This window comes from Equus asinus, chromosome 13 (assembly GCF_041296235.1).
Source record: "Equus asinus isolate D_3611 breed Donkey chromosome 13, EquAss-T2T_v2, whole genome shotgun sequence".
Classification (NCBI taxonomy): domain Eukaryota; kingdom Metazoa; phylum Chordata; class Mammalia; order Perissodactyla; family Equidae; genus Equus; species Equus asinus.
The window spans coordinates 52,127,783-52,416,140 of NC_091802.1; the positions used below are offsets into that span (position 1 = coordinate 52,127,783).

A 288,358-nucleotide genomic window follows, 5' to 3' on the forward strand; every position below is an offset into this window, starting at 1 on the left:
AGGAGCTGCCCCCAGAGCAAGGCCATTTTGCAATCAAACTTTTAACACCACATTATCATTTTAAAGAACAAATCTCCTGGTTGAAATCAAGAAAATGATTTTCACAACTCACGACAATTTTCTTTATGTATTTATTACACAGGATTCAAAACACATACTCAACAAGAATTAGTCTCAAGTTTCTATTTTTTGTAATAAGTACCATTCTAAAAGTACATATTACAAATAAAATTAATTCAACTTGGTTATCTTATTCTTTTTTCTAGCAGAGATATAATTTTGTGAAATTTTTACGTTTACTCATATGTATATATACATATATATTATATGCTATCCTTCTTCAGATTATTCTATGCTAAAAAGCTATCAAGGAAGAAAATTAGCCTTCTCATGAGCTAAATAAATTTATCTGCAAACACTGTCCTGCTTTGGTAATATATTTGAAGTCTCAGATGAAATGCTAATAAAATATTTTCTGAGAAATCTACTTACTGCAGAATTTACCTTCTGTCCTCAAATATAAGCCTTTCCCCCAACATCTTATTTTACAATTATAGATGATATGATATTAGCAATTATATTTTATCATGATTATTGGTGACATGGATTTGGGTAACACCAGTACAACCTATCTTATTTTGAATTATTTTCTGACAGTAAGTTCTTTTGTGCCTGGATTCTCCTAGCATATGGCCACATTCACAAAACCTAGATTATATATTCACTTCCTTGACTGGACAAATCCTGGTTAGTTTAAGACACATTTGAGAGAAACTGATTTCAAAATAGTACTTAAAATAGCAATCTAAATCTCATACTACTACAGGTCTGCATATGATCTATCTATAGTCATGGATCTCTCCTTGGGGTTAAGCCACAATAGGAGAAGCTGTTTGATGAGTGTGTCTCTGTGGGTCCTATACAGAGCATCTCTCCTTTGAATCCCCCATAGCCTTTTGTTTGAACCTCTCTAATAAGATATACTCTATTTTGTATTGTATTAATATGTTAGTTCTCATATTCTGTTTCTCTTACATTACTTGAGGGTAGGGAGTGTGTCCTGTTCATATTTGTATCCCTACACTGACAAGCACCATGCCTGGAACACAGGATATATCTGTTATGAGGGCATGTGGACAGAATTAACGACAATAGATGAGCACAAAGAAATGTGAGAATCTTTGTCTATCAATCATTAATTTTTTAAATTCATTTTTATATTTATTTCTAGAGTGACTAGTCTGTGGATGACATATTCCTGTGTGTGACACAAAAATGCATCATAGTCCCTTACTTCAAGAAAATTGCAAATTAGTAGGGAAGGCAAAATAACACAAAACACCTATACATGGGTAACATCTGACTCACAAGGGAATTTTATGTGAAATGCTAAGGGATTCCGGTGGAAGAAGACATCATTCCAGCATCACATAGAGCCAAAAGGCACCGTGAAATTGTACAAACGGTTATTCTCTCTAGTGCAACCTTCTAGCAAACAATGTGCCCGGCTATATTTTCCCCACCAGACTGGTTAAATTGACATTTGTTTTGTTTTATTATGAATTAAACCTGTGGCTATTTTTTACCCAGACTCCCTAAATCACCTGTGAATTCGATCAAACTGATGAAGTGGATTAAACAAAATTCGCGGACTTTTTTGGATTCTTGCAGGCATCGCTTGGATACCAATATCTGTTTGTTGACTTTTGGGCTATATATTAGGAAGCCAAGAAATTAGTGAACTGCTTAACCCCATCGGTACATTAGCATTTAATAAAGCGTTCCCAGTTATCAGTAAGCAAGGCTCTGTGTTCCACAGCAAACACTAACCATAGTGAAAGCATATTTGGTGGAGCCAGGAGCACATAGAACCAAATGCTACATCTCCCATGAAGAATGGCTTGATCATTTTGAATGTCATGATCAGTTAAAATAACTAATCAGGTAGGTTTGTGTAGACTTAGCATTGGCTACTAGGACCTACTTAATGTGTGTGTGTGTTTCCATTATATTTCTCCACTTCTTTTTACTCCGTAGAAATGGCTTGACCCAAATGTGAATGTACCTGGCAAGACGTGTTATATTTCACAAATTTCTAATCAGAGTGGAGGATCCAGGAGCCTAATGCCAGCTCAGGCTGAGGCATCCTGCAATTAACATTGTCGAGTGTTCCCTGCCTGTAAACAGTTACCTCACATTACCTCAGAGCATGAGGCCATGTTTGCACATGAGAGCCAGCCGCTGCAGTATGGCTTAGCTAAAAGTCTGACTTCTGGAAGTCATTTTCTACCACGTGCACGTTTCAATAAATCTGCAAAATAACTTAACCAAAGAGACCCAGGGTGATTTTTCTTCTTTCGTTTTTCTCCCCACCCCCGCCCAACTAAGCTGTAAAACTAAGTCCCCTTTATCACAAAAGTCTCCACTCTATAATCCAATTGACTTTCAGGGTTTGCTTTTGCACATGTTTGTCTCTTCCTGTGCCACTAAATCGTATCAGCTGCTCTGGATTTGGGTCTGATGGTGATTGCTGAGGTGGGAGAGACAGTGGCTGCGTTTGTTGGCTACTTTTCCACAAAATGTAGGGATCAGGGAGTACAGTTTTTGGCATTAGTGGAGTTTACTAGATGTATAGGTTATTTTGTTAGTTTTTTATTTTTAATTTGGCCTTTGGTCAATTCTTCTAAGATAAAAATATTGACATCTAGACTTAATTGTACTTTTTATTTCATCCTACATTGTATATAATAATATGGTAATGTATATATCATTATACCGATATATACATATAACATACATAAATGTGTTAAATACATATTAAATATATATTAATATAAATTAAATATATAACTATAATAACATTGTATAGTAACAATACATATAATACATTATTTCTAATAATAAAATTATTGAGTAGTTATGTGGGCAATGGAAACAATATGGTGTAAACTAAATAGTGTGAGTTAATGTTTTTTGATAATTGAAAATCTTCTAGGCGCTGGCCTGGTGGCGTGGTGCTTAAGTTTAGGAGCTCTGCTTCAGTGGCCCAGGGTTCCCAGGTTTGGATCCCAGGCGCGGACCTACACACAGCTCGTCAGGCCATGCTGTGGTGACATCCCACATACAAAACAGAGGAAGATTGGCACAGATGTTAGCTCAGACACAATCTTCCTCAAGCCAAAAGAAGAAGATTGGCAACAGATGTTAACTCAGGGTGAATCTTCCTCACCAAAAAAAAGAAAAAGAAAATCTTCTCAAGTCAAGTGAATGTTTTATATATAATGTTTCACATATATTTATGTGTGTGTGTCTGTACTCTGTTTTTAGTAGAACCAACACATGAGATAATATGGCCAAGGCAGGGTCTTAAATGTATTCAGTAGGAAGAATTACAATTCAGTCTTTAAGAAAATTTTGATTTAACTTTCCCAAAATGATCCTTCCGTTTCAATCAACCTTCTTTAGTTGCATGCAGTATAAGCTGGGGCTACTAGGATAGATCTTTAGGAGCCTAGATTTTAATCCTAGCCATATGGCGAACTAGCTGTGTGACTGGACAAGTCATTGAATATTTCTGGGTCTCACTATCGTTCAGTAAAATGGAGAATATCAGACGTTTCTTCCTCACAATTTTTTTTTGGCCTGGATAAATAAAATAATGTATGCGCTGTCTTTTGAAAATGTTAGTAGCATTGTCCATAAAGAGATACTGCTAACATTATTGGAATTACAATTTAGTGATCACTATTGTTTTCTTTTTTACGTTCCTCTTCTTGGTTCTTCTTTCTCCTTTTCATATCTTTATTAATATATCTCTGACTATTCATACCCTTGCTCTAAGCTAGAGGTTAGCAAATTTTTCTATAATAAGCTAGGTAGTAAATAGTTTGAGCTTTGTAAGCATACGGTCTCTGTTGCAAGTACTCAGTTCTGTCATTACAGCATAAAAGCAGTCGTAGATAATAGTAAACAAATTGATGTGGCTGTGTTCCAAAAAAACTTTATTTGTGGATACTAAAATTTTAATTTCATGTAATTTTCACATGTTATTAAATATTATTCTTCTTTTGATGCTTTTTTCAACCATTTAAAAACATAGAGGAGATAATTTTTAACTTTGGGTGCTACAAAACCAGGTTATATAGGCCAGCTTTCCCCTGTGGGCCAGAGTTTGCTGTCCCCTGCTCTAAGCAGAGACCTAACCTTATTTATCACCATCCCAGGTCAGGAGCTCAGTTCTTGGCTTAGGGGAATGGCACTAGGAGTTTGAGATCAACTAAGAAAGAGGTTATCCCAAATCCCAGGTTTCACCTCCAATTTAAAATTCCAGGGAGAAAAATTAAATAAATGTTTAAAAAATATAATCAATAATGCATATTTCTTTCAAACCACTTGCTTTCGGCAATAAAAGTGCAAATTGCTGATTTTTGACTCTTTTACATTCAGATCGCTGTAATGGCCAACTCTTGTATCACTGAAGCTATGATGTTTCTGGGTGAACGTTAAGCTGGAAGTTACTTAAATCCTCTCTCTCATTTTATACATAAGCGAGCTGCTGTTCCATGGAAGTCAAATAATTTGCTCAAAATTAGTGCAGAACCAAATTAGAACTCATATGATCCAAGACAGGGTTCTTTTCACTACACAATTATAGTGGAAAGTCATCCAAAACAAAAACAGAACCAAAGAAACAAACTCTTGGATCCTTCAATAATTCGAGGCTAAGAAGCTGACTCAGCTTTTCGTCCCTCACTTTCGAAATGCATGACAATGAGAGGTATTTGAATAAATGCCCGTGGCCTGCTGAGTGTCCCCAGCTTTCAGGTAAAGTTCAGAACAAGCAATTGTTGACTAGCTGCTGGATTTGACTGCCGTCTCTGTTTATATCATATGTATTTTTCATGAACTACTAAAAATCTTTAGCTTATTATCCTCAGAAAACTTGCTCCAGCAGAAGTAGCAACGTGGGAGTTTCTTTGATTTGGCCACGGGGATCCATCCACAGTAGACTTTCCAGTCAAACCCGGAGTAGGTCTCCCCAAAGAGTCCACAGCTTCACCGTCACCTAGGGCCACATTTGAAATCCTGCAGTCTTTCATTCTTGTGCAAACAGACACCAGAATGGAAAGGTGGTGCATATATTATCCACATCTGTCTGCTACAAATCCTGCTCAGTTTCATGCTTTTAGGACAAATTCCAGGCAAAGGGCCACTGGGAGAGGCTCCATTTCTCAGTACCCCATGCCCAACTCTGTCAGTTAGGCGGCAGAATAATTTCTTTCATAAGGTCTGTCCCAGCCAAAGAAAACATACCCATGCCCTGTGGCATGGGATCTCTGAAGGGAAGGGACTGTGTTCTGAATTACACTCCAAGGGGAGTTGACCTGAGATCAGATGCCTTAAGACCTGGAAAGCAGTGAGACAGGAATATATCAAAGATGGACTTTATCATTTGGTATGGTTGGAAAATCAATTTTCTATATATGTAACCGTGGCACGGTTAAAATCCACCTCTCTCATACTCCGGCTTTCCTTTCCCCATGGTATAAATTAGAAGGACTGCATTCATATTTGGGTATCAACGCTAAAGAAACAAGCATCTCAAAGTTGGAGCCAATCATTTAAAAGGATGGAAAAACAAGCCTTGTCTAAAAAAGAAATGGAAAGATGTCATTTATATGCACAGATTAAATTAGCAAAAAATATAGGCCCATTCAAGTTCCCTGCTGCGCTTCCTTATGCATCTAATGGAAAAATTGTTCCTGATCCAGGATTTTATTATTATTGTTATTATTTGAAATGCCACCTTAGAAAAAAAATTTCCATTCGATACCCACCTTACTAGGAGAGGCTCAGTACAAAAATAAATAGTTGAAAATGTGCTGTGACTGAAATAGTGTTAGCCAAATTAATGCTAAATTTCCATCTGGACTTCAGCATGTTACCACCCAGAAATATTTTCTGGATCTCAGTTCTATCTAGCTTTTTTCTTCTTTCTTCCTTTTTTTAAAAGATTCTCTCCATTTAGTGACTTTCTGCTATAATAGGGTTGAGTAATTATTATAAGGCAAAGTTTTTCTTGCTGTGTCTTCCTTAGGCTGGCCTCCCATCTTTAGGAGGTAGATAATATCAAGTGATTCCACTGGAAGGGGACACCTCTGATGGTTGGCTGCTGGACCTTTCAGCAGATTTATTCTTGGCTAGAACATAAGGAAGAAGGGCCTTTGACAGCAGGGCCCACTTATCCTTGCATCTCCTCATCATGCCTTACACATAGTCTTGACTCTGCAACTTTTTTTTTTAAGTTATGCTTTTTTTTAAGTGAGGAAGATTGGCGCTGAGCTAACGTCTGTTGCCAATGTTTCTTTTTTTTCCGTCCCCAAAGCCCCAGTACATAGCTGTATATCCTAGCGGTAAATCCTTCTAGTTCTTCTATGTGGATGACACCACAGCATGGAGTGATGAGTGGTGTGTAGGTCTGCGCCCAGGATCTGATCTCCTGAATCCTGGGCCTCTGAGGCGAAGTGCTTGAACTTAACCACTACACCACCAGGCTGGCCCCGTGACTCTGCAACTTTTAATGAATAAACAAATGTGGAACCAAATACAACCTCAAACAGAATGGCTAGACTGAACAGGTAGTGTAATTGTAGACTATTTCTCATATCCTAAAATATTCTTGTTATTGACGAATCCAAAAAGCCTTTGTTCATTCAACAGTTCACGCCAACAATCCAAGCTTCTTTGGAATGAATTAAATTCTTACTATTGCGGGAGGCAGGGATAAAAACAGAAGAGAAATCCCAGAGTCTAGGCCCTCTTCCAAATCGAATTATTAATGCACTCTGTGACCTTGTAAAAGTCATATAAATATCTAGGTCTATACTTCTTTTATTTTTTGAAAAAAGCTACTAATAATAGCTGTCCTGCCAACTTCTTGATTATATCTTAACAGATTCCTGAATAGTTTCAAACAGGCTTTGGAAACATTAAAAATAGTCTATAATCACAGCGCCTCTTTTTGCCATGAAGATCAGTGAAAATTATTTTATAGTTTGGAAAGACTGTCGTTTGAAAATTCGAACTAAAATTTATTGGGCATCTCTTGTATGCGGGACACTGTGCTCTGCCTTGAACCCTCACAAAAACCTTGGAAGTTATGTATTTTTATTGTAATTTTATAAAAGGAATAACCAAATCGTAGAGAACTGAAGTGACTTGTCGAAGGTTGTAGACCCAGTAAATGGTAGAAGTGGTATCAGACCCCAAGACTGGCTGATCCCAAACACTGAGTGCTGATCACCCACTACATAGCAGAGGAACCTGTTGCTGGAAACAAGGCTTCCTGTTTCAATTCATTTCAGGTCCGTTTAATAGTTTTGTGCAACGTATGTAAGATGGAAGGGACATTTTCTATTAGACCTGAAGTAATACATGTTGGTAGTATCTGGAACTAGTGATCTCGAACCTGTCTACTGTAGTCCTTAGCTACATCCTACACGTCTGTGTGTAGAAGGACAAGTGCTAGTGTGTGTATATGTGTGTGTGTGTGGATTGTTAGTAGATAAAGAAAGTAAAGTGTGAAAAACATAATTATCTTCTCTACTTACAATTTCTTAATTTAGTGGCAATAGCTACTGCCACTTTCTTTCCTCTTAAAAAATGTTAAGTCCTATAATAGGTGCTCGGGAGCAAAAACAAACTGGGTCTCCATCCTCCCAGATTTGAGAGTCTAGATGGAGAGACGGAGTAAGGAGTGTTTTTGGTTACATAGAAGACATATTATAGTTTAGCCTAGGGTAATGGTGGAGAATTTAGGAAGAAGTGAATACCTGTAAGAGATATTTAGAAGGTAAAAACCACTAAGTCTTGATTATGGATCCAATATAGTGGGGAGGGGACAGGAGAAGGGAGAAGGATATCAAGAATGACTTCTAAATGTTAAGGCGTGTAACTGAGAAAGAGAACTCTGGAGCATGCTGGCAATTCCCTTATCATAGAATGGTTGTAAGGATTATGGTAATGAAATGGGGAGGTGTATGCAAATTTGATTACATATATGGGAATTCCATATAAGCATCAAGAAATGCTAGATAATTTCCCCCATGGACCATCCATTATCAACAAACAAAGCTTCCTATTTGTCCCAGAGTAAAAGTCATGTGTCCATGTTGAGTATAACCTATTTCTTATGTATCAAGATACATGGTAAGAAGGAATGCAAAGATACACTACCTGTTTATAGGCTTTGGAACATTCTTTTCACCCTTCTACAGCACCCTGCCCTCCACTTTTTCCTTCCAGGGATACATTAGCAGGAGCAGAAACAGCAGAGTTGAGTTTCATTTTCTTGCCCTTCCCCTCAGGTTAGGGTTCAGTCAAAGGTGCTAACGAGCAGTTAAATGGCCAAGAAGCAATAGAAGGAAGGAGAAAGAAAAAAAGGGAGCAGAAGTCAAACACTATATGTTTTACTGCTTATTTACGATTTATATTTTGCTTATATTCGTAAGGATTTAAGATAAAATTTTAAAAAATTGAAGATTGCTATTATGGTGCCGAGGACAACATCCTTGTTGAACACATCAACTTCTCTTCTAGATAGTCTCTTGCAAGATCAGTTTTTACTAATATTACATTGCTTGCGGTTATCCTAAGACAAGGATCTTAGTGACTCATGGCTTGGAACTGTGGGAGATTCCTGGAACAGGAAATCATTTCAGGGATGCAAGACTTCATTGGAAAATACACCAGAAAGCTCTTTATTTCCAGGTCTGCGGACAATGGGGGAGAAACTCCCAGCTCGTACAATAAACAATGAAGTGATACAATTGAGTTCAATAGGTAAACTCAATAAACCGCAGCTAAAGGGGTGAATTAAACCAGTTGTTTCCGAAAATTTCATCACACTGCAATCTGTTAGCCTCTAAAAAGACGTCTCTCTAAATAAAAAGTAACAAAACATCAAACTAAAATAAATTTTACTAATTTGAACTCCAATAATTGAAACATTAGTCATGGATTAAGATATAAATATGTGGAGTAAATGACACTAAAGGAAGATCGAAATAAAATCAAACTCGAATTTAAGGTTTACAGCAATATGCTAGAAATCATCTTCCTTTTCCCCCTTCATTATGTTATTTTACTGTATCTTGAGTACTAGCCTTTAGTTTCTGTCTTTATTATTTTATCAATTCTCTTAAGTGAAAAATCAACAGTTAATAACGGAAAATTAAGCCTGAATTATTCCTCATTTGGACAGATTTTTACCTTTGCCTTCTGGGGTAGAGCTATCTATTTTTACTTTTCCAAGATGGTTCAAGAATAATTTAGATGAATTATTGGGTTTAGAAAGAAATACGATTTTTCTTTACAGAATTTAAGTTAAACGATAAAGTCCCTTTTCACGTATGAGCTTCACGGGCCGCTTTACGTGACGCTTGCTGAAAGAGCCTAGTCTCTTCTTAACCCAGCATCCTGGGTCGGCCAGAGCCACAGGGTGGGGATGTGAGTCTGCAGATAAACTTCTCCTTGCCTGAACACCCACAAAGAAACATTCAAGCTCTGGTATACTAGATCCTGAAACCACAAACCAAGGGAGGCAGTCAAAAGCCCCTTTAGCAAGTTTAAATTGAGGGAGGGGCTGTGTATCTTTGTGCTGCCTTTTCACATGTTTCCTCAGGTTACAAGCTGACGCAAAACTGACATTTATATTCCTCTAAAGAGGTCTTATTATCTCTAGCTTGGTATCAGCCAACTGACGGAAAAGAGAAATTCACCTTCCGAATTACCTAACAGCTACTTTCAACACTTAATCTTTTGCATTTCCTTTGGCCCAGATGAAATGAGCAAAAAACGGAATCATTCAGCTAGCTGGCTTCCATATCAATACATCCACTACTCAGGAAATAGAAGGAAAAGATATGAAACAATGAAAAGGCCAAGGCATTGTTTTCCTTAAGAAGGATGACTAAGCTCTATTGTAAAACCTGGGTCAACCATGCCAAGGTTTCAGTTATTCACCTTATTTGCAGTTTTCAAAATGTATTAGAACATATTCAAGCTTTCTTTCTACAAGTAAACTATTGCTGCCTAGCAAAAAATGGAAGATTTTTACAAGGTTTTAGATGTTTTGTTTTACATTAAACTGCAATATAGAACTTGACCTTTCTGTGTGATTTTTGGTTCTGAGCAAGGGTCCTGTATGTCGGTCACCGCCACAGCATGCCTGGTGAGTGGAGTGGGTCTGTGCCTGGGATCCAAACTTGAAAACCCAGGCCACCAAAGTGGAGAGTGCAGAGTTTTAAGCACTCAGCCACAGGGCTGGGCCAAGAAACAATTTTAATGGTAAATTGGTCCATATCTATGATTCAAAAGAGGATTGTATGCTTGATAGATGAAAAATTGCATTCTTTACACATGTAAATACACACGCAATTTGCCCTAAAATCCAGCCTAGAATCAACATGGGCACAGTATAGTGGCATTACTCATTTTTGAAGTTGTAGACCACAACAAAATAGTTAACTATTCCTCTTTGAATAATTCTTTAAATAATTGTCTTTCTCTTTCACCTGTCTAAATAAGTATGGCCCTCTTAGTTTCCCTCATGAGTCCATTTTTAGTATTTTCTTTCACTGTCATTCTCCTTCAAGCCTTTTATAGGTTGTTCATAGAGCCCTGCATGCCCATGAAGACTGAATGAAACACGCATATGTACCTTGTTTTTGACACTGGGGGGAAATAATTGAATTCCATAGTGGATATGCAACCATCCAAAGTGTTGATTGTGTGAACAGATCAGAATTTTGAAATAATTTAATAATGTCTAATCCTTGTGAGTATGTTAAAGTTAAGAAATATTGAAGCATTCATTTGACTAGTTTGTCATATGAATTTTGTACCTGTCTTTTTGGTACCATATAGGGAAGCCCCTACCTAAAGTATGTGTCCTAAAGCCTCTTTATAGCAGACGTGCACTGATTTGTGATAACTCGAATGATGTATATGATTCCCCAACATAAAAGAAGTCATCAAAATGATTAAGACCTAACTCATAAGAAAAGCAAAATCTAAAATCAACAAATTTTAGAGTGAAATTCAAGAGGCAAGAATCCCCACATTGTAACTCTAGCAATAACTAAATTCCCTTAATAAAAACAAACAAAATTTAAAAAAAATATTTTGGGGCTGGCCCCATGGCCAAGTGGTTAAGTTCACGTGCTCCGCTTCTGTGGCCTGGGGTTTCACTGGTTTGGATCCTGGGTGTGGACATAACACTGCTCCTCAGGCCACACTGAGGTGGCATCCCACATAGCAGAGCCAGAGGACCTACAAGTAGAATACACAACTATGTGCCGGGGGGCTTTGGGGAAAGGAAAAAAGCAAGAGGGGCAACAGATGTTAGCTCAAGTGTCAATCTTGAAATATATATATATATATATTTTATGGTTATTATTTATGTAGTGTTAGCTTTGGGGGATTTTTTCAGCATTTAGTGTGTTTGTAACAATGTAAATTTACAAAATTGTTGAAGGAAGAAGTTCATTTCTTTAATTGTACAACTTAAACACACAATCTCATGTGAGTCATACTCTGATCTATACTTTCACTGATTCCGTGAAATATGAAAATGAAATGAGAATAGTTGATTTATAGGTAGATTCTCTCTATCTTTAAGGGCAGGAAAAAAGGCAAGCCTATAAACCTCTTGATGTCTCCTTTGAATGTCCTGTAGTTATTTTCCTACAACAGAACATTAGAATTCCTATTCAGTCAGTAATGGTCTTGCCTTAACACTCTTTCTGTGCTGCTTTTCTTTGCAACTGCCACGTCCATGCAATGGAACAGATAACTTTTGGAAGAGGCTGAGGGTAGAAGATGTTTTTAATTGGAAGGGGAAAGGTGATTTCAATTTAATGAATAAGCTTCATTTTCACTCTTTCCCCTTCTCCAAATTGACATTCAAAATTGAGTTTGGTTTTAGCCGCACTCTTGTCTTCCAGTCTTTCTTTCACACCTGCCGTGGAGGAGATAAAGGCGTGAGAAATGTGAGTCCAGTCCAGTCAGGCAGTTTTAAAAAATGGTTCCCATAACAGGTGTCAAACCGAGTTGTGATCGTAAGAAAGAAAAATACGACTCCTTTCGTTTTAATGGTTGAGCACTGGCTATATATTTGGCTTTTGTCATATCCCTCTCTTGTCCATGTTTTCTTTGTAGTATTTAACTCTGTGGAGAAGACAATACATTTCCATTAGTACTTTACATTGTAAGAGCCATTAGTGTGTTTATACATAAAGCTTAGGGGAAAAAAAGGCCAGAGTTCATAGTGTCTAGTTAGTTTTGTTTGACCATTTAAGTACCAAAACTAGTCATTCATACAGTGCTAAAACTACCAAAAACCGTGGTGGTGCTTCCAAAAAGATTATTTGGGGGTAATCTGTAAAATGATCGGCAAAGTAATTTAAGTAAGTGTATTAAAATGTCTAAAATGCAATCCAATTTTTATTTTATTTTATTCTGGGGGGATGAACTCTAGTATAGTGAAAAATGACCCAGTGTGACTCATATTTTCCTATAATAACCCTAAGCTTTAGAGCAAAGCGATATATTCTCAATCTCAAATCTAAACCTGATTCCAAGATTACGTATTTTTGTTAGAGGAGTATAGAAAACAGAAATAGATGTTGCAACCTGTAGAGATTCTCCTTTCCTGGTAGTCAGTGAATTTTCTTTGAGCTGTACTCATTTCCTTGCATCTGCTGGAGGGGTTCAGGAATTATGTGATCACTGTTTATCCAGGAAAAGGCCACAGTAGTGTTGTATATGGTGTGAAACTGTTTCATATTTTGTTAACTGTTTAAAATCGGTCTGTTGAATTGAATCCTCACATGCAGAGCTGTAATTTTCACAATTTGTTTCAAACTGGGTGTACGATGTTAAGAAGCAAGGCGAGATTGCTAGAGGGAAAAGCTTGTGCAGAAGCAAGGAGGTGAGAGAAGAATTGGCAAATCTGAGAACCGCAAGGGACTTGGGGTGTCGAAGCAGGCATCTGCAAAGTGGGGTACAGTGGTGAGCAGTACAATCCATTGGAGCACAGGAAGAAAACACAGTATGTATTCATGCTTGTATTCTACTTATAAATGAAGAAATCAATGTTTGTTCATATTTAATATATAGCTGGATATGAACGTCTTCCCATGTCCTGTGTCATTTATAGTTACATAGATTGCCATGAGTGTACTGCCACGTGCAATCCAAAGGTGCCCTAAAGCAAGAGGGTGTGTCCCACAGTGCACAAGTGTCAGCATCACTTTCTTTCAGATATTCACAAGGCATCGTGAAAATACGCAGTTTCAGTATGCTTGTGTAAATGGATCTACAGATTATAAGGTCTACTTTTAGCTAACCCAACACTCATAAAAAGACACACAGTTTAGATGATACCTACAGAGAAGCCATAGATAGACTGTCTTGCTGGGAATCCCGTCTCTACTTTAGCCACTTATTAATTGTGTGACTTGCACGCTTGAACAGTGCACATCTCTGAGCCTGTTTCCTGATCTCTAAAGTTGGATCATGACATGTTCCTCACCGATTGTGGAGGGGTCACATAGGTTAACACATGTGAATCTCTTAGAATAGGGCCTAGAACATAGTGCATGCTGAGGTCCATTGCTATCACCTCTACTACTCCTACATTTGCTAATGAAAGTAGGAGGCAAAAAAGAAAAATGATAGAGCCAAAACTGCTTTTACTCTGAATACAAGGTTTCCATCAGGCTGTATTAATCAGGATCCTCCAGAGAAACAGAACCAATAAGATGTGTGTGTGTGTGTGTGTGTGTGTGTGTTTGTGTGTGTGTATGTAGATAGATAGACGATAGATAGAGAGAGCGATTTATTTTAAGCAAGTGGCTGGTAAGTCTGAAATCTGCAGGGTAATCCTGCAGGCTGGAGATCCAGGGAAAAGTTCATGTTGTAGTTGTCCAGACCAAAGGCAGTCTGCAGGCAGAATTCCTTCTTCCTTGGGGTACCTCAATCTTCTGTCTTAATGCCTTCAACTGATTAGATGAGGCCCATCTACTTCCCTATGGAGGGAAACCTGCTTTACTGAAAGTCTACTGGTTTAAATATTAATTGCATCTAAAAAGACACCTTCACAGGAACATCTAGAGTGGTGTGTGACTAAACATCTGGGCACATAAAATTAACCATCACAGGCATATTACAAGTCAAAAACAACAAGAGGCTAATTAGAACTGGTCTATTCAGTCATATATTCATTTGCTCTTCATTCACTTTTTTTTTTTTTTAAAGATTTTATTTTTTTCCTCTTTCTCCCCAAAGTCACCCGGTACATAGTTGTATATTCTTCGTTGTGGGTCCTTCTAGTTGTGTCATGTGGGACACTGCCTCAGTGTGGCTTGATGAGCAGTGCCATGTCCGCGCCCAGGATTCGAACCAACGAAATACTGGGCCGCCAGCAGCGAAGTGCGCGAACTTAACCACTCGGCCACGGGGCCAGCCCCCTTCATTCACTTTCAAGAAGAAAACAATCTGCCAGGCTCCTTCTATCAGTTGGTGTGTCATTCTAGGTTCTGAGAACAGAACAGTCAACAAATAGATTAGTCCCTGGATCATGGAGCTTATATTCTGGTGGTGGTAGATGAACAGCAAACAAATAAATAACTTAAAATATATGTACCTAGATGTGCACATATCAGTTAGGTGGTGATGATGCTCACAGTCAAGGGAATAGGGAGTGCTGCGGGTGGGCAGGTATCTGCTATCGGTGGAGGCTCTGGAAGGAGAGACATACCTGCAGGAAATGAGGGAACTATCCATGTACACGCTATGGGAAAGAGCACAGCATCCGAAGCAGGGGGAAGAGCATGGAATGAATGAATGTTCTTGATGTGCTCGTGCATATGCAAGCAGGTTTTTGAACAGAGGACAGGCATAGTCTGGCTTACCTTATAAAAGTGGATGACTCTGAGTACTGTGTGACCCCCAGACTCTGTGTGGACAACAGAGAGACTCCCAACGGGCTATTGCAATAATTCAATGCGAGAGGCGATGGTGACGAGGACCAGAAAAACAGTGGTGATGGAGAGAGGATTGCTCAGATTTCAGAAATAGGATGTGTCGAAGGTAGAGTGAAATACCACATCCCATTGATGGACAGGATATAGTTTGTGAAGTAAACAAGAAGTTAAGGATGTCCCAACGGCTTTTAGACTGAGCAAAGGGAAGGCTACAATTGCCATTTACAGATATGGTGACACATGAGAGAGGAGCCATGGAGGTGAGGAATACAGAGTTGTGTCTGGACCTGTTAAACAGGAGATGCCTAAAAGACATAGAGATGGGGAAGAATGGAAAGACATCAGAGAGCCTGAAGAAATGTGTTTTTTCTCTTGGTAGATAAGTATCTACATAACATCCTCAACTTACACCTTGGCCTGTGAAGTCTTAAAAATTAAACTAGATCTAGTTAATTCATAAGTTTTGACCATTGATGTCGTTCCATATTATAAGTACACTACAATTTATATGTTCATTGCTTAATTAATAAGCTAACTTCCATTATTTTCTACTTTTTGCTATTACAAACAAAGCTTAAAAACTATCTTTGTAAGTGTATCCTCTTAGACACGGATGAAACTTTCTCTGTGTATGAACCTAAATGTAGTTTTGGTGGCTTAGAGGGTATGTGTATCTTCAACCTTATTATATATTGCCTATTCGTTCTACAAAGTGGCTGGACCAATTTATATCCCAGTCAGCAGTGTGAGAATTTCTCACCCACATCCTAAACAACACTTGTTCTCAATTTTTAAAATTTCCCCAATGTATTTGTTTTACCAGTATAATTTCTTATTTGAATCATGAATTACTTAGAAACATGCCTTCTGGCTTCTAAAATCTGTTTTTTGGTTTTTTTTTTTGAGGAAGATTAGCTCTGAGCTAACATCTGTCACCAAGCCTCCTCTTTTTGCTGAGGAAGACTGGCCCTGAGCTAACATCCATGACCATCTTCCTCTACTTTATATGTGGGATGCCTGCCACAGCATGGCTTGATAAGCAGTGCATCCGTCCGCACCCAGGATCTGAACCGGCGAACCCCTGGCTGCCGAAGTGGAATGTGCGAGCTTAACCACTGCGACACTGGGCTGGCCCCCCTCTAAAATCTATTTTTAAACCTATCATTCTCTTTTTATTGTATTGGCTTTCTGATTAAAAAGTTGCTCTAGGGGCCAGCCTGCTGGCGCAGTGGTTAAGTCCACACATTCCACGTCTGTGGCCTAGGTTTTGCCGGTTCGGATCCCAGATGCAGACCTACACACTGCTTGTCAAGCCATGCTGTGTCAGGTGTCCCAAAATAAAATAGAGGAAGATGGGCATAGATGTTAGCTCAGGGCCTGTGTTCCTCAGCAAAAAGAGGAGGATTGTCAGCAGATGTTAGCTCAGGGCTAATCTTCCTCAAAAAAAAAAAAGAGGAAAAATTGATCTGAATGAAATTGGCATATAGATATTTATAATATAATATAAGGTTAATTTTTATAAACATTCCATTTGTTCTTGAAAAGAATTGGTATTTTGTGAATGTGTTGTGTTTTGTTCTACAAGCAATTAGCTCAATCATTTATAAGGTTGAACTGTCATCTACTTTTTGTCTGATTTCTTTATCACTATTGCAGAAAGTCATGCATAATTGCAAATTGAATTTCTCCTTGACCTTCTGTCAATGATTGCTTTAAACATTTAGCTTACATGGTTAGATATATGTAGATTTAACGTCGTTTTAACTTCCTGGTAAATTTCTCCTTTAAGATTAAATCATGACTCTCTTTTTACCCTAAAATCTACTTTCTGGTATTGAAAGTGACATATAAGATTTCTTTTGGTTGTTACTTTCCAGTTATATTTTTCTCCATGTCTTTATTTTCTATCTTCCTCTGACATGATATTTAAAACATGCCTGTCAAATACTGCTTACTGGCTGCATTATTTTATTATTCCAGTTTTACAATCAGTCCTTTCACAGAAAAGTGCCTTTTGTTTGCAGGTATTTGAACCAACGTGTTGTGCATTTCCTACTTAGCGTAATTCTTATTTTGCTTTTGTTCTGTTTCTTGACTTTCGTCTCTGTGCGCCCATTTTACTCCCCTGCTTCTTTGGAATGTGCTTTTTTTACTTTGATTCTGAATTGCCTCCTTTTAAGTTTTAAAAATAATTAATAGGCTTTATTTTTAGTACAGTTTTAGATTTACAGAATAATTGAGCAATTGGCTTAATAGTTCATTTCTTTTTATTGACGCATAATATTCCATGGTATAGACGTACCACAATTTGTTTATCCATTCACCTACTTGGTTGTTTCCGGTTTAGGACAATTATGAATAAAGCTGCTATAAACATTTGTGTGTGGGTTTTTGTGTGGACGTAAGTTTTCAACTTATTTGGGTAAATCCGAAGGAGTGTGATTGCTGACTCATATAGTAGAACGAGTTTGGTTTTGTAAGACACTACCAAACTATATTCCAAAGTGGCTGTACCATTTTGCATTCCCACCGGCAAAGAATGGGCATTCCTGTTGTTCTGCATTATCACCAGCATTTAGTCTTTTCAGTTTTTTAGATTTTAGCTGTTCTAACAGGCATGTCGTAGTATCTCCTTTTTGTTTTAATTTACAATTCCCTAGTGACATATGATATTGAAAAAATTTATTTTTTATTAAGGGACTATATATTTTAGAGCAAGCAACTTTAATTTGTTAACAGGCATAATTTTAATTTTTCACGGGAGAATGTTTTCCTACCCAGGACCAGACAGACAGCGTGTTTCCTGGTGCAACTGTTGTTGGTAGATGGAGTTTTGCCCATTTCCATTTCATAGAGATTAAACTCCTCACAGTTCCTTGGGTTATACAGGAGTCTCAGAATCAGCTCTGCTCAGTGGGTCCAAACCAGTTTCTTCTGCCCTGGAGTGGGCCAAAGAATGCCAGACAGCCACCAGGCTGCCGCTACACTGGCATATGTGATTCCATTTTTGTTTGGCATTCCCTCTTAACTTCTAGAATTTGGGCTTTCCCATTCATTGTCTCGTGTGTAAGTACCTTGTTAAATAAGGCATCACTTAGATGCAGCTTCTCTCTTTTTTATGGGGTAGAAGCTAAATATTTTTTCAAAGTTGCCTAGATAATATAATTTTCTAAAAAGCAAAATAATGAGAATCCATGAATATCTTTCTTTGTTTATATTAAAAGAGAATGTTTAAATGAAGAAGCTAAGTTACTGTCTTAAGAAACCAGAAAAGAGAAGAGCAAATTGAAACCAAAACAGGAATAATAAAGAAGAGAGAGAATTTTTTTCATTTTAAAACAGAAAAATAACTGAGAAAAATCAATGAAATGACAAGTTGAATTTTTGAAAGATCAAGACAACTAATAAAGAAAACTCTAGCCAGAATGATCAGGAAATAGAAGAAAAGAGGCACAAATTTAAAAGCTAAGAATCAAAGATGGGATAACACCAAAGATTTTTATCTATAGAAGATACTGGAAGGATAATAAAAGAATACTATAAACTACCGTATGCTTACAAATTTGACAACTTAGATGAAATGGACCAACATAATATATTTTTAAATAAAATGCTGTCTTGACCCACTTTGAGACCCTGGCTGGAGGCTGATCAAGTCCTTTTCTTGAACAGCTGATTAGGTCCACACTCTAATCACTTACCTTATGCTGCTCTCAAACTCTAGGCTGCTGTGCACCTGCCTTTATGGCCCCAGGATTGAATACCAAACAACTAGGGATAGTCACTAGGCCCTGTAGCCCATGAAATTTTTTGAATTAGCCAATCCCCAGGGAGCCTGGGAACCCTATCTAATGCCACCCCACTTGCCATACGTAAGTTGGCCCCACAGCTTCAGCTTGCTGTAACTCTGTCCCCAGGTGCAAACTCTTATGTGGCCCTGCCTGGCAGCCTTCTGTAATCTGAAGCCATAAGTAACAGAATTCTGCCCTTGGTCTATCCAAGTGTGATTGTGTCGTGTCTCACCATCAAAAGAGTCTTTAAATCTTATAAAACAATTAATTCCTGGAAAGACACAAACTCTCAAAATTCATGAAGCTTAAGCAGATTACCTAAATAATACTCGCTATGGTCTGAATGCTTGTGTGTCCCCAAAATTAATTTGTTGAATACTAACCCTTGAAGGTGATGATATGAGTAGGTGAGGTCTGCGGGAGGTGATCAGGTGGTGAGGGTGGAGTCCTTCTTAATGGGATTAGTGTTTTTATAAAGAGGTTCCAGAAGCATCCCCTGCCCCTCCTACCATGTGAGGACACAGCAAGAAGGCACCAATTATGAATCAGGAAGAGGGTCCTCACCAGACCATGACCATGCTGGCACCTTGATCTCGGACGCACCAACCTCCAAAATTCAGAGAAACAAATTTTGTTGTTTATAGGCTACCCAGACTGTGGTATTTTGTTGTAAGGGCCCAAATGGACTAAGACAATACGATAGCCATTAAATAAATGGAATCCATAGTTAAAACTCTGCCAATAGAGAAAACTCCAGGCCCAGATGGTTTCACTAGCAAATTCTACCAAAGATTTAAGAAAGAAGTAACACAAATACTACACAATATCTTCCAGTACATGAGGTAGGAGGGAAAACTTCCAGCTCATTGTATGAAACCAGAATTACCCTGACACCAAAACCAAAAAAACGTTGTAAGGCAGAAAGCCTATAAACCAATAAACCTCATAAGCATAGATGAAATAATCTCAATGAAATACCACAAACGAATACATTATATACAAAATATACAATATACCCTACCAAATGAGATTTATCTTAGGAATGCAAGGCTGAATCACCATTAAGAAGCCCAGTCAGGGCCAGCCCAGTGGTGTAGTGGTTAAATTCAGGTGCTCAGCTTCAGCAGTCCAGGATTTGCCAGTTTGGATCCTTGGCGCAGACCTACACACCACTTCTCAAGCTGCGCTGTGGTGACATCTCACATAGAAGAACTAGAAGGACTTACAACTGGGATATAAAACTATGTACTGAGGCTTTGAGGAGAAAAAGAAAGGAGGAAATTGGAAATAGATGTTAGCTCTGGGCCAATCTTCCTCACCAAAAAAAAAAAAAAAAGAAGAAGAAAAAAAGCACACCTAAAAAAATGAGTCAGTGTAATTCACAACATTAGAAGAATAAAAGTTAAAAAAACACATTATATCAATAGATGGAAAAGCATTTGACAAGGCTAAAAAGATTCAATGACAATAAAAACTCTCAGCAAATAGGAATAGAAAAGGACTTCCTGAACATGATAAAGAGCATCCACAGAGGGAAAATTAATTGTGAAAACTTGGATGCTTCCTTCTAAAATTGGGAATAAGATAAGGATCTGCTTCCTTTCTACACCCATTCGTCACTGTACTGGAAGTCCCAGCCAGTGAAGTAACACAAGAAAAAAAAATAAAAAGAATGCAGATTGGAAAGGAAGAAATAAAACTCTCTTTTCACAGCTAATATTATCTATATAGAAAATCCTAAGGATCAGTTCAAATTAAACCACAATAAGATGCCACTACCTACCTATTAGAATGAAGTGAGGATACTGAGTAATTAGAACTCTTATGCACTGCTCGTGTGGGTGCAAAATGATAACAGCAACTTTGCAAAACAGTTTGCTAGTTTCTTATACTCAAACATACACTTACTGTAGGAATAAATAATCCTGTTGCTAAGTATTTACTCAAGAGAAGTGAACATGTATGATCACTCAAAAACCTGTACATGGATGTTTTTAAGCAATTTTACTCATAATCACCAGAAACTGGACACAACCCAAATGTCCTTTAGCTCACGAATGGATTAACAAAATGTGGTAAAGCCACACAATGCATTACTCAGTAATAAAAAAGAATGAACTATTGGTACATGCAATGACATGGATGAATCTTAAGCGCATGCAGTATATAGTCTTAAAGGGCTATCTACCACATCATTACATTTAAATGATATTCTGGAAAAATCCAAACTAAACAGAGAAGATATCAGTGCTTGCAAGGGTTGAGCGTAAGGAGAGGAGTTAACCACAAAAGGGCAGCACCAGGGAATTTTTTAATGTCATGGGAGCATCATGTTTATTGTTTTTGGTGACTGTTACATAGTTTTTTACTTTTTGTTAAATTTTGTAGTGTATACCAAAAAGAGTAAATTTTATAGTCCATAAATTGAAAAATAAGATAACGCCATGCTTTTTATTATCACATCATCCTGTCAGTATCCTTTTCTCATGAAAAATGAATACTCACTGCATGTGTGGCTAGATTTTGTAGTTAATATTCCCACGTTCCTGTGAAGCATCAAACACTAGCCGCTGGATGAGTTGACGATTAGAGAGATGATCTGGTTTGCAATCATCATTTTACATTCTAAATAAACTAATTTTATTTTCCTCAAATTCTTTGCTAAGATGGATGGCCCCAGCAATTCTTCACCTCCCTCGTCCCATTTCCAGTAACACTAACAACTTGGGTTTTCCTACATTCACTCCACCCCAAGGCAAAGACAACCTCCTGTGAGGATCAGCTTCTTGGTGAGAATAGGATGTTTCCACCCACCACTGTATATTGACACTTGCTACGCTTCTGGCCATAAATCACTTGATGACATCACATTGTTGCTATAAATCCATGAACAAATAAGCTGTCCTTCCATTAGGGAGCATGAAACGGTCCATTTTCAGACTCAGTCTGCATACTGTTTATGGGTTGCTTGCTGCTTTCAGGGTTTTTGCAAGAGAACATCCTCTGTTTCTTTCTGGCCCTACTCCAGAGAGCTATGTTAACATTGCCCGTTTTCCAAGATATTTGGTGGGAACACTGCATAACAGAGCTACATTTTCCATCAGGGACCTGTACCATATTTTAGTCTCTATTTCCCAGACAAATTAAACCCACTGTTTTATGAGCTTCTTCAAAGGGGCTACACAGTAGCTCATTTTATGAATATGGATACTGCCACTCAGAAAACTAATCATATGATAACAGAGCCTAGAGGCTAGTGCTTCTAGAGCACATTAATTATTACCTCAGAGTCTGACCCTAAACTACTTAGCTTCCTTAGGGAAAGTAAGGGAGCAGGCTTGGCTATGATACTGGCAGTGAAAGCACCATGAGCTCAAATAGGTTATCCGCTTGGTGAGGGTGAAGGGAGAATAGCATGGGATCTCAAGGCACCAAGCACCAAGAGGGAAATAAATTTTTATGTCATTCACTCCTTCATTTCTTTATTTGAACTGGAAGATGATGCCCTAGTGTCAACAGCCTCGACATTCAGTTCTTAATTTTCCTTCATTTCTTTTTTTTTTTAAAGATTGACACCTGAGCTAACAACTTTTGCCGATCTTTTTTTTTCTGCTTTTTCTCCCCAAATCCCCCCAGTATGTATCTATATATTTTTAGTTGTGGGTCCTAGTTGTGGCATGTGGGATGCCGCCTAAGTGTGGCCTAATGAGCGGCGCCATGTCTGCGCCCAGGATCCGAACCAGCGAAACCCTGGGCCGCTGAAGTGGAGCGTGCGAACTTAACCACTCGGCTACGGGCCGGCCCCTCCTTCATGTTTTTAAAGGCAGGAGTTTGATTTAGGATTCTAACCCGGGAGTAAGTTGGGTGACAATAAGAGTTTCCTGAGAGTTTCCTCAGTTTTGCTCAAAGAGATAGATAGATAGATAGATAGATAGATGGATCGATCGATCTACATATATGTATTTATATATACATATACATAAGCATATACTTTTATAAAAACAAAAATATACAAATAAAGTTTTGAGTTGTTACTTATTAGCCCTTTCAGTTGTTATTGACAGGTTGTCCGATCCAGTCTCTGGTTTCGCTTTGGTTTCCACACTTGTTATCCAAATGAGATGACTGAAGTGTAACAGATTTTGGAGGGTTGTTTGGTTATTTTTGTGGTGCTTGGTTTCAACTTTTGTTGAACAAAAAGCATTTATAATAATACTAAACAAAATATGTTAAAGTCGTTTATGATACAACGGGCACTGCAGTAAGTGTGTTGCACATGTTTTCTCATTTTAAAACTGCAACTCTGTGGGGGCTGCACTATTATTCCCGTTTAATAGATGAGGAAAATGAGCATCAGACAATTGGGCAACTACCCAAAGTTGTTCAACTTATAAGGGAGGATCTTAATTTTGAATGCATGTCTAACCGCCTCCAGGGTACATTCTTGTCAAAAGAAGCCACTAATGACCCGATTCCTAGTAATTTAAACAATAGGACTGGATATGTTGCTACTGGGTAAATAAAGGACCTCATCATGTTTAAAAAAAAAGTATGCGCAACTTTACCTTACCTAAGACTTTTATTTTTATTCTTCTTGTTTTTAATCAAGGGTCAGTAATGTAAGATACCTTGCTTGGTATTTGATAAGTCAAATCACAGAGTTCAGGATAAATGCACTGACTTAGAGGTGAGCCTCCAAAGAATGAAATGTTTGGTACTGAGTGGAAATTTCATTTACTACAAATAATCATAAAATTATTTGAGTTTCAAAATTATAATGCTGCAATCCTGTAAAAATATCACCTTGGACAAACCTGAGTGAGGGATGATTGGGTAAAAGTTTCTGGTTTACTGCTATCTTGATTATCGCTCCTAGGTTGTTTCAGGAACTTCCGGGCTGTAAATTTCCTGAGAGGCCATATTGTGATTAAGGAAATTAATTTAGTGGACAGCCCCAAAAGGAACAAGATACTGGGGTTGACCTGTCTCAGAGGCAACCCATGTACACTGATTCCAGTGGAAGAAGGTCTTTACTAGCAGGCTCTCAAGACTGATAGAAAGCCCGGGGCAAGTGTCAAATTGGAACAATAGCTGTGGAAGCTGAGTTTATCCCAAGGTTGAAAGAAACTGAACAATTGATTAATGAATATACTATTAGGTGAACCAAGATCATAGAGTAATAGGTCAAGAGAGATTCCAGATTCTGGGAGCCCTGAGTTCCCAAGTCTCCAAGACAGGTAAAGGCAGTGATTAAAATATTATTTCAATATGGTAAAATTTGAAGCTTAAGGGGTGAAGGGGGCCGGGGGACAGATCCAGATTAAATGTCTCCATTCACAGCCATAAAGTTAGATCCAATATAAAACCTCCAAGGACATGACATATATTTTGAAATTTCACTTAGATCTGGGATCAGAGAAGCATCTGACGTCTATATGCAGAGAAAGATAGGAAGCAGTTACTATAAGAAGCAAGAATCTTCTTTGTTCTAGAGAGAGTGTAACTTTGAAAGTTTGAGCATCTTTGCACAACATCTAGACTTTTAAGCTTTAAAAATATCTTTGTATCTATATATCTATTTTTTATAAATATGATGAACAAAAAGCTTCAGTGGCATCATTGTATATATATATAGAGAGAGAGAGAATAGAATCGATACTTTTTGCTCATTATATATAGAGAGAGAATATGTAGAGAATATAGAGATAGATATATAGATATATAGCTATCATGAACCACTTAGAAAATCTTATAACAGCTATTGAGCATCTCCCCCAAAATAGTGCTCATAAACATACTTGAAATATTTTTCCTAATTCCCTTTCACTGATTTGAGATGTTCAAGAAGAATCCTGAAAATAAGGCAACTTAAAATTTGAATTTGTCTATTTCTTTTGTCGCAAATTATCACTCTGCATAAGTCAGTGTTCTCCAGAGAAACAGACCAGTAAGACTTTATTTATTTATTCATTTATTTATTTATTATGAGCAATTGTCCCCCAAGAACATGGAGGCTGAGAAGTCCCACGATCTGCTGTCTCCACAGTGGATACCCAGGAAAACCAGCGGTGTCACTCCAGTTCAAGTCCACAGGCCTGAGAACCAGGGGAGCTGATGATGTAAGTCCCCATCCAAGTGCAAGAGAAGACTGATGTCCAGCTCAAGCAGGCAGGCAGGCAGGCAGGCAGAAAAAGTGGCAAATTTCTCCTTCCTCTACATTTTCTTCTGTTCGGGCCCTCAATGGATTGGATGATACCCACCCACATTGGGGAGGGCAGCCCACTTCACTGAGTCCACTGATTTAAATGCTAACCTCATCCAGAAGTACCCTCACAGACGCACCCAGGAATAATGTTTAACAGATATCTGGGCATCCTCTGATCCAGTCAAGTTCACGCACAAACTTAACAAATACACCTTGTATATCTCAAATGATTTTGTATTTTTGTTGATTTTATTGGTTTTTAGTAGTAAAACTGCCTTTCAAAGCTTCAAGGCCATTGCGGATTATGAGGAGAAGTAAAAAGTGGGCAATATATAATACAATTAAAAGTAGAGGCTTCATTGCCAGATAAACCTCTGTCTAGACCCATCTCTCTCATCTTATAGCTCTGGGAATATAAGCAAATTATTTAAATTTCCAGTCTCAGTTTCCTCATGTATAAAGGGAGGATTAACTTCCTCAAAGATTTTAGTTAGGCCAAATAAGATATATTTGATACACAGTAAATTCCTTGGTAAGTACTAGGTACTCAGTATACGGAGTCCCAACTTCAGTGTGTGGCTTGTGTGTTTGTGCGTGTGTGTGTGTGTGTGTGTGGTAGGAACTCTATTCTCTCTCATGAGAGTATTAAAAAGAATTATATAAAAGTCCAAGAAATGCAATCTCTTTGAAAATTTGCCCTGGAGAAACTCTGAGACATTTTACTGCTCCTTGGGTAATGGTGATGGTGGCAGTGATGTGTGATGTGTGTGAGTGTGTGTGTGTGTGTGAGGGGATATTCTCCCTTTGCAAATAATTGAGGCAGAAGTGTGTTGCTTGTTCCACATAAGTGCTCCACCACCACCAGCAAAAACAAAACAAAACAAAAAAACAAGAAAGAAGCTCTAGATAATTAAGAAGGATTCCAAAAATCAGAGAATTGGCAAGGTAGCCCAGATGTGCAAGTACATATAGGTTGTTCATAAATTAAAATTTGAAGAAAAGAAAAAGTGTGTGAAAGAAATATTTGAGAACGTGCATTAACAAAATTGCCTTATTTTCAATATCAAATTATCCCTTAAACTAACAACAAAAAGACACACAGAGAAGGACAGCAGACTATAAGAGCATTCAGCTGCGACGGTCATAGCAAATGGATTGGAGATGAGGGGACTCACTGGTGACAGCCGTGAATGGGAATCTCTGGCAGATAAGCAGCTGATAACAGATTGTTCCCTTCCTGGGGCTTCCCATCACAGAACTTCCAAATTCAAATTGAAGCAAAAATATCATAACCATGTTTTTCTTTTGTGATTTACATGTGGGTAGAATTCTAAAATTGCACCATGCCAGTGATGCCATTGATGCTTTTATTCAAGTGAGGAATCTTCTATAGGCAAAGACCACTCAATATGCTATTACTGTATTTACCTCTAGAAAGGTCGATTTCTGCACCCCAGAAGAATTGTCCTGTATTAGCTTTCAATTAAGATTTAATTGTGACAGATAACTTGTATCAGGCGTTCATCTTAAAATTCAGATTGAAGTCAATGCCTTAGGAGGGTTATTTTCAATATTTGTGGACAAAAGTGACTGGTCAGAGTACTAGAGAATTTGGAATGGCTGATCAGTAGTTCATCAAATAACTGCCAGCCTAAATATACCCCAAATAGTGTTTTCTTACTGAGACTTCATTTTGGCCTCTCATTCCAAGGCCCAAATCTTTCAACAGGAAAGCTCTATAAGCCAAGCATCAGCAAGAAAACATAATTATTACTAAAATTGAAGCAGGTACTATTAAATTCATTTCAATTTGGAAATATAAGATGAAGAGTTTAATATTAACTCAATCAGTCAGTTTCAATTAGGTCCCTGTGTATTACAGTTAATAGCATTAAGGTCACTAACACAGCTCCTTGAAAAACAAACGAAGTATTATAGTTAGTCCAAGTAGACATATTCTACAACGATTTGATTATATTTATATGTTTTCTTGCAAACTCCAGTGGTATTTCTCAAGATTTTTTAGGTGTCAACATATGGTTTCAATTTCTCTGAAATATATAGCATAGCTTGTTCTCAGAGAAAATACTGCCAAACAGGACTTGTAAATGTATCTTGAGGTAAAACTTAACATCTCGTCCTTTCCTATAAGGCTCCTTGGCTAATGCCTTCATAACCACCTCTGATGGAAAATCGCACCATTACCCAAATGAACGTTTCTCAACTGAAAAGGGAAACAGGTTTCCCTTTCTTAAACACACCAACCTATCCTACAACAAAATTTTTGCCCATCGGGAAGATAAAAATATAGACATGTTTAGCTACTTCAAGTAATTGCCAATTATGATCAATTTCATAACAATTCACCCTAAAGGAATCAGGCTACCAAAAGTAATGAAACGGAATATTTTCAGGAGGAGAAATTTTTAAATTACTCTTAAACTTCTTTGGTATGCGGTTGCTCCAAATGCAGAAAAAGGGGGGAAAAAAGATTGCATTCCATTTCTAATAAAATATTGCCAGAAATTGTGATAATGCTGTATTTCCTGATGTACTAAATATTTGTACAGAACTGTTTATCTTTAAGGTACATTTCAAATTCACTATTTGTGCATTTAGTTAATACACGTTCAAAAGTTTTCTGTTTATCTTTAGTGTGTGTGTGCATGTGTGTGTATACATTTACACACTGTGTGTATTTATCAATTTCTTAAAAAATAAAGCTCTGGAATGTAAATTTAAAAATTCAGTTTGACATTAGTATGTTTTGTCTATATTATAACTCAAATCTAAGTCGTGTATGTATCCATTTTTATACCTAATAGCTTGCTGTAGATATTTTTTTATGTTGTAAATTCTCAGGGAAGATGGGATTGACTTGTTTTGTTGGTTTTATATAGTGTCCATCCCTTTAGAATATGTACATACTCGTTGCCGAGGAAGACACAACGTGGTTCACATAAAGAAAAGATTTTAAAATTTTGTTTTTGTGTTTAGGTGGAAAAGAAGAGAAAACTGGTGAGACAAGGAAAGATTTTGTCCATGAAGTTTTCCCCTCAGTTCCAAAGGATTATCTTGAATTCATAAACAATCCAGCAGTCCATTAAACTGCGTTCCTAAATTATTCAAGATTTCCATGCTTGACCACCTTCACTATTATTATTTGGTCTCATACCCATGGCGTTTATAAAATATGTATATAGGAACAGACTAAATAGAACTGGATCGCTCTGTGCTTCAGTGAGAACAGATTGTTCAGCGCATTTCCCCCTCGATTTTAGGAACGCGCTGCAGGAAGATTAAAACTCCAGTTACTTTTGTTTGTTTAGTACTGTCTTTCTTCTGATTATAAAAATAAAAGAGGTTATATACAGAAAAATGTCAAGCAAATATATGTTAAACAGATAAGCAAAAATAATGAAATTAAAAAGTATATAAGTTGCTATACAGAGATGTGTGACTATTCACATGTGTGTTTCTATCCTCTTTTAAGCAACTTAGGCCCATAACCTACACACTTTCGTTAACATATGAAGACAGATCAGGAACATCTTTCCTTTCCAGCAAATACTTTCAAGTTGCTTTTTTTTTACAGCATCATATTAAAGTAATTATAGTTATGATGTTTCTGGAACACACCAAATTGTATTTACAAAAACTGTTGAACTTTGAAGTTATTTCCCATCTTGTGGTTATTTTTCTTATTTTTAAAAACTCACCATAAAAAAGACTCCTAGTTACTGCATGTTTACGACGTGTCCAGCACAGTGCTCAGTGCTCCGCACGGGGAATCTTGTTCAGGGGCCACCACACTATGTACCACAGCCCCATCCAGACCCCTGCGTGTCTGTGTAAATAAACTTTTCTTGGGACGCTGATACTCTCATTCGTTTACATATTGTCTATGGTGGCTTTCCTGCTGCAATGGCAAAGTTAAGTAGCTGCAACAAACACCAGACGGCCTGCAAAGCCTAAAATATTTGTGTGCTAACCTCTGATACAGGTCCTATAGAACCTTCTGTGATGATGGAAATGTTCTAAATCTACGCTCTCCAATATGGCAGCCACGTTCTATGTGAGACTACTGAGCGCTTGAAATGTGGCTGATGTGACCGAGGAATCGAATGTCTAATCTTATTCAATTTTGATTAATTTAAATTTAAACAGCCATCTGTGACTACTGGCTACTGTACCAGATAGGACAAATCTGGAAATTCTGGTCTGTAATATCTCAAAGCCAATGCCCTTCATGTGTGATTTCTGAGAATTTCTGGAAGGCTAAAGATTTGGTAGCTAAATCTTCTGTGGTTGTCACTATTTGTGCACTAAATTTTGGTTAATTTCGCCATACTGTATGAGGCAAGCTATCAAAACTGTTGTTATTTTAACAATGAAAGTTGCTTAAAATAATCACGTGACAGGGTAAACAGAAATAAAACCCTTTTTTCCCTAAACAAAATCAGAAAGTTATATTCTCCAACACTCAAATAAAATGTTACTTCTGTTGCTACTGATCCTTACTTAATTATTTAATAGACTAGCTGAAACACAAAGAGAAAAACAGTCTCCGAGTCTTCCAGTTTCTCATGAAATAAACCACAGAAATGTGAGAATCCTTATCCATTCTCTTTATGAAACCATAGAGATCATTTTCTAAGAAAAAAGTCATTTTAGTCTTAGATTCAGTTATTAATATGACTAAAAGGGTTGCCTTTTTTTTTTTCTCTTTGATTCAGTTACTTGTTAGGAAAAATTGAGAGCCTGCGGGTGAATAGTTACTTTCTCCCTTGAGCAACCAGGGCCACGTTATGACTTTCGAGATCCTACCCATTTTTGCTTTCATGGCTCCTTTCCTTCATTAAAGAAATAGGAAGGAGGGAGGGAAGGAAGGAGGGAGGAAGGAAGGGAGAAAGAAAGAGAGAGAAAGAAGGAAAAATAGACCTATATGTAAAATCGTATTTTTCCGACTGTATTGCTATGAAAATGAATCTTAGTATTATATATTAAAACATTTTCTTTGCCTGTGAAGTACATTTTGTTTCTTCTGATTTTAGAAGAATTTAAAACACTTTCGTGAGCCTCTGAAATTATTATGGAGCCTAGTACCTTGTCTCCTACGCTTCCTAGGATCGATAGGTCACATTAAGTATGAACTGCCTTTCGCTGGCCAGATTTTTAGGAGCGACACTAAAGAGGTGACTTGATCCTTCAAAATTCTTTCCTGCACTTAGTAATTGATTCCTTTGGGATAAAGTTTAATTTATCCTTTCAACTGAAAGTATTTCAAAAGGTTAGATAACCAATGGAAGTTAATTAATTATGATTAATGATAAATAATGTACAATTTTGTAGAGTCATTTCCAGTGACCAAGAGTGATGATGAGAAAGGCATTAAAATAAGCTGGGGTGGCACAGACAAGGGTGTGGAACTATTAGGAACAGGTGGCTATTAAGAGCAAACCCATTGTGCACACGTGCTTCCTTCTGCAACTAGAAGAATGCATTCATACCTCCTTGCTTCTTTCAACACTTACGAAGCAACTGCCACATTCTGGGGAGGCTGCGCAAAGCAGCAGTTAGCCGCCCAGGTGCGGGAGCCAGGCTTGAATTCACATTTGGATTCTGGTTCTCTCCCCTCATAACTGCGTGCCTTGGGAAGTTTAAGCAAACTCGTGGGGCCTGTGTTTTCATCTGTGAAATGGGATTAGAGTCCTTAGTCTCATTTGGTTGTTGGGAGGCATCCATGAGTTAATAAATTACAGCTCCTAGAAAAGTGCCTGGTACACGGCAAGCGCTGCCTAGGTGTTAGCTCTTATTGTCGATAATACTCAACCTAGGGGTAGAAGGATAAAGGCAAGGAAGCCTTGGCTTTGAGGAGCTCTCATCCAATACACGGATCTGCTCTGTCTCGTGTGCTGACTTCAACTGGTAGTAGGAGCTGCTTGGGCTGATTGTTGAGAACTCTGAGGTTTTTATTCAAATTTAGAGAAAAAGAGTGTCCTGAGTATAGGAAAGGGTATTGTCATATTATCAAGCATTTTCATCCTTGGTCTAATAAGATGAAGGAAAAACAAAATCAACACTTTAATGAGTTATTTTTGTAAGCTAATTATCTCCCTTAAAACAAAGATGCGTGGCTTAATGTAACTTAAATCTCTTTCATTCATAAGGTTTATCTATTTGAGTCAGTTGCAATGAGCACACAGACAGCAATTTGTTTCATTTTTGACACATTGTTTTCCCAACCAAAGCACTGTGTTCTTCAATTTCACAAGAAGGAATTGAGAAATTGTAAAGAAGACATAAAAGAACAATAATTGAGAAGTGATGATTGCGTTTTGGAAAAAGAGCCAGTTTTTGTTAGAGCCGTCTATTTCTAACTTGGCTCTCTAAAGTTCTGTTCATCATGCATTTCGTTGCAAAAATACTTGGCTTTATAATGATTTGAAAGCCTGTTTCTGTTGGCTTCAACCTGCCACAAGCAAACGGAGGCAAACAAATGCTTTGTAAATGAAGAATGACCAAAACGGCCTAATACATCACTATAGCCAATAACAAATGTCCTCTCTGGATAGCCATTTACAAAATTACTGACAATGCAAATCTTGATCAGAAAAACAAATCTATAAGGTACAATTCTTTTAACTTAAATTAATCATACATAAATCTGTAGAGTTACCTGGCCTTGAATATATGCACATATGTACACATCTTTATCAATCTCCATGCACATCTCCCTATTTCATTTCCATGTAGGTAAACATCTGCGGGAACTATATCGTTCGGCGTTTACTTGAATTATAGCAAAGAGCTTAACTTTAGGTACTTTTTTAATCCTTTTCCATGAAAAAAGCATTAAAAATGGAAAATTCTTACCACAAAATTAATATTTATATAAATGGATTTTCTCTGTGTATAACTAAACAGCCAAATAAATCATTGGAAACTTAAAAGGTATTCTTTAACTCCAACAGCTACATTTCACATTTTAAATGTTCATTTTGTAACTAATTCATTAACATTACTTTTCCCAGTTTAGCAAAATAACAGGAACATATCAACATCCACTATACTCGTGAGATGTAGAGATGCTGCAATTAGACTATCATTTGATTTTTATTAAATGCACTTTTATTACTGAATAGTTATTTTTTGCAAAAATATGTGTTACTTGTATTTTTAGAGATCAAGTTAACTAGATGTTGTCTTTGGAGCCTTAATTAACAGAATATAGTTATAAAATATGAGTTCTTGTTTGATATACCAGAACCAAAGTGTAGAAATAACTCAACAGATTTTTATACAAATTGGTTTCATTTAAAAGTGTTTCTAGTTCCTTTTCTTTGATTTTCTAGTTTATAGATATCCCAAAAAAAGGCGAGGAGAAGGGGCGAACAGAAAGTCTGTAATTTCAATCTGAAGTCAAGTACTGTTAACATTCAAGCTTATTTCTTTTGAAGTAATTTACTTATTTTGATTTTACATAGCCAATATTACACTGTATATAATTTCCCATAGTGTCTTTATTTCCTTAACACTGTAATATCAGCAATTTCTTACATCATAAAAACCAACCACCAAAGGAAAACTAACTTTGTAAATAGGACTCTAGCGGCTATTCAGAATTCCATTGATCTATAGAGGGAGTGGGCTGACTTCTTCCATAAAGGGCCACATAGCCAATATGCTCTGCATTAGGAGCCTATGGTGTCTTTCCCAACTATTCAGCTCTGCTCTTACAGGGCGAAAGCAGACTGACTACACGTGAACGAATGGACACAGCTGTGTTCCAATAAAACTTTATTTATGGACTCTGAATTTTGAATTTCATGCAATATTCACGTTATAAAATATTCATCTTTTTATGTTTTTCCAAACCTTTTAAAAATGTAAAAACCATTTTTAGCTGACAGGCTGTACAGAAGACAGGATCCCAGCTGGATTCGGCGAGCGGATCTTAGTTTGAGGATCTTGGTCTATAGCTCATTGACGTGATCTCGCCGAGTCTCTCCTGGGCTGATCTGTCCTATAGCAGCTACGCTCTTCTTTACCTGTGTTGTTTCTACATCAGCCCTTCTTATATTATCTGAGAAGACTGCCAGTGGTACTTTACTTTTAATGAAAGCATTTAACAAACTGGAAGATTTTGTTGAAAGGGGTTTCTGGAAATTAATTCTAACTTTGCCATCTCCCAGGGTCTAAAAACCAAGCAGAGGGAGGGGAGGAGAAGTCTTCCTTGACCTTCTTAGGGTTCCTGGCTGGGTGTGAAAATTAAACGGGCAAAGACAGATCAACAGGAGAAAAGCACACAAATTTATTTAATGTGAGTTCTATGTGACACAGAAGCCTCCGTAGGGAAATGAAGACCCAAAGAAATGGTAAGACCTGTGTATTTTTGTGTGCGGTTTGATGAAGAGTGGACAGTCATGGAGGAATATGATAGGGGAAGGAGCAGGGGGTAATTGTAGGGAACTGGGGAAACTTAGCAGGGCCTGTTAATTGGGGTCCTTCCTGGAGTACCTCTGTTCGCAGAGATAAGAATATTCCTTTCCTTCAGATATAGAGATGCCACCTCTCACCTGAGGGTTTTATGACCTGTTTCAGGGAAGAAAGACAAAAAGGGGAGGAGGTCAGTGTGACCTTCCTGCTTCTGCTATTTTCTGAGACTCTTTCAACTTAAAATAGTCGATATACCAAGGTGCCGTATTTTGGCGTAGCGTGTCCATATTGGGGTAGCATGTCTATCCCTGCTTTAGAGACATTTGTCTGAAATTGTTTTTTGATCAGTAGTTATAATTTGTCGTTTTTCTCTCAAATGTTTATTTTCAAAACAATGACAGATGATGTAAGATATTCTGCATAGGGTATTTCTTAAACTTAGAAAAAAGGAAATCAACAAGGCCACCATGAGGATGTGGCTTTATTTCAAAATGCAAGCTCTGAGAGGGCTCCAAAGGAGCATGCAGCTTGGGCAGGGAGTGCGGAATCTCCTCTACGGCTTCAGCAGTGATGCCTTTCAGCAACTGTTTTCTGGAATCGTTGGTCAAGGATGATTCTTAGAAGAGGGAGAAATTGTTTCTGTGAATTAGCAGCCATTGTTTGGACAATTGGATTTTATCAAGACAGCCGAGGAGGAAGAGTTAGGGGCTCTCATCAAGTGCAAGAGAGGGTCAGGAGAAATGGCTGCGGTGACACACACGGGGGCTGTGGTGCAAAATTCACTGTCACACTATGGCACTAGTAATGTCTAATGGGGTATTCAAATTAGAAATATACTTTCCTAATAAGCCATTTACCAGAGTCTGTATCGTTTGTTTTTCTATTGCCACTATGGTAAAAAAAAAAAAAAAAAAGAATTATTGTGCTGGCTTAAATACGATAGAAAAAGTTAATATTAAATTATCTACTGATTATATAGAACAGGTTGTTGGAGTGAATTCAGCTGCAATTGATCAGATCCATGCAGAAAGGCATCATTAAAAATTCCCAAATACTGCTTAGGGTGTGCAATATTCAATCAACTACTTAATTTCCCAAAGCAATGAAATAACAAGAACAATAATAGCTTTCCTAGAATGAAGGATGAACATGTGACAGGGACATTATCTTGTGCAGATTTATAACAGTACCTTGAACTAGGTATTATAATCCTGATTTTAGAGATGAGGAAAATGACACAGAAGAGATTTTAAGTAAGTTAGATCGCATAGTTAATCGAAATGACAAATTTGAACTTGGGTCAGTCTGACCCCTACTCTCTTCTTAACTATTATGTCAGCGAGATAAGACTTGATCTTTCACCACAGCGAGTTAAAACTACTTAAAGATCTTATTTGCAGAATTTATTTCCTGACAAATTTCATTTCTAGCCAAATAATTGGCAAATGTGTAAACAATAGTGACAGTTTCCCACTATATTTAAAGATTTCTTTAGTGATTTTACCTTCTGTTTATACTTATCCTCATAATATTCCAGAAGTGTAACATTCAACCTTATTGGAAAATCTGTCCCTGAGAGAAGATTCATAGGAAGCACCCGCAGTCGGTTTTTTTCCCTCCAGGATTAAGAGCCAAACTCTCACATTTTCTTTTAGATTTGCTAAGAGGAAGGGGAAAAAAATTACCCATGAGAGTACACTGAGACAACACAATTTGCATATCTTAACAGCCTCCCATGGTGCCCTGCAAACGGAGAACAGTTGAAGGATATAGAGTTCCTTTTACACAGGATAACCAGCGGAAATTACCACTGATGTTAATTTGAAACAGAATGAGATAGCTACACTGAGGTGCCTTGAGGAAGTATACAAAGAGAGCCTTCTCTTGTTCCCGAGGTGCTGACAGTGTGGGTGAGAGTCCATCCTGTGCAGCTGATGTCAGGAATGGCACATCCTTAAATCTCAACACCTGGATGGAGCTTGGGAGATTTTGAAAGAGAGCTAGACAGACGGTTTCTCATAATGACACTGCAAAAATCCCAAAAGGCGTCTGCAGCTGGCTCACTTAGGAACTGAGTTTAAAAAAAAAAATCTTTTTCTGGAAAGGCTCATTTATCAGTGCAAACAGAATTAAGCTATTTAATAAATCCTTTCTACGTTCCTATTTGGGGTAGACATATTTGCATTATTGCTATTTCTGGGAACCCTGAAGTTATTGGCTGCCATCGACCTGTTTTAATTCCAAGTACAGTCTGAGAGCAGAGAATCGTCAGTTCATATTTAAAGCAATCGACCCTTCCCTGCCGAATTTCATTTTCTGTTTGTTTTTCCTGTGAAAAATATCATTTCTCCTCAATCCTTATGTGATACAAAATGGAATTCACTGGGAATTTTATGGATTGCCCTTTGATAAGACATGTGGCTCAACCTCTGTGACTATGACTCTGCCACCAATCTGTCTACCTTCCAAAATAATCAGATTCTCTGTATCCATTAAACTGTCCATCGATGTCTCAAAGATGTGTGATTAAAATACTGGCTCGGAACCAGAAAAGTATTCTTCCTACATGGTGAGAGGCATACTGGGGAGGCAGTACAGGAAAGAAAACTTACTCCGTCAGAGCAGGATCTGTTTTTCTCTAACCTGTAGAGTAGTGACATATAGCCTCTTAATGTATAGAATTGGCACGAGGTTAAACAGAATGAAAATGATATAAAGGCATCATATAAGTGTACAGTGCAAAGCCATTCATTACAAAATAATTTATTATTCAGGTTCAGATACACTGCCTTGAAAGTCACCTTAAACCCTTTTTAGAACAAAGCGAGATAAGAATAAATAATGAAGAGAAAATAGTTTCCTCTGGTTGTATCATGAATTCCTAGCCTACATAATTTACGTACATTGAAAGGATAAATTTAAAAAAGGAAAGAAAAGAAAGAAAAAACACTTCTGGTTTTCACCCCGGAAGCACTTACAACTTGTTTTAGGGTTAAGTGATATTCTTTGGGAATAAGTAGATAATCACACACCAAGGAGCATCTGTCACTAGATAATGGGACACCAACTTTAGGCGTCATGGAATTCCTCAGAGAAAGGAAATATCTCTACTGTACCTAGCAATCCTGCAAGACTGAGCTGGGCCTCCAAGGCAGGATGGAACTTATGTTGGCAGGGAGGAACTGGGGAGAAGTCCAGAAAAGAAATCTTTATGAGATAAGACCTTGAGATGAAAAGGAACAAGCATACATATTTGAGTCTGGCTATTGCAGGAAATGGAAGGAAGCTAAAAGTACAGTTCTGTGAGAAAGGAATGGAAATTTTGTACTATGAACAGAGGGAATAAATTGTAAGGCTATGAGAGTTTGTGTTTGCATATTAATCTCTAAAGTATTCCACTTCAGGAAGTACTTTAATACAAGGTTGATGCATGGAGAAGAAAGACAAATCTCCCATTCCATTTAATCCTCACCGCTACCCCATGTGGGAGGCATGTTGATCTCCATTTAACAGATACCCAGAGTGACTCTGCACAAGGATGGTACTCAAGGTGGTGTTACTACACAAACATGGGGTTCTCCTACCCCATGCTTGTAAAAAAGCCAATTATTATGGCATCAGCTTTTGGGAAAAGACAACAGCTTTATTGCTTGATCCATCTGCAAGGAGACAAGGAGGTGTGAGGTCTCAGACCTGTCTCCCCAATCCAGGGCTTGGGGCAAAATTTACGGGATGAAGGGCAGGGTGGTCTGAAACGTGGACATAAACGATTGGAGGGAAGGAGAAATGAGGTAATTCATGATCTGCGCAAGCACGGTCAAGCTTCACGGCTCTTCACAGGACACGTGTTCATGAACTGGTGGTGTTCGTAGAATCTGAGTGTGGAGTTTTCAGCCCCTTGATGTCAAAAGGGTCATTTATCAGGTGTTTGCTCAGGCCCAGTTGAAGGGTTGGTGGTCTCAACCGGCCTGCACTGGACAAGGGGTCATTTCTCAGTTCCTGCAAAACCGCTCTTAATTACTCTGTTGATAAGATGGGCTCAGTTAAACTGGTCCTAGTAGGTCCGTAGTTACAGTGGCACATCTAGTAAATGGAAAAACCCCAGAATTTGATGCCAGGTCTAACTCATTTCAGAGCTACTTTATCTACATCAAATATTTGTCCTCAAACATTGATTCTGGGACGTGGAGAACAATGGAAAGTAAGTTTAGATAACTAAGGTGGATGCAGTTTTCTGAAGATATTGCAACAGATCCAGTACCATTTCATGATTCCATGACAGTTTTCCAAATATTGCTGAATGGATATCTGTTTTTTTTTTTTTTAAAGATTTTATTTTTCCTTTTTCTCCCCAAAGGCCCCTGGTGCATAGTTGTGTATTTTTAGTTGTGGGTCCTTTTCAGTTGTGGCATGTGGGAGACCGCCTCAGCATGGACTGATGAGCAGTGCCATGTCCTCGCTCAGGATTCGAACCAGCGAAACCCTGGGCCACCGAAGCCGAGTGCACGAACTTAACCATTCAGCCACCAGGCCGGCCCCTGTTTGTTTTTTAATTACGTAATTTTATCATGGTATACTTAACATTTATTTCAAAAGATACCTTTGTCCTGTGCTAGAAGGGGTGTTCTCTACTAGGGAAGGAAGATGAGGTAGATGCATAAATCAATAGCACATATTTATAAGCTACTTACTGCCTAGTACTTACCTAGCATCTGAGGGAAAAAAGAAAAAATCACAATATGAGACATGATTTGTGCCCCAAAAGAGGTTTAATCTCTTAAGAGAAGAAAGCCAATCTACACAAGGAAAACAGAGGCATAATCACAAATAATCATGTGATTTATTGTTTTTTAATAATGTTATTATTATTAATGAAAGAGTTCCATGGAGAAGAAAAACTATGAAACAAAAAAATAGGAGAAAACATATAATAAAAGTTTAGTGTTATTTTAAATTTCCAACATAGAAAAAAATTGGCTAATGAAGGAGTAATTGGGAAAATAATTCAGGCTGGAAAGCAAGGTAAACAAGTTATGGAGGCAGTCTAATATGGGAGAACTCTGCGTCTGGCTGGAGAAAACGTTTATTTTTTTCAAATTAGTTCTGATCAGATGATGGAAGGCTTTGATGTCTAAGCTAAGGAACTGAAAATGAATGTAGCCACTTCCATTCTCTTAATGCTCTTAGAGAATTCTTCCAGCTCCAAGGTTCTCGGACCCTAGGTGTTATACAAATCTCAGCTTCTTTCAGTTTAAGTAGTTTTCTCCTACAACCTTATTTTAAAGGGTAAGTACACACTCAACACTTACTTAATTCTGGAAAAATCTGGTTCATAATAATGATCTACTTGAATGTGATAAAAATATGAATTACATGTTTTATGATTTATTTTGTTTTGTTTCGTTTTGTTTTGTTTCCACCGAAAGCTGCTCTTTTGTTTTCCAGCTTTACTGAGGTATAATTGACATATACAATTGTGTAAATTTAAGGTGTACAATCTGCTGGTTTGATACACTTATGTGTTGAGAGATGATTACAACCGTATCATTAGCGAATACCTCCATCACCTCACATAAATTACCATTTCTTTTTTGTGGTGAGAATATTTAAGATCTTCTCTCAAAGGCCACTCTTAAAACATTTTGTGCTTTATGAACAAATTTAAAAAGTTGGTGAGAATTCTATATGTTCAAGCGTGGTGAAAGGGAAGCACATCTCACTGTAGTATTCAGATGTGGAGTAAGACTATGAATTTGGCTGCCCATCACATGCTATCTGGTTGATAAGAAATTGGACCAGATGCTTAAGAATTTCCTGAATTCTTGGAGACACTGGGGTAGGCTCTTCCATGTGGGGCCCAACGATACCATCATGGAGTTCAGCCAGTGCCTGTTGAGAGAATGAAGCAACAACACAAATGAGGGTAACCAAGTTACATGGAGAATTATTAGGACCTTCGTATAACCTAACAGTTTAAATCCATCAATTACAACAAAATAGCTTTGGGGGCTGAAAGTGAGAAAATAATTAAAAAGAAAAAATGTTACTAGGCTGTGTATTGGACAAAATTATAGTGCCACATCTGTCCAGCTGAAATCGAAACTTAGAATTACTGTTGTGCATAAAATGAAGACATTAACATTTAATTACTTGGCTAAAAGAAAATGCCACAGCATGGGAAAATAAAACTTCACAAAATAAGGATTAGATTAAAACTGTAGGCTGTCACCCACTGCTTCAGTGGCTCCTGTGAGCTCCGACAGCTTTCAAATTGCTTAAATAGTTAGTAAGGTGACTGTAACATTGACCAGCAAATGACATAAATCCAGAATTAATTATAAAGACTTAAATAAGCAAAAAGAAAGGGCTTCCCTGCATCCAGGTTTATTGTGAGATGTCGGCATAATGAAATTTTAATCGGTTTGTTTATTTAAGGAAGAATTAATTGCATATCATATTACAGAAAATACAGTAATATAGTAAATTTACCTGACTTCAGACTATTATTTAAGTGGATTGCTTGTATCTTAATTTTCTGAGACAATTTATATAGTTCTGAGGTTTTATCAAGCCTGTGTTCTGCTTGTCACATTGACTAACATTAAACAATGCATACAAGATCTCTCAAGAGGCCTCTTGCATCCTTAGGGAACTGCCCATCTTTGCCATCTCCACACCTCCCGAAATGTCCTTCTCCCAACTAATTTGGAGTAAGTCATTATTTATGGATTGTTTTTAATTTATGAAGTGATGAGGGGTGTCATAGTTAACTGGATGCCCCTGTGAAGTTCCACAGATCAGTGGTGAAGCCATCCATTTACCAATTGACTTTTAACCTTCTCTAGCTGACAAAACTTGATTTATTTTCATGCAAAGAAAATGAGTTAAACCTTTGAATACAACTGGGTTTTTACATGCAAGCTGAGTACGTTGCAGCTGAAAATCAACCATTTCCTAGAAATACAGTATGGATCAGAGTCAGTGCTTGCCAAGAAAGAAAGCATAGGGCATTAATGTTCAAAGTGGGAATGCCTCTTTTTATTGCATTCATTCAGATAATTTCTAAATCAGTTTCCGTCTGTGGAATAATTGTCTTATATACACATTAGAGGCTTCAACAGACTAAGATTTTCTTTGCTACCAAAATTTCTTACCTTTTATCCTGGAATTTAGTATAAGTAACAACAAAATGAAAATGAGACAGAGTGAAAGAGTTGTGTTTCAGGAGAACAGAATTCTATATATGACATTAATAATTACATAAATTATTATTTGAGCAAGGATTTATTGGAACCTCCAAACCCACTCACCTTGTCCTAGATAGTGCTTTGTCAAGAGTCCAAGACTGCATGTTACTAGCATATGTTATTGAATGTTTAATAGACGCCAGGCACGGTTGTAAGTGCTTCATGTAGATTATTTCCCTTCTAGTCTTCATGGCAACTTTATGAGTTAGGTGTTATTATTATCCAAGTTATAAACAGGGAGAAACTGAGGCTTGAAGAGTCAAATAACACTCTGGTGTTACAACTGCTAGTGTACTATATTAATCATATTTTTTATTTTCTATATTTTATCATGACTTGATATCTTGGGGCCTTGCAAAGCCTAGGCCTCCAGAGGTACTGGTCCTCCCAGGACTAGCTCTTTCCTAGAGATGGCAAAGGATTTGCTGTGGGCACCCCTTTGATACGCAAACCGTCCAATCCAGAGTCAATACCTCAACCAGCTCTTTTACCAAATTCGCACACATCAAGCCATTCTTCTTCATTTAAATCACCCCAGGGCCAGCCAAAAGCTTTCAAACTATCCAATCCTAAACCCACTCAGCTACTTACCCTGCCTCAGCCCTTTCTTCCTGTCAAAATCACAATAAAGGCTCTGGTCCACGCTTCCTCCGTACTCCGTCTGCCTCCTGACTAACCTTGGTGCTTTCTCACGTGGTCCCACACAGCATGGCTCCTGCTCTCCCCTCTTGGAAACTGTGAATAACAAAGCATCTTTTCAACGGCAATTGTCTCCTTATCTGTTGACCTCACTATACCTGAATAAAAACAAAATCCTAGGTACATAATAAAACATGTACCCAGGGTTGAACTAAGGCCCTTTGACTGCACAAACTTCCCTCCACTCTTCCTTCAAACCCACAGGTCATATTCCTCTTCCTCCTTGCTTTTAATTTTAAAATAATTAAAGTTTCAAAGGAAGACACAAAGAAATATACAAGGAGGTCTCGTGAACCCTTCACCCAGCCTTCTCCAGTAACTACACCTTGCCTAACTAGAATTCAATATCACAAATAGGAAATTGACATTGGTACAATCCACAGACTTATTGGTACAATTCACCCACAGTTAAACATTCACTTCTTGCGTATATGTGTGTGTGAATGTGTGTGTAGCTCTGTGCAATTTTACCACATGTGTAGCTTCCACAACCACCACCACAATCAAGATATTCAACTATGCTATCACCACAAGGCTCCCTCAAATGACCAATTTATAGCCACACCTACACCACCTCCCTATTTCCTACTTCAAGCAACAACTAATCCATTCTTCATCTCTATAAAATGTCGTATGAATGGAATCATGTAGAATCATGTATCCTTTTGAGATTGACTTTTTTCACGCAGCGTTATTTTCTTGAGGTTAATCCCAGTTCTTGTACTTATTCCTTTTTATTGCTGAGTAGTATTCATTAGTATGGATGTACCAATTTGTTTAACCATTCATCCATTGAAGACATCTGGGTAGTTTCTAGTAGCAAATAAAACTGCTATGAACACTTGTGTACAGGTTTCTGTGTGATACATCGATGGCTCCTAGTGAAACACACGTCCTGATGTGCACACCCTTGTATAATCCTTTCCCATTGAATAAGGGTTGGCCCTATGAATCATATGAACCAATAGAAGGTGGCAGAAGTGACATTATGTTGGTTCTGAGCCTAAGCTTTAGGAAGCTTCTGCTCTGGCTCTTTTGAAAATCAAATACCTTGAGAACCCAATGCTATAAGGAAACGCAAGCCACAACCACCAGCACAATCAAGATACTTAACTGTACTATCACCGCAAGGCTCCCTCCAATGACCCATTTATAGCCACACCTATGCCGCCTCCCTAGCCACACAGAGAGGCTTGGGGGTCAAGAACTGAGAAATTCAGACAGAGGCATGGACCAAATGCAAATGATACAGGTGAGTTCCAGCAAAAGATAGTCATCAACTTGCCAGATATGTGTAGCCAGCTTGGAAGTGTATTCTTAAACACCTCCGCTGATTGAAGCAGGTGAGCCACGCTTGCCAAGCACTGACAAATGGCAGAATCATGAGCAAATAAAAAAAAGGGTTATTATTTTAAGCTACTAAGTTTTTGGCTACTAAGCTGCCAAAAACTATACATAGCAATATATAACTGGAACAGAAAGACACATCCTAGTGTAAGTGGATCCTGGATACACATTCATTTCTCATTAATTTGCTAAAAATTCCAGGCTTTTATTTAAAATAAATACAGTTATCAACTGTATGCATTTAAATAGGTAAAGTGCTACAATGTATATTTTATACAGCCTAAACATATATCACATTCAGATATTCCAGAAATGCTCTGGATCTGGAGTCACAAGATCTAAGATCAAGCCACAGCTCTATCACTAACATTCTCTGAAACATCCCATATCATGGACAATGGTTAGGATCAGATAAAATAATTGATATAAAATTACTATGTATACTGTAAAACATTAAACAAATATAAGGTATTTTGTGATACTGAGCCACTATAAAATACCATGTATTTATTTAATTTGTTTAGTTATAGTTGTTGATTAATACATAGATACAAAGGAAACACAGATGTTAATTATAGTTTAAGAAACATTGAATTTATCCCATCGTCGTCTTTATTATCAAACTCTCTGAGTATATTCAGATATTATACAGAGTGTATTATAATTTCATTAATTTGTTTAGAAATCCATGGTTTTTAACAAATTGAACATTTAATAAACTGTATGTGAAAACATAAGTGACTAGTAGTAATGTAGCTAACTTGAATTCAGCAAAGAATTGCGTTTTATTTTATAGTTTCATTTCGTTTTATAATTTTACTTAGCAACTGCAACACCAGACAGGAGAAAACAATAATTAAGCTTTGTTCCCCAAATATTTCTAGCAATGAGTGTCAATCATCTTCTTTTTTTCTCTTTTCCTGCCAACAAAGAAAAAATTGTGGCTTGACAACATCTGATGTAGTGGCAGACATAGGCTTTCCAAATTTGTTTGTTTCTGAGCTATTTTTGGCTTGCTTTCATCATTTAGTCCAAATTAAGTGTTGGTTAATGTGGTTACATTTTACTGGAGCTACTAAATAAGGTTACATAAAGCAGAAAATGGAAATAAAAGTTTACAACAAGCTTCATTCTGCTTTCTTTCTTTGAAGCTCAGTGGAAAGTATGACAGCATTGCACATTCAAGTCTTTGCATATTATTAAACTAAAAAAAATTATAAAGAACATGACAAGCTGAAAGGAAAAAGAAGTACAAGCCAGAACAAATTGTAGCTGTTGATTATTTCCCAAAGATATTCTCCTTCATGGTGCACAGAGAAAATCATCACAAATTCTGTCCAAAATCATGTTTCCCTAATGTCCAAAACCTGGAAAATTCGGAAAGTAGATTTCTTTGGGTTTATGCTGCACTAAACAATCAGTTGGTGGCCAATTTTGTCCTCACCTAATTTGCCAGTTGTTTGCGTATTCATCTCATGTGTGATAGTCCTCAGAGTGGATTAAAAGCAAGTTAGTGACAAAACACAAATGGAAGCCTTTGGTCCCATTTCGTATGAAATTCATTTCGGAGAAACATGGTCACAAAAAATAGGTGAATGAAGAAAGACACTAAGGAAATTCAAAAGCTGTCACATACAGGTTAGTCGGGGCCATTGCTCAATCTAAGGCTTCTCTGACTAAGATTCTTTCTCTTCTATACAGCATTCTTCTGACAAATGACACAGCTTAAAGTTTTTTGGGGTTTTTTGTTTGTTTGTTTAGGTCTTGGCCTGCAACATAAAGTGCCTCTCAGAGGATTTAAGGCTAGAATCTATTTTTTCCACTTTATATTGATTATAAAAATGAGATTATAACAGAGGAGAAGAGGTTAAAAAATTATTAGAATCTAAATTTAAAAACAATTCAAATTTCTCACTCAGTTGAGAGTATTTTGAAAACAGTCTAATTATGCAAGTGCTTAATAACAATTTACTGATGCTATTCTATGCTAACCAAGCCACGTTCTGGACATAAAAATTGCATCAAATTATAAAAGCTAAATAGAGAAATGATCAAACACGTTAATAACTTAGACCAAAAGACTTTGAACGGCACATGATTAGGCTGCATGCCAGAGGGTGGGTGGTAATAATAAGTATTTGACTGATTGCCTAACTTCTTTTATTTTACTTATTTTTGCACGTGCGGGCATCACCATTAAGCCGCAGTTTCTCCAACTCTGACCAAAAATGATATACCTCAAATGATCATATTTTTAAAGAAAATACAAATAGCAGTGAAATTAAGTTTCACTTAATCTGCTCCTATATTCCATTTATAGATCTAAAAACTTAATAGATTATGAGTATAAATCTGACTTTGACCTTCAAAAATTCATCTAGATTTTAGACATGTATTTAAGGGTAGTCTAGATCTCTCTTTGATTATATGCTCTTCATTTACTAAGTGTGTAAACGCAATAGTACATACAGTATGTTGGACAGAGAGTGGGTATGAGGACTTGGCAAGAAGTAGTCAAAATTCAGACATGTTTATTTAATTTAATAAAACTAATTGGAGAACGAAAGTAAGTTTTGAAGAGCAAAAATGATTTTGGATTAACTTTAAAAAATTTTTTATAGTTGTAATATTTTCATACATGGTTGTAGTCTTAAATATTATAGCCAGAAAGTCTGTTCCATCTCTAAGATTGTTAAAAATCAATCAAACAAAAAAACTACTCACCCGTATTTTCTTCTAATCCTTTAGTATTTTTATTTTCTGCCATTTAAGTCCATTTCACCTAGCACTTCCCTTTATGTACCTTAAGTTTTATTCATATTCTAACTATTTTTCCTAACTTTATAATCAAATAAAACACTATTTCCTCAATGTGTTTGACATGCCACTTTTACTAAAAACTACTTCACGGTACCTAATACCTCCCTTGCCTTACCAGATCTGTACAGTCCATTTGATACTCCAGTCATTGCTGCAGCAACCAGCGCACTGTAATCTGACTGCAACTTGCCTCCACCGAAAGCAGAAATCTCTCCCTTTCAGCCGCAGGACTTTTTCTGCTACAGTGGCATAGGATGCTTGGTGAAACCACTCAGCCACTATGACACACGCACAAATCTGGAAGTGCAAGTGAATAGCACCCTGGACCAAGGGCAACATCTGCCCTGTGTGTGGGTCAGGAGAATGCATAAATACGCTCCTCTTCTGTCCCTCTCTGAAGATGTATTTTACGTGGCTCCTCAGTGTGTCCCCATGGGACTGAGTCCCAGTTGCCCACTTGAGTTATTAGCTAGAAGACACATCCCTAGATTGGCTTTGTCTTCTTCCTCATTCCAGTCTTCCAACTTCCCTGCTCCTGTCCCTTGAAACGATTCCGTGCATGCAAAGCTATCTGGATGCAAAGGTTTGTCTTACACTCTGATTTTAAAGCAAACCCAAGCTAAGATAATCATCATTTATTCTTGATTCTATTTCTTGACTCTATTTTGTACTATTAACCTTTGTTTGAAAACTACTCTTGGCTGCTCTCATGGAGTTATCTTTTTCAGCTTGACTTTGAACCATTAAAGCAATTTCAAAGTGCTCTTAATTTTTCAAATTAGAAATAAATTATACATTTCTATCTAATTTCACATTTTTCCAACTACCAGCAAGTGGACTCAAGCTTTTTCCTTCTTTAAGCCCCAATATCCTTTTTTATAAATTGAACAAAATAATTCCTTCTTCACTGAGTTAATATGAATAGTAATTGGGATATAAACACACATACATATGCACATGCTAATCATTATACAGTGGCTGACACATAGGATACCCTAAACATTTAATCAATGGATGGTATATATGCTGACATCACTATAATATTGAGTCTCCTGATCTATAAAGGTAGCAAATAATTTACCTTATATTCCATAGTAAAATCTAGCGTTTTCCTTTTTATTGTCCTATATTTTTTCCCTAAAATTTTTCTAAGAATTTTTTTTTATATTTCAATGACAATTTTGGATGAGATCATTTTAATTTCACTTTCCAACTAATTAAAACAAGTATGTTATGTTTCTTAAGCACTTCTATGATAGATATGGTACTAAATGCTTTGTGTATACTATATCAATTATGCTTACAACAATTGTTTGAGATGGGAACTATTATTGCTCCATTTCACAGATAAAGAAATAGGTACAGAAAGGCTGAGTCTGCTCCCGCAACTAGTAAGTGACTAATTCCAAATTTAATTCAAGGCTAACCTTGATTTTTAAGAAAGCAATTGATCACTCTATGTTGTTTTTATACCTAGCCACCAACAACTTATACTTGTTACTTATAATCGTTTTTGTTGGTCCTCTGTCCTTTTTGTTTTAGACAATCATACTAATTCTGACTATTGATAATCTTGTGTCTACTTTTCTAATGTTTATCTTACTAACGTTTCGTTGAACAAATAGAACTTTGATGAATTAAAAGCAATACTTTTTTTAACTCATATTTTATGTTGTTAACAAAAATAAAAGACAAGTGTCCTGGGACAGAGTGTCCTCCACTTTTCCAAATCTAAAATATTTTGCTAAATTGGTTTGCCAAACCCTGAACACCTAGAGGTCCCCCATCTTTTTTTAAAAATAGGATACTGCTACCACCATATAATTGTCCCAACCTCATCTTGTGGACATTTTCTGATGCTTGGCTTGTAAGGGCAAACTCTCAGCTACTCGGGAACACATGGCCGGGAAAGGTGTTTGGGATTCAGGTTAACCACCTTTCCCACCCAGGACACCACATTTGGCTCACATTCGCCTCCAGTAAGCCTCACACAAACCAAAAGGCAGGAGTCTGGAGTCCAAGTTCTGAGTGAGCAGTTTAATTTTCAAAGGGCACATGACTAAGAGATGACTTAAATTTTCCAAGAAGTCCTTCAGCTTCTTTTTGCTTCAAATTTATAGATTGGGACATTGAAATGGAGGCCCTGCATGGTGGTAGCTCCTTTATGTGAAACTTGATTATTCACAAGACCCAAGGCATTGAACCGAAAGTTCTATTCTTAGAGAGTTACCGCTTTACCTCCTGTGAGCCAGGGATAGGAAAGAACGGCAGCCAAACAGAGAAGGAGCAGATCTGCCCTCAAAGGCGAACCAGGTGAAGCAGAGAAATGGCATCAGCAAGAGAAGATTCCAACAAATCATCAAGGTCATTCTATGGTTGTTGTTGTTGTTTTCAGTTTTTTATTTTTATTTTTATTTTTGAGGAAGATTATCCCTGAGCTAATACCTGCTTCCAATTCTCCTCTTTTTGCTGAGGAAGACTGGGCCTGAGCTAACATCCGTGCCCATCTTCCTCTACTTTAGATGTGGGATACCTGCTACAGTATAGCTTGCCAAGCGGTGCCATGTCTGCACCCAGGATCCGAACTGGTGAACCCTGGGCCCTGAAGTACAATGTGCACACTTCACCGCTGTGCAAACAATCCGGCCCCTCTGTGGTTATTTTATTGATGGTTTTCCCAGATGATCACACGTGTGTTGATTAGTTAGACTGAGATACCAGAATATTTGTTACACATTTCCAAGACGTTCCAGTGTATTTCCTTGAAGACCTTTCTCAAACTTGTGTGATAAATGTTTCTACAACAGCGAGAAGGTTAAATGAATTTACGTAGTTTTTGATTTAGAAAAATAGCTGTTTTTTCCCCATTAAACTTTAAGAGCCAGAAGACAAGAAAAGTATCACGAAAACCTCTTTCCATTAAAACAAAAAACAAAACACTACAGATTGAGCACCTATTTAGTGATAGGACGTTGGGAGTTGTCCATGCATTATTCCTAATATTTCCAATAATCCACTAACCTGATAAAAGAAATCTCCATCTTAGAGATGTGTACATGGAGGAAATGGAAACACAGTAGGATGCATATATATATTTATATATATAAATGATGTCTATAAATGGAATAAGTGAAGTCTTCCGGTAAACGAAAGTAACATAACACCATAATAGCCAGGCTACTATCCTTTATTAGTCTTGAAATAAACAATGCGCAAAATGCCAGTACTGGCCCACATGTCTGTAATCCCCCTATGATAAGAGAATCTATGATTTGCAGACAAATGTATGTTATAGAGCACATCCATTGTATTCAACAAAGAGCAATAATGGAACTACTCCCGTAACTCTTTTACTGAAAGTTCCAAGACTAGGAACCATGCTTGTTTAAGTAAAAGTAGATTATCTAATCGCTAAAATAGGTAAAATACTCATTCTTTCTCTCTCAAGTATAGTGAACCGAGCTCTTTTTGGAAAAGATCACAGTACTTTGAGAAATCAGAAAAGACAGAATGACAGCTTCAGAAAAAACCAGGAAGACAGAGGGGGAAACGACCAGGTGGAGGAAACAGGAAGGCTGCATGAAGAGTTTAAGAGATGTGTGCACACAGCTGAGAGATGAAATACGCGCAACCACGTGACTTTTTTAAGGGAAATGATTTTCCAAAGAAATAAAATATAGAAGTGGCTAGTCTTGGTTTAGGGAATAACAGAAGGCCCAAATTAAATAGCGTTTCATTAGCTTTTTAAGTGGAGTGATCCAATAAATGACTTGTTTTAAAAACGCAGACATCCAATTAACCAGACTACTGAAAGTGACAGTTGAAGAACCACTAATCTGAAGGGATATTTCCCTTCGGGCTTCTGGAATAGATCCTTAATCATTAGTGTGAGCACATATATATGTTTCCAAGTGGTATGTATATCCACATACGTGCTTAGATACACACCTAGAATTTTAAATTGACCTGCTTTCAACAGTGGACTACTGATTAGAACTCCCCCAGGCAAGCGGATGAAAGTGAATTCTTTACTAAGAACAAGGACACAGGAGTGGATAAGAGATGCTAAGCGTCCGCACCGCGTCCCTCCAGCCCCCCTTCATCTGCGGTTTCTGTCTCCCTGGGATTGCCCTGCAGAGCGCAGTTACCTGCGGAAATAGCCAGGCTCCACTGCGAGCACCAGGCCGTCTCCCAGAGCCCCTACGTAGCCAAGCGGAGCCGAAGGGTTGATCCCCGAGCCCCCATACACAGCCTTCCTTTCACCACCTTCCGTTTATACAAAGACTGGCTTATCCCAATTTTTTTTTTTTTTCTGTTGCCTTTGCAATGAAAAGCTCTCCACGCGCAGCCTAATAAAGTTCTACGCCTACCTACCCCCATCCCAAAACTCCCTGCCAAAAAAAAGAGAGAAGGGAGACTTAAAGCTGGAACTCATTTAGCTAAAGGGACTTTAGTTAACAAGAAAGTTACCCATCATGAACTGCAGGTAACACCTCCCGTGATCCTAAATCCATTACCTGGAGACTTAGCCCAGGCTGAGTTTGATTTTATGAACTGTGAGGTTGCAATGTTGAAAGTCTGCAAATTGGACATAAATTGGATGCAAAAGACTGGGGGAGCCGAGTGATTTTCTTTCTAATGGTGTAGCAGGCTTTGGCTCTTACGAGTGAGTCCTGTAATCTGGAGCAGGGACCAGGATGAGTGCCTGTGTCTGAACCTCTCTCAATCTAGGGTCTCCCTCCCCTGCAAAGAGGTTTGTCTCTGACTCAAGCAGCTCTATCCAGAACAATTTTCTACATTACCATGTGAAGTCCTCATAATCACACTGCAGTGTTTGACCAAGGAATCTACACATTGCCCCCCCCACCGCCCCCCCCACCCATGCAGCCTGAGATCAGTAACAGAAAATGAATTTTCTCCTACTCGTTGCCCCCTTCCTGTCAACAATGTCCTATGATGTTTTTTGAGTCAGTTGTCATCTGGTCCCCTTGGCATTCTTTCACAATTCTGTTCTGGAGACGACAGCTGATGCCCTGAGTAATGCAGTCATCAGTTTCTGGGTTTTAAATAAACACAGACTACTTTTAGATTAGTAGTATCTTCTCCTCTCAAATTAAGTAAGCGTTTATTTACTTTTACCTTCTTTGTTTATGTATTCATGTATTTTTGCTTTGTGAAAGGATGCAAGGATGATCCAGAGATCAAAGCCAGGGAATGCACATGTGTCATAACTGAAGTGTAAGACCAGGTATAACAAGTTCTCTCGTAGAGATGAAATATGAAGATACAGAGGAGGGAAGATTAAATCCAACTGGAGATTGAAAAACAGGTATGAAAATTCAAGCTTCAACAACTGAATTGCGATGAATCAAACGGATAGTGGTATTGCTGTAAGGGTGGAGAGTAGAGGGAGGTATCCCAAGCAGAAAGAAGGATTCTAGAAAAAACAGCAGGAGAAAAGTTCCTGGAACGGTCATGTGGGCCACATGCGCCTGGTCTCTGTCATAGGGGAGGAGAGGAGCAATGGCTGAAAATCTGAAAGTGGCATTGTGGCCAAATCCAGACGGCAGGCTGAATGGTTGGAGCTCTATTCCATATATAATAGGAGGTTCTGGAACATTTTGAATGAAAATGTACCATAAACTTGTGCGTGTAAAAATGTGCTCAAATCAGCAATAATAGCCTACATGTCAGTGTTTCAAATGCATAAATTAATTACAGTCCATTCAAAGGATGGCATACTATACAGCATTTTAAACAAAAGAACTAGATCGAGTACTTCAAAAAAGTGAATGTAAAAAACGATTTTAAAAGTTGTATATAATATACTATCATTAAAAATAAGAAACAAAACATTAAGTATTTTTTATGCGTTCATATATATCAATTTCCTGATGGTAATTACCTATGAAGAAGTAGAAGGGAGAAGAGATGTATTTATAATGTTTTACTTATTTTTTTAAAACAGAAAAAGTGTAAAATTGGAATCTCAAGAAAATATGGCAAAACGTTAACATCTCTTTTGTCTGGGTAGTAGGTACTTGGATGTTAGCATTTTCTTAATTTTCCAAAGAATTCAGATAATTCGTCATTTTTAAAACACAAATTCCACCGTCTCTTTCCCTCCACACACTCAGCACTCCAGCTCCATCTAAAGTGTCCTGAAGAATTTCCCAAGAGGGGAGCTTCTCACACATGGTCACAAATAAATGTGGGCAGTGGCCAGGGGGTGACCCTACGTAGCGCTCGCCCTACGGCAGGGACCCAGGGCAGCTTCCCTGAGTCTCCGTGTGCCTCACTGAGCGCCTGCACGGTGCACCGTGTCTCCTTGGTATCTCTGAGCGCACTTCTCCAGAGGAAAGCTATCCTGCACAGGATTCTGTACCCGGAGATGCTTTTTGGTTCCAAAGACCCCTGTGGACTGCAGAGAAATGACGGCAAGAAAACTTTCTCTTTGTGTTACCCACAGTTTGCAGGATACCAAGTCACGATTATTTTGCTCTTAGGATATAAAGGGTTTTTAATAAAATATATCTTCAAGCTTTAGTCCCACAGCTTTCCTTTGGATGAAGACTCTAAATCCAGTAGAATAATCATAGGCTCCTGGCTGAACTCAGCATCATCTCTCACCTCTGACAACTCAGGTTTTATTACTTGACCAAGCTTTACTTTTTAATTCTCTTTTTCTCTCAAGATGAGTTTCTCCCAAAAGGCTCCCTGAACCCTCCTCCAGATAAATTTCTTGTCGTAACTGTCCATCAGTTTAAATGACATGCCCAGACGTAGTTTAGGCTCAAGTTGGGTTCTCCACCACTCCAGGAAGTTTATTCTGGCAGGAGAATGTGGGACAGGCTGGAAACAGGAAGAGGCTGGAGTCAGGGAGACCAGTGAAGAAGGAAGCTACTGCAAGCATACAGGCAAACTTTTATTTTCACATTTAATCCTTTACAGCAGTCTTTCATGATGTATTGTGGATGCTTTACAGAATATACACTATATATTTATCCATTGCAATGGTATTTTCTCTAGTTCTTCAAGTCTGAAAATCAACATAGTGAAAAACTGAGTCTTCACATAAATATCTCATTAGTCTACCTGACTCTTCCTAATATGTAACTGTGGCCCTAAGCTAAAATTCTCAAGAAGATAGGAGAGGGATGAGGAAGGGGGAAGAAAGAGATATTTAGATTTGCAAACGATAAGTACTGCCTTTGTCTGCCTTTACATATTTAACACACTTACCTCTTTATTCTACCCAGAACTACTACTTATAAAACCAGCAGCACAAAAGCAAACAAACAAATAAACAAACAAACCAAAACAACAATAGTACATATTTAGAATCACTGATCAGGCCACCTTCTCTTATCATTTATTAAAATTTTGAGTTCTAAAAGCAAAATGCCTACAGATCTCATGGTTGGAGCCTTATTGATCTTAAATGGTTATTGGCATGGTATCAAGAAGGATAAAGACAGGATAAGAAATGAGCAACATTTCAATAATCCCTGGAAACAGATAAATAGTTTCATTTGAGTAGTTCCGATTAGTACAAAAACTAATGTCTTAAGTGAATACTGTTTTTTTCCAGTATCATTTGTGGATATGTTAGGTTTCTATAGCTTTGGATGTTCGCAGAATTTGCCTGCCAATTTTGGTAGCCAAGAGTATAACAGGAGCAGAAATGAATGAACCACCAAATAGAACACAGCGCAACATACGTCTAAAAGTACTCTGTGTTTTGTTGATTGTGGGGTAAAAATTCAATCTTGGCTGGACAGGGCAACAAGAACAAACTTTTATCCAGAGTATAGGTTTCCAAGTACTCACAGTAGGAGGAAAGATAGGGATGGGTTGGACAGGAGCATGAGGTTGCTCCAGTCTTAGGCATATTTATGTGGACAGCACAGCAAAATAACTCTACGCCCTAATTAAGCTAATTGCTAGAGAACAGAATATGAGAGAAGACCTTTCCTAATGTCTTCAATTACTGTCATTACCACTGCTAAACAACCAACAAAACATTTTAAAATGGTCCCCCATGTCATTTGCCATCGTGACATTATTTTAGGGAGGGCCCAGATTTCTAATAAACTCTGCTTTCTTTATAAGCATTAGGAAAATGGAAGAACTTCCTCCACATGGAATGAGAACATCCTTCCATCACTTCTGCCTCTAATTTTGACATAGCCAAGTCAATCAGTAAAGGCGAATTACAGTTGACATCTTCACTGTAGGGCAAGAGAAATCAACTTTGACAACAATATTATTCATTTGGATTTGTTTGTGCCCCAAATGCAGTTGGAAGCAAAAGCATAACCAGGAGCATGTGATTCTACAGTTAATTTACAACTTTATTGAAGTATATTCTGCCTACCTCTCCCCTCTCTCCGTCACAGAATAAAATAGTGTTCCGTACTTACATAAGGAAATTTTAAAGAATTAACTGTTGTGGGAGGTCACATCTTAAATAATTTAATTAAGCTTCTTAGTAAGAACTGGATAATTGCCTAAGCAATTGCCAGCTAAAATAATGACAAAAGCGAAACGGAGTCCTCTGCTGCAGGGTGTAAGCTGAGTAGCAGCAGTGGCTTGAGAAAGCATTTCTCTCTGCTTATTTATTCATATTTACTGGACTCTCCCACTGCAGGAAAAGCCTGAGGGCACAGTTAGGAATGGCTAAATGTGGTGGCATGTAAGGTAGCTTTTTATCTATCTATCTATCTATTTATTTTTCTTTCTGCATCTTACAAGGGCATATAAATACAGGAAAAATTACCAGTCAGCAGTAATTTTGTTGCTTGAGCTGCATTATGGGCTGTCGTTGTGTGTATACGTGGATTTTTCATCATCCTAAAAACACTAGGGACCAATTTTCATGAACATATGTGTATCTGATTGAGATATTACTGAGCTTTTATTGTCATAGTACAAGCTGTACTTTCTGGTTGAATTAAGAGAAGAGAACTTCAAAAGAAAACATGAACACATTTAAAAAAGAAAAACATTTTCGTGACTCCATCTTCTGTTTTCCACTCATATATTCTGATCACCGTAGACGACGCGAGATTGTTGTGTAATTTTTACACTTTATAGCTGTGAATTTATAATACCCACATTGGGATTGTATGGTTATGACAAAGCACCGCATGACCTCTTGTGAGTGGGACACAAGATTACTCAGGTGAACAAAAGCTTTCTCTGAGATTAGATAATTTCACAAACAGGATTTATTCACGGGACCCTCCTAACGCAGGAAAGGCTTACTGTCTGGGCAGCAGCCAGCCATGTATTCAGTGTTAGTAGGAAGGCAGTCCAGTCGGTCATCTGAACAATGTCAGGGTGTGTGTAGCGTTTGAAAGGGAGGCCCATAAGAGGATCCCTAGGAGCACAGTCCTGAATGTTGGGAATTTATCAGGGGAAAAAAGTCAATTCTAGAGGTTGCCAGGGGACCAAAGCAGCAGATGTCTACTTTAATATTCTGATGGCCACTGGCCTTTGGAGCATCGTCAATGTTTATGAGGACATAAGCGCAAGCTCCCAAATCTGAGATAAGTCATTCTAATTCCACCTTATGATTTTTTACTGCGCAACCTGATTCTCATTTCTACAAAAAGAGTCACTAAACGTTACAGTTACTCCCACTAGAGCTCTTATCAATTTATTTCTTATTAAAAGGTAATTACATGATTTAAATATAATTTTGGGGAAAATTGCCTAAAATAATATTTTCAAAGTTCAGTGCTAACAGTGGTTGGAAACATGCATATACAAATGAGTCATTATGACTCTCACTCTCTTTTGCTTAAAAATGGATCATAGTCTATAACCTGTTTCAAAATATTTTTCAAATTAGTTCTGTGTTATGAACATTTCCCCATATCATAAAAATATTTTTCTATAACATGGATTTTAGTATGAGTATTATCTAATTAAGTTAGTTATATTTTTTGATATTTCAAAATTTTGGTTAGCATCATTTGTAGCTTTTCTGAATATGCCTGTACACATTACTACTGTTATTTCCTGGAAATACATAATCTGTAATGTAGGTTACAAAATCAAGTGAGTATCTGTAAAGCTTTTGACGAGTACCACCAAATGCCTTCTAGAAATATTTTGCTCATTTTACTCCCACATTTGGAGCCCCTTATTTTTAACATGCTGATGTTGATTTTTTTTTAAAGTAACATGGACAATTTAGAGTATAACGCTTACAAAGCATCAATGTGTGAAAAGAAATGTGTGTCCATCCGCAGTTGGTTTGTAGCTGGTCATTGCTTGATCTGTGGGAATAGAACCATTGTATACAGCTCCACAAGGACAAAAACCATTGGCACCTTTTCCCTGAATTTCCAACATTGTCTGCTAAAGAAACTCTTCAATGAAACCACCCAAGTACCGCCTCAGAAAAAACTCATGGCCCCAGACAGCATTTTACTCTCACTGGGTCTCCATTTTCTAATTTCTAAAACCAAGAATTAATCTCAATCATATTTATTCTCATTGCATCAGGACACTGATGGACTCACAGTGACACAGAGTGAAGAATCACGACAAAGAGAATATTACTGTTGTGGGAGGAAAATGTGACAAAAGTGAGGGAATGTCATTTGGAAAAATTTTAGGGGAATCCTAGACACAAGACAAGGTATGATCTATGCATATCTCCACAACTGGAGTTGGAGTGACATTTATGATTCTGGAATTTAAGGGGAACTTCTTTCCTGCTCTGGGAAAGAATAATGAACTCTTCTCTGCTAACAGACTGCCATTTTCTTAGCATACCTTGTGAACTGCCATTTTTGCCACGTTTAGATTAAATCGTATAATTTGCAAGTAGACTGTCAAAATAATAATAATAGTGATAGAACTGTCAAAGGTGGAATTCTGATTACTGCAGTTAACCAAAATCAAAGCTTCGTATCAGGGGCCGGCCCCATGGCCGAGTGGTTAAGTCTGCATGCTCCGCTTTGGTGGCCCAGGGTTTCGCCAGTTTGGATCCTGGCGTGGACATGGCATCACTCATCGGGCCATGCTGAGGTGGCGTCCCACATGCCACAACTAGAAGGACCCACAACAAAAATATACAACTATGTACTGGGAGGATTTGGGTAGAAAAAAAGCAGAAAATAAAAAGGAAAGATTGGCAACAGCTGTTAGCTCAGGTGCCAGTCTTTAAAAAAAAAAAAGAATTTAAAACATTTCATTTAAAAAAAAAAAAACTTCGTATCAAAGACTCCTTCAAATTAACATGGTGGGATAGAGAAGAGTTCTAGGCATCTCTAGTCAAGTAATTAGGAGGATTGGTGTAGACGTGATGATATAACATGAAGGAAAACTTGTCCAGCCTTTGGAGATTAACAGACCTGGATTCGAATCCCTGCTGTGTGAGACTGCATGCATTTCTTAACCTCTCTGAGCTTCGGTTTCTTCATATATTGAATGTGCATAAATTTTCCTTTGTATTTTCTTTTTTCTTTATTCATAAGGATTCAAGAAGATAAAGTGTATAATGACCTGAATGTAGAATAAAATATTCAAAGAATGGTAATTATTATTACTAGAATTAAGTGTAAAACTGCATAGAAATATCAAATATAAATGTGTTATCCAAGTTTCTTCACAGCTCTCCCATCCACTGGCAAATCCAAAACTTTTAAGAGTATGCCTGGAGTCATCATATAGCCCACTAAATAATTACCCCGTTTAGTTTGATCCAAATCCCCAATGATTATTAGCGATGAACTGTAGTGGGCTAGGTCCTAAGGTTATAGAGAGAAATAACTCACAATTTTGCTCTCTGAGAACAAATAGTTAGAAAACAACAAATAACTATCTGAAGATAGAGGAAAGTTTTCATCTCTACTCCTTCATATACCATTCTTGAGTTAATAATCAATTACTGCTTGCCAGTCTCCCATTTTCCAGCTTAATACATGTAACCATTTGTCTTTCCTCACATGAAAACTACTCAATTTCCCTTCTTATTTTTCTGGACTTTCCCTAGACTTTGCCAGCTCCACTATGACTTTTGTTTTGAAGACTCATCTGCGCAATGTACTTGATCCACTCCTTAATTAAGAATCATGAAGGAATTCTGAATTACCTGGGAAGGAATTATTGAAATTAAAGATTACCCGTGAATATTTCACTTTTAAATTCATTTGAACATTTTCATTGGTTCAGCTAATTATGCACTTTGTGGAAAGAGACGGGATATTTACTTAAGGTTAGACTAGCAAGTAGAAAAATTTTCAAAAGCCAAAATAAGTATCTCTTGCCCTGGAGAAAGTGCGAAGGAGCAAAATTTGCAAAAGACTGCTGTTTTTCAGGTTGGTGGTTTGGAGCAATCAATCTCAGAAGTGACAAAAATAATTCCTCCTGTGGAAAGAAGATGAGAAGAGCTAAGCGCGAAGGCAAGATGAGAAAGAGGACTTTTCCTCATTCAACTTCGTTATATGAAGCATTAGATTAAGAACTGAAAAAGTTCTATGTATGACATCACTGCCATCATATTAAAGTAAGACACTTCAAAGACCGAATGGAAATGATTGAGGATTATTCTCTTTCTAGAGTTAGCTGTGGCATATTTTGTCTCCCTCCTTTTTTTTACCCTTCAGTGCAAATAACTGATAGTTGACTGTGTGAGATGTCAAGTGGGGGCTGGTTCAAGACCATCACTCTCCTTGGAATATAAATGAGTGTATGCAGAGTACAATGAATGGTGACAAAAAAGACAAGGCATTCCTACTTCCATTCTACAATGGACAGTACCTTGCATAACGAGGATGACTCTGACATTTATTTCTCTTCTTGTGAGTGGAATCAAGGTGGGTAGACTTCTTTCCTTTCCCCTCAAATACTAGCTCAATTCTCTGAATACTAGAACATTATTTGCAGATTAATTTATTTTGTGGATTTTTGAATCCAGTTTGTTTTCTTTTTGCAGCGTTTCTTAGGAGAGATTGAACAGAGAAAGGAAAGAAAAAGAAAAAAAACACACATTTGGGTGAGTAACAGAATTAACACACACTGGAGCCTTTGATAGGTGGGAGCAGGGTTTGTTCAGAGCCAAGTCCGCTAGAATTTTGAAAAGGAGAAAAGAAACACTAAGGCATTTCCGTTCAACTTTTGGTAACATGTTAATTTTTGGTTTATAATTAATTTAGGACCATTAACATTATATGGGGGAAAAAAACAAAATTCCCCCACAGCATCTCAATTCTCCTGTGGAAGCATATCCAAAATAAATGCTGTCCCTTGATACTGTACCATGAAATACATTTCTAAGAAACCGTTGGCGCCTTTTCCCTGAATTTCCAACATCATCTTCTAAAGAAACTCTTCAATGAAACCACACAGGTACCGTCTCAGAAAAAACTCAGGGCCCCAGAGAGCATTTTCCAGCCAGTTAGCTGGATGGATTCACACTTTTCATATTAGCCAAGAGATGTTCAGGATAGCATCCATAGCATAGGGATCTCTTCAAATATTTTAGACATATTTTTCTAATGAGACTGCATCCTGATCTCTGTCTGTCTTTCTTTCTTTCTTTCTTTTTTTTTAGGCAGATTAGCCCTGAGCTAACATCTGCCACCAATGCTCCTCTTTTTGCTGAGGAAGGCTGGCCCTGAGCTAACATCTTTATATGTGGGACGCCTGCCACAGCATGGCTTGACAAGCAGTGCCATGTCTGCAGCCGGGATCTGACCCAGCGAACCCTGGGCCGCAGGAGCGGGATGTGCGAACTTAAACGTTGCGCCACCAGGCCGGACCCAGTGTGTGTGTTTCTATATGTCTCTCTCTGTATTTCTTTGTCTCTCTTTCTGTCTGTCTCTCCCTCATTTTAAATCAGTGTCTCCTCTACAACTCAAAAGGGAGACATTCTCATAAACTAAGCAACAGACGCACCCACATTTCAAGATCTTAGAGTATTTATCTTACTACTGCTTTCCAATGTCATTTAAATAAATTATTTAGCAAGTCTAGTCTACTGTTATTTATTAACTTATTAGCTTTTTAACATAGATATGAATTAGGAAAAGATATAATTTACAATAGAAGGAATTATGTAGGGAAAGGGTATAAAGTATGTATTAAGAATATAGATATTTTCCTCTATTCTAAAGAAAAAAACATACAGATGTTTCTTAGCAAGAAAGAATTTTGTCTCAGATTAGTTGGGGGAAAACAAAACAAAATAAAAATCACAAGCATTAGGGTCATTGTATTTTTAAAATTATAATTCACATACTATTTTTATAAGAATGAATCATGAAAGAAATAATACTGATAAAACTATATTATGATCTCACTTTATATACTATCAGTACTACCCTGAGACTCAGAAAAGTGAGGCCTCACACTGGGTCCGAGCTTCAGCGTCTCCACACTTTAGAATGTTTTATAAAATTGTCATCCAGGTGTGGTACTCCAAATGGGGAGCCACCTGCACCTGACACCAGTCCCTGGTTTCCCCTTTGAGGCATTTTCTGGTCCTCTATTCAAGTGTGGGGCTGAACAGACACCTGGAATCATCCCAGGCCTTGGGTGTGGGGAATGCTGAATCCAAGAGGATAGCCTGGCAAGTGGACCCTTTGCATCTTGATTACTGTCTTCCTTTCACCTCCATGTTTCTTATAATTCTTGACAACTTTGATGTTCATACAGATGGATTGTCCACTAACCTACCAGTTCTTTCGCTTCTTTAGAATCTACAGTGTTTCTTTACTCATTTGACTTTCGTGGTCGTTTAATTTCATGGCATACCCAAGACTTTGTCAACACCAATAACTATACCAATTCTAAAATCTTAATTTCAAACACTACTGTCTTTGGCCATCTATCAACTACTAACTTTCCAGTTCACTTACTCTAATTCTCCCACTCTAGCAATTGACTGATACGTCAATACCTCCAATCCATCAATAGCATTACATTTTCATTATCCATCAAAATTGCTTTGCCTCCAAGCCTTCATTTTTCTTCTTAAGCAATCTGGATCCCATGGTCTAGTACTATAACCAATTCCTTGCATATACTCTTAAATATGCCCTGCAATACCTGACACTAGTCAACTCAATCAGTCCCTTACTCAGTGCCAGGATCTGAGGATCTGAATACTTCTTGAAGTAACACACATGACAAGTTCACTATCACAAATAAGCACCAACATAGAAGTATACTATTTTAGCATTTTAAAGTAATCATTTTTTTCCCTATCAAAAATGACTTTTCTCCACTATCTCTCACCTGAAAGTTAAGGTGAGTTAAAGACTCATCCAGATTAAAGACTTGATTCATACTTCATAAAGAAAATAGATCCAGTTCAGTAAGAATTACTTTCTTACCAGAACCACATCTACCAATTTACCTACCTCTGTACCACATGTTGTGACTTCTCTCCTTTTATAGTATATCAACTTTCCCTGCTCCTGTTTAAAACCATTTATATACTCTGCATCTATTCCCCCATACCCTCTTAGGACTTCACTCCTGAAATTTCCCCCTTTCTCTCCTGCTTCACCTACTTCTTATCATTCCAATGGTTCATTCCCAAATGTATTTTAATATCACCCATCTTTAAAAGGAATTCCTTAGACCCCATATCCACCTTCAGTTACTGTTCCATTTCTCTATTCCCTTTGCTAGCAAGAGTCATCAAGAGTTGTCTATGTTCCCACTTCCTCAGCTACTCTTCTGTCCTTAGATCATTCCAATTGGATTTTCATTACCTTCATTCCATAGATCTTTCTCTTTTAATGTTACTAACAATCTTAATCTTTTGAAAGATGATGCTCAATTCTCTGTGCTCATTTTAAACCACATCTTAGCATCAGTTGACACAGCAGACCAATCCCCTCTTCTTGAAAGTCTTTGTGCTCTGGTTTTCTCCCAACACCAATGCCCACCTGGTTTCATTTGCAAGCTTATCTTATCATCCTTTTTTCCTCTTTTTTACTTGTTTCTTCTCCCTTACTGGACCTCAAAATATTAGAATGCTCTAGAGCTCCATCCCCAATCTTCCTCTTTTTCAGCTTTACCTAATTCTTAGGAGATTTCATTTATTTTCATAATTTTAAACACTATCTGTATTCTAAAGTCTCCAATTTTCATCTCCAGACCCGTCTCCTGAGCTCAGGAGTTATATTAGACCACGCTTTGGGTGCTCCAATAGAATATTGAATTGCCATCTCAACAGAACATACCCCAAAAAAGAAAGGATTAATTTTTACCCACAAACTATTCCAAATCTTTAGACATTTCAGTAAACAACGTCACCAGCACTTTGTCATTTAGAAATAGAATCTAAGAATTTTCACTGATTCTGCTTTCTTCTTATGCAAAGTAACTACTCCATGAGTAAGTCATGTCAGCTCTGCTTCTCAAATATTTTCTAAATCCAAACACTTCTTGCCAACACTGCTAAAATTATGTTGCAAGGTCAAAGTCATCTTGCTTGGACTATTCTAATAGCTCTCTAACTGGTCTCTCCACCTCTAGCCCTATCCTCCCACCCAGTGCTGCCTACCTCTCCATTCTCTCCACATGGCAACAAGAATGATTTTTTCCAAATTGAGGCTTTTCTCACAACCTTCCCCTGCTTAAACCTTTCTAATTGTTTGCAACCAGATTATCCTCAGCATGGATTACAGGTCTTTTATGATCTGACACTTACCTACTTATCTGATCTCTACTATCTTAATTCTTCCCCTGTTCCTTTTGCATACGCTACAGTGCTGTCCTTCTGTCTCAAATTTGACATGCCTATTGTTGTCTCAGAACTTCCATTTGCTATTCCTCTGCCTAGGGATTTTATTCTCTGAAGTTTCCTTGGCCGCTTGCTTCTCATCACTGAGATCCCAAATCATAAGTAACCTCCTCAGTGATGCCTTTCCTGACCACCTTAGCTAAAATGGACACCTGATCTCTATCACATTACCCTCTTTTATCCTTCTTTATAGTACTTATCAGTAGCTAGAATTATCTTAATCATTTTGTGCTCATCTTTAGTATCTCTTCTTAAACTCAAATAGAACGTAAGCTATTAGAATGCTTTGTTGTATCCCAAAACCTAGCAACGGAAGTGTTATTTTTTTTTTTAACTCATTAAATTTGTTTGCTGGACTAGCTACATCTGCCTCCATTAAGCTACAAACTGCTAAGCACACTTAACAAATTACAGCAACTTTAACGCACTCTCATCAGGTGATTGTAAGCAAATGATGAATAACAAAGTGACCCACTGCCTCAGACAATTGTCTACAGGTTAATACAGGACATCTCTACAACCCAGGGCAGACTGTGCCAGATCAGACTTTGGGGCAGTATGGTGGAGTTAAACCAAGGTACCTGGATTTCCTTCATGCATTGAAGAGCAATGATGATAGTGCGTATCAATAGAGGATCTCAGTGCCTTTGGGGTCTTTGGAAAGCAACTGGGTCATATGAAAGACTCCTCTGTCCCTCCTTTTCTGCATGTCAATCTTTAATTTAGAAGAAAAGAAAATTACAGCTCTCTATTTGGCTGTATTAAAATTTATGGGGCAGGGTGGTTTCCAAGCTGCTGCTCCTGCCGGGCACTGCTCTGATGATGTATGACTGCGACATGTCACCAGTGTAGCCGGGCTCTGATGATCCATTGCAGCAACAAGTCATTTGTCATACATCACTGCCTCAACAGCTGCCCCCATCCGGGCCTCTCCTGTCCACTCCAGCAGGGAGTCCTGGCTCAAAACAAGCTCCGTGTTCCTGCTGCACTCCCACGTCCACTGCATTCGCCATGTATTTCTTACTGTGAGTGGGAGGGAAGAAAAATAATTTTTAGTAGCAAACTCTATTGGAGTGTCTTAAGACTTTTAAAGGTAAAGGGTTCATATATTCTGATGCCATGACCTACTGCAAATGATGATTATGGGAGGTGCTTTATGCTTTTAGAATGCCACACTAATCCCAAAACTAGTAGTTAGGTAGCTATCATTTCCTGACAGCGAGTCTTCTAAAGGATTTACTGGCATTAACTAATTTAATCCTTTAACAGTCCCGTAAGGGAGGTGGTACTATTATCACCCATTTTACAGATGAAGGAAATGTGGCACAGCAAGATTAATTCACCCACTGTCACTCAGCTAGGTAAGTAGAATAAACTGGATATAGATCAAGACAGCCTAGGTCTGAAATCTTTGCTCTCAACCACTATGTCGTGCTGCACGCATGGACTTTCTTAGACCATCCAAGGAGTTCTGCATATAGGCTTATATTGACCCCTGCCTTCCAGGGCCAAATAAACACACAGACACAGGGCAGGCATTGCATTTAATTTTTGTAGTTTACTTGTTACTAGTAACTATCATCATTGATGATAACACCATTTAACAACTGCTTGTTAGATTCTAAGGGATATAATAGGTGCTTTGCTTATGTTATTTGTCTCCCAACCTTGCAAGATATTGCTCTATTTCCTGTTGTGTTTTAATAGATGGGTAGAGACGTAAACAAAAAGTTGTTGACAATGTTTTCAAGGAAGGCACATGAAAGGGGAATAAAGAGGGAAGACCAGATTGGGGACAGCTCTAAGTTGAAAAAGCGAATGAGTGACTGGAAATAATTTCTAGAAAATAGTTGAAATATCATTTGTTTACATTTTAAATAAATCAACCTAGTTACAATTATTCAAATGTCACTGAAACTAATCTATAGAGTATGTCTGTTCTTTTGTTCCAACTGACAAAGTTTTATGGGGCAGAAAAATCCCTTCACAGATTCATATTGTTTACAATTCTGAGCATCCAATTAAAACAGATTGATCCATGACAGAAAAAAATTGATAACTTGGACTGACTTAAAGTTAAAAACATCTGCTCTGATAAACCACAGATGAGCTTATATTTGTAAAAAACATATCTGATAAAGGACATGTATCCAAAATATACAGAGAATTCTTAATCTCAACAGTAAGAAAATAAATAACGCAATTAAAAAATAGGCCAAAAATCTGAATAGATACCTTACCAAAGATATGCACGGATAGAAAATAACTATATGAAAATATACTCAGCATCACCCATCATTAGGGAAATGTAAATTAAAATAACAATGAGATACCACTACTCACGTTATAGAGTGGCAAAAATCCAGAAAACTGCTGATACCAATGCTGGCAAGGATGAAGAAGAACAGAAGCTCTCATTTATTGCTGGTTTGGATGTAAAATGGTACAGTCACTTTGGAAGGCAATTTGGCAGTTTCTTACAAAGCTAAAACATAGTCTTAACCTAGGATCCTGCAATCATGCTCCGAAGTCATTACCCAGCTGATTTAAAGCTTATGTCCATCCAAAACAAGCACATGCATGATTATAGCAGATTTCTTCATAATTCTCAAAAATTGGGAGCAACCTTTCAATAAGTGTATGAATAAACTATGGTTCATCTGTATAAGGGAATACTATTCAGTAATGAAAAGGAATTGGCTATCAAGTCACGTAAAGACATTGATGACTTTTAAATGCATATTACTAGATGAAAAGAGCCACTCTGTAAAGGCCACACATTGTGTGTTTCCACTTATATGACATTCTGGGAGTGAAAAAAACTATAGAGACAGTAAACAGATCAGTAGTTACCAAGGGGTGGGAGTGGGTGAGGAAGCACAGAGGATTTTTTAGGGCAGTGAAACTATTCTGTATAATACTATAAAAATGGATACATGACACTAAGGGTTTGTCAAAATCCATAGAACTTTCCAGTACAAAGAATGGTCTTTAACAAAATCATTTAGGAGTGAGGGGGACCCCAGGATGTAACTGAACTGTATCACAAACATATGAAACAGCGGTACTCAAGGAGATAGAATCTTACTCAAGCACTGGTCTGAGTAACTTTGGAAATGAGTTAAATCTGTAAGACTAAAGGCAAAAAGAACAGTGCTTAAGCCCTGTTGCTAGTATTGGATAATATCACAAAGGATAAAAGAAATATCCGTGAGTGCCTACTGATAGAAATAAATTATTTAGTAAATAGATAAATGCAGAACAGCCAAATCTCCCATGCAGACTTCCAAATAATTTATGTAGATATTCTGCCCTCATTGAAATGGGGTTTAACTCCCACTCCTTAAGTGTGGGCTAGCCATATTGACTTCCTTCCAAAGAGAGCAGTATGGAAAAGGGAAAAAAGAGCACCTTTACCGTGGAGAAACCTGACAAACTCTGTCTCACCCAGGTGATCAAGATTAGTAATGATAGCGATAAGTTATGTTGATAAAATGTACCTTTGATATGATGGCATGTAAATGGCACTTGGCCTCTGTGGACTTCCTCTCCAAAACCCATAACCCTAGTCTAATAATGAAAAAAAAAAAAAAAGAAACACTTTAGACACATACTGGTTAAAGGGCTTTCTACAAAATACTGATCTGTAGTACTTCAAACAGTCAAGGTCATCAAAAAACAAGGAAAGTCTGAGAAACTGTCATAATAAAGAGGAGTGTAAGGAGTCATGACAACTAAATCTAACATGGTATGTTGGATGGAATCCTGGAAGAGAGAGGATATTAATAGAAAGTGAGGAAATCTGAATAAAATATGGACCTTAGTTAATAGTAATCTATCAGTATTGGTTCATTAATGGTGACAAATACACTATAATAATGCAAGATGTTAATAAGAGGGGAAATGGTATGTGTGATGTAAGGGACCTCTGTGCTATCTTCACAATTTTTCTGTGAATCTAAGTTAAAAGATTATTAAAAAATAGATTAGTATTTCTCAGATTTATTCCCAATAAAACAATTTAACAACTTATTTTGCAAAACACAAAAAAGAAGCCCTCGAATGCTTGGGTTGACAGATATTTTTTAAAGACCTTTTTAACGTGAAAAAATTCACAGGCATTAAAGGAACATTTGAAAAAAACACATTTTAAAGAAAGGCAGGAGAGGTAAAATAAAGTCAACCGAGACTGTTTACCACGAAAGTCCGTTATGTCCTCAACTTCTGAGGAAAGGGACTCATACTAAAAGCAGAGAAAATAATAGACTCTCGTTAAAAGGTTAAATTATGAAATTCATTGATGATTAAGTAATGTGATTAAGTTACTACCAGGATTTGATACTTGGTGTATGTAGAAAGCTCAGTTTTGAATGGATGAATAAGTACTGTGAGCTGTTCAGAGACATTATTTTAAAGACAGTATCAGGAGGCGATATTTTTACTTGACTTACTAACATTAATAATGAATAAAGACCAACATGACAAATTTTGCTCTGAATATACAGAAATCCATCTGTACTTTTTCCTTGAGGACTTTCCATTCTCTGTGAATTAAGTTATAAACTTTGGTGCATTTGACTCTTTAAGAAAAAAGTTAGAATGCTTTGTCGGAACAATATAAGCACCCTTATTTTAATATGCTTCAAATATTTTGGAAATGTTGCTGGATACACGTTCAACATCCTTCCTTTTTTTCTGTTGCTCGGTCCATGGAATCTTCAGTTGGTTATTGGGTTCCCCAGTGAACAGTCTCATCTCAAGAATACCAGCTCTGCGTTTGGAAAACATTTCAGTGGATCAGGGTCTATGCCTTAAACTGTACCAACTGCTGGTTTTATCTCTTTGCATGCCACTGGGTGGTGGAAAAATGACAAATTCACCATCCGTTTCCTGAAGCAGTCTTTTCTGAAGGCAGGGCTAGCAGATTCTTAATATCTGTGGGGCATGGCCTCCGAAGCCAGACATTCCTCCGGAATATTCCCCCAGGCCAGGCCTTTTATTCCACGCTGAATATTGAGGCCAGCAATCAATAAGTTGGTTCTCCATCTGCCTTTGACAGAGGAAACACCAGGCTGACACCAGCCAGTCTGGGATCAGCTGTTTTCCTGCCTTTGATCTCCTCAGTTAGGGCTGTCTAAACGCCCTGGGCGTCTGCTTCAGCTTAGATACAGGCCACGTCATGCTGATATCTCCTCCAAGGCCTATTGTGGCCATTGTATTTGAGGAGGGGATCACCTGTCAAAGTGACTGGTTACAACCCCTCCTTCACTGCGGGAAGCCTTTTTGATGCGGGGCAGATGATAATGAGAGTCTAATTGAGTGATAAACTACCTCAACTGACTTGGAGGTTTTAATGACACCTCTACATCAAGGTCTGCGTTTCCCAGCAGGCCCCCAGTTTGTAACTGTATGGCCATGATATTTGCAATTATAAGCCTTTCCTTTAACCAGCAGGAATTTAACAAATGGACTGGGTTAATCACAGCTAGATAGCCCTCACATCTGACTTTGTGGTGAAAAACATGTATAAATTCAAGCACATGATTGAATTATTAATGCAGGCCATTCCAAGTCCATGGTCCTAGACATGAAATAGAGACCAAGTTTCAGAAGATTTCGGCAAACTAGCCAAGCTATATGATAACCAATGTAAGCTTCAATAGAGTAAAAATTCCATATAGGTAAGAGCCGGTTTTTAAGAGTTGCCATGTATATGAACCTTCTAAGCAGTGAGAGTCGGCCTAGATATACTGTCTTTAATTAACTGGGTCTATTAATGCAATGTTAAAAGGAACCAGTCTCAGCAGGTTCTCACAGTGGGAAAGGTATCCAGGGCTTTCAATTTACAAGGTCTTATTACAAAAGTGTCCTGCTGTTCTGGTCCTGTTCTTTCTGCCTGGGAGCAATTTAATGATCTGCTTTAGAGCAGAGAAATGGTCAGAGAGAAAATGTTCAGTGTTATGTGTTAGCGATCAAATACCCAATGGAATTTACAATGGTAACCAGACACTTCCTTTTCATATCAAAGTAGAACAGGGACAATGACATCAATACATTTGATTTGAAAAACTGTAATTGAACAAACTGGCCATCCTCTGTGAATGTTTGTTGATAAAATGAGGTTGATGTTGAGCATGATGCCAACACAAATGATATAGATGATGAGGACAATGGCAAAGAAAAAGGAGGGAGAGAAGAAAAAGGAGGGAAGAAAACTTATTTAAGGATAAGAATATGGCTTTTGCCTTGAATGTCACTTAGTAATTTATTCTTCATTTATTTAACATTATTTAAGAAATATTTATAATTATCTACCATGTCCCAGGCCTTCCACTGCCTATGCTGGGGAAACAGCTGTCCACACAATGGTTTTGGACAAGTGATGAATTCGTGCATTTTTCCTTCTTTTATTCATTTAAGAAACTATTGATAAATGGCCATAATTTGACAGGTATTATTATACTCTGTTGATGATATTTTACTTACCTTTATTTCCCAGAGCTAAGATGCAAAAGGCCTAAAAAAAATCATCGGTGAATGAACAAATGAATATTTACTGAAAGATTCCTTACCCAGTCAACATGGTTCTCGTTGAAAGCACAGACCTAAAACAAATACTTATGATGCAATGTGATACAAAATATCATAACAATCTGTACTTAGTGTTAAGGAACTGGGGAAGAGAGGTTAGTAACTCTCCCTAATAGACATGACTGAGAAAACATTGAGGATGAGAAATTTCAACGGAATGTATTGAGTTTAGGGTGTCATTAGAGACGGGAAAATTCTCAATCTGGGATGAGCTTTGGGCATCTGTTCTTTTGAAACACAGATTCTAAGATGTGTGAAGCTTACATTTTACAGATATGGAAGGACTATTTCCAAAGGAACCAGCATAAAGTAAATCACATAAGAAGAGCTTCAGAATCTTACATTTTCAATCCTCAAACCACAGTTACCCCTTAGAGCTTTGTCTTATCTTGGAATAACATATTAGAATAACAGGAAGGCACATGGACCAAGTGGCTGTTTACACTTTGAAATTTAAGGAAACACTGTGAAATTTTAACTCTACATTCTTATCTCACCTACACTTTCATCACTAGAATTATTCTTTCTTCTCGTAAAAGTGAAAATGTCGCAGGCGTGTTACGACAGCAGTCCAAAACAACTTTGAGGTTTCCCCTAGTCTTGTTCTAATATCGTAGTCTACTTTCTCAGATTAACCTTCTCTGACCTTTGAACATACTATATGCCAGAGATAGTTCTAGAATAAGAGGAATTAGACCATTGCCTTGAGTCCTAAAATATCAAGCTCCTCTGGAGTAATGACCTCTAGGCTATCACTAAAATCTTGCTCCAGGTTTAACTTAAGAATCATTTACATTCAAAGATGATTTACACTCATACTGTATTTTAACAATCTTTGGGAGTAGATATAGTATATTGAGATGGCAAATTTCCTGAGTTCATTGAATTGGACGTTGTCAGATCTTTATTTGAAACAACTAGAAAGCATTACATATTATATAAAATAGAAAGCATGGAGAAAAACATTGTTTCTCTACAAGTATAGTTATTGCAACCATCTTGCTAGAGAACGGGTCTCTCTAATACAAGTTTAGACTAACTGGACCACTTGAAAATTCAACCCATGGGAATACAGTAAAGCCCTGACCGCTGGCTGGTCACACATATGAAGTATTGTTTGTTGACGCTACATATCAAAACTCTAACTAAGTTTTAGCAGATAGTGATGAGGCATTCTACAAGTAAGTACATGCAATGAATAAGCAAATTGCTGACGACAGTAACTCAGTAAGTTTGTAAGGTATAATTGCCACATACAAAAATAACACTTTCTAGTGGAAAAGTTGATAAGGGCAGACAATTTGAATCAGGTGGGGCAAAAAGGTAAAAATTGATGACGTGGAAAAATGCAAAATGATCATATATTTCTTTCATGTAACATCTCATATGTGCTGACTCTAAGAGGGCACTATACACTACAGGTTGGATTTTATGATGTGTGTGTGGGGGGGCAGTTAATGGATGAGGTGGGACCAAGACAATGATATGTTGCAAACAACTACTTAGTTGCAGAAAATATCCCTTCACCTCTATCCTGAGTGTACCTCTCATCTGTGATTTGAAAATGCCTAATAACATGTCTTGCCACACAAAAGACCTCACAAGAGAATCTCTATTACATATATATTTTTCATAATCTTTGGGTCTTTATATGATAAGATTTGATATCTCTATAGCTTTCCCTAAAAAGAATTTTTTTTGAATCAAAATTAAGTCACTGAAATAGATAAAAATATTGTAACAAACAATGTTACTTTGAGTATTCTATTTCTTGAAGTTTTGCATATAAAAATTATACCCTTCAAAGATATTAGGCTATTGCGTGTGCCAGATTCAATTTAACTATTTTGTCTATTCAAATATTGAAAATCCATCTAGGTGGAACAGTTCTCATCTGTAAATGAACCCTTGTTAGAATTCTCAAGCAAAAGAAGCAGTCATTTTAGTCTGTACAACCTTGGGACTTACATTCTAGGATGAAGCTATTACAGTCTTATCCAAATACTAATTTCAAATGAATAGAACATGTCTGCTCTTTCTTAGAAGTACGACTTAGAGAAGTTTACCTGGAAATTGTATGCACACATACACACACAAACTCACACACTGGATGGGTGATCTTACACGCTAGAGACAGCCTTCAAATAATCTATGGTGGGAATGAGGAGGACATGAAGCACTCTAAAGAACGTTAATTTAGGAGATTGAAAAACATTGAATATTCATTCTCCTACCATATATGAAGGGAAGTTGAACATTTTAATTCATGAGAAAAATCACTAGCCAATAGTCTGTAAAAAACATAGACTGTCTGAGCCCTGAAACAGTAAGGAAAGACCTCATACAGTAACAGTACAGAAAAGACCTTGGCCATTTAACTTCATAAATGATGAAAGAAAAGCCCAAAGAGAGGATATGACATGTCTACAATTACAGAGCTATTGGGTGGCCTCGCTGAAGTTAGAGCCCAAGTTTTCTGGATACACCACCCTGTTTTTCTGATTTCCATTTGCTACTCTTACTTCTGCCTCATGTGAATCTTGTGAAAAAAAATTAGCATTTCTCCTGGAGGAAAGAAGCTAAGGTCCACTAGCAAGATTGCTATTGATTCGGGTTAGGTCCGATTGGAATATGGTGGAATGTGGTTTGCTTTATTTGGCTGGGAACGTTTCTCTGTAACCTGAGGATTCATTAGTTTGAAGTGCTGGCCTTTTGCCTCTTTCCAAGGCCATTTTAGATGCAAATTGTACCCTAGACATCATTTTTAAGTGACAGGAAAATCTCTGGAGATAACAAGAATCAGTCTGTTAAATTTATGGACCCTTTGCATTTCTAATCCTTCTTGATGAATAACTCAGTTTCCAGCCAGGGTTTGAACTTAAGAGTTGATAAAGCATCAGTTTAAGCTGCTGGCTACTAAATCAATGTAAGTGATGGCTTTATCAGCCTTTCCACTCCCTCTGCTACCTTCCCACAGAATTCCATCAGACTTCTATTGAGCCAGGTCAGCAAGACACAGACATCCCGACAGGCCATTTGTAGCCATTAGATAGCATGGAAAGAGAATGTTGACCAGCAAAATAATTCAATTCTACCATTGAGGATATTGGTATTCTGCAGAGCAAGACCAAAAGTCTTGACTTAGAGATTGCTGAAATTTGGGGAGGAGCTGTGAAGGTGACGGGGAGAATTTTGACAAAATGAGGAGGAGACAAACAAGTTCTGGTAGAAGGATAACAACTGGGGTCATTTACAGAGAAGACACCTTTGGTAAAGTTGTGTACTTATCTGACTCTTTAATCCGTAATAAGAATTCATGCCTAGCAGCAGAACACACAGCAAATTAGAGGGGCAGTTTTGATGCTGAAAGACATAAATGTGCCAGTACAACAAAGATGGTCCCCCTTACCTGGCTGCTGAACTGGCGGCCACTGGCTGGGTCTTTGGCAGCAACTACCAAAACACAAAACATTTTAAGTGAGCAATGACACTTGTAGTCTTAGCGTTTTAGGTTCATAGACCAGGTTCTGTGGCTTGTGCCGTTGTGTCTTCTGATGACCAGGCACTTTTACTACAGCTATTTTTTAAATGCTTCCTATCTCGTTGTTGTAGATCAGTGATCCTCAAACCAAGGCCCTCAAGTTACAAGCAGCACTGTCAACTGCACCACGGCAAAGAGCAAGAAGAGACCACCGTGTTATGCAAGGTGTCCTTGGCACCCACCCCAGATGGCTTTGCAGTCACTGTTTCTGCTAAGTTTCTCTTCTTCCAGGTAGACAGGCAAGTCCTTGGGGTGGTAAGGACTGTCTCAAACTTTTGAGAGGGGACAGAGCTGGAGAGTAGCTTTTGAGTGAGGGTGGGCTCTCTTTACTTTTCCTCTCTAGGATTTGATAGTGGAAATTTCCCAAAAAGCCCCATCTTCTCCTGGCAAATTGAGAAAGGACTCCACTTTTCTGAAACCAAAGATTTGGCATGTAGTTTTAAGCGTAGGTTGATGTTATATAGAGAAATCTCTATCGCCATTGACTGATTACCCAGTGTGGTAGTTTGCCTTATTAAAATTATGTTTTCTGTATAAATATGTAGTTTAATTACAATTGAGAAGAAAGGATAACTAAGCTGTCCAGTGTTTAACTAAGGTGGCATCTTTCTACACCCAGACCCATGAAGAAGCATCAGTCCCACTCTGGCTCTTTTGCTTTTGTGCATAGGTAAATCGATAATTTATGACTCTGCAATCACTCTCTAAGCCAGATTCCTGGAGAACATGAAGAACAAGAAGATGAAGACTATCCGAGGGGAGCAGTAGAGTCATTGTGGTAAGATTGAGTCTTGAAGATAAGCATGTGGATTTCTTTATCTTGTTTCTTAGGACCTGAGTGGCTGTCAGGGAAAAGTCTGTTAATAGCAGGCACTATGAACTCCTTGACTAAGAATAAATCCACACCGAGGGGAGAGGAAGTCTGCTTTTTAGTGAGGATCAGTGTCTCCACATTCCTCTATATGGAGGTACTTTGGGTTTTCTAAAGCTTTGCTACTTAAATTGTGGTCTCCCGACTAGTTGCCCCAAGGAACTCAAGGGTGAATTTGGAAGCATTAAACTGTTTTTCCAAAACTTTTTTCCTTTTGTTATGTTAAGAAGATGCAATCACCAACCATCCTGAACCAGACCAAGCCTTACTACCAGAGCCATGCCTATGACCTTTGCCTTATTTTCGATGCTAAGATCTCTCCAGGGGGAGCTTGGACTTTCTTACCAGTAACCTGCAGTGTGTGTGGAAGTATATTTTCCAGCTGAGCCTGCACAAGATAATACCCTCCTCGCCCTTTTGAATATTCATTCTCCATCCAAAATATATGTCTCTGCTTCCCTTTGTTCAAGGATGCCATGACTCTGGAAATGATTCCACATGGTCTGCTATTTGCTGCAAAGGTACCTTACCTTGTGAGACAACTACTTCTGGTGGAGAGTCGGATTTAACTCTCCTCTCCAGGAGGGAACCCACTTTGATTTCAGTAACAAATGGACCAGCAGCAGTAGCATCTCCTGAGAGCTTTTTAAAAATGCAAAATCTCAGGTCTCAACTCAAACTTACTAAATAAGAATCTGCAACTTAACAAGATTTCACGTGATCCATATGCACCTTTAAAGCTTGAGAAGCACTGTTCTAAAGAAAGCACTAGATAAAGGTTTTCTCCCTTGAGGTTCTTGGGACATTCACGGCAGCCCAAGGTTCTGTGATCAGATCCATCTCTTTGAAGAGAAACAAGTTATATTGTAATTTAAATTTTGGGAGCCACTTTTTATATGCATAAGACTCTCATTGTATTTTTAAATTATTCAGATGGATTGAAGGTATTTTTTCCTCTCTCCCTCTCTTCCCACCAACCCCTACCCCGCCTCTCTCTTTCTATCACTCTCTGATATGGAGAATCAAGTCGATCGGTCAACATGTCTTCAGTATTTTAGTGTGAAGACAAAATCATTTTGTCTTATGGGTTTAAGGGTGTCAGGATCTCTATGGAGGTCAGAGGTTGAGTCTGTATTCTCAGGCATGAATGTGAGATTTTGCTGGCAGAATAATTGATAAAATGGTATCTGTGATCCTCACCTGGATTGCAATAAAGTGTCCTCAAAGCTGTATCCATTACCCAAAGCTTAAACCAATAGGATCTGTTATAGAAATGTAAATATTTTTCACAATTAAAAACGTAACATTTTACTTCAGGTTGCACTAAGGTTTAGGTTTCCTTAAATGGGTGGACCTGCAAAAATAAAACTTATTTTTCATCTTTTTTGGGAATGTACTTAATTAGGTACAAAGAACTTTGTGGCCACATGGGAGTTTGTTTAATAAACCAAAAACTTGCTCTAAAACCCAGGTTCCTTTTTTTAGTGGATTTTAAATGAATTACTGAACAAACAAATATTTACCTTTAGCCAATTGCTATGCTATGAGAGAGAAATGATAGGTTTTTCTAGTAACAACTTTTGGATTTTCATGTATACACTTAGATCTGCAGGGCTTCATTTCAAACTCAGGGAAAATATCCATGATTATAGATATAAACTGGTTTCCCTGAAGTTTTAAAAATATTTTCTTCCAAATTATTTTCCACATCTAAATTTAGACAAGAAATGATCCGATCTTTCCTTCTGATGGCAAAAGGGAAACACTCAGTATAAGGGAATGCAAATTAGACGTACTCAGAGCCAAACTGGATTTCCTAATAATGGTAAACAATGATCGCTGCTAATGATAACAATGTTTCCATACAGAAAATATTATAGTTTTAATACTTTATCGATAATGTTGTTCTTTGGGATTAGAATAACAGCAGCATTCTTCCTGGAAGGGAAATAATCCTAAAAATCCTATAGATAATTGAATAATGATAATAAAACTAGAGGGAATAAGCAGCCCATCCTTCAGTTTCTGATTTATATGTGTCTGCATATTTTTTCATTTATGATTTTCCTATGACCAATGTCACAGCCACAGACCTTGAATGAGACATTCACATCTGTAGTGAAATGACAATTCACATTATTCTTGTTTATATCATGCCCCTAAGTAATGAAATTCTATCATGGCCAGCTGGGTAGTCAGGGAAGATTCATCAGTCAATCAATCTATCTATCTAGCCAACTATCTTTTTTTTTTTAAAGGGAGATCAGCCCTGAGCTAACATCTGCTGCCAATCCTCCTCTTTTTGCTGAGGAAGACTGGCCCTGAGCTAACATCCATGCCCATCTTCCTCTGCTTTATCCGTGGGACACCTACCACAGCATGGCTTGCCAAGCGGTGCCATGTCTGCACCCGGGATCTGAACCGGCGAACCTTGGGCCACCGAAGTGGAACGTGTGCACTTAACCGCTGCTCCACTGGGCCAGCTCCTGTCTATTTATTTTTAGGAGCCACCGTTAGATATTTTCTGGGTCTCCAGGAAAACAAAATTAACTGCATTTTGTGTGCGTGTGTGTACAGGTATATTACCAATAAGGAAACTTGCTTGTATCACATGCTTAAATAAACTAAACTAGACTAAAATAGTTTAATGAATATATGTTTATGATTATTCAAGCATTCTACTCCTTTTGCACATAGTATTAATTTTTAAAATTATTGTTTATGTTAAATTACACAAACAGCAAAATTCATTGGAAAACATTCTATAATACAGAAGCATTGTATTCTCTAGGCTTAAAAGTATGGGTATATAGGGGCTGGCCCCGTGGCCGAGTGGTTAAGTTTGCGCGCTCGGCTGCAGGTGGCCCAGTTGGTTTGAATCCTGGGCGCGGACACGGCACTGCTCATCAAAACCACGCTGAGGCAGCGTCCCACATGCCACAACTAGAAGGACCCACAACTAGGAATATACGACTATGTACTGGGGGACTTTGGGGAGAAAAAGGAAAAAAATAAAATCTTTAATAAAAAAAAAGTATGGGTATATAAATTATTGATTTTAGAGAGCTACTATGAGAAAGAGAGAGAGAGAAAGGGGGTGGAGAGTGAGGCATAAATTTTTAGAGGAAAGGATATCCATTAATTCAGTATTATTGACTGTCATCTAAGGGTTCTCTTTTCCTCCTGATCGCTCTTGCACTCCAAAATTTCACCAAGTTTTGTCTTTAAATTTCTAACCAATGGCATGGTTAGGATGTTTTTCCTGGGAAATCTTAATAAGGAAACCGATGTTAATACCTAAAATTGATGAAAATCCTTCACCAATTAAAGCTATATGACAGCAATTCATCAGCAGAGAGAAGGCTACGAAAATAAACAAAAATGGAAGATTCCGAGGTAAGGTGTTGGAGTGAGGAGTAAGGACTCTAGAATGTGGAGTCTTGCTAGGAAGTGTGAACTCAGTTAGAAATCCAGAATTAAGGACATAGGACTAAAGAGAAGGTTTATAAGTTTCTCAGAGCTGGGAAGTAGGGCAGGTTCAAGGCAAGCTTTGCCTCATTCAGGATTTTGCCATTGCTAACTGTCAGAAATACGTGAGAAGAAAAGTAAAGTTGATGAAATGCTTTTGGAACAACCTGGTTCATAGATTTTGAAATAGTGGATTGGTGTGCCACCTTTTAGTCATTTCTGGCTTTTAAGTTTCTGGGCAAATATGAATAATCACATACAGAGTACACAAAGTCATAAATGTTATGCAGGGCTAGCTAGTAATTGTGGTTGGTCTTCCATGCAGGGTTTGCTATCCAGCGGCTCCACCTGAGAGTGGTTCCTGAGCAGCTGCCACTCCGTCTGCTGCATCCCCACACAGGGGCTCTGCCCGCTGCCCAAGCAGCCTGGTCTCAGAAGGACTTCTAGGGTCCCACGAGTCACGAGAATCAGTTCTTGCTGCAGAGCTACTCCCGGCTGGTTCGGCAACTTCAGGAGGCCAGGCAAAAGACACAGTAGTCTTCTTCATATCTTGATCCATCTTCAGATTCTCTTCTTCATTAAAGGGTGACTTCTTGCTTGGGTACTCTTTGCATATCCTAAAGGAAAAGTGAGGGCCAAAAGCAAATTTTATGTTTTTGTTTCTTGTTTGCTTTAATGAGATATTTGAAGTAGGAAGTTGAACCCTGCAATAGAGAGCTCCATACTAGATCTTAAGGTAAAAGGTTTCATGAGGAACATAAATCCACTACTAGTCTTGAGTCCTAGATATGCCCACAGTTTTCCTGAAAACTCACATGTATAAAGATGGGTCCTCTCAGCTCCTTGAGATCTGTATAAGATAGGGCACACACTCAGTTTCAAGCCCAAGGAAAGCAAAGACCTGCTCCAATATTTTGTAACTTTTATCTCATTTTCCTTTCTGGGCCCATCTTTGCATACCCAAACATATCAAAACACTCAACAGAGCAAGGCTTTCCATTTAGTGACGTGGCAAGAAGACAAGTGTTGCTGTAACTAAGCATTTTTCCTTTCTTTATACCTATAGAAGCAAAAGTCCTGCGCTTAACAACAGTCACGCTTCTTAGAAGAGAGCTGTTGCTTTAATAACAATTTCACTCATTTATTATACCAACTGTGCTAACAAATCTAGAATTTTTCCCGAGATCATTAAGATGTCTAAGGGAATGAAAAATATATCTTTGTGGCTTCACTGGCCTTTTACAATCCAGGTTTGCTCAATCTTAAGATGTGAGGTCTTATGGTCTGAAAATGTATGTCCGTGCCCAAATTCATACATTTAACTCCCAAGGTGGTGGTCTTAGGAGGTGGGGCCTCTGGTAGCTGATTAGGGCACAGGGGTTGAGCCTTTGTGATTAGGATGAGTGTTCTTATAAAAACAACCCGGAGAGTTTGCTCACCACTTCTGCCATGTGAGGACACAATGAAAGACTACTCTAATGACCCAGGAAGAGGACCTCACAAGAACCTGACTATGTTGGCGTCGTGGTCTTGGACTATTAGCCTTCAGAACTGTGAGAAATACATTTCTGTTTTCTATAAGTCACCCCGTTTATGATATTCTTGTTATGGCAGCCTGAATGAACGAAGACAGGAGGGTAGGTAAGTATTTATTTATTTTGAAGGAAGTTTTTGTTTATGATCTTATCAGAAATTTCTATGCTAGGGACAATTTATTTTTTAAATTTTTACAATTTTCACACTGCCGAAAGTACCTAACGCAGTGCCTTTGAGCTGTATCTGTTAGTAAAGAAACAGATGGGCGGATCTACTAAAAGACAACAAATGTGTCTTAAACCCTGACAGAAATGTGGCAAATGAACAATTAAGTAAATGCTAGCTCTGAAATCCATCGTACAGAATGAAGCACATGGTTAGACCCAGCAGTCCTCCAAATTCTTTCTCTCATTGTCTGTTGAATATATTATAGTTTTGTTTTTATTAGCATGACTTTTTTTTTTTTCCCCTGAGGAAGATTCACCCTGAGCTAACACCTGTGCCACTCTTCCTCTATTTTGTATCTGGGTTGCTGCCACAGCGTGGCTTGACGAGTGGTGTAGGTCCACACCTGGGATCTGAACCTGCAAACCCGGGCTGCTAAAGTGCAGCATACTGGAGTTAACCACAATGCTGTGGGCCCGGCCCCCTATTATCATGACTTTTTTCCCCCTAGATTTACTCTTACAATGACATCTTCCCTGGACACTTATTCCCTTGGCCCAGGCAATGATGCAGACACACACTTCACAAATAATCTGTAATCAGAGGAAAGCCTGGCTTGGCATTTAGAACTAATGCACAAAGTAACAAACTGACCCAGAGATAACTCAGCTGATTGAAATTGCAAAGACATAGATGAAGTGATGTCATGGAAAATACCTGGAATCTTGGTTCAGTTCTCTCCTCATTGAGAATGTGGTATCAAGTCTCTGGTCCGTGGGGCAGCACCTGAAAAGAATGCATGGAAGCAACTTGTCTCTTTCAGAATATATGTTAAAAAATAAACCCTAGTTCAGATATTCTGTTGAAATTTGAGAACAATTTTGTAAGGAAATGTATAGCCCATGTTATACTTCACAAGAAAGTGTTTATCCAAAGAATTAATACAGATGAGTAATCTCACACTCGAGTGCCAGTTCTCTGGAGGTGGGATTCCCGTAAACAGCCAGACACTTTGAACTTATGGTTTTCACTTTATGTCATACTCCAACCACTAAAACAACACACTGCAGTGGAGTTCTTCCCTGCTAAACCCAAACACACCCACCTCATGGAAACTTACTCTGGAAAAATGAGAACGAGAAGTATCTTCCTCGAGAAAATGCATGTTCTTCTCCTGGATATTGGTTAATCTTTCACTGCAAATAGGCCATGGCTGCACCCAGCACTCTGGTTTGAGGTCAGGGCAACTGGTTCTGGAGGCACAGTCAGTTGCTCTGCAAATATAGTCTGCTCCCACAAGCTACAGATAACTCTGGCAAGATCGACCTGCTTTGGAAATTTGACAACCTTTCAGCTTGCCTTAAGAAAGTGATTATATTGAAGATTTCAGAGTTCCTCAGGTTTTCCCTTCACCTAATATAGACCTCTAATATAATACATTAATTATTCTTTCATCCAACTCCCCTATTTGATTGTATGCTGCTTATAGTCAAGGGTCGTATCTTATTAGTTTTTTGGTCTCAACTCCTAACACAGTACTCTTATGACAACAAGTGTTTGTTGAATGAATGAATGAATGAATGAATGAATATCTTTTCATTATTTCAATTTATTCAATTTAACATAGTGACTATAAGAATGGTAATTGGTTTTATATTTGAGGACAGTTGATTTTAAATTTAAAACTTCTTTTTAGTACTTGTCTAACTTAGAGCACTTTATATAAACTCAGAGTTTTGTTGTTTGATTTGTGTATGTGTGTGTGTGTTTTCTGTAGAGTACTGAAAATAATACCTTGTAACGACCACTGGAAGGATTAAATTAAGGTGATGTCTTTATTCAGAACAAAGTACACTGGAAGCGTTTAATGAAATGTGGCTATTCCTTTAAAATGGTCTTATTGCTATAACTATCTGGGTATCCATTATTCAGAGCACTGTCTCTATTCACCAAATCTGCACAGAAAATCTCCACGAAAATTACTTCATAAATGTGGAAATTTTTCACATCCTGAGGAGACAGTGTTAAAGTCTGAAGTAATTTTTGGCCTAGGATGAGTGGTTGGAACATTGGAGGCCAGTGTAGAATTTAACCCCTGCCACAATGTAGGAAAACCCTGGGCATAGTTGAGATTGCCTTTTATTTATACGGACAATTATTTCATCTGTATATTCCAAGTGATGAGTTAAGGCAGTTAATGGAATTTTTCAGACCTTTGGTCAAGCTAGAAGGGAGGAGAAATCAAAAGACAGGAGACAGTGAGGGATTGTAAAGCTTGAACCATCAAGATTTACTGCCTCTCAATTGCCGTGTCTCTGATGTGTTTTAATCACTCGTAGGATGTGTTGAAAGTAAACTATTATGAGCAATAAAGAGTAGAAGTTTGTGAATGATTTATAGATGGAAATATATGGAACTGCTTAAAAATTCTTTATAAAAATCTCTCCCTCTAATTTCTGGGGATTTTTTAAAAAAAATTTGTATTGAGATGTAATTTACATACACTGAAATACACAGATCTTAAGTTCAACGAGTTTTGACAAAAGAATACACCCATGTGACCCATATTCCTATCAAGAAAATAGAACATAACCATTACCATCACCACAAAAAGAAACCCCATTCCCCTTTCAAGTCAGTCCCCACCCTCCAGCCCCACTTGTCACCCTTGTAGAGAAATGACCATTCTGATTCCTTTAACTGTAGATTAATTTTGCCTGTTCTACAGTTTCACATAGACGAAGTCATACAATGTATACTCATTTGTCTATAGCTTCTTTAACTCAGATAACGTCTGTGAGATTTCGTCTGATGGTTGAATGTATCAGGCATCCATTCCTTTTCATTGCTGAGTGCTATTTAACTGGGAGACTGGCCTGCAATATGTTTAGCCTTTCTCTTGATGCACATTTGGACTGTCTTCAGTTTTTGTCTATTATTAAAAATATTACTATGGACATTCTTGTGTTTTTGTAGGTAAAAACCTAGAGGGGGAATTCCTGGGTCATAGAATAGGTAGGTATATATATAACTTCACGAGAAACTGCCACAGTGATTTCCACAGTTCTTGTCACATTTTATCTCCTCACTGCAATGTTTGAGAATTCTGGCTGCTCCATATTCTCACTAATATTTGGTGCTGTATGACTTATTTTAGGCATTCAAGTGGGCATGTCATGATATCTTGTAGTGGTTTCGATTTGCATTTCCCTGCTGACTAATAATGTTAAGCACTGTCCTAGTTCAGGCTGCTGTAACAAAAATACCATGGACTGGGTGGCTTATAAGCAAGAAACATTTATTTCTCACCGTTCTGGAGGCTGGTAAGTCCAAGATCAAGGAAGTAGCTGATTCTTTATCGCTGTGTCTTTACGTGGCACAGAGAGAGAGAGAAAGCTCTAGTTTCTTACTCTTCCTATAAGGGCACTAATTCCATCATGGGGGCCCCACCCTTGCAGCTTCATCTAGGCTTAATTACTTCCCAAGGGCCCTACCTTCAAATACCATCACATTGGAGGTTAAGATCTCAACATATTAGGGGGAGGCAAACAGTCCATAACAAGTACGGTCCATAGCAAACACTTTCACGTGTGCTTACGGAAATTTTTATATCTTCCTTTTTGAAGCGTCTGTTCAGTTTTTTGTGCATTTTTTAAAAACAGGTTTTTGTCTTTTTATCATGATGTTGTTGGAATTCTCTATGCATTCTGGATATGATGACACTAGTTCTTTATCAGATATTTGTATTGCTAATATTTTCTCCCAGTCTGAGGCTGGCTTATTCATTTTCCTAACTGTCTTTTGATAAGCAGAAGCTTTTAATTTTGATAAAGTCCAATTTATCAAAATTTTTCTTTTATGGTTAATGCTTCCTGGTTTATGTCTAATAAATATTTACCTACCTCAAGAATATGAAGACCTGCTCCTAGTTTTCTTTTAGAAGGATTATAGTTTTAGCTTTTAAGTCTGAAACCTAATTTGGTTTTTTGTATGGTAGAAGGACCAAGGGTCATTTTACGTTTTTGTAAATATCCAATTGTTCAAGCACCATTTGTAGAAAAGACTCTCCTCCCTCCTTGAATTATTCTGGGAAATTAGTCAAAATCAATCAAACATATAAGTTTGCGTCAATTGCATGTGGACCCACAAATAAAATACCATGCCACCAACAGGACTACCTGCTTGCCAGACCACCGTTCTGGAATCAGGGCTCAACCATTAGACGTCAGTATGATACCGTAGGCATGAGTCCCCGAGTTCCTCAGGCATGAGCTCAATCCCACACACGGAGCAGGAGGTTTCTTCCAAAGGAAAGAAACAGGGACCAGAGCCCATGCGCGTCCTGGTCAAACTCAAAATGCCTGAGCCATAGGGCAGTTCTGGCCCCAGCCATCCCAGGCAGTGGGGTGTACTAGAAAATCTGAGGCAATTGACTTCAACATATGCCCCTGCCCTGAAGCCTGGAAACCAGAGCCAGGCCCCTACTTGTCAGGGTCTAACTTCACTATCACCCTTTTACGTAAGATCATTTCCTGAAATTGGGAAGTCTTTTTTCTGTTTCTTTGCAGCATCTTGTCCATTCTTTACCTGTTCCAATTGTCACATTCTCTATAAAACTTTTACTACTTCTCCTAACTATAGATGATGTCTACCTCAGTTTTGAACCTCAATATTTCCATTGCCATCTTTTCCTTTTTTATGGTTCTTGGTACACTGGTTTTGTGTCCAGTATAGGATCATTTTTTGAGAACAGGGACTATGCTTCATTCATCGTTGTTTTGCTTAGAATGGAGATAAGTAATTTTAAAATATTCAAATGGAGTTTACCTAAGAAGTGATTGTTTTCCTGCCTTGTTTCTTATTGATACCTAAAAATAAACTGCTTTTAAATTCAATTGTACACATCCTCCTCTGTAGGTTGTATTCAAGCCCTGCCCCCAGCTGATGAGACCAATGTTTGTTTTGGTTATCCAATTTTCCCAGCTTGTTCTAACTATGGATTTAGGTTAAGCAACTTTAAGCTGCTATGCTTACTAACTTGGGCGAGATTCAATTCTACCATATGTAAAATAGGGATATGTATGCCTCTTCATGAGATTGATGGGAGATTAAGTCATTTCTATACAACACTCACTCAAGGGCTCCTAAGGAAATTGCAATTGGTATTTATAAATGGAATGGGTTGTAATACAGATATTCAGAGGAAGTGACCTCTAAGTTATTAATGACTAGGTATTTCGGGGGCCCAGAAAACTTATTCATCCATCAATGGGTGAATGGATAAAAAAGACGTGGAATATATGTTTTTGTTTTATTCAGCCATGAGAAAGAAGGAAATCCTGCCATTTGCAACAACGTGTATGGACCTTGAGGGCATTATACTGAGATAAGTCAGACAGAGAAAGGCAAATATTATATGATATCACTTTTATGTGGAATCTAAAAATTAGCTGAACTCATAGAAACAGAGTAGAATGGTGGTTATCAGGGTCTAGGCGGTGGGACAATTGTGGAGATGTTGGTCAAAGGGGACAAACTTGCAGTTAGAAGATGAATAAGTTCTAGAGATTAATGCATAGAATTGTGATTATAGTCAACAAGACTGTATTATATACTTTAAAGTTGCTAAGAGACTAGATCATAAATATTCTCAGCATGAAAAAAGAAGCGATTATTCTGTGATGTGGTAGAGGTGTTAACTAATGCTACAGTGGTAATCATATTGCAATATACAAATGTATCAAATCAACATGTTGTACATCTTAAACTTACACAATGTTATATGTCAATTATGTCTCAATTTAGAAAATCTTTATATGGGAAATAAAATCTGTGTAGATTTAAAGTTTAATTTCAAGATTTTTTTCTCCTGGAGTTTCTTCCATCACTCATTTTTAAGATCCTTAAAATAACGTGCATCGTCTTTTCTTTCTACCAACAACTCTGTCCTCTATCTAAGAATAACTATTCTTTAAGCCTTTTGCTTCCCACCTTCATTTGTGTGTTCATAGATGGAAAGGCTGTATTGAGGACTAAGTTACATTAAAGAAGGATCTGACAGCAAGAGTTTTTTGCATTATGCTGGCGAATAAAGATACCTGGCTTCTTGACTCCTTTTAAATTACCTTGTCTATTTATTCAAAAAGGTAACTCAGAGAGCATTTCATTTTCAGGTGTTCAATGAACACCCAACATAAGGTTACCCAGGGTTCAGTTACAATCTATGCAGAAAAGACTAATGGTATACTGCACAATTAACATATCTAGTGAATGTACACTTTGGTGTACGTTTATTGACATATCCTTCTCCTGGATTTAGAAGGAACTTGAGATGCTATATATACTTTCTTAATAGGCAGCCTGTTCTAGTTCAGCCAACATATATTTTCCGAGCTGAAAATAATTTAATATCTTCATTTCAATATACACTTGCTAACGGTCAATTTTAATCAGATGGTGCTACATATGCCTGATCAAAGATGATTAACAATAAATATATTAAATACAGTTATCAATGAGTTCATGATTTCCTCTACCTCAGGTCCAATGATAAATTCTAGCTATTTCCACTTTTTCTTACATGATCTTGAGAGTCAAACATCAAAAATCATATGAACATTAATATTAACAATGAAAACAGTAATAATAACCATTTATGAGTGCCAGATACTACATTGTTGCTAACGAATACTCCCGTCAACACTGTAGGAAGGATATTTTATCCTTAACATATAGATAAGAATCTCATAGTACATAGAAGTTACTTGTTCTTCTATAAACAATAGAGCTGACACTTCAACGTAGGTCTCTCTGACACCAAGTCCCAAAGACTGAACAACTGCACAATCTTGCAAACTCACATGCAAGTTTCAGTACTAGGCACCGTCTGTGGCCAGTGAGGAAGGGATACCAGAACTTGGCTTCCAATCTTACAACAGTTTTTCTTGATGTCTGAAAAATTTAACCTCAGGTTAAATGAAGCTCTCTTAGATATGACAACAAAACCACAAGTGATTAAAAAACAAAGGATAAATTGCACTTCATCAAAAAAGGAACTAGTGAGTCTGCCCTGGTGGCCTAGTGGTTGAAGTTTGGTGCACTCCACTTTGGTGGCCCAGGTTTGCTTCCCAGGCACGGACCCACACCACTTGTCTGTTAGTAGCCATGCTGTGGTGGCAGCTCACAGAAGAACTAGAAGGACTTACAACTAGAATATACAACTATGTACTGGGGCTTTGGGGAGGAAAAAAATAAAAGAGAGAGAGAGAGAGGAAGATTGGTAACAGATGTTAGCTCACAGCACATCTTCTCCAGGGAAAAAAAGTAAAAAGAGCAGTTATTACATTAAAAAAAAAAGGAACTTGTATGTTTCAAAGAATGCCACCAAGAAGTTAAAAGACAACCCACAAAATGAGAGAAAATATTTGCAAACCATATCTCTGATAAGGTAATTACATCTAGACTATATAAGGCATTCTTACATTTCAATAATAAAAAAACACAAAATTTTTAAATGGGCAAAGTATCTGAATAGACATTTCTTCAAAAAAATATGCAAAAGTCCAATAAAGCACATGAGGAGATACTCAACATTATTATGAGTGAATAGACATTTCTCCAAAGAAGAAATAAAAATGGACAATAATCACATGAAAAGATTCTCAACATCATTAGCCATCAGTGAAATGTGAATCAGAACCACAACTATATACCATTTCACACACATCAGGATGGCTATAATGAAAACGACAGAAAATAACAAGTGTTAGTAAGGATGAAGAGAAACCAGAATGCTTATACACTGCTGGAGACAATGTAAAATGATGACTCCACTTGATAAAATTGTTTGGCACATCCTCAAAAGTTTAAACATAGAATTACCACATGACCTAGCAATTGCATTCTTAGGTATATACCCAAGAGAAATGAGAACTTATGCCCGCATAAAAACTTGTACACAAATTTTTGTAGCAGCTGTCTTCATAATAGCCAAAATGTCGCAACAACTCATATGTTCATCAATTGATGAATGGACAAACAAAAAGTAACACATTCATGTCGTAGATATCACTTAGCAATATAGAAAAATGATGAACTGTCACATACATAAACCTTGAAAAACAGTATGCAAAGTGAAATGAACCAGCCGCTAAAGACTACATATTATATAATTGTATTTATTTTCAAAACAAAAGCAAAGATAAACGCAGCTCAGCCTGTGTGAGAGTTATCCACATTCTGACATTTAAATGTATATAGTGCTTCATTCATTTAAATGTATAGTGTTGCCTAAGAGCAACAGAATTAACGACATACTAAATTCTGTTGCTACTTTCTCAGTGGCTGAACTAAACTGTTCTTTTATAGTAAAGATATTCACTTGTGGGAGAGAAAAATTAGGGTTAATTTATTTTCCGAGGTGGTAAAATTATTTTGTATTTTGTAGGGGGTTTGCAAATACTTAACTATTCTTTAGAAATTCTCCGAGCACGTGTGTGAAACAGAAAGATATCTCTTTCTTGAAGTCTGTAAACATCTGATTACTCCTGGGAAGAGTTCACAGAAGGTACCAGTGTGAATGATGAAAGTGCCCTTTACCTTGAGTTGTAAATTCCTCCCAGACATTATTCCTATATGACTAGACAAACCAGTCATAACACAATTCACTTAACAGTTTATTTCCTCCATCAACATTTGGACACTACTATGACTCACTGTCTAAATTTGGTATTACAGATAAAGCATTTGATAGACACGGAGCTAAAAGAATGAGCAGTATAGTAGGTTGGCTAGGAAAGTAGATCGAAATTACTGTGGAATGTGTGCGTGCTGTAAGAAAACAGGTACAATGAGTTCTAGGAGCTCAAAGAAAGGAAACTAACCCAATCTGCGATGGTCAGGGAAAGCAGGCTGTAAATCTTTAATTTAAGGAATAATTAAGCTCTAAACAAGATGTAGAGGGGAGTAAAGCAAAGAAAGGGTATTCTTGACAGTAAATTACAAGGTGCAAAGGCAAGATGATGGGGGAACACGCTTGTGTGCTATCTGCAAGTAGTTTGACACATGAGATTATCAGGGTACATAATGTGTGGGGCTGCCATGAGCTGAAGCAAAAGATTGATGACTCTCATGGACTTTATTCCAAGGAGTTGTGAGTTTGTGCCAAGGGTGTACCCTTTGAATAAGTGGATGAGTGAAAAGGAACATTTCGGGTGACTCTTGGGTTTCTATTTTGTGCAACTGAAAGTAAGATAGTATAATTTATTGAGAAAGGGAATTTGGAGAAGCAGTGCCTGTTTGCAGCGTGAAAGATTTTGAGATGTGCTTTGAACTTTTAGTTTGTGGTGTCTGTCGATGTGAAGAAGGTTGTTGGGCACAAAACTCTGTGGTACAGGAAACTCACCTTCACTCAAGAGCACACTGGAGAGTTGTTATCATTTAACGTGAGTGGGGAAGATGAGTGGGGAAGAGTTGTTCATGGAAAAGACTAAGAATGACCAGAGAGGTTTTGAAAAAGATCATAAGTGAGAGTGTCATAGAATTCAAGGAGATGGAGTTTCAAGAAGGGAGGAGTTGAGAGTGACAAATCATGTAGATAAGTCCTGAACTGAAAAATGCCCATCAGATTTTTTGGCACAGGGTGGAGCCCAGACCTTGGTGAGGGCCATTTCGTGAAGGTTCCAGAGTCAGTCTTCACGGCTGGGTGTGAAGCGAGTGGACTGGTAGATGAGTTAATGCAGAGAGTGAATAATTATCATGCAAAAAGTTTTGCTGTGGAGGAGGAGACAGAAATATGGTGGTAGCTGGGAGTAGTTGTGAACATAATTTCTCTCATTTTTTTTCAGATTTTAGTAAGATATTTAGATTGTTTCTATGTTTAGAAGAAGGCAATGGTGTGGTGACGGGGTGGGCCCTGGTATTTCAAGATTGAGGAGAAATACCAGAGAGAAGTCTGAGAAGAGAAACGCCACCCAGCACAGCAAGAAGAATTAATTTGGATAGATGAGAGACCTTTCTTTCTTAGAGAAGGGAAGATAGATGGAAAGACAGATAACTAAACAAAACTTTTCCTTATTTCCTTTGGAAATCCCAAACAGTAAAGAAACACAATTTCACTGACCAATAATTGATGATGCCATGTCGAAGTGTCTCCATCTGGCAGGAAGAGCATATGATTTAAGACAGAGAATCTGCCTCCCTGGCTGCTTTGGGACCATTAGGTGGGGAAAAAAATTGGCTTGGTGAGTGGGAGAGGGAGAGGGGACAAATGAACCCTCCCTGGGTCCAATCTCACTATATTTTTATTCTCTGCGGAAGAGAACAGATGTTCTCTTTTTCGTTGAGAAAGCACCATGCTTCCTCCTGAACTTCATTTTAAACAGGAGGTTTCAAGAGAGGCCACCCACGGCTCCGAGTGTTCCCACTGAGAGGAAAAATAAATGTCAAACCCATGTGCACGGAGCAAGGAGGAGCAGCTGGAAAAAAACCCAACAAAACTCCCACTCTACAGCCAGACCCACTTGGCCGGATTAGGGGCAAAGATTAAGCTTAACAGCCTTTTATTATTATTTTTTTGACCACTAATAGTTCATTGCCATTGATAAAAGTCAATCTAACAACTAATTAGTGATAGCCCACTTTCTAAGTCCAGAAAGTCTGGAATTTCTTAGAAAAGGATAACATAGTTTTGTTTCCCCCCTGGAGATTAATATGGAATGGGGATGGTATAGAACTCAGATTACGAAAGAGTCAAAAATTATGAGTCTACCAGTGGTGATCAGAGGTTTTTCTCAGAGGGAAGTAGGTGGGGACTGAGCGTCCCTGGAGATAAAAAAAAAAAAATCTACATTATAATACTGGCTGCTGACTTTGCCAAATATAACCTTGTGTGGCTTTGGGAAAAATATTTAACATTTCTGTGTATCAGTTTTCTTGATCGTAAAATCCTGGGTCTAAAAGCACATTCTTTATAGGGTTATATAGGTAAATAAATGCACATGTTACATACACATATTTTTAATATTAATTTTATTATCATACATCTGCCTACTATGTTTATTTATTATGGTATATACTTTAATCCATCAAGATGCTGCATAGATTGTTTAAATGTAGACATTTTAAAGAAGGAGCTACTTACAGAGATAAAGGTGGGACAAGGACACATAAAGGGATAGTAAAGTGTGCAGAGAATTAGCAACTGTGGGAGGCCCTTAACACCCCAAAGGACACAGAGAGAAAACAGCGTTATCAGAGGTAGGTATGACCTGGAATGGCTGGCACCATGGAAAAGGGGACATCCTAGTGGGGTGGCTAGTCGTGAAGGCATATGCACCCACCAGAAACTTGATGTCTACACAGAGAGGACGCAGCAGAAGAAATTCCTAATCTTTTCTTCCACCCTGAATCCCCTTTGATGTTTGCTATTGGCTGAAGTCAACAGAATCCAACCAAAAAAGGGAATGGTGATGCTTTCTGAAAAGGTCCAAATCCCAGAGGACACAGCAGAACAAAGACGAGGATAGAAGGGACCCTAATCAGAATAGCATTATGTAAAACACTCAAGGTAGTTCCTAGAAAATAGTGAAAGCGTAATAGATATTATCTAAAATTATTATAACTACCTAGCTGATTATATTGACAAAGAAGAAGATAATGATGATCATGACCATGTATTACAGAGAAGCCCAAAGGAGGGAAGTTTGAGGTATGCATATATTTGTGTTTTTCATAGAAAAATTAAAGTGCTAGGCCTGGGGCTGGCACCTAACTTCAAGGGTTATATAGAATTGATGGAGGAGACAGATACTAAATAGTTGCAATAGGAAGTGGTATAGTGATATATTCTGTTTGGAGAGGTATATATTCAGCCCTCAGGATAGTAAAAAAAATAATTGGTTAATTAATAATTAATTTACTAAGAAGAATAGGAGAAGTTTTTACATAAGCTAGCTTACCATGTTAGCCTGAGATTAACATTCCAGTCTGTTGATTCAATAACTAAAGAATTGTTTGACATAGAATTGGTAAATTTTCAAAAGAAATTCCAATATAATACACATTACTAAAATAATGCAAATAATAAAATGAAAAGCATACTGAACAAAGAGTAAGAAAAGCTTCCTCTTTATTTATTGAATGAAGTCTTATCTACTTTATGCTTAACTTAAAAATCATCAAAATTGTTATTTTTTATTTTCCTGTGGTGTTGATTTTTTCCATGTGTGTTATTGACCATCAATAGGCCAAAAAAAGTTTCTTCACTCCTGTTTAAGCTAAAATTATTAAAAAGAAAAATAACAGATAACTACTCAAGTATTTTTAGTGTGTAGCATTTATCCATATCACTAGAAACATTTTCCCTGATATTTACAAATATGCTTGAAGTTATAATTAAGGATGTAGGTAACAACCAATAGAGATTAAAGATAACTAGAGCTCAATTCATACAATTTCTTCCCTTTGTTTTTTTTTGATGCGGAAGATCTAACATCTGTTGCCAACCTTCCTCTTTTCGCTTGAGGAAGATTGGCCCTGAGCTAACAACGGTGCCAAGCTTCCTCTATTTTACGTGGGATGCCTCCACAGTGTGGCTTGATGAGTGGTGCTAAGTCTGCACCCTGGATCTGAACCTGCAAACCCCAGGTGGCCAAAACAGAGTGCGTGAACTTAACCACTATGCCAACGGGCTAGCCCCACAATTTCTTCCTTTTAGTGATAGAGAAAATGGGACACAAGGAAGCCAAGCACCTAGTGTCACACACAATATTCAGAGGCATAACTTGAAGCCAGGTTTTATAATTCTTATGTCAGTGATGAAATACAGAGAGAACAATTTTCCTTTGATACATCTCCACTTCTCTTATCTGTTATTTCTCAACGTTTTCTTGTTGGAAAAGACTGGCTTATAACCTTAGTTCCTGGAAGTTTTGGTTCATCTACGTGGTTGGTTAACTCCAACCCTGGACCTTCTGGATGTCTTTCCTCTGCCTCGTCAAGGCTGTACTTCCTGCTGCTTGCAAGGAGAAAGCAGAGTGCACAAGGCCCTGGAGCCACTGGAGAGGGATCTGTCTCCCAGTTTGGCAGCTTTGCTGAAACTGACTCTTCTCCAGGAGGTGTTCCTTGGCTATGAATGGCCGACAAAGTGTGTGCATCCTTGCAGGTAATTTATGGCAAAAAAAAGTGAATGTTACACTAAAGTTAAAACATTGGTTAGGTATGGCTGGAAACTGAGACACCAAAGGAATCTCGGTGTATTTGTTCAGTCTTTGGGGGAGTTGTGGAGAATAGAGAGGAAGAGTTTCAAATCCGAGTTCAATCTTCAGATCCAGATCAAAGCTGTGTCAGGAGTTCAAAAGGAGAAAAGAAGACAAAGGCCAAAATCTTCCATCTTAACTTCTTATACCCTGACACATGTCTGATATTAACAGTGTTGCTGGTCTTTGCATTATTCTTGCCTTGCATTTGAGTCATAGTCATCTTCTATATCAATATTTAATGCATACAGATTGCCTTCACTCGAAATGTAATTGAATAACTAGTCACAACTAACCTTCAGTTCGTCGACAAGTTATAACTCACTCAGAACAACATATATTTGGAAACATAAACTTAAATCACAGATAAACAGAATTATCGACTGAAAAAATATTCACAATAATGTACCTTTAAAGTAACCAGGTCCCTTTTAAGGTTAAATATGTTTCCATTTATGAAACTGTGAGTTAAAAACTTTATAAAGTCAAAGTTCCTATATTGCCTCCAGTCTGTCTCTTCCTTATGAATTCTCCTCACTTCAAAAAGAAGTAAAACAAAATAAAAAACCTAACCTGGCAGTGATCTTTTATGGTTTAGTTTCATAGAGCACAATATTTAAATAAAATTTGCTATGATACATTTTTATATATGTATGCATATGTATGATATATTGATTTTTATAATAAGTTTAAAATACTCTCAAAATTGGAATATGTTCATGGAAAATCTTCTAAATAAAACCAATCAGTCCAGAAATGAAATTAGAATGGAATCTCAGTTTATTCATCTAAGACACAATTAATAAATGTAAGAAATTTCCATTCTGTCTTTTCTAAAATTTGAAACATAAAGGTATATTTCACATATAAAATAATTCTTAGATAATGTTTCCATGGATTTTGCATGAAATTAAAATATGAGATAATTATAATGACATCAGGATGAGCTTAACATATTATTTATAAGAACTTCTTATATAACTTCAGCTGGAAAAAAACTGCAACTTCTTTCACCTCCATCAGTATCCCCACCCTCCACCAAATGGACCAAAGGAGAAGAAGGTGGCCTTTGTCTGAGAATTTTGTAAGGCAGGACATGATTTCAGGTATTTCAAAGATCTAGTCAGGTCACTGCATATGCTGACCATGGCAAATATCTTGGAAAGGTTAACATGTTCCACAGGAAGAAACCGAAAGAGTTGTATTGTTGTTCTTTTGCCTCTAAAAGTAAGAAAACACAAGGCGAGGAATTGAGAAGGAAGGAAGAGAGAAAGGAGGACTGAGTAACAGGCTGGAGGTTTAAGCTTCAGTTGTGCTAATAGCCAATCAGCTTTGCTCAGCAAGTTATTCTCCCAAACAATCTACATTTCTTTTGGCTCACTTGTCTCACCGTCTCTGCCCCGATCTCAGCAAATGATTTCTCTTCCTACTTCACTGAAAAAAATAGAAGACACCAGATGGTAACAGCCTCAAATCACTATCCACCTCTACTTAAAAACATAATGAGATCCCCACGTTCCATTTTACATCAGATGAAGTCAATTTCTCTTCCTTTCTTAAATAACCTCTCCTTCTCTGTTCTGGATCCAAACTCCTCAAACGCTTGGCCTATTGGTCCTCTACCTTTCTCTATATAAGCATGTCTGCCATATTGGCATGTCTTAAAACAGCATCAAAATTTCTTGACTTTTATTCATGTTTCCCTCACACCAGTGGGTCTTCAAAGAATTGCCCCCACTTTCACCAATGCCTCACCTCCACTTCGTTTCTCAACCCTTTTGTCTTAAGCTCATCCATGACAAATGTGTTAAAGTTGCTCTTTTCAATTCAGCAATGACCTATTTGTTTGATCCAATGAACATTTTTCTTTCCTTTGGCATTTGAGCCCTTTGCAGAATGTGATAACCGAGCTTTTTCTCCCTTCAGCCTATGTGGTTAAAGTCTCCTGTTTTGTTCTATATGCCTTTTTAGAATGATTATTATCCCCATAACCTCAACTAGCACTTATGCCCACACACTTGCCCGGAATTTTAAACTACTGTATCAATTCTCTCTACTGACATAGCTGATGAAAGCCGCAAAGTAACCCAAACTCAAGATGTCTAAAATTCAACTCTTCCTACTTGCCCTACCTCTTCAAATCCAATCCTTCTTTTATTCCTGATCTCGAGGAAATGGCATTACCATCCAGCAAGACTCCTAAGCCAGAACTCTGAGACAATTCCTCCTTATTATCACCATTTCAGACACCATCAGGCCCCAACGTCTGTGGCTTCTCCTTCTAATGACTCTCATAGCTAGTGCCTTCCCTGCATCAAATTTTATTTCAGGTTTTCATCTTTCCTTTTGCAGAATAACGCAATTGCCTCCTGTCTCTAATACAAATTTGATTAAGGTATCGCTGCGTACTGCTGTTATAAACGTAAATACAATCCTGTTATTTTCTCACTTGCAATCCTTCTGCTGGTCCCCAAACATGATAAAGCCAAAACGAGTTGGCATAACATACATATTTGTCCAAGATTTGATGTGCTTACATCTATGACCTCATCTCTTCCTTCTATCCTATAAAACATCCAATATTCTCGCTGCACTGAATTAATTTAAGTTTCTTGAATGTGCCATTTTCCAAGGGGGCTCTCAGCAGTTTGTTCCTGCATCATCTTTTTCTGGAATCTTCTGCCATATTCTCCGCTTGACTCACTTCTACAAGATTATTGGATTCAAACGCAGAAGCGTCTTCTCCAGAGTGCCCTCCTGGGAACTCTCACGCTAACTTTAACTTTTCTCTTTTGCTTTTTCATACTACCTTTTGCATAATTATCATTTATTACACTGCATTTTAATTATTGAGTTAATCATTTGCCTTTTCCACTAAAATGTGAAATCCTCCAAGCCCTAGCTTATATCTTTCACACCTGCATCTTAGACACTCATGGATATTCTGGCATCAAGCAGACTTTCAGTATATATTTATTGACTAAACCACATTACTATAATGCTAGATGAGATGCACGTAGATGTTACAATTACACACTATATTGAAGTTCACATTAACAGCTGGAGAAATCAAGTCAACTCATTAACAAGGTCTTATATATTCTTATGCTGCCAAGGTTAATTTTCTGTTTGACTACTTCAAGGTTATTGTTCTAAGGATAAAATGGTCATCTCCCATTTGAATTTCACGTATTTTGCCTTTCACAGCAGGGAACTCCACTAAGTCAGCATTTTCATGTCCTAAACTACCTTCAAGGCATAAGGTCTTACTTAAAATAATAAATGATCACCCTTCAAAAGTCAATTAGAATCAGAATCATAACAATTTCTTTCTGGAAAGGACAATCTTGAGAGACATGTATTCAGCTGTAGTTGAACTGACTCATGAATCCGATAATTATCCTTCCTGCTGTGAACATTGGCTTCTATTCTGCTTTTAGCCCAACATAGATAGCCCCTTGCAACCGTAGAATCTGTTGAAAACACTCCCAATTTTTAAACCAAAATGTACACTTATTTAGCGGCTGTTTCAGTCATTCAAAACAGTCTGGAAACTATAAAATTAAGCCAAATAAAAATTTCAAGGGTGGAAGTCATGTTAGTGTTTTTCCTCAAACATATTGTTTTTAGCCTAGAGCAAAGGAAAACTTTAGAGCAAAGGTTCCCGCAGGGCTATCTGACACGCGGTGTTCAGGAAGCTAAAGAAGTATCTAGCAAGTGTAAAAGAGTTGGTGGGGCTCTCTGTGGTCCAGAAACTTCTTCACAGACATTCATGCAATGCCTTTGACACACAGATCAAGGAGATATGCAGATATAAGAGCTGGGTCCCAGGAAATGCCTTCACTTTGAAAAGATTACCATATAGTGATGATATACATATATATCTCTCACATATATATGATATATAAATATATAATCTATCATATAAATCATATATAGCATATAAATATATACCATATCATATATATATTTGTTAATTTTAAGCTAATGTGTTTGATGAGATGATAAACTGTGGACAGTGTCCTATGGAAACACAGATGAGTGACAGTTAGCTCCAGGATCAGAAAATAGTCCCCAAAGGAGCTGATGAGCAAGCACAGTTGTAATGAAGAGATTAAGAAAGAGGAGGTTCATGAGGCTAGAGGTCGTGCAGTGGTTAAGTTCATGCACTCCACTTCAGTGGCGGGGGGTTCACAGGTTCGGATCCTGGGTGTGGACTTACACGCTGCTCTCAGGCCATGCTGTGGTGGCGTCCCACATACAAAAGAGAGGAAGATTGGCACAGATGTTAACTCAGGGACAATCTTCCTCACCAAAAAAAAAGAAAGAAAAAGAGGAGGTTGATACATTTATTACCTTACAGAGAATTTGAAGCAGAAGGCATACATAACATGGCATGAAGAATGGAATGGAACAGAGCACATATCTGGCAATTTCCAAGCAATTTGGTGTTAATCAAAAAGAAGTGAAGGCCAGGGAGGAACAGAGTGAGGTGGCAACATGAGAAGAGACTGAGACCCAGAGAGTCTCGGGTTTTTTTTGTGCTGGTAATAGAATGCCCTTGGAGGGTTTTCAAGCAAGAGAAAGACGTGGCAAGAGTTTCATTTAAGGAGAACACTCTGACAGCAATGTGGAAGACGAATTGGACGGAGGAAGCTGGAAACCAGATTGGAGACAGCTGCAATATTTAAAGTTACTGATGTTGGGGCCTGTTCTAGAACTTTGGAAGTAGGATGAAAAGAAAGGCACACATTTGAGAAATACGGGGAGGGCCAGAAATTGTTTTGAATGAAATCTAAAATCTAGCACATTTATCTGGCATTAAACACATTTAAATAATTTGCTCACATCAAATCCATTGCTATTACTGTTCACGCTCTTAAAATTTCCCATTCCAAGCTGTTTGTCTCCACCACCACCCCACCAAACACGCGCACTCACACATAGACACACTCATGCACACACATGTGCACTCCCTGGCAGCACACCGTTTATAATGTTCTGCTTAAAGTGTGCGGAGCCGTTCATAAGCATATCACAAACGAATTAGGGAAATTCAATTTAGGGCCTAGGCGTAGCTCTCATTAAGGTCACCCCAGTTTGGGAAGTTAGAAAAAAAATGTTGGAGTGGAGACAGAAGAGGAAAAAAGTCATAGGGGAGCTGACTTAGCCTCGATTCTTCATTTCACTTTGAAAGTAAATACACTGGCCTTGGGCTGTGTGCTACAAAGAAAATAGTGTGCAATTATTCAATTAATGTGATCACTGTAGACAGTGAAACCAGATAATGTCCGCTGCACTCCTGCTTACATCCTCCCCTCCAACTGCATGTTGTTTTGTCTGCACAGACATGTCCAAATATAGCCCAGGTATGTTGTTCCAGGAGCCGAGCCGCTACTACGGTTTGAGGTTTGTCTTTTGGTCCAATTTTGCAGAGTGCAGTGTCTCAGGAAATCACGAAATAAATGTCTTCTGTTATATGGAGACTGTTGAACACCAGAGGGAGTTCAGGCTTTCCTTCAGCAGCGTGATCCATATGTTTGGTTTATAAAAGACTCTCATAACAAAATGGAAATGGAGAAATAAATATGCTTATCCTTCAATTTTCAAGGGATAGCGTGAATGTATAGAGCTGCTCATTTGTAAAAATTCTGCTGCATTCAATTTTTATCTTTTTTTACTCTGTGAAACTGAAGAATGCAGTTGATGTAGAAACGATCTGCCCTGTTTTGAAGGAAATTTCCAATGTTCAGAAGTCCTTTCTTGTTGCAGGTGAGTTTGTTTTCAGATTTAGGCAGAAAGAAGAAATTCCTCTCTTCTTTCTTTAATTTAAGCAGACTTTTCCTAAGTGCATTTTTTAAAAAGCTACAGAGGTAAAACTAGGCCACAGTGGTGATATGAGCTCCAGTAAAAATAGTCTGATTTACACTTGAATGCAGTTATTTCAACTTTTCAAGTAATGTAATCTGAGAGAGACGTTGGTTCCAAAAATATGACAATGTATTAAGTAGGAAATCAAACTTCACAGGATCATTTTATTTCCATTAAATTCCACTCTGAATATTTCAGAAGGCAATATTTTGTTTTATTATTGCTAATTCCAAATATAATAAATATTCGTCTCAATCTGAGTTGATTTATTATCATTTAAAATAGTAGAATATTTGAAGCTTTCACTATATAGAAGATATCATAGGATTTGGTCCAAACGACTGTTTTTTTAATGCCTATTTTGCTAAAAGTAGCATAGTCTAAGTTCTTAGAAAGCATATATTATAGACCTAACTTTTTTTGAGGAAACAATAATAATTTGACTTGCAGTTATTAAAGAATATAACTTAGAAATTAATGTTTTGTGGAAAAGAATAATAATACACGTGTAGTTATTAGAGAATATTGTCATTATATACTATGCATGTGTACCATTTTAGAGTACTAATGTTGGGCTTTTCTTTTTCTAGCTTGTAATTTCCCTATGATTAGGCTTTAGTTTTTTTTTTAGGAAAATTAACCCTGAGCTAACATCAGTTGCCAATCTTCCTCTTTTTTGCTGAGGAAGGCTGGCCCTGAGCTAACATCCATGCCCATCTTCCTCCCTTTCATGTGGGATGCCTGCCACAGCATGGGTTGGCAAGCAGTGAATAGGTCCACACCTGGGATCTGAACCGGTGAAGCCTGGGCTGCTGAAGCAGAATGTGCAAACTTAACTGCTGCACCACCAGCCGGCCCTGAGAAGGCATTTTTAAGCTTGATATAGCATCTTTCAAACAAGTACTGAAAAGTTCTATCTAAAATAAATTTTAAAAATACCTTTGAAACTAGTCTATACAGTTCAATATCCTGCTATTCCTAATGTAATCTGTTAATTTCTTATAAGAATGCAGTGGTTCTTATCTCTAATATACTTAGAAAGGGAGAACAAAGTGTCTGAACTCTCTTATCACCAGGAAGCTGACACTCCATGACAGGAAGCAGAAGGTAGTGTTAAGAGCACAAATGGTGGAGACCAAGGGCCTGGATTAAAATCCTAGCTCTTCCACTTACTATCTCTTTGACCTTGGGCAAGCTATTTGCTCTGTCCGTGTCTCATTATCTCTACCATATTATTCTGAGCTCTCTCATTTTTTGTCAGCTGTTGGAAGAGGCTCACAATGGAATGAGATGGTAGAACTCTAAGGATTATTCAAATATGCGGCAGTAAATTCTTTGAGTTGTGTCTGTCATATAGTATTAGAAATGGTCACCAATACTATTTGTATATATTGGCTGATTTGCATCATAATTGGCGTGCATTTTTGGGGGGAGTAGGTGGGGTGTGGGAGGCAGAGAGCTGAGATAGCAATGTTTATTATACTAAGAACTTTTTAAAATGAAAAGGCAATATTAGCCTCATTAAGATTCTCTTAATTAGGTTGATGTGGAATTGGGGATGAGAAATAAACATTGAATCAAAAACCTACAAAGAAGGTAGTGGGCCTTCCTCTTTACATATGCTGAATAAATGAAGGCAAATGAACAAAGTCCTTTGGAAGTAAATACAAAGAATCTTGAGGCAAGGGACTTATTGGGGTTTAAATATTTCACTCGTAATCCCTGACATCAGATCCGTATTTATCATGCATCGAATTTTAAATATCTGCACTGCTCCTCTCAACACCTTTCTAACATTGTTAAAATTTACATTCAAAAAAATTTGCATTCAGATTCAGCATCCTTTCAGCACTTGCAGTAAAGGAGCATTGAACACAGAACGTAAGCTTAAATGAAACGTGTCACTGTTCTTGCTAATGCAGACAAAAGGACCCTTTGTAGAAAGGGCTTCTTAAGAACTGTAGTATTTTAGATGCAGTAATTTCAATTCAAATAAGAGTATATTATAGCAATGAGTAGGAATATTAATGCTCCTTACTTTGAGGCAAAAAAAAAAAGACATCTCTGCTGATGCCATAGCCTTGAGGGTTAGTAAGCACGCCATTTGATTGTTTTCAATCTGCTGTATGAATTGCCTGCAAGACTCTTTATCTTCCCCGGACATGATTAATGTGAGGAAACATCAACACCAGGGGCTTCTACTTTCTCTACTGAGCTTCCCTTAAGAGGATCATCTACCACGGGGAACAATAAAAGATAGCTGGAACTTAAAAAAAAAAAAATGGATAAGAGTGGGGAGAAAAATCCATCTATTTCATCACTAAACCTCAAATAAATAGATGACCCTGCTAGCAGTGCCCTTGGAGCCCCGATGTGATACAAATTGATCGACAAATGTTCTCCCTATAGAGAACGGTGACCTATCCAGCTCAGAAGAGCCAAAGACCGAGTTAAATCTCTTAAAATATCACACCCTTGGTGCTTCAACCATTTTCCTTTGTTGCTCTTTAATTTGAGACATTTGTCAAGGACAGAAAATATACGTCTTCTGGGAAACCCCTTGTGGAGTTACAAAGGATGCAAATCTGGCCTGAGATACAGTAAGCTTTCCAAGAACGTCAAAACTCATACTGTTGCTTTTCTCATTTATTGTCCAGTTTTTCAGCTGGGGCTGGAATATGCTCCCCAGCTCCATCTGAGTGTGCTTTTTGTAATGGATATGTACCTATATGAGGAAAACTTGGACCAAATGCTTTAGACACTCGTAGCATCACTGCTGAAACCAAAAGACTAATTTTTAATCCCCCAAATTAAAAAAAAAAAACAGAAGGGAAAGAAGAAAACAAAAAGATCATGGACATGTCATCAGGAAGAGGAAGCTGATGAATCTTGTGGCTTGTTTTGCTTGCTTATTTCAGAGTGAGATCCTTCACTGGGGATTTTTATCCAGCTTTATGTTATTTGGAGCAAGCCAATTTCTGCCCCAGAACCTCTGATGAATGAGGTTCATCAATTTCCTCCTCTAATGTATGAAAAGATTAGACTATATAACCTCTAAGCCCTCTTCTGAGTCTTTGATTTTATTATTTAATTTAGTTAGGGAGATTTCAGCCCTAAAAATCAGCAAATGAAAATTGCCAAGGATGAAAACCTGTGAAAAATATAATTTTCTTAATGACTTATAAGAAAACAAAAATACCAGGCAATACAAGACGCCAAAAGCTCATTATGATTTTGGTAATACATTTAAATTAAATTTCTTTATCCCCAAATTCTTAACCTGAAGAAACCTTGTGGCCAGATCCCAGAATCTCAAGTTGCATATGGATCCTTGGGTCCTACTGCCCTATTTCATAGAAGAGGAAGCTGTCGCCTATTTCAGAGCTCCTAAATTACAGGAGGGACAAAGAGATGAAGAATAACTGTAAAAGAGGGGAGATGTACTACTTCCAAGACATGCATGTCCACATACACACGCACGTAACACACACACACACACTTAAGTCAAAGAATAATTATTAAAATGCTATGGAGTGAAAATACAAAGCTGAAAAACACTTTATCTTTTCCCTTCAAGGGACTTTGATATGGAGGCTATGATATATATAGGTAAATTCAATCCATGGAATTATGTTATTAGAACAGATAGAATGGTGTGAAGGAGGAGGGAAAGCCATTTCCCACAGGGAGAGTCAAGAAAGGCTTTGTGGAGAAAGTCATTTGAGATGGGCCATAAAACATGGGTAGTGTTTATATTTTAAAGGCATTTTGGGTGGAGGAAACAGAATCCATCCATTTATTCACTCATTCATTTATTTACTCATTCACCCAACATGGATTATGCAATGACAATAGAGGAGGCATTGTGTTCGATCCCAGACTATGAGATCAAATAAAACACGGTCTTTGCCCTTAGGAAGAAGTATGTATGTGAAAACCAGCTAGGTGATCAGTTCATCTCTATCATAAAACGTACGTAAGGAAATGAAGGGCATGAACCAGGGAAGGCAGATTGGGATCTACTTGTGCAAGGATTGAATCCCAGTTGATCTTTACTTGACAGACGATGAGAAGGTCACAGAGGTTTCTGAGAAAATTGCAGGTACAACATTATCAACAATGTGCCTTAAGTAAAAGTCATCAAGCAGCCTTAAGCAGCATTGACAGGCGAAAGTAAACTGGATAGAGCTCAAGATGGGAAAAAGGAAAGAAAAACTAGCAAACAAGCAGGTTAATAGTGACTTAGTGCCTCTATTTGCATAACCTGACTTGGATAATTCCCTTGCACTCCAGAACCAATATTTCTTCTGAAATGGCTCTTCTGAAGGGTTTAAATACTTTTAAAACACAAATGTTTGAAATCTCAGGGAGACCGGAAGGAATAGATGGGGGCAGTGAGGCCCAGAAAGGTAGAGGGACTTGTCCAGGGTAATAAAGTGAGTCAGAGAGGAGTCAGGAAAAGGCTGCATGAGTCACAGCTCCCAGCTTCTGCTCTGACCACGAGACGAAGCTCCTCCCTAGCAACAGAGGGAGGACTCTCTCCTGATGCAGCCAAACTGGCTCTCTCTCCACGTCTTTGGCCTCCACTAATGGCAGGACTATGTCCTGTTACATTTTGTTCCACAGCCCAGAATAAGTTCCAATGAATACTTTTTGGCTAGGTGGAGAAGTGGTAGCAGTGAGATGGTTCACCTCGTAATACTGTGCCATGACTGCCCAGCGCAGGTCGTAGGGCCAGAGTTGAAAATGGAGGGAGAAGATTCCAACAAATCTGAAATGGGGACCGTTCAGTTTACAATTCGAGGCACTCAGCAAATCAGGAAAAGATGGGAAAAGAAGACCATGGGTTGAGTGAGATGTTGGGAGTGTCTTCTCTTTATTAACGAAACTCTTCTGTTCTGGCATAGCAGATCAGGATGAGGAATGAGTATATTAAGATCAAGGTGGCCTGAAGAGTTTATTGATGATATTGTCATGGATGCTCATAGTTTGTTTGTTAAAATATATACATTTGTTACCATCCCCCCCCCATCCCTGAGATTCTAATTTACTCTCTCTGGTGAAGAGGAGGATTTTCAATGCGATTATTTCAGAACCTCCAAAGTCAACTCTGATACTCGCCTTGGATGGAAACCACTGTTTTAAAAAGCCAGATTTGTGGCATGGGCTTAAATGTTAAATTTTCTTTTTTTTAAGTGACTTGTTCTTGTCGTTATTCTTCCTTCAGCCTTAGAATCTTCTTTTCTTGTTAATCATGTATGGCTCATTGAAATTGTTGTTAAAATTGCATTTTAGTAAAGCTTTTAATGCACAATATTAAAAACATACCTTGACCATTAATGGTATAGAAATATAAGTTCTCCTTCTGCAGATCTGCGGGCACGGCTTGTGGTTCCTAGGCAAAGGTATATTTACAAGCGTCTGGGAGAAATGAGTAACAATACCTTTTTCTTATGAAAATATCAATGTGCGAAAGCCAGTATATTCAATAATTCTTTATAGTGGAGGGTGTATAAATCTGGGTTTTGTACTTGTGTGAGAAAAATATTGCATTTAAAATGTTAAATTTCATTTAAGTAAACTATACTCATACTTGAAAATTCAAATGGTCAAAACCATGAAAAGCTAAACTATATTGCCGAGAGATGGCATGCATATGTGATAATATATAAATGAATGCAAAAGTTATTATCACAAAAGTCAGGACAGTGTTACCTGTAGGAGTCGGGAGGGAGGAGGTTTTGCTCAGAGAGGGCACGTGGGAGAACCCTTAACTCTAGGGTCTTGGCAATGTCCTGTTTTTTGACCTAGGTGGTGCTTACTCAGATGTTTACATTATTATATTGTTCAACTGTCCAGAAGTGTTTAATACAGTTTTCTGTAGGTATGTTATAATTCACAATAGAAAGTTTTAAAAAGTCGAATAGTACCAGAAGACATAATGAAATACAGCTGTTTCTTACTCCACTCGTCCTCATCTTTAATTCCTACTCACCCAATAAAGCCACTCTAGCTGTTTCTAATGGTATTGATCTTCATATTTCTAAAGAAATGCTTCTATGTCTATTTTTAATTTTTTTTTTTTTTTGGTGAGGAAGATTGGCCCTGAGCTAACATCTGTGCCAATCTTACTTTACTTTGTATATGGGACACCACCACAGCATGGCTTGATGAGCAGTGCGTAGGTCTGCACTCAAATCTGTGAACCCCAGGCCGCCGAAGTGGAGCATGCGAACTTAACCACTATGCCACTGGGTTAGCCCCTCTAATTTTAATTTTTTAAAAAATTTTACACAATATATTTTCATTTTCCTCTATAGCTGCCAGAGAATTAACTCCTGTACTCGTTCCTTAATGCAAACACGGGCACAAGTGTGTCCTTTCGCTCCCTCCCTCTCTCCTGCTCCCAGAATTTTTTGGTTAAATTAATATTCAGTGCACATCACTTTATGACTAGGCATATTTTGTTTATAGATGAGCCACCCAGTACTTGAAGATTACATTTTATTTTGTTTTGTACATTTTTATGCTCTCCTGACAGTTAATAGCTGCCTCTGTTATGTTTTTCCTTGCCTTTTGCTCTGTGTAACCATCACTTATTCAGCTTCAAAGATTTCCAAAGGACAGTTAAATTTCTATCAATATATTATTTCAACATTAGGCAGTCTATCAGTTTGGAGGTGTGCATGTGTGTTTGTGAATTTTTGGTATCTCCTTCCTGCTGCCTCGACTCACATAAGCTATTGTTAGGTTGGCTACACCAGTTGTCTTCCTAAGGCTTCACTTCACCATCATCTTGAGAATTGTCTTCACTTCTTCCCTATTGCATAAATCCTACGTATTCCTCTTTTATGGATTACTGCCCTGGAGGATGACACCACAAGCTTCCTGGAAAAAGATGTATGACAGGTAATTTTTCTGAGAGTTGGCAGGTCTGAAAATATCCCGATTCTACTATTACACCTCCTGATGGTTTGGTTAGGATTATAATTATGGTTTGGGAAATATTTTCAGAGTTTTGGAGACATATTTCTACTGTGTTCTAACTCCCAGTAATCTCATTCATGATTTTTCTTTGAATGTGCCTTATGTTTTTTTCTGAAAGCTCTTAAGATGTTTTCTTTAGTCTTGGTGTCCTAAAATTTTATTATGAGGCACCTTGATGTGGATATATTTTCTTTGAATTACAATGCTGGGCACAAGGTGATGTCTTTTAATCTAGAAACACATGCTTTTCAATTCTGTGCAAAGCTCTTATACAAATTTTTTATAATTTTTCCCTTTTCTTATTCCTTGTTCTCTAACTACCCTTAAATGTTGGGTCACCCTAGTCACCCTTTCATTTTTCTGTTTCTTTCTTATTTTCTTCTCTTTATCTTTTTGCCTCCAAATCATTCAGTGAATTTTCAGTTATTCTATCAAATTTTTCATTTCTCCATTTCTCTTTCCCTCTCATCTCTTCTCTACATGAAGGTATAATATGCTTTTACAAAAGATTGACTTAGTGACCCCTTCCTGTTTAAGATACATCGGCACATCTTCCTTAGGCTAAAAATAAAACCCTTCAGCACACCTTTATGATTTGGTTCTTACTCAATAGTTCTTACTCAATAGTTCACTATAGTGCCACTGCCCAGAATTATGAATACACTATTGAACAACTCCCTGCTCTTCAAATGTGCTATGTTCCCTTTTATCTCACTTACTATTCTTTTTTGCCTTGATATTTTTATGTCCATCCTTTATCTGGCCAACTACTACTGATTAATTCTGATTTAGAGCATAATCTTCAAAGTTTTTTCTAACACACTTCCCTTAGGCAACATATCTTTTCCACCTGGTCTCAGTGTTCCTGCTAAGTGCTTCATAGCATCATGCATGACCTCCTTCAAAGCATTTATTGCACAGTATTATAATTGTTTCAGCATCTTCCTTCTGAGATCTATTGTGTACTGTACTTGGGTAGGAAATACGTCTGTCTTGTTTACACTGTGTTCCCACCACTTACCAAGTTCATGGGCTATAGTCTGGACTCAATTAATATCTCCTGAATGGATACAGGGATAACAGTTGTTGCATGTACTGAGTGCTTGCAATACTCTATGCACTATTTTGACTCCCCTACATGTTTTCACATATATAACCCTACATCAAAAAACCCTAATGAGGCTGCTCTTATTGTTATTTCTTTTTCAAAGACAGGAAAAGTGATGTTAAGTGGAATGCCTAATTCACTTGTAAGTGATAGTTATTGATCTGAACCTAGACATTCTGGTGTCAGACCCTTCGTAATAAATACATGAATGAGCATAGGCAATGAAACACTTAACTAGACTTTTCCTAAAGGTCAGATAATTCCCAAATTATTTTTGTAGAAATGGCATTACTTGGAAAAGAGGCTGACTTTTGTATATTTTGGTAAAATGTTTCTAAGATCCTTTTATTAGTCATTCTAGATATAAAAACTTTATGCAAATTTCAATCTTTTAATCTTTAAAAAGAACTTCCAAAAATATTTCAAAAGGTTAGCTAAATGAAAGCATCCATTTTACGCTAAAAAAAGTAAGAATATCAAACTAGTTTTGTCTTTCTCGAATAGATAGTGGGAATGTGTATTTCAAATCTATTTAAAAATCACTTTCATAAATACCCAAATTTCGAATCTTAAATATGCTGGTGCATAACCCAAATGGAAGATTTGGGTTTCGCCAGTTTAAGGGGTTGAACAGGAAGGATTTTACCCCTGAATATAGGGGGGTCAGCTGCAATGTGTAATTAGAGTGAGATGAAGAATAGTTGTGTCTTATCTCACGAGTAAGTGTTTTCTATATTTGTTTTTTTTTTTTTTTTTAAATAATCCTCCCTCTGGTCATTGAAGCAGCAAAAAGACACAAAAGTGTGCCAGTGAAATATCTTCGGGATTCTTTTCAAATCATAGCTTTACCCATGTGTGAGAAGACTCATCACAGAAAAACTGTAAATTCCATTTCCAGACAAGGCCAGCTTTATGCCAGGCAACCTGTGCTGTCCCCAGGGCCCTGCGCTTGGAAGGGGCCCATGCTTGGTTTAATGCTCTGCTGTAGGCATCTTGAAATTCATCATAATTTTTGAACAAGAGACCCACACTTTCATTTCGAATTGGCCCCACAATTTAGGTAGCTTGTCCTGTCTCTGACAAGATGCTCCTTTGCATCAGAGGATGTTGTGGTTGAAAGTCCAAAGCTGGGGCTGGGGAACTGGCATTAGAAGGTTTAAATATCAGCTCTAATGAAAGAAATCCATGGCCTCCCATAAATCATTCAGCCTGTCCCACTATCATCCATTTTGACTTCATGGTGGGTCCACTGTCTCCTTCTTTCTATTTATTTAATTCACGGCCTCATCATTGCCTCTTGACTGAAATATTTCAGGGATGTTTTTATTTATCTTGTCTTTAATTTTCCCAACTCAATTTGCTCTTCAGACCACTGCCATGTATATACAAGATTAATTTTCTTTTTCAAAATAAATGTCCACATTTCTGGGTCTGTGCCCATTCTGTTCTTTACCGAAAATGTTCTTTTCTGATGCATCTGCAGACTACAATTCTTGTTCATTGTATTAGGTAGGAGTCTTTTATTTACAGATGGCAGAAAATCAATCCAAGCTAGTTTGAGAGGAAAGAAGAAAATTGTTTTGTAATAATAAAAAGTCCATAGATAGCTCCTGGTTTCAGGTAAGGCTGAATCCAGGACACAGAAGGTTACTAGTACCCGGAATCTCAGCACTGAATGGCATCCTTTCTACTGTGTTGGCTTTATTCTCAAGCTATACTTGTGACTCCAGCAGCCCCAAACTGACATCAAAAGTAGATCTAGATGGCTGTAGATCCTGCTTCTTTGATAGTGATAATAAATGCCCTAGGCTTTATAATATTTACTGACCTGAGATCAACTCAGTAATGGGGTTTTCTGATTGATTATGCCTATAGTCCTATACTTGATGATTATGCCTATAGTTAGTCCTATACTTGATTCTGAATACCCGAGTGGAGTTACTTCTACCCGAATCCTGTAAGTAAAAGTCAGAGAGGATGGATTTCCACTTCACTCTTACAGTACTATTGTCACAAGAAGAGGGAGTTGATCTTGCGATGACCCTCACTTTTATAACCACTTGGATTGATAAAATATTGAAACACTCCTGCATTTGTTGATAAAGAGCCCCTTCCCTAAGTTCCCTGAAATCTCCAAGCCCATCCTAGCCAGGCTTCCCAGGCCCATAGGATCACACTGATCTCTCTAAAATCTGTCAATTAAAGGGTTAATGACTAACACAGCAGAGGATTTATAGGACTCAGCTCCAACTCCAAGATCAGTGTTCATTCATCTCGGCGGGTAACTGTGCCTTATCGGTTGTTTTATATTTTTATATGATGTCTGAGAGAAGAGGTTTCATCCTTAGGAAAACCGGAATTTTTAGTAATAGTGCTTTAGGATTAAATTTGACAGTAAATGTTGGAAAATCCAATTATCAGTGGTTTAAACAACATAGAGGCTTCCTTCTTGACCACATAAATTTACAGGTAGAGAGAGCCTGGGGCTGCTTTGGCAGCTTCTCAGTTATTGGAGACCCTAGTTTTCTCTATTGTGCTGTTCCGCCATTTTCGTAACTAACTACCAACTTGTAATCCAAGATATTTCTCAAGCCCCAGACGTCACCTTGTATTCCGTATGAAGCTGAAAAAAGGTGAAGCATGAAGATGAAAAAGGGAGCAGAAGGGCATGCCCCTACTGTTTATTGATGTCTCCTAGACACCATTCATATCTCCTAGAAGTCACCCACACAATTTCCCTCAACCACAGCTAACCTTTTCATAGTCCTTGACTTATCCTGGGAGAAGGACCTTAGGAAAGAAAATAATTCTTTGAGAAAAGTTTGATGGGAGATTTGAATCTTAGTAGCAAAAAAGGAAAAGACTCTTATTTTATATCCCTAACTGGTGATGAGAGACCATCTAGAAACCATGACTTTTATTCTGAGGAAGGACGATCTCTCTTCTAAACTCTATTTTTCATATCTTCATCCAATGTGGGTGTTTTTCTTTCTGCTTGATCTCAACCACACATGGCACCTGAAATACAAGCAGGAATTGTATATGTTCAAAACTCTAACTCCTCTGGCTAATACTTGTCTCTCTCTTCTTCAAACTCTTAAAACACTTATAATTTACATGAAGCAATACAATTAACTCATTGAACAAGTATATATTGGGCATCTGCTATACGTAGAACATTCTTCTGGGAGATCAACAAACATTAGTGTACAAAACATACATATTTTTCAAGTGTAGGGAGACCAAAAATGAATAAGTAAATGACAGTGTGTGCTATACATTGGTAAGTATTAGGGGACAAAATGGAGGAAGGCATGGAAGTTTGGGAGTGCTGGGAGTGAGGACTTGAAAATTTAAAATAAGGTGCCTCACTGAGAAGTAGATCTTTAAACAAAGGAGGCAAGGGAATGAACGACCCAGAAATCCAGAAGAATATTTCAGGCCAGGGAGGAAGAAGTTTAAAGGTTATGAGGTGGGAGCATGCCCAACTTAGGAATGGCACTGTGGTTTATATCTGTATGGCTCTCCTGGAGTAAGCAAGTGGGAGATGAAGCCAGAGACTGGATTATAGAGTGCTTGGTAGGCTATTTAAGACTTTGTCTTTTACTCTGAGTGAAATGTGAGGTCATTGCAAATTTCAAGCCGAGGAGGATCATGATGTGTTTTAAGTTTTAGAAGCATCCTACAGTTTGCAGTATTGAGATCAGACTTTATTTTTTATTTTTGTGACGAGGATCAGTCCTGAGCTAAGATCTGTTGCCAATCTTCCTCTTTTTGCTTGAGGAAGATTGTCACTGAGCTATCATCTGTGGCAATCTTCCTCTATTTTGTATATGGGACACAGCCACAGCATGGCTTCATGAGCGGTGTGTAGGTCCATGCTTAGGATCTGAACCCGTGAACCCTGGGCTGCCAAAGCAGAGCATGTGAACTTAACCACTATGCCATCAGGCCAGCCCAAGGAACAATGATCCTATGGCACCATTTGGATGGGTCAGCTTGAGATAGGAGAGAAATGGTTCACCTAAGTCACAAGAAGGCAAGTATTTTGGCCGATGAAGATTTAACAGGTGTTCCTTGTGTCTTACCTTTAATTAGTTTCTCACTGTCATTGATATTATATTGATTTGTTAAGATTGTAAATTTCTCCAGGCCAAAAGCCATCTTATGCATTTTTCCAACACCTATCCAGCCAAGCTATGATTAATTGTTTAACTTTGATAAATAACACAACAAACGGGCACTCTCCTACTATAAAGGAATACTTAGCTCTAAAAAACTTCAGGCCAGAAGGGTTCCTGTAAAATCTTGTGTGTGATATTCACTAACAAAAGTTATCCTTAACAAAGGAGATTTTACCAATAGCTTGTTAAAAAATGGATAAAACCAAACCATTACAATTTTTTTAAAGTTCTGCTCAGCTTAGTTTAAATGTTTTTCTTTTCTTTTATTGTGAAATGAATTATACATGGAAAAATGAATAAAATATATTATAGTAACCTGACACATCTAATTAAATAAATATAACACTACTTGCAGTCAAATTAAGAAAAAGAACATCATCTTCACCTCAGGAACTTCAAGTTTTATTCTCTGATTGTCACACCCTCTGAGATAACTGCTAACCTGACTTGTGCAATAATTATATCCATTTTTTCTTCATTGTTTTATCGCCTATGTATGTACCTTTAAGCAATAGAGTTTAGTTTCATCTGTCTTTGAACTTTATATGAATGAGTTGTACCGTACATATCCCTTTGTGTGTATTTTATTTAGTGTGTTTCTGTGTTAAAAAATGTTAACATTTGGAGAATCTTGGTATCTGAGTGAGGGCTATTTGGTAAAGTATTAATATTACATCATTTCTGAAAGCCTGGCATTAAAAATAAAAATGAAGAATATATAAGAATAATATAATTAATAAAGTAAAATACTAGGTATTTTACAAAGTGTGTATATTTATGGTCTGTTGCTGAGCTATCAAATACGTTTGTATTTATCTATATATTGATCTCTGTGCAAATTCCACATTGTCTTAATTACTATAGCTTTATAATAAGGTTTAATATCAGGAGAAGAAAATTTTCCCACTTGTCTTTTATTAGAGTTCTTGTCTATTTGTGATTTGTTGCACTTTCATGTGCATTATAAAAAGGGAAAAAGTTGGAATTTTTATTGGGATTGCATCAAATCTAAAGATCAGTTTGAGCAACTGAGATCTTTAGAATACTAAGGCTGAAATTCATAAACATTTTCTGTCACCCCATTTATTTATTTAGGTTTTCTTAAAATTTCTTCATAATGTTTTATATTTTTTCTTACATATTGTATACACTTTTGTTAGATTTCTTCCTAAGTACACTCAATTTTTGATGCAGTTGTAAGTAACATTTTAAAAGTATATACATTGTATATACATTAATGTAGATATTATAATATACAATCAGAAAAATAAATGTAAGTGTATAGCTTGATGCATTTGTAGAAACTGAACACACTCATGAGACCAGCACTCAAATGAAAAACTAGAACGCGGGGGGGGGAGTTCCCCAGAATCCCTCTTTCTTTCTGCCAGTCACCGTCTCACAAAGATAATCACTATCATAACAGCACCTTTTTATTTTGCCTGTTTTTGAGATTTCTATAAATAAATCGTACAGAATGGACTCCTCTGTGTTTTTTTCATTATGTTTGTGAAATTCATCATATTGTTCTGTGTACTTGTAAATTACGTATTCTAATTGTGTTTCATTCCATTTGATAACTATACATCAAATTATTTATTCATTCAACTGCATTTTGACAGTTCTCAGTTTTGGGTTATTATGAATAATGCCACTAAGAACATTCTAATCTATATCTTTTGTAAATATGTGTGCACATTTCTGTTGAGTATATATATCGAGGAGTGGAATTTGGGGGATATAGGACATGCATACATTCAGTTTTGTTAGGTGTAGCTAATAAAATAGTTACACCAATGTACACCCCCACCAGGGTGTATGAGAATGCAGTTTTCTCCACATCCTTGTCACTATACTTGACAAGAATACAAGAATACTTGGTATTCTCTCTCTTTTTCATTTTAGCCATTCTTTCAGGTGGATAGTTTCATCTCTTGTGGTTTGGGTTTACATTTCCCTAATGGCCAATAATCACCTTTCCATATATTTATTTGCCATTTTGATAATTTCTTTAGTGAGCTGTCTATTCAAGTCTTTTGACTCTTTTATTCTAATGAACTCTTTTTCTTATTGATTTGTATGAGTTTTTATATATTCTGTATACAAATCCCTTGTCAACGGAATGTATCACAAAATGTTCTCTCACACTGTGGATTGCCGGTTCACCATTTCAATGGCATCATCTGATGAACAGAAACTGTTTTAATACAGTCCTACCAATTCCAAGGTAATATCTTTTGGTCAAGGCTTACAATTGTTCCTTGGGTGCTCAAAAAATAACATGAATTCTGTAATTGTTCACTGCAGTATTCTACATGTGTTTATCAAGTCAGATTTATTGATTACGTTGTTCATATCTGCACTATTCTTTTTGACATCATTGTTTTCATGATCTAGTAATTACCAGAGAGATATGCAATAATCCCTTGCTATAATTATGAATTTTCCCATTTCTCTTTTAGCTATGTTTATTTTGGCTTAATATATCTTAAAGACATATCATTTAGTCCATATACATTTAGAATTGTTACATTTTTCTGGTGAATTGAATCTTTTATCACTCTAAAGTGACTCCCTCTAACACAAAAAATATTACCAGTATAAAATCTATTTGGTCTATATCTGCTTTCAGCAAGAAATTTGGTCTCAACAACTTAGGCTATTGTTACTAGAAATGGAAGTCTACATTTAAATCTTTAATCCTTCTGCAATTACTTTTTACATATAGTGTAAAATAGGGGTGCAGTTTCATTATTTTCCAATGGCAAACCAATTGCTTAGTGCTATTTATTGCTAATTCCTCCTTTTCCCAGTAATTGGTCAGGTCATCTTATCATATATCAGGATTCCATATATGAGTGGGTCTGTTTCTGTACTATACTTGTTTCATTGCTGAAACATATGTCAGCACATAGCAACGCTGACAAAATATTAAGGAGTGACTGCCCCAAAATTTATGGGAAAGCTGGAACCAAGATAGCTATAAACAAAAGCACCGTGATATACTGCTGGTGGCATTTACCTGTACTGGCAAACCTGGTCTCTGACTTTGACAACCACAAGGGGGCAGGGAAGGGTACTGTTTGGGTCAGAAGTCAAGTCCCAAAGCCTTCCCAGTGTAGAAAGTTAAATAGAACTTCCCACATCAATATAGGACTGCAAAAGGCTATAGCATATACTGTTATGAAGTAGGAGGAAGCCGTAGAAACAGATAATTATGGACTCATTAGCATTTCATAAATATTTCTTATTAAATATTAAATCATAACACTAAATATATAATATTATGAATATGCAAATATTAAACTCTATGCATATTCATATAAATAAAGGAATATTAAGATACATATGAAAATATTAAATGTTTATCCATGTCATTTTTAGAGCTATGGAAGAGTATACTCTTTTTGCCTCCAAGCAATTGCCCATATATATAATCTCATTTCCTCCCTTTTCTTCCTTGTGTGATTTCTCTCCATTCTGCAGTTATGTGTAGAGATACAGTTGAGGGTAAGGAGTTGGTTTCTAGTATCTCTAGCTTTAAAAACATCAAAACATTTTAGAAATTTTCATCCAGGTATACCTTAAGTGTGAATATTCATTAATTCTTTCATCTTTTTGTTAACTCAACTCCAACAGAATCTCTCGTTCAGGAAGTCTTCTGTTTTAGTCAAGTCAAATTAAGATTATGAGCTCTGAAAAAGCTACAACTGAATGCCAGTTATAACAATATATTATCTTTACTTCTTAGCTAAGGGGAAAGAGTTAGTGACAGAATCTTGGAAATAAAATGTTTTCTGTACATTGAAAGCAAATAAGTGAAATGGAATATGATTATTTCAGCCATAAAGTTAGCCATGCAGCTCCTGAAACCTTGAGCCACGGACTGAGACACACAATTTCTGGAAGGGAGGCTAAAATATCATATTGATTGTATCAACCTCAAATGAAAGTTCTGATAAATCATTGTCCTGTTCATGCTGTAAACTCTCAAAGCGGTTTTCTCCACTGGGGTTCCATAAAAATTCACAGATATTTTAATTTGTAAATGAAATTAAACCTGCTATTGTTTTTCCACCCACACGTTCATTGAAAGCAGCGCTCAAGAGCTAAAATCTTGGAAGGCAAGTCTTAAACTTAATGATTAAATCAGGTTCTTGATCGAGCTACCATCCCAGTGAAATGGCATTTTCTTTCCCCACATGTGTGCAAGAGCTTTTTTGCCTACACGGATTTATTTTTTTTCATCTTTTCTCCCTTGTTCCTTTTCATTCAAAAGACAAACTAACATTGCTTTAAGACGTTTTCCACCTTTCCTTCTCTTCTTAGAATGTTTAGCTAGTGTTGGAGGAGAGTGAGAACAATGTATGAAAGACCTAATCAGTAGACTATCTTTTAAATTATACTTTCAAACATCCTGAAATTCTACATTTCCTAGCTCATTCCCTTATTTTTGATCAATTTCAGCCTCTTTTTTGTGATTCTCATTACGAACAGCATTGGCACGAATATTCCTGTTTGTAGAAACTCATATTTTATATATAAATTTACATTGAGCATATATAAGTGAGTATTTTGTTTAAATATTTTCATGTAGAGGTTTTCGTGAAATAAAGCAAAGAGGAGATCGATTCTAAACTTGGCTCATTGCCTAATTTATTTTATTGCTACCTGATTTTATTTTACACCCAGATACAAGTTTGTTTTCGTGGTTAAGATAAAGAAACTGGACAAGCAGTTCCCTTCTGTGGGAATTTGGTCTCATTTGTGTGACACCACCCAGATTCTCTCCACCCCTTCCTTACCACCACCACTATACTCACCTAAAGTGAGCTAAAATATTTATTGGGTTATGAGAGTAAGGATTCATTTTTCTAAAATTTCATATAAAATAACGGTGCAGTATTGGTCGTGACCAGCACAGTCTAAGGCTCCTTTGTAATCACTAAATGTAAGAAAAACCACAAATTACTGTTGGAGAGGGGTTGGCCTTGGGTTCTGGCTTCAATGACCCCCCTCCCCCTAGATTCAAATACCTTGCATCTGTGTAAATAAACATTTCTAGGTGTATGGTAAGGGAATATTTAGCACGAATATGTTTCATACAAAATTAGCAGCAAAGAAAAACTTTAGACTTGTAATTATATGAAAAAAATTTAAGCCATTAGTGTAATTAAGATGTTTCTTCCTTTGCCCTTAAACAGGTAGAATATGATCCATCATTCTTTTGCATGGATACTCTCATTGATTGAGTTTCCAAAGCACTATTTTGTTTTTTCTTTCCTTCCATGAAGATTTATAATGATACTTTTATTCTGGCAAGAAACTAAAGTCTAGCATTAAATGTTTATTAGTTATAAACGCTAAATTTAGAGTAGCTTTCTGCCAATGGGGTCTAGGAAGCCAAAAGATAAGCTTCTTACTTAAGAGATATTAGCTAGACATCTTATAGTTAATCCATAAATAGAAAGGAAGTGAATTCAGACAAGATAAAGACTGAGTTATTTGACTCTAGATAGTGTGTCTATAGTTTTTCACCCTTGTTTTTCCCTTTTTGGTTGTTCTTTCTCTCTTTCTGGTTTCTGATGTCAAAACTACCTTTGAAAGTAACATTGAAAATTCTAGCTTGAAGCTTCTGTTGCTGAGGTAGTAACTCACAAAAGCGCTGCTACTAGGACAGTGATCACGGGAGTAGTCTACTCCGTCATCTTCCTTCTGTGTTCTTGAAGCTAATCATATCTTAACACCCTTAACGTTTTGGAAGAGAACATACAAGTAACTTCAATTCAACTGGATTTTGCACATTATCCCCAGGTAACTCGGAAACCTACTGCCTACGGATTTATCCCACGCTTAGTTGAAGAAATGGAAGTACACATTATCAATTTGTGTCACTAGCAGGCTTTCACGTAATGGCACTGGAGAAATGTATGAAAATCCTTCTAAGGGGAGAGAGAAACCAATAGGAAATTCTAGTCCTTTGAACTTGCGTATACAGCTTTCAGACACATCTTTTTGGACCGCCAATGTCGTCAAAAGCCTTCAATGATTTCTTGTCTCCTATAAAATCCGAACAGATTCCACATACACTAGGCTGTGGAGGTCATTTGTTCCAGTCCTCTGATTTACAGGCGAGATAACTGAGCCCCTGAGAGGTAAAGGTTGTGGGAGAATCAGGTGGTAGAACTAAGACTTAATTCTCTTGACCAATGTTCTTTCACATTCATTAACTCTGTTTGCAAATAGTCTCTAGTGTTGTTTTTCACATTCTTGTACTTGTCTTTCAAGGCCCATCAAAATGTTGCCCATCTTACCATTTAATTCTATTTTCTATTAGTCTTACAATATAAAATTTTATTACCGTAAAACCGAACTTCTTGCTTCTCTTTACCAACATCCCTACTGAACTTCTTACTTCTTTTTATTCCATGCTATGGTAACCAACCATCCTAGTTTGCCCAGGACTGTCCTGGTTTTAGCACTGAAAGCCCTGAATCCTGAGGACCTCCTTAGTTTCAAGCAAATAAGTGGGATTAGTGACCCCACCACGTACACTACTTGGGTATCATTGCCTTAATCTTCCTGTCTGCAATTGTCTTTCCTCATATCCAAATCTGCACGATAATTAAAGAAAGCTCAATCCCATTTCCTTCAGGTAATCTTCATTCCTCATGGTCTAACTTTCTCTGGTTCTTAAATCGTGCTTCACACAATTAAGCTTTTTATAAAAGGCTGTCTTGCCTCGCTTGAGAATTATTTTGGAGACATTGTCTTTCATTCACAAAATAAACTAAAACTTACTATAGAATAGAGTCAAGAAGGTGAAAAGGAGTTTGTCTCTGGGCAGCCCTGCGGTGAGACAAGAATTGTACTAGGTCCTTCGTCCCATTTATAGCACCATAGCCTGTGAGGTTGGTATTATTACATCTATTTTATAGAAATCAATTAAGTTCTGATGGGGTAGTAATTTGACCACGAAAATTCAAATCCAGACCTTTCTGGCTCCTTCTGCTACACTACATTTACTGCATAGGAAACATGTCTAATGCTTTTGAATTTCTCACAGCCCTTAACAAAGTGCTGAACCTAAAGCACATTCCTAAGAAATACTTGCTGTTGTGTTCTAAATTGCTCTTCCATTTAGATCTACACACTCATGCTAATGGTGGCAGGGAAGATTTTTTTTAAACAATAGCAAATCATGGGAAATTTGTCTTTTATCCAATTTAAGCATAGCTGTATTTCATTGATTGGTGTTCTAATATCCACAAACGAGATCATTCTATGTGTCTTCTTGTACTTCTAGTCTTAAAAATAAGGCCACACATGTCCTATATCCATGTGCATAGATAGATAGATAGATAGATAGATAGATATAGATAGATAGACAGATGGACAGATGTAATTTAAGTCTTGCCATCATTTTGACTTCTCCTGACTTTCTTATTTTTCCTTTTCTCCATTCTTTAGGTCTTCACTACCCAATACAGTAGCCACCCGTCAAGGGTGGCAATGGAGCCCTTGAAAGGTAGTTAGTCCAAAATGAGACATTCTGGAAGTGCAGAATATACGCCAGATTTTGGAAACCTGATAAAAAGGAGGAATGTAATATGTGAGTTCATTAGTGATTTTTTATATTGATTACATGCTTAAATGATAATATTTTATATATTGGGTTAAATAAAACATTATTAAAATTAATTTTTCCTGTCTTTTTATACCTTTTTAAAAATACGGCTACCAGAACATTTAAAATTATATGATGTGGGGGCCCGGCCTGGTGGTTTAGCAGTTAAGTCCACGTGCTCTGCTTCGACAGCCCGGGGTTCACTGGTTTGGATCGCCGGCACAGATCTACACACCATTTATCAAGCCAAGCTGTGGCAGGCATCCCACATACAAAATAGAGGAAGATAGGCACAGACGTTATGTCAGGGCCAAACTTCCTCAGCAAAAAGAGGAGGATTGGTGGTGGATATTAGGTCAGGGCTAATCTCCCTCAAAAAAAAAATTACCTATCTGGCTTACATTATATATCTATTGAACAACACTGCTTTAGATAATTTCTAGAGACACTAGGTGATGAATACTTTTTTATTCATTTCCCTTTGAGATAATCCCATGTTTTAATATGGTCTTATAGACATTTCCCAATAAAAGTATATATTTAAGTATTGTATATTAGGTGTTTAAATTAATGAATTTCAACACATTTCCCTACACATGATCGACAATGATTCTTTTTTCTTGATAAAATAACCCAAGGTAAAAGAAAATTTGTGCAGGTCACGTGAACATAAGTGACAGCGAAATTCCGGTATTGTTCTTGAGGCGTGAATCATGCTATTCAAAGAAACACATTTAATAAGCCTCTTCCTACTGTGGATCTCTATGTGTTTACTATGGAACTTAACTTTAACCAAACTGACAGCAGAGAAAAATAAGACAGAACAAAATAAAACACTCACAGCCTCTAGGAAAACATAAAACACTCTTTGTGGGGAAAATATTTCACAGTTGAACTACTCTTTGAAACCTTTTGATATCTGGAACCTGATATTCAGACCTGTCAAAGTTATAAGGCCTGTAAAATATACTCTCCTCAAAGAATGGCAGTAAGGTGCTTTGTTAAAACTCTTACAGGAAGCAAAATGCTCCACCCTCTTGCAGCTAGTGTGAAGATGTAGAAATTATGAGCAAATGTATTATTTCTAAACAATATAGCTTTCCACAGTTCCATTTCCAAGTCCTAGTCAACAGGCTGATATAAAACCACAGAAAAGGAAGGGGCGTGGGTATGGTTTCATTGTGTGTATGTATCTGTAAGTGTGTGTGTGTGTGTGTATAGGGGAGTAGAAAAATTGTCCTAACCTCTATTATGACTAAGTTTCCCAAGAAGCTGTGCTTGTTAACAGTACAGACTTTATATATTTTGAGTTAGAGTACATTACATTGAGTCCAATAAATTTATTGATGTCTAAGCCAAAGTATTCAATTTATCTATGGAGTTGTTTATTCAACAGCTAGAATGAAATATCTACCTTGGTTTATTAAGAGATGTGTTTGAAGCAAACACTTTAGGAATATCACTTTTAGACTGAATTATCAGAAGCAAAAGGAAGAACTTTAGAAGCTTTAGCATTCTAAAAGCTTGTTTGCAAAGTGTGGTCCATGGATCAGCAACATCATCATTATTTCAGAAACTGTTAGAATCTCAGGCCTCTCCTCATACTAACTGAATCAGATTCTACATTTTAACAAGACACCCCAGGGCCTAGCGTGTACATTAAAGTCGGAGAAGCACTGTTTTGCAGCATCTATGGATGACAAAACACATTTATCCTTTTGCATAAACAGACCAGACTGTAGTACCAAGGTGAATTCAGATGCCCTGAGAAACAAAGAGCAAAATGGGATCAGATATGTAAGAGCTTTATCGAAGAAGGGTGAGGGAGAATGTAGGGACAGTTTTGCAATTTCAATACAGGTCTAATATCTGTGGAAGGAGATGAGGAAGGAAGAAGAATTGGACAAGAAGAGTATCAAAAGCAGTGTAATTGCAAGAAAGTTTCGGTCAGGCCACAGGGACTCCTCTCACCAAGTTGCCATTTGGAGGAGTCCCACTACTGGCTTACCAGGATGAACCTACCTTAGTTGCCCACTGTGCTCAGTCATTGGCTGGAAGCAGCCCTTGGGCAACACGGCCTCCAAGAAACATGGTGTTGAATCAAGAGGGGCTGTCAATTAGTAAAGCTCCTTCTAGCAGAAGGTCCGCATCATGCATCCTCATGGCTACCACATAAGGTAAAGCAAAATTTAGCAAACCTGGCAGTGGCAGAAAAAGAGAAGGGTGTTTTAGGCGTTAAAACTGAATAGAGTAGTAGATGAATGAATAAGTAATCTGTGGTCCATCCAGACAACGAAATGTTATTCAGAGCTAAAAAGAAATGAGCTATCAAGCCATGAAAAGAAAAGGAGGAATCTTAAATGCATATTATTAAGTGAGAGAATACAATCTGAAAAGGCTACATACTGTGTGATTACAACTTTAAGACATTCTGGGAAAGGCAAGACTATGGAGACAGTTAAAAAATCAGTGGTTTCCAGGGGTTGGGGGAGGGAGGGATGAATAGGTGGCGCACAGAGGATTTTTAGGGCAGTGAAACTACTCTGTACGACACTGTAATGGTGGATACATGTCATTAGACATTTGTCCAAACCCATAGAATATATAACACCAAGAGTGAATCCTAATATAAGCTACGGACTTTGGGTGACAATGATGTGTCAATGTAGATTCATCAGTTCTAACAAACGTACCACTGTGGTGTGGGATGTTGATAGTGGGGGAGGCTGTCTGTGTGTGGGGGAAGGAGGTATATGGGAATTTTCTGCTCGATTTTGCTAAGAACTTAATTACTCTAAAAAATAGTCTATTGAAAAAATACGGAATAGAGCGATCTTTCAGATAATTTTATTTCAGCTTTGCCTAAGGGAAATGCCATCAGAGGGATGCACATCCTTTAGAAATAAACATACCCACAGGCCACAAGATGGGGCTTTCATGGGTTGAAGCCATCTCACCAGATATGTACAAAAGGTATAGAATGTCCTTTGGTCATTGAATAAGTGCCCCAGGAGAGTCTGGGGTTTCCTGCTCCAGGGAACCCAACAGGGTGCCTGTTTTAATAGCTGAGGGGGCTTGGAGTTCAATAGGGCAGGCAGCAGCCTTCTTTAGAAAGTTTCCCATTTTTATTATTCCAATCTCTTATTTAAAAGCCTCTAAGGAAAACGAGTTTTCTTGATTAAAAAAACACAAAACACCTGCACGTTACAGGTGTCGACTTGAGTCACTAAAGAAACAATGACTATTAGAGTCATAAAATAATTCTTAGACACTTTAAAATGTTCCTTGTCAACAAAGAGCCAGAGCAGGCATTACGAGAGGAAGACAGGTGTAAGGCTCCCTCAGCAGCCTTATCAGCTCCGTGGCTTTTGGCTCTATCTGCAGGGATGTGGTCCAGCCACTCGGGCTCTTTGATCTCAGAACCTTCACCTTTGAACAGCAGAGAAGCACTCATATTTATTTTTCCCTTGCTCGGCACCTCAAAATTACTCTCAGTACACTTATAAAATCATTGATGATGATAGCTTCCTGAGGATCAAACACTCTTAAGGGTATTTCAACAAATAAAAGTAATGTTCATAATAGCGTCATATTTATCTCTTTCAGGAAATGGCTGATACTCATCAGCAGACGTTTACAATGAGAATTAATAATGTAGAATTTCTGATTAAAGTGTTGAGGGTGTTTGGTATCTTCAACCATCTATCAGGCCATGAGCCTCTCTTGCAGGAGCAATAATCAGCATAGGCATTTATTAAGCACTTGCTGTGTGACAGTCATGCTTCTTGGCCCTTTATATGCACTATTTTGCTCAATCCTCAAAATAGATCTGTGATAAGATACTATTATTACCTCCATTTTAGAGAGGAGAGAATTGGATCCGGGGTTTAAGAAATTAGTCTAAGGGCAACCTTTAGTAGCTGGTGGAAGGTCTATGAGCCAGAAAGACGTATAAGTGGTTTTTCCACTTTGGTCATGCATCAGAGTCACGGGGGCAGCTTATGAAATCACAGTCCTGTGGGCCAGCATCAAAGGTTCTGATACAGGGCTTGGTCATCTGATATATTTAGAAGGTCCTTGAAGGAATCTGATGTACACGAGAATATCAGGACAACAGACCTAGTATCTGCAATGCTTGGTGGTCAGTTTCTCCACCACTGTCATTCTGCAGGAGTTTGACTCCTCTTGAATGTGATTTAGTTTTTAGAAAGCCTTTGCAGTTAACGTGGAAGCCCCAGCCCTCCTTTTCGGCAACGTGTTCAGCAGTTGGCTGGTTTATATGCTTCTTCCTCTTGGCAGAACTCAGTCTTTGCATTGTTTACCAGCCTCCCTGTGTGGAGAGATTAGTTATTTATTTCTCAGCCTTGGCTTCAGTGATTCTGCTGATAGGATTCATGCCAGAAAATGAATGGGGACCTTCGTTCTTGATGTAGAGACCTGGGCTCTCCATAAAAATGATACTTTAGCTCAGCCCTCAAAATCCACAGAAAGCCTTTTCAACAGTTTGTGCACACCTCATGCCAGCCCCCACTTCCTTTTCCAGGCTGAAGAAAGGAGAAAATGCTTAAAGCGCCTGGTGGAGGAGGGAAGATTAGACATAGGAAGCGCAGTACAGGAGGAGGGAAGAAAGTTGGTCATTTCTGGCCTCTCTCCAGCTGCCTTTGCTCTCTGTTCTTTGAGATTTAGAAGTGTGGTGGGTTTAGATTAATGTATTCTTGACGCTGTTTCCTGTTTCAAGGAAAAAGAAGAGATGTCAGCGGTGTCTGATATCAAATAATTTAACCAGAACGGTAGGTAAGCTAAAGCAAAGAAAGGTCTAGGCTCATTTTTCAACAGGCTACAATGAAGAAAAGAAAGCCTCAGACATGATTCATTTTGATCCAAGGCATGTTGACCAAACACCTACGAAGTACTTTGAAAGGTTGTTGTTATATTGTGGGCTGGAAATAGATGGGTATTGAATGAATTTATTAGTTGAAGGCATTGTGTTGTATACAAATGCAAACGAAAGCTGGTGCCTGCCTGTTGTGGGAGGAATGAAAATTTTTGTGCAACTAGCTCCAGCGTAAGGCAGAATGTGACAGGTATAAGAGAGGAAGAGGGTGCTCTGAAGTTACAATGGGCAGAAAAATTTGTTTTGACCGGAAAGATTAGATGGTAAAGGAGTTGGCTTTTGATGTCCAAACAGAATCTAAGAAAAGTCTCAGACACGTATTCTCTTGGAATAGTTTAAAGGTCATGCTGACAGAGGAGAGAAGAATCCTGTGGAGAGGTGGTGGTGATGGGGTGGGAATGGGAGAGAGGGTAGAGAAACAGGCTTTCAGGAAAACTTGCAAATGTCTCTTACAAAAGGATATGATTGCCACCTTTTGGGATATGTCAGGAATGAAAAAAAAGGAACCCAAACAAGGATGCAGAAGATTGGTTCTGATCTAAGCTGGCCGTCAGTTTCCTGATGCCATGGGTTCCCTGAATGTACTAATTTCCTAGGACTGCTGTAATGAAATACTGCAAACTGTGGGGCTTAAAAGAGCAAAACTTTATTCCTTCAGAGTTTTGGAGGCTAGAAGTCCGAAATCAAGGCGTCAGCAGGAAGAATTTATTCCATGCCTCTCTCCTAGCTTCTGGTGGTTGTGTCAATCCTTCGCATTCCTTGGTTTATGGACTTATCACTCATATCTCTGCCTCCTTCTTCCCTGTGTGTCTCTGTCTTCACATGGCCTTCTTATAAGGACACCAGTCTCTGGACCTAGGGCCTGCCGTCATCCAGTGTGACCTCATCTTAACCAATTACATCGGCAAAGATCTTATTTTCAAGTAAGATCACATTCGGAAGAGACATTATTCAACCCAGTCCACTAGGTCAAGGTTTTGAGACTGCAGTTTAAAAATCATAACATTACTAACTGTTTTGGATAACTTCCAGAATTCCGTAAAACCTGGACATAGAGGAACAAAGGTGAGATCAGTATCTTAGGATTGAAAGCTGATTGGAATCAAAGAGATGAAAGCCCTTATTAGGAGTCTGGCAAATCAGGAAGTCTATTGGGAATCAGGAGCCCACTACAGGAAGATGGAGAAATCTACATTTCATAGGACCTGGCAAAGGGGAGAAGATTGCTTTCAGGTAGGTAACTGCCTTAGTCTTCTAAATGGAAACTCTTGTGCTTTCCATCCTCAAACAGGTTGCTTTTACCTGCCTATTTCCAAATTCCAGTGGGTCTGAGGCTCAGTGATAGTCATAGTACATTTTTAAAAATCTATTGTGAAAGAAGAATGAAGCAGTATTCAGTTTCATGGTTATTTTTAGAAGCATTGTATGCAAAACTAGTATTAAAATGGGAGCTGGCTATTGATCTGAGTATTAAAGGAAGGAAAGGAGTTTATAAGTGGAAATGAAAGACTCCTCGGCTGAAGGAGTAGCATAGTTTGAGAAGTGAGAAAGTGATGTTTTGTTCAGCATTATGAATTCTCCAGCTTGGCTAAACTGCACTCGCGTAGTAAGTGGGATCTAATGGGACACGGTTCTGAAAGTTATGTTGGGGTCAGACAGTGAGTGGCTTGGAATGACAGGCTAAGGAAGGAATTTGTCCTCATATATAAATAATACATGACATTCAAGATCTTTAAGCAGGAGGTGGCAAAATCAGGTCATGTGGTGGATACACGTGAGAGTGAAAATGAGGAGGGAGAAGTCATCTTTCAGTAAGGATTTGAATAACCCAAGCGAGAAGTAATGTGTACCTGCGCTAGGACAGTGGTAATACGAATGGAAATAAAACATCTTAGAGAAACTGCAGAAATAAAAATCATAGGTCTTGATGATAAGGCATTGAGAGAAAAGGAAAGTTCAAAATTACTTGGACTTCCAGATGGATAGATAGAATGATAAAATAAACAATACAGTTAACCAAGAAAAGGGAGCCTAGGGGAGAAATATATTTTTATTGATTTTTAGTCTTTGTTTGTAGGAGAGATCATACATTTGACTATAGATATATTGAATTTATGGTGCCAGTTAACTATCCATTTAGAAATGTTTAGGTGGAAGCTGAAATATGAAATCCTGACCTTGGTAGAAATGCCGAGGTGCAAAATGTAATTTGGAAGAGAGACGCAGGAAAGTTTCAGCCGTGTGACGAGATATGCTTCTCAGGAAGGGGGTGTGAAGGGAAGAGAAGAGAGCTCCAGATACTGAAACTTTAGTAAAAACCTACAGAGAAGGGTAAATTGAAGAAGGAGCTAATTAATGAAATGAAATGGCTATAGACAGTGAAATATACAAGACAAACTCAAAAATTTTGTTGTAGAAAATGCAGGAGGATTTCCAGTAGTTTCAAATGCCAGTAGGGTCAAAAGAAGTGGACTTGAGACAAGTTTTGTCACTTATTATCTCTTGATACCTGTGCAAATCATTTTACATCTTGGAGCCATAGTTTCTTCATTTATAAAATGGGAGAAATAGCAGCACACCTTGTGAGAATTAAACACAGCAGTTAATTTGAATGTAGAACATCATGAAATGCAGTAAATATTACTATTATAGAAAGTTTGGGCTGAGGAGAACCAAGAAGAGAACATTGAGAGAGTGGCACACTGGGAGTGCGGAAGTCTTTGCATCTGTTTAGAGAATACTCTTTCGAAAATGGTCAAGACTTCAAGGCTGGAGCAGGTTGAGGAGCAAGGATAACGTGAAAAAGTGGAATCTATGAGAGCAAGCTACACTTAGATATTTAGCAATGAAGGGAGGGAAGAGCATGAGATGGTAGTCTGAGAAGGAAGCTAGATTGAAGGAGGATTTCTTTGTTTTTCTCTTCAGGATTGATTAGATTAGAACATGTGTTTATACTGAGCAGAAGTCTGGAGACTACTATAAAACAGAAGAGACAAGTTACATGGAAACTAATAGGAGGTAACAGAATGCAGTGTAATTTGGAGGTAATAGGAACAGAAGAAAAGAGCTCAGGTTAAAAGTTGGTTTTGAAAAGCAGTAAGGGTATATATATTTGAATTAAGAACAACAACAAAAACAAGAAAAAGAACTAGAAAAGACTGGTTGGGTTAAGAAACAAATTCTGAGATGGAGAGGTGAAATGTAGAAAGATTTCTTAACGGATGGATTCTATTTTGTCAGTAAATTGAAATAGGAGAATCAAGGAAGTGAGGGATGAAATAAATGGAGGCTTCTGGCGATAGCGTGTTTGAAATGCCTGTCACTGGTTCACGGCTGGGAACGCGGCCAAATAAGCTCAGGGGGGTCAGAAGGACCGCAGGAAGAAGGATAAGTTAAACGACTGGAAGTTTCCACCGTGATTATGAACAGGTTCAGTTGCAGTGGAAAAGTGGGAGATGTGAAAAGAGAGAAGACTATGAACAGGTACAGAAAGCATTTAGATCAGCATCTGACTCTTTATTTTTTATATTTGGATATTTTATAGAAATGATATTAAGCATTTTATTTTTAAATTTGCTTTTTTTTGTTGTTGCACAGAACCAGCTACTGGCCATACCCAGAAAAATAGATGTCTGGTCTCAAGAAAGTGCAGGAGACAGCTCCCATGCAAAGAGAACTGACCAAATGGGATAATGCCAAGTGGGAAAAACAGTAAGATTAGCTTTTTCTGGGATTTGACTAGAAGAAAAGGAGATAATTGGCTAGTTGTTATTAAGAGAAAGGCAGAGCAGGCACACCAAGAGAAATTGAGATGGCATTAAGAGAGATCATGCAAGCTGTGGGAAGAGAGGGCAAGTTGGCTTTGTCGTTCTGATTCATGTGTATCCTTAAAATAAATCCTATCTTTTAAGGAGCCTAATTAAGTAGCCAACCTTGCATAACAGGGTTAAAAATAAATACACGGAGAGCAGGGACCACACAAGTTTGATGAGTTCCGTGAACCGAGGCTGCTTAAGCCTCATTGTCAACCCCACTCTCCATGTGTGTTCACCTCCTATGGGAACTTGGAGCATCTTTCATCACTTTTACAACAATCTGCTACGACTTCTAGGCAATATGTTAAACTTCACACACCTGACCTGAGTTTTGAATACACAGCAACAGTACGGCAGGGTCGCCTTGAAATAATTGTTTCCAGTCTTGGGGGACTAATTAGCAAAGCTGGTGAGTGTTTACCTGAATCATTCTTTTTCACTTCAGAAATAAAAAGTATTTGGAAAACAGCACCACCAAAAATCCTATTATTCTTCCAGCGCTACACAGATTTGGGTTGTTGTTAGCTAAACTGATGTGAGCATACTTGATCTACTGAATTGACTCCCCTGGCAAAGCCAATAGGGACCTGGCATTTGTTTTTTGCTTGCAAAGTGATACAAATGTAGTATTCCAAAGAGAGGCCAAAAAAAGTAGAGGCTCTCAGATTTCCTTCTTCTTTGTTCATTTCTCCTTCCTGTTGGATGTTGGGAGGGGTTGACCAGCCTCTAGGGATTAAGACATTCAAAGTGGTCAGTAATTTCCTTAACAGGATTCAGTGATCAGATTTGAAAGGAAAGAAAAACTAATAGGAAAGGATAGCAAGGATGAATGACTGTTACAGAGCAGGCTCTGTGAGCTGGGAAATGGTCCTGAAGAGAGCATTTTGTTAGCCTTCAAGACGTACACAAATACTAGATATTTTTTAAAGGTGAGGAAGGCTAAGATATTCCGTTAATACCTTAATGGAATAATTTCTGTTCCAATAATGGGCTACAAGATTGAAAAAATAGGAAAGATATTTTGAAAGGGAGAAAAATGGAAGTGGAAAAAAAACAGCATTCAGCTGTTGGAACAAATTTTTGGAAGAGTAAATGGATCTCTGAGAATAGGCGGGAAGAAAGAAGCTGAGGCCAGATTCGTTGCTGAGCTTGACTTTTAATGAATGTGTGATTTATAGAGTCATGTCTACAGTATTTTCTGAAAAAAGTAATAGCTTACTTTTTTCATGGAAGAAATGCTAAATGAGTTTGGATTGAAAATCTCTCTCTCTCTTTCTTCTTAATATGTGTCTTTATCCATCTCAGACTCACTGCTTGTCCTTTTGACCATATCCCTGTATGCATTTTCGTGTTTTAGGTAGTGATGTAACGACACTAGCGCTTCCAGCGTAGAGGTTAAAGACAGGCTACAGAGTCAGACAAACCCAGTTTCAGTTCTCCGTCTGTTGATCTCTGTTAAGTCACTTAAACTCTTGAGCTTCAGGTTCCTTTTTTTTGTTTGTTTTTGAAGACTTTCTTTTTCTACAGCACTCTTAGCTTCACAACAAAATTGAGAGGGAGGTACAGAGATTTCCCATGGACTCCCTGCCCGTACACGTGCTTAGCTTCTTCCATTATTAACATCACTCAACAGAATGGTACATTTTTTTTTTTCCAAAGATGAATCTACAGTGATACATCTTAATCCCCTAAAGTCTATAGTTCACATTACAATTCGCTTTCAGTGCTGTACAGTATACGGATTTGCACAATATCATAATGAAGTATATCCATCATTATAATATCATGCAGAGTAGTTTCACTGCCCCAAAAGTTGCATGTGTGTCTACTAATACAAGAAATAAAACATTTGAAAATCCTCATTTGAAAAAAGAGGACATTAGTAGTATTACCGTGTGATTAAATGTGATATTATAAGTAAAGCGCTTAGCAAATAAAGAAACGTTAGTATTACTTTATTACTGATGATATTTAAAAACTGAATTTTTCATCCTCTGTTCCATTTCCCTTTTCCACTCCAGAGGCGATTCCTGCGGTGAGTTGGTTTATAATCGTACAGTTCACATGAAAGTTGCTAACATAGGTGCGTTTTATCCTGTATCTATGTGTGCATGTATACATACATATTGTGCTTTAACTTTTACGTAAATAATAGAATAATGTTTGTTTCCTTCTGCAACTTGTTTTTTTCATTCAATTTAGTTTTTGAAAATTATCCATTCTGATACATATAGCTCTTGTTCATTTCTTTTAAGTGTTATACATTATTCTGTCATATAAAAATCCCATAGTTCATTTATCTTGGACCTTTAGGTGAACTTTTAGGTAATTTTTGACTTGGAGCAATTATAAGCAGGATTGTCATGAATATTCTCACGCATATATCCCTTCATAAGTGGCTGAGAGATTTTTATTTTTTTAATAAACTAGATACCTAGAAATGGACCTTCTGAGTTATAAGCATGCACATTTTTAGTTTTGCTAGGTATTTCCACATTTCTTCCAAAGCGGTGGTACCAATTTATACTTCAGCAATTTGTGAAAGTTCCTGTTTACCTGCCTTTCAGACCGTGAGTGGTAATACCACACTTAATTTTTGCAATTCTGTAAAAATGCATTTTATTTTTGCTTTGACTTGTATGTCCTTGATTGCCAGTTAAATTGAACATCTCATATTCTTTGAATATTTGAGTTTACTGTTTTTGAAATGCTTTCTCAAATATCTTGCCTAATTTTCTTCCAAGTTATACGCTATTTTCTTATCGACCTGTTGGTCTTTACACTGAATATTAACGTCTTATTGGCTGTGGCTTATGATTTAACTTTGTTTATGTTGCCTGTGGCTACACAGTTTCTTCTTTGTTTTGAAATAGTCACATTTATTAATTTCTAATTTTATGCTTTAAGCCTTCGCTTGAAATTGTGTTTTTGCATAGTTTTATGCATTTCCAACAGTTATTAAAGTTTAGCATGTACCACAATCATTTGGAGAGCTGTTAAAAGTACAGAATTCCTGGCCTCGCTCTCTTGAAGATTCAGTTCTGAAGTAAGGCATGCGCACAGTTAGGTTCTTTAAAAAGAGATTTTCACGCAAGGTGATCTGCAAACTTCCTTTGGGAAATGCTGGAGTGTACCATATTGGAATTCCACTTGATCTTCTGACCAATAGTCTGCCCTCCAATGAATCCTTTTCCTTCTTTTAATTCTTTTGTACATTCTTGTGCGAAGCAGCTGTGTATCTGAAAAAATGCATGGAGAAAAATGTGCAGAATCACTCCGATGACCATGAGAGAATATTGTCTTTCTTCGAATTTTCCTGATGTTCCCGAAACAGGGAGATATTTGAAGTCTGTCAAGCCCAACACCTCCAGTGGGAGGGCCCATCTTATAACAAGAAGTGCAGGCAATTAAAAAAAAAATCCTTCTAAGGTTCATTTCCAATATTTTATTCACGACTTCCATTGAATTTTTAAAAACAATTCCTCCAAACAGCTGTTGTAAAATAAAAAATGAGTAGATCACAGAGTGTTTAAACCATAGGTTTTTAATGAAAATAATGTAAGGGATAAAGAAAAGTTGAAGAATAGCATGAAAATTTGGGTCATCAGGAAAATTTTTCTTCTAATTTTAAGGAATTTAGGAGAGATCAGACTTGGGCATTTTTCTTGTTCTCAACCAGATTTATTTCCCTTTTGTATTTATGTGCAATATCAAATGTTTTAATGTTGTGGATTTGTTCTGAAGTCCATTAATAAAGTGGCTTCCTGTCTTAGCTTAGGTAAGCTATTCACCTAATTTAGGAAACAACTGATCCATGTTTTGAGACAAAGCTCTTTTGTTTAAAGGACCTTAAGATTAGAATGACAACCAAGGGACATTTGACCCAAATCCCAGAAAGTCCTGAGAATGGATTTTCTCTGTTTAGCACATTGCCACAGTCGAAAACATTAAAACAGAAGAGAACTGTCCAGGAGAAAAGCTCCCATTTACCCAGCAGAAGTAGTAGAACTGATATATTCTTTCCAACAGTCTTTGTTTATACTCCTCAGAGGAATAGATGAATTCTAGTTAGGTGTTTTGGTCAGTTTTATTAGGAAATTGACTCAGGTCTGCATTGCTTGTAGAAGCCAGACAGAGGGCAGGAGGCCTACTCACAAATCTTTAGGAAGTGTTGAAAGCTGAGTCATTTCAGATGTGTAAATCCTGTTGCAACAAACAGCACACATTTGCTTATTTTGGACAGATAGAGAAAGAAAAAATTAGATGTGAACTGAATATCAAAATGGAGGCTGAATGAAATGGATGAAAAGTATGGTGAGGGGCCAGAGAGAGATGTGTTTCTGCACTTTTGTTGTCCTGCTCTACCTTAAACATACCCTACTCTTTTCCTCCCCCGCCCCCACTCTCATCCATCAGAAGGAATCAACAGGCAACTTCACCATCATACATGAACTCAGAGTAAATTATATGATGCGCTCTTTTGAGAAAGGTGTACCCTAAACGCTAGAATAAATGTTACCTTTATACTGAGAATGATAAAAATATTCTAGAAATGAACAATGTTTAAAGATACATTACCAATCCTTGCTGTATTCCAAGTTGATTTTAAAGATAATGGATATATACATATACGTTTTGTAAAGTCTGTGATTCAACAGCGTAAGTGAAAGGAGCCTTCCAAATGAACAATTTAGTCATTACTTTTATCATAGAATCTCAAAGCCCTCAAAAATACACGCAAGCGTTTGTCAAGAGCCTTTAGAAAAGATATAATTTCTGTTTTATAACTCATTGGTTAACAGAAAATTCTTCAGTGATTTTTTTTCCATGAACACAGGCAGCCAGGGTGTTAAACAAAGACTAAAAAGTTGGGGCTCTGACTCCAATCCGGCCAGCTCAGATGGTAACACCATGAACGGCCACATGTCTCACCTTGTTCCTGAACTTTGACAGTAAATATTTGACTGGTGGAGTTGGTGAGGACCTGAATAGTAAATATTTTATGAGGGGAAATGGGAACTCCCCTTTTCTCTGTCCTTCTCTTACCTTAAACATATTAATTTATTTTAACTGGGAACCAGATAATTCTCTATTTACCCCATCAATAATTAGTCATCATCTTTAATCCTGAATCCTGCTTCTATCACAATAGGATGCCCTTTTGGTTTTTTGGCCAGTTTGGGATAAATCTAAAAATCAGCTAATGCAGCACACAACACTAGACTGAGAAAAATCAGAAGCCTTAGATAAGATATAGTGCACATGGAAATTTATTCTCTAATAACAAGGAGAATTCTCAACAGAGTAATCCTTTTTTCTCTCCTCCTTCTCCTCAAACTCCATCTTTCTTTAAGGACTTAATAGGTGAGATCCTGGGCTGCTGATTCCCTGCCTATCCACCCAGTTTCTAGAATCCTTGGCAGAGCAAGCTTTTCCTCTTTTCCTCTGAGGGGCAACAGCTGGTTTTCATTATGTGTCAGATTATGATACACACCAAAAGGAAAATGGTCAAAATGAATAAAAAGGGAGTTCTGGTAATACTGTGGTTTGTTCCTAGGGGTGTCAAGGTGAAGAATCCATCCTGTTCTTCAGACCACTGTAAACTTAATCCATTTCATCATACACACGAGTGAAATTCAGCAGTGTTTTCTTAAGAATCTCTGTCGCTTTTATTTACTGTGGGAGAGGCCCCTTGGTTTTTCTTTCTTCTTCCTTTGGTATAACACTAATGCATTTTATATGTCCTTTAATCTCAGTTCCAGTTCTGTCAATATTTGAGCTTATCTTAAAACGAAGAACTCCAAAGGAGGGTCAAAGAAAGTAAATTCTCACTCCGGAAGGCAAATAACAATTATTTCATTTAACAGCCAAATCACAAAGCACCCCTTGGACCAGTTCTTGATATAAACAAGAGGGTGCAGTTTCTCCCAAACCCTTCTCCTTGTGATGAACACTTTAAAAGTCCCAAGTTTTCTAATATGGGCTAGCTTTCCTAAAATGTATTGTTCTGCTAAGAAATTCAGTGACAAGTAACTGTAAGAGTCCTGATCTCTGAATGTGTCTCTATCTTTGGAATGCCTGTTATTAAAGATGCGAGGTGGGTAGTAGGGACCTAGGTTTTGGTAGGTAGTAGGGGCCAGGTTGGCCCGCTGTGCTTTTCTAACAAAACATTACTGGAAAGTGCAGCTCAGCAATCAACATCTTCCATATCAGCCAAACAATTAGTATTGCCTTCTGACCCTTCACAATGTGATGCAGACAGAAACACGGACTCAAGTTTAGCCCGCAATCATGGATGCCACCAAGGCTGTCATAGTTGCTCAGCCTGTTTGAACAGATATTTATTTTCACATAAGCTTCTACTTTGATAAACTCTGGCCATTGTGTTCTCTTAATAAAAGTGAGCCCAATGTCAAAAAAATCATTGTATAAAGACACACTTTTGGTTCCCCATACTGTAGCATCTTAAATAATAGGAAGGTAGCCAGGTGTGGTTGATGGGCTTTCACGCTCTCTATAGGGCAGGAAAATACACACACAAACATATACACAAACATAGGCTATTAAAAATGGAGGTGGCTGGAGGTTTTTCACACTCCCCTTTCCTTCTGGGTTCTAGCAGGGATAGTAGTAAAGAGATGCAAACATTCTTTTAGCATAATAACTTAGGGCACTGTTCATATGGACAGTGTGAAAATTCAGTTTGTTCGCAGATTCCACAATAGGAGGGCAGATTCCACACACTGTTGTGGCTCTTTTTCCTTCTCCTTCTTTTGGCTTTGACATCATTGGAGATCCTGGCTCCATCCTGCTGGGAAGCAATTAGTGCCGAAGGAATGACAACCAACACACAAGTGGCAGGCACATGAGGGTGGGAAGCAAAATGGAAAAAAAGAAGGAAGGGGTCATGGGGGAATGAAATAAAAAAAGCTAGAGGTGGGGTTAGCTTCCTCTGGATGCTGCTAACGGAATAGCCATCTGGGTACCCCCAAAGGTCAAGTACTGAGACCTTGAGTTTTCATAGAAACCAGCAAAGATAAATCTAGTGGAAGAGGAGAGAGCAGTGCTGTCCAGTAGAATTTTCTGCAATGAGTCAATATTCTGTTATCTGCACTGTCCGAAGTAGTGGCCATTAGCCACATGTGGCTAGTGAACATGTTCAGTGTGGCTGTGTAACTGAGGGAGTGCAGTCTTGGAGGGGAACTGAGTTGTTTATTTTATTCATTTTGTTTAATTTGAATAGCTGCGTAGTGACCGCCACACTGGACGGTGTAGGGATAGAGAACCCACTCACAGATTTTCACCTCCTTTTGTAAGCCTTTTAGCATTTTCACCTCCTTTTGTAAGCCTTTTAGCAAGTTGGTATCAAGACATGAACCCCAAAAAAGGACTGTTTTATATATCATTATAGATTCATTGTAAGTGTTTGGCTAACATAAAGAGTATTTGGGATATGGATTTCCTTTCTAGTCTATAATAAGCCTGGATATATTAATAAGTGTATGCATCCAAACAAAATGGGATCAGAACTACCCCATTAGAGGGCACAGTGAGCAAAGTCTTTGGAATCAGTTAGAACCCACCTTCCATCCTAATCTCACCACATTCTGGTTCTGTGACCTTGAGCAAGACACTGAATCTATTGCATCCTTTGCTTCCTCATTTGCCAAAGTGGAATTAAAATGCTCCATTCATTGGAGGGTCAAGATGAGTGAATTACATAATTTTACCAAACATTATAATAGGTTTTTTTCCATTGACTACTTTTGGTATTTAATCCTAGGCAATTTATCCCAGGATCATTAGAGACAAAATAATAATGATGATAATAACAATAATGAATTCAGTTAGCACTTCATTTTATTATATCCTGTGTGCACTAGCTAATTAGCTTCGCTGTAAAAAAGAAACCTCAAGACATAAAGGATTAAAGAAGATAGGTATTTATTTCTCCCCCACATCACTGTCCCAAGTTGAGCAGTTCAGGTTAATGGGGTGGCTCGGCTGCATGAGGTCCTTCAAGCACTCTACATTTTCCCACCTTCTTTCTCCACTACCCCCTAGAGCAGGTGTTGGCAAGCTGCAGCTCAAAGCTCAGATCCCACCTGCTGCCTGTTTTCATATGTAAAGTTTTACTGGAAAACAGCCACACCCATTTGTGTATGTGTTATCTATGGTTGTTCTGACGCTACAAGATCAGAGTTGAGTATCTCAGTGAGTGACCACACGGCTATGAAGTCTGAAATATTTGTTATCTGACTCTTTACAGAACTAGTTGGCAAACCTCTGCCCTAGAGCGCTGTGGTCATCTGCATGCTTGAAGCTGGATCATAGGCTCAACCACGCGTCAGGGAAGAGAACAAGGCAGTCGTTTTTTCAAGAGAGGCAGAAGTTGCATACATCACTTTTTCCCCTGACTCCATTCATTTTTTAAATTCATTCAACAAATATTTGAACACCACTGTGTGCCAGCCACAACTCTAGCTACTTGAAACATATCCCATTGGTGAAAATTCGGTTACATGGCAACCTCCAGCCACCAGAAGGTTCAGAAAAAAATATGAAGCCGCCAGGTAAGGCTCTGTGGCCGGCTTGAGCTCATTGTTAGCTAATAATCCACGTTGCAACTATAGAGTTTTACCTGGTAATGGGATCACGTGATTAAGAGAACAGAGACTAGATAGCCCTGGGAAAGAACTAGGATGAAAAGCAAGACATCAAAAATAACATTTTCTTGTGATTAATATTCCATAATAGAAAACTGGGTTTCTTGCTAATAAATGTTTCTCAAGCTTCTGCTATATGCCAGACGGGTCTCCATGAATCTTGAAATACAACCACATGGTCTCCATGAATGTGAAAATATAGCAATCTACTTCATAGTCTGAGAAGCTTGTGTGTGACATCTGTGTTCCTTCTAAGATGCTTGCTTCGTACAGGGAAGAGCACTGGTAAGTTTTCTACTGAGCACAAGAAATTAGTTTTACCTAAAGACAAACTTATTTTGGCTTCATCAGCTTCCTTTCTCTTAAGTCTGAACTGCAGCTCTATTCTTTCCAAGGCAAGAAGAAAAGTTCCAAACACAGATATTGGTGTATATGTGATTTCCCATAAAGAACCTATAAGCTAATTAATATTTTAGAAACAGTATAAAGAATAAACTATATCAAAGAGTTCTAGATTTGAAGAGAAGCATTCCACTGAATTTATAATTTGTAGCATTTGGCTATTGATTATTTTGTGGGTAATGCTGTTATAATTACAGTGGAAACAAAATTCCAAATCAACAACAACCACCTGATTGACACGTACTGAGTGTTTTCACTTACAAGTCAATTTTATAAAAGTCATCTCATTTGATCCTCACAGGAACCACATGCTATAGGTATGATTTAATAGGTTAAGGAGATAGGAAATAAAGCTGGGAATCTGAAATCTGATCTCTGAATTCTGCCCCTGAGGTGCATCTAGTTTGTTTGAAAAATTAAAATTAACAAGAATGAAAACCTAAGAGGGCAATTGTGTGTAAGTTTTGAGTTTCTGGCACCAGTGGAGTTTGTTACAATCTGGATAGACGTTTACAATAATAAAATAGAACAGAAGAGAATGAGAAAATCCAGGACTATGAATGAAGCATTGTGCTTGTTCAACTTCTGGATGTCCAGTCCTAGTGAATCATAATATCAGGAAACGGGGCCCAAGAAACTGTCCACTTAATGAGCCACCCAGGTGATTTGGATCAATAGTCCAATTGGAGGGCTACAATCGAAAAGAGTGTTCTGATGTCTGGGATAAAGTAAAAAGGATATGACACAGATTCTGGCAGTTGGAATGGAAAAGAGAAAGGTTAGTGAACATTTTTTTCATTTATTTATCAACAAATATTTACTAAGCACATATGATATGCCAAGCCATGTGCTAGGTGCTGGGAGACAATGGTGAGCCTTTCTCCTCATGAAATATACACTCAAGATAAACATTTTAAAAGAAGCAAAGAGAGCACATGATGACAGACCGGATAAACACAACAAAGCAGAGGAATCGTTTTTGAATTGCTCTAAAATTTCTAATAAGAATATTTGGGAAAGTGTGCTTTCATCTAAATGGAGGAATTAAGAAATGTGATTACTATCATAAAAAATATGTTCCTTTCAATTTTGTCAAGAGTGGCCTGATAAGAGATGTTGAATTTAGGATAATCTCTGACAAAGTAAGAATAGAAGACAAGGGCACAAGGTGGATACAGGCCTGGGAAAGCAGATGTACACGGAGTCTGAAGAAGAGTTGAAACCATGAGAGTGAATGAACGGATATAGACAGTGATACTGTAAAGAGAAGACTGATGATAAAATTTTTGGCTTTCACAATCACAGATAAGAAGTAAGGCAAAGAAAAGTGGTAATCTTAAGCGAAGACAGAAGCAACGATGAGGGCAGAAATAGCTGAATTAGGAAACCACCTGCTGGAAATGGGGGAATTTCAAGGGCGAAGTTGAGGTCTCAGAGAGGCCAAACAGCATAAGGATTGGGGATAGCCATCTGAGTAAGTCAAACTGAACATTTTTGAGAGCAGATTAGGAAGATGACAGGAAATGGAAGGGAGATTTCAGAGTGCTGGACAGCAAATAGATAAAATTTAGAGGCAGCAGATACTGGCTGGTTATGAAGAATAAAACTTCAAGAGTTGCTCAAAGACATATTGGGTTACAGTTAAGAGGATATATAAATATATAGAAGACCCGAGCATTATTGAAAATAAGAACAAAAAAGCCCATGCAGAGGAAGTCATCGATAACTATAGAAAAAGAGTGAAAAATTCTATAAATGGGGAAGAAGTGGGTCCAGAGGAATTTGAACGATTAGGAATACCATGGCATTTTAAGTCATTTTATTCTGGAAAATGACCACCTAGATCTATTTAAAAGCAATTGTTAACAGTTTTTACTTGCATTTACTTGTTTTACGTTATGAACATAGAAGGGGGTCATTTTTCACAGCGCTAAGCACTGAGCTGACGTTGCCAAGGTGAAATTGTCCAGTTTATGTATATATGCCTATCTATGCTTTCCTCAGGTGACCATCTAACCCCCTCAATATTTTTTCCACCAGGTGGCAATGCCCCCTTACTATTGAAGAACTGAAAACTCAACATGATGAAAACAGTGAATAATCTCGATTTCTGAAAGAACATTCTGACAACTGTCTTTGTTTAGAAAGTTGACATTTTCTTCAGAGTTACCTCCTGGAAAATCCATTACAGATTCCCAAACTGCTGATTATACACAACTTGAGTAGAAACCTAAGGGAGGGTGACGGAGTGCTTTCTATCAAAAGAAGGTCACCTAATGTCTTGAGCTAAAAGTCAGTTTTTCTAGAAAGAAGGAAAAAAGATCTCTCATAATATGAAATTTGAGCAGCACTGGGCAAATAATAGAAATTCGGAGATATTCTCAAGAAAGAAAGGAAGGGTGAAATAATTGATTAAGAAAGACCACAAAATGAAGGAACAAGGGAAAAATTCAGGGACTTGTAAATATTCCTAAATTAGTAATCAATACGTATTTGTTGAATGGATGAAAGGAGAGAAAAAAAGAGATCCTTACAAAACGCAGTTAGGAGCCAGTCCTCCAGAGCTTGCTGAAAGTATGAAAGGAAACACGTTTTTTGAAAAATCACTTTTGAAGCACAGAATAGGAAAGGGTCAGCAGTCTCCGGTCTACGGCCCAGATCTGGCCTCCTAGCTGTTTTTGTAAATAAGGTTTTGCTGGAATAGCCACACTCCTGCATTTGCACATTGTGTGTGGCTGCTTTCATGTGCTGTAACAGCAGAATTGTGTATTTGCCACAGAGACCATCTGACCAGCAAACACTAAAACACTTCGATTTGGCCCTTTACAGTAAAGTTTGCTGATCCCTGGAGCAGTGTTGAAGGGTGTGAGTTTTGGAAGCAGATAGATCTCAGTCTCAGTTCTAATACTTACTACTGTTTGACCCTAAACAAATTTTAAGGATTAAAGCAAGCTCTGCTTATAAAACACTTAGCACCCTGCTGGCACCTAGAAATCATGTTACCCATAGCTATCTTTCTCTCATAAACTAAGTGAGAAGTTGAGATAATTCCCTCGACCCCCATCAACCCTCAAACATGAAAACCAAAATCCTTTCTCATTTATAGGACAATGGCTGAGAACAAGCGTAGCTCCTTTTTATTCTGGTGAGGCTGCTTTCTCCAAGTAATACCTCTCTGCTTCTTTCTCTTTCAGCAGAGTCAAACTTCTGATGATGGCATTTAGCGGTGAATAAATGTCTACTGTGCTTGTGGCTGTCCAGATCTGATACTCTCCACAGTCCCAGACCAAAGGCCTGGGTCCTGAATCTTGCAAAACGCCGTGGAAACACGAAGAGTAGAAAGGATATGGGACATGTGTTCTGAGGTTACCCTGAGTGCCTCCGACCCTGGATATCTAATGTCCCAATCCGGCTTACAGAACAAGTAAAGATGATTTCGAAGGTTCTCATTCTAGTTTCTAACTAATTCAGCGTTTAGCTGCCAGTAAAGGCCTTTGGCAAACACCTATAGGAGAAGTGTCTAAATGCAAAGTGTGAATCACTGGAAATAGGAACTCTGTCAAAATAAGGGAATTAAGTTCATTAAAGGTGTGGTAGCTTAATTTACTGTGCCAGCGCACAATGATCAAGGCTGGCACTAAATGCTCGACTAGTGCAAACCCACCCAAACTTGGCAGAATAAATGACCCCAACCAACTCAGCCTCTTGGCTTCCTCTCTAGGTTTAATGTGCTTAAATTAGTAAAAATCGGGTTTGGACTGTGGGCCTTTCTTGTTTTCAAGATGGGCGCTGTGTTGTAGCAACACTGTAAGGACAGAAAGCAAGGACAACTCTGCTCATGAGGCAGTGGGGTTGACATCTTTGGGTGAGACAGATTGCCTCTAAAGTCCCAGGGTCTTGGGGAGCTATATCAACAACTAGGAGAATTTAGGTCTGACCGCCTTTAGATCCCTGCCTCTTGAGAGGAAAGTAAGCAGGTCCCTGGAGAAAAAGCAGGTCCCTGCCAAGTGAGACTGCTCCTGGGACCACTGTAGCCACATTGGCCAGGGCACAGAGTCAGTGGGTAGCGGGTAGGATGTGACAGTGGCCCATGCTGAAAACCTAAGTGAGGTTTATGTGGGCATGTGGCAAAATGTCAAAACATAATATATTTGCTACCTTCTCTGAGGAGAAGAGATTTTCCTAGTCGTAGAAGGGGAAGCTGTGCCTGTTTCCAATGATGCTTTCTCAAATACTTCAATATGTTTAAAGCCTGTTTTGCACGTGATTTGCACAGATGAATTTATTCACGAGAAATTCATTTAGTGCTTTTCTAAGTGCCTTGGGTAGAAAATGACCACCCCGCCGCCATAGAACTTACATTCTGGTACAGGATATAGGCTTCAACACAAACAGTTATAGAATCATTTGAATAATAGTAACTCGAAGGTAAGGGCAGGGTACTAGGTAAACAGAGAAAGAAGTCAAGTAAATTAACTACATAACACTTCACCAAATGGTGACACTGGACTAGACCACGAAGGGTATGGCAATGGTGAAACATAGAGTTACTCCCTGGCCCTCTTCCCTTCGTTGTATTTTCCAAGAAGAGAATTGAAGATTTACTAAAAAAATAACAATAGCTGTAGATGTATATTCTCTCTCTTTCTTAGCAGCATATTGTATTAGTACTGGTGAACTTCCTTAAAATACAGGTGAAACAAGTGAAAGTTTAGAAAAGAACATAAAGGAAAGCAGTATACCTATGTTGCATTACATGTGGGTTATTTCTTTGAAATTTCAGTCTATTAGCCATAAACAGACAAGTGGAAACATTACATAAACCCCCTGATATCAGTCATGTTTAGAGTTACACGGGGGAACTAGCAGACTTGGCATCATTTTTATTAAAAGAACAAAGGATTGGGAAGAGACGACCACACTTGGTTAGAAAAAAGGCATAATTGGGCTTCATTTTTTTTAATGTGCTTTTTATTATTTGTTTATTTGTTTTTCATCATAAAATCTTTATGGTTAAATTAATTGAGATATCTACAGTAACTGATGGTTATTTTTTGACATCTTGCACAATACAATTGGCCTAAATAATATATCCTAGCCATTATTCAGCCAGAATAAATGAATTATTAAAAGGTATTTTGTAAGTAATCCATTTAATAAACATTTATTGAGCACTTTCCATGTGTGATGTCAGGCAATGGACACAAAAGAAGCAATTGCGAGTGAAGCAGACACAAACCCTCACCCTCCTATCTAACGAAAGAAATACACGTTATTATCATAGTGATGATCCAAAAAAAAGCCAGGGGCCAGCCCGATGGCATAGTGATTAAATTTGTGCGCTTCGGCAACCTGAGGTTCCTAGGTTCACATCCTAGGGCAGACTTAAGCACCGCTCGTCATGCCATGTTGTGGCAGCAACCCACATACAAAATAGAGGAAGATGGGCCCATGTGTCAGCTCAGTGACAATCTTCCTCAAGCAAAAAAAAAAAAAAAAAGCCAAAAACATTATTTATTTATTTATTTATTTATTTATTTTGAGGAAGATTAGCCCTGAGCTAACAAGTGCTTCCAGTCCTCCTCTTTTTGCTGAGGAAGTCTGGCCCTGAGCTACCATTCATGCCCATCTTCCTCTACTTTAGATGTGGGATGCCTATCACAGCATGGCTTGCCAGGCGGTGCCACATCCACACCGTGATCAGAACCAGTGAGCCCCAGGCTGCCAAAGCAGAACATGGGACCTTAACCACTTGGCCACCAGGTGGGCCCCCAAAAACATTTTTAACTAGGGAGTGAAACAGCAAGAAAATTACAATTGCATGGAAAGTGGGAACGTGGCTGAGAATGGAAAATGCAGAAAGGATACCTAATTAATAGAGAATTGGCTTAAATTTTATTGGCAGGGAGAATTTTTCATGACTTTTTACTGTAGCCCTCAGGCTTTGGCTGAACGAAAGGATTCACACTAATGTGCTAGCATTTTAAGAGGAAAAATATATGACAAAGAAGAGTAAATGTGGCGAGTGGTGAGAAAAGGCTATAACAAACGGGAAAGAAAAAGATAACTGGTTTTAAGAAATGAAAGAGAAAAATTGAAAAATCTATTACATAAGAGTTTTCCCTACTGCAGAAACTCTAACCTCAGCTGACGGGGCCTATTTTCCCCACCCTCTGTTCACTTTCCCTCACGTCTTCCACCCCGAGTTCTGCACTGGACTCTTGTTCGCTAGATACAATGGAAAATGTTGACTACTTCCACTCTTGGAGATGTTAATGCATATTTTTCTGATGATATTTGTAGAGAAATTGCAAGGAGAAAAATCTGTTAATCAAAATACGAAAGTTATTTCTGGATTCATCCTTAGTAGCCTTTCTAGTGTGCACCTGTAGCTATTTAAGGGAAAAATTGTGCCCTTTTCCAACTTCCATATTCACAGTGTGAGATACTGGGCATTGCAAATATGGGAGTAGAGTTGAAAAGTCTCTTATAGGTGATGATATCTAAGAGGGTCAGAGCTTTGCTATAAAATAGCATTTAGGAAGCATTTTTTTCAGTGTACTAACACTGAAATCACACTAAAGGTGTAATATTTAGACTCCGTGGGCATCTTCCAGTTTTAACCACTTGAGATTTATGTCATTATGTAACAAATAGAGAATAGAGTCACTTTTATTGTTTTTCCTTTAGTGCTATCACCAGGCAAACTTTATGGCAAATTGGAGTTAATAAAAATATCAACAAATAATATTTATTTTGTATTTCTTTACTAGCTATCCATTGGGAAAATTGAAGTCTTTACCAAATTATCTGAAGGAACCTCTGAAACCTTCAGTGACAGAAATGTTGGATATTCTTATCCTATACACGTCATGAAAAGAATTGTATTTATTGAACATATGCAAGATATTGTTCTAAGAGCTTTACGTATAGTAGCCCAATCTTCATGACCACTTCATGGGGTGGTTGTTCCTAATTATCCCTATACACAGAAGAAGAAACTAAGACAAGAAGCGGTTAAATAACTTGGTCCAACTGTCCAGCTGGTTAACGCTGGAGCCTGGATCCCAACCTAAGCAGCTTGATTCTTGTGCATTGAAATACAACAGCATGCCATAGAAACAAATCAACACACGCTTAACAGTGGCATCATGACCTTAGTTTTTGAATTTATCCTTTTCCCACAGTACAAGAGTAAAATATGCTCAGTGAAAAACACACAGAAAATTTAAGAAAATCTTAGGAGGACACACAGGCACTACTCCAATCACTAGTGATTTCACAGCCCGGGCATCATCTTCTTAACATGCTGAGACTGCCATGTGTCATTTTAGTGTTTTTATAAATCTATTAACGATATTGTCCTATTTTATCGTGGCTTGCTTTCTCATTTATCAACATATTCTCATGACCATATGTATTTTTCTGAATCAGGGATCAGCAATCTAAGTTCCACAGGCCAAATGTGGCCTGTCATCTTTTTTGTAAATAAAGTTTTATTGCAATACAGCCATGTCTATTTATTTACGTGTTGTCTGTGGCTGCTTTCAGGAGCTGCATTGGCAGAGTTCATAATTCTAACACAGTCTCTGTGGACCACAGATAACAAAACATTTACTATCTTGCCAACTCCTGGTGTACATCTTGATTTCTAATAACTATTCTAATATGTTGTTAACAAAATTCTACAGTAGTATTCAAGTAAATAGTGGTGTAACATACTGTTGGATATTTTCATGGAATACCAAAACTTCTCATTGCTTTGAGAAAAAAAATTGGGCCGATATTTGCTATGACGCAATAACAATGCATTAAAATAGTTACTTATCATCGGCTTCCTAAAAGAACAATGTACAGGGTGTCATATGATGCATCATTACATTTATAAGCTGGACGGGATAACAGTAATGTACTTGGATCGTCCATAGAAAACTGAGCTCTGCGGTCACTACCTAACATTTAACACTCCAGTCATTAATTTCGCATTTCAGCTAAGTCCCCTGTTGCATTGAATTCTGTCAATTGACTTTCCAATCTTCCCTTTTTTTCTCTGCTTACTTCTCTTTCCTCCCCCATCTGAATATTCCTCAAGAAGAAAATCATCTTCATCCTAGATAACTAAGGCACCCCAAACTGCTCCTATCCCCCTTCAAATGCTCTCCCTGTATCGCAAATAAAAACATCCCGTGCGTTTTTACAACTAATCCTTTAGATCTTCATGCCTTGTCTCTTGATTCCTGACAACATTCTTTGCACAATTTGTTCACTAGAGAATACACGAGTTTTATGTCATGCTGGAGCCATTAAAGTCAAACATTTAGAGAAAGAAGGGAAAAAAAGTTAAAGAAACAGGGAGTTTCTTTCCAAAAAAATGCTTCATGGTGGCTCCAAATGGGCCCCTGCTCGGAAATGCTGAATTCTGTGTATGAACCCTTCAATGGCAAAGGAAAACAGGCCACCCTTATTAGAAATTTTCTACAGCTAAAGATGTAACATCATAGCTAAATTCAGTTGGAGACAGGTCGAGCAACAAAAACCAGGAGCCAAGGCAGTCTAGTCAGCTCTGAAATTTGATTCAGGCACCAGATTATGAATAGATTTAACTAGTTCGCCAAATGAAAATGTAGATTTTGGCACCGTCTGAATTATTTTTAGGGGGGGAGGCAATATTCTATATGTGGAGTCCCAGTACACACAGCGGGGATATGAAAAAGAGCTTTTCATATTATATAACTACTCAGTGTATGTTAAGGGGAAAAAAAATTAACCCAATAAATGCCAAAAATAAATCCAATCTCTTTGTACTATCTATAGCATCCAACTTCTCCTATTTACCTTACTTTATAATGCAAGCTTTTCCATTATTCAAAATGACACAGCACCAACAGTCAATAGGCAAGTAGTTACTCATGTAAACTTATTATTAAATTGCTTACATCTGGTCCTATTCCTTTCTGTAGGAACTGTGATATGGCAAGAGGTTCAAATCCCATAGCAGGTAAGTAGCACATTGTCAGTAAGGATATGGAAATCAAATTTAATTGTCCTGAGGGTTCTCAGATTCCCTTCCTTTTCCTGGTGAGGGTGGCAATGTGTGCCACTGACACAATGAACTTCAATTTCCTTCTATTTCCTTAGCATTGGCCCTCAGAGCACTATTATTCTAGGCTTTGTGATGATAAACAAAGATTAAAACAAATGAAAATAAATGATGGAGCACGGAGATCCCTTTCTACCTCAACATTACAACCTGCTGCTCCTCAACCTCCAGCCTTACACCACTTTGTCTTAATAAAAGTTTTCCAATTGTCCTTCGTTAAAACATACTGTTCCAACACCAAAAAGCCATACTACATTGTAAAGTTGTTCCAGTGCAATTTGATGCACATGAAAGAGAATTCAATAAAACATATTTGATTAAAAAGGAATTTATTACTAGGAATAGCATAAGCAATTTTTAATAACTTTCTTTTACCTATAACACGGTGTTTCTGGATGGATTGAAGACTAGCATTCAAATCAGTTTGCTTATGTTTTATACGTGTGTTGAATGAGTCCCTAAATTGGAGTTATTCTGATCATTTCTACTGAAGAATGTGACTTTCTATCTGTGCCTGATGAGAAGAAAAGACTGTCAGACCTTGCATCTTTAAAGGTTATGTAATGAGGTGCAAGAGACCCAGGTGAGGCATCAAATGCTGGCTCTGTCACTTTATGGCTGCATGATCTTAAACAAGTGTCCTAATCTGCCCAAGACACAGGTTCCTCATTTCAACACAGCATAATGCTAGCAATCTAATGAGATTTTAAAACATGGTAGATATTATAGGAAAATTTTCCATTCAGAACACATTCAATGACTGTAGATTATGCACGAGTCATTGAGGGGATATAATAAATAGGAAAGTTTCTACTAAAAAAAACCTGACCATTCAAAAGCAAGCAGAGAGTTATAGACATTTCTGAATTTAGTAGACACTAGTCAGGGGCAAAGAAACTGAATAGAGGAGGAAAAGTGAGTTTCTTGGGTGCCATGTGGGAATAGTACAGAGAAAATAATAAATAAATAGTACCAAAAAAAGCTGCTTTGCTTTTTATTTTAGCTTTTCTGTTAGGGTGAGAACTTCATCCCCAATGGTACAGATATTTGACTAATATTCACTCTAAAATATAGCCAGGTTATATCAGTATGGTTACATAAATTACAAAAATCTAGTTTCTAATACGTTGAGATGGACTAATTGTACTTCTAAAGCCAGGCAACAAACCAATTTACAGCAGCATCTGCTATGTCATTAGTCACTTGGATAAGCAGTATTTACAGTATTATAAATGTCTACGCTGAAAGTGAATTATGCCATCATAGAGCTCTAGCGCTGGAAAAGTCGATGTCTTCTATTTAGTCTTGCTCTCTATTTTGGCAAGAAAGAAATCCTAAACACAGAGAGAAAGTGCTGTGCCCAAAGTAACCAACCCAGGAAACAGTGATAAACCCTATTCTCAGACTTTTGTCTAATTGCTCACTTAGCTCCTAGCTAAATCCCAATTTCCTTCAGATTCTTATTTATGTTATTAGATGCTTCAATAAGATACTTACTCTATTGAAATTCAGCAATATTTTGCAAATATCTAATTTTTCTTGAAGTCTAAGTTTAGTGAAGACACAAATCTCATAACCTCTCAAATCCTCCTTTTCTTTGGAAGCTTTGCATTTTCTTCGTTAAAAGAAAAGTAATTAATTAAAAGTTTTAAAAAACTTAAAAGTCACTCTCAATCACCAGTTCCTGAGGATATGTGTGTAAGTAAAGTTATGGGTAGCATAAGCTACTGGAAGAGAGGGTATGCAAGAAGAAGAGAAGTAAAAAGAAAACATCATTAGCTTTTTCTTTATATATCATTGGTATGTTACTCTTGGTAGGATCCATACCATTGGTTGCCTAAATTAAAATAAAAGGGAGCAATATTTTAAAGGATACAAATGTGAGCAGTAAGAAAATTTTGCTGACTTCAAATTGGGGGATGGCAGTAAATATTTGTCAGAACGAATGTCTCTTGGTTGCGGGAATAAGAATGCCAGAAAAATAATATCAAATCTTGAACACAAATATGACTCTCCCAAGATCTATGTGGTGTCTGCAAATCATAGTGAAACTGGAGTGTGGAGGGTGGGAAATGGGGATGGGGAGAGTCTGCAGGGCCAGTTGGTTGAGTACCAAATGCCTTCCGGGTGGAAGACTATCAGGCTGTAGTTGAATCTCAGAGAGGTATAGTAGTTTTGGAGTATGTGTGTGTGTTTTGAGGGATGCTCTGATACAGAATTCTGAATGGGAAGTCTTTAAGATAAAACAGAAGTTAAAAACATTTTGGCTTAAGATCCACCAGTCAGCTGACGTTTTAGTAGACTTGAGATGTAAAAGCTTTGCTACAACAGAAGCTAACATTTTAAGGGGCTGATGAATTCTTTGCCTTATAGAATCACTCAGAAGGAACCAGCGACTTGCATTTTACAAAGAGTGTGTTTAACTTTGACCCGTATTAGGTTAATAAAAACTGAAAATTGCAAATCTATTTGATAACTTCAAGTGAAACATGGGAAAGGAGAGTATGGCATTTCAAACACAGAACAACATAATAAATATAATTTTTATTTTAAAATCTCAGGGAGATTATTTTTCTCTTCATTCTTTACACCCTGAAAGAGGACTTACAAGAGTTTCTTTTTGTTTTTTGGGTTTTTTAAAGATTTTAGTTTTCCTTTTTCTCCCAAAGCCGCCCAGTACACAGTTGTATATTTTCAGTTGTGGGTCCTTCTAGTTGTGGCATGTGGGACACCACTCCAGCATGGCCAGACAAACTGTACCACGTTAGTGCCCAGGATTCGAACCAGCGAAACCCTGGCCCACAGAAGCAGAGTGCGCAAACTTAATCACCCAGCCATGGGGCCGGCTCCTACAAGAGTTTTTGTTTTTCCCTAAGCAAAAGAGATACATTGATATTGATTATATCGCATTAACTATTTAAAGAAGTGGCCTACATCTTATTTCTCCCTAAGATGTAAATATATTGGCATTATCATTCAAACCATCATAGTATGCTATGACTAGAGAAATACTAGTTGTCTTCATTGAAAATGTGTATTTCCTATTTCCAAACACACTGTAAGGATCTGACAATGAGAGAACTCGGAGTGAGGAATTTACTCACTTCCCATCATTCAGTTACTAGTCAGATGTGATTCCTAGCACTGTGCGTGATCTAAGATGTTGCCTATTGCTGATGATTCTTTACATGGTTTAACTGTGTTTCACTTTATTCACAATATGTGCATATAGAGGAGGCAAAACATTTATGCTAATAGATTGACTCGTATATAACTCAATGCATTCTGTGGAATAAAGGGATATTTTTGTAAAAGATATTGAAGTGGATATTTCACCCATATACATTTTTAAATACCGCAAGTCTATAGACCACGTGTGTACAGATAGAAAAATAAACATGAAACTGCGAGAGGTGTATTTTGATTACAGATGCCTGTTACTCGCTCTGATTCTGTTCGGGTATGTGCTCTAGGAAGCAGTAAAGGCAGATACTTGAAAAGTAAAATACAATAAAGAAGAAAATGCAAAGGAACAGCCAGACATATGCATATTTTCTGTCTATTAGTGGTGACATATTGTGATGAAAGGAGTCTAAGTATTTAGGGTATTTCATTAGCAGAGGAAATACGCCTTTCATTTTATTTGCCTTCACTGGTGACACCATTGAGATATCAACCCAATGGGCACTAGGGTATTGTTTCCAGGAACAGCAGTTTGGAAGGCAATGCTACCATGGCATTTGGATATTTTCATTTCCTACAGTCAGTATGCATTGATTGAAAAGGAAAAAATAAAAATGGAAAGGAAAGCCCATCCAAGAATGAAAAAAGTATATAGCTATGTCTTTCTCTGATCTATTAATTTCTCAGGTTTCTGTGATAGAGCAACAAAAGTCTAAGACAAAAGCAAAATTATTCATTGCTTCCTCTTATTTGGTTAAGCTGAGTGGAAATACTGAGTATAAAATAATTTGTTGGAACAGGCAATATGAAATGTTTAAAGTAGCGTAGTAATGTTATATGATACTGACAGCTAAAGTATGAATTTGATATGGCACGCATTGTTCGTGAGTATGAATAGGGTTAATATGTGTGCATGTGTACCTTATTTATATAATATATATGTATAGAAACACAAATGTATATACATAGTCATTTTGTTTCTTATAACTTAGAAAAAGGAATTAAAAGTAACGAAATTGAATGTTCATTCCACGTTTTGCTACAGCCATTTTGCTCATAGTAAACTCATGGTCAAATTCTCCCAAGGGAAGTCTAATCAAAACAAAACAAAGCAAATCTAAGGCCAGTGAGTTGCCAAATTTTAAAGAATACACGATATGATACAATTAAGATGAAATAGTTATTTAAAAGGAAACTATAGACGTAATACTTTTTATTATGTCCAAAAGTGCATTTATAAGATGATATAAGGACTCAGTTGATAGAATCTAAGCTTCTTCCTTATGTTTAAAGAAAATCTATAGGACTGCAAATAAAAGATATTTTCTTAACATGGTAAAGAACATCTTTCTCAAAACTAAGAGATCAAAAGCAATAGAGGCGTTTACAAAAATCACTACAGTAAATATGGAGACAAGTATCACCACTATTATTAAAATTTGTTGCACACACACAAAGATTTAGAAATGGCCCATAACATATGAAAAGATGTTTAATCTCCTTAGTAATTTGTGAAACACATATTTAAAAAAAACACTGAGATATCATTTCTTCCAGTCAAATTTGGCATTGGCATTCTCACGCATTAGTAGTAGATATGCAATCTTACTCAAACTTTCCAAAAGGAAATTCAGCAAAACCTGTTAAAACTACCCATACACTTGCCTTTTGACCCAGCAATCCCACTTGTGGGAATTTGTCTTGAAGATACACCTTCAACAGTACAAAAATCCATGTGCATAAAATTATTCATACATCATTGTTTGTAATTGCAAAATATTGGAAACAAACTAACCAACCATCTTTAGGAGTGGTTAAATCAATTATGGTATATTCACACAGTGGAATACTATCCAATTGTAAAAAATAGTAAGAAAGAGCTCTATGAACTAAGATGGAGTAATTTCTGGGATATATTGTTAAGTGAAAAAAATGAATAAAATTTTTTGCAGTATGCTTTATAAAAGCAAGAAGGGGAAATAAGAAAATACACATGTATACACATCTTCTAATTTGACAGAAAGAAATAAGGAAGAACAAGCCAGAGCTAATGGTATTGATCACCTAAAGAGGGTAGGTGCCAACAGGGGGAAATGATTGGGGGACTGGGAAGAGGGCATTAGAGATGATGAGGAAGTGACATTTCTCTGTGTTTGCTTCCCCCACCCCGCCCCGAGGAAGATTAGCCCTGAGCTAACATCTGTCCCCATCTTCCTCCATTTTATATGCGGGATGCCTGCGACAGCATGGCTTGATAAGCAGTGTGTAGGTCCATGCCTGGGATCTGAACCAGCGAACCCTGGACTGCTGAAGAGGAGTGTGGAAACTTAATCACTGTGACACTGTGCAGGCCCCAAGTTTGCTTTTTTTGAATATGCATACACAACAAATCAACAAATAAAATCAACCAGTTTTTTGGGAAGAAACCTAAATAGAATGCAAATAGTAACAAATGAACATAACTCATTGCTAATCAATAGTGTAACCAACTTGAATGAGGTGGGGAAGAAAAGAACTAACCTGAGTAACTTGGGAAAAAGTATTTGACTAAACTTTTGTACCATAAGGCTAAAGACAAAAGAAGTCTACACAGATATTGTATTCTAGTTAGGAAATGGGTTAGCAATACTAAAAGTATTTTATGCATATCCTAGGATTGAGAAAATAAGTAAATATATTGTGGGAAACGATAGCCAGGTTTCATGCTCTTGGAGAAAGGAGTTATAAGTAAGGAAAGTGAGAAGGCCAGAAGTGGCCTTACGGTGTTGGATTGGAATCAAAGGTGTATGAACTCACTGTTTTAAAAATATAAACAGACAAATACGTATGTATTACACATTTCCTAGCTCTGTCCACTGAGAGGGCCCCAAAACAATGATAGCTCAGTAGCAATGAACACATCAAGGTCCCAGATTTTGGTTTTTAAACATCATTTTCAAGCAAAATGAACCAAGACTCCTTGGGGAAGGAGCTGAGGCAGGGAAAGCACAAGATGAGCCTGACACAACAAAATTGTTGTGCCAGAAGGTAAAGAAGTTTTAAAAGAATGTTAGGGGTATGTCAAAGGACACAGGAGCCAACTGGAAGTAGCTCCCAATGGTGAAATCTGGGACAATTTGAACAATAAAATAAATAGTAAGAGTGATGGATTATAATTCACACAATAAATGTTGATGAGTCCAGGTTAATAGAAATAGTGAAATAGATAAATAAATGAGGGAAAGGAAAAAGCTCTTGAATCACATAGAATTTCGATTAATAAGCATAGAAGAAATGGTGGAAATATAAAATTAGCATTTGGCAAGAACACACATTAACAATTGTTGCAAGTAAGAATGGATGCTAAAATTAGTAGGCAAAAAGTATGATGAGAAATAGGCTATTTGAATAGCATCAAATTATTTTTCCACAATATACTTATTAGTTACAAAAGGAAATACAGTAACTACCGTGGAGAAACCTAACAATCTTAACCGTGGGATCAAAGTTAAACATCACCAGTAATAAGAAATATAGCATCGTGTACTTCCTCATACATTATAATACGGAGGACACAACATGGCTTCTGTGATATTCTTGCCGCAAATGCCTAACTTCATTCTAATCATGATAAAATATCACTCAAATCTAAAGAGGAACATTCTACAATGGAATTAGCTACTTCTCTTCAAAAGTGTCAAGGTCATGAAAAGCAAAGAAAGACTCAGGAATTGTCCTAAATGGAGAAGACTAAGGAAACTTGATTAAATGCCATGTGTGATGGTGGATTGCATCCTGGCCCAGAAAAAGGACAATGGTGGGAAAATTACGTATTTAAATAAGGCTTATAGATCACTTAGTAGTACTGTATTTAATTTTCTGAGTTTGATAATTGTACTATGGTTATCTAAGATAATGTTTGGGAAAGCTAAGTGAAGGGTATATGGGGACTTGGGGGGAATTAGTTTCACAACTTTTCATAAGCTTATTTCCAAATTTTTATCAGTTAAAACATAAAAATAGAAAACATAAATGAGGATAATTGAAATTTTTAAAATGTGGAAATTTTAACCAATTCAATAACACCTTAACAAAAATATGGTGATATTCTAATTATTTAAGTTTTTATGACTATCCACCAGGGGAAAATACAATTGATTTAAAACTGTGAGAGTTTGTAATAGAGTTCAAAAGTAGGATGTAATTTAGTAACTAAAACTCAATAGGTTTCCAATATATCAGCAATAGTAATAAAATATTAAAAAATATATTTGCATGAGCAAAATTAATACCACTTCTAAGAGTAAGCTTAAGAAAAGTATAAGAACTATGTAAAGAAAACAATGAAGTATCATTGAAAGACCAGAAAAAAAGATATTGAATTAGGAGACAGTACTATTTTCCTGGATGGAAAAACTCAATATGCAAAACATGAAATCTTTTCAAATTAATTTATAAATTTAGTAAAATTCCTATTCAGATGATTATGAATTTTTTTAAGTTGCCAAAGTTAATATAAAATTTACCTGAACATTTAGGCCATTGGGGAAAGAAATGGAAATTGTCTTTAAAATTATTATAATATTTTAAAAATCTAACTTCCTTAACTAAATACAATAAAGCTAAATCATGATCATTATTATAAAGCAAAAAATATTTAAATAGTGTTCTGTTAGTGTCAGAATCAGTATACACATCAATTTTTTAAGATAGATATCATATATATTAAAAAGAATATTTTAATATTCATAATCATGGCATTGTATTCAGTGTAAGTTCACAATTATTCAATAAATTATACTGGGTCAGTTGGTAATAAACTCTTTGGGAATAAAATTAGACACTCTCACGTTATACTACAAAACAAATTGCAATAAACAATTTACGTAAAATAAATCATAAAAGGAAATAAAATCATACAACTACTTTTATTTTTACAATTAACTTAAATTTACATATAATTTAAATTTAAATATATATGTATGTTTTACGTGGTTGAAATTCAAGTATTTTTAACTGCATCCCTCTCTTTTCCTTTATATTATGCTGAAGTCATTTTATAATGTCTATATAATTTTCATAATTCATCATTTTAAGATCTAACCATAAAAATGGTGCATTTAATCATATTAATTCAACGTAATTTAGTAAACATTTCCCTTAATGTTGAAAGCTGGCTTGTTTCCTGTCTTTGCTTTTAGGATCAGCTTCGGTAGTAACATCTTAATGTGGTATTTTATTACTTCTGTTAAATACTTTCTTGAGAATCAGGTTAAAGCAGCAGAATTATTGAGTGTGAATATCTTTATAAGGTTTTGTTATATCCCTTGATAATAGATAATGCCTTCCAAATGGTATGTATGTGTGTATACACACACATTAAAAAGTAACGTTTTATATATCTATATATAACATACATATAAATACGTATGCATATTTATGCCTATGTATATTCATGTGTGTATATACAAGTTTTGTAAATATAAAACCAAATTTATATATTGTTATGTGTATATCAATGTATGTTATATATGTGTGTATACATATATTTTGTTTTGCATCTTAATAAACGTGAGTCTTACAATCTTATAAAGTTTAATTTTTATTTGCATTTTTCTATTATACCTCTGGATATTTATTGGTTGCAAACAACAAAATTGGAGTAGCTTTGCTTTTGGCAAGTGAACACCTGTGATCTTTAGTTCTTCCTAAAGCCAATAGTATAATTTGTTTGAAAATCAGCCTATAAGATTACAGTTCTTTGCTCTTCAGATTTTTTACTCTGGATTGAATCTGCTCATTTTTTGATGAATTAACCTCCTTCTGCTTTGTCCTGAAAACAAATAACAGGAAGGAAAACAAATACTTCCACCTCTGTCTTCCATGTGTTATGGAGTGAGGGACATACTTTGCCTCCCAATCAAATGCAATTCAGTGGTTGGAAACATTTTTCCATGTGCTTCTGAAGTCCATAGGAGCATTACTTGATCCAGAAATTATCTCACTAACTTGGAGGCCAGTGGATTTCACACTGGGTAAGACTTCAGCAAAGAGAATCCACATGCTGTTTTTGATATTCATTAATCATCTAGCTAATTTGTTTTAACATAGGAGCGCTGACAGCAAACGAATGTTATTATAGCAACGGTGACTGCATAATCCAGACTATTATGGCATTAACATTTACGAAGCTGGCAGTTCCATGTTAAGATATGGTCAATGTTGTCTTTCAGTCTAATTGCAAACATATCTATATTTAATTCACATCTGCAATATTCATTGGGTGGGCTAGATGGGGCCAGTGGGATAACTGGATTACAACTTTTTTTTTCTTATTTTGATCATTATAGCAATAAATATATTGAAATCCTGGAGTTTATGAATATTAAATTTATGGATTTTATTTTACTATTCTGCAATTTAAAATGAAAGTAAATTTTACTGTGCAGTATAACATCTGTCTATATTATGAATTTAGTTGTCTTGCATCAAGTGGTGGTGAAATCAACCTGACTTGGGAAAAGCTTCGTCTCTATAAAGATGAGAAAAGTAAAGAAATTTATGGATTACAGATTATATGTCCATTTTAGAATGCTAGAAACTTCTGTTGTTCCGCATGTAGATATTTAATGGCTTATAGATTTTTTAACATCAAAATATCTTTCTCTGATATTTTATATTACTCTCACTCCATCTCTGAAAGAGATCACCTTATGATGTTGCTAATAATGATGCTTAAACGGTTACACAACTTATCTAAAGTCTTTCTACTTGTTAGTGGTTGAACTGGACTCTAATTAATGTCTGCTAATTCCCAGATTTAAGGACCAACCATCAACCAACACAAAGTATTTGCTTTAAGTACACCATGGCTTCTCAGTTTTAATAAATTATAAGCTGAACCTGGTATCCAAAACTCAAGGATAAAAGATCTCTTCCTCCTTCTTTCAAATATGTAACATGAACATCCCCTTTTTTCACCCTTTTTTCAGGGTCATTTCAAAAAATTACTCTCAGGAGAGAAGATATTCCATTTTTTTGTGTGTTGTAATTTTCTGAGTCATTATCAGAAAACATTTAACAATGTATTTCTCGATTCACTTTATTCTCTGAAAGAAATAGAGTAAGTGCTTTTAATAGATTGAGAGACATTAAATACAAGGGAAAATCAAGATGTTTCAAAAGACTGCTATTCACCGCAGCCAACTACAACTTTCACTCGGTGGGATAATAGAGGAAATAAATGGTTCTTTCTCTGAAATGTTTACGTTGTTATCTAGAGTCTTTTAAACAGTAGCAGAGCTGTGGTTCTCTTGATTTGCTCACTCATTCTGTTATTAGAGAAATTCTTAACTTCTTCCATGGGGAACCATTTTTCTGTCTTCACTCTTCCTAGGGCCCGTTCCCAGTTCATCAGGATACTGTTAGGACGTTGAAAGTATGTCTCTCCTTCTTCCCTCTCTTGTGTGGTATGGTTGCTCAGTTATCTCTCACACCTAACAAACTGGTAGGTTTTAAGCATGACAAAAGGCAATTCAACACTTTAGTTTCATTTTGTTTGTGGAATGCTGGCTGTCCAAGTGCTGGAAGTATTAAAAATAAAACATGTGTCCAAAGCTGAAAAAGATACACAACATGGACATAGAGGAGGATATTTTTCATAGTCAACAAAATATGTCTTTTACTTACCATGTAAAATGAAATACGTTGATAAAACAGTGAATTTTGAAAAAAAAAAAACTGCTCTCTTAGATTTGAGTTATAACTTTAGATGATTATAAGTAAATAGCACACAGACTAATAAATCTTATAAATTAAGTAATTTCTAAGAAGACCTTTCATTAAATGAAGCCATTTAATTGAGGAGATATTACAACACCGGAACTCTGAGCTGTGTCTTTTACGGCAAGGGCAAGGAAGACCATTGTATTTAAAGGAGTCCTGATGGTCTTGAACCAATAAGTTGCTTAAGATACAATACATTGTTTCAGAACCTAAATGCAAACATTAGGTTCCAGTATCTAGCTTTTACACAAATATCTTCTTATTTCAATTCAGTATTCTTATCCAAAATTCGGGTCCTTATGGTTTACTTATTTTGTATTATTAGTGTTCATTAAACTGGCAACGACTATAAATGCAAAATATTACATAAAGGGCTTTAAAGAGAGTTAAGAATTCTCTTAAAGATGGTTTAAAAACAAAACTTTAGTTCATAAAAACATCATTTGAATTTACATCAGCTTAAGGGACTGCCGTCAGCATGAAAGTGCTCCTGTGTTATAAAATTGGAAAAACTGCTTGGATGTGATCCTTTTTTTCTTTGCTTAGTCATACCTAAGTTTTACTTTTCCTGTTATATGAGGTAGAGTATGCACCACATAATTTGATAATAATTATTAGATAGAAAAAATAATTATTTTAAAGTATATTTTGGAAGCCGCAATTAGCATCTTAACTTGGAATTTGAGTATTATTATTATTTAATTTACTATGTAAACATGTAATTCAGTACATTTAGATAATGTGTTTAAGCAAATTACTCTTAAGAAAATAAATAGAATACGTGCTTTTGTCTGGAACCAGACGAGGACATCCTCAGGGCAATTTCCCGTGTGCTTACTTCCTTTCTTTCATATCAGACCCTAAGAAGGAGGCTATCCTAAGACTGAGAACACTCATCCTTCAAAACTAAGCATAAATCAAGGGGGAAAAGATGGGTCCCTATTTTAATATCTGAAGACAAGCTGATTTGAAAATCATCCTGCAGTGGTAATATTTGGTGTGAGTAGCAAGACAGAAGTTAAGATGAGAAGGGATTTTTGAAGCCAAGACTTTTTTGGTTTCTTTATCTGTTTAAGAAAATTGAATTATTTCTATACTTTTAAAAGAATGTTCTTCTGAGGAAATTTATTTTCATCTTCTTATTGACCTATTTTAATTTTGTTAAATATAATCGGAATATCAGAACTAACATTTTAGCATTATTATTAATCAAAAAGTATATATTGGAGTAATGATTGCTTTTTGAAATTATTGTTAATGTTAAACGTGATAATGCTTAGATTTCACTCCTGCTGAATCACAATGAACTTCCTATTTGCTCCTTAAATCTTATAACGTGAGGCAAAATTGCTCACCAATATAAAAAACTGAAAATGGGCTTGTTTTTCTTAAAAACCGTCAGCCAGTTTCTTGTTCTCAGTTAAGACATAAGAAAACTAAAGCAAAAAACACGCTTAATGACCTACCTCAGTTACTAATAATAAGTGGCAGGAAACTTTATGGAAAATTGTAGCTCCTACTTCTATAAACTAATGAGTCAGTCCTCAAAGTTCTTGCAATAATTTTGGTTTAATTTCTCAGGATAGGGGTTGAGGCAGAATGTATATACTAATCAAGGTCTTGAAAACCTAGCAGAATCATGACTTGCCCTGCTGATTGTATTTTCTATGTGACTTGGTTATTGAGGTATAAGGATCTTTGTCCATAACCTAAATATATTGTAATTTATATCTCCAAAAAAAGGAAAGTCAATACTTTTTCTACCACATTTCAATTAATTTTAGTTTTATTTATATCAATATAATTTAATAGTGTATATAATTTCTAAATAATTTTCCCCAAAGTTATATCATTTTTCTACTATAGAAAATAGTAAGGAAGTATAGATTTCTACTGCTCCTAGATCTAAGTAAAATTAAAATAAATAATTAAATAAAGCAATGTGATAAAATATTTGCTTTCAAATCTACTTTCTCCAAAAATGACTTACCTTAATTTTTATTTCTAATAATCAACTTTTACATCTAATAAAGCAGAATAGAAGTCATACTGAGTATATTTATCATCTCGTATCAACATGTAAATTTGCATATGTTTAATGATTACAATATATTTCTTGAAACTATAATAATAAATGGAAGGTGCAAAGAAGACTTCTAAATTGTGGTATAGAAATTTTGTAGATTATTTAGATTTGGTCATTTGACAGAATAAGAACTCTCTTAGTACATAACCCATATAAACATGCCAGTGAGTGCAATTCAAACATAAGTGAAGCTTGGGGACATAATTTACTTTGGAAATACAATAATTTGTCTTTTCCTGTAAATGTAAACGTTGACTGTTTGTCTGGAGTTCGTGATATACATAAGTCTGAACCTCTGCATGCTCGGCTTGGAGATGATTTGTCCGTTTCCATTGTCTCTTTTCCCACAATTTACGTAAAACATAAGTGAGTAGAATGAAACAGACTTGAAAGGATACTCAAGATAATAATTAACAGCACTTAGTGACCTCTAGCACATTTATAATCAAGTTAAATTTTTAAACAATGGTCATCATAGAATGATAACTTCAATCAAATGAAGGAGGGAAAAATAAGAGAGCTTTCCTGTAATTTATTTCCAGCTGGTCTGAAAAAAAATAAAAAGAGAGAGAGAGAGAATCAGGGAAATCTCCCATGAGAACTTGGTCTCTTGGCATTTCTAACCTGATTTCCAGGCCAGAGAAATTCTGATGGATATTCAAACTTTGAATGGCTATGCAAATCAAACTTATGAACCTTTGGAGAGCCATCCTTCATTAGGCTTGACTTCAGTGGGGAATAAGCAGTAAGAACAGATGGGCTACTAAGGCAAAAGGTCTCCATGCTAATCATATCAAGAAAGACCAAAACCAAGGAAAGGAAATCCACAGTAGATTCGTGACTGTTGCGGTCCTCCAAATTAGAAGGCTTCTCTATGGTTTATTGTAGATGCCAGCTGATTTTTTAAAAAGTAGTCAGAATTTTTTCCATACCTCTGCACATGAAATGAACACAGTTTCTAGGGGAAGAGCAAAGCACAATCTCCACAGCCATGATACAAGCTTAAAGGGTCGATTTGGAGAATCCTTGTTATGAATGTGATTTTTATACCATGGGGCCAGAAGTTAAGGAAATTAAAGTTCAAACTCACTTACGAAAAGAGTCAAAATGAGAATCAAAGGAACGATACCCAAAAAGCACATGTGTAAGATTCTGGGTGATAAAAAGTGACACCTTGTGTGCAAGCATAGACTACCAGCTCTGTTGCCAATTTTATGAGTCACGGAGCAAATGCAGCAGATGCGTCTGCCCATGCTTAGTTTATAGGATGCATATGAGAACAGCTAATTCTCTTTCCATTTCCCCCAAGTGTTCTGCATAGCAAGCACTGTAAGACATATTTATTCATCAACAGAAAAATCAACGTAAAAGTACAAATAAAATGTAAATACAAATCACGAAAGAGTAATTCCCCTTGTGGTGCAAGTGGATTAAAACTTCCAGTCTTTCATCTCTCAAAATTGAATTGGTTGGATCCCAAAGGACCTAAAATCTTCACTTATTGATTGCAAAACTAGTTCAACAAATGCTCTACTTCGACTCTGCATTCTTTCCTTCTGCATTTTACAAATTAGTGGCTTGACAGAGATACCGTATTCTACATGAATGAAAGAAAAATAATTTCTCACTTTTCCTCCTAGCTCATATAGCAATCAAAGTGAAAGAGAAAAAACAAACAAACACGAATACAAATACAGTATAGGTGTTTTCTTTTCACATTTTATTCATTCTCCGCCTTCCTAGCTTTCTTCCTTTTTCCCTTTCTCTTTCTTCTTGTCTCTTTCTTACCTCCTCCCTCTCTACCACCTCCTCCTCCTCACTCTTGCTTTCCTCTCGCTTTCTATCCTTCCCTCTCTTGCTCTTTGTTCCTATTTATTTCTTTTAAAAGAAAAGTTATTTTTTTAAATGAACACTAAAATAAAATTGCAGACCTGAACACCGGAGTTGTGTCTCTCTCTTCAGGCTCCTTGCCACAAGGTAAATGATTTATGAATTAGGACGGAAAAAAAATTGAAATAAAAAGTGTCATTTTTTTCAGACATCGTCAACATGATTACTTGACCTTTGAGATAGGCTAAGGAACAAAAAGGAAGGATTCTTTTTAAGGCTTTTCTTCTCAAGTGCCTGATACCAAGTGTAGCTAATTGTCAGCAGCATTATGAAATTCTAAACCCATTCCATGAACCTTTAGTTAGAAGCAGACTTTGGCCGAAAACGACTCAAGCAAACTTTCCTTCTTCCTTCCTCCCTTTTTCCTCCCCTATTTTTGGTTGTTTTCCCTCCATCCATTGTATGACATCCAAGATTTCACATGGAAACACCCCATGGCTTGTTTTTCATTGCAGGTTAAAATCAACTTTAATTTTGTTATTTTTCCCCCTAAAATGTCGCCCATCCCATTAAAATGATTAGGCTTTTCTTTTGAAGAGTTACCTGAGGTAAAAATCTAATTGGCACATTGGCCACTGAAAAATGATGCCAAGGGCAAGAGTGGTACCAGCCAAGCTGATACATGGCAAGCCGTCATAGCAGGGGCTTGATTTCACGCCATGGTTTAAGATACCACGTGATCAGCTCTGATGATAAAGCCTCTGTGGTTGCTAAGCATTTGAAAATAGAACTGTGTTTCCTCAACAGAGAGGAACTAACCGACATTAAATATCACATTTATGTGCATAACAGCCATATATCGAATGACAAAATATAACAAAGGTTCCTACTAGGGGGACGTTTAATGTCTAGTTTAGCTGAATTCGTAGTTTTGTGCTGCCTTTTATTCACTATTGGAAGCTCCTGTATTGCCAACATGAGTTACAAAACCGTCTGTTTAATGGTTTAAATGGAAATTTTGTTTTACAAACTGGGTTTTCAATGTGGTAATATGATGCATTCAACAGTGCTTAAGGAGAAGACAGAGGGAAAGATTTAACAGCAACTTCACATGTTTCCTTAGCAAGACAAAATGGCACTTTACACTCAATGGTACAGTGTAACTGAATCTGACCAGTGATAAAAAGATTGTTTTTAACCAGACTAGAGTAAACTTCTGTTCCGGAAAAAGATATTCTGTTCGAGAAAAAAACTATTGAACACTGGTAAGCATGAAAAGAACTAATAGAGACTAATTAAGTAGAAGACATTTCTCTTTACTTTTCCACCCTTTACAAAACTCGTATCAGACAGTAACAGAGATAATCCTGGCAAAGCTATCATTGCAGCGGTGACTTCTAGGTATTAAGGCTCGAGTTCTCGAAGTTTCTTCAAGAGATAATTAATGTATGTGCTAGCAGGAGCCTGAGGGACTTTGAATCAGAACTGATTCCAGGGGTCATGATATCAGGGTAATTTCTATTCTTGCCTTTTCAGCATACGGTCCAATTGGGTTTGATTTCTTTTCTTTGGAATCAAACACCTGATGTCATTTTGACATTAAAGGACTTCCCATTAAGTAAAAATGAAAAAGGATTCAATTGTTAGCCCATTGGTTCTGTGAATTTAAGAAGAGAAACATAGAGTCATCTTTCCAGAAGCAGCTTCCTGTCGTTACAGACACACTATCCCAATTAAAATATCTTCCTCCAATCCAGTTCATGAAATTAATTCTCTAGTTCTCAAAGTTTAGAAGTCATACTCTCTTTCAGTGTTGCATGCTTCTCAGTGTTAACAATGTCTCCCTTTAGCCATTTTAAATTTTTCTTGTTTCAAACTAAGTTTATGTAGTATGTATGCTTGTATGTGTGGGTATGTTCTGTGCAGCCTATTTGTCTTCGTCTTTTTTAGTCTTTAGTCTTTGTTTTAGTTTTTCTAGGAGCATAAAGAAAAGAACACATCTTTGGAGTACAACAGATATTTATTTAAATTCTAGTTCCATCCTTTACTAATCATATCACATTAGGGAACTGACTTAACATGTCCTCTCTGAACCTTATTTAGTTTGCTCATCAATAAAATCAGGATAATTTGGTGAGAAGTATGAAAAATGCATATGAATCACCAAGCAGAGTCCTTGGCACATATTGGCCACAATAAAACAAGTAATGTTAATATAAAAAATGTCAGTACCTACAATAATCATTTTTATCCTGTTGGAAATTCTGTTTTGAGAATCTAGAGTAAGTTATTTTTATCACTGTAATATTTATTGTCAGAATAACCAACAAACTTTCTGGTTTTATCACTCAGGTATTGAACTAACTCATTAAATATGCTAAAAATGATGTCTTATGCGTAGAGCCTCCTCAGTTCCATTAGGTTGGTTTCAAACTTGATTAGGAGTTTCAAACCCCTTTCTTCTATTTGTTTGGTACCCTAGAGCTCCCAGAAGAGTGTTGAACAGTCAGTAAGAGAAAATGTGTCATGTGGAGTTTGCCAAACAGACGTTGTTGTATCAATGAAATTTTGCCATGAGCTAAGTATGGGAACTTAGTTTTCACTGTGCACTGGATTGTAGTAAGTATTTTGAGTTCCTTGGAAGTGTCTATTCAGAGAAGCCTCCACCCAGAGACAAAGAACTGGGGTAAAGGTTTGCTGGCCTCTGTGGTGAACAATTTTTGTTTCAGCTATTTAACATATTTTTCTTTAAAAAAGTTCTCTAATTTAATATCATGTTGATATGCTGCCATTGCTGATATTTTCCAAAACATTTTCATCCCAAACGCCCTTCCATTGATGAATGGATAAGCAAAATGTAGCATTACAATAAAATACTCTCTATTAATAAAAATAGAGTATTGAAATATACAATATCGATGAGCCTCAAAATGATCATGCTAAATGAAAGAAACCAGACACAAAAGACTATACAGGGTATAGTTCCCTTTCTATGAAATATCCAGAAAATGCAAATCTATAGAGACAGAAAGTAGATTAGTGGTTGCCTAGGACTGGTCTTGAGAAGGAGGGGCAACTGCAAGTGGGCACCAGGGATCTCCTGCAGATGATGGAAATGCTCTAAAACTGGGCTGTAGTGGTGCTTCCACAACTTGGTAAATTTACTAACAATCATCGCATTGTGTGCTTCAAATGAGGGAATTTTAAGGTATGTAAATTATGCCTCAATAAAGCTCTTACAACAACAACAAAAATTTCACATTTGTTCTTTTTCTCCACCTTCATACCAACGGCAGAAAGCACCACGTTGTTTAGTACTCTTGTCCCAAATATTTTTGGTGTAGAAAACCCAGGAAAACTTTAAAAGCCTTCATAAGGAAAGCACCAGTGGTTAGAGCCTGATTTGTGACATCAGAGTTGTTGACTTGCTGCTGATGGAGTATACCCGCATAACCACATAACTCTCAGCTTGATATTATTGGAGCAAGTGGTGAAATGTGTAGAAGACAGGTTCACAAAGCTTCAAGCATCAATTTTGGGACTTCTGTGTAAATTATCTTCATTACTTCTTATAGTTAACTGTCTGTCTAAAATGTTGACTCAACAAAAACCCATAAGGGGAGAGTCCTGGAGAATTATTTATTTATTTGTGTTTGCAGTGCTCTCTCTGTCAGATGTTTTACAGATTAAGAAGGGAGAGGAAAGTTCTGCACGAGGGAAAACAAAACTAAGGCCAAGTTTTCCTTCTGTCATTACTCTACTCCCCCCAACCCCCTCCCTGTTCCTTTTTTTTTTTTCCAGCCTCATATTGCGACTTTGACAAATGACAATGCAAGAAGAGAATTTATGTTGGGTCTTGGAGATTAGCACATTATCACAAGCAAAACAGAGCCCTCAGCCTCTGCCGCTGGGGAGCAATTGAAAAAGTCTTTGAATGTGATGCATGGGTCAAGACCCATTTCTGAAGCAGTGAGGATACTGTTATGCTGGGACAAGTCTGGATAAAAACCCTTGGAGAGCCAGGTGAAGACACTCAGGGCTGGACGAGGAGCATTTAGCCAGAAAGCTCATTCTGGAGAGGAAAGAGGAACCGGGTAGCTCCCTGAAGACCTCCGTGTTGAATGATTTAAGGCTACCTGTAGGAAATGCCTTTGCTTTATTGCTTTTTAGTCTTCCTTCTTTTCAGGGGGGAAAAAATGGAGCACAACACAGACCTTCCTTTCCTTCGACTCCCGTCAGTATTCCCCAGGAAGTTTCAGCAGGAACTCTGTCCCATCACCGTTCCTATAAGGCTCTCTCACAATCACAAATGGTGCAAGTTGGATCCCAGACTAAACCACAGCGGGGAATGGAGGGTTTCGGTTTTTGAAGAATGTCCAATTAGTTACACACTTCTTTTAAAAGTTTGCATGCTTGGTTTACAACGCTGGGCTCAAACATCTGAGAATATTAGCCACAAAACAATTTCAGGGAAAAAACTAAATATGAGTTTTTGGACTGAAATACGCTCAGGGCTTACACAATATCAATCCATTCCTTAAGTTATCAAAAAACTGGACAAAGTAATTTTCAGAAAGTATTGAAAAGAAAAGCTGTTTCTGAAGGTCGTAAATAGCTGAACATGATTGGACATCTAGCTGGTGACCTGATATTCACAACATACTACAAATAAAACATAAGCAAGGATGAAAAACATTGAATGGCAGGTGATGGGGAGGTATTTATAATATGGCTTCCCGAAGACTGTTTATTGGTGTCTGGGAAATTCACATTAATAGACTAGGATTTCTCAACCTAAGAATTATTCACATTTTGGGTCTGGTCATTCTTTGTCATGGGGGATACCTTGTACACTTAAAAATGTTTATCAGAATCCTTGGCATCTACCCACTAGATACTATGAGCATTCTACAGCCTCCCTTGCCCGCCCAGTTGCATCAGCCAAAACTGTCATGGGATATTGTCAAATGTCCCTGGGGTGGGACGGTGGCAGTGAGGAGCAAAATCAGGCTTCGTTGAGAACCACTAATTTAGACAGAATGGTTGTAGACTCCAGTTTTGACATTGCTTTCATATGTGTCAGCCTTTCCAGTAGAAGCAGGATGAAGATACTGGCAGGATATGTGAAGCCCTTCTGCGGAATTTATTGGTTTAGAAGCAGGGGCTACATGTTTCTTCTGGCCAAAATTCATCTGGCTACTGGGAGTTGGCTGCTACAATTATACTTATGAGAGCTTGGCATCCATTTATTACGTTGTCTCTTCTGGACCCACAAGGGGTAGTTATTTATACAATAGTAGAACAATAACAAATATTAAATGTTTCCCATATGTCAAATACTTAGCTGATGGCTGTACATTATGGTTTTCCATCTCACGGAAGTCATTTTATGTTGCTAACTATTACAATACCCATTTCATAGATGACGCTTAAATGAACTTGCCAAGGTCATTCAGTGGTGGGTGAATCTGGGATTCCTCGGTTTAAAGAAGGTATTATTAAGAAGGCTGAGGTTAAGGGCACATGAAAGGACATGTTTCTATCTTACCTTTTTAAGTTATAAGGCAATCTCCAGGAATGGGGGGCTACCTGTTGTTCCTTTCCTAACCCAAAAAGGAAATATACTCCCAGTGACTTCAGGGAAAATTCCAGCTCACTCTTTTGTGTTGTCTAAGCCTGCAGACATCAAAATGATTCTCTTATCTAAGAGATGCTGTATATCTCCACATTTCTGTCAGAGCTGCATCTTCTCTGCTTGTTTTTATTTTTTGTTGTAGCTTCTTAGGTACTTAGACTAAAGCAGGGGTACTTTGCCAGAGCAATTTTACCCCAAAAGGGGACATTTGGCCATGTCTGGAGACATTTTTGATTGTCACAGCTAGAAAAGTGCTACTGGCATCTAGTGGGTAGAGGCCAAGGGTGCATTGAATATCTTACAATACACAGGATAGCCTCACACAGCAAAAAATTGTCCAGCCCCAAATGTCAGCAGTGCTGAAGTTGAATGAGAAATCCTGGACTAAAGAAATGCAATCAGCTTTAAATAGTAAGCAGGATTCCCTGCTGTGATTTTTTTGGGAAACAACAGTCTTATAAATTAGTTGGGATATATCATTAATGTTGACTTTCTGGGGATAGCCAATTATTCACACCACTCATCACTTCCTTTTGAACTCTGAACAGATTGAAATATAGATCCAGGGATCAGATAGAACTCCAAGTATCAGTTCTATTACCACTAAGCTTGGATTGCAAAAATCAGTGTAAACTGGAAGCCAACATAAGATTCCTACATCTTTTCCCATGAATTAAACAAATCTTTGCACAACTGGAGCAATTAGAGGAGAGACAAACTCTCCCCAAAGGGAACTGCGATAGTTAATTTTCTGGGTCAAGTGGGCTGGACTCAGTCTACTGGACCACAGGGTGTCCAGATTAAACATCATTTCTGGGCGTATCTATGAGGATATTTCTGGGTGAGATTAGCATTTGAATCAGTGGATTCAATAAAGTAGACAGCCCTTTCCAACATGAGTGGGCATCACCCAATCCATTGAGGGCCACAATAGGACAAAAAACAGAAGAAGGGATGCTTCCTTCCCTACCTGCTTGCTGGAGCTGGAATATTGGTCTTCCTTGGACCGGGATGTACACCACTGGCTCCCCTGGTCCTCAGGTCTCCAGACGTGGACTGGAATGACAACATTGGTTTTCCTGAGTCTGCAACTTGCAGGCAGCAAACTGTGGGATTTCTCAATCTCCCTAATCACATGAGCCAAATCCTCATAATAAATCTCTTTTTATATATCTGTTGGCTCTGTTTCTCTAGAGAACTTTGACTAAAATATAGAACCCTAGAATGTTTAGTACATGGAGTCTAAGAGAATGAATATGGCCTGCGAGTTGAGAGGGAGTCCCTCTACACAGGCAGTGATCTTTGTCATCAGCTCACCAATCAATGCAGTTCCTACTCTCCCAAGAGCAAGAAAAGAAGTATAAAGGTCCAGTACACTTGAGATGGCAGAAGTTTTTGTTGTAAAGGTCATGAGCATAGGGGGAGAGAGGATCTCCAGCACAAAAATCTTATTTAAAGCAACAGAAAAAATTTACTGTGCCAAATGGAGAAGGTAAGGGGAGGTCGGTCAATGCAAAATTTTTTTATTGTAAGAGATTTAGTTAGATATTTCTTGTAGAAAGGAGACACCAGTGGCAAGATTATTAAAGATTAGTATGGGTGAGGTCGGAGACAAAGAGATCTATTAGATTATTTTAATGCTATAGGTGAGAAATGATGGAGTCTGAACTAAGGCAATAGAAGTGAAATGGAGAAAGGAAGGTAACTATGAGGGCAATTAGATATAGAAGATAATTTAGAAAGAACAGTCTAGAAAAAATGGTCAGATTTTAAGTCTCTAGCTCCAGGAACCTAGAATATGATGCAATTTATTTTACAAACATTTAACGTTCGCTATGTGGCAGAGACTATGGGAAACAATTTACAAATATTGACTCAGCTAACCATAATAGTGGTTCCTATGAAATAGGTGTGATCATTATTCCCTTTTACATATAAGAAAACTGAGGCATGTGGAAATAACAACACTTGCCCAACATAACACTAGTCAATGGTGAACTCTGGATTCAAATCCAGGCAGTGAGGCTCCAAAATGTATGACCTTATTATTAATAACCCCTGAACATAACGGAAAAGAGCAGCTTTGTGGAAAATTATAATACGTTTTCTTGGACATTTAGCTTTGTTTTTAGTTTTCTGTGGAACATTTGTCATTTTTTCTCAACAAATTCAAAATGTTGGTACATTTTTAAGAAATTATGAAGCAAGAGGTTCTGTAAAGCTTGGAGTTAGTTTTCTCAAAATATTGCAGAAAAAAGCATTCTGTGAAATATTCATTTAGAATTAAGTTTTTTAAAAATATAATAGACCACAGGGAAATATTTCTAACCCAATCAAAATAGTTACAACCAGAATAACAATAATAATTTTGTGATCTGTTTGTTTACAATAAAGATCTAACTCTACATAATAGATTGGTCAGGTGAGCAAAGTATGCAAGCGTATTTTTAAATTTTCTAGATCCTTTTCAGAGTCGTTGCTGGGCAGAAAGTGTTAAAATTCTTAATATCTGTCACTTTCTCACCTCCCACACACATCCTCATCTATATATCTACACCTGTGCCTACAGCTACAGCTACATGCACAACTCCATCTCCATCTGCAACCAAATCTGCATCTACACCCCCACACAACTGTATCTATATTGACATCATCTACATCTATGTGTTTACCCTGGACTCTTTAGGCTTTTTCCAATTGCAGAATCGTCTTTTCCCCAATCAGAGTATCTTTCTCCTATATTAATTCTTTTTTTTTAGCTGAGGAAAAGTCACCCTGGGCTAACATCTACTGCCAATCTTCTTCTTTTTGTATGTGAGCCATCACAACAGCATGGCTACTGACAGATGAGTGGTGTAGCTGCACCTGGGAACTGAACCTGGGCCGCCGAAGTGGAGCGCATCAAGCTTAACCACTAGGCCACTAGGGCTGGCCCTCTCCTATATTCAATATTTATATTAAAGAAATGTTCTTCTTTCCTCAGATTTAATTAATCAGATAAAGAAATCCAAGCTAGGACATGAGTAGAACTAGTCTGTTATCTCATCTGCTGTTGGTGACAATGCCTTACCTCAAAAAGACAATGCAAAATGTGGAAATTTGGGAAACTTTGCAGGACAGTGAGGGGCATATTTTGGGAAGGAAGTATCCTGAAGCCTGCATGTGCTTCAAAGCTACCTCTTAACAGTGATATAGCGCCAGAACTCTGAGTTGCTATCTTTCCAAGACTAATACTTTGTTTAATTTCAGAAACATAGAAAATAAAAGGTAAAGGGACCCTGGACAGCAGTTTTAAAATTTTCCTTCGTTTATAGTTTGTCAATCAGTAAAAGTAGTGGTTGAGTCTGTGACTACGCAGGTTGAGTATAGTTCTAATGACCTGATAAGAATACATGTCATTTTTATAAACACAGGAGTGGTTACCAAGGCAGAGCGCATTACTGGCAGCTGTTTAAGTCTGAAAATACAAATCAAAACCCTGTTACACAAGAGGAGACATAGATCCATTTCAAACTTGATATTCTGAATTTTATAATTATATATTCTTTTCAGTGTAATTATATACATATTTACACTTATGTTTTAAACTCTCTGTTCTTGCTTTGATTTTTCTGTATGTGTGATTTTGAAGAGGCATAATATAAATATTTGTGTCTGTAATGGTATATACTCAGGTAGACAGTTGACTGTCTGCGTTATTTTCACTTTTACTAAAGCTAAATAGTAAAACGGTGAAGTTTTATTTTGAAAATTTTTTCCCTATTTAAAGATTTAAAAAATAGTCATAATTTACAGTGACGGTTTTCCTGGGTGGAGCTTGAGCTCTTTAAAGAGATAAGTGATCATCTAGCATCTCGTAAGCTTTGGATGAAAAGTAAATCAATGTTTTGAGAAAGTGCATTTATGATTGTGAACTGTTGTATTAAGGGGAAAAATAATGTGGTTTGTCATCAATCTCTCCTTGTGGCGTACAAGGACTGACTTGTTGAAATTTTGTAGGCTTTTATTTACAGAGAAAACACAGGCCCTGTGCTGCTTAGAGCCCTATCAGCCCACACGTTCAAAGGACTCACATCTGAAAAGGAGGTGGGTTAAATCATAACCTTTGTGGATAATCTAACCCATAAGGAGACCAAAATTACATCGCTCCTGTGAATAAGAACAAAACCTGAAGAATTTAATTATTTGCAAATGATTCATGAATATTTTGATCCTGGCTCAAGGCTAGAGTTGGGAAAAAGAGACAATCACACTGGCTGTTGCCAATCAGGTTTCCACCAAAGAAAAATATGGAATATTTCAGCCTCAGGGTAACACCCCATATTTCCAGGTTTTGTTAAAAAAAAAAAAAGAGGTGTTACTAGAGACGAGTGAAACTCCGGTGGAAACAGAAATAAAAGCAGACCCTCTGAGAAAGAAATGGGATATAGACTGTTGCTGGGAAGAAATTATTGCAATGATGTGTGTTGTTTAGTTATAATGCTCAGATTATAAGTTACATTTTGTGAGAAACATATGGCCACGTGCTAAACATCCATATGCCATAGTTAATAAAATCGAATTCCACTGACATATCTTGTGCTAGGGATCTCACTTAGTGGTTGGAAAGTCCATAAATGTACAAGTATGTTATACACACACATACACGCACACCCTGATGCATCTGGTGAATGCAAGTAATTCACATGTACTTAGCGCTTTATATGGATGGCTTTTGCCAAAGTTATAGAACGAGCATAGCTAACCCATCTTGGAGCACGATCTGTTCACATGTTTCTGTGTCATCCAGGCCTTAGATGAAAAAAAGCAGTCAGCGCAGTGGCAAGAACAGAGAATTTAACTCAAATAGATATTAGGTTTAATATTAGCTCTTCTGCTTTTCAGTGTTGTCATCTTGGGTAAGTAGTTTAATCTCTCTTAACATCAATGCAAAGAGGATAATGCAGTCTACCTCTTAGGGTTGTTGGAAGGATAAAAAAAATTGATATTAAAAATCTGGCATGGTCTTAGGCATAGGTATGTAGTACATGACTATCAAATAGTAGCGGATTTTTTTCTCTCTCAGCATATATTGGTGGCCATTGAACAGAGCAAATAAATGCAATATGGAGAAGCTACCCATGGTTCTGTGCCCACATCATGCTCCAAACCTTGAGTTCTCTTTCTATCAATAGCCCGTCTTTAATGAAACCACATGGACGGGAGAAGCTAAGGTAAGAAATGTGCCACTGACATTTGAATATACCAAATGAGAGCGCTTGAGGCTGAAGGGCAAGGGAGGGTCAAGGGATTGAGGGAAAGTCTCCCTGAGGAGGTGACATTTCTTCTGAGATACAATAATGCAGAAAGGTCAGCAAAGTGAGAATTTCAGAAAAGAAAGTTCCAGTCAGAGGAAACAGAAAAAGTGTGGGTCCTGCATCTGGAACTAGTGTAGTGTGTTTAAGAAACAAAAAGAAGGCCTGTGTGGGTAGAACATAGTTAAAAAGGAACGGTAGAATAAGATGGAATTGAAAAGGGCGTCAAGGTCCAGAGCCTGGAGATCCTTTTGGGTTTTGGGCCAAGTGCAAGAGAATGCCATTGGAGAGATGTAAGTAGGGGGACAGACTGTTAGAGTCCAAGAGTGGAAGAAGCCTGACAAATTTTTAGGCTATTATATTCATCCAGTGAGAGAAAACAGTGGTTGGGGTCAAGGAGGAAGCGGTAGAGAGGGAGGGAAGTTCCCAAATGTGGATGTGGGGAGCAAGAGGCCATCTTGTTCAACAGTGTATCCCTGACTCTTAGCACAGTGTTGGTACATGTTAGTAAGCATGCAATAAATGTTTACTACAATTACCAAAGATAAACTCTTTTCTAAGTGCTTTATATAGATTACTTCATTTAATTCTTGCAAACTTGTGGGCTAGATTCTATCATTTTCCATATTTTACATAGAAAGAAACAAAGTGAAGTAGATTGGTTAAGTAATTTCCTCAAAGTTAACCAAGTAGGAAGTAGTGGTCCTGGGAAGCAATTGGAGGTAGTTTGTCTGACTTCTTCAGAACTCATGCTCTTATTTGCCATTTCTGGGAATAAAGAATGAACACAAGTCATTAACATCTTTTCTGGAAATTATCTACATGGGATTCCTGATTAGCAGTATTCCTACTGCTTCAACCTTTCATCCTTGGTTCCTAGCTTAATAATAAGAGCTAGTATTTGTTGGATCATTCCTCTGTGTCAGCACTCTGCTGGACATTTTACAATTGCTAGATTAATTTAATTCTAATGCAAAATCTATGAGATAGATACAAGTACTACTACTGTTGTATAGATGAAAAAATTTTAAAGGCAGAGAGTTTATCTCAATCTATTTCATTCCAAAGCCAATGATTTTAACACAGAACTTATTGGAATAACCAATGAGCCCACAAAAGTGATCAATGTCAGGGAAATGCAAATTAAAACAACATTGAGGCTTTGGTACCCCTCCATTTATCAGATTCACTAAATTTACAAGACTGACAGAACCAAGTGTGGCAAGGACAGGGAGAAACTGGAACTCTAAAGCAGTGCAGCTGGGGATTTAAGGTGGTACAAATATTTTAGAAAACTTCTTGTCAGTTTCAAAAAAAAAAATGAAATACACACCTGCTCTGTGATCCAGTAGTTCCACTCTTAGGAGTATATCCAAGAGAGATACAGATATTTTGTGGCAGCCATTTTGATTCATATAACATTTATTGAGGACTTACTAGATACTGCGTAGGATGTTGTATTCACCAGGGTTCTTCACAGACACAGAACCAATAACATGTATAGAAAGAGATTTATTACAAGGAGTTGGCTCACGTGATTATGGAGGCTGAGAAATCCAGACCCAGGAGAGCCAGTGGTTTCTGCTTGAGTCCAAAGGCCTGAGACGTAGGTGAGCTGATGGTCTAAGTTCCAGTTCAAGAAAAAGGCCAGAGACAGATGAAGATTAGTATCCTAGCTTAAAGTCAGTCAAGCAGAGAGAGACGTCCTTTTTACTCAGTCTTTTATCCTGTTGAGGCCTTAACGGATTGCATGAAGCCCACCCACACGGGGAGAGCAATCTGCTCTACTCGATCTACCAATTCAAATATTAATCTCATCCAGAAACATCCTTACAGAAACACCCAGAAATAATGTTTAACCAAATATCTGAGCACATAAAGTTGACCATCTCACGTGTTAAGCAACTTAAAAATGCTATTTCATTTTATACGCTGTGAAGAACTCTCACGGGATGATCCCAATGTGTCTGTACCTTTTGCCCTGGTGTTACTTTTAATAGCAGGACTTCTCACTTCCAAAGGGTACAGTTTGGATGGCAAGCTCTTTGGTTACCCAAATTCAAATCCACGCCTTCCTTCCTGTAAAGCTGTGATCAATGACGGTATAACCTGAAGCTAAACCTTTACACCATCCCTGCTCCTCCCTCTGCTAAGTGATGGAATAAGGCTGAAGATTAAAATGCAGTTAACTATTTTGCACATGACTTAGGGATCATATAGCTATAATTGATTGAGAAAGGTCACATGTACATGTCTTCATATCAAAATGGCCTTTTCAAATGTCACATTTGCTTCCCAGCTCTTAACCATCAGTATATTCTCTCTCACTAACGAAGTAGCACTCTCACTGTATAAACAGTCCTGCAACTTTTTTCCTTATGTTTTAATGTTGTATTTGATTAAAAAAAACAATTTTGGTATGCATTATCTAATATGATTCTTGAGAGAATCCCTAATGTCAATAGAGTAGACACCATCTAACCAGGACTCTAAGCCGTGAGCTTCCCTGTTCTCTCATATCTAATGAGGGCCACTATCCCTCCTAAGTTGTTCCTATATTTATGTACTTCTCTCCTTCCCCATAGTCACTTTGCTAGTTGATTCTTACCTTCTTCTTGATTTTCCTGGATGGTTATCCTATACTTCTCACTGTTTTCTGTGCCTCTAGAATTTTCTTCTTTCAATCCATCAATCCACCCTTTGTTGATTAATCTCCAAAATAAAAATCTGATCATATCTTCTTGCTTAACAGATTCAGTGGGTCCCACTAGCATGGCATCAAAGGACCTGCATTACCTAGCTCATTGCCTCATTTCTCACCACTCTTTCCTACACGTTCTCTTCTAGCTATTCAAGACTAATTGAAGGGTTCTCGGGATAGCCTATTGTTCCTTACCTTTGCATTTTGGGGCTTGAGAAATGCTATTCCCTCTACCTGAACCTCTTTCTCCAAATCCTACTTGGGTAACTATTATTTGCATTTCCTGTTTTTGCTGAGATATCATATTCTCCTTTAAGCTTTTCCTGATCCACAAAGGCTCCAATTGCCCATAAAACTTCACAGATATTGTGCCCTAGCACTTATGAAACCATGTTATCATTGCCTCCATAATTCTCTGAGTCACCTTTACTCTTCCATACTTTCTGTCTCCAGAAAATAGACAAGTTGATGGCAAGAGGTTATGGTCATTTTATTCATCTTCATATTCCCAAGGACCTTTTGCATTACCTGATATGCAGCTGGGGCTCAGCGGACATTTCTTGAATAAGTTAGTCAGTGAATTACTTTCCATTTTGTAGAATAAGTAACAGAGAATAAATAAGCTATCCAATTAAAAAACAATTATTACATAAGTGCATAAGTAAATATGTAAAATGACATAAATATAATGAAAGAGATTACAGGAATAGATGAGGTTGGAAGGGTGAATGGAGGATGTGCTCTTTTAGATAAATTGGCCATACAGGTCTTTTCTAAAATGGTTTCAGTGGAAGCCTCAATCGTAAGATTCAAGGCCAAACACTACTTTACTTGAATTGGCTCCTCACATTTGCTCTGGCAGGAGGAAGAAATTCCCTGAGGCAATGGGACATTGGGCAAATAAGTCTGGAAGAGGAAAATGTTTGGAAAATTTCAGGAAATGGAAAGATTCTTGGAATCGCTATGGAATTCTATGGATTCACCCTGGTGGTAGGACACTGTGAAATAAAAGAGCACAAATTCAAAGATGCTAACAGGAAGAAAGAAAATATGAAAACAAAGATAAAGAGGTACTAACATTAAATTCTACCAGCATTGACCTTTTGTCCATAACAGAAAAGAATTAAGCAGCGTTTACATTGTAAAGTAAAGCAGACCCTCTTTTCTTCTAGAGAGATTATTGTTTGGGTGCAGTTCCCCTAAGACGAGACAAAAACTGCCAATGAAAGATAGACATACATATATTTTCTCTCTATAAACAAAAGTGAAAGCTAATTAAACTTTGAAAAAACTTGACTCTATTTTTTTGGTCAACATATTTCTGCTTTCCAAAGGGAGTATATCCTTTTCATAAAGATTCTGAGAGCTTAGCCCAATTAATTTATTCTTTTCACTGAAGCAAATGATTACATTTATTTTTTTAAAACGTTAAGGAGGTGATGAGATCATTTATTGTCGCTAAACTTTAATAGCGTCTAAATAAGGGGGGGTCAGTATTTTTTTTCTTGTTTGTCTGTTGTTTTTTCCGCTCCTGCTGGACCAGTAGCAGCCTCCAAATGACATGATGCTAAATCAGACCTTTTTTTTTCTCTCTTTCCAATTTGAAAGAAAAAAAGCAAACCTCACCTCAGCACCAAATGAGGCAGTTCATGCTGGTTTTGGAAAAGGAATTAGCTCCAGAGAGAAAAATAACAAACTCAGTCCTGAGGTCTTTCCTATATATCGAAAAGGCCAGTTTGGAAAGGAAATGCGGAAAAACAAACAGAAGGTGCCCAGGTTTCTTTATCATACCTGGAGAAGGATATGCTAAAATCTACACAGCCACTTTCTGGCGCCAGGTCTTCATTATTTTTTCTCTTTTAAAATGGCACCCACTGCTCTATAAAACGATCTATTGGGACTTCAAAGCTGTGGCAATTGCATGTGGCACAGGATGTACGCAATTAATTATGTGATGCTTAAATGACAGGGTGTAGGAAAAATAGAAGAGAAGAAGAAAAAGTTAAAAAAAAAAGCAAAAAGCAAAAAAAAAATCCAAAGTAAACTGAAAGACCTGGTTGTCTGCCTGCCAAGAACCAGTAGCAGATAAGGCCTCCAGTTGCTGTGGAAACTTGGGCCTCCAGGAGCCAGAATCCAATTTCAGAAACCACAAAATCAACATAAACGTGTGCAAAAATAAAAAGGTTTGTTTGGCAAGTAATAAGGAGAAGGCTACCAATGTATAAAACACATGAACCAAGGTGACCTCAACCAACTGAAGCCATAATGACGATGATGTCCACGGCAGATTTGGCACCTCCAAAATGAGTGGTAACAAGACACAGTCCATGCTGCTTTCTGTTATCAGGTAATTGCTACCTTTTTGAAATATTAACTGTCCGCTACCTCTTCCCATGCCTCACCTCAAAAAGCATAACACCACCCTTCATGAAAGCAACGTTAGAGACCTTGATTTTAACCCCAAAGGCCAGAAAACAGACAGCTAGACTTTTCCCTTGTTCCTTAGATCCTGAATTACATGCCATATCATCCAGAAAAAAGAAAAATAGATTATATGTACAGACTTCTTTATTCCTTTTTCCATATCTGCAAGGAACAATTACATTCTAAAGTAAGAAGCAGGCTTCACGGGGGAACTCTTAACAATTAGAAACCTTAATGCTATTTGGAGCTCTTTATTTAGTTTACTTAAGTTTGGAATAAAGAAGTACCACGTAAAATAAAAGCCCTTTGATGGGTGGACAGCTTTTAATTCATCTTTATACTCCCGAAAATTATTTACACATGCAACATTATTTTTGTGTCTTTCCTTCATTTCCCTTAGAGACCAAACACTCTCCTAGACTCACTTAATCAATAGGTTGATTAAGTATTTGCTTAGGTAAGACCAGTTTTGTATTCGGTCTAGCACTAAGCCTAGAGGACTTTCAATGTAAATTTCAGAGAATCCGCTAACTTGAGATCATACAGCAAATGCACCAGCATATCTGGTTCTGAGAAAGTGACCTAAAACTCTTTTCTAGGAAGGAAAATTAAAAAATATATATTTGATTTCCAGACAGATAAATATGTAAAGAAAGAAATCAAACTGGACACATAGAAATGTCAAATATGTCTGAATTCACTATAGAAATATCCCCATCTTTATTTCTCTCTTGATCTTAAGTTTTTGCTCCTCAATCTGAGAATGAACCGTAAAATGTGTCATTCCATTTACAATAAGCCGCATTGTCTATTGCTTGTGTAGAAAACTCTGCCTCTGTGGCAGAGACTCTTCTAGTGTTTATCACATCACTTTTTTGTCTCCTGGACCCACAGCTAAGCCAGATCTCCTTGTGACTGACTTCTGGCCAATGCAATGTAGGTGGAACTGATAAACACCACTTTCAAGACAGGCTCTATTAAACCTCTCTTATGATCCTCCATACTCTCTCTAGTTGCTCATTTGTCAATTAGATAGAGAAGATCCAACGGAAGCTCTCACGTTCCTAGACCAGAGCCTATCTCAGTGGAGGGATTCTGGCTCCCTGGCTTACCACCTGGTGGAGAGCAATCCTGGAGGACCACCTTATCAAGAGCATCCACGCTCGACTTGCAAGGATGGTAAATAAGCTTTTAACAGGTTGAAGCACTAAGGTTTGCAGCGCTGGTTACCACACTGTATGCCCTATCTAATACAACACCCTCAGAGGACAAACTAAGTTTTGTCGACATCTGGGAAGCAGTCTTCGACATCTTCAGGAGAGCTAAGCCATCTTCTATAGACACCTTGGCCTATTGCATCCAGCTCCGTCAGAGCCCTAATCACATGTGATTGTCATGTAATTGTTACTTTAGTAAGCATGCCAGAACTATGCTTTTTTATTAATATTTTCCAGGTATAGCACAATACTAAAAAACGTATGTTGACATTTGGAGTCTAGAAAATGTACTCATCAATCTGTATCTACCTAGTAAGGATGAGGAGAAGAAAGCCATAAATGTCCAGAAAAGGTATTCTCTTGGCCCTACTGCCAAAAAGGTCTTTTGGCAGCTCTTTAAAAAGACCAACGAGCAAGCTGACAACTAAGAGAAAACTCAAAATCCTTAGCCTATGTTTTGAAGAATAAAGGAATGGATAGCCACAGTGATGAGAAATGCCTTCTTTCTGGAAACCTTAAGTGGTAGAGAGAAAGCTCAGAGCCTTAAGCTATTCAGCATTGTGCTACGTTTTGAGATTTAAGCATCTCATTATGAGCAAGATTTTCCCAATATAAAATTCTACCAGGAGAGGAGAAAAATTTATATGATCAGAAGCCTGAGAGCCTAATGTGATGGAGAGTCAGGGGAAGTTGAGAACGCTTCTTTTTGTTTTCAGAACCAGCTAGGGCATTATACGAAACAAGCTCCATATTAAAAAGTGTTCATTTGACTCAGCTCATGTGTAGATAATGCCACATCATTTTCTCAGTAGAAGTCACAACTTCAATTTTTTTTAATTCACTTGTACTGAATATCTGCTTTTTGGATATATTAATAGTGTATTCATATAATGGAATTTTATTCACATCTTAAAATTTATATTTTTAAGGCTGCTTAATGATTTTAGAAAGTTTTGACATATTGCAAGTGAAAAACTCAAGATATATAATATGCCTTAAATCCTACAATAAAATATTTGAGAAAGACTTTGAAATAAATATACAAAAAATTAAAAAGTGGGGCCGGCCCAGTGGCACAGTGGTTAAGTGTGCATGTTCTGCTTCTCAGTGGCCCAGGGTTCGCCAGTTCAGATGCCAGGTGTGGACATGGCACTGCTTAGCAAGCCATGCTGTGGCAGGCATCTCACATAGAAAGTAGAGGAAGATGGGCACAGATGTTAGCTCAGGGCCAGTCTTCCCTCAGCAAAAAGAGGAGGATTGGCAGTAGTTAGCTCAGGGCTAATCCTCCTCAAAAAAAGAAAAATTAAAAACCTATTTTTATTCAGTAGAATTATAGGTGATTTTTATTTAATTTCTTCTGTATAATTCCAAATTTTATCTGCTAAATATACATTGTTATTTTACTGTTAGCATAGAGTAATACTTGTTATTTGTTAAAATAATTCAGACAATCTGCATTCAGGATAAGTTTAAGACAGCCTACAATAATTAAAATATACTTAGTGCATTTAAAAAAAGAAAAGATCACGAAAAAATAATGAAATAAAATTCTTTAATAATAATCTTGCAACACGTTGGGTGTTCTTTTAAGTATTGTGCATATATTAATTGATGTAATAATATCCTCATAATGTCCAGCAAAGGAGGTAAGCATATTACTTTGTTTTTACAAACAAAGAATTTGAGGCACAGAGAGATTGACTAACTTGCCGAAGGTGACACAGCTAGTTAGTGGAGGAGCTAGGATTTGAACCCAGGCGGTCTGGCTCTAGAGGCTACACTTTTAGGCCCGCACTGTAGGGTGGTTGCGAGCAACAAAAATGGAGTTTGCCCTTGGGTTACTCTCTCTCAAGGCAAACAGGGAATAATAGGTTATATGAATTTGTCTTCCCACTATAAAAACACAAACAAACATTTATCTGGATATCCAGATATTTTCCTAGGCCTAAATTTTAAGAGGAATTAATTGTTAAAGTTACTGAGGGCAAGATTTTCAACCATATTATTATAGGATGTATAGAAATAAAATCTGGTCTAGAAAACAAGAGGAAGCAATGAATCCCTACGTGAGCACATGAAGCATGGCTTTCAAAGAAGTTTCCATCTTTCTGCGGGTAAAAGTGGATAAAGATATGCTTCCTTGCTAAGAACAGCGTCTATTGCTGGCTCTAGCCCCACCTCTTTTCCCATTCTCTTCTCAATGATCAAAAACCACCACAAAGGTCAGAGAGGAGTAGGGGTGCAGAGTCAAACAACGTCTCTTTGGCGAGATCATTTCTTCCAAAGGGACCTGATTAATCTAAGAACCTTGCACATTAAATCAATTTACACCAAGAAAATGAAAGACACACATGGTGATGATATACAGCCTATGGGAGCTCCCCAAAGGCACCCCAAGTCCCAGCCAATGTTTTAGTCTCTTGCTACTTCTTTTATTTTGCACAGAAAATTAAATTTTAGCAGTTGAGTTCTATTTTCGTTTAGAATGTCCTTAAAAGTCTGGCTGTAATATTTATGAATGCCAAAACAAGACCACCAGGGCACGTATCTACTAAAAGCAAGTCTCAACTCCATGTCTACTGGGCAGTTCCTCAGACATTAATAATAACAGAAGTAACAATAACAATAATAACATAAAAATCATGATCTAACAGGGGCTGGCCCCGTGGCCGAGTGGTTAAGTTCGCGCGCTCCGCTGCAGGCAGCCCAGTGTTTCGTTGGTTCGAATCCTGGGCGCGGACATGGCACTGCTCATCAGACCACGCTGAGGCAGCGTCCCACATGCCACAACTGGAAGAACCCACAACGAAGAATACACAACTATGTACCGGGGGGCTTTGGGGAGAAAAAGGAAAAAATAAAAATCTTTAAAAAAAAAAAAAAAAAGTAGCCAAGCCTTGATTGCAACAGTTCTAAAAAAAAAAAAAAAAATCATGATCTAACAGAAACTATAGCAGAGAAGTCCAAATAGGAAAACCAGATAAAACAAAAAAGAGACTAAAAATTGTAAATATTACAATAAAATTCTTTTATGTGATTTAGAAGCCCTCGCCTTCATTTTACTTCAATTCTGGGGTTAGAGGGTGGAGAATCAGATTCAACAATATGCTCATCAGGTTTCATTACAAAACCGTCAGGAAGATATTTTAGATGGAACACTCAAATATTTAATCAAGAGTATGTTAAAGTCCAAACTGGAAGTCTGTTAATCAAAGAATTTTTTTCATCCCCGAATGTCTCATTTTGTCAAAAATTTTGCTGAGTTCCTAGTGGGTTTTTTTTGTTTTGTTTACTGATGTAAGGTTTGGCTCCCAGACTGACTTGGGATACAGCGAGCAGAAAGAGAGAGGATTTACTGGGAGATTGTTAGTGGCCAATGCTGAGTAGAGGTAAATAATGATAAAACACATTAAAGATAAACCATCTCATAAATAATAATGTGAGCTAATGGAGAAACAGGATTTAATTGAGAAAAAAGGTTAGTTTTCTATACTACTTTCCAGTAACACATTACCATTTACGATTTACCCGTCAGTTAAAGTTAAAACTGAAGCCCATCCTTGACACGTGAAAATACAAATGTGCTTACACAAGATGAATTCAACTGAACCTTCACTTAAAAACTCGACCACCGATTTCTGGTTCAATTTTGTCTATGAGGTGATCTTTGTCTTTGTCCCTGGATAAGCTTTGTAAAAAGATAATATTTTCTGAGCAATAACTTTCAAGACTACAGCATCTGTATCATTAAATTGTTATATGGCTCCCCCAAACGCAAAGCGAGGGAAAAGAGAAATAGAAGAGGAAGAAATAGGAGAAACAAAGAGTCTTTCTTCGCAATTTCCTGAGTCTTAAAACATCGCCCCATCCTCTGCTAACGCTCTCTCAGGAGCCAATCTTTCTTCTCCCCTTCATGACACTCTCTGCTAACCCTCTCGGAGCGGGGCTTCCTTTATTCACCCCAGACTGGACTCTATCAGAACTTTCTGTTTTTTTACATGTTTCTGGGCACGGGAATGAAGTTATGCTAAGACTGGCCTTGGGATTGTAGAAGTCTTGATGGTTCCTGCCAACAAACTGACTTTTCCTAAACATTTTTTTCCCTTTTTTATATAAAGAAAGAAAGCCCCTCATTTAAACTACAGGCATAGGGAGAAAAATGAGGAGAGAGGGTGGTGATATGGAACAAGTTGATGAAAAGAAACGCACCAGTGTTCTTAATGGGTTTTGCTCTTCAGTTGAGTCTAATTTAGTAGCATTTTCTCTGTCACTGGATTGGTTTAATCAATGGGGATTTAGGTGCAACGTTATGCTGTGATTCACAGAATGTGTGCGTGTGAGTGTGTGTGTGTGTCCACGAGCATGATGACTTTTATACTGTAGAGAACTATTGAATTAAAAATCTTTCTGCAGTGAAAAGAGGGCATGGTTTTCTTCTAGTCAATTTTCAAAGGAACTGCTCTGTCATCTGGACCCAGAGCTAAGGTGGCCCACCTAGACTTTACAGGGCAGATTTGCCTGGGTCCATTTCTCACTCTGCCTCCAGAATGGCAAAATGCCAAACACTCTCTTGGTAATCATGTGCACTCTGCAGCTTTCAGTTTTCTCTATCATTTACCTCCGCAGACTTTTTGAAGTGTTGTTATTCTGGTTTTGCTCACTTCTCTGCCATCCTCCAGAATGCCTTTGCATGATATTCAGACTATAAAGGAATGTCAGACTTGAAAATCAAAATCTTGGGACCACAGTCTTAAATCTGAACACTGAAGAAAGCCAGAATTTGAGGATTTTTCCCCCAATATCTTCTTTGCCACCAAAGCACATAATTTCTTAAAAAGAAGTACAACTTTTGAGGATTACAATGTAATTCAGCCTTCAAGTGTTCTCTTTTCCTCTGGTGAAGAGAGAGCTAAGATAAACACTATTAGACCCAATTAACTTGATTCTGAACTTGGCGGACTTGCGTATTTAGTGGGTTCATGGTAGGTCCTCAATCACATAGGTTAAACTTTAATTCGTTAAAGAACATGGTCCATCTGAGTGAATATGGTAGGCTTCACCACAGCAACTTCTAGAAAGGAGTGATTTTTTTGAGTCCAGTATATAGAATTTTTAAACCAAGACAATCCATACAAGTTTATAAAAGAAATAGAGGACACCGATTTACTTTGAAAGAGAAGAAGTTGGTGGGCATTGGGCAAGAGTTCAGAACCTCAGGTGACTAGGTGGGGTTTCATACCTGGACCTCAGGCCAAAGGTGGAATGTAGTGAAAACCAGACACCAGGTTAAAAGCCTAGTTAGACAGGTGGGCCACTCACCATGGAGAAAACGTGGAGAGTTGAAGCATGATGCTAGCTTGGTTCCTAAGGCTATGTGTTCACACAGATGTATCACATAGATGCCATTCCTCCAATTGCATCTGCCCAGGCTGTCTTTTGCTGGTTCTGGTTCTGTATAAAACTGAGCCACATTTAGGTCATCATCATTGCTGCAATAGAGGGAAGGAGGAGGAGGGAAGGAAGAGAGAGTTAGGAAAGATTCAAAGTGCAAGATGTGTCCCCAGAGTATAGGTGTGAGATGCCTGTAATGAAGCGTGGAGGCCTAAATATGTGGGTGGAGGGGAGGAGTTGACAGGGGAGAAAAGAATGCTTAGAAGAACAATAGTCATTAGTTTTTCTTGTTCTTTTTATTGTTGTTAGTGCAATATGTATATAATCATCCTATCCCTAAAATCATGGAAACTATTAAGACAGCCTCCTTCCCCTTTATAAAAGAGCATGGCAGTTTCTTCAGGTTGTTCCCAAGTATGTGTGCCTTTTATAATGATGGTTTATTTGAAAGTCTTAAATATGGCTGAGTAGTCAGATAAGAAATTATGTCCTATCTTTTGTGTTTCCTTTCACATGTTTATCTTTGGTGATGCAAGGGAAGCAATTGGTACCAACTTAGTTTCATAAACTTTCCACTCAATGTGGTACACATATTAATCAAGGTCATCCATTAACGTAGTAAATCTTACAGATATACATAAAATATTTAGTCAATTAGTTTATTCTTAATATCATTATTATTTTATGTGGCTAATATCCAATAACATGTACATTATTTTTTAAAATGAAATGACTGTATAATCATTTGTGTAGGTATTCTTATCGCATGTGAGCCTGGAAGTTGCATTAGGACATATATTAAATGTCCGTGATTACTATACTCTATGAAGAATATATCTGTTACTATCTTAGGTCTAGAAACCTTCAGATTCTAGATCACTATTAACAAAGAAATGGGACAATATTTTCATAAAACTGTAAAGAAATGGTGTGAATTTCCCAAACCAAGGACACTCACATTAACAGTGTTCTTTTCAAAAAGATTTCAATTTACTAATGTATTTAGTATATTATCCAATAAATATGATCTATATATGAGTAAGTTTTTAATCACTACAACTATAAATGACAACTTATGAAAGGTTTGAGAAATTGCATGATTCCAGAAAGAGGGAGAAGACTGAAAAAGTCACTCTATAACTAACATCAATTTCACTTAAAAGTTGTACGTGAAAAGCAACAACTCATTCTCCACCCTGAGTAAGATGGAGATTACTTTAAGGAGCAAATAGAAGACCTTGACTAACTGGAGAAAATGATGTTAGTTTGGAGGACGTGGCAAAATCTTATCCAGGGCAAGATTTTATAATCCCTTTCCTCACAGAATATTGTGAAAAGATCCGTGATGGTTTGAGATAGATAAATGTAGGCTTACTAACCTACAGGAACATGAACTTGAAGCCCTGTGAGATCTTTTATGGCCATGTGAGTCTGTGAAATGTTAGAGCTAATTCCCTGCTATCACCTCACACACAGAGCTAAATGTATTTGCTGGCTGGCTTCCCTCTTTCTGTCAATGGCGCCACCATTCTTCCAGCCACCCAGACTTAAAATTTTGGAGTTAGTTTTCATTCTTTTGGCTTCTTATCCTTTAACCCAGTCACTTACCAAATTTATCCAATTCTTTTATGTCTCTTTCCCATCCAAGCCTATCTTGCTTGTCCCATTGCAAGACCTTAATTCAAACTCCTATTATTTCACACCTGTTCCAATGCAGTACTCTGGCCCTATGTAACACCACTAGATTAATCTTCTTTAAACATCACTTTGATCATGTTATTCATCTTCAATGTATCGACTTTGTGTTTATCTGTATTGAATAACTGATCTGTTCAGCAACAAAAGGATCACGTGATCAAATACATTTGGGAAAGAATGCCTACGGTAACTCCTTTGAACATTCATGATGCTCCTTAGCAAATCAGTGACTTGAAGAAATCTCCCGATGGAATAACCTGGTTTGTTTCATTTAACATTCCTACTTCTCATATTTAGTTGTATACAGATACATTTTTTTCATGTAAAGATCATTAACATCTCTAAGATAGAATATTTTATATAACATACTCTGGGAGACGTGTGTATCATAATATCCCAACTCCTTAGCTTGACATATTTTTTTCATAATTATGTTCAATTCTCTCTAGTCTTATACTGTACTAATCCCCAGTGCACATGAACACCACCAGAAAGACTTATCCACTTCTCAGTCTACTATCTCTGATCAGACTTAGTCCTCTCCCTTAACTTTTGCTTGTTAATTTTTTAAAAAATCATTTGTATCCTTCAAAATCAAATTCAATACTGCCTCTTTTTTGAAGACTTCATAATGCTCCATCTCCAAAAGTGAAATCAGTTTCCTATGATGTGTGGGACACAGTAATCATAACAGTCATAGAGTAATTCCCAATTCATTCGACTCAATTTAACAAAAGTCTAGTAAGCACCTTCTAATTGCCAGGCTCTGATGACAGGAGGTAAATTATGTGATGCCCTACATTAAGGTGCTTACTAGGGTATTTGCAGATGTTGTTATAATAATGATATGCAAAGTAGTGTGAAAACCTAGTTCATTCTATTCAGGAATTGGTGATAGTGGCTCATATAAAGCAGAAAGACCAAAGAAAAATGGTCTCTGATCCAGCTCCGAATTTAATCAAAACATTAAACAATTATGATCATTGGGTAATGAATTATGGTTAACCCATATCCCCTTATTGAATTCAAATGCTATGTTGTCTGGCTTTATTTCGTGAGAGAGGGGACCTTTGGTTACCATCACCTATTGAGAGTTCCTCATTAAGTTGAAAACTAATATTAAATAACTCTTCAGTTACTTCTTCTTCAAGCTACAGAAATCTAGTTCCTTTCATGTTTTCTAAAAGGTCTGATTTTCTAAACCTTTAATCATCATTCTGTTTCTCTGAACTCCCTCCAAGCTTTCCATGCCCTCCTTACTTGTCGATTCCACAACTGTTACTATGCTGCGTAAACAGCAGAAGAATGTCATGGACAACCATGCAACGTGGTTAGGTTTGATTTAGTTAAGAACTCAACTCACAAATACTTATTCAGAATATCCCAACCCTACAGTGCAAAACTTGGCTGTGGATCAAAAGTGTTTTAATGGCCTGTTCATACAGCATTACATGAGGGTGATGATTTTTTAAAAATTCTTCTGGGCATAATATTAAACTACAGAAACCCCCAAATAAGTACATCCACACGGCACCAGATATTTAAGAGCTATTTATGGTTTCCCCTATTTACTTGTTTAAATAAATATGACACATTAAAATATTTAAGATATATATATGTCTGTCTATATATACAATGTATATATACTACTCTAAATATCTAGTTATATAAAATTAAATAAGGCATGTAATAGTTATGTTTTTCACCTGGTTTAAGTTTTGGGGCTTTTTTTGTGTGTGTTTTACAATGGCATCTTTCTTACTACTAAATAGAGAAGGAAAGTAGAAAATATCCGTGATGGCAGGTAAGCACCCTTAAATTAATCAAAGTTTAACTTATAAATTTGTGGTACAACAGATAGAGAGAAAAGACACCTCACCAATGAGGAATAAGAATTAGACCGATAGCAAATTTTTTAAAGGTAACAATAGAAATGAGAAATCAGTGGAATTTTCGGAGTAGAGTGCTAGGGAAAATAATTATCGAACCAGAATAGTGTACTAAGCTAATCCTTCTTTAAAAAACAAGGATAAAATAATAATATTCTCAGATAAAAAAAGCAAATTTTCCACTAATAAACTGAATTAAAAATATACTTCAAGGAGAAGAAAAATATATCTAGGATGAAATTCAAGATGCAAAAATAAATAGTAGGAAAAAATGGTGAAAATATATTAAATCTAGACAAACATTATCTGGTTTAAAACAATAATATTAATACTACTACTTAAAATAAAAAGTGATTTTTAAAGGACAGTAATAAAATACAGGAAATTGATAGCATGTAAATTGGGGGATGTTAAGTCCTCATGAGCTCTTTATGTTTTTTTGAGAAGAAGGGGGTTGAAAATAAGGTTTAATATATTGTTAAGCTTTGTACTTGAGTAAACAAATATGCATGATAAAATTTCAAGAGTAATCTCTAAAAGAGTAGTAATACCAAGATCAATTCTAAATCTAGTTTAAATTTTTAAAATAGTAAACTTTGGGCTTAATTAAGTATTCATTATATAATTTCCAGAGTAACCTCTAGAAGGGTAAAAATAGATTAATTCAAAACCCAGTGAAATCTTTTTAAATATGGAAAAATAAGAAGAAAAACAAACTACAACAACTCAGAAAATCTCAACCAATCCTGAAGAACACAAGAAAGGAGATTGAAAGAAGAAAAGAGGAGAGAGAAATAGAAATTATAAAGTCAGACACTACAAATGAGCTCAATAACATTGACAGGATAAATGGGCTAGCCTTGTCACTTAAAAGACAGAGATGAGCAAATTATACTTAAAAAATCCAAGCTTATAAGTATGTATTCAGGACATACCAACCCTGTTGTCTGTACTGCTCATATGACACTTTTCTACAGCATAAAGACACAGATTATTATTTTTTTAATAAAGAAACTTTGAAAGATATACTCAGGATATACTAACCAAAAGGTTGCTGACATCTCAATATTAACATCATACAAAAGATACATTAAGACAAAAGCATTATCAAGAATAGCTAATATATAATAAATAATGAATAGTTCAATTCATCAATAAGAAAAAAATTTAAACTTGTAATCACCTACTTACTTAGCTCCAGAATATAAAAATCAAAAATGGATAGAACTGCAAGAATAAATTAACAGATTCATAATCATACTGGGAGGTTTCCACACCTCTCTCAATGATAAGTTGCAAACAAACAAAAAAATTAGGTCTATGGAATATTTACCAACACAACTAACAAACTTGATTTAATGGACACACATGCCGTTATGCATCTAACAGGTGCAGAATACAACTTCTTCTTGAGCATACATTAAAACTTTAGGAAAATTGAATATACGCTACTATGCTATAATTCAGGGCTCAATAAATTTCAGAAAATAGGTCACATATACAACATGTTTTTGGTAAATAGTACGACGATGTTAAAAGTCAAGAAAAACATAAAAATCTATATACACTTGGTAATAAAAATGCACATCTAAGAAAACATAATGGAAATCTGAAATATAATTATGGAGTACAAATGAATACACTCCATATCAATAATTGTGAGGTATATGAAAAATAGAGTTTCATGGAAGACACGGTTTTAGAAAAAAGAAAGGCTGAAAATTAATGTGCTAAGCATCCATCATTACAAGCTAGAAAAAGGATAACAGAATAATCTTCAAAACATAGAAGGAAAGAAAGAGTAAAATTAAGAGCATAAATTAGCATAATAAAAACACACAAAGATTCAAAAAAGAAATCAACAAAGCCCAAAATAAGTTTTGTGGAAAGACTGATAAACTTCTCTCAAGATCAAATATTATAATTAGGAAAGGAAATGGTGCATAAATACAGACACAACAGAGATTTAAAAGAAAGGTCATGATGAACAACTTTTTATCAATCTGAAAATGAGATAAAATAGATAATTTTGTAAACTTTAGTACTCAAAGAGAATACCCTGAAAATCCCTACGATTACGCTTAAAAAAAATAGTGTATACATTTAAAATAGCATAACAAAGAAAATACCAGGGCAACAGGGTTCTATAAGAGAGTTTTCCAAAATTTCAAGTACAAGATGTGATTTCAGTCTTACTCAAATCTTCCAGAGGATGGAGAACCTGTGTCTTAACTCCTTCTTTGAAGCCAGTATACATTTGGTACTGAAGTCATCTAAGAAAAGTAGGAGGGGAAAAAAGCTCATTTATTCATGAACTTGGATGCAAAAATCCCAGGGAAAATACCATCAAACTGAATACCTGAATCCTACGTTGTATAGGGAGATTCCACCATGATCAAACTAGATTTAATTTGGAATGCAAGTGTTGTTTAACATTTTGAAATCCGTAAGCTTATGTCATCACACAATATGTATTAAAGGGACCTGAGATATAGACTAAGACATCTGCCCCAGGCTTGCAACCATTAAGTGACTGAACTGAGATTTATATGGGAAGGATTAAATGGTAGCTGTCTCGCATGAGAAAGATGCAAAAATTAAACAAGATAAAGCATTTGAGGGACAATGGCTGACACATGGAAAAAGATCTACTGATAGGAAAAACTAGTATTCTTTAATTACTCTAAATTTTGCCTAATCCTTCACCCCTCCCTGTCGCTCACGGTTTACTCTCGGGCCCATATGATAAAGGGTGTGGAAAAATAGAGTATTAACCAAAAGGTTGGATTTTTTAAAAAGTGATCTACTGGATTCTGGATAACCTGGATGCTCTTTAACTATATTTATTAGGGGGCTTTGAGAAGGGCAGGGCAGAAAGGTAAAGGAGAAAGTGGGAAGTTATTGTCAAGGGAGAAGATGAATCAAGAATGCTGAATTGTGATACCAGGGACGATTCTAAACAGCCAACCAAACGGGTCACAGAAATAAACTGAGCCATATATTATATCCAAATTGTTCCAGATCACAGCAGTGGAATCAGAAAGAGTTTTGAACCCTGACTTTAAAAGTGTATTACCTTTTAACTGTGTTGTATGTAAACCATACAAACACTTTTCGGTGTCATTTCACATTTCTGACTATGTTCTCTAGGCCCCTCTGTTAAACCCTGGAATCTCTCCATTTGGAGTTGGAGTCATAATCAGATTTGGCCAGTCGATACCAAGGCAACTGTCTGTATGTTTTCTTTCCACTGTATCACAGGATGCCAGCACACAGCTTAAGAAACAGTCAGGGAAATGAAGCCTGTTTGTCGCGGGGCTGATTAAGCAAGACAAAGTCAATTAACATCTGATTCCTCACGGGTTTCTGCAAGCAAATTGTTCCAATTACCCAAAACCAGTGAGCAAATTGTGAGATAATTAAAAAGGGTACTCATGACTCTACTGACATGGGCCTGCCACTGTGCTGTCAGAAATATTATCTAAGACTGATTAAAGAGCAACTTTAAACATGCAAATTTTGCTGCAGGAAAGTTCTCCTCTATAATAACAATGTCTATATTAAAATACAACTCCTCTATAGTTTATTTAATTTTAAGTACATTTCAAGTGTAATGGGTTTATCTGCCTTTTACTTTTTTGTTGTTTATTGCTTTCATTTAAATATAAAATAAATGCAACATCTTTACAAAGTGTGTTTAGGATGTATGTTGTCACAACCAGGACATTTTACAGCTCTGTGGAATAAAAGATAGACTCCACTGTTCCTGTTTATAGTCTGTAATAGGCAACATGAAAACAAAGTCCACCTTAGTTATGTAGACAGCATACTTTTATGAGCCTGTTAAACGTTGTTTTCACAGGCTACTTAGTCATTTCAAAATAGAGCCTAAACAAACTACCCATATATTTACTGTGTTTGTCACCAAGAATTAAGATTTGATCTCGTTATGTAGGTGGTCATTTATGCAGAGTTGCAGAAACTCCTTTATCATGTTTATGGAAGAAGCTACCAAGAACCAAAGTGGAATGCATCAGCAGATATGATGTGACAAGATTCTTTCTTAAAGCGCCATTTTCAATGCCATCCTATGTACCTTCAGAGAAGGTAGAAAAAAGGCTTTTCTAGCTGGCATGGTCAGGACAAAGAATTTGTAAATGTTGTACTTAAAAGAACATACAAGAAACTCCATCTCAGTCTTGAAATGGGAGGGAGTTGTAACTTGTTTGAGTTTAGATTTTTGCACTTTCAGGATAATTCAAATAAAGCTTGTGGTCCATGGTTTTAGAAGGTCACAAAACAACTAACGTATGCTTAAAAGAGTTTGGCCAGAATGGTGAATAATCAGAAGGGCAAATCACATGGAGAAGATTTCCAAAGTAATAGGATTGTTTAGGATTGAGGAAACAAGCCAGTTATCTTCAAACACTTGAAGGGATGATGTGTGATGAATTATTCTCTGGGTCTTCCAGAATATTTAGGGATCTTGTCGTATGATAATGCATCACATAATTACATTCCCATTTATAACATTTTTATTTAATTTACCTAATATGATTTTCCTCCAAGTATGCAATTTTTAAAGGATTAAATACAATTTTATTAAATATCGAGTAAAAATGAATTAGTGTTTGGGGTTGGCCTGGTGGCATAGTGGTTAAGTTCACGTGCTCTGCTTCAGCTACAGCGGCCCAGGGTTTGCTGGTTCAGATCCCAGCCGTGGACCTATGCACTGCTCATCAAGCCATGCTGTGGCAGTATCCCACATACAAAGTAGAGGAAGATTGGCACAGACGTTAGCTCAACAACAATCTTCCTCAAGCAAAATGAAGAAGATTGGCAACAGATATTAGTTCTGGGTCAATCTTCCCCACCAAAAACAAAAAGGAAAAGAACGGAATTAATATTGATTCTGTATCTACTGTGCACAAGATATTCTACTGGATGATTGGCATCCATTTATCTTATTTGATGCTTAGAGAACTCGATGCAGTGAGAATTGCTGTGTGCTTTGTGTACATTGGAAAAATGAGGTTCAGAGTTTTAAGTAATTTGCCCACAGTCACTCTGCTAGTAAATGATGGAAACCCAGATTCAAACCAGTTTTCTGCTGGAGTGTCTTTTTCATTATATTATAGTATACCAGATGAGACTTAGAGTATATTTTTTCAAAACTTATTTGTTAAATAAGTATTTACTAAGTCCCTATTATATACCAGATACTATTCTAGATGTGGGGAATAGATCAATGAAATAAAGTCAGATAGAGAGCAGACAAACAATGAGCTAGTAAGCAAATTATATAAGGTGTTAGACAGTGATGCAGACTACGGAAAAAACAGAGGATGGTACAAAGGACTGGAAGACTGGGAAAGGGGAGTGGTGCTTGTAAATAGGGTGGTCAGAGCGGACTGCCTTGAAAGATAACACGTGCACAGCTATGCACGAGGTGAGTTACCCATGCAGACGTCTAGAAGTAGTGTTCCAGGCAGAGGGAAAAACGGTGCGGAGACCACAGGTGAGAATGGGCCAAACATTTAAGAGAAACAACCAGGAATGGCTAGAGCAGAATAAAGCATTTGAATTTTATGATGAAAATTTATGCGACTGAAATATAACCTATGTGGAAATGCTTTATAAGAATTATAAATCTTTTTAGAAGAGATACTATTTTATCCACTTAAGAACTGACATTTCTTGGGAATTTAATTATATTGATTCATGCAAGAAATGTTGATTGAGGACCTACTATGAGCTAACATTCTAGGGCATGAAATACATTAAGGAAAACAACAGCCAGAGACTCGTATTTTCGTGTAATTTACCAATGACCGTAACCAATCAGGATGTATCCCAAATTTAATACAGATTAATGTTAGGAATTCTATGTATATAGCATGTCACATGAATATGTCAAAAGAAAAATCTCTCCATATATGTCTAAGATAATTAGTAATTTAAAAAACCCATTTGTCTTATGCAACAATAAAATACATATGATGAAATACTTAAACATAAATGGAAGAATTCCCATTACAGTCAGAAAAGAGATGGAGCTATCCGCCATTAATTGCATCATCTGTTCTAGAAGTTCTAGTCAATGCAATGAAACTGGCAACCAGGAAAGGGAGACCACCTGTCACTATTTGTAGATGAAATATTTGATGCCCATAAAACACATGAGAATGAAGTGAATAATTATTAGAAGTCAAAAGGGAATTGCATAGGCAGCTTTTCCCCCCCAAATACACACAGACACCAATAATTTTTCTATATGTTCCAGAATAACCAGTTTGAAAATATGATATTCATGTACTAAAAACTACAATAACTTTTAGGAAGTTAACCAAGGATTCAGACAAGACCATGCCCTTAACTGAGAACACTTACTAATGCAGTTTTAAAAATTAATTTATAAATGTTTGTTAGTTACAATTAAAATCCAATGTGGTATTTTTTAATTGGTGAGATGGTTCTGGAGTTCATCTAAATAATAATTTGAGTGTAGACAAGATAATGAAGAAAACAGTGAAGAGGTCGTGAATAAAAGAAACGTGGTATAAGGCAAAAAACAGAAAAACTGGACTAACAGAAAACTCACAAGTAGATATATATGCGTACTTCATTGAATAAAAAAGTTAAAACACCAGATTCGTGAAGAAAGAAGGGCCTCATCCATAACTAGTGTCCTTCCTTTCCGGCTTGTTCTAGACTGCTGTCCCGTTGTGCAGTTCCCTTTCAGCTCACCAGCAGGATCATACGTCATCACTGCTGACGATCTCACTTTCCTGCCGGAGCCAGCAAGGATAAATTCAAACAGTGGATCATTTCACAGAGAAAAATAAAAACAAAATATAACACACAAAAAACAAACACCCCCAAATTAGCTTTCGCTGTAAAATTTTGTTGTGAAAAGTGCTATTTGACTAACTAATAAAGGTTTTCATTTTCCAAATGCCATGCTGTCCCATAGATTAGCCCTAAGACCTCCATCACCAGAAATGACTCTTTTGTCACAGAAGTGTCCAGGAAGCCCCTATTCAGAAGGCAGATGAAATGACTATAAAGCACTAAAAACGAATCGTATCAGTCTGCGGCATCCACGAACCAGTTGGTGCAGTGGCAATAACATTGGCCAAGTCCACTTTCCAGCATTAAATGAACTCTCTAATCAATTCTTCTGCCACAGTGGCTACGTAATCCAGGTGATTTGGGGTAGATGCCTGTATGCTTCTAGTTTTTTCTAGAGAAATATCAAAGTTATAATTTTTGTCTGCTTTAAATTTTGCATACCTACTCAACACACAAAAAAGAAGCACATATATGTATGTGTGCACACACGTATACACACACATCCAAATTTTGTGTATTTGTGTCACCTAAATGCAAACCTCTCAACACTTTGAAACATAATCTATATATATTTACATATATGTACATATATTACAATTATAGATATATATCACACACATAAATAACACACACGCATTACATTATATATACATATACATTATGTATATATTTTTTTCTTTTAAGATAATTCCCTAAAGCGTATTTGTCCTGGGTCAGAGGGCACACATACCATTTAGACCTTTAAAAACAAATTTTCTAATTTTCCCTTAGAAAGTTTATGCCAGATGTTCATTAGGTTTGGAGTCTGGAGAGTAGAGAAAAATGTCTTCTTCCAGGAAAAATTTGCCTTCCTAGTTAACTCATAAAATACTCAAGGTAGATTTGGAGATGGGAGTAAAATACAGTTTAATCAATGGATTCGATCTGTTTTAAAATGTTCCTCTAAACGACGATTTGTAAGCCCAAACAACTTTGAGCCGTAGTTATAACAATTATCCAACTGACAAAAAGACATAATTACCAAAACAGCGTTGGTTCTCAAATTGCCTGAGTGCTCATGGTAATTTTTCTCATAAGAATCTTCTCCACTTTTTAAAATTTTTAAATAATGATTAGATGCACAACCAGAGAGGAGGTTGGAAGAATGTGAATTCAAGCAAAGCCTAACAGGAGGGTGTCACAGCTTCTGTCAACCTTTGCATTCAGCCTAGACACCCAATCATCCTGTTTAAAATGCACACTGATAGAGGAATGGACAGGATGAACTTACTGATCCCAGGTAGGCAAAAGATTATAGGATTTAATGACTTGTTCACTGACATTGAACAGAGCTATCAACAAAAGTCCACTCTAACTAAAAGCCAACCCCCTTCTCGAAAGGAATTGGATGACTAGGACACTGATTCAACGTGCGGCTGACCAAGAGCAAAGCAGCAGAGGTACCTGTCTGTGATTTTCATTATGTTGGTCTGAGTCTGCCGGCGTTGGTTTTAGCCAGAGTATCACATTTCTCTTTAATATTTCTAAACCACTTTGGCTCTCTGAATCTGTTTCACCTTAATGCTCGAGCTATCTCCATGGTATATATAAGCTCGACTAAATCTGTCTGCAAACGTAGCCTAGGATGGTATCTCTTGGGCCTCCATCAAACTGCCTTGTCATAGAGCAGACGGATGAAACTAGCATGTGACTAAGAAGGAAAGAAATCTGTCCAACTTCTAATAGGCTTATGATTCATCCTCTGATGGTTCACAGGCCTTTCTGGACAACAGTGATTGGCCATCTGGTTTCATTGGGGATGATAAATTCAGCAGCAAACATGACTCTTGGTCCTCTGTCCCTCTAACCCAAGTCACAAATATTGTGACTCAGATGTCTCCACCCAACAACACAACGGCTCCTGAGCTCAAATGCTCCTTTGACACAGCCCATGCCATCCAACTTCAATTATGCCTGGGCTCCATTTCTTTTGGAGGCAATACAGGATTTTTTTTTTCTTTAACACACCACACACACACACACACACACACACACACACGCACTATTTTTTTTAAGGAGGCGGAGGCATCCAGCCAAGTAAACTACGTTAAGCAGTGGGTTCCATTTTAGGTGTTGACAGTGTATAATAAATCCAGGCCTACCTAACATTTACAGGAACGTTATAAATGAGTGAAATGGCATGAGCTGGTTGCCAGGCCAACCAGACAAACACAATAAACAGGCAGCAGTGACAGGAGTAAGTTACACCATCTCTCCGGTCTGAAATATATCACTTTACATTCGTCTTTGACCACTTTGAAAGCTCTTTGTTTTATATTTTTCAAAATGTTCTTTTACAGCATAGATTACCATTAAATCTTTTCAGATGAGGATGTTTCTTTTTTTCCCCCCAAACTTGCATAGCTCTAGAAACTGAACATTTATTTTTATTTTAACTCTAATTAAAAAATAAATTCAAGTCTTAGGAACAATGTTAAGGCTCAAATCCTGAAGGTCCCTTCTGGCAGATTAAAAAGAAAAAAAAATTTCCCCAGACTAGAAAGAAAATAAACAATAACAGTAGTTAGTATACTTCGCTGGTTTAAAAAGATTCGGTTAAAATGGCAGTATTTTGCCCCACTATTTAACTCTTTAAAAGTCAGTCTGCACTCTGAAGTACCTTTTCTCCTAATGGAGAATACATTTTATAATAAGTATAGAGTTCTAAAACATCGTAGCTGGAAGGATCTTAGAAATCATCAAATAACTCCTTTGACAGAGGAAAAAAAAGAAATAGATGAATTAGATTGTCTTTTTTTTAATTATTAAAAATAATGGCATCTCTTTTCTGCTATTCATACTATTCAAAAGTATTTGTTTTTATTCCTTTAGCCAATATTCACCTAAGTGAAAGAAGCTCTATCTTCCTTTTTGCGTTCATCTTAGGCTTTAACCAGCAAAGTAAAGCAGAATAATTTAAATTTTTCCATATGAAATTAAATAGAACTGCTATACCTGTAAAACATGTATAGAATTACTTTATTACTCAGCTTAAGCAAATTTGTTAGACCCACACAAAATACTGCCAGATTATCAACTATTCTTCCGAAAGTCACATTTGTGACTTGGATGACCAACTTGTCCTAGTTTGCCTGAGAAATTCCAAAGTTTGAGCATGGAAAGCCCACGTCTCAGAAAGCCCTCAGCTCTGGGCAAACAGGTGCACTCGGTTTCCTACTGGAGAAAGTAACTTATTTTACTCTCATTGTTTTACAAGATATTTAAGGAAAATTTGTTTGTAAATTGTCCTGAGGGAAATTTTACCCTTACCTAAAAATATTAAAAGTAAGATAAGTTCCTTGATAGGGGTTCATTTGTTTATAATCAATAGAATCCATCTCTGAAACCTATTTCTATAGCTTGAGCAGTGGGTTTATATGAGAGATTCAGAATATAGTTAACTCCCGCATCATGTTCAAGTTTGTATTGATTTAGTTAGTTTGTATTGATGTAACATTGGTTTATAGCGTTATGTAAATTTCAGGTGTACATTATTATATTTCAGCTTCTGTACAGGGTGCATCAAGTTCACCACAAAACATCTAGTTGCCATCCGTCACTGTACTCATGTGCCCTCTTACCTCATTCGCTCTCTCTCTACTCCCTTCTCCTCTGGTAACCACAAATCTGTTCTCCTTACCTATGTGTTTGTTTGTTTGTTCATCTTCCACATATGAGTGAAATCGTAAGGTAATTGTCTTTCTATGCCTGACTTATTTCGCTTGGCATAATACCCTAGAGGTCCATCTATGTTGTCACAAATGGCAAGATTTCATCTTTTTTATGGTTGAGTGGTATTCCATTTTGTGTATATATAGAAATATATATCTATACATATACACCTATATATATATGTACGTATATATATATATTTAGATGTATATACCTGTGTAGATAGATAGATAGATAGATAGATAGATAGATAGATAGATATACACCACATCTTCTTTATCCATTTATCCATCGATGGGCACTTACGTTGTTTCCAAGTCTTGCCTATTGTGAATAATGCTACAATGAACATAGGGGTGCATATATCTTTTTGAATGAGTTTTCGTGTTCTTTGGATAAATACCCAGAAATGGAATAGCTGGATCATGCAGTATCTCTATTTTTAATTTTTTGAAGTACTGTAGCTGTACTATGGGGAAAATATCACTGCTGATAGTTAAGGAGAAACAAGCCCAGTTTCCCATTAACTGGTTTACTGGTCCTCTACTTGCACTACCAGGACTTAGTTTTAAGGAAAACAATGTAGGTGTTAAAGAAAATTGAGGATGGGCAGAGGACAATAGGCTAGAGGATCCCTGCCAGAACTTGGGTACAATATATCCTAAATTCTCAATGCTTCTTAGAAATGATACTTTGTAACACTTTGAGATCTCCAAAATTGATTTTTTAGTATGAATGGTACAGAATTTATTATACTGACTGAAGAAAAAGCATTGTCCTTGCTGTCTATAGGCAGAATAGTAAATCATCTCTATAGATAGTTCTTTGATAAATTCCGTATTTTTGGCATTTTATATGTCTATAGACAGCTTGACATCTAATACATTAAAGCTTGAGAAAACTAAATTTTCTGATCAAAATGTTTCTGTTAAGAAGTAAATAAATTCCTGTAGATTAATTGTATCAAGAGCCCTAATATTTTACCCCTTGCTGTTCTCACGCTCTTTGCTGTATGACTTTGAGGTCCCTTTCCCTAAGTAGGTGGAGTCTATTCCCTCACACTTTGAATCTGTGAGGTGCTTCGGTCAACAGAACGCTCTGGGAATGCAGCAATCGCAAGCCCACACACAAAGATCATGGGCATTTCTCCTTTCTCTCTCTTGATTCTCTACCTTTGCCATAAAAACATGCCCGGGCTAGCCTGAAAGAGAAAAAGAAACACAGGCCCAGTTGCCATCTAAGTCCCAGCTAACAGCCGTCAAACCGCCAGATACTTGAGTGATCCCACCTGAGACCAAAGAGCTACCCAGCTGAGCCCAGCCTAATTCAGCAACTAACTCCTACAATCATGATTTAAAAAATGCTTATTGTCTTAAGCCACTTATCTTTGATGTGGTTTGTCATGTAGTATTATTGTGACAATAGATAATTTGTAGAAAATAGAAAGTGAAAAACCTCCTTAACCCCACCCCCAGCAGAATATACAGACTCAGTAAAAAAGTACAAAGGGGTTTGGTGTCAGTACTTCCATACAGCCATCTTAGGCTTGATCGCACCCTTACTGAAGCCCATACCCCAAGCCAGTCAACACTCTTATGCTCCTCCCTAGCTCCTTGATGATCCTCCCTAAGGTAACAGTACCTCATAATGTACTCAAGCTTGGCTATTAATGCCCACAAAGTATATTTACCTGACCTCTCATTCTACAAAATAAATAAATAAATAAATAAATAACAAAGATTTAACTTTAAAAATTACACACACCCACAAAAATAAGGACTGAACATCCTCCAGCAAATTTCCATTTCAATAGTTTACACTTATATATCACATTGTCTTAGTACAATGCATTGTCTTAGTACAATGCGATAGTGAGCCTCTAGATTTCAAGAAGGCAGAGAGACTGTTTGAGGAGCTAATTGGTATATTTTTTTGCAGTTTTAGAATACAGCAACTGACTACCACAGCTAGAGCCAATTAATCAATTGGTTAATCAATATATTATTCCTAAGGTCCATCCATGCCCAGCATAACCAGTCTGTGTTTCTGCAGATACCGATATATTTAAGCATGCACACTGGAAAGCTGCTGCAAAAGGTGTTATTTCCATGTTTTAGTGGATTTAATTTCTAACTTCTTATTGTTGACTTTCAGTTCTTTCTTTTGATTATATTCTGTATATAGTATCTAGTGAATCAATATTTAGAACTTAAATTTCCTGATCTTTGATATTATCAGAAGTTCAGCACACAGTAAATGTTTACTAAATGAATACAATAACTATGGAAATATTGAAAGAGATGATTAAATGTTCTATGAGAAGAGATAACTTACTTTATTTTAATCATTAGTCATAATAATAAATATAATAATAAAACATAGAAATAATGTTAGAAATACAGCACAATGGCAAGATAAAACATTTTCTATTTCAAATAAGACCTGAGAGAATCCTGACAATCTACAAAAGATGGATTCTCCTTGGGCTACAAGAGGCAAGATTGTCTATCTTTCTGCAACTAATTTGACATCATTCTTACCACATTTTATGGCAATTTCCACTGCACAGCTTCAAATTAAAAAAAATATGTAAAACAGATATTCTACTGACCAACCATGGCCACTCCCATCCTTAAAACCTACCCTCAGAAAATAAACAGTAATGAAAGGGAATTGAAAGTGGTAAGAAAGGAAAAAGTGGTGAGGAAAGACAATATTGAATGTCATGGACTGCTCTGAAATACAAGCAGCCTTATTTTCTGATGCCCAAGTTTGACAATACTTCACTTAAATGGTAAAGAAATAAATAATGAACTGTCTAAAATGTTCAGCTAGAAAAATTGCTAAATAATCAGTCTTTGAGTAGCTGTCCAGAGCTGAATAAGGCAGCCTTAGTGCATGAACCCATTCTTAAGTTTTGCTCAGGTTCATCTCTACGTGTTATTTCCCTCAGCTACCCTTCCCAATCCTTGCTCACCATGCTGTTTGGAAGTCTCTAAAGGAAGGGTGGAGTGAGTCCCATGACTCCTACTCTCTTGCCATTTTTAGCTGCCTGCAACCTTTCCTGGCCGCCACAATTTATAGACTTGGGCTCAGTGGCCTTGCCAAATAACAAGCGTCTGGCTCATGAACCCTGAGGTGGACTCCTATTAAATGGAAACGTGTCCACTCCACCATATGAAAGCAAAGAAGGGGCTTGAAATGTCAATGTGTGAAAAGTCAAGGTTAATGGAGTGCAAGATTTTTACAAGAGAACCGCCACCCGGCAATGACTAATTAAACTGAGTGCGGTCCAGATGGCAAGCATCTTGAAAGATGCCAATTATAGATTCAAATGTTTTTGTGTGACGCTGTTTTCCTAGAAAGATTAAGTAGGAATGACGACTTGCGTTTAGTGTTAGACACCATTTTATTCCGTCAAAGATCTGGCCGATGCCTGCCGTTGGCTGCACGTATGTGCGCAATTGACGCTAACTTCCTAATATACCCTGGGCATAGCGCAGACACCAAGAAAATTAAAATATTTTCCAACCCGGAAAAGGAGAGTGGATCTCGGGTGAAGAACCAAATTCCCCACGTTTGTATTACTACACTCTGGCACAGTTATTACAGGCTTGGCTTTCAGTAACTTAATTAAAAGATACTTATTGGATGTGCACTGAAGCCCAGCAAGTTCCAACATCATAGCCACCTCCTAAGGGAAGAGTCCTGGACTGGTTCAAGGACACAAAAAATAATAAGGAAAATAAAACTCCCAAGAGATGCAACCAGGTTGAACAAGGGCGAAAGACTTAAACTAATTAGGCACGGGGACAAATCAGAATGAGGTGTACACAAATTCTTCCGCTTTGGGATACAGAGAACACAAATCCATCCTTTTCTTTGTCTACCGAGTCTTATATTTAGATAGCAATTCTCAATCTATTATTTTGCTCAAGAGTCCTGCACAAGCTGATTCTACAGATGTTATTAAAATAGTCTATGTTCAACACATTTTGACAAACTCTGCACTAACCTAACTTAAAAAGATGTCTTTCCCATAGGACTCTCAGCTCCTTTAGCTCACAATGGTGTACCAAGAATTTCTGGAAAAGGATGAGATATTGTATACTTGCCCTACCCCCAAATACACACATATATACTATATAAAGGGCTTTGAGACTTTAAAGTTTTAGATGTAAAAAATTTTTGTAAAGACTGCAGTACTAAATAACCAAGGTTTCTGGGAGGAGGAAAAATGACAAAATCTGACATCTGGGAGCGTTAATCTGGCAAGAGAATCAGGATATAGAACGAAGCGATAGAACAAGGAGATTAGCTCAGTATTTGTTTTGCTTCTCACTATAATCCTTATGTAAGACTTTTCAAGACTAGAGAGGTGAAGAGGGAGTGAAAAAGGAGGCATGGATTTGAGTCATTCAGGAGCAAACTTAATGGGTTTGTAAAACTTTCTGTATGCTGACAGCAAGGAAGAGGTCAAAGATGATTCTGAGGTTTCAAGACTAGAGAAAAAATATATTAATAAAAATTGGAGTGGGGGAACTGGAGAGAAATTCACTGCTGTATTTGTGGAATTTAAAGCAATGAGAATCCTTTGGAGGTGTGTTGGTAAAATGGAGAGTGAGCCTAACAAAAATAATGCGTAATTCTCGGAGATAAGATTTGTTCCAAAAGGAAGGAATTTAAGGCTTTTGATGTCAATGATAGACTTATAGAGCCATGCTGTATGATAAAAAAGCAGGTAAGAAAAATGACAGCTGAGAAAAACCTGAAGGGCTTAAGGGAAAAATGTCTTAAAGGACATTGCACGAGGACAGCCACATGTAAAAGAATGAAAATTGACTATTCTTTTTCACCATTCACTAAAATAAACTCAAAATGGATCAAAGACCTAAAGATTAGGCCTGAAACAATAACTCTTCTAGAAGAGAATATAGGCAGTACACTCTTTGACATCAGTTTCAAAAGAATCTTTTCGGACACCATAACCCCTCAGACGAGGGAAACAATAGAAAGAATAAACAAATGGGACTTCATCAGACTAAAGAGCTTCTTCAAGGCAAGGGAAAACAGGATTGAAACAAAAAAACAGCCCACTAATTGGGAAAAAATATTTACAAGTTATTTATCCGACAAAGGGTAATCTCCATAATATATTAAGAACTCAGCTCAACGACAAAAAATCAAACAACCCAATCAAAAAATGGTCAGGGGACATGAACAGACATTTCTCCAAAGAAGATATATGGATGGCCAATAGACACATAAAAAGATGCTCATCATCACTAATCATCAGGGAAATGCAAATCAAAACTACACTCAGATATCACCTTACACCTGTTAGAATGGCAAAAATATCCAAAACCCAGAGTGACAAATGTTGGAGAGGCTGTGGAGAAAAAGGAAGCCTCATACACTGTTGGTGGGAATGCAAACTGGTGCAGCCACTATGGAAAACAGTATGGAGATTTCTCAAAAAGTTAAAAATAGAAATACCTTATGACCCAGCCATCCCACTACTGGGTATCTATCCTAAGAACCTGAAATCAGCAATTCCAAAAGTCCCATGCACCCCTATGTTCATCGCAGCATTATTCACAATAGCCAAGTCATGGAACCAACCTAAGTGTCCAGCAACTGATGATTGGATAAAGAAGATATGGTATATATATACAATGGAATACTACTCAGCCATAAAAAAGGACAAAGTCATCCCATTCACAACAACATGGATAGACCTTGAGGGTATTATGTTGAGTGAAATAAGCCAGACAGAGAAAGACGTACTCTGTATGACTCCACTCATAGGTGGTAGTTAACATATGGACAAAGAGAAATGATCGGTGGTTACCAGGGGAAAGTGGGGGTGGGGGGAGGGCACTAAGGGTGAAATGGTGTACCTACAACATGACTAATAATAATGTACAACTGTAATTTCACAAGGTTGTTAACTATCATAATCTTAATAAAAAAAAGTTAAAAAAAAGAATGAAGTTCTGATACATGCTGTAACATGGATGAACCTAGACAATAGTATGCTAAGTGAAATAAGCCAGACACAAAATGACACATATGTTATGATTCCATGATATGAAATATCTAGGAGAGGCAAATTCATAGAGACAGAAAGCAGATTAGAGGTTACTAGGGGCTGAGGGGATGGGGAGTGGGGAGTTATTGCTTAATGGTTATAGAGTTTCTCTTGGGGGTTAGGAAAAAGTTTTAGAAATAGATAGTAGTGATGGTCGTACAACATTGTGAATGTAATTAATGCCACTGAATTGTAAACTTAAAAATGGTTAAAATGGCAAATCTTATGTTGTATATATTTTACCGCAATAAAAACAAATCTGGATAAAGGCAGGAAAAAAAAAAAAAAGGACATTGTACGACTCCGGGGCCACCTACCGAATCAGATACAGAGGTTAAGAGTGTGTGTGTGTATGAATAATTGCTGAAGAGCAAAAGGAAATTTGGAAATGAGTTGACTTTCATGGAATTTAATAGTCACAATTTTCATTAATGTTATTGAGTACTTATTAAAGTCCAGGAAACACGGACAATACCAATTCATCGTCAAAAGAATCTTATTATGCAGAAACCACCACTCCCTTTATTAAATAATTGTATTGAGGTATAATGTGCTTACCTTAACATTTACCCATTTTAGATGTGCAAGTCAATGCTTTTTAGCAAATTTGCTGTGCTGTGCAACCATCTCCATAACCCTGTTTTAGAACATTTCCTTACCCCAGTAAAATCCCTCATGCTCATTTATAGTTATGATGGTTCCCATCCCCGGCTCTAAGCAACCACAAATCTACTTTCTTTCTTTATGAATTTTCTGTAGGTACTATTATCCTCATTTTATATCTGAGGAAATTTTACTTTGTCTCTTTCCTAGTTCCAAATAAAGCTGAAGAAATAAGAAATAGAACGCCTTTGAAAATCATCAGAAAACAGCAAGAACGAAAGAAATGGCTGATGGTAGAAACAATATCGACAGCATGGGAGATATTTCTTGTAATAAGTTATTATTTTCCATGTTCAAAAAAGTAAGCAAAGATCTAAATGTGACATTTTGACATAAGAAGAAAGATCCTTCAAGAAACCCAGTACCAGGAAGAAAATAAATGATGTTTTACTCTGGGCTGAGATTTCAGACACCACTAGCCTGGCTAGGTGAGTTCGCAGAAAATCAGATTTGGCATTCCCTGGGAGAAATCCTGATAGACAATCGCATTGCAAAGACAGCCAGTGTGGTCAGCGAGGCATTTGGATCTGGCCACAGTTTGAGAAGGGGGCAGAAATGGACCACATGGAAATTGGCGCTCAGAGAAATTGCATCTGGAAGGCAAACTTTCCAGGCTGCTGACGGCTCAAAATGTCAAATTGTTTGAAAAAACAAACACTGTGACATAACAGATACATGCAATGAAGTTTTCAAGATGTTCCCAAAAGAACAGCATGCAGTAGTTGGCCCGAGGAACCTACTCCTCAACCCCCAAATACTGTCCCAATAGCTAAAAGAAAAAGAAAAGAAAACTTTAAGACTTAAGTAAAGTTGTTGAAAAACCAACTTTGCTGGCTGGATTTTCCCTGCTCTTCCATTCACACAGTAATAATTGGATAGTTTCTGTTAGAGTTAACCTTTTTTTCAAAGATCCCAGCCTCCCGAATCTGGTGAGTGTGCATTCCTAACCTCTGAAAGAAATAATATAAATATTTTGTAGGTATTGAAAGATTAAACCTTCATGGATATTACAAAGATAGGGCTCAGACAAAAGTAAAGAGATCTGTTCAAAATTACCTTGTAAATGGGATATGCCTTCAATGAGCTGATAATCGATAATGGAGCCTGTAAAGTAGCAATTGGACATTCGAGGTGAAAAAGAAAGTTGGTAAGAAGAATGAGATGGTAAATCTTCCGGGAATTTTTAAAATGTGGTCTGATTATACAAAATATAAAAGTGAACTCTTATTCTCTCAGAGATATTTGTGGTTAACTGGTAGGCTGCTTGGAGTTTCAATTGTGGTTTCTTTATTCTTGCTCATCCTTAAAAAATGTGATGAGTGTAATAAGCTTTACATCTATTCTCAAGGCTCAGTGTATACAAAAACTACACAGCTCCTATCTGGCAAGCGTTCCTCCCACTTCTGAAAATTTCCTTCATCATTCAACCCAGTGCCTGGCGTTCCATTTTCTTCCCCAATCACCGGTGCAGTTTCTTTGTTCCTTTTTTTGTAAAGTAGTAATATTTATCCATGTGATTAAAAACAAATAAGTAAGAGAAGAAAAGGAAAAGCCTAAAAATAAAATGAAACAATCACTTTATGAAAAGAAAGGACTAACCACTAGGCATGGTTGGCTGCTTTGTCTTTTTCCAACTTGATTTTTCTTGATAGTCCTATCAACCAAGCAGATGTATGTGTCACCAGATGTTATTGGTAAAGCATAAGAACACTGACAAGACCAAATGCTGGCAAGAATGTGGAGCAACAGGAACTATCATTCATTGCTGGTGGGAATGCAAAACAGTACAGCCAGGTTGGAAGACAGTTTGGCCATTTCTTACAAAGCTAAACATACTCTTACCATATGATCCAGAAATTGCCCTCCTTGGTATTTACCCAAAGGAGTTGAAAACGTATGCCAACTCAAAAACCTGTACACAGATGTTTAAGGCAACTTTATTTATAATTGCCAAAACTTGGAAGCAACCAAGATGCCCTTCAGTAGGTAAATGGATGAATAAACTGTGGCATATCCAGACAATGGAATATTATTCATTGCTAAAAATAAATGAGCTATCAAGCCATGAGAAGCTATAGAGGAGACTTAAATGCTTGTTACTAAGTGAAAGAAGCCAATCTGAAAAGTCTACCTGCTGTACGATTCCAACTATATCACATTCTGGAAAGGGCAAAACTATGGAAACAGTAAAGAGATCAGTGGTTGTCAAGGCTTGTGTTGTTAGAGGGGATAAACAGGTAAAGTATAGAGGATTTTTAGGGCAGTGAAAATACGCTATATGTTACCATAATTATGGGTACCTGTTGTTAAACTTTTGTCCAAACCCATAAAATGTACAAGACTAAGAACAAAACATAATGTATGAGTAATGTATGTATGAGTGAAATTCACCCATAGTCCCACCTCCCAAGATAAAAGAAAAGCACTACTAACATATTGGTTTCTCTCCTTCCAGAAATGTGTGCATACACAGAAGCGCACACACACACATACACAAATGCACAGGGTATCTATTAGCGCTCGCTGCACAATAAACCATCCCAAAACTTTGTGACTTAAAACAACCATTTATTTAGCTTACGTTTCCCTGAATCAGCATTTTGGGCTGGACTCACTTGGGCGGTTCTTCTGCTGCCAGTAAGTTAGGTGGCTCTCTTCTGGAGATTAGCTAGGGGTGACTGGGCCATAAGAGTCTCATTATCCAGAAGGCTTGTCCAGCCTTATTCTGATGGCAGCAGTAGCAGGGTTCCTCCGAAGAGTAAGCAGGAAAGTCCAACGTACAAGTATTTTCTAAGTCTCTGATTAACTCATTTATGCCAGTGGTGTATTGGCAACACAATTCACGTGGCCAAGCCAGAGTCTAAGCATGGAGAAATAGACTTCATTATTTGATGGGAGGATTTGGTTTGGGAGAATATGTGGCCACATTTGCAGTCATTCATAATCCTGCCACCCAGGGGGTGGGGTACCACCAACATCTTGGTTTATATTTTTACCAAAATGCAAAAACCCACCCTAATTAAAATATGTTGTAAGTGTATCCCCATATCGATACATATTTGTCTACCTCATTGTTTTAAGCAGCTGCAGAGCATTGCCCCAGTTAGCTGCAGTGTAATTTGGCTTATCTCCTGCAATTCAACTTTAGAACACCTCCAATTTTTCACTATCAGGCTGTCATGAACATCTTTGTGCATTCGTCTTCCCATCTATTCGTGATTATTTTTTTATATAGCCCCTCAGCCAGCTTATTGTCATCACCTTTCAAAGCTCTCAAAATGCAGCCTTTGTTCATTAGGAGACATGAAGAAAAGAGAGTGAAAAGGATGGAAATAAAGGCCAGGCTAAAACCTTGGTTATTTATCTCAACTTGTCATCAATACCAAAAATAGTTAAAATGAAAAAGTAAAAATGAATACAAAGATAGCTAAAAAATCGTCATGGAATCCTACTTGTATACAAGGAATAATTTGTAAGTATATTCTCAACTTATCTACTTCTAGTGCATTTAATATACTGCTTCCAACATGCAATACAGAACCATTTTTCACTTCTTCTGCTGGCATCAGCCTAGGTAGCTGGCCCATTTCTTTTAGCAGTCTGCTGTCCCCTTCTTCATATTGTTGGGACAGATGTGTTGATGTTCTGTGCATCCTGAATCAACTGCCTCCAGTTCTTACTTGTTCTGGATACCCAGGCTTCCCCACCTTCACTACCTTTGCCATCTGACTCCAGAGCCCAGAAGAACTCAATTCACCCAGTTTAGTTTCACTGGCAATGATAATCTTGGGGTCATGGTTCAGTCTCCCCCTTTGCTTTTGGGCCTCCTCCAATTCATTAAGTACTTCCTCATCACTTTCTTCCATTTCAAGAACAAGAGAAAAACCATAGCACTTCATGTGCACCTGTAGGTTGTGGGTACCTAACAAGCAAAACAGGAGAAGAAATAAAATAAACACCTTATTATAGTCAGGCTGGATCAGGTCCAAGGAGATGTCTAAAAGCTTTTGTCTGCAGAAAACTGAACTCTCGGGGCTGATAATGGTGACTGGATGTCACAGGTATAATAAGAAATAAAGTTCTTTAAAAACAAACTGCAAACACCATAAAATCGTATTGTTTTCAACTTCCCTCTTTAGTGGCTTTGTTATGCGTGTGCATTACAGCAGATGTCCATGCCAATGGAAGACAAGAATATTCTAAGCTTGTCATGTGTTTGTACGTGACTTCGGGAATGGAGGCTGCACACGTGAATTTTTTGCTCCTGCAGCGTAATCGAACAAGTAAGTCTGGGAGAATAAAAAAGTGAAGAGTTTGAAAGATATGTTTCAGTTGACTGTTTATCTTCATTGCTCGATAGCTGCATTTTCAGGGGAAAAAATTCCATTCTTTTCATTTTGTGTTTTGAATTTTCCATGGCTATGTTTTAGGCTCCTGGTTCCTAGTTTGTTTGGGTTTTTTTCATTATTTTTGCAAAAGATCTATGGTAAGACAGTGCTCTACGGGAGAATTAAATTTGCTCTCCTATAAAGGATTCCTGTATGGAAAGATCAAGACAAAACTAGGATAGAAGACCTAAAATTCATTTGTGAGCTAGGGTTATAAGATTACAAATGCCATCAAGATTTATTTTAACCTGAATAGTTATAGGATGGAAGTCATAAAATAAATCCATGATTTAGGTATTATTTCATATTCAAAATGACTATAAGGTTTAGAAAACAACTTTGCTGTTTGAGTTGTCATTTACCAGTTGTCAAAATCTTGTTCAGAATAAAATTAAAAGTATCAAAGTCTCTGGTCAGGTCCCTGATTATTAGTTCTTGGCATCTAGGGGATCTCATTTTCTCCAAGGGAAGAAGGAACGCCTCCGTTCATGGAGAAATACCAGTTTCATTTTAAGCATGACTATTGATGTCCATGGCAAGTCTGCTGACTGAAAAGAAAGTGTTTATTGATTCAACCTTTCCATAACCCTCTACTAAAGTAAACATGTCTGAGACAACTAAGCAAAACATCAAATTTCACTCAACTACCATGTGACCCTCTTCGCTTAAAGAACTTGGCATGGGCCACTACAAAGCCAAGGTCCCAGTAGTACGGAGGATCTGCATTTTATATGGTATAGTGGTCCTCCACACCGCCAATTTTCTCTCTCATAACCCTGAGCAATTCCTCTTGTGTCCTTCCTGATGTCTTCCCCTATCTTCAGTTCATTATTGGTGGCTAAAAGCTTAGTATCACCCTCGTTATAATACTCTCGCAGTAAGTATCATTTTCATCTTGTTGTAAGTTGGTATAAACATCTCTTTTTGAAGATGAGGAAGTAAGTCTGCACAGTTTCATCGTTTTTGGGAACTTTCACCTTGTTGACAACGGTGTAATCATGCCTTACCCATGACTTCCAGGTCTGATCCAAAACAAAAATATATTTCCAACACCAAAAATCCCCAACTGAACATCATCTCAATCTTTGCTGAAACTGATTTTATTCAACATGGGGAAATTAATGAAATATCTTCACATTCTGTGTTATAACTTTCATGGTATATCTGTCATCACTGAGGCAGGAAACGGTGAAAGACATGTACATATGAGAGATAGCATTATATTTGTATTTACACTTCATTTATTCATTCAACAAATATTATTGGTCATCCACTATGACCAATATACTAGTATGTGAGGCAACATACTAGGTGCTGAAAGCACAATGATAAACAAAACACGTTTTCTAAAACTCATAGTGCTAGCTCCCCAGGAGAGAAATACAAAGGTAGTATCATGCTAATGCATCTTTGAAGCATATGTGTTTTATTCAAGAAAGGTATGTTTTGAGTTTTTCTTTCTTACAGTGAATTTTAGTTTCCACTGCTCCCTAAAGCAACTCTTGGAATAAAATTGCAAGATTATGTCATCCTTATGGTGGATGATGGTTTTCTTTTTATCTTCTATTGCAGTGGAGCCATGTATGCCACTAATCTTAAAGCAATATAAAACTACAAAGTTATAAATTAAGAAAATAATCTTAGGACATACCTTCTTGTATATCATTTTAGATTATACTTTTTTGGGGGGTCAGAGTCTATTTTGCATAGTCTGCTTTTCATGATGGAATTGTAATAAATACTCTGAATGAGATTTAAGACACTTGGGTCAAAAATAACATCTTACAGCTTGGTCTATATAGAATATCTGGGTATAAAAGGATAAGTTGGTAATAGAATGATGAAATGCTGAAAACAATTTTAATTTTGTCCTCATTTTTCAGTCATGTATAACTGAAAGCATCAGTGGTCAATGGTATAACAGTTGTACCAGTAGCCTGTGTGCTTCTCACGTGGAATCTAATAAAGATGCCCAGACCAGAAGTCATTGGGGGAAATGTAGAATACGATTTGGAGACATTTATCAAATCTCCACTTTAAAGGAGAGGCAGATCATGTTTTACTCTTTTTCTTTTATTGTAAATCAGGTAGGTTCTTCTTTGAGTCTGCTCTAAGCGAAGTCTGGAGGAGTTAGGGCATGTAAGAAAAATAGCTATAAACAGCAGGAAGATTTAGTTTCAGTATTTTGTAAACCTCTCTGGGAACTTTTTCAAGGGATTATTAAATAAGTATGGTTAACATAGACTAGTAAGATAAATGTTTTAGTCAATTTTTCTGCTCTATCACATTCAGTACTACATTCAGAAAGTTTTCTCCCCAAAGTCCAACTCCCTAGGAAGCAAATCATGGTATCTTGTCCCCACACCACCACTTCATTGTGAGTGAATCAGTATTGGACATTCGACCCAAAGTGGTCCAGACCAAGTATCCCACTACCAAAATTGGTATTTAAAATATATATATATATATTCTGAAATGCATCTGCCTAAGTTAGAATTAAGATTCTACCTCTAAGTATGTGACTTCTGTCAAGTTATTCAATTTCTCTGTGCCTCAATGTCCTCACCTACAAAATGGCATGATAATAGAACCTATAGGCTATTGTTGGGATTAAATGAAAGAATGTATTTAAAGAGTTTATAAAAGAGAATGGAATATACTAAAACCCACTAATTATGGTTATAGAGTTGAATTATGTTGGCATGTGAATGGAGAAGAAATAAAAGGATTAGGGTGGTACTCTCTCTCATATGTGGGGAGAGAGAAAGAGAGGAGGGAAAGAGAGAGAGAGAGAGGAAGAGAGAGGTGACCACAGAGACAGAAAAGACTTGAGTAGTCACAGAGAGAGAGAGAGATGAAGAGAAGAGAGAAAAGGGTCTGAGAAGAAAACAGATGCCACACTCAAATATAGATAATTTGAGGAGGGTTTAGTTAACAGGGTTTAATAACACCCCTAGGCCTAAAGGGTGGGGGAAGAAAGTAGTTATTAGAACTGGAAATGAGAGATTCCAGTTACTCCTCATATGGATTGGCTCATTCCAGGAAGACATAGCCTTTGGTTGAAAGATGTTGTAAATGGAGGTGAACCTACAGAAGGATGTTAAATATCCTAACCTTCTACCAAGGCTCCCCATTGGCTGAATCCAACGAGAACCCAGAGAGCAAGAAAACAGTGTGATGGCATCCATAAAGATCACCCTCCAGGGGCAGAGAGCTGATGGAGAAGGGTAGAGAGGGCATCTGGAGGATCTACACGGAGGAAATCCTGCACAGAAGCCATCTGGGCACAGAGAAGAAACATATACAGTTTGAAAGACCTCTTCCAGTTCTGACACTTCCTGTCTTTGGATTTTATGCAATATCCTTGCATCTTTCTAACACATTTCCTTTTTAGCCTAAGCTACAATGAATGATTTTCAGTTATTTCTAACAAAAGCAGCTTTGGCTTAAACAGAAAAGTTCTGGAGACTGCAAAATATGAGTCAAAAGTCTCTGGGCATAAAATCAGAGGAGAAGGAGTGTCAGCAATGTCTCACTCACCCATGATTCTTTCAGATGAAGCAATGCCAGGAGCACACACACAGCAAAATTTTCATTTATCACTGAACACAATGGTCACGCTTTGGGCTTTGCTTAGATATATATTTGGAGAGGAACATTGCATCCTTTTTGGATCATAAACTCTTCCTTTTAGAATAAAGAAGGCACCTATGCCAAATGTTCTACTTTAAGCCCCAAATCTTACAATTCTAGTGAAGACTGTCTCTGCTTTTGTAATTTAAGATTAAAATTTTTCCTGTTGCTAACTTGTTGTTGAGTTAGGGAGAATATTTGACTTCCTAGACCCAAGCCCTTAGGAGTGAGAGAAATTTTCTCAAGAGGTAAGACACGCTAAAAGGTAAACTGTAAAACAATATAAACACTATTAAAAGTGGTCGGTGTGGCCCAATAAGGCTGTGAAAATAAGTAGATAGGTGGCAACATTGGGATCTGTAATTACAGAATAAAGGGAGCTGGAGTGAGAGAATCGCTCTTAGAGATAATGAAAACATGGATTAGAACAGGTTTTAATCTATTAATGAAACAGAAGTCCTGTAGAGCAGACATTTAACCTGAGAAGGAAGGGGAATCAGACGTAGAATGAAGACAGAGAAGGGTCTGCTTAGGAAGGCTCATGCTGGGTCTGAACGTTGTACACGAGTAATTCTTCTTTGCAAAGCCAATGGCCAGCCCAAAATTGGCCTATGTAGGAAGGAAGTTTAAAAGATCTCCCCATTGGATATTAGTACACAGGATTCTTCTACGGCCATTTAGATACAACATGTGCAAGAAGTAAAGTTAGGTAAGTGTTCTGAATTTAGGGAGTTCTTTTGAGGTTCTTAATTAGGCCTCAGTTTAATGCAGAATTGCTATGAGCTTTCTGCTTGGTCAGATGGAAATTTAACAACTGCATGGCTGCATGTCTTTACACTCATGTTAGGATTTAACTCTCGGAGGGCAATTCTATTTCCCTCATTTCCAGATTCTTTGGGGTTCCTCACCATATCTTCCTAACTGTTGATGTAAGAGTTTCAAGGAAAAAATACTGTCATGACCTTGAGCATCCAATTTTTCATTTTATCTTAGTCACAAACTAGAGAAGGTAGTTTGTCTCCTTAGATATGTGGTTATCAACTTAGGGAGGTTTTTCTCCACAAGGGACATTTGGCCACGTTTATGATGCCCCTGCCTAAACGTCTCAATACAGATGGTAACACTACTGATTTGAGGACAGTGATATGCTTTCTTCAACCATTTATAATTTTCTTAAGCTTTCGATGGCTTTCTTTCTGTTTGTTGAAAACACCTTAAATGGTTACAAAAATTTTGTCAGTATCAGGGATGTCAATTTTTTTTCATATTGATATTTCCTTCTGGGATGAGGCAGTCAAGCTACGCTAAAAAACCAGTGTCCACATAAATCAAAATATTTTTTGAGAAGAAAAAAAAATACTTCCTGTCGTTGAATGGATGCTACAGAAACATTGTAGAGGAGAATATGCCTTTTATTTCTAAGCGTAGAAATCTTCAATAAAGAATCAGATAAGTTCTTCCTTTAGAGATCTGGGAGAAAGTAGGTGTGATATACTGACTATTTTAAGTGGTGCAGAACTGAGATTGGGAGAAATCATCACTTTTGCCTCGTTCCAGATTAAAGTAGTCCAGAGCACGATCATTAAGCTTTTATAGCACAGGGATCATAATCTTAAAAGCAGATTAGGAATACTCACTACCCAATAGCAACAATCAAGCCATGACAACTATGCTTGAACTCTCCACTTTTATTTAATATCTCTAGAAAAATTGGAGAACATCAGGTTACTGGTGTCTAAGAAGTTCATGCGATTAAAGATGTCACCATCTCCAGTTAGCTCACTTCTTTCCGTGTTTACTATTACCTACATATTACTTTTAGGACTTATTTTCCAACTGTGACACTATCTGGACTCATCTCTGAACATTCTCCAGACTTCCTTCAGCTCTATTCAGTTTATGAGCCTAGAAAGAACAAAAGTAGAACAAACTCAATCCAGTGAACGTCTAACTAGTACATTACGGAAGGCTGGGTTTATGACTTCTCCTTGCTCTGCTGCCAAGAAGCTCTCCTAAGCTTCATCAAGACACACACAGAGTTATATTAATATATTCACAGAACACACACACACACACACACACACACCCACTTGATTTTTTCACATTGAAGCTTTCTTGGGTGAGAACCATACTTGACTAATTATACTCTGTGCCCATCCCCCGCAACAAAAATTTCCAAAGAAAACAGTTGAAATCTTACCATGGCCAGTGTCTGGATGAAGCTGTCCTGAGAATCATACAATAAGCTGCTCCCTCTGTGGGGGGGAAAGAAAGTGATTATGTCGTATGCAAGGCCTTTAAATTGAGGGAGAATTAACTCAGCTTATAATAAATCACTGTTGACATCCTCATTAAAGACTTCATGCGCTCCCAAGCCAGGGGGAATTTTTAGCTGGCCAAGAAGGAAACTCTACAAATGCTGGCTATTATTTGCATGTGCAACCTTCATATGGGAGCTTCTGAAGGGTTTTCCCTATACAGTCTGAATAAACTCCACAGAGAATAGCTACCTTACTAAAACAAACAAAGATTGATTAATAACTTATTGTCATATTTTACAATTGAGACTTTGGAAAATGTGTAACAGCAGGAGCCCCTGTCTTCACCTCTCCTGGTTTTAACTTATGTATTGGTCTTTCACTGAAGAAAAAATCAAAGTAAAAAGATTGAGGAGAGAAATCCTTCCTTTCATGGTTTGAGGAAGAAAGACATTTGTTTCCTTTGTCCTTTTCAAGCAATAATTACTGGTCTACCAACTTTTATGAAATTTTATATTCTTTATAGCACATAACTTGATGTCATATATTGTCTTATTTGCTCCCTGCAAAGTCCCAGAAGAAATAAAGGCACTTCCTGCGATGTATATTTTCAGGTAAAGGAAATTTAATCTGAGAAGTGAAGCGTCTTAAGGACATCTGGGTAAGAGAAGGTAGAGGCCGGAATTTATCTGAGCTGCAGTCCAGAGCCATTCTCGATCACGTAGAAATACTTCACCAAGAGGATATGTTTCTTACTTGATAGAATCAAATTTTTTACCAATGGTATTTATTGGAAACATAAAGAGTCTCAAAGTGCTACTAAGCCTTCACTAGAGTATTTTTTTCGCCCATATCTATTATTACCAACTTTTATACTAGCCATACAAGGTGATTTAGTGAAAACTGGATTCCTCTGTATTCCCAAAAGAGTTTGAGCCCATCTCTGGGTGAGATTAATACATTTCAGTGTTATTTTCTGGGGCGAGGTGGGGGAATTGATTCAGAATTTGGTATAAATTAAATGTGTATGAACAAAATTTGAAAGATGTTTCAAAATTGGTAAAATTTCCTTCACTTGATAGGATAATCCAGAGAATAGTAAGGAAAAGCCAGAATGATTAGAGGTCAGCCTGTATTAATTGGGTAAATTTGCCTATTTTCGCTTAATGTGATATTAACTTGAGCTAGTTTATCATGCCAGGACTTTAATAATTTTATTGACAGGCCATTTTGGATAAATTAAATTAAGTGACGTGACCATAGACAGAAAGACACATATATATTGTGAAAAGGGGCGTATGTAGAAATCTCAACTATTCACTTAGTTGAACTTCATGGTTTCTACTGTACAACTTCCAAACGCAAACAATGGATATCATTCAAATTCTGATTTTACGCAAACAAGTTAAGCAAACAAGTTAAGAAGCAAATTGAGTTTTTAAAAGATAGTCTAATTTTAAATAATATATATACATTTCCAGTTAGTTACAGCAGTTAAATGTAGGGTGTATGTAGCTCATTGGGTCCTAATTATTATTTTCTCTTGTGACACACTGTGGCATTTTGGGGAACTATTTTGGCATCAGGGCATTCCTAAGCATAGTCACTAGGGTCCTATTAATATAGTAGGGTATTTTTAACTTAGGATTTAGCTTTTGAAAACCACACTGCTTGAAGTGTCCCCTTACAGAAAAAAAATTATTATATTGAAACATGACCCCATCTGTGCATGTCTACCCAAATCTTTGGCCTATGAAATGAGCATTCAACTGATAGAGATAAATATGCATTTAATTTTGGTAAGAGCCCCCACACAAAATAAATTTTATATAACAGAAAGATTTTTAGGTATCAGAATCATTTTCTTACCTCTTCTGGAGGGTATGAGAAGCACTGACAACAGCACAAATGTGGCATGAGTATTTAAAGAAAGGATGAAATTGCCAGAGATTGAAAACCACACTATGTACACCCAGCTCCAAATACCACATGACAGAATATGATGGGGCTATGCAGTCACAGCAGCAGGTTCCCAATTATGATTTGCTTGGTTGACATTTCTGTGTGTGTATGCGTGTTTCCTCTCTTTTCCTCTGCAAGGCATTCTACTCAGACAGCCAGGGTAACAAGTCAGACAAGTTCTCCTGCAAACAAACTCAGTACTGTTCATCAATCACTCTTTGCACTTTGAGAATTTACTTCCTCCTGAAAACCACTTGTGAAATGAACCATTTTTCCTCTTCTTCACCTTGGGGAATTAGAACCGAGGGAATCACCACGCTCATGGTTATATATTGACATTTTGAGACAAGGGAAATTAAAAGCAGCAATTCATCTGGATGGGTCTTCAATTCTGCCAAGCATAGATAACACTGGTAATACAAGAGCCCTTAATCACCAACAGTCACTTAATTGGTTTTCACTTTATAGCTTTGTATAATAAATTGACAGCTGAATCCTATGTACGTCACAAAATCAGAGGCTAATTCTCTTGCCATCTCAATAATCCTAAAAATCCAAGAAATAGGGAGACTCTACACAACGATGACTCTACACAACGAATTTCATGCAAATCACTCAAAGTAGAGCCAGCAAATCTCCCCTTCAAATGTTATTTTCACATTACAGCAGCTTTTCCCAAAGTGTGTGATAATAGGTGTTCATTGAGCAAAGAATCCTTTTGGGGAGATATGCACACAAAATGAAACACTAAACAAAATTTTAACAGATTTGTTTACCACCTAATTTCTCTTTTCAGAAGCTTTAATCTGTTGCTCCATTCTGCGAATTTCTGGGGGGATATCATTAAGTTACTGTTTCAAAATTCATTTGAATGCCCCTCCCCAGCCCCGAGCTTTTGGCTTCATTAGTAAACACAGCTTTAGGCAATTATATCAAGCTGATTATCCAATCTCAAGTTTGAAAAAAAAAACCACATAGATTGGTGAAGAAGATCATTAGAATTAGGCATAATTATACCACCAATTAATAATAGCTAATATCCTGATGACTATATAATGAGACAACTAAAATAAACAGGAGTAATTTGTAATATGTGATGGGCTGGTGCCATTTTGAGTAGTAACAAACAATTCTATGAGTTCAGTTCTGAAGTATTGCAGGGTTCACAACACAAAAGAATTTCTGTTCTTAAAGGAAGGCCTTTAATCATCCTCAAAACTGTAAATACTCAGACATTTAAAACTGAAATTTGGGTGAGACTTGAAAAGTTACCTAATACTGTAGCTTCCTCGTTTTCTGGCGAAGGAAACTGAAATTCTGGGAGACCACTAAGTGGTTAGCATGTGGTCAGTTAGTTGTCTTTTTTACAAAAGAGGATAGAACCCAAATCACTCATTTGTCACCTAAAGCTAATATCAAGCCACGCCTAATATATTAAATATTAGCAAGTGATATTTATAATGATGAATGAGTTTGGTCAACCTTTATACCTGTGATAATGGTTACAATCTGGAGCTGAGTATATTCATTACTTACTATAAACCAAAACCTCATTCTTGGGTGATATTTTCAATTATTCAATTATACAAGAAGTTGTGGAGGACACTTTGGGCTTCCCAAATCTCCTTTCAGTGAAGAACTTGTTGCCCCAGAAGCTGGGAATGCTGTTGGCAGATAAGCTTGGATACTTAACAGCACCCTTGGGAGCCATATAAGAGCCTGAAACAAAAGCAAAACTATGTGCCCCTATAAACACGTATCAAATATCTTCCAATATTTTGAACTAAGTGGAAAAAGTTAGTAAAAGCTCTCCAATCTAAAAATCAAAAATAAAAACATGACTATACATAGAGTCTTGCACTGCCCAATCTGTTTGCAACCATTGTCAGTTGTCAGAAATCTGCCCAGTAAAGACTCAACACCTGTGGAGACCTGGGACCCATCGACTAATTGGAAACGACTGTTTTCATTACAGAACCATCAAAGAAACAAACAATATCTTGTCTTTATTTAAATTTTGATATTTTGTTCATCGTGGATTCTTTTGCATAAATTTTGATTCTTTAAAAAAAATATTGCATTAAAATATTAGTTATTTTGATCACTGAGTTTTTGGTACCCTCTTAAATTTTCTACCAGGGACACTGCCTTACTCACCTCATCCTAGTCTGGCCCTAACACTCTGACCCTGTAGAGATTGCCTCAGTTGTGGAGAGCTGCCTCACCAAGGTCACGCTCTTCCCAAGTAGCCCACATCCAGTAACTGACCAATGTGGAAGGAGCCTGGCCATCTATGCCCAACGGGGGCCAACTCTGAAGGGTCATTCTAGCTCTAGAGCTCTGTACAAGGTTAGCTAGAGCTGATGTGGGGACTGAGTTATAACTGGACTCCTCCCTTTGTCCACTCCTGCTTCCTTACTCTCCCTTCCACAGGTGTTGACCTCAAGGGCACTTTATAAAAACATGCTGCCCACTAAGCTCCATCTTTGAGGATGCTTCCCACAGAACTCTATCTGTAACAAATATCATGTTATATTAGCTAATATTTATTGAGCACAAGCCAGGTTCAATACATGTTGACATGTATTTTTATTTTACCCTCACAATAAATCAGTAAAGTAAGCATTATAAGCAACACAGAAATTTTTTATGGCATTAAAATCAGCTATGCACAATGTAATATCCTTTCAATGGATAAAGTGACAAGAATAAGCCCACATGAAACCAACATGCTGTGTTGTAACACAACATAAGTCAATGTTCTTTCTTTCCTCATTGGCCTGAATATCATAAAGATGCTTAACCTCATGGTGAAGGCTCACATATGTAGTCCAGAGCATACGCCTTAAGAATAGAGAAAGACTTAATAGATTTTAATATTTCAGTTCAAAATATTTCAAATTCAAAATAAAATTCACCACAAGAGATACATTTCTGTTATCTAGAAAGTTCATTGTTTTCATTTCATTCTCTCATGATACTGTGGATAAATGAGGTTTTAATTTCATTTAGCAAATGTTAGTGATAGTGGTTCAAAATTTAAGTTTTGTTTTTTAAAGATTGGTACTTGAGCTAACAACTGTTGCCAATCTTTTTTTTTCTCCTTCTCCCCAAAATCCCCCAGTACATACGTGTATATTCTAGTTGTGAGTGCCTCTCGTTGTGCTATGTGGGATGCCACCTCAGATGGCCTGATGAGCGGTGCCATGTCCACGCCCAGGATCTGAACTGGCGAAACCCCAAGCCGCCTAAGTGGAACGTGCGAACCCAACCACTCGGCCATGGGGCCAGACCCAATTTAAATGTTTAATAATCTCAATATTTCTACTTATTCTGAAATAAGATACCATTGAAAACTATAATACTATACAGACACCAATTATTACCTTTGTATATAAAAATTTTGATACATTTGTATGTCAAATATAATAAAAATATTCTCACTCAACAGGAGATTTACTTTATGCGGTCCAGTGTGGGGCCCCACAAATTCATGCAAGCTCTTTAAAAATGCAAATAACTTATTAGAAATCGCTTCAATGAGTTCAGAGAGTTCTCTTTTACAACGCTTTTATGGTCTGGCTCATTTGCTAAATCATATTTCTCAACTCACTTTGGCACATCTTTTCTTTCCGCAGTTATGGTCCCCATATTTCTGAGCATATTGTATTTTATCTTCAGGTTTCTTAGTGTTCTGGTTCATATGAAATGGTGCTATTTATTTATTACAAGATCTCACATTTGTTTTATCCATCACAAGTTAATGTTTGTATGAATTAGGCCCTAGAGATGTAATATCATCTATAAAAAGCTGCCCCAGAGAAAGCTGAGAATCAAAGGCAGAATAAGAACGAAGGTGCATAGTCTGAGTTTCCAAGTTCATATTTCTTGCATGCAACTATGTGAACAGCTTAGATCCACAATCCGCTTTTTTTGGTCAAAAATAGCTATTAGAGTCCAAGGAGAATGTGCAAACCATTGTGATGATTGGATAGAGATGTCTGCCCAATGACTGGGCCAGAGCCAGGAGAAAAACGTGATCAAATTATTCTGTGAAGCTTCTACTCCATCTTTACCTCCTCTTAATTTCACATCTCTCAGCCTTTTTCAAAACAGCAATGATATTTGAAGACTGTGTCATTTTACTGACTGATTTTTGAGCTGTAAATGTCCCCTGAATATAGTACTCTTTGGCAAAATAATCTGAGATTGTGAAATTGCTGAAGGTACTTAGCAATTAAACTTAATCTATTCAAGCAGTCTAAAGACTCAGGTACAACTCAGTTTTGGGAACTAAGATAGTTAGCAACTTGGAACCGCTTGCTTTTCCTGGGAGCCTAACATAATGTCAAAACAAACCCATTTAAACAGACATCTATTGAGTGTTTTTTTATGTTCTTGGCCCGGTCCTGAGCACAAAGGATTCAAAGATCATTCTTTGTACGTGCTTTTAAAGCAGTCAATATTAATTGAAAGGCTTTCCACAAAATGTAGGCATTAAATTATTAATATGGCAAAAGATTTTATAAAATGATAAACTAAATACTCATTTATTGAAGTGCTAGGGCTGTATGCATGAACTACATTTCAGGCTATGTTCATTTAGTTTATTATTGGAGGCCAGGCTGGAGTGTACTCAGTAGAAATAAGTTCTATGGAGATGTTCAAGGGAGGAAACTCGTCTTTTGTCTTAAAACTCCGAGATGCTTCACCCGGACCTCAAGGCAAAACCTTAAGGTCAGCTGATGTCAATTGGTACAAAGCAATTTTTAGCAGCAGAGTATCGATCAAGATTCTAAAAATTTAAAGAACCACCTGACATTACAAGAGTTTATTGATACAACATGGAAGGTAATTCTGGACATTCTTAGGTAGTTCAGCAATTTTATGGGAAGTGGACAGGACTGTAGAAGAAACTCTGTGTTGGAAACCAACCAATATCATAAAAATGCCTTAACACCTCCTTCTGACAGCTTGCATCTGCTTTGTTCCCAGATCATTTTGACCATTGTTCATGTTTCAAAGTGACTCATTTCAGTGCCTTTTCAGGAGTTTAACAAGTAGCTGACTTAAAGTAACATCAGAGGCTGTCTCCATGAAGCTAATGGATCTACGACATGGTTGCCACTGAGTTCCCAGATTATCCATACCAAAATACAGTGTATGATGTGTGTGCCCCTGCCCAAACATGTTTTATATGCCAGAGGATGTTGAAATGATGTCCTGTTGGCACAGGCTCTGTTTACCACATTGCCTTGACTTCATAAGTTGGGGCACATTCTATTTGGGTTGTGCAAGCCAAGGTCATCATTGCATAAAGCAGGAGCCCACAAATTGCTATTTCTTAGGTGACCTGATAGTCTATGCTCACAGCAAAGCCTGAGTGAGAGTTACCCTGGGTTTCTCTGGGACGTGGCAAAGCAAACTTACTCAGAGTTCCTTGGTTGAATCCAGGAAAAAAGTCAACTGCTAAGATGAGTCACTATTGAGCAAAATCGTTGTCTGCAACTCTCTTTAGAGGTTATGTGCTCTTCTAAAATTACATATTTGGATTGATATATTAATGTGGCTGTATTGTGGTTGCCTAGAGACAACTTGGAAGTCACTGAGTTGGATGATGCTGTTCTTTGTCACTGATTATATCATCTCAGGCATCGTGCTTCACTCAGAGCTTTTATAAACAGAAGTATAGTTGCCCTTTCCCACTCATGAAAGAAAGGCCATCTTATATATTGCCTTCCTCATCCCTATTAGGAGATATTTACACCCAAAGGTACTTTATTCATCCTTTATTTATCCTCTCATGACCTTTAATATATTTGTAAATCTTTTGGATTGAATTTTATCACTTTGAAGAGATTAAAGAGACAGAAGTGACAGGAAATGAAGAAAATCTCAAGACAAATTTTGTGAATTGTTTTCCTTTATTCATTCTTTCAATAACTTTAACAACTACTATATATATGATATTTGGGGTGAGATTCTAGGAAGAAAACGATAAATAAGATACTTGTTCTGTTCTCAAGGAGACGCTACAAGAGAGATGCCATATATAAAACAAAAATGATAGGAAGTTACTGACAAAGTGAATGTGTATTCAAGGGTAGAGTGTTTGTCCATGACTGGTAGGATCACAGAGAACTTTTCAGAAGCATTTCTTTGGTCCATTCATGAAAGAGCATAACTATTGAACGTTTGGAGATAAGAAGGGCAGGATTTTATGTTGCATGAGCCAAGGCACAGCGGTGGGGAATTGGTAAATCTGAAACTGAATGACTATTTGGCTCAGGAAGGCTGATGTGTTATAAAATGGATAAGAGCTGTTCTCTGAAGGTGACAGAAGGAAGAAGAAGGAAAATATTTCCATAGTTAAGGATCTTGGCTAATAGGATGGCATTAGGAATTAGAAGCAGCACATAAGTGTGAGGCAGAACACAAGGGGAGGTACCACAGAAGATGTGACGGAGTGGACTGGAGCAATGAGGGTGAGGCATCACCAGGAGCAGTTCTGAGATTGGGAACCTGGGTATGTGGTAGCAGAAGGATAATGAGAACAGAAACTAAAATATCAGGGAAAAAAATTGACGTGGCCTGACAATAGAAGGGAAATGAGTTCACTTTTAGATTTTATATTTAAATGTGATGACTTTCAGGTGATAATGGGTCACCCAGGTAAAGATGTTCATCAGATATTTGTATTTGTGGGACATGCAACTGGGGTAGGTGTCAGAATTTGAGAGTTTTACAAAGTACAGTTTGAAACTGTGGAGCTAGAAAAGATTGTTCTGGTGTCAAATCAGACTGTATCTGTATAGTACCACAATTCAAAATTTTGATCTTTAGATCAAAAGAGATGAAAGAGATTTCTACTTCTGAGATGAAGTAGATGTACTTTTTCCTATGCTTCCTGCTAAGCACAACTGAAAAAAACCCTAGATGATGTATATAAGACAAATAGAAGAAGATTCTGAAAGATAGAAAGGAAAGGCCAACTGGCTATGGACCTTGGAATCCAAGCAACAGCAAAAGGTTTGTTCTGAGTTTTCCTGCTGCCTCCTATATCCCAGACTTGAAGCTGAAGAAGCCAGCAATCCAGAAACACCAGTAAGTACAGGCACAAGACACGCCAATAAAAAAGCCCACTCTTTTAGCCAAAGGACCAAGAAAGCGGCAGCCTGGCAGGAAAGAGCAGTTTTAGACAATAACCAGTCTACTCCAGCCAAAAACTATAGATAATACGGTGCCTTACCCCCAGCCCCAAAGCACAGGCTGATTGGGAAGCCTAGACTTCTACCCTCTCCTGGCAGTAATGAGGTGGCATGACCACCACTTCCCCCACCAAAGCAGTATCAAAAGCGCCAGCTAAAACGGAAGATATAAATAAGAGCCAGATTCTCATAACATTATACTCAAAATGTTCAAGTTTCAATCAAAACTGACTCATCTTAGCAAGAACTCAGAAGATTTCAAACTGATGGGAAAAAAACCCAATCAATAGATGACAACACTGAAAAAATGGAGACGATAGATTTAGCTGACAACAATTTTAAAGCAGCTATCACAAAAAAACTTCAAGGAGCAATTGTAAAGATGCCTGAAACAAATGGATAAAACAGAAAGTCGCATCCAAGAGACAGAAGGTATAATGAAGAGCCAAATGGAATTTTAGAATGAAAGATTCAATAACCAAAATTTAAAGACTCACTGGATTGACTCAATAGCAGAATGGAGGGAGGAGAGGAAAGAATTAGTGAACTTGAAGATGGAACAATAGAAATTACCCAATCTGAACAACAGAAATAAAATAAAAAAGACAATGAACAGAGTTTCGGGAACCCGAGGGACTACAACAAGCTCTAACATTCATGTGATTGGTATTCCAGGAGGAGAAGAGAGAGAGGGTAATGCAAGACACTTCCCTGGAGAAGACATATGGATGGCAAATGAGCCACTAAAACGCTTACCATCGGGTGTCAGTAAGGATTTGCAAATTAAAGCAATAATGAAATGCCACTATATACTATTAAAATGGGTCACAAACATAACAATACCAAGTACTGATGAGGATGTGGCACAGCAGGAATTCTCAGTCATTGCTGGTGGGAATATAAAACACTACAGCCACTCTGGAAAACAGTTGAGCAGTTTGGCAGCTTCTTGTAGAGCTAAACATGTAACTACCATGCAACCTAACAATTACATTCCTGGGCATTCATCTCAGAGAAATGAAAACTTATTTTATACAAATAGATGAATTTGACCTTTATAATAGCTTTATTCATAATAGCCAAAAGCTGGAAACCACTCAGATGTCCTTCAACAGGTGAATGGTTAAGCAAATTTGTACATCTGTAACATGGATTGCTACTCAGTCAATGAAAAGGAACAAACTATGGAAACGTACAACAATTTGGGTGAATCTCCAAAGAATTATGCTGGATGAAAAAAAAAAAAATCCCAAAGGTTATGTAACATACTTCTATAACATTTATATAACATTGTTGAAATAAAACTATAGAAATGGAGAACAGATTAGTGCTCATCATAAGTTAAGGAGGGCGTGAGAGTGGGAGGGCGTGGGAAATGGGTGTGGCTATAAAAAGGCAGCATTGGGGGCTGGCCCCGTGGCCGAGTGGTTAAGTTCGCGCGCTCCGCAGCAGGCGGCCCAGTGTTTCGTTGGCTCAAATCCTGGGCGTGGACATGGCGCTGCTCATCAAACCACGCTGAGGCAGTGTCCCACATGCCACAACTAGAAGGACCCACAACGAAGAATATACAACTATGTACCGGGGGGCTTTGGGGAGAAAAACGAAAAATAAAAATCTTTAAAAAAAGGCAGCATTGGAGGGACCCTTGGGTTTATGGAAATGTCCTGTATCTTGACTGTATCAGTGTCAATAGCCTCATTGCAGTATTGTATCATAGTTTTGCAAACTGTTACCATTGTGGGAAATGGAGGGGAAGGTCATACAGGATCTCTGCAGTATTTTTTCCAACTGCATATGAATCTAGAATTATCACAAAATAAGATTTAATTAAAAGCAGACAACAAGAAACAAATCAGAAAATAAAAAGGTTAAGATCCTCTTAGTATCATTAATTTGTCTACCCTTGATTATATATAATTCTAGGACTGCTGATTAGTGTTCTAAATGTACAGTTTATTAGAAGACATAAAAAATTTGGGAAAGCAATGCTGTTATGAAAACCCTAGGTTTCACTTTCTGGAGTTATGGAGATTTAAATTTTCAGTTCTAAGATTGCATTAGCATGTGATTCTGTAGTGTAAGAAAATAACTTGTTCCAAAAATGAGGGAGAAAAGGATAATATTGAAAAAATACAAATCAAGAATTGTTGTCATATATAAAAATATATTTGGGTGGATGAAGCAATATGATTTTTTGTGTGAAAATTAATAGTTTTTTTCAAATGAGCTAGAAAACTCAAATCTATATGAAAATGAGTAGTAGTTGTTTACACAGTTTTTAAATGTTAATGCACCCATGGAGTATGGGACAACAGTTTGCAGCTATGTTTTCCTCTTTTTTTTTAAATTTTCTTTTCTAATTAAAAATCTCCCAGGTAAAATCTAACACACAAAATGTACCCTATGGAGTGGCTACCTCTCTAAAATATTAAATAAAAATTGTGTAAAGTAAATTTTGATTATTAAAAGTAAAAACTACTTAATGTATTTTGAGTTTATTCTTGCAAAGATATAAAAACATATTTGTTGTTCCTGGATTTTTGCACGATATCTGACTGGAAGAGTTTTCCTTAGATATTAATAAGATAGGAAAAATTTTGGTTTGCTCACTTTAATCAAAGTGATTTTTAATTGCATGAACGGCCTTTTACAGTGGGATAGGATGGGCTGGAGAAGTGGGTAATGCATATTCTCATTTGAAGCACAGTGTTATTTCATTGTTTGTAGAGTAATTCCTTCTTGTAAAAATATAGCACTAACATATTCTCATGTGCTATCCATCCTAATTTCAACTTCTCCTCTATAATAGCGCCCTGCTCCCCCTCACTCCCTATCCCCTTACCATGATTCACTTGTTAAGAACAGAGATGTATCATCATATAATTATTTACTTGTTTTGGTCCCACCACCAGAATGTAAGCACTATGAGAACAAAACCTTGTTTTTCTTATTGCAGCATCTCCAATGTTTAGAGCAATGTATAGCACACAGTAATTCCTCAATAAATATTTGTTAAATAAATGAATTAATTAAATACATCTACATACTGTGATATGGCTGATCTCTCAAAAATAACTTTTTATGGAGTTCAGACACTTTTTAGAAAAAGGACTAGCAATTTTCCCACTTGAACATAGAATATATTTCAAATGTTCCAATATGAGACGCAACATCCTTGACATATGGCTCAAATCACTTCTCTCCAGTTTCTTCTTCCATTTACACCTTAAATCCCCCAATTTAACTTGTTCACTATTTCCTGAACTGGTCATGCTCATCACTACCTAGTAGGGTGATGAACCTTCCTAATTTGCCTACGACTGCAGAGTTTCCAGGAACACAGGACTTTCAGTCCTAAAACTGAGAAAGTTCCAAGCACACTGGGATGAATCGGCCACCCTACCACCTAAACATCTTGCTCTTTCCCTTGGCTGGAAGGTCCTCTGTTCTCTTCTTCACTTATCAAGGTTCTCTGTTTCCTCTAATACCCAACTAAAACTTTACTTCTTCAGCAAAAGCTTTGAAGCCTCTGCCACACTTCACAATATCTTCTCCACTACATTCAGAAATAGTTCTTGTTTACTATTTTAATAAATATCGTTACATTTTGAAGTGTATTAATCATTCATATCTGTATACGTATGGATATATATTCTCTCTCCAATGCAATTTATCATTAGAAAGCAGGAGCTATACTTCCCCTTTTTTTATGTGTCTGACCATCTAGCACAGTGCTCGAAATGCAGTAAACATTCAACCAAAGCTCGTTATCAATGATGGATGTTTTCTGTGTTTTGAAAGCTGACTATCTTAAATGGATGAATAAGCATCTGGTAGGCTTCTTAGCGAAAGTTTGAGGTAAAATGTAAAAACCCAGGATGCATGATTCTTGCAGATCCAAAACAGAAGATTATTTTAGTTTAAAATAAAAGAAATTTAAAAAGTACAGATTTGGATTGAGATGTCCCCTTTGAACAGATATCTGTTCAAAGATATGTTCCTTCTCTTGTTCCCTCCTGAACATTATGAATCCATGAAATGTCCTTAGGAGAAAAGTTGAAGTTGACATCTACACAATTCCAAAATATGTGATAAAAAGGGAGAAAATATAATGAAACTTTTTGAGCACTTACAACACACCGTGTTCTAATATTTGGCAGCATCCTAATGACCAGCCGAAGTTTTCACTTTACATCTAGCTATTTTGGTGCTGTGTAGACACAGTCCAAGAATTGGAACAGTAGGAAAATTGCCACAGTAATGCTGAATTTTACTGGCTTAGCAATGAGGGGAAACTCACATATTGCTTGCCAGAAAAATAACTGGCTTTAGTCGGTGCTATTAGTCTCACGCTTTTTAGGAGCACTTAATTTAAAACAAAATTGTGGGCTTAACTCCCACCCTAATGTTTTGAGACTGTTGGAATAAGCAAATGTTCAAAGTGTTCTTTATCCAACCAAGTGGTTAAGTTTCTTGTTCAAGCTCCATCTATAACAAAAAGATTTTCATTTGGTGAGTGGTGATCCCTGATTTTGCACAAGCAAACACATCGAGATGCATTCAGGCTTACAGCACAGAAATCTCTGAGCAGCAAGGTTTAACCTGACAAAATAATCGCCATGGAAAAACAACTTACAAATCACACTAGCCACCGAAATAGAAGCTTGGTTTCCTAACTGGCTTGCAATGGAAGCCCTGGAACAATATGAGGGATTGTTAAGAGAGGTTTAGAGTTAATATCTTAGCCTGCACCTTAAATGTTAATTCTTGCCTGTTGTTATAGAGTATGTACTGCATCAAAATTTGAAGGACGTTGAGATTAATCCCTCCCACACTCAGAGTGTCCTAAAGACTATATTATATTTCAATGAGTGGAAACCTTTGACTCTTCAGTAATGATGTTCTAGCTTTAATCTATATTTCACCTCCATCAGAGACATGGTTTACTTGGATAAGAGTATTGCAAAAACATAGAAGAGTAAATGTCTCCGAAAAGGAGTGAAATAATACTTACAAATTTTGTTTTCTTTTCACAAACTGCACTATGATGTCCTTCATCCGTGTACAACCTGAGCTTTCCGCAGGAACAGCACTAGATAATCTCTAATAGTCCTACCTCTGCTGTTACTACGTTTCCTATTAGCACAGCATCTGTCATAGTAAAATGCCATCTTATGCAGCACTCGCTTATGATACCTGGTGCCTGCTGAGGCACCACTGCATCCTCATCTTCACAGGGTTGATGATAGAGGAAATTAACACGTAAAATAATACTGATTAACCTTTATTGCAGGCCAACTATTTTCCAGACACTCTATTGCATGCTCTGAAATATTATTTCTAACCCTTCTGAAAATCCTGTAGTGTAGGTATTATCTTAACCATTTTACAAATGAGGGAAGTAAGTTTTTGCATATCACTTATTTTTTCTCATCCCCAAACCACAAGTAAAGGGTGGATAGAGTAAAGCCATACCTGACTTCTGCTAAATCCACATTCTTTTCCACCATGCTGGCTGCCCATTCTGTGGGTGGAAACCGTGCATTCAGAGATGACAGATATATGCCCTTAGGATAAGATCCTGTCCTCCATGATATTACGTATAAGTAAGTCAACTGCTTGCCTTTCTTCTGCTTTTTAACTGTAGTAAGAACATTAGAATGAGATCTACCTTTCTAACACATTTTTTCAATACAGTAATGTTAAGTACAGGCATGACGTTGCACAACAGATCTCTAGAATTTATTCATGTTGCATAGCTGAAAATTTGTACCCATTGAATAGCAACTCCCATTTCCCTCTTCCCTAGCCCCTGGAAACTTGCATTCTATTCTTGCTTCCATGAGTTTGGCTATTTCAGATACCTCATATAAGTGGAATAATACAGTATTTCTCCTTCTGTGCCTGGCTTCTTTCACTTAGTATAATGTCCTCCAGCTGCGTCTCAACAAGACCGTAGATGCCCACCTCTACTGAGAGCATCATGTGGCATAACTGTACTAAAGGACGATGCTCTTAAATACACTTTACGTCAATGAAACAAAAGCAAAGCCAAATCAAGAGATGAATTTCCTGACGAATCTTGTCAACCTAAGGAACCAAGTTGGAATAACGGGCTCATCTGGGGCCTTTTATGGCATTGGACGGTTTTCTTTGTAAAGCCTGTGGCTCTTGTTTTATCATACACTGTAATTTGGCTTTAAAAATGCATAGCCGAGGTTTATATAATTGAATAAAAGCTATTGACTGAAATGATTGGAATGTCTCAGTGGCCATTAGTAAAATCTTACTTATTTTCATTTCCCACTCTTCAGATAAACAGCACACGATTATAGGATGGGAATGAGTCAGCTCTCTTTTCTAACTGTACAGTCCCTTCATTTTTACAAGGTCAGCCTAACAAATAACATTCCTGGAAGTGAAACAAAGTTGCAAGTAATTAATGATAGTGATAAATGTGTTTCTGACAGTTACTGTATCATTCAGACCAAAAATAATTTGAGACACAGCGATATAGTATTTTCTAAGTCAGAAAATCAAACAGGCAAACAAAGCTATCCTTTTCCTAGAGATAGCAGAAGACTAGTATCAGAATCTGAAGACATTCTTTGCTCCGTACTACAAGTTTGGGAAAATCTCTCTCCTTCTCAATGAACAATTTCTATCTTCTATTTTAATGAAGCAGTGAAGAAATATGGGTTGTTAGAAATTTTGAGACTCAAAACTCAAAATCACCACAAGCAGGGAGACAGCAGAGCGGTTAATCATAGATGCTCTATCTACCTGATCTGGTGCATTTCCTAGTTCTATCAATTACACACCAAGTGAATAACTTTGGATGAGATTCTTCATCTTTCTACGCCTTCCTTTGCTCATCGGTAAAATGGCACTAACAATAATAACTACTTCCTAGAGCTGGAGAAAAGATTAAATGAGTTAATGTACGCAAAGTCTTCAGAATAGAACTGGTTCATAGTAACTTAGGAAGTAACTTATGATGTGAAGGACTTGAACACACTTAGTAATGTGTAAATTATTCATCTCAAAAGGAAAAGTGCCAATGGAGAATATTTAATATTAGGTTTGCTTTCTTTAAACTTGAGTTCCAGGCCCATGGGGTAAATAAACTGGAAGTCAGGATAAGGGAGCAATAGAAAAAAGGGAAGGGGTGAAGAGGGGAAATTTGAGAAGCTTAGCAAAGTTACATGCCATAACAAATATCCCGAACTAAGAACAGTGTCTGTGACAAAGAGCATCCTTCGCTTTTTTATTGAATTAAAGCCTGCTGCCTTCAGCCAATCCAAGCTATACCACACCAGACCTCTACTTTCTAATGTTCCATCTCCGTTTAAAAAGAAAATCAGCTGCAAAATGTATAGACAATTTACAAATCTCAAAGATCGTATTTGTCCTGGGCTTTCCCAGTGTAGATGATCCTAATGGAGGACCCTGTTGGTGGAACATCATTAATCAGGCAGCCATGGCCAAGGAGGTGGGTGGCTGCTGATAGTTTTGGCCCATTGGAAACGGCTTTGGATGACTGCCAGGTTGTGTGTAAAATTTTGAAATGTTTGAAACAATACAGTCTTTACAATGTTATAAAATACTAGGGTGGTTAGAGAGGGCTGCAGACTGGCTCACGGCCAATAAAACCTCAGGATTCCAGTCAGCTGTAACCTGGAGTTTAATGTTGTCTGAGGTGTTCAAGGTCATCTCTCCCCAATGTCTTGGAGGTCAACCTGCCTTTATAAAGCTGCGTCATTGAGCTACTGCTCTCCATTCACCCCTGTTCAAAAATACTGAGTTGATTTGTTTCTCCCTAACCCCTGTTTTGAAAGTTAACCTTAGAAGTCTTACTTTAGAAAACTTTTTTAAAAAATTGAACTTTCTTTTTGTTTCTCTCTGTTTAAATAGAACATGCTTGCTATTGACTAAACTTAAAAAATAGAAAAAGGAGTCACCCCTAATTCCATCACCCTTAGGCAATCAGCTAGTTACTGCTGTATTTCTCTCTGGTCTTTTCAGTAGTTTACGTATTTATGATCATATGGAATTTATAACTTGTAATCATCTTCTCCTAAACTTTATATCAAAATTTTATTTTGTACGAATACAAATTCTCAGGTATAATATTAATGGCAGAATGTCTTATTTTGTATTTAATCATTTTCATATTATTGAATGCTTATTATGTTTCCTTTCTCAGAGGGGGTGCTACGTTAAGTAGCATTGCTATTTCATAAAAATCTTCTGTATTTACTATTATTTCCCTAGGATAAATTCCCAGAAGTGAAATTAAGGAGTCAAGGGAGATGGACATTTTTACAGTCTTGAAAAATGTTGCCAAACGGCTTTCCAAGAGAACTTTTCCCCCAATTGATAGCTCATCGGTACAGTATGAAAAGGTGCATTTCATTCCCTCATCAACAAAAATAGGTAAGAGAAAGCATTCTTCTAAAAAACGCAAATATGATAATATTAAAAATGAAAAGTTTTCCTATTTCAAAAATGTATGTATCTGTAGGGTGAGAGAAATATTCAGTAGTGTTACACAGAAAGGGTCATGGAGCTACTTTGTGGGTGATTTGTTTCCTGTTTGTTCTCCAAGCAGGAAGTAATTCTTCTAAACAAAAGGGAATTTAACTCTGGGGCATCACCATAGTAAATGGAACATTGAAGATAGAGAGAACATAAGATAGAATGTTCCAGACAGAGGAAAAGAGACCTACGACTTTATGCAGACTTCCCAGGAAATGAGTCAAGCAGCCAGTCTTAGGAAACTGTTGATAAATGCAGAGTACTTAAAAAGCAGAATTTGAGAAAGTGTACCAGCAAAAATTAAGAACATTCTACAATTGTAACATAGCCTTTGAATAAAGAAGAGAATGTCCCGGTAGTAATAGTAAAGGAGAGGAGGAGGATGGGAGATGAGGAAAAGGAACCCAAAAGAAAAACCAGAGCAGACCAGAAGAGAGACGTTTATTTGCTCTCCCATGTAGTGTAAGCAGCATGGCCAGCTTCATAGAAACAACTGATATGACAGCTACCTAAAGTGTATAACACAACTTACATAGTTGCCATTCTAAAATGTTCTTTGGTCAAGTCCCAAGTTAATAAATCCCTGTTAAGTATCTTTATATACCTGGGTTAGTAGGAATGCACTTTACTAACACAGTTTAGATTTTGCTACTTAAAAATGTAAAAGTGATAAATATCTCCACTGAAAAAGAATGTTGACTCATTTTTGTCTAGATGTACTAGAAACGATGTTTACTTCCCTGGCCATGGTATTCCATTTGCTGCCACTGTTCGAGACTCTAGCTCCGAGAGTGAGTTTCTTATGCTTACTCTTACTCTTTGCTTTTCTTCCTAAGGATATAGTACAGAGCCTTTTGTAAGAACTTACCATATTAAGTTCTGAGCCGAAGTGCTTTTGAGAAATGTTCATGGGAACTCCCATGTATTTTAATGTTTGTATTTAATCCACTTTCTGAAAGTCTAGGGTTCTTCTCTGATTGTGCCTGGTATTACCTTTCTTCATCATCTAGGCTCTGGGTGATATATTTTTTTCTCTCTCTCTCTCATGTTCCCATGATGCTCCCATCATCAATGAATTTTTCTTTTTGTCTCTTGCTGATAAAAATGACGTACAACAGCTCTCGTGCATGATTCCCTCATTTTAAGCAAAATACAACCTACAAGGAAAATCAAGACTATATCAGATGTTCTGGTTTCAGCAAAACTAGACATTTTCCAGATGTTGGGCACTTGAAATCTTCCATCTGTAACATAGTGTGTCTCGATTTCAGTTCTGACATCTGTTACTTAGCAGAGTACTTAACCTCTCTGTTCTTCAGTAAGCTCATCTCTAAAACAGAGATAAAAATAATACCTACCCCTGTGGTATTGGGGAGAATTAAATGAGTTAATAGGTAGAGTGCTTGGAGCAATGCCGACCAGAAGAGCCCACATTAAATGTGAGATATCATATTAATTGTTATAAATAAACCCTCAGATCACTACCTCCCTTTGATCACAGTGTTTTCTTTGCCTTGAATCGCCTGCAGATAATCTCCAGTGTGCAAGCATCCTCAGCCTGTGAATTTCCAGGAAGCTTTGTATGGCTTCTCACCCAGCAATGTTTTTCCCTTTCTTCTCCAGTGGGTTGTTTCCATTTGGACTATGTATACCATTCTATTCTAAACATAAGTCCCACTAAGTCTCTTGACATCTGTGAGGCTATATATAATTTCATGAGCTAAAATACCAAGTTTACTTTATTACCTAAATGGACCCATATAAAGAAGAGGAATCTAGTGTAAAATCAGTAACTAATGAAATCAATACTTAACTCATTAACTATTCCTTAATGAGGCTTCAAATTCTTATTTTAGGTGAGCCTAAAATTATGTTTTAAAGTGCCTTTATTATGACACAATACAAGATAGTATAAGCTAATGTAAATGACTTTTTATGCCTTTTATTTGTTAGCATCTAACTATATCATTGATTATATATGTTATTGCTGAAAGGAGTAAAAGTCCCTCCTTTAATTCAAATTCATCACCACTGCAACATTCTAGTGACTCTGTCCATGTTTTAAATCTCTTTAAAAACAATTCTACTATCATTAAGCAAAACAGTAGATTGATGACCGATTGCAAAGAAGCTGTGTCAAAAACAAACAGACCTTCGAATTCAACAAGCTGTTCTTTTTCCAAACTTTGCTGTGTCCATAAACACACCCCATGTCTCTATGCCCTATGTCCTCTTCATACTTCACACACGTGAAATTATTCTCAATTAGGTATTTCTCTATTTGTCTTTTTTTTCCTCTCATTAAAATTGTCCCCAGAGCTTAACCATCTTCATTCACTGTGCCGTCTAAAAGTCTTCTGTCCTGCCAAGCCTGTCCTCTTGACAATTTTACGTTTACGGCAGACTGACTCAGTAAGTACACTGGAAACTCTGGTGAACAGCTCAGCCCAGTGCCGGTCTTGACGCCTGGCCAACGGGCTCAAGCAACAGACATAAAAGCTAAATCTGTACTTCCATTCAGTTACGAGGTTGCCAAGTTAGTTTTCCTGATACTGTACCTACAGTATATCCATCTCCCAATGTCTCAGACTCACTTCATTAACTTTGTGACATCAGCCTCTGATGTTATGAACTCATTTTTGCTAATATAAATGATACAGTACTATATAGAAATTTAAGAGGTTGTAACATTAGAAGTCTCTTCAAGATTCCCATAACAGTTAAAGAACAAGGAACCAAAATTCCCAGAACCAATCCTTGCTGGGAAATAATTTCTTATATGTAATCTTAAAGCTATTCTCTCTCCTCCCAGCCCTCTGCTTCTGATTCCCACTTATGTTGCGAATAGCTTTTAATGATAGAATGGGGAAATATATTGTGGTTTCACACTTTCAGGGGTTTTATGGTCACTTATTCCTAACTAGGAGATAGAGACGCAGAGCAGAAAAGTTTTGTGTGTGTGTGTATTTTAAGGTAAACCAGTTTGCTATATTGTGCTCTTTGTTACAAAGATCTATTTAAGAAATAACACGACTCAAAGATCAATTGATAGGATAATGTTTTCATAATGGAAAGCCTCTCTATCTGTAATGCTTACAGTAGGATGGATTTACAAGCCTAGTCACTAAATTGGTTTGACCGACTAATTTGGAAACTCCTATTTGCCACCATGAATCTACTTTATATACCATGAAGAACATGGAAATTGGATGCACTGTTGTTTCCACAGAAGTCAGAAATATTTGTCCAACATCAATTCTTCCCCACAAAATGTAGCTCATCTCAAAAAGCCAAATGAAAGGAGCTTTTTTTGTGTGATTGAAATCTCTCACCTTCTCTCTCTTCATAGCTTCCTCTCTTTTTGAGTTTAATAGCTGTCAGTCATAGTGCCTTATGTTGGTTCACGTATGCATAATGAAAAGAGCCCAGGCAGTGTCCTGAAGAAATTAAGACGTTAACTGGCCTGGATACAACTCCTAGCTTTACCGTTATTTAATGCATGACTTTGAACAAGTTGTTCAACAGCTCAGGGCCTTAAATTCCTCTCTTTAAAATGGGAAAAGAATCCACCTGGAGCTGTGACGGAGATTAAATGGTATAGTATGTGTGAAACAATTATAGCAGTTTCTAGTGCCTAATAAATGTGGATAGATACATAACAGACAGACAGATAGAGATACAAAATTCTTATTAAGATATCCTTATATCCTTTACTGCATCCAAGCAATGATGAAATAATCATCCTTAAACATCTATAATGTTAGCACTGATCCTAATTTAAACAGATTTCTCTCATACTAAATCCAAAGCAGATTTGTCCTTTGGAAAATGAGTGTGATGGAGTCACCCTAAGTATCAGTACATGGGAGACTAAAGAAGAAGATGGCAGTAATTATTATCAATCTTGGCCCAAATCTTCAACTGGCCCATGTGCTCTTCGAAAAGTCACAAGCCCTTCATTTTTAATATAAATATATATATTTTACAATCTGCCCTCACTATCTCACCAGGTCTTTTACACCAAAGTCTCAGCTCCAATGCTCCCTCTTTCATGAAGGCAAAATGCTTCAGGTTGTCCATTGTGCTTGTAACAGAAGTGCTTAACAGAATCCTTCCAACGTGACTCCTTGTTTATGTGTTTACACTGTTCACAACCTCTAGAGAGTAAGCAACTTAAGAGTCGGGTCTGTCTTTGTGTCTCCCACCAGAGCCCTTCACACAGCTCCTGGGAAAAGATTCTGTAGATACGTGTTGAATTAGGTTAAACAATACATGTGAAAGTAGCCTACTATAACTACATAGAATGGTGGTTGAGATTAAAATACTAGATTGTTGAGTTAGTATTTTAATGGAAAGTGTTTCTCTTTCAGTAAGTACGCCAAATTCCTACATTTGGATACAGACATTTGGTCATCATTATTGACTTATCCCAGGTATTTTCCTACGCTATTTTAATTTTATTATTTATTTTATGCTGAGATTTAAATAGCATCAAATGACTAGAATAGGGCTTACCCCAAAGAGGGTTAATTAAAAATTTTAACTTTTAAAATCACGACAGGGACAAAGGATGTAAAGTATCTTGGAAACGAATTTAGTATAGCTCATGACAACTATTACATGATCTCTTCTTATACTTTTCCAGATAATTTCAAGGAAAATTACGCGGACTAGATTTACTCAAACATCAGCAGGATTAATGTGAGGCTCCTCAGAAACGAACAAAACATAATCTTTTCTCAGACAGATTTCATTTTGCTCCCCAAGATCCACGAATAGCATTTATTCCTAAATGGGAGAATTAAAAGTAGGGAAAAAAATATCAGTGGCAGGTATTCTGCTCCTGGCAGGCCTCTAATTCTATTTCCCATTTGACATATCATTTTATTTGCATTTTCCCTAAATGTAATATAGGAACTTTCCATAATAAACGATTCTCTAATTTGCCACTTCTTTGACTGGCATTTTTGATTTTTTTTCAAGGACTCTATCAGCCGTTCCTTTACAAGTTCCAAAAATAAACGAAAAAACTGAACCGCATGCCATTGTTGGGTAGAATTTTCTGAATTTGTCTTGAAGCCAAGAGAATTTATTTGACTGTCTGGGGAGTATCGAGGCAGATCTCTTATTCTCAAACAGATACCAAAGTTGCTTGAACAAATGGTTTGTGTTAGCTGGAGAAAGACACTGAATTTAAACCATGTGCCTCTGGACCTTGTGGTTTCAAGTTGAACCACAAGCAGCGCGAAGAGCTGTCAGTCTCTAGTCTGGATTTCAGCCATGCTCGTGGGGAAGAGAAAAACTGTCAGTGCCACCTATGTGTTGTCTTAATAGGGAGACCTGTGATCCCACGCAGCACAGGCAAGTTGGTGGCGTGTGAAGAATAAGAGATGAGAACCAATACAGCATCCAGTGGGACATGAAGATACACGATTCTTCTCTCTGGGCATCCACACATGGTAAAGGAAGTAAACTGAAGCCTTTCTGAGGAACAGAAACAACTCAGGGAGGCAAAGGAACATAAAAATCTGGCATCTTCTTATAGCTATCATAAACCTGAAGAAAAACATCCTACAAGAATTAGTTCAGAGACCCAAGACGGTTAAGGTTACTAGACCAGAAAAACAAGAAAGACAAATTTCTAAGTGGTACCATTTATCAAACTCCAAAAGCAATGTGGAGATTTTATAAAGGAACATTAAGTGTTATTTAATATCACAAAGGTGAGAGAATCATTTAACTACACTTCAGTGTGTCTTCCTCAATGGCCACAGGCATACCTGTAAATACTCATTACAATTACTGTTAAATTTTCAAGTGTTCTGTTATTGCTGCTGTTGAAAATTGTCATAGGCTCTGAAACCTCTACAAAACAGACAATAGAAAAAAATAGTACCACAAATGTTTCATTAGCATTATTAGGAATAGTTTCATATCTCAAATTAAAAGTGCTAAATTTATTATTGTGATATACAGGCGATTAAAATCAAGTTCAAGTTGAAAGCAGACTAGGTGAATTAGGTAAAATAAATATATACATAACTATAGAGGAAAGGTAAAATGTGTACATCTGATATTATTATATATATATATATATGAGTGAAAAAGATCTTAAAATTACTGCATTAAATTATGTTATTAATTTGAATAGAATTATTATATCAGACTCTAAATAACTCTACAATTTGTTGGTAAACACTGATGTCTTACATAGCCTTTAATTGGATTGTCATGCGATATATGTCCTCTGATCAAGAAGATAACCTACACAAGTAGGTTACTCTCCGTTTTGTGCACTGTAAGAATTAGAGTAATTCCTGGTAATTTTAATTAGCTCAAGGGCAGAATTAGATGTTGTCAATCCAAAGCACAAATTTGTTCAAATAAAACAAGCTAAAACAATATATATATAAGGCTCCCAAAGAGTCAAGTACAATAATTCGTATAGACCCATAAGCTCAAAACTAAATTCGAGCCCATGTGTCAGTCAGTATTTATTAACCACCTACTATGTGTCAAGTACATGTGGAATTTGTCAGTCTATATCCTAATGCTACAGTGCTCTTGGAATTGCTAACATTCCAAGACCAATGTTGACTATAACGTCTGATCACGTTTAAATTCTGCAAATATCTACATTACAGTGCCGAGCACTTTATACAGCAAAGCATTTTCAAACACAATCACACATTATCCCTATTTAATTACCCTAATTGTAAATGTTCAGTTGACCTATGACATAATTCTGAATCTGTCAGTTGTGCTCCTGATCAATTTAAATTGAAGCTTCCTATTGTAACATCTAGTTTCCTTAAAAGGTAAAGTGCAATTTTTTTCTATTTTAACATTTCTGAAATTAAGATGCATCTTATAACTGAATTGGCATTGGGTTTGGGCTTATTCCCTCTCCCATCAGTCTCCCCAACCCTAAAAAAATGATCATTAAATCAAATTTATATCTTAAAGTAGAAGGTTGCTTAGAACAGAGCGATGCAGGAGTTTTCCTAGCCAGTTCAATAACCCTGTGCATACACCATCCGTGTAAAGAAGAGGAAGAGAAAAAGAAGTGTAAAGAATGTCAATGTTATAGTCCTGCTGATAGACACAGCCCAAGTATTATTGCAGAATATCATAGTCCATATTATCACTTTCCAGCAGATGGCATCTCACACTTTTAAGTTAGTCATTAAGGAGCCTATAGGAAAGAGGTGTCCCCTGCCTGCGTAACACATGAAACTCAAAGCTATGGTTGTGTTTCATGAGAGTGCATCTGCCAGCTCAGTCACCTAGGATGGGGATTTCTGCCACTGGCCTCAGCATGTGGTCACTAAGATTGCCCACGGCATTTGGTGTTTTCAGCAGGACCAAAGCATAGGACGCATTTTAATGACAGTACTGTCTGTTTTAGAACAGTCTGCACAACATAATTGTAGAGTAAGGTAGGAATTATGAGTCTTAAACAAGTACTGTAGGTGGGGATAACATGTGTATTAAAATAACCAAAACCATCGGCTCTGTTTTTCTGTAGATAAGCCTCACACAGCTATGATTCACAGCACTGTAAAGCTTTCCTTCTGGAGAAAATCTGGCAGTACTTAACTGTGCCTTCTGCTGGGATATTCAATTTTTCTACCATTGTTAAAAATGCTGTTACAACAATATTTGTGTTTAGTAATTTAACGAATAAATGAAAGACACATTAACACATGATCTTTGCATACTAGGTGCCTCTTTTTGTCTAAAAGTCACTTGAAGAAGAAAGAGAAACCTCTTGTGGCCATAGCTAAGCATATCTTTTTTTCTGAATTTAATTAAATTCTGTGGCATCTCCCTTCCTGTTTCTTAGTCAAATTGTCCAATACGACTTTTTCTCAGCAGTCTATTTGTTCTTAAATTTCAACTAAAGATGTTAATGAGTATAAGGATCAACAAGGATAAATAAAACACCAGTTGGTTCAATCAGCAACAGTGAAAACCATCAACAGAGATTGACACGAAAGGATGCATTTTGAGCTATGCTGGGTCTTCAGCTTGATGGGAGCTTTTGAAGGCTCTTAAAATCAAATTGGAGAAATAAAATTATGCTTTAAGATAATACAATTCTAAATTATTTTTTAAAGTTTGGATGACATTATAAAAGGTGGTACATAACAAATTGCTAACCAAATGGCCCAAAGAATAGAAACAAAAGCAGTTAGAGTGAGAAACTATTATAGATAAGACGTAATAAAAGGTAAACATGGTTTCAGGGCTAAAATGGAGAGAAAAATTCAAATACAGTACTTATTTGGAAGGAGATAATAATAGAATTTATCAACTAAATAAAAGTGGTGATTGAATTAAAAGTTATAGATGAGTCCATGTTGGCAGAATACTGGCACTGAAAATCTATAATAGAGTATCAGTTTTAAAGAAGGGTGAAAAACACTGATTTAGGGTTAGCTAAGCTGAAAGAAGGGTATTGCAATAGAAATGTCTAGAGAGTGGGTGCAAATGTGGATCTGGAATTCAAAAGAAGTTGAAGCCAGAATTTGTAATTCAGGAGTCTTCCATGCCAAGATAATTGTTGAAAACTCAAGGATGGCTAAAATCTGATATAGAGAATATATAGAGAGAAATGGATAGTCATGGGGACCACAGAAATAGATGAAATTGGGGTAGATTGTCATTCTATAATGTGTATGGCTTAAACTTTCGTAGAGTGAGGCCATCTACTGTGGCTGCATTTAGTAATTAATTAAGAGGAAACGTTTCCAGAACTGTATTCAAGTTATATGAGTTTATATGACTTAGGATCCCACTTACTTCCTTAGGACTCCTTGAAAACTAAAAGAGAACCTGATTATAAGGTATTTATTTGGGTTGACTATTAAAAATTTTCCGCCAAATATATCATCTCTTTTTCTCCCTTCTCAATCAATGGACAAATCCTTCTAAACAGAAAAAAAATTATCTTATTTTTTATATTAAAGAGCCACTTGTGTAACTCTGCCAAATTAAATAGCTACTATCTAATCATTCCTAGACAGTTCTAGCAAAAACTAAGATTTAGAATATTGAAGAAACGAACACTCTCAATATGTATCATTATTCCTATCTCACTTATCAGCCAGTGACAATGTACAACCTGGAAGAGTTAAAGGGGTCATATCTGTCTTTTTAAAGCAGTAATTTTTAGGATTATCTGGGAACAAAAGTAGGAAGTAACTATCAATCAGAAAGAAAATCCTTAATTCCTTTTTCATTCCCAGATGAAGCCCAAAAATGACTACACAAGCAAAAGCAGGATGCATATCTCTATTCTCTACCCTGGATTCCCCCATTCCTTCATCTCCTTTCTCCTCTATCCACACCATCAAAAACCTGCTCCTAGGTCTGAAATTCACTCTACAGAATAAATGAAACAACTTTACGCAGAGTTTAATTGGGTGGGATGAGGACACGGAGAGAAGCACAGTTGGATTTTCTCTTACTTAAAGTCAAATTAAAAAGATTGAACATTGTAGAACACTAGGGAAATTTCCAGCAACTACTCATGTTAGGAAGGTTTGGGGTGAGGGACAGGTTCAAGAAAACCTTTTAGAGTTTCACTGGTTTAGGTTGGACAACAGGGGAAGAAAGTTTCATTGTGGCAGAGAGGAGACAGAGGAGGAAACTAGGGATTTTAAAACTGTAAGGTTGTAAATAATTTTGGGAACCGCTCACCATTCACAGAAGTTAAAGTGATATGTTAGTCCGCGCTCCCCATAGCATTTCTCCCCTGGCTTATTTTATAATTGACCCAGAGGAGGTTTTTTCTAAATGGCTATCCTATGCCACTCACATTTTAAATGTTTACCTTTTTAAAGATTGTGATGCTGCTCTTAATGTACATTTATGATTATGCTGTTATAATTTATGCAAAATTGACAGAGGCTAAGAAGGTTTTTCAGAAATCTATTGGAAACCATGAGCAATGTAAACTCCCACGGTGCCAGAGCTGTAGGATGGCAAATTCTATGACCTTACTGCTAGTGCTTTATATCTACTCTATTTGGATAACCTTATGGGAGGAAATACACTTTATTTTTCCACAGAAGAAATTAAACACTAGCGCATTAATACGTTATATACAGAAGTTCAATGCCTGCACTGTATTTCCACCGCATATTAATGGGTGATTCCATTCTCTGAGCAAAGAACACTGCAGACAGATATTTCTTCCTCTATGGTCAAACATCCCCTACCTGAGGCACCAGGATCTTATTCAGCACTTGAGTCCAGAAACAGCAAATTCAATCTAGCTGTGGCAGGCCGAGGGCGAATTGGAATGCCAACTCCAGACTGGGATTCCAAACCACGAGCCTCTGGAAATAAAGCTTGGACTTGGAGAAATGACACTAACCTCAAGCCAGGAAATCTCACCCAGTTTTTTAAAAAGCTTCAGTGCACAGTGAACATAGATGATCATTAACATCACTCCTCTTTTCATTTAAAACATCTCAAACTACGAGTTTGATCTAGGGTACCATAATAAAGAAAATGGCATGCTCATCTCTGGACCCTCAGTCTCTGAGTTATTTTGGTTGTCAACGGGAGTGGAAAACGTTGTAGCATCTTTTTGAACTCTAGTGGTGCTAAGATTGTTTTATCTCATTCATCTACTTGCCAATTACTAGTTTCACGCATTAATTGTAGCTACAAAGGAAAAGTAAAAAGAATACTACAGGTATAATTCTATCTATCTATCTATCTATCTATCTATCCATCCACCTATCAATCTACCTACCTATCTATCCATCTATTTATCCATCTATCTATCTATCCATCCATCCATCTACCATCCATCTATCCATCCATCTATCTATCTATCTATCTACCCATCTATCTATCTATCTCTTCAGATCATCACTAAACCATTAACTTGACTCTTCACAAATCTCCTCAAAGTATCAGAGACAGGCAGGACCAGTAGGTAAACTACACTTCATCCTGACAACCCTGGATTCCATTCCTCATTTTCTCATTCTCTCCGATTCTGTCTCAGGCAAGCCACTGCAGCCTCTCAGCTTACTTATGACTAAAATACATAGTGCAGAAATTCAGGAATATAATGTAATACAATGATGTCTTAACAAACAATTTTTTTGTGTGGGGGTGGCCAGTGGCGTAGCAGTTAAGTTCGCTTACTCCACTTTGGTGGCCCGGGGTTCACCAGTTTGGATCCCAGGAGCAGCTATACACACTGCTTATCAAGCTATGCTGTGGCAGGCATCCCACACATTGAGCAGAGGAAAATGGGAATGGATGTTAGCTCAGGGCCAATCTTCCTCAGTAAAAAGAGAAGGACTGGTGGTGGCTGTTAGCTCAGGGCTAATCTTCCTAAAAGAAACCAAAAGAACAACAACAATAAAAGCACTTGTTGTTTGGAAACTTGCCAAAACTTAAAAGTCTAATCTGTCTAATGTAATACTTATTTGTTTAAAAAAAAGTTTTCAGTTACATTAGCCATAAGAATGATTTGTCTGTTTGTGTGGGTGCCATAAAAGTAGTTTCCATTTTGTATTAATAGACACAGCTTAAAATTCCTGAATTGCTGGGATGAAAACACCGTTTCAGTCAGCAGGGGTGCATTTGAATGATGATGGTAGCAGAGATGATATTGATGTTGAAGGTGATATCTATTTGTTGAATGTTTAGCCTGCGCCAAGAATCATGCTGAGCTTTACAATATATTATTTTAATTAATTGAGCATTCTGAAAGTTGATCTTATATTCTTTTTTCTTTCCTCTATTAACTGCCAACACTCAGCTTCTGAAGCCAATAAGGAATATCATATCAACTCATCATCTGTTCTCTCTCATATCAGAATGAATCATTTACCTTCATTCAATTGGTGGACACAAGTTACAACCAGTGGCAGTGCTCATTAATTTGCAGAATCACCAGAAACTAAAATGGTAAATATTTCACACATAACAAGCAAGATAATAAATTACCCACTCATGTCTTCATTAGCTACTATAAGGAAACTTGCCAGGCAGTGATAAGCTTCATAAATAACTTTTTATTTTGGCATTTAATATTCTTGGTTCCTTGTTTAAAGGGATAATGTTGTCTGAAGTGAAGAGAGAGAGTATAGTATCACTGAGTAAATTCTAGCTTAAACTTGTAGAATTCTTGCTATATTCTCAATCCATGATTATGATATATTCCTATTCCATTAAAATTCTTTATTTATTAAGGACATTTATATTTATTGAGTACTTACTTTATGCTTAACATTGTTCTAAGTACCTCATATATGTCTTCTCTTTGGACCTCACAGAACCCCTAGGCTATAAGTATTAATATCATCCTGTCCACTTGACAGATGACAACCAGCGAGATTTAGTCCCCCAGTAGGATACAGCTAGCAAACAAGAGGACTGAGATGAGAACTCAGGCAGCATTTGCCTTCCTAGCCCTAGTATGGATCTGGAGATCAACCTTACTTAGCTTCTCAATCACTCTAAGTGTGTTTCTGTGCATAGATTATGTCAGTGTGTCTGAGACTGATTATATTTTCCTTTCCTTAGGCATAAGAATTAGGAGCTGTAAGCAGAAGGAGAGAGACCTTGCTTGACACACTCAAGGAAAAAGTGTGCTTCACGATTCCACAATAATGGGAATTGGCAACAACACATTCTCCCCTCCCCACTTCCATCAAAGAATCACCAAAGGATGAGTGGTTAGGTAGCTTTAGGCTGCCCTAGACCCGCCATTCTTATTTCAACCTAAGAGACTCTATTTTTCCCTGTTTTATGCATTTACAGGTCCAACAAGATACCATTTTTAGGGTGTGGGGAAGTAGTTCTTTCATTTGTAAGAAAGGATGTTTGAAAGTTCTCGGTGTTGAGGATCATACAATAGCATTTCTGAGTGCCTCTTTGTGCCTGTTATTTTTCTATAACTCTCTTACATTTTCCAATTACCCAAAAATCTTACAGAAGGAGGCCAAAGCCAGCCATTCTTCCTAAATACATGCACATGTTTCTTTTAATAAGTTCACCTACCATGGTGGAGAGTTTATATAGTTAACCTTTCTTGAATGTCCTAGTAAAGTTATTACAAAGTGCAACATGCTCCATAAATGCCATGTTGGTGTGTTATCTCTCTTTAGCATTAATTAAGCACGTATGTTTGGCATATCGGAAGGAGATTTCATATCCATGAATCAATTCAGTTATATACTTAAGTCATAAATGGAGGACACTGCTTTTGAACCACTCTTTCCCAGGTTTGTAGTGAAACGTTAGTAAGTTCTTAAATTGCACACACTACATATTTAAATTCTGAAACCTGTTTGACAATATTTTATATTTTGTATACAAAGGTGATGCTTTGCACTCATCATCATTAGGCTATGTACTTGGAATTCATTTTTTTTTATTTTGCATGGTGTGGAATGTTTGGTAGCATTTAGCTAACTTTCTTACTCCTACTTGTGATTAATAACAGGTATCAGCCAGATGGGCTTTCAGGGTAATGTTCATTGACTGTGACAGTGGAATAAATTAAGTTTAACCACTTCCTAGGAAGGTTGACCCAAGGACTTGCTTCCATTGGTGTATGGCTCTAACTACTTAAGCTGACTATGCACCTGGGCATTAGTAACCTATGCTTTTGCTTTTTTTGGTTTGAATTTTTCTAACAAGTCATCAATTTGTTCTCTTTTACGACTCTCATGCTTTAAAAACGGGGCAATCACATTATGTATCTAGGTTCTAAAATATAGAACAGTTTTTCTAAAGGAAAAACTCTAATCAAACGTCTAAAGCAGAACACCATCCTTTCAACCACCATAATAATAGAAAACAACAACTAGCATTTATAGAGCACCTGTAAGAAATACCACACAAAAAAAATTTCAGGATCTCTTATTTTCTTTTTTCTTTTTTTCTATGGAACTGTGAACTACAAGAACAGAGACTTGCTATAGTTGATTCTCAAGGCTGTTGGTCACTTGCAGTGTTAGCATGGCTCTCAAAGTGGGAAAATACTGAAAAAGGCAGATAGCTTCCCTGAAGGATACAAAAAACGAGATGTATTTCCACAGATGAATGAATTCTCATTCATATTCTCATAAAAAAGGCAATCCCGATAAATCAGAGTGGGTATCTTATCCACTGAATCCACTCATGGCACATCTATGTGGATAAAACTAAGTCCCTATTCTTAGTGGACTTTGGTCAGACGGGAAAGGGCGAAGGGAAGTCAGTGAAATTGGAGATTAGGAAGTAACAAAAGAAGAGAAATGAAAACCAGGCTTCTGTAACTTTTGATCATTCTTAAACACAGCAGGATCCACAATTATAAAGGGAAGCAAATGTTGTAGAAATGTGAGGGTGACACGTCTGTACTACACACTGAGTAATTTCCCGTGGAACAAAAAAAGTGAAGGTTTATTTTACTATGAAATAATGTACTCCACTTGGCTGGCTTGCCAGCAAAGCAATAGAAAAACTACAAAAATCATGTCTGCTCTGGGAATAAGACATTGGGCACGTTTTCTCAGCAGAAAAGGGGATCTGGATCCAGTGCCCCTTCAGAAATCATCTCCCGATGGTATAAAGAGGTTTCACCTAGCGATCTCAGAGCTGATGGTTACTTTTCCATCAAAGTCCCCCAAGAACTTGTTGAAATCCACATGAAGAAGTCAAACACGTTTGCAGACAGAACTCACCCTATGAATACTAGTTGGAGATAGACATTGATTATACATAGCATGATTTTAAGGGTTTAAAGGAAGATTCCCTATCTTCAACATATTTTTTCTAAGCCAGGCTCTTTCAGGGTCTAAATTTCTATCCATTGGTGATTGTTGCCCTAAGAGAAATTTTTTGTTTTCTCTAGAAGGCTCAACTTAAAATAGCATAGCCTAGAAGAGAAACACAGTAACTAGGTTTATACTTCAATTAGTAGACAAGATGGCCTTCTAACATGAAAGCTGGTTGAGTGTAGTCCCATGAGAAAACGTGATCCAAGAAAGTTTTGCCAAGACGGAGAGGAGAAGGCCATGTCCAAAGTAGAAGTACAAGGTTCTAACCAGAGAAGTCTGGAACAAGATCTACATCATTAGTGGATAAAGGAGTGAGCAGATAAAAAAGGGGTCACCTTCTAACCTGTCTACATGACTCAAAGCATCACCTTCTGACTCCCTTCTACAGATGTTTCATAGCCTGAGCAGTGACATTTCAATAATATATTTACACTGCTTCCTCTGCTCACAGTTCATCATAGACTTGTTAGAAAAGTGCCATTTTGCCACTCCATCCTCTTCAGCTATATTTCTGGTCTAGAGCACAGGACGATAAGCCTGAAAATACTGGTCATTTGGAAAATGTTTGGAATTCTCTTCAGGCCACAAACAATGTCAATCCTCAGGAAAAGAGAAGGCAATTGGAAAGAAAGGATGCTGAAATGGGATATGTGCATCAAAGATGAGACTCATAATTTGAAAAAAGGGAATAGGGCAATATCTACACATGGACCAAAGACCTATGGTATGCTGTTTTGCTTTTTCTGAAGCCTCAGTACTCAGTCTTTACAGGGCCTGCAATGACGACTGCCAGAGCTAAGACTGGAAATTATGTATAGCCCCACACTACTCCTGACCACATGTATACAGAAGCTTTCTGGAGCTATTTTGCTAGACCCTAGACCCTGTTTGGGGCAATGAGCAACAATTCTCTCCCTACACAAGGAATAAGAGATATAGAAAGATATACTCAGTGGGAAAAAAGAGAAAAAGATTTATTAATCAATAAAAGGAAGCCGACATTAATTTTGGCTGATTATCCTAGTGACATTGTTATTTTGGACACATGGATTTAGCATAAAGGCTGCGAATTGCTTTCTCAGTGGTGAGGATGGGTTTTCTGTGAACCATCCATACTCTGATCACAAATGGAACGGAGCAAAAGTTTTGTTCTGTGCAAGTACATTGTTTGGGGTTAGAAATAGAATGAAACTTCGTAAATGCAAAGCTAAAGATACCGTTCAGAGGTCAAGCCAGTGACCTTGGCCTCATTAGCACGGTACTCTAACCAACTGAGTTGACTGGCTTCCTGCAAAGAAATAGGAAATTAAATTCACGGGTTACATTCCTTTCTTTAGCATTAATAAAAGTCTGTGTAAGCTGGAATGGCAGGGATTCCAGCACTGCCACTACCAACTGTGTGACGTTGAGCCGACATCTCTGGGTCTGTTTCAATATCAGTCATATATTGCCATTATTTTTTAGCCTCTGCTGCGATATACGGGGGCAGAGAAGAGAAGAGTTGGAGGAAGAAAAAGGAGTAAATTCTAAAATACGTACCTTAAATCCTTAGAGGAAAATGTTATGTAAATTCCATTACTATCACCATTATTCTTAACTGTTATCATCTGTGATTCACCCAGTTGGTAGACTTTCTGAAATCTTTCTGCAAAACTGAAAATATTCCCAAATTCCTGAAACTCACAGGAATAAAAACAAATTGGTTAGCAAATTTCCTACTTAAAAATATTGAAGGGAAAATTGCACAAAAGGATGGTTTGAGTTTGTTTTCTTCTTCAGTTGTGTTGCAAATAGTTCCCCCAATGAAACCTTGGAATTTCCTCCAGTCTGTTCCCCATTACCTCTGTGGGAAAATTGTGAAAAATCAATCTGTTTTCTGCATAACCATATTACATCCCATTATTTGAGGAATGTCAAACGCAAACCCCAACGACCAACTGTATCAATCTTTTCCCTCTCTTTTCCAAGTTTAATTTCAGCAGTAGTTATGAAAAATAAAGAAAAGTGCATGCAGAATGTCATTATACCCCTGGCAATTGCAGATTTTAATAAGAATTTATATAAGACAAGAGAGTGTATTCTCTTTATATAGTTGATTATATCCTTGACCTTCGGAGTCACGTGAGCTTCATACTACTGTGATATGTTTCAGAAGTCAATGAAGAATGGAGGCTGTGGCAAACGGAACCCAATGCCTTCCCTCTAATTGACAATACAAATTGAGGTAATGCCAGGCCACAGTTGGAATTTGGGGAAGGAAAAGAAAAGATTCCAGAGAATGTGATATTGTATTTTGGTGACTTTTGCTGTGATCTCATAAAATAGTTAGGGTATTAGGGCTTAGGAATCAATCATGCCTTATCTTTTAACCTTTCTTCATCCTTAATTTCACATATATATAAATGTATCATATAAATAGATATATATTTCAAATATATTATATATATATATATATATATATATATATATATATATAAATACATATATTACCCTTGGGCAAAACAAAAATCAAGGTTTCCTTTTGGGGCTGGCCCCGTGGCCAAGTGGTTAAATTCACGTGCTCCACTTTGGCAGCCCAGGGTTCACCAGTTCGGATCCTGGCACAGACCTACACACTGCTTGTCACACCATGCCGTTTCAGGATCCCACGTAGAACTAGAATGACCTACTACTAGGATATACAACTATGTACTGGGGCTTTGGGGAGGAAAAAAACCAGGAAGATTGACAATAATGTTCGCTCAGGGCCAATCTTCCTCACCAAAAATAGAAATATATATATATATTTCTTTTGCGCTTAAACAGAAATGCCTAAATGTGTTCTAGTACAACCCTACTGGCTCAGAAGATGATTTCTATTTTGAAAAACCCTTTATTGCAACAACGGGTCTTTTTTTCCTGCTAAGATTTTTTTAAGACAAGTTTTTCAAGAAACTCTAATTTTGTTAATTGTTATATAACTGTTGATTCAATATCTTTTACTTACACATATGTTATTAGTTGTATTTTACATTTTTCTAAGGAAAGAGAAATGCTGAAATCATCACCGTGTTTGGGAAGCGTGGGACAAGAAGAAAAGAAAGAGAATCTCCGTTTGTCTCAATCGGAGTACAGTCATCACATCTTTTTTTCCTTGAAAGTTCCTCTTTGTGCCTAGTCACTTTTCTTTCTCGACATCTCTTATCCCATTCTTCCAGGGAATCAATGAAGAAAACCTCTGCCCTTAACTGTTTCTTTACAAAAAAAGAGCCAAAGACTGTTGGGGCTTTTATTATCTTTCAGACCAGTCTGGGATCTTTTCAGATGTTCTTTTGCACTGGTCATGAGGGAAAAAGGCGATAATTTCCATGATAGAGAAAAGGAACTGGAGCTTGAGTTTTAGAGACGGAGGGTCGCCATTTTGTCAGGGTTCTGCTTCCCGCTGTATTAAACACAACTACTTTAAGGTTCTTTTGAGATAATGTGTATGAAAATTTTCTTCAAAATATAGGTCATTGTGCAACTCCTAATGGTTGGGAATCCACATTGCACTGGACTAAGTGTTAGAATAACTGAGTGTGCTTCCTAGATCATTCCGAAGCTCCTCACACATTTAGATGAGTCACGGAAACTCTCTGATACCCCGTTTCCATATATAAGATGAGTATCATTGTGAGCAGTAAATGAGATCATGCACTTGTAAGAACTCTGCCACATGGTAGAGTTCAATAAATGTTAGATGTCAATAATTATAAACTTGCACCAAGAGTGGTCTAGGATAGTAACAAGGACGGTCTTTGACTTTCTCCTAACACTCCGAATTCCAGTGTCAGGTGAGGTACACATTAATAGAAATCATTCAGAATAGAACACGAAATTCACAATTGGTCATCAACCATTTTCCATAGCCTAGTTGTGGTAATCATTGGAAAGAAGATGATGGCTATTGGAGACCCTTACATTCTAGGCAAAGTAAAATATCTTCATTCCATTTGCATTAGGTAAGAAAAAATACCTTTCTGAGTTCATGGTATTTTCTTTCCATTAAAGATAATTCTTTCAGATAACTTGTCTTTCCAGGCCCAAACCGGCAAAATACCTTGAAGAGGTCTTCAGCAAGATGGACTTCAATAACATTAGATTGAGAAAAAAAATGTGTTTGCTTTGCCCTTTCAGCCTTTCCTCATGCCACAATCTGAAGAAGAATAGAGACCTTTCCAGCTGTGGCTGGGACAGTGGTTTTGGTGGTTGATGAGTGGAATCTGAGACCTGTCGTAAACCTCCATCATGATGCAGCTGTGGGAGGGATCACCTCCCTCCCCTGAAGCACATGGGCTTTCTAAATATTCTTTCCACCGGCCATAGGCCTGAGCACAAAGGGAGCTTTTCTTCACTTAGTCTAAGGGAGTCAGTGTTCTTGAGTTAGAGTGTTGGACCAGATTAACCAGCAGGATCCCCAGGTGCCAAACTATGCAGAAGCATAATGAATGGGCAACAGGAAAAAGTTTGATTCTCTATTTCTATAAACACCATTTCTTTTTGGCGTCCACTTCTATAAATTACACTAAGTATGGACTTCTTTCTGCGATACGACTATGGAGCATATCCACAAAATGATCTACACATGGCCATGAACGTGTATCTGTTGTATCATGTTGCTCCATGGTTTTAAGCCTTTGATTTCTTCACTTTCTCAGTGTTTCATTTTATTTTCCTGTGCAACACTAGCCTTCACTCTTTTCCTCTCTACTTCTCTCCTTTTCTTCTTTTTTTTTTCTAGATCATGTAAAACTGTAAAAATAAAACAAAAGAGAAACACATTTGCCTCTATTTTCAAGTAGGAAGGAGACTAGCCTCGAGACAGGGAGACTCCCTCACAGCCAAGATGACTGACAAATTCTTGTGGCTTTCTCCAAAAGTCAAACCAAAATCTAACCAGCAGCCAGGCTTAGTTCTGGCAACTCCGCTTTGCCTGGAAATGAGCGCAATCATATCCTAATAGCTATTTGGATAATTGTTCATATAAGTGATCTGCCAACTAACGTTGGAAACAAGTCCTTATTACAAATATAGCATACAGTCTAATCTGGAATATATTAAAATGTTATTTCTGTAGCTGCCTATTTCCAAACTGAAATAATAACTAAACCATTTATCACATTTGTTTTTAAAGAGAAGAACTTTTCAAGTACAATGCTAAGACATAAATGTGTGAACTACATGAGTAGTATTTTAAATGAAAAAGTATTTTGTCTAAACTTAATATTTATTCATGAATCCTATCTTCTGAATCGATATTAGTCTAAAGAAAGATTCTATTTTTTTAAATGCATGACCATAATATAAATGATTTCATATAAAAGTGACCAGTGATTCATTTTAACCTTACATATTGGAAATAAACTGAGAGCCTGCAAGGACTCCAGACACTTGTGGATGGAGATGCGTGGTGCCAGACAATGAGACAGAGATAAATAGGTGACTTCTCAGAAATCTGGAACTGGAAGGCAATCAAAAGTAAAATTACCCCAAATTAAAATTACTACCCCATTTTTAGGTAAAAGGCTGTGAGTTTAACTGCTGCAGTGGGAATCTTTAGTAGCTCCCATAAAGTTAGAGATAGAGTGGAAAGCTTTTCGCCATACTTTCGTCACGAGGCATTTGGCACAGAGAAAGAACAGCGGCTCTGGACTTCAGATAGCCTGGGTTGGAATTCTAACTTGCCTCTTAGAAGCTGGAAAATCATAGGTAAGTTACAGAAAACCATCCCACAACATTGTTACGATGATTAAGTAAAATGACACAGGTAAGCTGACAAGTACAAGCTAGGCATCTGGTGAACAATAGTTCTGCTTTGTAGAGAGGCAGCATAGTGTGGTGTTAGGAGTACGGGCTGTGGCTCCATATTGCCTGGTTTCATGTACCCCAGTATCAAATGTTCCTAGCGATGTAGCCACCGACAAGCTACCCAACTCCACTTGGCGAAGTTTCATCATCTGCCAAATGGGGATAGTAATACTACATACCTCAAAGAGGTGCGGTAAAGATCAAGTGAGTGAATAGAATAAAGTCCTGGTACAATAAACATGCAATAAAGCTGACACATTATTATAATTATTGCTGCTGCTGTTATCACCCCATTTGGGTTAGAAAAAGCTAACTCCCGGATGTCCCTTCCATCTCCCTATTCAGCCTATCATTTCCCTCTTTTTTTTCTTTTTTTTGGTCCTTTCCTTTCATCTTTTTTCTTCTTTTTTTCCCTAGAAATGAAGAGTATATACCAACTTCTAGGGGTTAAACAAACTTTAACTTTCTGTGGATTTACCTTGTGTGAGGCAGGAAAAAGGAAAACAGGAAGTACTTGTAAGCAGAGTTGCCAGCAGAAGAAGTTGATTTTTTTTCCCCAAAGGTATTTAAACCTGTTTCCTTTCGCCAATGTCAATCAATTTCATCAATTGTTTCACTCTACACTTAACAAACAGCTGTTGAATGATGCCCCCGACAAGGCACTATACTGGGCACAATGATCATCAAATGGTAACAGTGATCCTAAGAAAGCGTTCACAAGGGAAGATATTATAAGGAAGTAACAAGTGGATATTAAGAGGGGGGAGTGGTTATTTTCCTCTGCTTCTTGGAGTAATTGGGGTGATCAGGTACTTCTGATTACTGTCACTTTAGGAGAATAAAGGGTAAATGATCAGCACCTTAATAAAATGATGAAGAAAAATACAACTTTGATAACCAGAATCATAATGAAAATGGACCCCATGGCTCAATTCTAAAGTAGAAACTGAATTTGTTCTATGGGCCTCAGGTACCAGAAAAGACTTTTGTGATTTTCCATCCCAAATTCTCTCTCTTTTAAGCACCTCTTCATAGAATAAAAAATAAATGGTATCAATCACCATAGAAGGGCCCTGTTGCCTTTCTAAGGTAATATAACAGCCCCAGAGTGATATGTAGTACAGAAAACTATGGCAAAAGGCCCAGGGTTTGGGGTTGATTTTAGGAATCTTTGAAAATTAAAATCCAAAGTTAGTGATTCTTGGTCCTCAGCAACCCGGAATTCATAGATAACTCCATTAGAACTCTCACCACTCCCAAGTTGCCTCATAGGAGGCGTCAAGTCACCTCCAGCACTAGCCTCATGCTCTCTCTCAGTCATTAACCCGGATTGGCCCAGCTCAGTTGTCTTAGTCTCCAAATAGAATCCTAGGCCTGAAGATGTGTTCCAGGTGCCTGCTAACCTCTCTTTTTTCGAAAGACAAAAGCTGTTAAAATCCCCATAAGTGAGTCAGGATACTCAAAACAAGAGCCTAAAGTTTAAGCATTCAGATCCATGGGGAGAAAAAAGAAAAATATTACTTTCTTATTCTTTGAAGTCTGCTACAACAAAAAGAAAGAAACACAATTTAATATTTCATGAGTAAATCCAGTCACACTTTGGAAAATCTACTGCAATGTATCCAGCAGCAACAATATGTATTCACATAAGCCTCCCATGACCTGTGTTTCTTTTCTAGAAACTCAGCTTAATTTTTGCCCCATAAAATTGGGAAGAGGAAGCTGTCTATGGTTTTATGTGGCACAAGAAGCTCAGACTGAATCGCTTCCTGGTCAACCACTATTGAGTTTTCAGGGTTGAGCTTTAATGATACTTGACGTGTAAAATCTTCCACTGGGAACTAGCTTCCTCTCCCTCCCATTTCACTCTTCCTGTCTCCCACTCGTGTTTCTTATGATCACTGCCCAAAATGAACTACCTACACACAAACCTTAGTCTCAATCTTGGACACCATATAAGCAACTAGTTATAAAATGAGTGGGCTAAAAAGATAAGCAAAGAGCTATGAATAAAGGAGTTATGCTGCAGTTGTTAACTCTTTTCAAAGGCTCTCTAAGCAGCTCTGAAAATCACATGGCCCCTACCTGTAATCTGAGTGGCTTGTACACTTTTTTGTCCTAACCCTGAGCAGTAAGCCTGATTTACTTGGAAAATATAAGTGATGGTGCGGATAAAATCTGTCGAATCTCAATAATCCTGGAAGTTCTGTTAACAGAAATTTAGAATATTTACGGTGATACTTAGGAACTTAATGGGATCTTTCTCTCCATTAGCAGATTAATTCACATCTGTCCTTTACTTAAAGTCTCCAAGTCCCCAAATTAGCAATAGTATCTAAAGAATGAAAAAAAAAATGGAAGGAAGGCAAGAAGGGAGGAAGACGAGGATGGAGAGAGGAAAGGAGGAAGGGAAAGGAAAGCGCACTCTGCTTTTGCTTTATATTTCTTATTAGATTTTAATGTTATTGGGTGAAATCTGAGCCTAGGTCTTCACTGGAAAACTAAAAGGAGATTCTGTATTAAATGAGGTGATCATCTAACAATCAATTTCACTGTTGATTATTTAAATTCTAAATAATTCAAAAAATAATATATCACATCTATCTCAAAAAATATATATATTCATCTACAAAACTCAGGCCATTTTCCACTTCCCTTCCCCTGAGTTGGCACAGTCTGATTATGTTAACTCTAAGCAGATGTGCAACAGTTTGTCCATATATTGATATGATGGAGTCCAGAGTAAGAAGCTGGAGTTGATGACCTAGGTTCTGTGTGGTGCCAATTAGTGTCGATGACCCCAATGCCAATTAATCAGTGTCAATTAATTTTAGAAGTTAATCACTCTTTTTGGATGGAATAAATGTAGGACAAATGTCCCTACCTTTGTCCTTTAATTGTATTCAACTTCAAAATGAAATATGGACCCATATCCATTTTCAGAGCACTTCATTGGAAATCTCCTGGCTTTTGTAAAAGTCTACCTCACGCTATGATTCTTTTTTGGATGTGCATCCTCTTGCTTCTTGGATGTGCTTCTCTCTTTCACAGTAGGATGCATGTCTGAAACAATTTGGGATCTCCCTCACACTCTCTACTCCACCCCTTGATCTAAAATAATGCCTTATACTTAGCATTTGCTTAATAAATGGTTACTAAAAGAATGAATAAAGCCATCAATGGGTAACTAGATAAATAACATCTTGAAATAGTAAAATTGAGCATCAGGTATTAACTACAAATGTCCAGGAATGCCACTGGGCTATGACCCCTTAGTAGGATTATACATATTGACACCTGTACTATGAATACCAGAGGTTATACACACATTTTCATTAAGATGCTCTCTTTCGATTTAAGCACATTCTGTATTCTGCAGATGTGCGGTGGCAGCCATATTTCAACTCTCCACCTTCACACCTCCCACCGGTGTCAACCTCTTTTCCCCATGATTTATGCCTTTTTTTATTGTTCTGCCTGGAGCCATGCCAGACCGTAGGATCAAACTCCCCAATCTCACCAAACCCTTGGGTGACGGGACGGAAATCAGACTTGGTAGTAAGACCTGTGCTCATAATGTGGGAAAGGAAATGGCTTACCTGTCTCCATGGAAACGTGCACACTTTCCAATTGTTGCTGAATAAATGAAAGTTGTGTTCTTAATTCACAGATCTCAATTTCATGCAAACCTAGCAGAGTTTCTCAGGGCCAGCACATTGAGAAATTCTTAAAAACACAAGACACTATGGTGCATTATTGTAGCCTTCAGGAGAATTGGAGGAGATGGTATTTAATATTTTATTTCTTGTTTGTTTCCCCATCCCATCCTCAAGTCACATAACTCAGTAAATAACAGTACCCTCTAGATGGCATCTGCCAAATAGCTAGGAAGCACTTATTCTTAAAAGCATGAAATTATTGACTACAACTGCTTCAGGATTTAGTTAATCTCTTTAAGAATGATTAGGAAACTTAATCAAACATATCAGTGAGGACTAGACATTGAATATGCAGTATTATTTCACCAAAGATTCAGCCAGGTGCAAAATATTTTTGTTTTGACAACCACCCTTGAATCCTCAGCGAAAGTTTTCGAAGGATGGTTTATTTAAATCAAATCAATATTTATTCCCCAACGTTGAGTTTTGAAGATAGCTACAATGATGTCATGTAGATCGGCAGTGGACATCACAATCAGCGGTAGATCTTTCAGAAAATATAAACCTCAAGGCCTCACTCACGACACAGTAAATCATCACCTTTAGGGGTTACTGGAACCGACAGACTCGATAAATACTGCGGTATTGTGTTATATATAGTAGAGCGCTTAGGAGGACCAGCTCTGAAGGGGCTCTGTTACTTGTGGCCTTGAGCAAATTATTTAACCCCTCCGTGCCTCACTGTTCTTTTCCGTAAAATGATAATACTAATAATCATTAAAGCTAAAACATTTAGAATAGTATTTGGCAGAGGAGATGCTCAACACGTGTCAGCTCTTTTCTTCATCACTCCTTATTGGTTGTGTGTTCAATAAGCTTGACAGTTGATTTGGCTGCCTAGCAAGGGTTTAAAAGCTATGATCTAGATAGACACTGTGACTATGGAAAACAGTATGGAAATTCCTCAAAAATTAAAAATAGAACTACCATATTATCCAGCTATTCTGCTTCGGGGTATTTATCCAAAGAACATGAAAACACTAATGGAAAAAGATATTTGCACTCCTATGTTCATCACAGCATTATTCACAATAGCCAAGACTTGGAAACAACATGGATGAATGGAACAAGAAGATGTGGTATATATACACAGTGGAACACTACTCAGCCTTAAAAAGAGATTGTCTTGCCATTTGCAACAACATGGATGGACCTTGACGGTATTACGCTAAGCAGAATAAGTCAAAGTCAAATATAACACAATTTCACTCATAATTGGAAGATAAAAACAACAGCAACAAACAAATAGATATAGACATTAGATTGGTGGTTACAAGAGGGGAAGGTGAAAGGAAGGAGGACAAAAGAGCTAACAGGGCACATGTGTATGGTCATGGATAATAATTAGTCTTTGAGTGGTGAACATGACGTAGTCTACACAGAAATCAGAATTTAATGATATACACCTGAAATTTATATAATGTCATAAACCAATGTTACCTCAAGGAAAAAAAAGATCAAAAAATAAAATAGACCTACACTGTCCAATTTTATAGCCACTAGCCACAGGTGGCTATTGAGCACCTCAAATATATTCAATGTGATGAATGAACTGAATTTTAAATTTTATCTAATTTTAATTATTTTTAATTTAAAGTCTAATATTTAATTCAGTTGTTGGAAAACTTTTAAGTATGCTTAGAACAGCTGGGATATGTGAATATATTTTTCAATGGTATGTATTATGGAATATAGATACAGATCAAGTGTTTCCAAATAAATTTGAGCATCAGAATTGAGATATAAGTATAAAATACACACCAAATTTTGAAGACAGCACAAAAAATGAAAAATATCTCCATTTTTGTATTAATTACATGTTGAAATAATAGTAGTTTGGATATATTGGATAAAATAAAATATATTATTATTAAAATTAATTTCACCTTTTTACTTTTTTAATATGGTTGCTAGAAAATTTGAATCACATATGTGGCTTGTATTATATTTCTATCAGTCAGTGCTTACCTAGAGGATGCCAGAGGCTTATGATTTGATGAATAAATTCCAGAGTATGATTACTCATTTTTCCAAATGCAGAAATGTAAATCCATTCATAGACCCAAAGATTATCAGCCTCTGGGAAATAGGTTCAAAAATGTAAGAGGAAGACATATAAACCAATAAGAAAATTGCATGTGAACCTGTGTGCACTCGCATGTGTGTGTGTGTGTGGAGTGTATCACTAGGGTGTAGAATTATTCACTGAAAAGAGAATTCAAGGTATTCTGCTGCCATAGGTAAGTGATGAAGTAAGCTATTTATAGACTGACTTAAACATCCGAATAGGGTTTCCTTACAGCCTGGTGAGTCAAAGCTCTTATACTCTCCTTCTGCAATGCACATAACTCCACCAAAAAGACCGATATTCTCTTGTTGATTAACAGGACTCTCTGCTTTCTGAACAATTCGGTACAAACATTGATGTTTATCCCATTCTCTGCTCTCCTTAATGTGCTTGTCCCCAGGGACCCCATCGTAACATCAAGATCTCCCCAGATCTCCACATGAGAGTACTCATAGATTCTGAATATCTGCAGCTGGAGAGACCACACACTGATTTCAAGTCTAATGGTGACAGACTGAGCTCTGAAGTCTGAGTTTCAATCCTGCCTCTGCCACTTACTCACCCTGTGACTTTCAGCAAATTACATAACTTTTCTATATCTCAGTTTCCTCCTGTTTGAATGGGAATGATGATAATAGTATTTATCTCCTGGATACTGTGATTAAATGACACAGTACCTATAAAATGCTTTCCACGGTGTCTGGTAGAGTGGACACTCAATACATACTAGCTACTATTTTTATAACTAAGCAATCCTTTTGACATAAATTGTATCCTAACAATCACAACAGCAAGCAAGACATATGCGTATAAGACACTCAGTTGACAAACAGTGCTTTGAACACATACAAATTCTCAGAGGGCCTGCTGTTAACGTCGCAGCTCCCTTGCAGTGCCGGGTTCAGAAGTTGGGAACTATAGCTCTAAACCTCCCAGCGTCCTTTGAGGGGATTATTCTTCTAGATATTTAAAGCATATATTCTGTAGTTGCCTATGTAAACTACGTTTTCAGACCTTGACCCAACCTTCTCCATGATCTCTTGAATGTTGGTAATTCAAAGCAAAGCCAATATGAAGTTTAGACTTAGCTAGGATGAAAGTTTCCTGAAGAGATTGCTTCCCCTCTCAACCAGTCAGGCATTAGTGATAATAGGAATATGACATAAAGCCAGTTAAGGTAATGATTGGTTTCTATGCAGCTCATGCAGTTCTTGGGGAATAATAACCATTCACCTGTACAAACCAAAACTAATTAAGTTGAGGATCCCCCAAACAATTTCCTGAATCACCTTGTCTTTGGGTGTTGGCCTCTTGAAACTGTTTTCTAAACCAATGCTAATAAAATAAAGGATTTACAGAATCAACGGACTTGAGTCAACCACAAGCCCTGCCAGACCCTGAGCGCCCTCATACCTCCACCCCATAGCTCAGAATTTTCTCCCCGATGTTGACCCATAGCCTCATTCTGTTACTCACTCTTAGGTTGCTGCCAACCCCACCTGGCCAATCATGTTTGTTGGTACTAAGAGGTGCCAAGTCATTTTATTATATGGACAAATGCCCATTGACATTAGGGAAAGAACTTGTAAAGTCCTTTCCCCTCGAGACTTAAAACATTTTTGAACTTGAGTTTTCTGAGATAAAAGGTTAAAACCGAAATCCATTAAATGTCCGTACTCATCAGTGGCCAGAAATTAATCTAGAAAAAAATGATAAATAATATATAAACTGGTAAAGCACCAGTATTTTGTGTAACTTAAGCCAGGGGTGGGCAAACTATGGCCCTTGGACCAAATCCAGTACACCACCTGTTTCTGTCAGGCCCCCAAGCTAAGAATAGCTTTCACATTTTTAAATGGTCACATTTTAAATGGTTATAGAAGTATCAACATAATATCCTTGATTTTGCCTCCTTTACAGAAAAATTTGCTGACTCTGGCCTTAAACTATAAAAATGTATACTTTTTATTGTTCTCTTCATTCGATTGTTTGCTTTCCCATAGATTTATTTTTAAGACTAGAATTAGTGGTATTCCGTGTAGTAAATTTTAGTCTTCAAAAGTTTTGGGTGGCAAAAATAGAGTTAATTTGAAGGAACTGGATTGTATATTATCTGAAAAATCTATAGTATGGAAGCCCCTGATTTACAGAAAAGAAACTTTGAATATAGACCTTTCAACATTCTGGAAAAATAATGCATTTTATATTGTCTTACTGTATAAAGCAATCTGGTACTAGTGCCCAAAGCACTGGTATTTCATATTAAACTTTTCTTATTAATCTCTCTGCATTCTTTATATATAGTGTACACACACGTCTGTTTTGCATTTCAGTATGTAGCATACTTGATGAGTTTTATTCTTTTCATATTTTTTTGGCAGTGGAAACAATAGCTTTAAAACGGTTTCTACGGAGGTGAATTGTCCCTGGCTTCGCCATATAGGTGTTTGAAAACGTCTAATGCAACAATGAAGCAAGACCAAAGACCCAATAACAAACAGCTGAGTGGATCAATAACCCCTGTGTTTTCAGTCCATGCTTATTTAAAGTGGTGGATGGAAGAAAAAGGCTCTCTATTTATATCTGGAACTTAATGAAGTGAAATTATCACAGCCGACAGGCGCTGGTGTTGTAATTCAGAGACATGGCTGGCTTAGAGGGATTTGCAGGCTGTTTTTACTCCAATTTTTAATTTTTTTTTTTTTAGTGAAAGTTAATCCCCTAATCAGTTACAATTTACATATTTGCTGGTCTTTTTTCCAGCTCAATTCTTAAAGGAGTGGTGTTGGAGGCATGGAGCAATTATTTGATTGAATTATTATTCGTCGTAACGTGCCCTGCTCTGTTCTGAGCAAGTGGATCAGTGGCCAAAATACAGATAATATTATAAGCATAAAGCTGGGGACTTCTGTAAGCATTCGGGGCTGTTTCCTTTCACGTGTATGTGTGCGTGTGTGGGTGTATGTGTGTTTTTAACTTGATCCACCCTGTAAAGCTTTGTTCACACTGGCTCTCCTTTCCAGTCTCAAGGGATTAATATTCTGCTAAATGAAGTGTTGCAAAATTTGAATTTTATTTTGGGGCTAAATGGAATACCAAATGCCAGTGCTTATAATCAAGGTAGAATTATGTTCTGTCATCAAATATTCTCATTCTCTGTATGAATAAACATGTCAGTGAAATTATCTTCCTTGAGTGAAATCCCCAAGCCCTTAATTTATATCTTTTCCTTTGAATTTCACTTAAAATTGGGAATTTCCAAAAGATCCATAACCTTCTTTTCCAGGCTTATTTTGTTTCCTTATTCAGAGATGGTAGTTATAACTGTGGAAAGACCGTAGGCAGAGAGCGAGAGGATATGAAGACAAGTATGTGATAGTTAAGTATTAATCTGTCATTTTCACCAGGTTTTCTGAAGAATCATCAATTTTCTTGAGGCATTGAGAGTCTTCAAATGAATCTCAAATAGTTTCCTTTTAGAACAATCAGAAATTTAAGAATGCTCTTTATGAATAATTTCTTTCCTAATTGGACCACTGGCTTATATGATCAGTAATCTGAAGAGCTGCAGTTTAGTTTCCAGGAGGTAATATTATTCAAATCTCAAAATTTTTCTTAGATTTTCAATCTTGTACTTGTCTGCTTGATAGGTTTTTAATGAGCATCTACTAAGTGTAGGCATTATACTAAATTCCCTGAAACTAAGAATGAAGAGTAATCAAATATGAGCACTGCCCTCCAATATGTACCCTGAAAGAAGATGGCATATACAGAAACCTAAAGAAATCTGATATTAGAGCTTGGTTATTCACCAGTTTTCACTGGAGGTCATTGAGTTGTTGGGTTTTTTTTTAACAATACAATGTCATCCTGAAAACTATCCTTTATGTGATCATTCTTTATAAAACATGTTGATGAATAGGGAGAGACGGAAGATGGCCAGATCAGTTAGTACAATAGTGCAAGAGTTTAGGCAAGAGACAAGAAAGCCGGAAGAACAACGAAAGCAGAGAGAACAAGAAAAAAATAAATGGAATCAATAGGCCCTACATTAAAACCTTTTTGAAAAACAGCAGGAGGTAAATAAAAGATGTCTAGGCTGGATTTATAGAAAGTTATTGACGACAATTTGTGGAAGAACTCTTGAGCTCAGCTTGGTGCATGATTCCCCCCACTGGCCTTCGAGAAAATTATATTATTATTATATACAGGACTGTATTATATACAGGACGGTATTATTATACAGGACTTGGGGGCACTGTTGATCTCCCTTTGTTCATGCATGCTAGAAAAGGAAAAAGGGCATAGCAGTAACCAGCATAGGTTTTGCAATCAGACCAACCTGAGATAAATCCCAGTGCAGCCACTTCTTAGTCATGTTCCCTTGGCCAGCTTATTTTACTTTCCTCACCCTCAATTTTTTTATTTAAAAGCAAAAGGGAAAAAATACAATATCTATCACATGAGATGATAAATTTAAAACTGCTTGACACAATGTCTAGAATATAGTTGGTACTCAAGACAGTAATTGATGGTGATCATCATTTAGTTGCTCAGGCTGTGGGTATCAAACCGTGACCCTTAAGTACTGTATCCCATAAAGATGTCCAGCAATTTTTCATTTTTTGACTGGCAAGAAAATTCTAAGTAAGAAGGGTTAATCTTTAAAACAGGTTTTCCTACAAATTTTCATAAGAAACTTTCAGACATTTGATATGAATTATATACTATTCTCTAAATTGTTTTCCCTGGATGCTAATTCAATTAAAACCAAAAAGTATTTCTTGATCATTTACTGTATGCCCAGAAGCATGGCAGGCACCATGGGAGATAGAAAAATGTTTTTATAAGCTCTCTTTGTGGTTAAGAATATTATAGTTTAGTTAGAAAGATAAAAATTATGCCCAAGAAACAAAGAAGAAATGTTAAAGTAGAATATAAGCAAACAGTTGGAATATTGCTTCAAACTAAATAGCGTCACTCTGAGAATTCAGAACAGGGGGCACTTGGAGCAGCTTTGACTAATTAGTAAAGTCTTTCATTTGTGGAGCTGGAATTGATTCTTGAAGGAAGGATGGACTGATTCCTGAAGTAGGGATGGATCTGGGCTTAACAGAGAGAGAAAAAAAAGCAATTCCTAACCTGGAGAAAATGCTGAGCAAAGGAACGAGGACAGTGGGCAGAGAGTATGAAGACACACTTAATTATGGAAGAAGGGGTATGTCAGAGCTCAGTGCAAAAACAGGTTGGATCAGCCAGGTGAAATGGACTGATCAACATCATCAAGAGCAGGTTAAGAAGTTTAGACTTTACCCATGGATCATGAATGGCAACAAACTTTGAAGCAGGTAAAAAGATTACTCCTTTGAGTTTCTAAGGGCAGGAAACTCAATAGTGGATAAGGTAGTAAATAGCAATGACAGAGAGCTAATCATCAAAAGGGGAAAGTAGATAGGTATGAACAATTGCGCGTACATTAAATAGAGATGTGGTCAAGAAGTCTAGGAAGCTGTGGGAAGGCAGTTCATGTGAGGAGAGTAGCACAAGAGACACAATGGGTAGTCAGAACAGGAGGTGAGAAAAGGGACTTTTCAGTTATGTTATACCCTAACATACACCCTCCTCTCAAATCTGACCCATCTCTAATTTCTACAAGCAAACCAGGTCTTTTCCTGTCCCTATATCTTGACATCCTTGTTTCTGTTCTTCTTAGAATTTCTACGTTGATGGAGCTGTCAGATAAAATACAAGATGCTCAGTTAACTTTCACTTACATATTGTCATAGGTTTTTCCAAATCATTTCGATTTTAACTTCCAAAAGGACAAGATTTTGTAATTTATCCTAGAGCAGAAGGGGCAGGGGAAAAAGATGGCCAGGTGGTAGTTATTCCGTGACGACGAAGGCCTGAAGTGGTCTGGTTTAAGATAATGACTCTGCAAAGCAGGGCATCGGAGAGGAGAATTGCGGGATCAGGGGCAGACCTTTCCAGCAGAACTGAGTTAGTTAGATCTAGGGGTGCAAGGAAAAGTAATTAGGCCCTTGTTTCTTTTTTCCCCCAGCACTTTTATTGAACGAATAACTTAGTGAATACACAAAAACAAGATTATATAAATCACCAAAGAATTCATTATTCTGGTTATAAAGTTGAACGTGATACTCTGCCTGCCTTCAGAAGCTCAAAATATATACCAATCTATACATATGCAAGGAAAGTACTCTAAGGTTGCCCATAGGAGTGGTACCAACAAAGTTCTGGAGAGTGATTCTCAACTACTCAGGGGCAATTTTGCTCACCTTTCTCATGACACTTGGTAATATCTGGAGACATTTTCTCTCTTTTTTTTTTTTTCAAATTTAATTTAATTTATTTTTTTAATTGCAGTAACATTGGATTATAACATTATATAGCTTTTGGATGTACATCATAATATATTTCAAATTCTGTGTAGATTACATCATGTTCACCACCCAAAAACTAATTATAGTCCATCTCCTTACATGTGAGCCTAATCACCCCTTTTGCCCTCCCCCTTCCCTCATGGTAACCACCAATCCATTCTCTGTTGCTATGTGTGTGTTTGTCATTGTTTTTATCTTCTACTTATGAGTGAGATCATATGGTATTTGACTTTCTCCTCTGACTTATTTCACTCAGCATGATACCCTCAAGGTCCATGCATGTTGTCACAAATGGCCGGATTTCCATCATTTCTTATGGCTGAGTAGTATTCCATTATGTATATATACCACATCTTCTTTATCCATTCATCCCTTGATGGGCACCTAGGTTGCTTCCAAGTCTTGGCTATTGTGTATAATGCTGCAAAGAACATAGGGGTGCAAGTATCTTTATGCCTTTGCGTTTTCAAGTTCTTTGGATAAATACCTAGCAGTGGGATAGCTGGATCATATGGTAGATCTATTCTTAATTTTCTGAGCATACTCCAAACTGCTTTCCATAGTGGCTGCACCAGATGGACTCCCACCAGCAGTGTACAAGGGTTCCCATCTCTCACATCCTCCCAACATTTGTTGTTTCCTGTCTTGTAAATTACAGCCATTCTGACCAGAGTGAGGTGATACCTCATTGTAGTCTTGATTTGCATTTCCCTGATAGCTAATGATGTTGAGCATCTTTTCATATGCCTGTTGGCCATCAGTATATCGTCTTTGGAGAAATGTCTGTTCAGATCTTCTGCCCATTTTTTCATTGGGTTGTTGGGGTTTTTTGTTGTTGTTGAGCTGTATGAGTTCTTTGTATATTTTGGATATTAACCCCTTATCTGATATGTGGTTTGCAAATATCTTCTCCCAATTGTTAGGTTGTCTTTTCACCTGTTGATGGTTTCCTTTGCTGTGCAGAAGCTTTTCAGTTCGATGTAGTCCCATTTGTTCATTTTTTATTTTGTTTCTATTGCCTGGTCAGACATGGTACTTGAAAATAAGCTGTTAAGACCGAGGTCAAAGAGCGTACTGCCTATGTTTTCTTCTAGAAGTTTCATGGTTTCAGGTCTTACATCCAAGTCTTTAATCCATTTTGAGTTGGTTTTTGTGCATGGTGTAAGGGAATGGTCTACTTTCATTCTTTTGCCTGTGGCTGTCCAGTTTTCCCAACACCATTTATTGGAGACATTTTCGATTGCCACAACTGGAGGAAGGCTACCGGCCTCTAGTGGGTAGAGGGCAGGGATGCCAAATCTTGAAATGCATAGGACCAATAGCTAAGCTGCCCAGATAAAAAAAAGAATAATCAGATCCAAAATGTCGACAATGCCACAGTTGAGAAACTATGGTCTAAAAGGATGCAGGCAAAGGAGCAATATTTCTGCCTGTGGTGATCAGAGAAAGCTTCCGTGAATACGGTGGAAGTGAAGACAATGAGCATGGCGTAACGAAATGCAGCAAAGTTCAACATCGGAGGAAGGACCAATACAAAGTGTTGACTACCCTGAGGTCATTGTTTGCATCAGAACCAGTGGGCAATGAGGCAGAGAGTATCTCAGGCCACAATTGTGGTGAGCAGTGAACATGAAGCGATGAAACTCAAGATTTTCAAGCGCTGCAACAAAGAATGGTGATGGAGAGTTTGGGGAACAGGACCCATATGTGGCAAAGGTAAGCTCACTAGGAAATTTTAGTTTATGTTGGGGAAAGTTTGAAACAGTTCCTGAGGATTTTTACTTCAATGAGGCCATGCTTCCAACACAAAACAAAATATGGTAGTTGGGTAATCTTGACTATGATTCTAACGGAAACGGTTTACTTCCCTCCGCTCTTCATTGCCCTCTGGAACTGAAGCTGTGGCCTATATGAGGTAACCTTTAAATTTTTTGTTTTAACATCACAACCTTATTAGCTCACACTTTTAATCCTTCCTCTTGATCCTGTGGCAAAGTCACAGGAGTCCCATTTTCATCTTAGACAACTCTACTGAATTTCACATGCTGACCCAGACCTAGAAAATGGGATACAAGAGCAAACTGGCTACGTTGAGAACCTATCTTAAAGTCTGTGGTTCAGAGTTTGGAACTGAACCCAAATATTTTGGTATTGGGGCTTATTTCTCCTTGCCAAAACATGGCCTTCTGTTTTAAAGGAGTGAGGGGAAGGTTTTAAAAAGCTTATTAAAAAGTCTCGAAATGCTTCTTCAACATCAAATAGCTCCTAGAAAAATATTTTGATGAGTTAAGTGTAAATGAATCAGAAACATATGGATTACATTTCCTTTAGATTTCACATGGGTTTCAAAATTAAGGGAGAAAGTGCTCAGGGCAAAACGCATTTTGGATTTTATTGAACCCAAAATATTTGAGAAATAACTCAAGATACTTGAAGAACCCAAAATCCTGTCAGGCTTCCCAATCCTTTGTGAAAAGCGAATTAGATTTTAAAATTCTTTTTGCTTTAGTGATCTATGGTGTTACATGAAATGTGGATGAAAAACTTCTTTTCTGTATAGGGTTTTTATCCTGGATATTTTCACTTACAACTTTGGCAAAAATCGAGACTCCAAGTAAACTGTAGACTGGATAAGTTGGCTAGATGGCTTAACCTCTCTCTGCCCTGCTTGGTGACAAGAACATTTGATTGGTTTCACACTCAGTCATAGAGAGAGAGGATTAATCAAGCGTTTCAGATAACTTTATAGTAAATGTAACAGACAGCACTTACAATCTACCATTTCACAATTAGTTTTCCACTTATTTATTGGGCAGTGATGAAAACTTCTCCATTATTTCTCATTCCCCATATACTTTGAGGAGCCTGTTTCTGGATTCTATATTTCAAAAATATAAAGTGACTCATACCTATTTATTAACTCAGCCTTTTGCTTATTCCAGTGGCAAGGCCAATGTGTGGCTGGAGAACAACCTTAGTTCCCTCCTATTTCCAATGCCCCAAAGCAACAATCTATGTAAAATCAGTATACTTGCTAAGCAAAAAGCTCCAAGACAACTCCCCCAGCCATACATCCAATCAGCTTGCTGTTCCTAAGCCCACATACATAGAATTCTGAGAGCCATAACATGGTATGAGGGGCACAAAGTCAAATAAAGCATAGCCACGCATTTTCAAGGAGCTTCATATGTCACACAACTCTCCAGGACAAGAGAACCATAAATTTATAGTCTTTAAGAGTTCATTGTGCCAAAGAAGAGGCCGCCAAAAAGGAAACAGCTGCCCCAAATTATGACCTCATAATAGTAGTTTATATCTAATCTATGCAATTCTGTTCAGAGCATTTTTTAGTGAAGTTTGCCTATTTTGTGTGTCTAACATATTTTCTTCCATTCTTCTTCTGGCAAACTCTCACTTAGAACTCAAGATCCAACCAAATGTCATCTCTACTGTGAGATTTCCCATTTCCACCACAGTTGAGTGAAATATCTGTCTGATTTTATATGATATATTGAACGTGTACTTATTTATACCATTTTTAGCATGGTGCTTTAATTACTTTATATCTATCTCAGAGTCTGTGATTAACCATTGACTTTTTTGAGGAAAAGGACTACATCCTATTCTTATTTTTATTCCCAATACACAGTATATTTCCTAGAACATACTAAGCACTTAAATGTTATTGAATGAGTAGACGATTGGATAAATGATTCCATTATTAAAAAGGGAAATGGAGAAAGGCAAAATCATACCATAGTCCCAATCTCAGTTACATTACCACAAGTGGTTTTAAGAATCTCATTCTAAATATATTCATTATATTTTATGTAGAAGAAATGACTCATATTTACTAAATTTGGTTGCCAGTGACGTGGATAGCACAAGTCAGAGGAACAATCAAAAAAGTTAATGTTTGGATTCATTTAGAGAAATGTATCCACTCACATAGTCAATCATTTACGCAGCCTTTTGGCCATGCCAGACCATGATTTCTAGAAGGGCTGCCTTACAGTCTATGGTTCAGGAACCATGGGTAGAACACTAAGTCATTCTAAATGTAGTATACTAAAAATTTTAAATATATCCCAAATCAAAAAAGGCTGATTTTATCAGATGGGAAATGTACCCCAAGTTTCCTAGTTCCATGAAAATACCCACCAAGTAAACTTATTACATTATCAAAAAGCTCTTTTCAATAGCTATTTATAGCTCTTAAATATTCTCAGATTTTATGGATTTTGGATTATAGACAGTATTATAAATGACAGTGATGCCCATGGCTTTCTGTAAGTGGACAGGAACGTTATACTAGGAGCCTCTTCTTCTCAGAGTTGTCCTTGAGATGCCAATGTAACTGGAATAAAACAGAAGAAGAGTAACACATTGATTCCAAAATCGCAGGATCCTCTGACAGAGATTAAATTTTTTTTTTAATTCGAAACATATAATCCATATTTCTTGGGACCATTGGCCTCTCAAATACATGCATAAAGAAAATTTAACAGAACTCAACGTCTAGTCTCATTCTTTAAGTTTCCCAAATCTTCAGTCTTTCCCGATTTTATTTAAAGCCTCTATTCGTTTATTAGTTTGACAGGAGCCTAGGTAATTATGCCGGCTTCTAAGTCCTACTGTAAGTTACGTCTGCATCTCCCTGAACGCACACAAAATTTAGTGCCACTGCAGCACTTCTCAAAACAAATAAAAGATTTGTGAACTAGTCACCAAGCATCCGACGCAATTAAACTGCATTTGTTTCTTTTTTGGCATTCTCACACAATCGAGGCCTTGTGAGAGGTAGGCACTCCTTAGATCAGACTGTGTTTTCTTTAGAGGAAAGTGTGCCAAAATCCTCCTCCCCTACGTAACTAAAGTCTCAGCTAGCAGGAGGCGGACAGTTGCGACACACACACACACACACACACACACTCACACACCCCTCCTTTTTCTCCTCCCACCCACTACCAACACCATGAGATGCACATAAAGAAAAAAGCACAGACCCATAACTACAAAAATATTAATGTGGGGAATAGGGATAAAACTTGCTAGATAATGAAGGGTTGCTGCCCATAGTCTCAATCAACTGCAGCGTTACTTAAGAGAAAACAAACACAATTCATTTAAAAGCATATACATGGGTGTTTAAGGGGAAAAGCAGAGAAATAGGAACTGTTTTGGGAAAAATAGATTCTTCCTTTAGACAAGTCAAAATAGAGCTTACCTTGAGGTACCTAGATCTCAACAGCTTTTAACTGCCAACTTCCAGCTGTCACACTTTGAGCATTTTTTAAAGAAGAAGGCTTTAAAATCTGGTTAATTAGAACTGACTACCATTAACTCTTTGATTGATTTAGCATCCTGTTGTGCTGGCTCGTGCTCACAGGTTCCCCACTGGTTTCCTTGAGCTGTTCTCCCACAATGGTGTGGATACTAGGTATGAACTTGGAGCCACACAACAGTCCTCGTTATAAAAATCATTTATCAGAGAAAAACCAAATAAAGTGTATGTGTGGTCTAAGCAGACTCAGGTAGTTGCAAAGATTTAAACCCCAAATCAGTATCGGACAATTCCTTTAACCTCTCCATAATTCGGTTTCCTCATCTGCATTAGACAATACAGATTTGTGAAAGCACATTGAATCAGCTCTGTGAAGAATTTAAATTCTTTGTGTACTTCCATTAATACCATCATCTATTGAGCATAAGATATTACACACTTTGATAAATATTTTCCTTACCTTATTCATTAGTCCTATAGAGTAGGTAATGTCATCCTTATATTGAGGATGAGGAACCTGAAGATTAGCAAGCTTTAATTAACTGGCATCTAGTAAGAATCTGAGTTTTAATTTAAGCCCAGTTTTGTCTGATACCCAAACCCAGCTTTCCCATTATCTTGCACTGCTTTTGTCTGCCAACTTCTTTATGGTCCAGTGTGTCCAAGTGACAGCTCTTGCTCTATTATTTTACAGGAAGAGAAAGAAAAGGGAGAAATGAACCCTTAACTAAATAATGGAAATAATAAAATTTCCCTTCTCTCCCAAAAAAGTACTCTTTGGAAGTTTAACAACTTTTTCTCCTTACACTAATTTGCTAAAATGTCTATTAGGACTTAAAAGAACTATAGTATTTCTTAGGGTGTTCTTTTAATACTTATTTGCATATTTAAAGAATCTTTTTGTGGAAAGATGAATAAACTATATAGTTATCAAAAAGTGTTATTGATGTGTATTAGAAGATAATTCTTCACAGATCTTTCACATTTCTTCATGTCTTGCAAGCAGAGGCAATGACTGCCCTCTGTTCTGAACTATATTTTCAAGGATGTTTGTACAGAGAACAGCCTTGGGATATAGAGATGATGTCTTCCTCTGGAAATGGGTAGGCATGGCTATCATCCAGTATAATAAAAATGGCTCCCTCTGGAGCTAAAGGCAGGCATGCTTACTGCCCACTATAAAAGATTCAGATTTCCTCAGCTCAGAGTTCTTCATCCCACTGTGAGTGCAGATGTAATCTGATCCTCTTTTGCATAGCGTTGTAGGAATTGGAGCCCAGGGGAACCAGCGCAAAAATGTTGGTACTGTGGCTATCGTTATTGCTGCGAGTAATGAACCATCTTTCATCTCTGACCCAGGAGTCTTATGTCTTCTACTAGCACTCATGAACCTGCGGCAGGCCAGGTTACAAGTCTGCAATACGGTAATATCGCAGATCTTCATACATAGTTTGCAACAACATAAAGGGTCCCAACTATCAGTCAGTGGTTCATTAAAATTAACTTTGCTAGTCTTAAATATTCATAGTAGAGATATAAATTTGGTTTTGCTCTTGATAATCTAGCATTATTCCAAGACTACTCAGAGATAACAAATAATTAAGTCCCTGATATACTTCCACTGCAATGTTCACTTTCATATATCATCCCTCATATCAAGTATTTTAATATCTTTTTAAAAGGAATAATATTCTTAATGAAACTTGGCAGTAGTTTCTAAAGTACTCTGTGCTTTCTGAGCACAATAGTTCTGCTCTTTCCCATTAAAAAAAGTAAGAATAGTGCATCACATTTATTTAAGAATGTAGACATACGCTATCCTTAAAGTATTGGTTTCCTAAATTGACCACATATAATTGGGCATTGTGAGTCTGTACTTGAGTGAAGCTCCTGGAAAATGAGATATATTCTCAGTATAGAATTTTCATTCATAGAATTGCTTTATAATATTTGTTTTGCTTTTGATACGGTACTCATTAGACCACTATCTTTGAAGGTTAATATATATCAGATCAATAAGAATTCTTGATAAAGATGAAGATTAAGATTCCCTTCCACTCTGTTTTGATTCAGGATTACTGAGGTAGTTCTTAGATACAAAAAAAAATTAAATTAAATTAAGACCTCCAAGGGGCTGGCCCAGTGATGTAGTGGTTAAGTTCTTGTGCTCCACTTCTGGGGACCGGGGTTCGTAGGTTCCAGTCCTGGGTGTGGACCTACCACCGCTCATCAAGTCACACTGTGGTGGCATCCCACATGAGATAGAGGAAGATTGGCACAGATGTTAGCTCAGTGACAATCTTCCTCAAGCAAAAAAAGAGGAAGATTGGCAACACATGTTAGCTCAGGGCCAGTCTTCCTCACACACACACAAAAAGACCTCCAAGTGATTCTGATGCAGTTATTTTACAAAAGATATAGACATGGCATAAAATACATTAGAATTTGAATCAGGAGACTTCACATTCAAGTCCTATGTCTTCAAGCAAGCTGTTAAAGACTTCATTTCTTCAATGTCCTCATTTATAAAATGATAATGTTAAACTACAATTTACAAAAGCTTATTTTTTGTTTTATATTCTATAAATATAAATATTTTATGTTAAATCATGATCACTCCCTCTTATGGAGGAGACTGAGATAAGTGGAAGTGTCTTTGATTTGTGTCATTCACACCCACGAATACTCTCCCATTATATCTAGTTTCCAAAATGTAACATTGAGTGCCTATGTTTTGTAGGACAAAGGAGCCCAGGATGTATGTAAGGCTGAGGAATCTAAGGTAAGCATAAATCATCTTTATGGTCATTAACATAGTGTCTCATTTCCTAACTAATAATACCATATCCTAGGTAATATATTTGTGCTTTAAATTAACAAGATACTAACAAGATTGTAAGGTCCCTTGAGTATGAGGACTATGTATCTAGTTTTATATTATCACATAGCTTTTGACCCACAGTACCTTTTATTTTGGACACTCGTTATCTCTAAATAACTTGGACATGCTTTATCAGAAGATAAAAGACACATGTGATATTGTTGCTATGTCTCAGCACATCATTTTCTCTTTTGTTTGATTCTGTGTTTAGGAGTCATTCGGGGCCAGCCCCAGTGGCCTAGTGGTTAGGTTCATTGCACTCTACTTCAGTGGCCTGGGTTTGGCTCCTGGGCACAAACCTACACCTGTCGTCTGCCAGTGGCCATGCTGTGGCAGTGGCTCACCTGCAAAAAAGAGGAAGATTGGCAACAGATGTTAGCTCAGAGTGAATCTTCCTCAGCAAAAAAAAAAAAAAAAAAAAGATTCTTTCATAGCATAGTGTGAAAAAAGGCACAGACACTTCATAACACTAAGCCCTGAGTTCAAATCCTGTTCTATCACTTGTTAACACATCATACAGGGCAAGTTAATTTAACTCTCAGAATAATAATTTACTCTGTGGCAAAAGGAGATTACTAATTTCCACCAAGCAAGTGGATTGGAAATACAGGACATATAGTACGTATAGGCATGATGCCTGGCACCAATATAAAAGTTCAATGCTAATTTCCCCACTACTCTGTTAAAGCTTTCTAAAAATGCCTCTTGGCTGATGTGACTGTATAAGCTATAAACTAGGGACCTTATCTTCAGTGGTTTCACTGTTTCTAGATTAAAATGTATACTGAGGGATAAAAAATTAAGAGGAAAAAATCTAAATGTAGAGAAAGCAAATTTAAAAATTCTTCCCTCTAGTAGACATACCACATCTATGTATCTAATTATCTGTCGATGCTATAGACTGAATGTGTCCCCCCGAAATTCATATGTTAAACCTAAAGCCCTGTGCTGATGGTATCTGGAGAGGGCCTTTGGGAGGTGATTAGGTCACAAGGGTGGAGCCCTCATGAGTGGGATTAGTGCCCTTATAAAAGACAACCCAGAGAACAGTCTTGCCCTTTCTGCCATGTAAGCACACCATAGGTCGGCCATCTGCAACTGGAAGAGGGCCTAAACCAGAACTTGATCATGCTAGCACCTTGATCTCACACTTCCAGCCTCCAGCACTGAGAAAAAGAAATTTCTGTTGTTTATAAGCCACCCGGTCTATGGTACCATGTTATAGCAGCCCAAACCGACTTAGAGTGGGGATCATTGTTGTTATATATTAAAATAAACATATTGCCCAATTAATACAAACAATTATGGTCAGGGCCATCTATCTGTTACCTCACTCCATAAGCCTTGTGTCTGTGAACAAAAGTGTAGCCATATTACTACAGTGCCAAGCAATCAGCAACAGTTTTCAGTAGAGTGAGATTTCGTTACTCATACTAGCTGATGATTTTTTTAACAAATATACATGCAATTAAAACAGTTACATTTTAAAACTATCCCTGGGGTAGCCAACCTTGAATTTTATGGGAATGACTTCCAAAAAAATTTTTGAGTGGAAAACTGCTCCTCGTGAGCAAAGGCAATCTTAAGGCACAGATATCCCTCTAGCAAGCACCTCCTGATTTTGGCCACTCGAGTTTCCCAGGAATATTCATTTTAACCTGCTCAGGGTCATGTGAGAGGTGGGAGGAGTATCACATGACACCATTTCCTCTCAGGGGATGAGTAGGATCCCTCATCCCTCAATAATATAAATTATCATTGGTTGAAATTTTTGTTGGAAGAGAGAGAGGAAAGGAAGGAATATGAGGGGGAAAGGGCAAAGAACGTGAGCAGAAAGGACTTAATAGGACAAAAGAGAAAATAAAACACGACAAAAGGAGAGGAGAGATGAAATGAGATCTCACACTTCATGTTGCCAGTTTTTGCGGGTTTGTCTTTTTTTACCCATGTCAGTTTCAGGAACAATAGTCCTACCACCTGCAGAGGGAGCTCTTTCAAGGCTAAGAAACAATGGCTTCCTCTGCTTGAAAAGATATTTAAGAATTTCCTCCTTTTAGGTTAATGGAGTTAATGCTTTGTGTGTTGTGTCCGAGGCATATGGATGAAAAAGACCCAAAGTGTAGCCGAATTAGACTGAGTTGCACGTTAGTTTTCCTGATCCTTCCGCCATACTTCCTACTTTGGTTTATTTCCCCATTGGCGAAACCTATTTTATTTAATCGGTGTATTTAAAGCATCACGTATTCCTCTTAGGACTTGCCAAACAGAGACGTATTTGCTAGTATCCTATACTTTTGCTAGTATCCCATAACCCTAAAACTTTTGGTGTTTCGATACTCCTGTTATCATACCTCAGCCTACCTCAGCCCCTACTGTGAACTGGATACTTTTTGTCCTATATTTGTACTAGAATTATAATTACAGTTGCAGGGAGTTTTCTACTGAGCTCTAATAATCAGTGACAAAGATATCAGCATCTCAAATATATCAGAATCATCCCAGATCTCCACAGGTAGAGGGTGTCAATGATCTATGTGTCTTTGTGAAAATACTGAGATAATTTCTATGAATGCACTTTAACAAAAGACTGGACTATATCTGCTATAACAATACTTTTAAATAAGAAGAGACATAAAAATAATAAGGTCTAGTTGTTCATTCATTCATATTGAGTGCCTGTTATCTGTACTTGCTCTTCAAAACACTACAAAAATTTCAGTTGATGAAACAAAGCAGGTGCCAGACCTCAGGAAATCTAAAAGGAAGACATAGCAGAAGTGATTCAGACATAGAACTGAATTATCTTTATGAGCGGATAATAAAGTAGATAAAATAAGCTAGAAAATAATCATAAAATATAGGTGCAGAGCAATCTTTTAATTCTACTTAGTAACACAGGCAAATAATTAATGAGGCTATTTTTGATAAATGAAAGCTAATGTGCTTTCTTGAATTGAAGGAATTCCTTGCAGAAAGTCCATGAAAAGCAAGGATCCAAAAGAAAATTGAATTTGCAAATGTGCTATGAGTATTCTGTAAAGAAATAACTGTTTAAACATGCAATCCCATAATTAGCCTGGATCTCTCATTCAAGTACTGCAGGTCAAAACCACCAACTTTTCCAAGTCAATGGGGAAAAACCTTCCATTTCTCTCTTGTGTATTTGGATGTGTGTAATTAGACTTCTCCTATGCCAACAAAAACCCATGAAGGCTTTCTCTATACAAGTTTAGATTGTTCCAGCTCCAAAAATGGGATCAGAACGTGCTGGTACACCATCAGCAACACCGCTGGATGGGAAATCCCACCATGCCATTTCAGCACAGAGGTTACTTCTCTCCACTAAGATAAATAGCAGGAATAAAAAAGAAATTGAATAAATGGAGCGAAAAAGAATGCTGTTACTCTAATGACGGCAATGGATTTGATGTTGAATTTTGCCTGCTAACTTACATTGATTCCCTTGGTAGTCGATGTTGAAGCTGATCTTGTATATGGATGAACTATTGATGTGGTAAAACCCGAGCTCACTGACCACTGTATTGGTTAGTGCTTGGTTTGACAACCAAAGTAACAAAATTCTAAACATGATAAAAGTATATTTCTCTCTCACACACACCCCCCCCCAAAAAAGAAAAGCCTGTGAGTTAACAGTCTAGCACAGTTATGGTGACTGTCCAGAGTTATTAGAGACCCATATTTCTATCATTTTATTCCATCCGACGATGGTCATAATGTGTGATCCCATTAGTACACATTCTTAAGCAATACGACCTTGCCAATCTCCATTAAAGAGGTGGAGAAAAGTCATCTCACCTCTTGAATCTGAGCTGGCTTGAAAGCAGAAGAATGGAGCAGAAAGGATGCTCTTTGACTTCCCAAGTTAGGTCAGTAAAGACCATGCAGCTTTGCTTACTTTTCTTGGAACATCTGCTCTTGGAATCGAACTCCCATACGGTGAGAAGCCCACGCACAGGGAGACGTCATGTGCAGGTGTTCTGGTTGACTGTCCCAGCTGAGCCCAGCCTTGAAATCAGCCTAGCACATCGCACATTTGATTAAAGAATTGCCCAGGTCATCCCAGTGCTCAGCCATTTGAGCCCTCACAGCTGAGGTGCCAGACAGTGTGAAATCTCATAGGGCTGAAATAAGCCATCCCCACTGTGCTTTGTCTAAATTCCTGACCCCCAGAATCCTCCAGTATTGTAAAATGCATTACTGAGTATGGAGAGGTTTATTACACAGCAATAGATCATCGGAACACACATGCTCACGGTGCACTGAACTCTTGAGATCTGTGCTGGAGATCCAGCCATTGTCTCCACAGTCCAGACGTTAAGAAAGAAGAGACAGAGAAGCAGGATATGCTGATTCCCTTTGAAGGAAAAACATTCTGCTTACATTTTATTCATTCATAAGGTGAAAACCTTACCATATGGACGTACCTAGCTGCAAGGTGGGCTGGAAAATGTAGACTTTAAGATCAACGACTGCGTTTCGAGTTAAATATCCGTTGCCTAGAGAGGTCGGCAAGAATGTGAGGTCAACTGGAAGCCTCTGCTGCAAGCATCTCTTTTTTTTCTCCATTTGGTGTTAGGCACTCCCAGTTTTATAATCAGTCATTTCATCAGAAAAGGTGGTACACCTACTGAAAATTCCCGCTCATGGACAAATGGAAAACAAAGAAGACTAACATCTAAGTGCAGATGTCTTTCTCAAATCACTACTTTGCTTATAAAACAGCTGAGGTGAGAAGACAAAGTATAGTTAAGAGAAGCCAAGGATGTTGCCTCGGAAGTCAGCCAAGAGGTAAAATACTAGTCTTGAAAAATCCATGTGCGGCGTGAGGGTCCTGGGCTTGTGAAAGATAAAAGAAGAATGATCATAAACTGGATTTCCATTAAAATTCATGATTACCTAAAGATGAGACAGGAGGCAAGTCTTCAATATTTTTATTCTTTAGATGAACTTGATTAAGCAATAGCTGGTAGATTGTTCTTCTAATTTTGTAATAATTTAAATCAACACAGACAAGTCCTTCTTATCACCACCATATCATCAAATTATTAATACCCTTGTCCTCTTCCTTATGGGACTCAAGACTTACATTTGTGCAAAGATACGTTTCTTTTAATAGCCAAAACCTAGCTATTGCAGCTGAGGGGGGTAAGAATTGGCTAGGTTTATCCTGGGGCATGGATTTCATTCAGATTGCACCAAAACCTCAGCTGAGGACTTACTCTATAACCAGAAAATGTTTTGAAGGCAAGTCAATTTCTTCTTTGAGCAATGTTATCTAGGGAATCTGGCAAAATGCTGTAGAAATTCTGGGTGATTGGGCTTCAATGTGGCCCTTCCAAGAAGGAGGATGCTTATCCAACAAAAATCTGGTATGGTCTTGGAGTGAAACTGTGACTCCATTCCATAGCGATAGGCCCCTAAGGAGCCTCAGAAACTCTTGCTATGATAATCCTGATAGTAATCATGATAGTAATAATAAGTAATATTTAATAACGATAGATATTTTTCGGCACTAATTTGCATCGGGTATTTTGTGAAGAATTTTGCAGGTATTCTCATTCAGTCTTCACCACAACTTTATTAAACGGGTGCTACTATCATCCTCATTTAACCGGCAAAGAAATGTAAAAGAAATAACAGAGCCAGCATCAGGCAGAGCTAAAATTCACACTCAGGCCATGAGGCAGAGGACAAAGCAAACTGAGCATTATGTGAGTTCTGAGTCTGTCTGCCTGTCTGTCTGTCTTTTATTCTATCTCCTTTGACCTGGGCTCATTAACTATACAATGTTTGAGGTTTTTGCAATAGAATGAAGCCACTGGCTGAGCATTCTAAACATAAGCACCCTATGTAGACAGAGCTAGAAAGGGAGGCAGACAGAGGAACAGTAAGTGGCATTGCCACCAGGATGTAGGTGAGTGTGTCAGAAGGAGCGAGTCTCCTTCCTTCCTTCCTCTTGTTTCCTTTTTGCGAGACACGTTGGCCTATTAGAGGAGCGTGGCTTAGAGGCAGCCTCACTTGCATGTGCTTTGGGAGAGAGCCTAATACCTCATATTTTTAAAAAGAAAAAATACACACACACGCACACACACATTCACATATACACCCAAGCCAAAAATATCAAGCCATTCATGGCTGTTAAAAAGCCAGGGAAAGCTGAGTCCCACCCTTCAATGTTTTTCTTTCAAACACATTGACCACCCTCTCTTCACAACATCTTATTTATTGAAGCACAAGTTGTCCAAATGGAATAAAAACTTTGCAACACTGAAATTTGGACTCTGCCCGAAGTTCCATTTCATCGTGAAACTTCTCTCTTTCTCTCTTTTTTCCATCAATTCTAGGCATCCTAGTAGAAACATCTCCATGGAGATCTGGAGGGAAAAGGGTTAATTTGAGAGGCTTGCAGCCAGGCCTCTCTTGACTGGGGAATTGGCAGCTCGAAGTTTGGAACGCTGCCTTGAACGTCTGACTGAACGTTTTTATTATCCTTTTTGCCCAAAGGTGGCTTTTAGACACCCACAGCAGCCCAGGGCCTTCTGATTGGGATTCGACAGAAGGGAGCCAGAAAGCTGTCTGCCCCTTCTGCGATGACTGGGGAACCCCATGGAGGAAACCACTGCCCCCTCCCCAAGCAGAGGGTGGATTGCCCTCCCTCACCCTTCAATAAACTGCAGACCTACCTGGGGGACTTATAAAATCGGTAGGGAGTTCTGAGAGCAAGGTGGGGTGGGGGGAGGGAGGGAGAGGGTCCGAGAGACGCACTGGTGAGGGAGGCAGGCCAGAGACGTAACACAGATTATGAAGACGGAAGGGAAGACTAGGAGAGCTGAAAATGGAGAAAGAGGGATGCCATGAGGGCAATAAAGTTGAAGACAGAAATAAGATTTACAGAGCACAAGAAAGGTGAAGGGGAAAGAACAGAGATGAAAGGAAGAGAAATGGAAAGGCTGTAAGTGTCTTCACTCAAGATTTGCCTTTGTCAACCGCAATTATGCAAGGAGGGGTCTGAATCGCCATTTTTATGGAGTGGTTTTAATTGCTTCATCCTGACCTGCTCAACTAAAGTTGCCTGGTTTTGACAAGGCTGAAACCCTGTAGCTCCTCAGAAACCTTAGATTGGAATTAGCCTAGGCTCAAAAAGCAGTGTTTGTTGCTTAGTTTGATTTTTCCATTTCCCAACAGGAAATACAAAGCACCCAGGTATTTGGAAGCGGGTTGGAGTCAAACACTTACAAGAAGCTGTTCTTATATAACATGAGGGTTGTGAGCATCCAAAGAGGTGATGTACGCGCAGAAGGCCAAACACAGATCCAGTGGCAAAAAAAAAGGCTCTTTTGGGGTCCCATCTGTAGTCTCCTTTCCATGTAACTCCCTGAGATCAATATGAGAACACATCCATCAGCTCACAAACGCCTTGCTTAGAAATGTCCTAAAGCCCTGTTGCTTAGAAGTAGGGAATCAGTATTCCCCATGACCAAAAATGCACTTAGGATAGGGGAATTCTGAGGCACTGAGCATTTATTGAACAACAAGAGTAATGGAAGTTTCCAGGGGTTTACTATACACAAAGTACCCCCTTCTCACACATCCTCTCTTTGGATGCCCACAACGCCATGACTTACAAAGATGGCAGGCGCTATTCACATTCCTAATTAGCAGAGAAGGAAAGCAACAAAGTGTGTCCCACAGACCACATTCGAATTGCCTTGTTAAAAATGCAGATTTCCTGACCTCCACTACATACAGACTCTAAATTGGACTCCCTGATGCAAGCTGAATTTTTACTTGCACTCTAAAGATTCCTAGTACACTGAATGTAAGAAGTGCAAGGCTAGTAGATTGGAAAAATACATTATTGATTATCGATATCTCAGTGGGGTTTTTCCAATAGCTCATTTATGGTCATTTGTATGGAAGATGAAATTGAGGTTCAAAGAGGTTACATGACTTGTCCAAAGTCACATCAGAGTCCATTGCAAATTGGTAAGAGATGGCGTTAAACATAATAACAAACTAGGAATAAATGTATAACTAGAAACGACTGGAAATAAAACCTAGATCTTCTGACTTCTGGTTTTCTTTCTTCTTTCCACTACCCCACACTGCCTCCTTCTGACACAGGAGAGCTGTGACATTGGTTCTTTTGGAATCTTTGTTATGGTGGCTCCCAAAGAGGATGATAATAGTATGCGCATTTATCTATGCCTCACTGCACCATTCCTGATGAAACAGGCCACTGATCTTGGTCACGCTCCTCTAAATGTGGTCCTAGGGAAAATGCCTACTTTCTACTTAGACACTAAGCTATTTTAGTTCTTAATCAAAACCTTTGAGGCAGGAGAATTGGAAGGATCACTACTCCAATAGGCAAAGTGTAAAAATATTAGATGTGCCGGGCCCCGTTCTAAATTCTTAATACATGTATTAAATTTAACGGATGAGCCTGTTCACTTTTTGTTGTTGTTGACATTGAGGAAGATTTACCCTGAGCTAACATCTGTGCCACTCTTTCTCTATTTTGTATGTAGGTCACCACCACAGCATGTCTGCCAACGAGCAGTGTAGGGAACTGAACCCGGGCCACCAAAGTGGAGTGCACCGAACTTAACTCCTAGGCCACAGGGCTGGCCCCTTATTCACTTTTTTAAAGCAAATCACTATGGTAAGTAGTAGCATTACTGATGAAGACCGTGAGACCCAACATGACTTCCTAAGTTGCAGAGCTGGGCTATGCAGAAAGGCTGTTGGGCTCTAGAGGTAGCAAGCTGAACCACCACTTATGCTGCCTCTCTGTCTGGGACAGGAGTGGGAGGTGGATATGCACATTGGGGTGAGGAATTTTAGGTAGGTAAGTTTTCATGGAAAGAAACAAAATCACCCCCAATAGTTCAGGACTGTTCCAGTCACATAGAACCATAAATTTACTTTTACAAAAGGCTTCTAAAGGTATATTCAAGATAAGTCATCACCTTTAAAATCAATCCATCAATCAATTAATCAAATAGTATAGATGTAGAAGTGACCATTAAGGTGATGTGTCTTGATGATTTTATTTCATAGATGAGGAAATCAAGGATCTGAGAGGTAAAATTACCTTCTCCAAAGTCTCAGATGGCTCAAAGATATCAGGGATTGGCCAAGCTGCATAAGTTGAAAATAAATCAATTTCTTGAAAGGGTGCCTTAAGGTGAGCATATCCGTAATGGATTGATCTATTGTCATGATAATGCTCCATCATAAACAATCACAAAAGCTCAGTGGGATGCAACAAGAAGTGTTGGTGGCTCACAAGTCTGGTGTGGTTGGCTGGGTGCCTCAGCTGATCCTGACGGGGCTTTCATATTTCTGAGGCAAGTAGACTCTATAAGACATATCCCATATGTCTCCTATCCTCTAGCTTGGAAAAAATATCTTGTCAGTGAAGAAGGTGCCAGAGTGCAGGTGGAAATATGCAAGCATCATTTCAAGTCTCTGCTTGCCTTGTCATGACACCAGTCATCTCGCTGGTGAAAACAAGTCACATGGCCAAGTCCAGATCAGAACTGAGGCCACTACAGTTGACCTTTAATGCAACTGATCCAACACAGCGAGGGAGGAACAAGAGCACTGTATAGAAGGAATTTCAAGGAGCGAAGAAATCAAATAACGCCAAATTATGCGATGTTAGTTTTAACCTCCAAACTTTGAGGTCACACCTTCCATTTTGAAGAACATTTGCTACGTTTCATAAATCAAGAGGAATACATCATTTGGCTAAAATAAGAGAAGTGCCAAATTTAAGACGTGCACCATTTTATAAAATTACGTTCACCGTGCTGACAAGCATGATATTGAATTGGGGATTCTTTGCTTATTCGTAGATAAATGCTTGTAGGTCTTTTTAAAGGAAAATCTGAGGAAATAAAATTTAATTTCAAGTGACTATATATTCATATATTTTATATTATAAATTTCATTTAATATTATATGTGTCATGCTAAAAAGTGAGTTTGCTTTGGCAATATAAATATGGTTTAATTTATAAAACATTAATGTATTAGCAATTTATAAAAGTTTAATATATTTGCAACTTTTCCAGAACTCATCTAGGACTAATTTGGATACATGCAATGAAACATTAAAATGCTTTGCTTTAGTTAAATTAGAGATCTGGTTTTTTAGATATAGATCTATTTTTTAATATGTGTGACTGTGTGGGGTGAATGTTGTTTAAGGATTAAAACATTTTCCTCAAGAAGGTAAAATTCAGTGTCACTTTTTTTTTTAATTGTAGCTGTTATTCCTGGTAAAGACCAAAACTGTTTTCACCTTTTCTCCCTGCTAGTTGGAATAATTCATAACTCACCAGCCTCCAACTATCATTTTCCACGTCTCTTGAGAAGAGTTCTTTAAAGGCACGAATATACTCACACAGCCTGCCAAGCATGCAAGCACCCACAAAAGCAAGAAAATAAAAAACAAGCAAAGAAGACACACAAAAGATCCCCAAACAAACGCAATTCTACTAATACAAACTCTTGCAAAATCTGTCAATAAAAAGTATCTCACATATTGTATTAAAGTCCAGTTACAAAATAAAACGCAAGCAAAAATATCAAATGGCTCAATTATAGCTGTTGGCTTTCCAGGTAACTGAGATTATAAAGTTTTGGGTGTCTTTTTTGTCTTTTTAAAGAAAATTGTTGTAAGGTTAATATGGTACTGTTACAATAAATCCCTTGCCTGGCCATTGTAAGAGGTTAATTGTACCAAATTTAATGTTACAATGTTATCCATTAAAATAAAAGACCATTTTAAACATGTAACGTGCAATGCAACAGCATCTACATTCAAGAATTCCAAATTGATTTTGTCAAAACGTGCTCCTCTCTAGGCATGTGCCCTTTTTGCCGTACTTGAAAAGAATCCTATGTGCTGTTTTACCCGAAGATGTTTGATTTATTAGAGGAAGCATGTTTTCTTAATCCTGGAGGCAAAAGTAACTTCATTAACCCATAGGTGGAGAAAAGTAAGTTATAAAACTAATATGGGTTAAACAAAAGGAACAACCTGGAGGTTGACAGATTGGATCAGTTGTGGGGTTGCCTTTCCCACATTCAATGGCCTATGGAATTGCCTCCTATTGAGTAATTCAGTCGTCTCGTGGGACCTGTCCATTTGCTTTTTAAAAGTTTACTTATTAATCTCCAGTCACTGTTTATCAACAACCGTTCAATTTGCTGATGTCTTGGGACACCAATCTTTTCTCTCTAGCTGTGGGTTTTCCTTTGTTGGTTCACCATCTCAGGAGTTCCCCAGGTGAAGTTTGAAACTGTCCCCTGCATTCTGCTCAAAAACAGAGGCAGATCACTCCAGATTGGCAGGTGGCAAGTTTAAGAAGCAAGGGAATTTACACAGGAGGCCTGTCAGACAGCGGCAAGACAAGTGGATCTCTGTGCTCTCCCTCCAGAATGTTGAAAGTTTATATAGAGGCCTTGAGATTCAGTCACATGGTCAGTCTAGGTGGCCTCAACAACACAGTGTTCTTTCAAGGCTGTGTCCTTGGAAATGACTCTTACTGTAGGAATGGTGGGCAGACGTGCATCCCAAGGACAGGGAAGGGAGAGAGGAGCTTTCAATTGTCCAGGTCCAGCTCACTGGGCAACTAGCAGTCACATCCTCTTGATGACCACCTCCAACGTCTTTATATTTGACTATTAGCTTCTAAGGATTTGTCAGGAAGGATATGTGATTGAGTTGCTCTTAGGGGATTCATGGGGAATCAAATTCTCTTCAGGAGATGCCATCAGAAATGAAACAGGTTCCATATCACCAGTATTCACATACATTGGAGCTTTTTATTTCCCTCTATGAACAGAAATGCACCAACGGACTTTACCAGTTGAAATATTTCTTTTCTTTCCGTCGTTCTGTATTTTTCCATGGGTATCTGATGATATGCAATTACAAAGGTGGCAAAAGCATCCAAACCACTATTTGTAGGATTCTAGTCAAACACATACACACATAAAGTCATTGTAGCAGAAAACAGCCTTCATTGTGTTTGTTGTGTTGCTTGCTTGCTTATATTTGTTTAACTCTGGGACTGAATTTATAGGTAAGAGCCATCAGAGAGACACAGACTTATGTCCTTCCTGCTGTTCCTTGAATGTGTATGTTTCCCATTTGGTGAGCTGGCTTGTCCTCTGGAAGGAAAATAGCACATGCCTTTGAGTATCTTACTTTCCTCTAATAATAGGACAGATGGAAACAAAAAGGAATCTATAAACTCAGGTGGTTGTTTACCAAACAGACATATCACATGGGAATATATATTTTTTTCAGCCTGCTTTCATAAACATTATCTGTTTGATCCTTGCAACAACGGTGCTTGTAATCCCTGTTGGAATATTTTTTAAACTTTCTAAATTCCTACAGCATTTCCCTATTTCTTCCTGAAGGTATGTGGACTATTAACTTGCATTAGAGGTAGTTGTGGGCATAACTTGTCTTCCCTAACAGATTGTAAATATGGTAGATTGTAAATGCCTCACGAGTAGGTTCTTTCAACCTCTGCAATTCCCCATAGCACCTGGTACCATAGGAATGAGGGCAGATATGACCAATTAGCAAATAAACTGAGCTGTTAGAAGATTAACCCAAAGTTTTTCTTAATTGAAGAGCAACTTCACGTCTTGGGAGAGTGATTTTAACGTATGTATACCTTAGTCAGTTTGAGCTGCTATAACAAATTATCACAGACAAGGTGACTTAAACAACAAAATTTATTTCTCACGGTTCTGGAGGCTGGAAGTTCTAGGTCAGGGTGCCTGCATGGTAGGGTTCTTGGTGAAGGCCCTCCTGGTTTACAAATCACTCTCTTCTCCTTGTATCTTCACATGGCAGAGAGAGAGAGAGATCTCTGGTCTCTCCATCCCTTGTAAGGGCACTTTTTTTAAGTCTGTATAGTAAAATGACAGGTGAGCCAGATAGCTCCCATCCGTTCTACCTCCATATTCACTCATCATCCTCATCCTTGCTGGTCTCTGATGGATGCTGAGCATCAAGGCTAGCTTCATGGGCATGTGACCTGTGCAATTGCCCATGTCCCTGCATTCAGAAGGGCCCCATACTTGATCTAATGCCCTTTAGTCACCATCTTGAAATTTGCAAAGGTTTTGAACAGGTGCACCACATTTTAATTTTGCACTGAGCCCTACAAATTATGTAGCCAGTCCTGCTAAGCTGAAGGGGTGTATACAATTTACTTTGTACAAATAAAGTTTGGCCCTTTGCTTCCAGGTCTTGGGAGATAAACTCTAAGTCCTTGGAATGTCCTGCCTGAAAGAGGGACTTTGTTTATCTGGAGGTGTTGGACCATACCAGATAGTCTATAGTGACAATGTGGTTCATGGTGGGGACCTTGGGCCACATGGTATCAGCTCACCCTCTGAACGGGCTGGAGACTAAGATCAGTCACGTGGGCAGTCAACTGTGTCTAAATGACCAACCCTCAATAAAACTAGACACCATGGCTTGGGTGAGCTTCCCTGGTTGGCAACGTCCTGTGGGTATTGTCACATGCTGTTGCTGGGAGAAATAAATGCTGTCCCAATGACTCCACTGGGCAAGGACAGCAGGAAGCTTGTGCCTGGCCCCTCCTGGATCCTGCCCTATGTACCCGCTGCTTTACAGATTTTGACCTGCATCCTTTCACTGTAATAAACTGTAATAAACCATAACCATGAGTATAACAGCTTTGCTGAGTTCGAGGAGTCCTTCTAGAAGATTACTGAATCTGAGACCACCCTCAGTTCTTGGGGACTTCCAAATTCACAAGGTAACATTAAAGAGTCCCCATTTTCTCTGACTTACTGTTAGGTTTGATCAATGGGAATGCCACAGGAAAGACTGGAGGAAGCTAGGGAAGGAAGACCAAGGTATTTATACTCCTGATTCTTGTCCTATGAGAGAGCATTTTAAGCTGGCTGTGTTCCCAAAGGTCAGAGGCCTTAATGCTCTTCACAAAGCATCCTGTTTTAAGTAACTATCTTTCTTTCTGACTTCCAGTAACATTTCCCTTTATCCCTTTTGGCAACAGCCCTGCTAACCCTGCGTTTTTGTCTTGTAGGTCCCCTGCATTCAACCACACCTTTGTAACTAGTTCCTTTGTAAGCAAACCCCAATTTTTTTTCCTAATGTGAGCAGGTCTTCTGTTTCCTGCCAGGCCTCTGATTGACATAAAATATAAAAGAAAAAATAAGTAAAATTTTTGGCAGCAATGCTTTTTTGTGTATGTAATCTTTTATTGCATTGTCAAATTTTGCAACAAAACCTTTAATACATTATAATCAAGAAAAAATATTATTTTGAAAAGTGGTGACACATCTGGACAACCAACAATTCCACACTCAGACATTGTAATCCCTGAATTTAGCCCTCTCTTCATTTGCCCAACTCTCTATTAGGACAATAATCCTTTAACCCTCCTTTTGTCCCTCACCATCACTCACTGGTTATTTTGGCCACTGTACCTTCCTTCCTTCTCATACTGTGAAAATCCCTTAGAATTGCTGAGTGACTACTTGCTGTTAATCCTGGAGTCTTTGTTTTCATTTTACTTTTAGTTCCCACGCATATTGCGGGTGGTTTCTGAGATGGGCAGATCCATCCGTCCTCCTACCTTGTTCTTTCCAGCTTCCCCAGTACCATGGAAAATGGTGGCAGCAGGAGGGCAGGACAATGGAGAGGAGTAAATATGACCAGAAAAGGGCAATTTCATCATTTCATTTTCCCCAAGGAAAGGATTATCACATCCTTGTTATTAAATGTGGTTTGGTTTTTCTAAAAGGAAATTTACCTTATTTTTAATAATTATTTTAAAAATAATGAAGATAATATTTAGACCCTATAAGTGTTCTTTTAGTTGTGTTGACTGCTTTATACTTACCCCAATTTCTGGGATTACTAGAAGGAAAAGACAGTTTTCAAATATATAATATTCAGTAACACTTAGTCTCTCGTAGGATTACCAGGCAATTAAATACTTTGTATAGCACTTTTCATAGTGGACCCTATACCAGGGAATAGAGATGGTTAGAGATCAGTGCTCTGTGGATGAGGAGAAGGAAATTGAAGCCTATTAAACATCTACAACAGGCTACCCATCGTAATTCATGCTTTACAGATATTACCTGATTTAACAATATTGTGAAGTAGCTATTATTGTTTCCATTTTATAGACAAATAACTTGGCTAAATTTTCTAGCTGGTAACTCTGATTCAAATCTTCGTACATTTTACTATAGCAAACTGCTGAATGAATAATGTTAATTTATCTAGTAAACCACTTTGTTCAAATTTTGTTACCTAGTAACTTGCCTAGTAAATATTTCTTGTTCAAAGTTAAGCATGATAGATTATTTCTTAATAAGTTTTGTTAATTTACATTAAGGAGTAGTAACACCACCTAGGAGAATTTTCAAACATTGGGGAAAGTGGCTTATTCACGTAAGAAGCCAAAAGTATTAAGTTGAGAAAATAAACCATTAAGATAATCAGAGTTCTTCCGCTCAAAGAAGGATCTGAGTAACAAACTTTCCAGATATGAACTAGTTATATTTTCAGTCTTTAATATGGCCAGACTAACAACATATCTATCATTTATCCGGTTTCTGACTTACCCTTTGTAGACCACAGTAGAATCTCTAAATGCTGTTGGCACCCAAGTTGACCTTCTGTGGCCCTGAAATAGATTCCCAGGGGTAAAAACTTTGGGTGTGACTGTGTCTGGAAAAGTTCAGGTCTGGGTTCATTTTACAGAGCTGTATGAGCCACCAATTATGATTGGCCCGCTTGCTAGAGCCAGCCTTTCTTAAGTTTGTTTCACTTAAGCAATATGCCTTTGGTCCCACTGGGCGGGTCAAAGATCATGTACCTCAGGGCTTTCACTAATACCAGGTTTTTTTCTTATCCCTTCAATAACCTCTGGAGTGGGAGGTTGTTCTCTCACCTCCTCAAAACCTCTGGGTTATTGGCCTGCTGGATTCTGATTCAAATCACAAAACCTAGGCAATACCTCACAGGAGACAAGAAATTTATTCTGTGGAAAAACTGAGTTAGTGAGTCTCTGGACCCGAGGAGTCTGGACACAGTAGAGGAGACAGAGACTAAACAGAAGTCTACACTGTACCCTCGATGCGTGTCCCCTCCCATCAGCCCCACTGTCCCCCAGAGAAAACACTCACAGAACTCTCCAAAGAAAACCTTCCGGCACCTCTGGAACCGACATTGTTGGTTCCCGCCACAACACAACCCGCAGTCTCTTGCGACTCCCTTCATCACTTCAGTGGCCCCATTCCCGAGTCTTCATGGCCTTTTGATTCTGGAGAATCTCCTCTTAGAGCGTGCTTTTGGAGAACCAGATCCAAGAGGACACTCAATCACCATATAGAAAAGCACCAAACACACAGGCTTCTCAACAGCTCTCCAGTGCCTCAATCTTAACC

General features: G+C 37.4%; 1 protein-coding gene across 2 annotated transcripts; it reads right to left on the minus strand.

The window, feature by feature from the left end:
• Positions 1-59,811: 59,811 nt before the first annotated feature.
• Positions 59,812-166,262, minus strand: LOC139040077 (uncharacterized). Of its 2 annotated transcripts, XM_070483524.1 has the most exons (7): positions 165,920-166,262; positions 79,259-79,327; positions 77,189-77,457; positions 72,370-72,413; positions 65,870-65,939; positions 64,713-64,793; positions 59,812-63,392 (listed from the first exon to the last, which is right to left on the minus strand). In XM_070483524.1, exons 1-6 carry the CDS (start codon positions 166,018-166,020, stop codon positions 64,714-64,716), a joined length of 633 nt encoding a protein of 210 aa, XP_070339625.1. In that variant the 5' UTR covers positions 166,021-166,262; the 3' UTR covers positions 59,812-63,392; position 64,713. The 2 variants fall into 2 exon arrangements, with proteins under 2 accessions (XP_070339625.1, XP_070339626.1); XM_070483525.1 differs by lacking the exons at positions 59,812-63,392; positions 64,713-64,793; positions 65,870-65,939 and adding an exon at positions 65,946-68,974.
• Positions 166,263-288,358: the final 122,096 nt, after the last annotated feature.

Coding starts and splice junctions, on each gene's coding strand:
- LOC139040077 (XM_070483524.1), bottom strand. CDS start 166,020: ATGTTGTCATTCCAGTCCACGTCTGGAGACCTGAGGACCAGGGGAGCC. Junction 77,458..79,258: donor GAACTGAACCAAGATTCCAG/GTATTTTCCATG, acceptor CTTTTCCTTTAG/GATATGCAAAGAGTACCCAA. Junction 65,940..72,369: donor GCCGCCAGTTCAGCAGCCAG/GTAAGGGGGACC, acceptor TTTCATTATTAG/ACTAGGGTTATGGGTTTTGG.